The following is a 273,331-nucleotide window of genomic DNA, read 5'->3' as shown; positions in this document are numbered from 1 at the left end:
AGGTGGGGTTTGTGCACAGGGTTTTCCTGCAGAAAAGGTGATCTGTGCCTTGCCCGACGCTTCCTGCAGCGGCAGCCAGCGGGGTCCGGGCTGAGGGGCCGTGGGGAGCGCCCGGCTGAGCTGAGTGCGTGATGCTGGGGGTGGAAAAGGTCACGTACGCCCTGCTGAAGGACACACAGGAGCCTGTGCCTGGCGTCTGATCGCCAATCCCAGTGTGACCAGTGCTCCCAGTACCACCTGCAAGAGCATCTCTGCCCTGGCAGGCTCTGCTGGGGATAACGGGGCTCCCGGGGTGCGCTGGAGGCCACCCTGGGCATGCAGCCCCCTCTGCTCTCCCTCCAGCAGGAGCCCAGCGAGGCCCCGACCCCCAAGAGACCCCGCGGACGGCCGAAGGGCAGTAAAAACAAGGCCACCCCAAAGGGCAGGGTAGGTACCTGGGGACGGGGCTGCTCCAGCCGGGTGCTGGTGCCACAGGTCCGGTTTGAGCTCAGTTACGGACAATTCAGGGCAGATCTGCCCCGGAGGTGGGGCTGGGGGCTGGGATCTGGCCCAGGGAGGGTGGGGGAGCTGGGGGCCGTGTGTCAGCACCAAGACACCTGAGATAAACCTGTTTGCAAAACACGCGACTCACATCCTGCACCCACCTCGTGACTCACGGGGCATCCCGGGGCCGGGGGGGGCTCGGGGGGCTGGCAGCAGCACCCCAGGAGATGCCACTGGGGTGATGAATCTGGCAGCAGTGGGTGGGAGGAAGGGGAACACTGCCCACCCCCTCCAGCATCCTGGGGACAGCCTGACCAAGAAGCCTTTTTTTGTTGTCCTGGCTCAGAAAGCTGCAGTCACACCAGGGAGGAAACCTCGAGGGCGACCCAAAAAATCGGTGAGCGGGCTTTTCCCTTCCCCAACCACCCTGGCAGGGCGCTGGGCACTTTGGGGGCACAGCGGATCCCCAGAGAGCCCCGTGAGTGTGAGGTGGGGTCGGAGGAGCTCAGAGCAGTTGAGCGAGTAGGACAGGGCACTGGTGGGCTCCGAACCCCCGAGGGCTGGGGGTTTGAGGAGTCCTGGCCCCCCTCACCTCCCCACGGGCCCGGAGCAGCGCTGGGTGGCTGGCCCTGCCCTGGGGACAAGCTGGCACACGCCTGCCCGGGTTCCTGCACGGCATTCCTGCAGCCACCCCCTTCCTTCCCTGAGCTTTCCCTCCTCCATTCCATTCCATTCCTTCTCCTTTCCCCCTCGGTTCGCAGCTCAGGCGGGTGGTGCCAGGCACCCGGACGCTTTCATCTCCCTCCCCTGCCCGTCCCAGATTTTGCTCCTTTTCCCACTGAAATTCCTCGTAAAGCCGAGAGGTTGAGACCGGCCGGGGCTGCAAACCCGGGGCTGCATCCCGGAGCCTCCTGTGCCGGTGTCACGGCGCCAGGGGCAGTTCGGGGAGCGCAGGGTGGGCAGGCAGCGCGGGGGGGCGTGGGAGGAGCGCGTCCCGTGCCAGCAGAGCGGGGCCGTGCCGGGGACGCGATGTCCCGCTCCGCGTTTTTGTGAATGAAGCGGGAGGAAGCGGGGGCTGGCGTGACTCAGGCTCACTCAGCCCTGAGTCACCGCCGCGTGCGGGGTCACGGCCGCCCACCCCGGCGTGGGGGCTGGACGGGGACACCCGGGGCTGGACGGGGACAGCCGCGGCTGCCACCACCCCTCGGTGGCCGCTGGGGACCGCGGGCTCAGGCTCAGAGGTGTTGTGATCCCAGGGGGGACATTCTCCCCTCCTCGCTGTGAGCCCACCCAGCTCCTCACCTGGGATTTCATCTCCACGCTGGAGTCGGGGCCAGCCCCTGCATCCAGGAGGGTGCTGTACCTCAGGGGGTGCCATGTGCCTGCCCAGCCCTTTGTCCAGGGGCGGGGAAGTGGGGCTGCGCTCCCCGACACCCCCCGGCCACGCTCCCTTGCCTTGCAGCAGCAGGACGAGGAGGAGGTGAACATTTCCCAAGAGTCATCCGAGGAGGAGCAGTGACACCTCCCAAACCGGCGCTACCTCATCGCCCGACGGCCCCGCAGCGGCCGGGGGAGAGGGACGAGGAGAGACCCACCGTGCCGCCCTGGCTTCCTCCTCCTCCTCCTTCCTCCGCTCCCTCCTCACCCTCAGACAACGGCAGCACTGGAAAATGGCCCAACCCGGGCGGCCCCCGCAGCCCCCGCCCAGGGAGGGGAACCGACCCCAGCTCCCCCTCCCCAGCCCTGGGGATCGGGGCAGCCCCACTGGAAAGGGAGATCGTGGCAGCGAGCCGGGGCTGGCAGCGCCCACCTTCGCTGCCCCCCATGCAGTGATCTCACCCCGCCAAAGCGGGGGCTGGCTGCCCCCCCCCCAGCACCGGGCTCTGCCCTGGGGCCTCTGCAGGGAAGAGACGGGGGGGCAGGGAAGGTGAGACCCCCCCCCCCTAAATGCATTAGACCTTCGCTCTGGCCTGCTGCTACCCTGGGCGAGCCCCCGTGTCCCCCCAGTCCTGGGTGACTGCACTGTGTGCGGGAGCAGCTCCCGCGGCGCTGCCGGGGCTGGGTGCCCATCCCTGGGGTGCCCATCCCGGGGGGTGCCAGTCCCCAGGGGTGCCCGAGCACAGCCGGCTCCGGGCAGCCCTTTCCTCATAGGTTCTGGTATATATATATATTTTTTTGTTTAGTACTTTTTTTTTTTTTTTTTTTTTTTTTTTTCCTTTCATTCACAACTACCTCTGGATATTTAAGTTCCACTCTCTGAACTCACAGACGTGCTGCTGCGCTGCCGGGGCACCGTGGGCTCGTTGGTTCCTGTTTTCGGGGTGTTGCTGGGGGCTGTGGGGTATTTTTTTTTTTTTTTTCCCCTTCCCTTTTTTTTGGGCTTCATTTTTCTTTTTTTTTTTTTTAATGATATTTTGAGGTCTAGTTTGCTCTGCTGCTTCAAGGGATCGAGGCTGGCAGGGCAGAGGTGTGGGGGGACCATGGGATGCTCCCCCTGCCCCTCTGCCCCGGCACGACGGCTGCAGCGGGACCGGAGGTCGGTGCCGGGCGGCCCCGGCGGGAGAGAATCGGGGTTTGGTTTGGGTATTTTTTTTTTTTTTTTTGGTTCACTGTTAACGACCTTTTGGGTTCCTATTTGCAGTTACTTGAATAAAACATTTTATGGATGTTTTTGACTCCTCTGTCCCCCGGGGCCCAGCTGGGTGGGGCAGGGGTGGCTCCTCCCAGGGCATCTCCTCCACAGGGACGAGCTGCCGATGGAAACAAACAGGCAAAGCTCTGCTGCCCCCCAAAATTTCCGCCCAAGGCCAGGAACCCCCAGCCCCACACGGAGCCTCGGGGCCAAGGCAGAGACGCGTTTATTCACCCCATCTTCCCCCAGGCATCCTGTGCCAGCAGAGCCTGCTGCTCCGTGCCAGTCTGCCAGCCCCAGTGGGCCCTCCCAGAGCGTTCCAAGGGGCTGCTGGAGCAGCTCGAGAGGAAAAAAAAAAAAAAAAAAAGGCAAAACCAGGCACTGAGGTGGGAGATGTCCGGTCCTGGTCAGTGGCTGTGGCATCGTGGCACCATGGTGGGCACATCCTGCCCGTTCTGGCTGATGGTACCGGTGCTGACACCGTGCTCCCGTCCCTCCCGCGGGCAGGATCCGGGCCCGGTGCTCCAGGCAGCGTCAGGCCCTCCAGTCCCTGCGCGGGGGCCGAGGGGGAGAGGGTCCCCCCCAGCCGGGCATCACCTGCAACACAGAGGGACGCACCTGCAGCCCAACCCTCCCAAAAACCTCTGGCTCACACCCCCAAATCCCGACTCCCTCGAGGTCGGACTCGACATTCTCATAGGTCTTTCCCCACCTCAACGACTCCCCAGAGCTCCCTCGGGACAGGCACCTCACTCGCTGCCGCTTCAATTTTTCACGGAAAAACCGGATAAACGCCGATTCCCACCACACAGCGACCCACCTGAGCCTCGTCAGCCTCCACCAGCAGCTCCTGCTCCGACTCTGGCGGCTCCTCAGCCGGGTCGTAGCTGTACATGGGCAGCAGCCGGTGCCGCAGCCGGTCGGACCTGCCGGGGGTCGGCGGTGAGCGGTGACCCCGCAGCCCCCCAGGGCCCCCAGCCCCGCGGCCCCGCTCACCTGCGCTTCTTCTTGACGTACATCACCTGCGGGGAAAGGCGTCAGCGGCGCGGGGCTCGGCGCCGGGCTCGGTGCCCCCCGGTGCCCCCCGCCCGCCCACTCACCGCGGCCAGGAGGGCGCCGAGGAGGGTGAGGAGGAGGAAGGGTCCCAGCACGGAGCCCACCAGCGAGTCCCCCGCCGCGCCCGGGGCCGTGGGGGCCGTGGCGTTGCTCATGGCCGCATGGGGAGGACGCGCCTGTCCGGCCCCACGGACGGGAGTTCTGCAACCCACAGCCGGCTTTGGGAATGACCCCCACCCCGGGAATGACACCCACCGCCCGGGGAATGACCCCCACCCCGGGAATGACACCCACCGCCCGGGGAATGACCCCCACCCCGGGAATGACCCACAGCCTCGGGAATGACCCACCGCTTTGGGAATGACCCCCACCCCGGGAATGACCCACAGCCTCGGGAATGACCCACCGCTTTGGGAATGACTGCCACACCGGGAATGACACCCACCGCCCAGGAATGACCCCCACCGCCCGGGGAATGACCCACCGCTTCGGGAATGACCCCCACCCCGGGAATGGCACCCACCCCGGGAATGGCCCACAGCCTCGGGAATGACCCACAGCCTCGGGAATGACACCCACCGCCCGGGGAATGACCCACCGCTTCGGGAATGACCCCCACCCCGGGAATGGCACCCACCCCGAGGAATGACCCCCACCGCCCGGGAATGACCGACCCCCCCATCCCGGCAGTGACCCACCGCCTGGGAATGACCCCCCCCATCCCGGCAGTGACCCACTGCCCGGGAATGACCGACCCCCCCCATCCCGGCAGTGACCCACCGCCCGGCAATGACCCCCCCCCCCACCCCGGGGAATGACCCCCACCGCCCGGGAATGATCCCCCCCCCACCCCCACAGTGACCCACCGCCCGGGAATGCCCAGCGCACGGGTAATAACCCACCTCCCGCCCGGTAATAATCAACTCCCCGGTAATGATCACCCCGTGGGAGGGGTCACCCCGCACCCCGCTCCCTGCAGAGCTGTGGCTGGGGGGGGGATCCCCGCACTGGGCTCTGCCCGGGACACCCTCTGACCCCAATTCCCCCCGTTCCCTCCCGTCCGGTTCGGGATGCCCCGGGCTGCTCCCCCCCCTCCCCCCCCCCGCCGCTCCGGGGATCCCCGCGCGCGCCACGCCCCGCCCCGCCCACCTGCGCGCGCCGCCCGCACCCGGAACCCGCGCGGCGCGTGACGGCCGCGGGGCGGGGCCGAGCGCGCGCGCGACGGAAAGGGGCGGGGCTTCGAGGGCGGGGCGGTGGCGGCGCGCGGCCGGCAGGGGGCAGCAAAGACCGGGCGGGGGCGGGGCGGGAAAAGGCGCGAGGGGAGAAAAGGGAACGGGAAAATGGGAAAAACGGGGGGGGGGGGGAAAAATCGGGAGAAAGGAAAAAAAAAAAAGGCCCCGGGCGGGGGTGGGGCACAAGGGAAGGCGAGTGGAGGGGTGGGCGGACGGATGGAGGGAGGGATGGGGGAGTTGTATATCTGGTCAGGTGAGTGCGCGGCTGGGGGTGTGTGTGGGAGAAGAGGGATGGATGGAGGGATGGATGGAGGGATGGAGGGATGGATGGATGGATGGATGGAGGGATATCAGGAATAGGTAGGTACGTCCCTGTACCCGTTGATTGGGTGGACAGATGGACACATGGATGAAGGGAGGGAGGGAAGAAGGAAGGGAGGGACAGGGACAGATGAACAGAGGGGAGAAGGATGGATGGACGGATGGATGGATGGATGGAATGGTGTGAGACAACCAGCCCACAGGGCCAGGGATGGCCAGGTTTCAAGGAATGCCGGGAACACGGGCAGGGTCATCCGCACTGGGGGCTGCTGTGGGTGCCTGGCCAGGGGCTCCTGCTGTGGCCGCTGTCCCCGGGCTGGAGCCATGGGGACTCCAGGCAGGGGCTGTGATGGTGCCAGCGGTGTCACCCACACTGGTGGCAGCGCCCCAGCCCTGATCCCGGCCGCAGGGCTAATCCGCTTTGCCCGCGGGGACCAGATGGTCCCACTAAGTGGGTCAGGCAGGAGCGGGGGACACCAGGGAGCACTGGGCCCCACTGCGCTTCCCAACAGCTACAAAATATAATCATCGAGCGGGATGAGGGTGAAAGAGGAGTCTGGACATGGTGGAGCTGGGGGGACACAGCCCCTGGACTGGCAGCGGGACAGGGCTCAGCCACTGCCGAGCACCCGGAGCCTCCTGAGCTGCTGGGGAAGAGCAGCTCCTGGTCTGCAGCCTCTGGGATTGAGAGGAATGACAAGATTTGTCTTTACAAACAAGCCCTGGACCTGCTGGTAGATAAAACTAGCACTGAGATAAGAGAAACAATGGGAAGGATTCTACTGATTGATGAATGGAAAAGAAGATACTTGCCTTTACAAACAAACCATAGGTTTGTTTGTAAATGAAACTGAATATTGAAAGAAGAAAGTAACAATGGGGAAAACCCATAAATCCCATAAGAATTAGAAATTAGAGGGGTTATACATTAAAAGGGGAATCTTAGGTCTTAGGCATTTTGGGAAGTCTGCACCTCTCAGGTAATGGGGAAAGAGAGAGGGAAATGCGGCCGGGAAATTGGGATAAAAAGGAGGCTGCGTCCTCCGAAAAACTGAGAGACCCCAGGGGAAATGCCCCATGGCCTCTGCCTTTATTGGAATAAAGTAAAAGCACTCCTCTGTCTCCTTTTTGGACACGAACCTCTGGTGTTTGTGGATTAATTTTGCTAACAGGGTGAACTTGCCCATGGCACAGTCAGTTGTACCTGGCCTGGCACCTCTGCCTGCACCAGCCCCTGCACTGCTGCCCTCACCTCCTGCCCAGCCCATGCAGGGTTATTTTCCCCTCTCCAGACCAGAAAAGGGCATCAGCTGTCCCAAGAGTGGCCAACAGCTGCTGTTCCCAGTGTCCCGTTGTCCCCAGGGATCCTGCTGGCCCCACCAGCCCACGCTGACCCCAGCAGTGGCACTGATCTTGTCTATGTTGGCTCCCCTGCCCCAGAGACCCTTCCCAAACCAGCCCCAGCCCCTGTTCACCACTGAAATGGGGGAACCACAGCATGGGACAGGACCCCCGGTCCCCCCAGCCCAGCAGTGACACCTCGGGGGCCTTCGGTGCTGCCACCATCCACCGCTGCCCATCACCTCCCAGCTGAACCCTGCTGGGCCACGGCTAAAAATAAATCCATCAATTTCTAGGAAAGCTCCTTGGAGAGCATGAGCGAGCGGGAGCACATGGCCAGGAGGAGCATGTGTGGTCCAGGGGAAGCAGCATCATTGGGAGGAGACCGGGGGTCACCAAGCCCCTCCACATGGCCAGAGCCAGCCCAGGACACCTGCAGCATCCCCAGATCCCATGTGAATGCGTTTTTTTTCCCCGATCCACTGCTTTCCAGAGCACCCAGAGGGGAAAAGGGGAGTCAAAGCCGGGGCAGCACGGGACCTGCTCATCCCTGGAGAAATCTCTCCCTTGCTTACCTTGGCGTGGGGAAGGATGTCGGGGGGGCTGAGGGCAGCATCGCCACCCATCCTGGGGACAAGGCACCTTCGTGACCGGGGTGTAAGGGGCGTCAGCCAGCGGGGCAAAGCTGGAATAGCAACACAGGCTATTTATTTCTGCCCCAAACCCCGCTGGTGAGACACCAACCCCCTCCCCTGCGCTGCTCGGCCCCCAGCACATAATTGGGGACAGCTTTGCTGAGCCGCTAAGCTCCCGTTTAAGCAGCTGAGCGCAAGTGGCCGGATTTCCAGCCAGCGCATCCCTCCGGCTGCTCATCCACCCAGAAATGCCGGGGTGGGGGCCCGGGTGCCGCCGTCCCCGTGGGGCCACAGCCGCCCCGGCTCTGCCTCGCCCGCTCGGGCATTAACGCCGCCGTCAGCACGGATTAATTCTGCCCCGGGCTCCGCTCCGCAGCTGCAACACGAGGCTACGGCGCACCAGCCCCCCCCGTGTTTTCTGTAGGAGGAGCCTGGTCACATCCAGATCCCAAAGGGAATTTGCAAGGGCTGGCTTAGGGATGGGTCTCCTCACCAGGATAGGTTTGCTTCGCAGGGAAACGCGGGAGCTCGCCTTTCAGTGGCCGCGGGGGTGCTGGTGCTCTCGGCGCAGGCTCCACCCGACCTCTCCCACCGCTATTCCCTTGGGAAGGACTTTGTGAAAGAGGTGGGAGCACGTTCAGAGGCTCCACGAGGCTCTCTCCTCAAAATGCCCTTTTGTATTGCAGGGTGCATGCGCCGTCAGCGAGCCCATCCCAACCCCGGGCTGTTGGTGGCATCCCCCCGGTTCCTCCTGCAGGCTGTGAGCGTCCCAAGCCCCTGCAGGGAGCTTTCTCCTTGGGTGACACCACTGCCCAATCTCCGAGTTCATGAACACGGGGAACAGCGCTGGAACGCAGAGACCAGGCAGGAGGCAGAGCCGTGTGAAATACTGGCGTGTTTATTGGTTGGCACGAGATTACAGCCCACATTCTCGGCAAACTGGCACCCACCGATTCAATTTTTGTTCAGTTTTCCACTCTTTAAAGACGGTGACGGCCTCCCTCTCACACACAGCTCAACAGAGGACACCCCTGATGACAGGACCCCGCTGCACCACCCAGCTTCACACACGGAGAGCCCTGCAGCCTTTCTGGAGACGCTAGATGGATGAAAAGTCAGAATTATGTAGGGATGTCCTGTACCTGTCCAGCCAGGACCGAGCAGGAGAACACCTGCATTATCCAGAGGCTCCAATGGAGACAGAGCCCCAAAGGAAACAGAACGTGTTTTCCGCTTCACATGTGGGACTTTGAACAAAGGTGTTGTAAGGAGTCAGTAAGAGAGAGAAAAAGCATCCGTTGCAATGTTCCATTTCCAAAGGACCTTTGCAGCTGCAGAGTGCTTCTGCAAACTGTGTAATTTGTTGTAACCCTCCCACGTGGAGCTCACCAGGAGATTAGAAACACCAAGTGCTGGAGTGAGGAACAAAGATCTGCAGCCAGGAAAATAAACCCAAACAGATTATGGGAATTACAAGTACAAAACCATCTTGAATTCACAGAGAATTGAGTATTTCGCTTGCAATTCATTGAAAATCACCGAAAATATCAGGCCTGTTTTAATCCTAATAAATCAGCAAGTTTGTTCTCTACGTCACTTTTCCTTCTGCAAACTTGCTGACGTTTCCCTGTGAAAGCCAGGTGGCAGGAGCAGCACAAGAACCTGCAGGAGACTCACAGCTGATCCCACCACATCCCAGCTGATCCCACCACATCCCAGCTGACCCCACCACATCCCAGCTGACCGCACCATCGCATGGAGCACAACACCCAGGGATCCCTCACCAGGCTCTGTGGGTGCCATCAGCCCCCACTCCAGGCCTGGACATTTGGATGACTTGGATCAATATCCAGAAGGGTTCAGAACCTGTTTTCCCTCACACCAAGGTCAGTCCCACCCTCAGTCGTGGGGTGAGGCCGAAGGTATGAGCTCAGACACAAACCAGAGACAAAGCCCCACAGCTCTGACCAGCCATGGAGATTCCATGTTTTGGGGAGGAATGCAGAAGCCTCAGGCAAACACGCCCATGGACAGGAGGCTGGACAATGGACCCTGGTCATTCATCCCTCAGCTGGGGTCTGGGGTCCCATTCTCCTGATCTGGGGGGACTGCCAGGAGCCCCCCACGTACACAGAGCTCATGGAAAGACTGAGCAGCAAATGCAAAGATCATTCCAGATTTTCTGATTTAATAAATATAAAACAGGACACACAGGAAATTCAACAACCACTCTCAGACCTCCCCAGGTTTCTGAGCCAATTTGTCAAGTATAACATCAAAATTCCCATCTTCCCACCAAAGAGAAAAAAAAAAAAAAAAAAAAAAAAAGGGAAAACCCCCTATGGACTAGCACCATAGATTTATAAATCTCCTAAATATAGCTTCAGTCCAGTTCAGCTTCTTTTTCACCAGCTACACCTTAGTTACGTACAGACCCCTGACACAACCCCAGCACAGCACTCCAGGATCTCTGCAGCTTGGAGCAGCTGGATTAGCTCATTCCAAGGTTAGGGAAATGAGGCTCAGGCCCTGTGTGTGTCAGGGGCTCAGGGAGCAGCTGAGGGACACCTCAGCCATGAGGTCACCACGTCCCTGCGGGGCTGCAGCCACCAGATGATGCTGTTATTGAGCAGGAGAACCCAGCCTGGGAGCAAGACCAGAGCAGACACTGGGTCTGCCAGAGGGAAAAGCCCCTCACGCTGCAGGAGTCAGTGCTTGGGGCAGCTTTGGCTGAAGATGCAGCTCTGCTCATCCCCCAGCAGCAGCCACAGCTCCACTTGGGAGGGTCAAACCCCGAACCAAGCCCTCAGCAGCCCCCAGTGCTTCCTGATGCTCTCCACAGGGGTGGATGCTGGATCTGGCTCTGTGAAAGCACCAACTGGTCAATTTGGGGTAAAACAGAGAGAACAGGCAGGAAAACCTCCAGCTCTTGTACAAGGGGTACTCGCTGGAGCTGTGCAGCCTCCAGGATTTTGATCTCCGCTCGCTGTGGAATGCTGAACACAGCTTCTGCATGGAAAAGCTGAGGCAAAGGCCCGAAGCCCCTGCTAGATCCGGGAAGGGAACTGAGGATTCCTGACATTCCCTACCCACATTTTCAGCCACTGAATACTTTGTGGCCACACAAAGGGAAAAAGCAACACTTGCAGATTCCAATCCCTTTTCATTTTTCATTTTACAGAGTTTGCTTTAAGGCACATTCCAGCTGAGGGTGAATGAGCTGCCTCGGTGCTCCGCAGGAGAGTAGGGAGGAGCTCACAGCATCCTCGTACACGGGAGCAGAGCTGGTGGGAATGCTGCTCCTGCTGCTCCTGCCAGCCCCCAAACCCAGCTCCCACCTTCCCCCCAGCACCAGGGCAGGCAGCAGCGGGTTTGGGTGCTGCCTCCCCAGCAGTCACAGCTGGGGAACCCCGATGTGCAGCCCCCAGGCTCTGCCCCCTTCCTCTATTCCCAAAACAAACCCGCTGGAAGCAAACCTACCTGAGGAGACTGTCACCACATCTGTCCCCTCCCTGCTGTCACTGCCTCGGTCCTGGGGAGGTTTTACAGCCCGAAGTTTAATGTGTTTTCAATTTGAAAAAAAATCTTTTTAGTTTGCGCGGTGGCTGTTAACTCCACGTGCAGGGAATGCTGTGCCTAATGCTGCACCTGGAGAGGTGAATGCCAATGGCTCAGAATTCCCAGTGCCACGGTGGTTCTGAGCTGGGGAGCATGGACAGCTCGGCCAGGGCTGCTGGGAAGTGGCAACGCTGCCCTGAGATAGGGGGAAGCTGTGACACTGAGGTTCCAAACCAAACAATCCATCTTTGGGAAGCCACCAGAGGTACTTTAACGTGACTGACAGACTTCAGGGAGAACGGGAAAAAACCCTCCCTGCTTTCACTCTTCTCTGCCAGGAAAAGGCAGCACCTCCCAGGCCCAGCAGTGGCCCAGCCAGACAGCACCCACCACAGAGCAGGGAAATCCCCCAGTCCCCACCTGGGGTTCCTCCCTCTGAAATGTGCCTTTGAACAACCTCAGCGTGAGCAGAGCCACATCTGAAACCCAAACCTGCCCAACCACCTCAGTCAAGGTGCTTTGTGGGTCCTGCCACATGCGATTTCCAAGCTGCAGATAACCGAAGAACCAAAATCCCTTTTCCACCACAACAAATCCTTGTCTGGGAGAAACTCCCTAAAGCCAGAGCCATGCAGTTCCAGCTCTGCTGGGTTTCATTACCCTCAGCTCTCTCTGCAGAGGGACGTTCTTTACACATCGTGTAAGACCATCACAGAGGTTTGGGATCTGACAAATCCTGCTGGGAGGATCGAGCAGCACTTGGGGCACACGGGTACTCCAGGGGCATCTTCCTTTTCTCCTGCTCCCATGCTGGAGCCACCAAAGCGGTGCAGAGTTCCCTGCCCCTCGCTGGTGTACCAAGAGTGGGCTGCCCTTGGACCATGACCACAGGAACGGAAAGTGGCAAGAAGGGATCCCATTAGTGACATGACAGTGCCCCCAAGGAGCTGCAGAGGGACCCCCAGGGCCCAGAGGTGATGAAGAGCAGCAGTCCCTCCTCACCTGCACACCGCTCACACCCCAAACCAGCACTCAAGACCTGCCATGCACCTCGCTGGCTGTCTGAGCACACCCTCTGCCGTACCCAGCTCCCAGCAGTGCGCAGAGAGCACAGCCAGGCAGAGCCAAGAACTGCTCCCACGGGATGCTGAGACACAGAGCCACACTCCACGAAAGGGCCGGGCCAGCTGAGTAAGAATCCCACTACCAGACACCACCAGCACAGAACAGCCCCAGTTTGAGCAGGGCTGGGAGCTCCAGGGTCATCCCCTGGGATTCAGCACGCTCAGGACAGCGAGACCGAGCAGGACCCCAGGCTGCAGAACCAGAGTCACCCTCCCAGCAGCTCCCCTGTGCCCCACACAGACAGCGTCAGCCCCAAACCAATTAACACCAGTTTAGATAAAGCCACTCCAAGTGCTGGGGGTGCAGCTCTAGAGAGAGCCGCAGATGCTGAGGGAGATGGGAATTGTGTGGTGCAGGGAGGGGTGCAGGGAGCACAGGGCTCAGGCCTGGTCTGAAATCTGCACCTCTTCAAACAAGGCTATTCCTGCCCCAGGAGCCATTTCCAGTTACAAGGCATAACCTCAGCCACTCCTTGGTAACAGCATCAATCCATGCCACATTAAAACACTTTCTTGGCACAATTTATTTTTTCTGACCCAAACAAATAAGCCATTAGCAAGTCATTAACAACATTCTACCCTAAATTGTCAGTTTAACAGCCCTGTAAAAACATTTTTAGTTTAAAAACAAAAGTGTGCATGCTGCTGATATTAAAAGTGCAGTTACTCTTTCAGGAGTACCAGCTGTTTTGTTGCAAAGCATTTCCAACATACTAATCTGTACAGTAGAGACCAAGACTCGTTGAAGGCAGTTGATGGCTGTGTCAGGTGCCTCGCAGGGCGCGGGGACAGCCACTCTGGGAATTTCTTGGACACTTCCAGACAGAATATTCAAGCCCTTTTGAGAGTTTGGTTCAGGCCGACCAGCACATAGTGTAAAGGATTGTACATTCGTCTCTAAGTTGAAGTGAGCTGAACTGGTGTAATTTAGGCTCAATTCCAGACGCTTGGGTTTGAGCTACTCCTTGAATAATGGGTTGTTCCTTACGCGTGGTTTTCCATGTCAGCGATCACTGGCACTGCTTTTGGCCTTGCTACTCCACACCGATGAAAGCAGGGAGAACAAGGAAAGGAACAGAAGAGGATCTTAAAATGAACAGCTTCTTGCCAAACCAGCAAGGATACCATTCCCCCTTGTCCCAGGCTCCATGGATATTTCTATCAGATTTTCATATTGTAAGCGCTTCTCAGGAAGAGAGAAAACTCCGGAACAGTGAGTGTTTATTAGAATATTTTTTTTTTGTTAAATAAAGAGCAGGAAAAAAATAAAGGAAAAAAAAAAAAAAAAGTACTGCAGATTTAATTTCACATCTTGGCTCTGCTCTGACAAAGGAGAAGTTACTGAACTCAGCAACCACTTCTTGTCCCAAGCCAGGGATTAATGCCCCTCCCAAAACTTGTACCTGTCCCAACCCACCCTCCCCCCAACCCCAACCCTTCCCATTTTATTTCCCAACTAGACAACACTGTTGGCAAATCAAGACAGCATGAAACTTACAGCAATAATAAAACAACAAACCCCCGTGTGAAGTGTGCCAACGCATCGGGGAGCTCTCCTGTGCTGCTCCCGCCGGGAATGCTGCCCGCAGGAGGCAGCTGTACCTTTCGCGGAGGGCACACCTCGAGCACGCTCCACGGTGCGACCCTAAGTGCTGCAGAACCACAGGACAAGAGACTCAACACCTGAACTTTTCCCCGCCCCACAAAAGGATTTCTCTCCGGGGCCGCGCGCGTGGCGACGATCCCGGCTTCAGCACAAACCCCGAGCGTCCGGCTCAGCGCGGCGTAAGGCATGTGGACGAGAGAGACGCGAGCGGGGCGCGGCGGGAGCCGGGGACGGCGTCGGGGAGCCACGCTGCGGTTTGTCCGTCCTGACCCTCCCCGGCATCCCCGATTCTCACCGCAGCTGGCGTCGCGCGGGCGCTGCCGCCGAGGCTGTTTTGGCTTTGGCCGGCGGTTCCAGAGCGGCTCCGCGCGGTTCCGCTGGGATGGAGACGCAGAAACGCGGGCTGAAGCTGTCGGAGAAGCAGCGGGGATGTCTGCGGGGACGTCTGCGGGGATGTCTGCAGGGATGTCTGCAGGCGATCTGAACTCTGCCCTCAACTTCAAGTGTCACTGCACTAAATCGGGAGATACTGGATGGGGAGTAAACTGGCCCAGCCACTAGCACTGTCACAGAATGTGTGTTTTTAAAAAACAGAGCAAAAGGCAAACAGATTAATTGTGAACCCTTCTTTTCAGAAGCAGACCAGGATTTAAAAAAAAAAAAAAAAAAAAAAAAAATCCCGCAAAATTAAAATGTTAGATCCTCCATCTAAAAAAAAAAAAAAAAGTTTATACAGATGTGCTGCAAGTGATCCCCACACGGGTCTGAGCAGCATCTTACAGTACAGACTAAGACTTAAAGAGCTGATCTCACATTGGAGGTCTTTTAATTAAAAAAAAAAAGAGTGACTCTGGCTGGGGTGACACGAAGGGGACACTTGGGACACTTCAGAGCACAAGGCAGAGGCGGGGCTGGCAGCCTCCAGGTCGTGGAGCGGAGTACCAGGAAAGGGGCACTTCATGCACAAATGTATTTTACAAAATACAGATTTAAAAAAAAAAAAAAAAAAAAAAAAAAAAAGCAAAAAAAAAAGCCAACCAAAACAAAAACAACAACTCATCCCACCTTGCACTAAATCGCAGCACTCTGAACACTTGCTCTGCCCCAGGCTGCTGCCCATGCCTGGCGTGAGGGAGGAGGCATGGAAACGGGAAGGGGAGGGAAATCCAGGTCTCAGTCTGCTTTTGGGAACTGCTCTGGCGGGGACGTCGTCAGTCATCTGATGTCGGACACGGAGCTCTCGGAGTACGGCGTGGTCATGACCGGGGTGCCGTTGTTGGCCAGACAGCCTTGCCTCAAGGTCTCAAAATACGAGGCCTGCACGGGTTTATGATACTGCAGAACTTTTATGGCATCCTCTATCTTAAACCATTCCCTTTTCCTTCCTGGGGGCAAAGAGAAAAATCAGTAGATGCAACAAAATGATGTTCTCTGATCTCAAGGGCCTCCCCCTCCAACCCCACACTGACAGCTCTCCATCCCCAGGGACAGGTGTTTGTTTAGGGCAGTACATCCTCTGTCTTGCATTTCTTAATTAGAAAAAAACCCCCACATTATTTTGCTATTTCTGCAATTTCTATTCAAGCCAGATGCTCATTTTACAACTCACAACACACACACCAAGCACCACTCAATTCCCATCAGTTTGCAAATGGACTTCAGTTTCCTGTGGACAGCTCTCAGCCCTTACTCTTTCCATAAAAAGCCTGAGGAGAGTCACATTCCATTTGCTGCAACGCCATCACAAACCCTGTGGCAACAACAGGTTCATTTCCATTTGGGAACCCAATTTAAACCCAAAGATTTCAGAGAAAACAGGGAATGATTAACCCACACTGCCCACATGTATTTCCTCTAGTGTCAGACAGGACAGTTCTTCATGCTCTTTGCTTGGCACCTTCCAGTGCAGGAATCAAACACAGAACTGCTGCAGAGGCAGCTGGACACTTACTTGGCTTCTCCTGGGCCACAGAGGTGACAAACGCATCAATTTCACCACAACTTTTTCCCCAAGCAACCAACGACACACCACTGCAACTTTTCCCAACGCCACTCACACAGACTCCAGGTCCCAGAGGGATGCTGAGCTGACCTGTGCTTTTTTTCCACCAGCCAGTGCAGCAAGTACCAAGCTTACCAATATTGACAGAGTCCTCCCAGTCCTCCAACACTTCGGTGACGATGAGTACGTAAACATATGTCCTGTGCTTCCTGTCCCGGTTCTGGAAGGCAAAGGGGACAGAGTAACAACCAACCAACGGCAACAACAAACCTTTTTAGGCAGGAGGGCACTGGGCCACTGCAAGATGCAAACTGCCCACGCTGGGTGCAGCTCCTCCCACAGCACAACTCATTCTTAGCTACTAAAAACTGTTGTGTTTTAAATCAGAGGGGTCTAAAAGTGTTAACAGAAGTGAAGTTCCTGATCTGCGGGGCAGTGGTTTGTGGACTGATGTGCTCACAAATTAGTTCTTCAGCTGGGGAGGTTTTGACCTATTTCACACAGGTTTGAAGGAGTCAGTGACAGAACAGCAGCAAGAAGAGCTGTGTCTGGTACCTGCCCACTGTGCCAGGTGTGGTTGGGAGTGCTAAAAATGAAGGGGGGACCCCACTCCCCAGCTTTTGGCAGCACCAAGATATTCAGCCACATCAGTTATCCCCAGTGATTTCACTGAAGTGCCCGTTGCAAAGATCAGAACTGCTGAGTGGGTGTGTTTTTATTTATCAGGGACTTTGAAGTTTGCACCAAACCAGCACCTGCTCACTGCACAACCCTCAGAGCCATCCTTACTCCAAGATGATTTTTTGCAACAACATTTCCCAGCGCCCACATCTGAAACTTACCTCAAAAATTCCCACTAATCTTCCTAACGTCCCTTTCACTCCAGCCTAGGGAAGTTCAAAGAGAAAAGAAACATGCTTTAACAACAGCTCAGTACGTGTTTCCTACTTGTTGTGCAGGACCAATTCCTTTAGGACAGGAAGAAAACATTCTAAATTTCTGCTCATCTTAAACCAACAGAGACGTAAGGCAAAAGACAGAAATGTATCCTGAGCCCTCAACGTCCAAGCATTCCCAGGTTTTTGGGTTTTTTTTCCTTGTTTTCCTACATTCAAACAATTTTGAATTCAATCTGGAGGAAGGAGAAATATTTGAGGAGTTACTCCTTGCATACCAATACAGTCCTCGTGACCAGAATCTCCTCTGCAGGTTATTACAGCCTGAGCACGGAGAACATCGGCTGTGGGCTTTGGCAGCTCTACCCCTTCAAAATCAGAGTCTGAGGAAACAAAGTATGTGTAAGACATTCACTTACACCCCAAGAGTGACGTGACAGCTCCCAGGTGTTTCAGGGGTGTCCTGCAGACACCTGGAACAAGCCAATATAAACACAAAATGCTGTGATGTGGCCCCAGCAGCAGGAACAAGAGGGGTTTGTTTGGATACAACACCAAGGGCAGATGCACACTGAAACAAAGCTCTTGAATCAAGCAGCGACACAAATCAAGAGATCTAAGCAACAGTTCTGTCTGTTTGAATTCTACTGAGGATACACCTCTCCATCACATTTGGTACTCTTTTGGTACCTCTCTGCTTGCTCCCTCCCTGCCCTCCTCAGCTCTCCGTGCAAAATCCCAGCCCGTTCTCCTGCCCTTGCTTTATATTCCCTCCGTTTTATGACTGTAAATGGCTGGAACTCAAGTGCTGCAGACAAGACGAGATCTTGCTCCACGATTTAACAGGTCTGAACCAACCCACACAGCCTGGCACACGACCCAGCCACAACTGGGAGGTAGAGTCGGCTCTGTCTCCGGCAGCTGGAACACATCCCATGAACAGCCCAGGGAAACTGTGCCTCTTGCAGATGAGATACAGAGATCTGATTATGCCAGGCTTCTCCTTTTTTTTTAGAAAAAAAACTATGTTTGAGTCATGTTAATGATACCTATGTTTGAGTCACGTTAATGATACGACAAATTCTCTGTCCTACTGACCAGCTGCTGCACAGTCTCGTGCTGTTAGAAAGGAAGAACTTTCTTTAATGGGACGATTTTCCTGGTTAAGTTCCAGCCTACTGCATGAACAAGTACCAAACAATCCAGCCAGAGCACACCTCACTCCTGCTTCCAAAGGGTGCTGATGTGGAACTGCCCCAGGAGCAAAGGGCTTGGAGCTCCCTCACTACAAGCAGTCACAGAAATCTATAGATCCTTTCGGTAAGGCACTCACTGAGCTCCACTTCTAGGAGCTGAACCAACTGAATCTTCTATTTCATTTTTGGACACAAGCTTTATTGTCTCACCAGTACTTGTGACATCCTGCTCAGCCCAGAGGTGCCTCACTGACTGTGACTCCAGGGGCTATTTCTGGATGAGCAGCAGCTCCATGAAGGAGCAGCAATTCCATGAAGGTCGGTGCCCACGTGAGCAGGAGGGGCTGGGCAGAGCCTGCCTGACCTTTGTGGGCGAGCGATTCCACCTCCTCTGCCAACCCTGCTGACCTGGGCTCAGCCTTCTCCCAAGGCATCTGGAATGCAAATGCTTCAAATGCATTTCCCTCAAGGAACTCCTTCAGCACTGGGGTTTATTTTTAGTTAAGCCCTGTTCAGCAGGCAGCAGTAACACAGGGAGGAACTGGAGGCTTCCACCTTCACAACATACGGACGTGAATGCATTAAAAGGTGAAGCATAGTCAAATATTTCTGGAAAATAACTGTCTTAAGCCAATGCCTCACTGGTTCCTGGAGAAGGAATAGCTGAATTTCTGCCCTATCTGTAGGCACTGAATCAGAAGCCAAGGATTTTGTTGTGATGGTTTAGTGAACTCTCAAGTCTGACTAGAAATAAATTTATCTCCAGGCAACTGGCCAACCTGGAGACGAAGGATGAATTCTGCTCAAGCAGCCTCCCAGGCAGTTTATCCCAGCTCTAGAACTGTGCTGGAAGAAGCAGAGGGAGGTGAGGAGCTCTTCCTTCTGTGCTGGTAAAGAGAGGCAATGGAAATAATGCTGTCTGCAAACCAGGATCCATCCTCCTGCTCCGTCCTGCCTGGTCTTATTTGCCCAAAAAGGCACAAAAAATGATGCAGAGACAAATATGTCTTGTAGAAAAATCATGTTGAATTATCATCAGACAACTGGAGAAAGCTCTAAGCTTTGCTTCACGCACGAACTTCTCATGTGCAGTAGTAAATGGTGACATAAAAAAATGGTTTGGTTTAAAAACCACATTGGGCTTTTTATAAAGCAAGTTCTTACCAAAGCCTGCAAAACACATTAGCCACTGCTCCTGGGGGCCAATGCCTCTCTCAACCCATTTTCCAGGTGCAGTGGATTTTAAAGACAACACACAGGACACCCAACACCGACAGGATTGTCATACACCTGTTTTTTGATAGAGCACTAAACTCCCACGCCAACGGGAGAGTTGGTGTCTGTACAATGGAACAAACAAGCATGCGAGTGGAATTCACAGTCTCACACAAATTTCTAACATAGAAGTTGCTCAAGATACCTGAGAAAATAACCTACAGCTGTTATTACTAACAAGTGAAGCTTGGTAACCAGCAAGGGAACTGCCAGGCTCCTCTCTGGGCAAGCTCCCCACCTCCTTTTATATGGGCCACGAGCATTTTCTTGAAGAGTTAAAGCACAATCCCTGCTCACCCAGGACTGCAGCAGGGGCTAAATCTTAATTTGCAGCAGATGACTCAGGAATTTTCTCCTCGACAGTAAATGAGTTGAGAATGCTGTGCCCTCCTGGGCCAGAACAGTGAGCGAGGCAGAGGCAGCACAATTTTTGTGCAAATTTGATTTTGTGCCCCTCTAAGCACTGGGAGTGCTGCAATCCTCAAAGAACATGGAGAATCCTAGGAGGATCCCAGGAGGATGCTCCTGAACCCATCAGCAGCAGTACGAGAGCACCAGCACCAACTGTTCCAGATGCAGGTGTGGAAACAAAGCAAGGTAATCACACGACAGGATTCCCTGGGAGAGGCACACTCGGGTGCAAGAGGACACGCAGAGCTGGCAAAATGAACAAATGTTTCCCTGCTTTGCTGATCTGAATCAGTGTCCAGGGTCCAGGAGAGGAGGAAAAGGTAGCTCTGGCTCTGGCTCTGGCACATCAGCCACAGACAGTGCCAGAGCCAGCTGCCTGCCCAGCACACACTTCAAACCCCCACCGCACCCAGAGGGGTGGGCTGGGAGCTCAGGACAAGGAACAAAAACCTGGAGGAAATGAAGCTTTACTAGTTCTGCTGCTCATGGAACAACTTGTTTTAATAAAGAAAAATTACCGAAGACATCCAAGAACAGCAGGTTCAGGTTTCAAAGCTGAAAATAAGTTGGGGTCAGATGCAAAAAACAGCCTGCAGCAACACCATCTGTTCCTCGGGACAGCTTTTATTTCCTTCCATCTGAGCTAAGGAAAATGTGGGTTGGAATTTCAGCTATTTTACTTTGCTCTATTAGGCTCAAAGCCTGCATCTACTACAGATTGGGCAAGAGGACTGTGGTGGAACACCCAAATCTTTGCTCTAAGATCTGCCCTAGGGAAGGTGCAAATCCCACCCAGGAGGGCCGTGGACACGTTTGAAGGATGCTGATTCCAGGCCGGCTGGGCAAACTCTGCCACCTCAGAGAGGGTCAGACTCATTCATCTAATTTGGTACTGCATGACACCTTTATTGCTTCTACACTTGTGACACAGAAATGAAATTCCATGTCAGAATGAAGAACTCTGAGACACTGCAGTCGTTTTTGTGAAGTCTGAGCACACAGGGTAAGGGACAGTGACACTGAGACACTTGCACTGGGTATGACCAACTAGGAGGAGTTCAAGGCCATCATCTCATCATTCATCTGTGGGCCCTGCAGTACTTTTAAAAAAAACCTTCCTATTTTAGCACTGAAAGATATCAATATCTGCGTTCTAAATCACTAACAAAATACATGAAACAGGAAAGATTCTCTATAAAGCATGTTTAGAAGAGGGGAAAAAATGTTCCAGCAACCAGATCAAAGTGCTGCCATGATGGACTGTTCTTGCTATTGGCACCAATTGCCTGTTTGATCACAGATCAAGCACAGATTACCTGGCTTTTGACTCCAACGAAGAAAGCCCAACTAACACTCCTGCAGTGTTATAAAATTTGACATTTACTAAGTATTTAAAGGTCAGGATGTGAAGAATGCTCTAAGTGAAAAATGAACTGGTGCTGAGTTTCACAGATGAGTGTGGAGGCTTTTTTCAAAGTCACTCTATAATAAGTTTAAGGCATCTATTTCTAAACCATGATGTTCACCAGTTGCTCACACCCATAAAAATCCCTTATTCCTTAGCAAAGAACACACTTCATGAGCACCAAGACCTGTTTGAAAAGAGCACACACGTGGAGTTCCCAGCTCTGTAAGACTGACAACAGCACTTCTCAGCAACCTGTCAGAAATAAGAGCGTGGATTCTGAAGAGGCTGCTCTGACCCAGACCCGCTGTGTGTCTGCTGTCACTCTGCACAAACAATGCCCAACAACTCCAGTCACTTCCAATTTCATGCAGACAACAGCGAGCATGACAAGTGTTGGTACCTGTCTACTTTAATACTTGTGCTGGTACAGACTCATACAGATAAGGACTACCTCAAACCAGGACAAGGACTTGAACTCAAACTGGGACAGAGGGATCACAGCCTTCACTCAGAATCAACATTTCATTTTTGGAACATAAAGGGGGAAAAGTTAGGTAACTTTAGATGCCAATTATTCAGCAATAACATGGATAAACCCGTACACATACACAGTAAAATTAAAACAGTGAATGCAGAAGTTAAAATGTTCGTTTCGGGAAGCATGCTTTGGAAAAAAAAAATGCACACCATGCAAAAGAGAATGAATTGAGAAGAGACAGCCTATTGTCATCCTCAAAAGCCACAAGCAACAGGAAGGGTCACAAGTTCTTACAGCTCTTCCAACTGGCTCTTGTTAAAAGTTGGAAAAGACATACCAAAGTCAAGGAAAGAAACCCCACACATTTCTCCCACAGCTTTGAGCATTCTCCCACATGCTCCTTGACATGGGGGAAACTGGATTTTCCCTCTCCAGCCTCGAGCAACAAACTGGAACTGCTCAGCAAACCTGTGTCCCCACGAGTGGCTGTCTCAGGAGAGAAGCAAAGACCTCAAACCTACTCAGAAATCAGCTCCAACTGACCCCAAAACACCTGGATTCACACGGAAGGGAGAGCAAGGGCTCCCAGCAGCCTCCTGAAACCCTTCCTGCCAAACCAACAGAATTAACTGGGAAGGTGGCTGCTCCTGCATCTCCCCACACTCCTGCTGTGCTCCAACAACATCCCCCTGCAGGAGGCCAACAGCTCCTGGAACTCAAGGCCAGGGATGTGGGGGATAATTCTGTGTGTGCAGATCCTCAGCAGCAGCACACGAGCACAGCCCATCTGGGGAAGGCCCTGCAGCCCTAAAGCTCTGCCAGCACCACTGGCAGCTGCAGGTGCTCATGTCAGACAGCTCCGTGTCACCTCCACCACCTGCACCACCCAGGGCTGCGGGTGCCCAGGTGAGCCAGGGGTGCCTGGGTGAGCCAGGGGTGCCCAGGTGAGCAGGAGGTGCCCAGGTGAGCCGGGGGTGCCCAGATGAGTCAGGGGTGTCCAGATGAGCCAAGGGTGCCCAGGTGATTCCCAGCTGCTCCCACAGCTCCGAGCTGCCGCCGTTCCGTGTTTGGAGCAGCCGGGCAGAGGTGCCTCGCTGGGCAGAGCTCACCCCTGCCAGGCTGCCAGGGCTTGAGTTACACTGGCAGTGGGCAGCGCTCCACGTGAGCAGGGAACACCAGCCGAGGAGCGGGATTATCTCAGCCAGCCCAAACCAGTTCCTGCGCGGCCGCAGCCGTGCCAGGGCTCCCTTCCAGCCGGCGCTTCGTGGAAAGAGCGCGGCTCTCTCAGGGCGCTGCTGCCCGCGCAAGGAGTGCCCCCGTACATTTATTTTAAGGGAGATTTGCACCCCCTGAATGAACCCTGGACTTCTGTAGCAAATCACTTCATTATTAATAACGCTTAGGCTGAAAAGCAGGAGTCGGCAGCTAAAAATATTTCTATTGTTCTGGTTACACTCCTTTTGGCTTGTAAAGCAGTTGAAAGGTTGCCGAGTTACTGGAAAAGCAGGAGCTGGGTTACGAGCTGGAAATAAAATTTGCAAGCAGCAATTCCCAGTATTAGAGAGACCTAAAGACACTTAAAAATAAACTTTTGACTGTATAATCTCTTTCTGATAAACTGCTAGATTATAAAAACATCCAAAGAGAAACACGCAACTCGAGATCTGCCACATTTGGTTAGTCCAACAGTCTAAATATTCAGAATTTTGTCAGACAGCAGAAGGTACTTCCAAATAATTCAGGAAGCAACCTGCATATACCAGACAATTCAATAAAGCAGCTACAGGAGAAGCTTCCTCCCAAGTCCCATCCATTAGCTCTTGCTTTCTATTCTGCTCAGAGCCCAAAGACTTATAACCCTCTTGAGAGCATTTTTAATCCTGCCTTATGTAACTGTGAACCTACTTGGCCATTCCATCTATAATGCAATCGTTTCTGAACCTAAGCATCTCCCCAACTGGTTAATATTCAGAAGCAAATTCTAAAGACATGTTTTACATACACTGCAGTCAATTGCCATTTGCTGCCCTTACACTTCTTGTGAAGAAAAAAATTGTTCTGCCAGCTTTAAGAGAAAAATGTGCCTTCTCCCTACAGCCCACTGATCTGTGTTTGATCTGTTGTTTGATCTCCTTCCTGAACCAGCTTCAAGCAAAAAAGAGAAAACAAACCAACTAGCCCATGCACACTTCAGGAATTGCTGCTGATAACTTATGACCAATTTCACTTCTTCACATAAACCTCACTATGTATTCTAAACCAAATCATACTTAGATCCCTACGTCTGGAGTGCTTTTAGTGGCTCCAAAGGGTTTATTTCTACCTTCCATCAAAGTACTAGACAGGTCCACAAAGGCACACGTGAATTTTGAAGTTCTCTTACAGAGAAAATGAAGCAGAGACTACATATATATTGAAGTGACTAGAGCTGAACTTTATTTTCAGTTAAAGGGACCAGGCAAGGACAAGTTCATCCCAGCTGAGAGGTTTAGTTACATTCCCATGTTGTCTTTATTTAGGACTCCATTCTTCTCCCACGTGGGATGAGGCTATCACCAGTGACCCTGTCTCCCTCTCCACCTCAGGGAGAAGATGGAGCAGTGATGAAAACAACCCCCCAGGAGCCGGGCTAACAGGGCAGGGTGAAGCCACTCACCTCTTCACAGACCTCGCGCACGGCGGCCACGCTGGGCTCCTCCTCGGGCTCCATGCCACCCCCGGGGACAATCCATCGGTCCGGATGGCGACTACTGCTCACCAGCAGCACCTGTGGAGAGCAGAGCAGAGCCCAGCTGAAGGGCAGAGATTGTTTTTGTGCCTCACACACCCCCAGACACGACCCACACAAGGCAAGGCCTTGCCACTGTTCGCTTGTCCCTCAGCCCCATCCCCACAGTCGTGGAAATTCCATGAGCGGTGACACCGAGGCACTCCCACACTCTGTTACTTCAGCCACTGCCTCTCCCTGCTCTGATGCATTGTAGGAACAATCCTTGCACACCAAAACACTCATTAGCACTGGACGCAGCATCGCTCACAGTGTGAGCTCACTGCAGAGTCCTCACAGCTCGGGATACAACTCGGACAACAACAGAAACGCACAGATGCTGCTCAGCACCTCCACCCTTTGCAGAAGTACCTCAGTTTAATTATCCTGGTGCCTTTGGCCTTGCCTGTCCCTGCAGTTCTGTCACTAACAACACGTGTCCAGGAACTCCCACTGCACTGTGCAATTGTCTGAGCACAGATTTTCAGCCCCACTGCTTGTCACTTCTCTTGCAGTAGGCACCGAGGAGTTCAGCTCTGGAGCCAGCACTTGGCTGCTTTTGGTTTAGAGGAGGTTGTTCAATGAGGTATAAGCAAAATAAAAGCCTATATTAAATCTATTAAACTTAAAATCCCCTAGGAAAGGGCTGCACAGCGGGACAGACTTTTGTGAATGAGGAAAATGGTTCAACCCTCTTCCCAGGAGGGATTTGCCGTACATCTGCTTTGTGGCAGGTTTTCTCGAAACAGTTATTTTTTATTCCAGGATAATTCTGCTCTGTAGAAGTTCAGGTTCTGATTTGCCACCTCCCAGGAAGACAAACTCTAACTAACACTCTCAACTGGCTACAGACTGTCCCAAAGAACAGTGAGACACTGTGCTTATTAAACCTACTTGCAGTACATCCATGAGCAGAGATGGAAACTTAAAACAACACTAATACTGTTGTCCAGCTCTCTAAACAAAGCTCGTTCATTAGAGTCATCCTGCTGTACTTCATCATTTCACTGGCACAAAGCTCGCAGCCAAAGCGACTTGCTCCAGAAACTTTCCAACATACCAGTCCAATTAGGTTCCAGGCCAGCTGTAACAGTGTCAGACATTTGGGAGTTACACTGCGGAGACACTGAAATCCCAGGCTTTACTGGGGAAACAGCGATTTGCCAGTAGGATATGAAAAGATTTGCACTAATTACCCAAAGGAATCTACCTACAGAACTCAAAATTAAACTTCCAAAACAAAAACAAGCACAAGATTCCTAGGGTTTTTCAGTTGGCTTAGCTCGAAAATTCTCATCTGCCGACTGACCAAACTCATATTGGAAACAAATGAAGCTGCATGGGCCACCTCAATTCCAGTTCCAAGTGAGACAGTGCCTGCCCCATCCTCTGGCCAGGCTGTGACAGAACACCATTTGCTGTACAGTGACATCCCAAGTGTTTGGCCCTCTCCAAGAGGAAGGCAGAATTCCTTTCCCCCAGGCATCCAGTCCATGTAAAACATCACCAGAAAGCCATGCCTAAATAGGGAATGTAAACTTCATTCATCCTCAGAGCCCTTGGGACAGCTGCCAGTGCCTGCCAGGCCATCCCCAGCCACCTCAGTTCGCCACTGAGCCTCTTCCTAGCACAGTACTTGGTTGTCCTCCATCCTCACTCATCATCCAGAAGAGCTTGGACTCAAATTCCTGGCTCCAGGTCACTTGGTGATTGTGAGGACAAAGATAAGAGAGCAGGAACAGCCATTTCAAGAGCACCTCTGCTGCCAGGTAAGCAAGCACCAGCTCTGCCACCTCCCACTGCAATTCAGAGCTCCAGCTCAAGGCAGGTGGGGGAAAGCAGAAAAATACTACAAAAAGCTGCAGAACCACATCTTTGAAACTCAGCACAGCACATCTCACACCTCTGAACTCCTGCCACCTTCCAGGCGTGAGAACAAGGATCTGCTATGGAACCCTGGACACAGACTGCTCCAGGAAACCTGCTCAGGCTGAGACAATGCCTCAGCAACACACCAGGAGGAACTTCTGGGTGTAAACAATGGTTTGAGGCAAAGTAAATTAACTTCAGCTGCTCTAGCAGTTGAGCATTTTCTGAATAGAATTAACATGAACAACCCTTGCTGGGAAGGAAAAACCTGTCATTCTCACACTTTTGTGTAATCAGACTATTTCCTGTTTAATAAAAAGGAAATCCCATCAAGAGAGTGCAGGAAACAAGCCCTACAAGGTCATTCTTTTCTAACAACTTCAAACAGGATATTGCTACCAATGAGCTCCCTCAAGACAAAGGGGCTGAGTTCCAAACGAGGGAGAGACATTGCTGTGTTGGAAAAAACCACACTTACAACACCAGTCCTGGATTCCAATACATGCAATGCATTCAGAGGGATCAAGGAAAAAGCTGTCACGTTGATCATCCAAATCCCAAAAAGGTTTAGGTTCAAAGGAACCCTGAAGCCCATCTCATTCCACTCCCTACCACCTTCCACGCCAGGGCACAGCTGGCTTTTTAGCTCATTAACTTCTTTATTGCATAAATAACTTTTATTTTAATACATTCTAAAGTTGTTAGTTTAATCTCAACAGCCATCAAAAAATAAACCCAAATTTACTTATGTTTTTAAATCAGGCTAGAACACGTAGGAAGGTCAGACATTTCCATTTCATCCTTGCCAGGCAACTGTGTTTAAAATGGCTACTGTGACTCTTGGCCTGCCAGGGATTTTGGAGTTGGATTTTGGAGCCACATCTCGCAGACTTTTTGGAAAAGCATTTGCAGGTAACACGTCACAAGGCTAAGTTGTGTTTTCCAGGATTTCAAAGACAATTATGTCATTTCAAAGCAGGGAAATGAGCAACACAAACCTCTCTGGCAAGGCAGGCCCTGCTGAAACTCTCCCACACAATCCCCCACAAAAGAGAAAGTTTAGAAAAATAAGCCAAGTTTGAAGTGTGCAGCAGGGGCTCGAAGCAGAGCCTCATGGCAAGAACCTTCAAAGCTGCGTGATACAAACAAATCCAAACAAACCTGAGCAGTACTAACCCCGCCTGGAGGAGACAGGAAACACACCAAGACATCTAAAGCTGCCAATAAGGAATAAGGAGCTCCATGGGAAAAGGGGTAAAGAGTTTGTCCCCGGGATAAATCTGGGCATCCCCGATACACTCAATTTAAAACATCCTACACAAACTTGCTGTATCCACACAGAGGGGTTTTTCTGGCTTTTTTTCACAGGAATAACAGGGCTCTGCAAAGCAAAAACTGGGCAACCAGGATGAGGCAGAGAATTAACTCCCCATTTGTGCAACAGAGGAGGAAAGATTCCCAGGTTCTTCCATGCTATGGTGGATTTAAACAACATTCAGCACCCACAAATAAAACACCACAAGGAACACGATTCCTCGAAAGAGGCTCCACAGCAGTGTCTGAGCAGACAGAAAGGGGCCAATAGCCCTGCAAGAATCTGGGCTGCAGTATGAGTAGAAAATGAGCTGAGAACCTTCCAGACTTCCAGGAAAAGCCAGTGCTGCCCACCTGTGCCAGCCGGGGCCCGGCGAGCTGGCAGCCAGCACAGGGAACAGCAGGCAAGATGTTAAACCCAGGGTCTGGCCCAGCAGCCTCCTGCTGCCAGGAGCTGATCCGGAGCTGCTGGCTCCTGACACAGCCTCTGCACTGCCTTACAGGCTTCCCTTCAATATTTTCAGGCTTTCCCTCAATATTGACATGCTTTCTATCAATACTGCCGTGCTTTTTATCAACATTAAGCCATAAATCACATCATTTGCACAGCGACTGAGGCACCAGTCTCCCGGCATTGCACCTCATTTCCCACTCTAGCATCATTTATCAGAGCACAGCCTGCAAGGAAACGCTGCCGCAGAGGCTGCAGGAGCTGGGAAGAGAAGATGGCTGACTGCAAGGCTTTTGCTGCTCGATCTGCCTTTGTCTCAAAGTTTCAGTTTAAAATGAGTGTTTTCCCAGGAGCTGAGCTGTGCTCCCATGTGCCCCATGGCCAGGCAGATCCCAGAGCTGGCGCTGTGTCCAGCATAACAAACACCTTGGGCGCTTCACTCAAAATTAACAAACATTCTCCCAATCCCCAAATATCAGCACTGTAATGCTTTTCTACCTGACAAAAGTGGGCTGTTTATTTGACCACACCAAATCACCTTCAAACCCTAGGACCAGCCAAGGGGTGAGAAGTGGAGGAGCAGGGGGGTGAAGAGGGGCGCTGCTCTCACCAAAGCTGTGCAAATTTAATCTCATTTCCCCGGCAGCAACACAGGCTCGAGGACTCCCCAACAAATCACGTGTTTTGCCAAAATGCAAAGGCAGGAGGGCCCCAGGGCGCACGCCAGGGCTTACGGGAGGGCTTCTCCCACCCTCTTGCTATTCCCGGCACGTTCTGGAGCTCGCACATGGTAGGAGTGAGTCCAGCGGTCAGCAGGGCTACAGCCGGCCCTGCACCTGGCAGGGTCAGCAGCTGGGCCCACAACACACACTCTCACCAGCCACAGAAATCCCTCCCCTGCCCATAAAAGCCTGTCCTGCCAGGAGCATTCCAGTTCCTCAACAGGATATGTTTCCTTAGACAAGTGTTATTTTTGCATTCGCACCTGCACCAGGCTCCGTGGGATAATGGGATTTAATCGACAACACGAGATCCAGGAGCTGGAGGTGGGAAATTCACGGCAGGAAGAGCAAAAGGGAAGGGACTCGCACTAGAGAACTTGACAAAAGCAAAGCACAAGTTTTGGAACGGGAGCTAGAGGTGAACTGGAAGAAGTTCAAGTCATTTCAAGTGCTTGGATTGCACCTACAGTCCTATAACCAGAGAGGAAAAAATACAGCAGATTCTGTTGGTTTTTAGGCTGCTGGTTAGAATAACAATAATAAATCACCATGTACCGTGCTGCTGCTCTGGCTTCAGAACTCCACAGGTCCTGTTACTGCTACTGCAGCGCTCCTGCGACTTCAGAGCCGCTGCCTGCTCCTACCAGGGAGGAACACAATCCCAAGTCCTCCCCCTTCAGCGAAATTATGGTTTAGATAACCACAGAAATTATCTGCAACATGCCTTCCCATGCTTCAGGAGCAGCTGAACCGCCTGCAGCAGCAGCCGCTGCTTTCAGAAGCCGAGGGCTGATAAGGGGCACTCCCAGAGAGAGACCCCAAAGCCCAGAACCTTCTTCTGCCTGTCAAAACCAGTTTGGTGACCACTCAGTGCTTACACAACTTGTTCAGGCGCACCTTTTCCAGGAGAAATACTGGCTTGTAAAGTGCCTTTTTGAGTTAGGGAGGGGGGGAAAAAAAAAAGCAATGAAGAGGTATTTGGGCTTCTTACAGAGCCCAAATGACTCTGGCTGTCAGCAGCTGCACACTGTTCTGATTAACCACCCTACTCGGGAAATACAGCACACACAGACTCTTGGGAAGCTGCTCAAATATAAGTAGTTAATTCTACACACAGCATCAGTATATATCACTTGCAGGAGGAGTAGCCCCTGAAACATCTGACAAAAATCTACCCAGCAGGTAATCGTATCCCTCTGAATTTCACAGGTTAACATGAAATTCCTGAGAACAGAGTCAGTGAACAATATGCAGTGGCAGAGACAGGAATTCTGAAAAAAATACAGACAAAATTTGAGAGATCTTTGACAGCTGGGCTGAAAAGGAACAAGTGTTTAAAGAAACAGAGGCCTTGCTTCCCAGCCACTGGATGTCACCTACAGCATTCCCACATGATGTTCGCTATTTGTAAGGTAGAACTGAGTTTGTTAATTTTGCTCTGTCCAAGCAAACCAGGAAAACTCTCCCTCTTTTAAAAGAACGTAAAAGTCCAAGCACATGGTTTGTTTGTTTTTTTTTTCTAAGAAGGGAAAGAGTTGTTTTCCCAGATTGTGAGAGACCATCCATGGAAAGAGAAGGTCTCCTGGCAGCAGTCCCTGCTGGGTGCACCCCCAAATGCTGATACCTGTCTCCACACTGCAGGAGTTTGCCTGAAGGGTGCTCACATGAACCAAGTCCGGCAACTGGGTGTGAGAGCTCTTTTTTAAAAAAGAGGGGGGCACAGAACACACAGAGTGAGGAGAAAAAGGTAGGAAAACCAGCTCCTAGCCAAGTAATAAATGGATCTGATGTGGAAGAGATTCCAAAGCAGTGTTCTGCAGAGAACAGACACAGCCACCACTGTTGGGTCCTTCTCCACACACCCAGGGTGGAGCACACCCTCTTTCCATAGTCATCACTTTTCCCTGAGTTGCAGCAGAACAAAACCAACTCAGTTCTTCAGTTTCACAACAGCTTGCTGAGCTTCCAGTAAATGAAGTGAAAATTTAACAATTTTCATTCTTTTGTTGTTTGGGAAAGTACAAGAGACCATGGAATTGCTTGTAATACTGTTTAATGACAGCTGCTTTTGCGTGAAGGCAAAATACTTTTTTAAGGTGAAAGCCAGGTTTTGCAGAGGTTTATTCATGCTCCTGCTCTTGGAGAACAGAACCTACAGATTCTACACAATCTACAGGGCTGAGGAGGACAGGAGAAGCACAGGCAAGCGATCCACTTTCAAACTGGCCCTTATCCCCCTGGAGATGTGCTAAAAGGTTAGAAACAGACCAGGAGAACTTCACTTGGGTTCAACCACAACTCTTTTACGCAGCACATGGGAGCACATAGCCGAGCCCAGCCATCAGAACAGGGATCCTGAGACTGTATTCCACAGAAAGCAGGATGATCATATGATGCTGGGCTCACTTACATCCCAACAGTGAGGCACTCTGAGTGGTTTTAGCTGTTATTGGTTTTCACTGGAGCCAAGGCACAGGGGACAGCCCAGGAGCACCTCGTGATCCCCACCACACTCGGCGGGTTCCAATCCCAGCTCTGCTGCGTTACATCACAGCTGGTGTAAAACCGGCCCAGAAGAGGCCAGAAAGAAAAGGAAAAAAGGTTCGTTTGCATTCCAATGGCTTTCCCAGGAGCCAGCCAGCCCAGCTCTCCCCGTGACCACCGTGACCACCACCGAGGGCTCGACGCGTGCCAGGGCACCGGCCCCTGGGTGAAACCGCTCTTCTCCCGGCTCCATTCAGGCCTCATTCACCGCTCAGAAAAGATTCTTCCCGAGGCATTTTTTCAAAAAAAAACAACAAAAAAACCCCCAAACCTAAAAGAAAAAAAGTCTTTAAAAACGCCCGTGGTTAACGAGCAGCTTGTCCTTTCACAGACACAATGTGGGCATGTTCAAACCCGCTGCTGTCCCGGCGCGGACCCACGGCCCAACGGTGCCTCTTTATTCCTGTCAAACACCACCCGGAGCAGGGCTCCAGCTGCTGGGGAACACTGAGGCAGGAGGGGCGTTTTCTGGGATGTTTCCTCATGGAAACAGCCGGTCCACGCAGAAAAAAAATACCTGTGTTACATAAAAATAACACCCTGGGGCAGGGACACCCCAAGGAATGAACTGAGTGACTCCAGAGGTACCACAGGACTTGGGAGCTCTCCCTCCGCACTCTCCTTCCACCGTTCTGCAAATATTCCAGGAGTTCAGTCCATGTGAAAGGCTGGGAATAGCAAAGTCCTGGTGTCTGGCTGCCAGAAGGTGCTTTGAACCCTGTTCCCACTCTCTGAATGAATCCTGTTGCTGCCCTGGCTCTCCCTGTTGCCCAAGCAGGTGAATCGTGGTTTGGGAAACCACACACAATTTGGGGGGTTTCCACAATGCCCAAAAAATGTAATTTTTTTTTTTCTTCCATCTGAGATTCAAGCTGAAATGAATTCTCCCTGTGCTGCTTTTTAAAGCAATATGTAACAAAGGCATCTTTACAGCCAATGTTTGGTCTTCCAAAAACGTTCCAGAATTTTTTTCATGCCCGAAAGCAGCGGCCTCCAAATGCAATGGAGAGACAATGTGTGACCTCCAGCAGCATAGGGAAAAAATAAATCACTTAAAAACTAAAAAAGAACAAAGTATTTTTCTGTTAAGACTCTTTATTCGCAAATGTAACACCAAACCAAGGACATGGCGTTTTATAAATCACCAGGGATTGCAAAGATTTCGAAGAAAAATATATCAGTGAACTGAAGAGTTGGGGGAAACACCTAAACAGAAGAAAGTAGACTCCCCTGTAGGTGTAAACAGAATTCTCTTATTTCTTCTTATCCATTGACAAACTTTTTAAATTCAAGAGCTAATGAGGGGTTAAAAACAGGGAAAAAATGGGGTTTCTGAATTCATAAGAGGAAATGAAGAAAGGCAAGAGCAAAGTTCTACTATTTCTTAAGCACTTAATAGAAACAGTAATGAGAAACAGCCAGTCCTAGGAAAAATCCTACTTTAATATAGAAAGTGTAATTTATTTATCAAAAAATGCTTCTTTTCTTCTCTCTTCTTTTCAAACACTAAGCTCTTAATAGCTCTTTAATGTACATACTTTGGCCCTGGCTCTTCCTCCCTTCCCTGGAGAGGCCTTTTAAAGAGATCTCAATTTCCATTTAAATAGAAGCAATCAATAATAAAATAACAGTCACTAACGTTAAAAAGTATTATTGTCTAAGAGCAAACCAAGAAATCTTTCACAGCCATTTTTAATTCTGTAGTTAAATGTGTACATGTAACACTTTCTTTGCTATCAAAAAAGCGCAAGTAGCAGTGAGTGGACACCAGTCAGCTTCTCTCAAAGTGTATTTAAAAGCCAACAAATGAGAATTAACCCAAGAAATAATTAGAAAGGAAAATTCATAAGGTGTCCTGCTTGCTGATTTCACTCATGGACTCAGGTTTAACTCCAACGCCTTTTGGCCAAGTACAGGATCTGGGCACAGAGTCCATCCCAGTGGGGTTAACTCCATGGGATTGGGTAGGAACTTTCCCAGATTATTTGTGACAACCCTTGCAGGGCAACTCCCGCAGCAGGGCTGTAACAGGTGGGAACAGAGGATGCAGTTCTCACTTCAAAGGCTCCGAGATCAGAACCATCCTTCCTTGCCTCATTCCTGTGGATGCAGTTTCAGCTCGGGGTTCAACTCACAGGTACCACACACAGCCCTTCAAAGGCTCCGAGATCAGAACCGTCCTTCCCTGCCTCATTCCTGCAGTGGCTCCTCACCAGCAGCACACACACACAAGGCACATCCCAAGGAAACCCACCCCAGGCACATCCCAAGGAAACCTATCCCAGCCCGGTCTGCAGCCCTTCCACTGCTCCCTCCCCGAGCTGTCCCAGGGCAGCACAGCCACTGCCAGCTGTCACTGCGAACTCAGCGACGAGGCCACCAACAGCGACCACAGGGACAACTCGATGCTCGCCCAGAAGCTCCACTGCCCTGCACACAAAACCTCCCCAGAGCTTACAGACCCATGGAAATGACCTGGCACAACCAGCACAGGGAACCAGCTCCCTCAGACCCTGCCTGAAACCAGAAAGAGATCATTCTGCTCTAGCTCTTACCCATAAACTAGAGCCTGAAGGAGTTTAAATTCAATCCGCTGTAGGTAGAGACCACAGCAGAGACACAACTGACACAGAAGTGATTTTATATCTCAGCCTTACACCAACCTGACAGCTGAGCCTGCTGGAAGCATCCATCCCACGCCAGCGTGCCTCTGGAACGAGTTCACTTTCCTCCTTCGACCTCTTGGGTCAGCACTGTGACACTGCCACACAGCCTGGTGTCCCATCACAGCGAGGGCTCTGACACCTGTCACTAACACACCTCAGTGTCCCCAGCACCATGAGGGCTCTGTCACCAGCTTCCACGGGCCGGAGGGATCAGCTGGAGCCTGCGCAGCACTGCAGACTGAGGTGTGTTAAAATAAAACCACCAGTCACATGCTGATTGCCTCAGGCACCTGTTAAAAGTACTTTTCTGCCTCAATCACACTGCAGTCACACATGGCCAAGCCTCCACCTCTGGAGAAGAGCCTGCAAAGTGCCACATTAATTGCGTACAACGGCATCAGGGCACTCCAACGCCCTGACCCACCCGTGCTGAGCACCCCCAGCATCACCACACCAAACAATGATGTTCTTCTTCATGGTCAGTCCATACATTTCCTGGAAGTCAGTGGGAAGGACCAGCTACACTGAACGCTGCACCAAACACACTGCTGTCATCTCAGACCATTTCTGCTGAAATACTGACGCTCCTCATCACGCCAGCAGAGCTACAAAGGGCTCGTGCAGCCTCCTTCACGTTAAATAATAACTGGATGTATGCTAATTGCTTTTCTTCCAGTGAACTGTCTGCATTCCCTTCCGATTTCCTGTAGCTACAAATATGATAATCAGGAGAACAAAGACTTTAGCACAGCCACCCGGGCACAGCAAATGCAGTGGAGTGTGCACGCCTGACTCCAGCAGCAGCAGCAGAACACAGACCTGCAGCCTTGCTGCCCTGAGCAGCCCGAGCCCACCTTCAGGAGGTGTCAATAAAGACTCAGTGTAAAATCGCACATCGGAGCGAAGTTTCCCATCGCAACTTCCCGGATAAAGCGGCCCCTTAGCAACGCGGCCGCTCTCAAACCAACCAATCCACCTTTAATTCCCACTTCCTCCCAAGCTCTCTGGACAGCAACTTCTGGCACTCCATCAGTCCCCTTTTATCCCAGTTTCTTTTTATAAATCCAAGGTCAGGTTTCCTCTCCCATCTCATGTGATGTGCTGGACTGAAGTTCTGCCAGCGTGGTCGGTCCCCTCGGCTGCCAACCCCTCTCCCGTCCTCCCCTCAGCCTGTCCCGCCGCCCACCGGGCATCTCCCCGGCTCCAGCGGAGAGCAATGACCAAGTGGGAAGCACCAACTCTCCCAGCGATGCCGATTTACGCCTGTTAGAAACAAAACCCCGCTGAGACCGTGTCCCCCCACCCCGGGCGGCTCGGGGGTCCCGGGCCCGGCCTCGCCCCCGGCCCGGCCCTCACCTCCTCCTCACTCTCGCTGCGGAAGCACAGGCAGGCCGCCCGCTTCTTGTAGCCGTCCCCGTCGTAGGTGCGCGTCTGGTTGGACTTGAGCTTCATCATCCTCCGCTCCGGGGGTGGCGGGGCCGGAGGACGCGCGGCCCGGAGGGCGGGGGCGGGCGGGACCCGCCGGGCGGCGAAGGACGGGGGGGCGCGGGGGGACCGCCTGCCCGTGACAGTCTCTCTCTGGGTCTCGCTTCGTGGGTCTCGCTACGCGCTGCCGTCCTTCGCCCGCCTCACCCCTGCCCTCGCTCCCGGCCGCGCCGCCGCCACCGCCCGCGCTCCGGCCACCGCCGACGACGACCGCGCCGCCATCTTGGGGCTCGCTACGCAAAGGGCGTAGCGCCACCGGCCGGGGAGGCGGCGCTGCCCCTGCGGCTTCACGGCGCGGCCGCTACGCAAAGTGCGCAGCGCGGCTTCCAGAATCGCTCCCCCCGCGCAGGCGGCGCCGCCACGCCCCCGCCCCGGCTCGCGCGCTCTACGCCAATGGCGCAGGCCTCGTTCGGGAATGGGGCGGGCGGCGTAGAGCGGCGGCGGCGGGCGCTCGCCCCTACGCAAACGGCGCAGGGGCCGGGCCCGCCGCGCGCACGTGGCCCGCTGTGACAGCGCCTCCGCGGGGACAGCGGCGCCCGCCCTGCGCCGCGCGGGGGCGCTGCGGCAGGGGAGCCCGCGTCCATCCCCACGGTGACATTCCGTGTGTGTGTCCATCCCCCGTCTGGACACTGCGGGTCGGTGTCCGTTCTCCCTGCGGTCACACCGCGGCCATGGGCTCCACCACCGGGTCCGTTACCGATCACTGTCACCGGCTGCCGAGCGACACCTGGCGGCGGGCGGCGGCCACTGCGCCACTCGCCCCCCCAGGTGCTGCGGCCAACCCCGCCCTCGGTCCCCCGCAGGTGACAGCGCAGGTGACAGCGCTGCAGGACACGCGGACCCGCCCACGCGGGCCGTGTCCCGATCAGAGGGACACGGGCCGGCACAGCTGAGTTCTCCATCTGCGGAACAGCTCAGTCCCAGTCCTGCTGCATCGCTGGGAATCAGCATCGCCCTGGGCAGATGGGAAACGCTCCTGCATTCCTGCAGGACTCACCTCCACACCCCTAAACCTGCAGTGCCTTTACTAGAACCTGTATTTAGTCACTCCCAAAGTGCTGCTGCAGATGCCAAAGATCTGAGTCACGCTGTGCTTCATGAGCTCTGTTTGTGCTCTTCAGAGAGACACAGGCATGAACCCAGTGGCATTTTCACCTCTTTTATTATACACAAAACATGAGCACAAAGTTCTACTGCGGGGGCTGACCACGTCCACGACCGAATCCACCTCTCTGCAACAGCAAAAGGAGAGTGTTAGAAATCATTGGGTCAAGCAATGACAGCAAGAACAAACATCAAAGTTCTCTGATGGCACTGTGACTGCTACCAACACCACCAACCCATTCTAGCCAGCCCTGCGGATCACACCTAAAACACTTTTTTATTTCTGAAGTGTAAAATCATGGATCTCCAAAGAGCCCAGCTTGCCCTCAGACCTGTCACTGGCCTCTGTCCCACCCATCCTTTCCTCACAGCAAGTAAGCTGCGTGTGAAGAGTGACAGTTTCCAGCCTCTCTGACCCCCTGAGTCCCACAGGCAGGACCTTCCAACTTCTCCCATCAAAGCCTTCAACAAAGGAAGCAAAGTTGAAATGCAAATACTCACGAACTGGAATTCCGTGGCTGCTCCAGCACCAGCCTCAGCCTTCTTGTCAGCACCAGCTGCAGAGAGAGGAGCAGTCAGTGCCCACAGAACCCCCAGCACAGTGCTCCTGTCTGGGAGCAAAGCTTTAACCATCCCACTGAAACACTAAACACAGCAAACAGCTGTAACTGAGCGCGTTTGAGAGTTACTGAACCAACGCAGAGAAAATCTCACAGCTCAGCCGGACAAAACTCCAGCACACCTCCCATCCACCTGCACATACAGACCCCAAGCTCTGCCATGAGTCTCATCTTCCCCTTTTCTCCTTGAGAGGAGCCCTAGAGCTGGGACAGTTGTCCCCAGGAGGGCAGGGGGGGCACACTCACGTGGCACGGCGCTGCGGCGGTACGTGTCCCGGTCAGCCTCGCCCCGTGTGAGCCGCGCCGGGCGCTCGCCCTCCAGACCTGCAACACAACAGATCTCAAACACTGCTCAGCCAGGGCACCAACAGCTCCTTCCTGCACCCCAAGGTGCAGAACAGCACGGGGTCTGCCAGCAGCTCTGTGCCTGGGGCAGCTTGGGGAGAATAAACCTAAGGAAAACAGTGATTTAGTAAGGGAAACTTCATTTTAAGGGTGAAATCCACTCCAGTGTCCCTGCTTGTGGCAGGGTGGAAGTTAAATAACGTGAGAAGTGCGTTTACAGCATCATCTCAGCAGTCTTCTGGTCACCAAACGGGTGCTGAACGTAACTGTTGGTAAAAATCCCAGAAATACTGGGAATCTGCCATGTCTGACAAGCCTGTGCACAGCTGAGTGACAAACTGCACGACAGAATTCTGACCCCAACCTGAAACAGCCATGCTGTTAGTACCCCAAATCCCCCCACAGAACACATTCATGACCGTAAAAGCAGATTATCTGTGGAATCTCAGAAGAATACCAGCCAAAACTCCTGCAGGGAACACCCAGCACTGGTGGGACCCCCAGCTCCCAGGGATTGGGATGTGCCCCTGGAGCCAGGCTGGGATCTGCCCACCCAGGCAGGACCATTGAGGGGCAGCTGTGCCTGGCACGCCCCAGTGTCCTCCTGCACGTCCACAGGCACTGGTTTGGTAATACAAAACCCAGTTCTTGTAATAATCCTTTTACTAAACCTCTTCTGTGGCTCCCAGGCTGCTGCTGCCTCAGGCAGGTCACCCATAGCAAGAAGAGCACCGAGTGCAGCCCTTCCGAATATCCCTGCCCAGATGGGGCTGAGGAGGGTTGCAGCACCAGGACAAGGCTGTCACACCACAAACCCACACAAACCCCAGCCAGAAGCTGCCACCTCTCCCTCCCTCACAGCAGGGATGCAGCTCCTTCAGCTCACTGGATAAACATAGCATCTAAAGAACAAATCTTGGAACATCCAAGCAACTCAAGAGATCAAAGAATGCAGCGTCTTCCCAGTTTCTCTGCAATTCCTTCCTTTGAAGGGGGAGATGCTCCCGTTTTGTTTGGCTCAGACACAAACTGCAACGGCTGGGGGTGAACTCCCAGCACCCCCTGGCCCCAGCCCCGGCCCCCAGTGTGGCTTAGAAGCAAAAAACCACAACCCATGTGAGCCCCAGGAGCCAGAGCTGCAGCGCCTGCACTCAGGGGTGTGAAAACCCACCAAGGGAAAATCCGAGCTGCAAGTCCAACACACAGAATCACAGAGCAGCTGGGGCTCGATCTGGAGATCACCCAGTTCAACCCCTCTCAAGGCAGGGTCACTCGGAGCAGGTGACACAAGAACGTGTCCAGGTGGGATTGGAATGTGTCCAGGGGAGACACCACACCCTCTCTGGGCAGCTGTTCCAGTGCTCTGCCACCCAAGTGGATCCTCACGTTGAGGTGGAACTTGCTGTTTGAGTTTCTGGCCACTGCTGCTTGTCCTGCCACTGAGCACCACTGAGCAGAGTCCGGCAGCATCCCCTGGTACATCCCCTGGGGATATCTGTGCATTTTTGTCTCCTCTCCTCCAGACTAACCAGGCACAGCTCCCTCAGCCTCTCCTCACAGGGAGATGCTCCAAACCCCTCAGCATTTTTGTGGTCTCTGCTGCTGCTGCTCCACCATGAGTTTGCTGTCAGCCTTTAACAACAAGCCCTGTTCCAGCAGCACGCTCAGTGTCCCTGGGGAAGGCAGAGTGGGACACCCAACCTGGCCACAGGAGACCCCCAGGTGGGCCTCACCCAGCCCTGGACAGTATCTCCATCACATCCCAATCTCACCAGTGTTCTCCCAGCAATCCCAGTCCCTGGGGAAGGCCAATCCCCACTCAGAGCTGTCCCTGTGGCTCCCAGCTCTCCCCACCCCTCCCAGGGGACACCAGGTACAAAACCCACAAACCCCCGACCACATTCCCTTGCTCTGTTCACAAATTCACAGATCAGGCACTGCCCAGCCCCCAGCTGACCTTTGGGCCGGGGTCTGCCGGTCTCGGGGCGGCTCCGGCGCAGCGTGGCCGGGACGATCTCGGGGGGCAGGTGGAGATAATCCCGCAGGTACTGGATGCCCTCGTTGGTCAGGTACCAGTAGAAGTGTCTCCAGGCAAACTGCTCCTTCACATACCCTCGGGACTTGAGAGACTGAGGGGAGAGCTCCCAGTTAGTCCCAGTTACAGCTGAGCCTCTCCCCGCTCCTCCAGCAATGCCTCACAGGCACCGGGGTTCAGCAGGGCAGTAGGGAACAGGGAACAATTCAGATGCACAGGACACAACGCAGCAGCACCCCAGAGACCCCCTGTGCCCCCCAAGCCCTCACACCTGCATGGCTTTCATGACGTGCAGGTTGGGCACGTTCTTGTCCACGAGCTCGGGGTGTTTGGGCATGTGCACGTCTTTCTTGGCCACCATCACCCCCTCCTTGAACAGCAGCTCATAGATGGCAATTCGGTTCTTCTTGGGCATCAACATCTGCAGAGGGCACAGGAAACGGGGTTCAGTGACACCAGACCCTGTTGGGTGACCCCAGTGCCCCCGAGTTGCCCCAGGATTCTCTTCCCACCGGGCCGCTCCTTTTCGCTGCTTCCCGGGTGGGAAAACCGAGCAGACCCGGCTTTTTAAATCATCCCGCGCACCACGGGCGGGTGCCGGTCACAGCGGGGCTCGGGTGGGGCAGGGCCGCGGCTCGGGGGGAGCCTGTCCCGGCCCCGCCACGGACGCCATTGGGGCTGTCGTTAAGTCAAACTGAACCCTGGAACCGAGAGGGGGACCCGACCCCGGAAGCGCCCCGGGACGGCCGGCAGCGCCCCCAGCACGGGAACTCGGCTGCGGGAGGCGCTCCCGGGCCCGCCGGACCCAGGACGCGCGGGCTCTCCGTGCTTGGGCCTGACTGAACCCCCGCGGATCACGGGCCACCCCCGCGGCACCTCCTGGGGCTGGAGGCCCCGGTGCCAGCGCTGGACCCTCGGTATCACCCCGCGGCCTGGCGCCCCCAATCCCTCCCTCCCCGCACAACCGAGCCTGGAGCCCCGATCGCGGGGATGCCCCGCGGGCGGGTCGAGGCCCCGGGATGGCGGCGATGCGGGGCCGATGGCCCGAGCGCGGCCTCACCGTGGCGGCGGCGGCGGGGCCCGACCGGAAAGGGCTGCGCGTGCGCCGGACCGCCACTTCCGCCGCGCGAAAGGCCCCGGGCGGCGCAGGTGGCCGCGGTGCTGCCTGAGCGGAGCGCAGGCCCCCTCCCGCCTGGGAACGGGCCGCCCGCCCCGGTGCCTGATGGGGTCAGCGGGAGACCCCCGCGACCCCCCGGTGTCACCCTCAGCCGTGACATCCTCCCCACGTCCCCAGTCGTGTCACCCGCAGCTCCCCGCGGACTGTAAAGCCCTGCTCGGGATCCCGGAGAGCCGCGGGTGTCACCCCGGGCTTAGGGCTGGAGGTTCCCTTAGGCGCCGAAGCGTTCTGCTCCCCACAACACCCGGCATCGCCCCGACCCCGTCTGAGGACTCTCATTCCGCGGGGATCGGAATGGAGCCGTGTCCCCTCGGGCACGCCCCGTGTCCCCACAGCCCGCGGCTCTCCCGCCTTGTTTGGGGGCTCGAACCCCCCGGGAGCGACAGAAGCGGGATCCAAGGGACAGGGGAAGGGGACACGCCCCCGTTGTCCCCCCAAACCCCCCGGGCACTCGGCACATGGCACCCCCGGAGCAGCGCCGGGTGGGGACGGCAAGAGGGACAAGGGGGAGGCGCAGGGTCCCCACTGGGTTTATTCCCATCCTCTCCGCGGTCGCGTTGTCACCTTGCGCGGCCGAGGAGCCGCCGCGCCGGGCCGGGGATTGGTCGGCTAAAAATGCCGCCCTAATCTCCGAGCTGATCTTTACCCCCTCCCTCCGCCCCATCTGCCGCGACCTGGCCGCGATGCGCAGCGCCGGCCCCGGGAGAGGCTCCGCCGCTGTCCCCGCGGCCCCGAGGTACGGCCGGCGGGGCGGGAGGCGGAGGGCTGTCCCCGGGGGGCAGAGGGGGTGCCGGGCATCGGGGCGCTCTGACAGCGCCGTCCCCCTCCGGTGTTTGGATCGCGTCCGCGCCCCGGGAAACGAACCCGTGCCCGACCCGTTTTAAGTGATTTCCAACTCGTGCCGGACCGTGCCGGGTGGGGAACGGGAGGGATCGAGGGATGCGCCGCATTCCTGGAGCTGCCCGGTGCCGTCCTGGAGCTGCCCGGTGCCGTCCTGGCGCTTTGATACCGTGTCACCCCCTCCTTTCTTCCTTTCGGGGGCAGCATGGACGGAGCTGGCTGGGGTGAAGCTCCCCCAGGGTGACCCCCAGGATGCTGCGACAGTTGCGGCATCCCTCGGGAGACACGCACACCCCGGCTGGTCCCGCGGAGCAGGAGCTGTCCCCGCCCGCCTGGCACGGACATGCTGCCCATGGACACTGTCACTGTCGCTGTCCCTGCCTCTGCTGCATCTCCTCCTCACAGCTCCTGCACCTCCTGCCTTGGAAATGGCAAAGCAAGTGCTTTGCTAAACGGATTAGAGCTTTCCCGGCAGCCTCCCCGGCTGCTCCCGCATCCCTCGGCCCCCGCGTCGCCTTCCCCGGGCAAACCCCATCCCTAAGCGAAAAGTCCAGGTCGAGGCTGTGGCCGCAGCACAGCAGAGATATCAGGCACTGCGGCTCCCGGCGCGCCTGACCCCGAAACCCCGGCTGGAGCCCTGAGGGTCCTTCCCACCTCCTGGGGTTTTGTGTTCCTTTTGCAGGAGCGCAGAGAAAATCGGGGAATTCACCAAGGCAGCGGCTCGGCCCGTGCCGGAGGCACTGCCCTGCCCGGGGGTCTGCACTGATCTGTGCCCCCCTGGCCGCTTTCTCTCCCTCCTCTCCCAGGGTGTGCGGCCGCCGGAGGGGCTGCGGCAGGACGGGAGCGGGATTTAACCGTGAAAGGATTGAGGGAAGAGAGCCCAGGCACTGGCAGGGATCGACAGTGACGTGCACAGGGCAGGGCGAGAAGGGAAGGGACATCAGCAAAGCGCGTCAGCACCGACCGGGGCCACGTCCTGGGCCCAAAGGCTGGGCTCGGCTCCGTGCGGGATCCCCCTCGCTGGGAATGCCCCGTCCACAGCGGTGCTGGTCCCTGCCAGGGCGGGATGGCACGGGGATGGAGCCAGGCTCCTCCAGCACAGCGCCTGGCACGGCTCTGCCCAGGGACAGACTTTGTCCTGGGGGTGCCAACCTGGCCGGCGTTTGTGCAACACCTTGAAGGCAAACTCCGGACCTGCTGAGCTCCTGCGGATGATCCTGGAGGAGGAGAGGTCACATCCAGCCGGCAGCTTGCAGGGTCGGCCGGGCCAGCGTCCGGCTGCCCCCGGCGTGGAACAGCGTGGGGGGCCCGAGGCAGCGAGCCCCAGCCCCGCCGTGGCCATGGGTGAAATGCACGGGCTCCTCGGGCAGCTGCCTGCAGCCGGCTCCACGCTGCTTCCCAGGAAAAATGGAGCCTTTATGTCCCGGCCCCAGCCCCTTCCCCGGAAGGGCTCGGAGGATGCCCCGGCCGGTCACGGGTAGACAAGAAGGGGATTGTTTCGGTGGGATTTGGGTTTCTGGGAGCACCTGCCCCGCGCGGGGCCCTCCACAATGGCTGCCTGTCTGCCGCAGAGCCGCCAATTATCCTCCGCGGCTAATTACAGATGCAAAGTAGCGCTTGCATTCTCCCAGCTCCCCGGAGGGCTCCTGGGACCGGCGGCACATCCGCAGCGGTGACGCTGCCGGGGCATGGGGCGAGCGTGGGGCACTGGCCCCATCCGGCCCCCCGAGCCCCAGCTCCAGCTCTGCTGTGCCCTGAGAAGAGACAGTGGAGGCAGGAATGGGCTCGGGATGCCTGGGATGCCCTCTGCCCCCATCCCCACCGGTCTTCCCTGGACCGCCCGTGGCCTCTCCCGTTGCTCCCAGAAACAGCTGAGCCCCATAACTCGGGGCTATGCCGGGATTTAGGGAACACATTTTCCGTTCCTTGCTGGGGAGGCAGACGGGAGCTGGCTGTGCTCAAAACCTCCCCGTTCGTGTGAAGGCCGGCACTCCTGCCTGGGTGACAGGCAGGCAGCTGATCCCTGGTGGCATCTCTTCATTCCTGCCCGCTCTGGCTCCAGCAGCCACCGGGATCACGGTGTGGGCTCATGTGCTCCGACTTCTCCATTTGCGCTCACGGAGCTGTAATTCCAGAGCAGCAAGTGGCCCGATAAATCAGGGCTTATTTCCTGCCAATACCGTCTGCTGCTTCCCACAAGGAAACTCATTTACAGGAGGAGAAGTGACTTACCACTGAAAACAGTAAACGGTGGGATGGTGAGAGCCGGGGAAAAGTTTGTCGTGACTGAGTTTTTGGTGAAGGAACTGAGGAGGCAGAGCTCCCGCCTGCTTCCTGCGTGGAGCAGCCCAAGCTGCAGGGAAAGAGAGCTGAGCTGGTCACAAATCTGGTGACAATGGCTCTTTGCACTGGGGAGCCCCCCCAAGTCACTGAGGTCCCCCCGTAACCATCCTGGAGAGCGTCTGTCACCTAATGTTTAATGCCAAGGACATTTTCCCCTCTGCAGCAGGGATGCTGCCAGGGCAGATGGCAGCCAGGATGTCCCAGCGGTGCCTGCAGTGACCCTGTGCTGAGAACTGCCAACTCACGGCTCGAAAGGACCATGATCAGTCACTCAGCACCCTCTGGTTCTTCACCCTGAAACACCAACAGGCAAAGATCCCCCACTCCTGAAGGAACCACCACCCATCCCACTCCTGTCTGGGACTGGGGGCATTAAATCCCCGGGGTCTCACCCAGCTGCAGCTGGGTGTGAAACCTTCCGGGGGCCATTCTGTCTGGCCATGAGGTGTGCTGGCTCGGGTGGCTCCGAGCTGGAAGGAGCCGGAAGGCAGGCGGGCTGGAGAGCCCCACCGAGCTTCATTAGGCAGTCGAAGGCGCTTGTTAGGGGAAAGCTGAGCCGGCGTCGGAGGCCGGCAGAGCCCCCCGGGACCGGGTCGCATTCTCTGGGCAACCCGATCCCGGCGGCAGCGGCCCCGGCAGCCTCATTACTGCAGCTTCTGCGGCGGCTTCGGTTACTCGCCTGGACGCTCTCGTCTCCTGCTGGCTTTTAATTTCCCTGACATCCCCCGCGAGCGGGGGGATGCAGGCGCAGTGTCGGGGAGCCTGTCATCACCCCTACCCGCATCCTGCCTGCTTCCCGATGGCTTCCAGCCCCCTCTGCCCCCGCGACTCCTATCCCGTAACAAGCCCCGGTGACCCCGGGCATGAGCCCCGGGGCTTGGGAAGAGGCAGATGAGCAGATGGTAGTGAGGGGGAGCTGCCCTGCTCCCTGCAAGAAGCCTTGGAGGGGCAGCCCCCTCACCCCCTTCCCCAGCCCTGCCGGGGGGAAAAGACTGTTCCTGATTCTCTTGCCAGCCTGTTCCCAGCTGGCACATTTGGCAAGGAGGCGGCACCGGCTGCCTCTCCAAAGGCGTTTTGGGGTGTTTGTTCCTGCAAAAGCTGTGGCTCAGCCCCAAAACCCCCCTGCAACCGCGGGGGTGACAGAGAGGCCGGGGCAGCAGCGGAGGGAGTGCATGGCTCGGTCCTGTCCCGAGCAGGAGGGACAATGATCCCCAGGGTAGCAGGACCGGGAACCTCAGGGGGATCCCCAAAGAGCCCTCCCGCCGCTTGGCCCAGGGGGAACGAGTCCGATTAGACCTCCACGGAGTCCGGAGTCCGACTCCGTCACCACCGGGCCGTGGCAGCCCCCTCCCCCAGGCCGTGCCCCCGGGCCGCAGCCCCCGCGGTGGGGCGGCCCCGGTTGGTGCCCTGGGCGAGGGTCTGGGGCGGGGGAGCCCGGCTGGGGCTGGCGGCAGTGCGGGACCTCGGGGTGGGCGCGGGGATGGGGGGGTCCGTTCCCCCCTCCGCCCCCCCCCGGATGATTTTCGCAGCAGCGGCTCCATCCCGGTTGCCATGGCAACGGGCGGCTCGGGCAGGCGCGTGCCCGCGGCCGTGCGCGCCGCCGCTGCCCGGCGGGAGCGGAGCGAGCGGAGCGGAGCGAGCGGAGCCCCGGCCCCGGGCCCCCCCCGGCCCCCCCGGCCCCCGGCAGGTGAGCGCGGCCCCCGCGGGGGCAGCCGGGTCCGCTGCGGCGACGATTGCGGGGTGCCCGGTCCCTTGCGGGGATGGGGTGCGGGATGCCGGGGTCCCTTGCCGGGATGGGGTGCGGGATGCCCGGGTCCCTCGCGGGGATGGGGGGATGGCGGGTGGGTGCTGTGCAAGGACCGGGCAGTGAGGCATGGCTTTGCACCCCCCGACAGGACACGATGTCCCCGGATCCCTTCTGCAAGCCAGGGAGGTTGGGGGGGTAGATGACCTTCATCCCCTCCGTGTGTCCGATGGGGCACTGGGGAGAGGGACACCCCTTCTGCAGCGCTGCCGCACTCCCGGGGTTGTGCCTCAGTTTCCCCATCTGCAAATAGTGGGGGGAACTTGTGCAGTCCCTGCCGTGGCTGTCCCCATCATCGCTGTCCCCCTGCCCAAATAACCCCCTTACCCCATCACTGACCCCCTCCTTTCAGCACTGTCACCCCAGCTTCTCCCTTGCTGCCCGTCTCCCCATCTCCCCACTTTCCTGTCCCCTCTGGCTCCAAGTCTGCTTCCCCACCACAGACAGGTGAAATTCCGCTGTCCCTCCATCGCTCCTGCTCCCAGCAGCCCCATTTGCTTTCTGTCCCCGCCAGCTCCGGGTCCATCCCACCAAAGCTCAGGGGACGGGACCCCGGTGCCAGCGCATGACGCTCCACTTCCCCCTCCCTGATGCGGAAGCCGTGGGGATGGCACCGCCGTATCCTCCACCAGCCCTGATTGCCACTTCTGGGTTCAATTGCAAACCTCATCTTTGGATTTCTGCCTAAACCCGGCTCCCGGGACCGCGCAAATCCCTGCTCGGTGTCCGAGCTGCCTTGTTTACCGCGGTGAGCCGAGGCGGCAGGATGAGACAGAGCTGCAGAGCTGGGCAGCCAGTGGAACCCCCAGCTGAGGCTGAGCCCCCTCTCCCTTTCCCCGGCCTGAGCACATGCAGGGGGGTTGGCAATCCTGCTGCCCCTGCCCCTCCTGGGATCCCCATCCACATTCCCCATCCGCATTCCCGGCACATCCTCTGTCCCTGAGCTGGGCTGCAGGCTCCCCCGGAGAGACACTTGCGTTAACTGCAAATGCCAAGCGAGCTTCCAGAATTTTTTGCACAAGGCTCCTAAAATCCCTAGAAGATTAATGGGTGCCCTGAGCAGGGCGGTTTTGGGAGCTCAGGGGGAAGGGGAAGGTCCCTGCAGAGCCCACATGAGCTGTGAAGCCAATCGCTGCCAGGGCTTGGAGCAAATGCGTCTCCCCTGGCTACTGCAACCTGGCAGCACCTGGCCCCCGGCGGGCTCCCGTCTGTGCACAGGACACCAGGCTCCTCGTCCTGCTCCTGCATCACTGAACCTCCTTTCTAGTTTGGGGGAGCCCGCAAGCCCTGACCCCGCAGGGTCCAGCAGGTCCCCAGGCCTCAGATCCCCCCGTCGATGCAGATGACCCTGATGGAAGCAAGGAGGCTGCCATAGGCACATTCCAGCCAGGATTCATTGGAAAAGTGGCTCCCAGAAGTTTCCCACCATTACCTACGTGCCCCCTCCAGGACCCTGCTGCCCTTGCAGCCACCTCAGGCACTGCTCGAGCACCAGGTCCCAGGCAGCCCCATGGTGCTGCTCTGGCTGAAATCCCATGGAGAATCACCCACTGTTCTGGATTTGGCTCTTTGCCCACGGGCTCCAGCCCTGCTCATCTTGCAGGCAAAGGGGTTTTGCCAGGGAGTGCAGGAGGGACCTTGCATGAGCCTGCTCCCATGGAGACAGTACCCTGGAAGGGCCCAGGCTCGCCACCTGCCTGGCATTGGGCTTGGTTTGATGATGAGGGGGCAGGATGGGTGCTGAGGCTGCTCAGCCCTGAGCCCCGGGCGCTGCTGGTGTGGAGCTGCCAGCGTGAATCAGCAGCACCCACTTAACTGTTTCTTCACAGGGTCCCCATGAGCTGTGGAGAGGACCACGTTTCAGCCACGCCACAGCCAAACCTCTCCATTCTCCCTGAGCTCTGACCCTTGCCAGCCCCAGGAGCATTTCCCTGCCCTGGCCCCATGGGACACACGGACCAGCCCTGGGGAGGGAATCCCAGAGCTGCTCAGCTGGCTCAGAGTTGAGCAGCAAAGCAGGCACAGCTGCAAAGCCTCTTGCGACGCACGTCAGTGTCACGGGTTTTCCCTGGGACCTGCCGCTGTGCCTTGGCCACTTCAGCCCCCTTATGTGGCCACTTCACACCCCATACGTGGCCACTTCATCCTCCATGCCCAGCCACCTCAGCCCTGTGTGTGGCCACCTCAGCTCCTGCACGTGGGCTCTGCTGCCCACGGCAGATGCACCACGACAGCCCCAGAACATGGTGGGAGGTGCTGCTGTCTGGACTTCTTTGGCTGAATCCTTTTGTCTTTGCCACGAGTGGTTGTCATGTGGCCGCAGTGGTGCATCACGGTGCTGTACCCTGAAATGCACCTTCAGGCAGCCCTGTGCTAAGGGAGAGCAAATGACCTTTCCTGTGGCCAAAACCCCAAGGCTCAGCACCCTTGCTTGGATTCCCACAGACCAGTGCAGCTCCCAGGGTGGATTCCCCCTGCCCTGGATGCTCTCAGCAATGGTCGCTCACCCACTGCCCTCCCAGCAACGGGGCTCACACCTGGCATGAACTAGCCTGGGGACAGGATGGGGACAGGAATGGGGACACCATCTCACTCCACGCTCTGCTCCTCTCCTTGCAGTGCATCTGCCACCATCCTGCCTTAGCCAGGGGCTCTTTGCAGCAGAGGAACCTGCACCAAAGGCTTTGCAGCCACTCCTGCCCCTGGTACCCACCGGGCTCAGCCAATGTGCCCAGAGGCAGGAGTGTGACATCCCTGTCCCCTGCTTCTTGGCTGCAGGAGAGATGCTTGGTCTGGGACAAGAAACACACCTGGAGGGAGCAACCTGGGGACAGGGGACAGCAGGACTGGACTGTCCCACCTCGCTGGGGACAGGGCTCTGCCAGCCATGGCTGTGCCAGGGGTGCGAGCAGCTGCCCATGCCCTGCCCGCTGTGTCAGCAGCACCAGCCTCTGCATTGCAGCAGCCTCGTGCCTGCGCAGGGCCACGGCCACAGCCCGGCCCCCACAGAGGGCAGAGACCCCCCAGCAGCAGCGGGGCAGCAGGAACCGCCTGGAGGGTGAGGAGCGTTGTGTCAGTGCTCAGCGCCGAGCAGGCTGACAGGAGAGACGCGCAGGGGGGGCCGCGTCTGCAGGAGCAGCCCAAGGGCGCGTGGAGCAGGAGCTGGGACAAACTCCACCCTCACTTGATGCCAAACGCTCCGTGGCTTCTCCCTGGCAGCTCCGTGGAGGCGAGGGGCCAAAGCGGAGCCCCCCAGGCCGAGGGTGCAGCGCACGGCCGGGGCTGGCAGCTCTCAGCGCCGTGGCTCGGCCGCTGGCTCTGCAGGCGCCAGGCATCACCGCCAGCCACCCTGATGTGAGGTGATGGGCTGTGCTGGCAGGGCCGGGGGCTGGCAGGGGCTGGCAGGGGCTGGCACGTGTGGCACAGCCTGGCACGGTGGGGGCACACGCACGTACGCGGGGGTGCGAGGATGGTCGTGCGTGGGGGTGCGTGGCAGGAGAGCGGCAACGAGGAGGCAGCGTTAGCTGGGAAGTGATGCAGAGCCAAAAATAACCCCCGGGCTGCGGCTCGGACCAGGTAGTGCCTTGGAGAGGGAGCTGCGGCAGCCACGTCCTCAGCGCCCCGTGGCATTGAGTGGCTCGCTGGGGGCAGCTGGGGCTGGCACTGTGCCCGTGGGTGCTGGGGTACGCTCAGCCCTGGGTGTGCTCCCTCCCTGCAGTGCCCAGCCCAGCCCTGGCACGCTGGGGCTGTCACCCTGAGGGTGCCCTTGCCATGCCAGCTCAGCCTCCGCAGCAAAACCCAGGGGCACGAGAGCTGGGGCACGGCGCTGTGCCCGCGGATTTCAGGGCACAGCACCTGCGGGGCCCCTTGGGGCTCTGGCACCACTGCAGGTGCACTGAGGCAGCCTGCGGGTGCTGGGGTGGGGAGGGCAGTGGCAGTGCTGTGGTGCCAGGCAGGAGCGGTGGTGGCACTGTGGGTGCCAAGGACAGTGCCCATGCTGTGGGTGCCAGGCAGTGACAGTGGCTGTGCTGTGGGTGCCAGGAGGAGTGGTGGTGGTGCCATGGGTGATAGGCAGTGGCAGTGGTGGTGCCATGAATGCCAGGCACAGTGGTGCCGTGGGTGCCAGGCAGGGACAGTGGCTGTGCTGTGGGTGCCAGGCGGTGGCGGTGGCTGTGCCGTGGGTGCCAGGAGGAGTGGTGGTGGTGCCGTGGGTGCCAGGCAGGCGCGGGCACCGCATGCTGCCAGCTGCGGGGGGACGCTGCTGTCCCCCATCCATCTGCGTCTCGGCGGCTGAGCGAGGGACAGTCACGCGTTTATTTTTAACCGTCTGGGGAGGGTGGAGGGGATTGGTGCCTCCCTGGTTATATCACTAAATCCCTGCCAGGCTCTGTTAGTTCCAGCACAGCGAGCCCTGCGCTCCAGTAACTGTTTCAGGTCCCCGTCTTCCTGGGGCCATGCCCTGCCCCAGCCTGGGGACACCTCAGGGCCAGCTGTGCGCACAGCTGGAGGGTGTGGGCACTCACCAGTGTTCCCCACAGGACTCTGTGTCCCCAGCCCTGCCCTCCCACCCCACCACGGGGCAGAGCACAGGCAGCCGTGCCTCCCTCTGCCAATTCCACCTCCCCAAGGAGGGGATGGTGTGTGAGGGTCACGGCCCTTTTGGGGACAGGGCAGGAGGAAATCTGAGCTGCTCGTGGCCACCTTGTCCCCATCCCGGTGGCAGATGCCAGGCAGGATAGGTCCAGTGCTTTCCTGTGGAAACACTGTCCAAATCCAGGTCAGGATGGGGATGATGAGGAGAACGCCTAGGAAAAGGCCACCACGGTCCCCACTCTGTCCCTGTGCGATGCCACCCCCAGCCCCCAGCCCCCTCCCAGCTGTCGGCAAAGTGGCAAAGGGTTCACGCAGCGGGGCCACGTGACGCTCCAGGGATGCCGTTTTTCTGAAGATCAGGATGGATTAGGGTGGAATATCGGGAGGAGAATTTCTTGGGCAGCGAATCCCCTGACCCTGCCACGGCCCCTTGCCCAGCGGCTCCCGGTGCTGAGCCAGGCCCTGGACGGTGAGCGCCCACTGTGCTGCTCCCCGTGATTCCCTCCCAGCACCGCTGCCCCCAGGGGTGTTTGGATGGCACCAAGCGGCTGCTGGAGGAGTCTGTGTGTCCAGAGCTGGAGCGGGCACTGTCCCCTTGCCTGTCCCATGTACCTGGATGCTTGTCCCACAGAGCAGGAGGCATGGGGGTTCCCTGCACCCCCCGTGACTCCCCTCTCCTGCCCCCTCAGTGCATGAGGCTGGTGCTTGCCCAGGAAACCCCCAGCGCCTGCTCTGACGCCCGAGGCAGCGCCGGGAGCCATGTCGGGTTCCTACGACGAGTCGGCATCGGCCGCCGAGGAAACAACCGACAGCTTCTGGGAGGTGAGTCCCAGCCACCCTCTCCTCCCACAGACAACGCTGTCACTGCACCCCAGGGTGTCCCCTGGGCTGGGGGCTGCCCTCCCTTCTCTGCCTGAGAGCATCCCCGCTGTGGTGGCTCTGTGTCTGAGCTGGCTCTGCCGAAGTTCTCAATCTTGGCTGTACCTGAGTGACCCAGGGGTTGGAGGGAGTTGGGCTTCAGCAGCGCAAACCCAAAGCTCCATCCCTGCACCCCCAAATTGCCTGGTGCTTCCCCGGTAGCCGCCCCAGGCCAGCTGGGGCTGAGCCAGGCAGGACAGTCACAGCCCCCACACCTGCCTGTCCCTGTGCCCATCCCAGGTGGGGAACTACAAGCGCACGGTGAAGCGGATCGATGATGGACACCGGCTCTGCAATGACCTCATGAACTGCGTGCACGAGCGGGCCAAGATCGAGAAGTCCTACGCCCAGCAGCTCACCGACTGGTCCAAGCGGTGGAGGCAGCTCATTGAGAAAGGTACCATGGCTTCCCTGGTGGGAGGGTTTCCCTGGGACACTCTGGGTCCCCGTGTGCCACCACAGCTTCACCTGGCAGAAGTGGAGGGGGCGAGGGCAGTGGAGTGACCCCCAGCCGTCCCCTCGGCCCCCAGGTCCCCAGTATGGCAGCCTGGAGAAGGCATGGGCCGCCATCATGACGGAGGCGGACAAGGTGAGCGAGCTGCACCAGGAGGTGAAGAACAGCCTCCTGAATGACGACTTCGAGAAGGTCAAGAACTGGCAGAAGGACGCCTACCACAAGCAGATCATGGGGGGCTTCAAGGAGGCCAAGGAAGCTGAGGATGGCTTCCGGAAAGCCCAGAAGCCCTGGGCCAAGAAGCTCAAGGAGGTGAGAGAAGCACAGAGAGTCCTGGGGCATCCCTGTGTCACCAGGTCCGAGTCTGTGTGACCAGTCCAGGCTGGGAGGGACGCGTGGCAACTCCCCACAGGCAGAGGGGTTGGCAGGGGGCTGTGACTGCTCCTCTGATGTCCCTTCCCTGTCCTCCCCACAGCTGGAGACGGCCAAGAAAGCCTATCACCTGGCGTGCAAGGAGGAGAAGCTGGCCATGACCCGCGAAGCCAACAGCAAGGCGGATCAGTCCAACACTCCCGAGCAGCAGAAGAAGCTCCAGGACAAAGTGGAAAAGTGCAAGCAAGACGTGCAAAAGGTGCAAAGCGCTGCCCTGTGCTGCAGGCGTTGGGCATTGGGCAAGGGGAACCAGTGGAGATGGCCAGCACATCCCTTTCTCCACCATCAGTTCCCATTTTCCCATCCCTGCGCTCCTGGAGAAGGATAAGGGCTTGCAGGCAGTGCTCAGGGGAGTGCGAGCTGGGCAGGGATTGATCCCACTTATATGGGCTGATTCCACCCGCTGAGGCTCCTGGCTTGATTTGGGCTCCCCAGCTCTGGTGACCCCCAAACCAGACCTCTCAGCACCCAGAAACGGCCTCTGAGGTGCTGGAGGTACAACCAGGGTCCCTCCCGCGTTTTTGCAGACTCAGGAGAAGTACGAGAAGGTGCTGGACGAGCTGAACAAGTGCACCCCGCAGTACATCGAGAGCATGGAGCAGGTCTTCGAGCAGTGCCAGCAGTTTGAGGAAAAGAGGCTCAACTTCCTCAAGGAAATGCTCCTGGACATCAAGAGGCACCTGAACCTGGCCGAGAGCAGCAGGTGGGGACGGTGGGGACAGTGAATCCTGGCCAACACGATGGCCACCAAGAGGTACCAGAGTGGCAGGAGGCTGTGCTGGAGCCTGGCGCCCCCTGGTGCCTTGGAGGACACAACCCAGCCCCGGGTGACAGCCTGACCACGTCCCTGTCCCCAGGGTGTCCCCTGACCCACAGCCCCCAACCACATCTCTCCCCGCAGCTACGCCAACGTGTACCGGGAGCTGGAGCAGACCATCCGCATGTCGGACGCACAGGAGGACCTCCGGTGGTTCCGCAGCACCAGTGGCCCCGGGATGCCCATGAACTGGCCCCAGTTTGAGGTGAGGCTGGGCGCCCTGGCGGGGTGCTGGCAGCCCTGCGGGGCAGCCGGGCACTCAGGGCTTGGTGACTCTGTGCTTGCAGGAGTGGAACCCGGACCTGACGCACACGATAACGCGGAAGGAGAAGCAGAAGAAGGGCGAGGGGGTGGCCCTGACCAACGCCAGCAGCGCGGGCGACTCGGGGGCTCAGGCGGGCGAGCGCGGGAGGTGAGGGCCGGCACGAAGGGGAGGTGCCGTGAGAGGCACAGCCTTTGCCTGCGCGAGCATTTGGGGATGCGGGATGTCCTCGGTGACGGCCACCCCTCCCTCTCCTCCCCTGCCAGCGTGAGCAGCCACGACCGCGGGCAGACCTACAGCGCCGAGTGGTCCGATGACGAGGGCAGCAACTCCTTCAACACCAGCGAGGCCAACGGCGGCGCCAACCCCTTCGACGAGGAGTCGGCGGGGAAGGGCGTGAGGGTCCGGGCTCTGTATGACTACGACGGGCAGGAGCAGGATGAGCTCAGCTTCAAAGCAGGTACGGTCCCTTGCCAGTGCCAGGTAGGATGGGGCTCGTCTGCTGGAGCTGTGGGTGTGAAATCCCTCAAATGATTTCTGAGTTGGCCCAGCCCTTCTAAAAGCTGTGCTGTCAGAAAGGGGAAGGCAGGAGCTGAGCCCAGATGCAGGAGGGACGGGAGGAATGGTAGAACAGGGGCGCATGAGGGCTCGTGGGTCACCCCTTGCCTTTCTATCCTACGAACTGGGGTGCCCAGGATGAGTCCTGCAAACCTCCAGCAGCTCCATCCCGGGGAGAACAAGGGAGTGGGAGAACTCCCAGCACCTGCAATGAGCTCTTCCCTTCCACCTTCCTCTGCAGGTGATGAACTAACCAAACTCGGTGAGGAAGACGAGCAGGGGTGGTGCAAAGGGCGCTTGGACAACGGGCAGCTGGGGCTGTACCCCGCCAACTACGTGGAGGCAATCTAAGTCTTGTGGTGTGCTCCTCGTCACCGTCAGCAGATAAATCCGCCCTCCGTTGTCTCCATCTCTCCACCAGCCAACCAGCCATTCTGCCGTCTGGTCCTTCACTCCTCACCCTTAGAGATTCAGACATATTTTCCGACCAAGCTTTTATTTTTTTAAGAGTTGTCTCCGAAGAGTATTTTGCATAGTTGCTTTCTTCTAAGATAACGTGAAGCGAAAGATGACGTTGTCCGTTCGTCTAAGTTAGTTGAATTCTTTTTTTTTTTTTTTTTTTTTTCTGAGTGAAAAGCCGATACCTCAAGATCTTAAAGCCCAACCAGTGAGAGCTCCTGACTGGTTGGTTTTTAAAGATACTGAAATCATGAGCCGCCTTCTGATTGGCTGGAACTGTTCTGAAACGCACGGCACCGAAGTTCCTGGGACCAACCAAATTCATCCCAGAAAACCGAGAGGGATTGGAGTCTGACTCCGTTGGGTTGGTTTTTTTTTTTTTTTTTTTGGTGTTTCCATGTTCTCCCAGTTCATCCTCCCGCCCCGAGGAAGGGAGTGAAAGCCCCCTTCAGCCCCGCAGCCATCCTTGAGATGCCCAGGTGAGGTGGGACCGGCCCTGCCATGGAGCTTGCTGGCATCTCCTCAGCTTCCTCCTCCTCCCGGCTGGGCTGTCAGCACACCCGGAGCGGGCGGAGGCTCCCGAGCCGATGCCGGGTCTGTGCTGCAGGGAGCAGCATCGCCCTTCGGGTGGGCGGGTGTCCAACGCACACCAGATCCACGTGAGATGGCCCTAAAATCCAGCGCTGTCCGGAGAAGGACCCACCAGGGCCCAGTGTGCTGGAAGCACCTTCATGCCCAGCCTGGGATAGCGAGGAACTGCCTTGGGCACTGCTGGGGACGGTCCCCATCCACCCCTTCCTGAAGAGCGGCGGGAGCAGAGCGGGGCCGGGGGATGAGCATCGTCCGGCCTTGCAGGGCTCAGGATACCCAGAAAGGCAGAGCCTGGCGACGACGGCCGAAAACCAGACACGCCAAGGCAGGGGAATGGCCGCAGGCTTTGCCCTTTGCTTGTCCCCACGGAGCTCTACCCCTCCTCCCCTGGGCTCTGCCCCCGGCCCCGCAGCTCCCGCGGCTGCTGCCACCCAGCACGGCCACCCCCAGCCCCGAGCTCTTCCCTACGGATCATCTCTCATCTCTTTCCATACCGTCACCCTTAGCAGCATCAATGCCATCGGCTTCCCGCACGCTCCTCCTGCTCCTATCCTGCCCCCTCCGTTGGTTCGTGAATTTTTTGGCCCCAGGGATCCAGTGTTCTCGTGGATGCAGGGGAAGCACCGTGTGCTGGGCACGGTGGGCGGGAGCCATCGGGCCCCTGCCAGGTACCGGAAAAAAAAAAACCAACAAACCACAAAGTCAGAAGAGACCCAACCAACCACCTGTCTCAGCAATGCACCCCGGTTTTTGTACATCGATTGTGTAATTTAAGAAGTATATATATAATATATATATCTCTCGTGATTGTATTTCCGTGGATACAACAACAAAAAAGCAGCAAGAGAAAATAACCGAGCTCTGTCAGCGTCCTTGGCTCTGGGGTCTCCTTTGCTGTCCGTCTGTCTCACCCCCGGGGACCCCCACGGCACCCCCAGGCAGCGACACCCCCACCCCAAGGTTTTGGGGTGCAGCAGGACGGGGGGATGCATTGCTGGGGGCACAAGGGGAACAGCCACTGCCTCTGGGGACTCCCGTGCCACTGCCAGACAAAGCCTCGGGAGACCCACGGAGGAGCTCGAGATGATGCAGCCTCTGGGGCCATTCCAGGCAGCAGCCCTGAGGCCGCGCTGTCCTGAGCCTGTCACCAGGCACAGCGGGTTGCTGTCACCTCCTGCCCTCCCACACCCTGCCACACGTGAGGGGCTCACGAGACCTGGGGCAGCCCCGGCCCGTCCTCACAGTGCCCCCACACCGGCTGCGTCGGGCGCGCACAGCAAATCACGAGACACGCTTTGCTTTTTTGTTTGTTTTCTTTCCCCCCAGCTTTTTTGGTTTTCCACCCCCTTTTCCAAAGGTCAAGGCAATTTTGCTCCTTCCCCTCCATCCCAGGATGTGAGCAGGATCCGCTGCTGTGGGAGCGGCATGGAGCATGAACAGAAGGGAAAGGCAGTAGCTGGCACCGGCAGTTTTTTTAAGGAAAAAAAGCCAAAAGTCCAAGAACCAGGTGTTTTTCCTTTTAAGCTCCCACAGAACATCCCTGGAAGCCTGGGCCACCCCTCGGCATTTGAACTTAAACCACAACTCGTCACCAGCCAAAACTGAAAAGCAAATAAACAAATAAAAAACCCTATAATATAAAAGATCAACATTGCCAGGTAACTCTGACTCTGGTGCAATGAGCAGGTGAAGCAATTCCCAGCTCTCTGCCCCAGCCCAGCCTCGGCAGATCACACTCTGGATTTATTGTCCAGAGGGAAACGGCAAAGCTGCCATCTCCATTTCCCCAAACTCCGGAATCAGGCAGTCCAAGTCAAATCCAAATCGAGGGAAGAGCTTTGTGCCAGGGCACAGAACCTGGGACCTCAGCAGGACTCTGGTGACCCCATGCACAAGGATGGGGGACCCAGCCTGGGGGATCCCCGCTGTGCACAGCCCCTCACCCACATTGCTCCCTTTGCAGAGCTCCCGTTTGCCGCCCCGAAGAGGGGGAGAGGCTGAGTGGATGTCCTGGAGGGAAAAGCAAGAGGGGGATTCACCTGTCCAAGGGGGTGCCCAAGGTCCCCATGGCAGGCAGCACCCTTGGCTGGTGCCGGGCTGCTCCCACAGGGATCGGGGCAGGACCCTGCCAGGAGCAGCAGTGGATGTCCCTGTGGGTGACCCTGTCCCTGTGGGTGTCCCTGCCCCTGCCCCTGCAGGTGCCATTGTCCCAGCTCATGCCCCGGGCTGTTTCCTCCCTGAACAATGGCTGGGGTGAAGCCACCCACAGCCAGAACCCGGGAGGGAGGAGAGCAGGGGGGACAAGCCCGGCCACGGCTCCCACGGGAGACGAGGGCTCTGCACGGTCCTTGCCCCGCACCGGGGCCTGCTGGAGGGGAGGGGTCCCAGTGTCCATGGCCAGCAGGTCCTGGCAGGGGAAGCCTCGCACCGCAGCGAGGTCCTTGCTGCTGGCGGAGGGGCTCTGTGGCTGGGGCGGAGGGAGGCAGCGAAGGTCCCCCGTCCCTCCCGGCGCTCACACCGGGTGCACGAACTGGTAGACGAGGCGCTGGGAGATGTCGGGTTTCCGGATGATCCCTTTCTTGTAGTACTGCCGGATGGAGCGGCTCAGCTTGTCGTAGTTCATGGCCGGGCGGTTCTTGCGGATGCCCCACAGCCGGGCCACCTGCGCCGAGTCCTCGATCTTGAAGATGCCTGGCAGGGGAGCGGGGCACGGAGGGTTACAGCATCTCCTGCCCCACCTCAGCCCCCCGGCGCCCGCCCCGGCGCCTCTGGAGCATCCTCGCCCACCTTTGTCCTTGTTGAGCCAGCGGATGAAGCGCCCGTAGTTGTGTGGCTTCAGCAGCAGCTCCTTGAGGAACTGCCAGAGGTGGATGGGTTGGCCGGCGCAGGACGAGTCCACCTCGCTGTCGGCCCAGCCGGTGTCACCTCCTGCCACGGGAAGGGACGGGTGAGAGGAGGGAGGGAGGGAAGGGACGGAGCTCGCTGCCGCGCACCATCCCAGGAGCTGCGCGAGTCCTCATCAGGAAGCCCCGCTCGATGCCGGGGACTCCCCGGGGCTCAGCTCACGGGATTTGGAAGCTTTTCTCTCTCCTCCCCGTCCTGGAGCAGGGAGCGCAGCTCAGTCCTGCCCTTGCTCAGCCCACAGGGGTGCAGGGGGTGTGGGGTTCGAGCCATCTCCCCGTGGCTGCGGAGAGCCCTGGGGCTGCTCTGGGGCAGGGGGAGCGTAACCGCACAGATCCCGCAGCAGCTGCTGCTCCGGGGCTCCGGGTAATCGCAATTCAGCGGGGAGGGACCCCTCGAGTACCCCGGACCTGCCCGAAACAGGAGTAGAGCTGAGCCACACAGAACTCACCGCAGTATCTCACATCTCCAGGGGCAGCCTTCTCCTTCATCCAGGCGGCTGGAAGGGAGGAGCGGGGCATCAGGGGGGCATCTCCCGCTGCGCAGCATCGCCCACCCTCCGCAGCTCCCTCCCGCTCCCTGGCACCCACCAGACTTCCAGATGTCGAGGTGGGCGTGCAGGATGTCGCCGCAGGCGGGCGAGCGCTGGCAGAACTGCTCCTCGGACATGGCGCACAGGTCCTTTCCCGACAGCTCCTGGAAGGACTTCCCGATCTGCGGCAGCCGGTACTGGTGCTCCGTCCACAGGATCCACTTCTGCACATTCCCGGGGCTCCAGTCCGTGGGGTCTGGGGGCGGAGGGGGGGGCGGTGAGTGTGGCCAGCCAGGGGCCGCCCCCTCCTCCTGCTGCGGAGCTGCCGTGCTCCCCCAGACCCCAAAATGTGACTGCAGCCCCCAAAGAACCATCCCCTCCTCGCTCAGGGAGCAGCTGCTCTCCCCCAGACCCCCACACGCGGCTGCAGCCCCTCGGACGCAGCTTTGTCTCCCACGCCAGCTCATCCCCGCCCGGCCGCACCGCGGGGGCTCTGCGCGCACCCACCCGCGGCGATGTTGAGGAGCTTGCAGGCTGTCTCGATGTCCTTCAGCACCTCGCCCACCACCATGCTCTGCACCTGCTCCAGCGAGTGCTCCTCCAGGTGCAGGCTGTCCTGCAGGTCCCCCTCGGGCCCCAGCCCCAGGCCCTGGCTGTCGATGATGGGACACTGCTCCGGCTCCTTCCTCGCCTCCTCCCGCCCGCCCTGGGCGCTGCTGTGGGACGGTTCCCCGGCGCTCTTGGTGGCCCAGGCCGCGTTCTCCGGGTAGAGCATGTCGAAGTAGTGCAGGCAGAAAGCTGGCAGGGGCTGCTCGGGGGTGCTGGGCGGGCTGGGGCTCTCGGGGCAGCCCCAGCTCCGGGGTTCGGGGTCCCTCGGGGGCGGCAGCAGCGCGGGGTCCGGCCAGGCGAGGCGGGCGGGGGGCAGAGCGCTCAGCCCGGGGCTGGCACTGCCCATCCCTCCGCTCAGCGCCGGCTCCAAACCTGCCCGGCGAGGAGAGAGGAGAGGAGAGGAGAGGAGCTGAGCCCGGCACCGCTGCTGCCTTCCCGCCCAGCGGCCAGGCACAAAGGGAGGAACTAAGCCTGTTAGAGGGGAAAAACCCTCCGAAGAGCCCCACCGTGCCCCGCCAGCCTGCGGAGGAGTGCGGGGTCAGCCACGGCTGGGGAGGGGCTGGCCCGGGTGTGGGGGGACCAACGGCAGCAGCCAGCAGGGAGAAGGAGCTCAGGAGATGAGCAGGGTCTGAGCCCTGGTCAGGGTTTGGGTGTTTAGGGTCTGCCCAGGTGTTGCACCCCAGGATGGCTCCCAGGTGGAGCTGAGGCCTCGGTGGGAGGCAGTGGGGGACACCAGGGGGGGCTCCCCAGCACCTGAACAGGACAGCCCTGGGGTGACAGCGGTGTTTCAGCCACAGGGACACGTTTCTGAGCATGGAAAACATCCTCTGCTGCTTCTACCTGAGGCACAACAGCCCCCAGACCCAGATCTCCCAGGAGGGACCGAGCCCTTGGTCTCTGTTGCCAACCGCCGGATGAGAACTTTCCTTGTAAAGACAGGAAAATTGCAATTGCCTTCACTGTCTTGCAAGAAAAACTGCCCCAAAATCAGCCTGTCCCCAACTGTCTCTGCATGCAGGGAGTACCAGAGGCCATGGAGAAGAGGATGAACCTGCTGAATTTCCATGGCAACACCAGGGAATGGCTCCATCCGTGGAGAAACCTCCCCAAAAACCATCCTGAGGCTTTGGGAAGGGGAAGGCCCTGCCAGGGAGAAGCGGGTGATGGACATGGCCAGGGCACTGCCCAGCTCCTCCACCTTCAGCATTGCATTTTACAAGAAGAAGATCTCAAACTGGTGATTTAAAAGCAGAAAAAGGAGCTTTAGCAATGGAGCTGGGAAAGGAGCATGCAAAGCTTGAAACCCCTCAGGACACCAGGCAGCCCTGAAGGGGAACAGAGGGCAGGAAAAGTTTCTCCAAAGCCCAGCTGGGGGGAAAGAAGCCTTAAAAGATGTGAGAGGAAAAGTTTCCACAGGGTTCCTGCAGGCAGAGCACAGCCCCCGAGCACGGGGGTGGCCAGTGAAGGAGGGACACTGGGGACCCAGCCCTGTGTCCCATGCAGCTCCTGGGCATTCAGTGCTCCCACAATCTGGGTTTTGAAGTTCTGCATTGCCTGCACTGGGGGGAAGCTCATCACTCCATCCTTGGAATAGCCCCAAGAGCTCGGAAAATGCCGTGGAAGAGCCAGGGACACCTCAACAGCACCCATGGGAGCCTGAGGGGACCTGGGGAGGGACTGTGGGTTCAGGAACTGGAGCCCACGTCCCTGAGTAGTTTTGGTGGCACTGCAGCAAGGAGGGGGAGGGAGAAGAGGGTACCCAAACCCTCCTCCGGTCTGGGGCTGCCTCCACCATCCAAACAGTTTCCCTGAGAGATGGTGCCTGCTTCCAAACCTCTCCTTGATTTGCTCGAGATTAAAAGAAGAGCTTTAGGAGCTCAGCCCTAAATCCAGCCTCACGCTGCTCCCTCACAAAAGGGAAGTGGTAACAGCTTGTGCAGCTCCTGCTGCTGCACGGTGCTGGCCGTGGGGATCTCTGGGGACCTCTGGGGATCTCATTCCCAGCGCTTCTGGGATGTTCTGAAGTCCTGGTTCATCCTCGCACACGGAGAGCAGGGCTATGGAAACACCCTCAGGAGCACCACAGATTGAACGGCCCCAGCCCCATCTTCCCCTGATCCTGTTCCCCTCCTCCCAGCTGGGACCCAATTCCTCGGGAAGTGTCCCCAAAAGGCTGAGCTGTGCCCCACCAAGGGCGCTGTACTCTCAGGGCGGGGGCCGCTGTTTGACTTTCTCCCACTCTGGCACGCGGGCGGCCGGGCAGGGTGGGACCTGTTTGCACTGAGAAGCCACCTCAGGTGGCTTTTTCCCCCCTCTTTCCCTACCCCTTTTTGCATTTCCCTGCAAAAGCAGAGCTGGATGGGCGGCCCAAGGCGCACTGGCCCACGGGGCACCCAAAACCCTTCCGGCTCCCTGCCCGAGCCTGAGCTGGGCATTGCATCAGCCTTGGCACACGCTGCTCCAGGGGGATGAGATGGGCTGGTGGGACGGGAACGGGGTGACGGCGCTGGGATGGGGCTCCAGGGCACGGAGCCAGCACCAGCCCGGGGCTGTGGGTGCTGCTGGGTCACGGCTCAGCTCCACAGCCCTGCAGGGACCCAGCCCCACACAGACCCTGCAGCCGAGGGGGTGACAGTGGGGCCAAGGACCCCCGTGCCAAGGTGGAACCCACGGCTCAGGGTGGGACACGAGCACCAGCGAAGGTGGAACGCGGGGATCAGCCCTTGAGAGCGAGAGGAGAGAAAAAAAAAACACACACACACAAAAAAAAAGAAAAAGAAATTCACCCACCCCCCAGGCTGGAACAATGGGTCCGTTAATTAAAATCCAATCTGCGGTGGAACAGGTTGTGCCGGAGCTCGGGAAGCCCTGTGGGACTGGGGAGGTTGGCTCGCTGCGGGAGGGGTGCTGCCCACAGCGCCCGGGATGGCTCCCAAGCCCCCGGGCGCTTCCGAGAGCCCTTCCCAGGCTGAGGGAGCAGGGCCGGGCTCCGAGATCACCTCCAGCCTCAGGCTGGGGACAGCGATGTGCTGTGCTGTCCCAGGGGGAACTGGGGATGTGCAGAGCTGTCCCAGACCGCCCAGAGCAGCCCGGATTAAGGAGGAAAAGAGACCTGGGGTCCCTGCACAAGCCAGGGCTGCAGCAGGCACCCAGAGGCTGCTGGCAATTTGAGATCCTGCCGGCACGTCCCATGCACCCTGCAAGCCCCAGAGTGACAGCTGTGCCACGTCCTGCTGCCAAACCCTGTGCCACGCACCCTTCTTATCTCTGGGTGGAGGAAGGAGCATTGGCCAAAACCTCCCCACAGCCAGGGCAGGGACTGGGGACAGAGCAGGGGGCTGGGGAGGTGACAGCCCAGGAGGTGACAGAGCAGGGGGCTGGGGAGGTGACAGCCCAGGAGGTGACAGAGCAGGGGGCTGGGGAGGTGACAGCCCAGGAGGTGACAGAGCAGGGGGCTGGGGAGGTGACAGCCTGGACTGTCACCATGCAGGTTCTGGTACCTGCTGCAGGTTCTGGTACCGGCATGGTGACAGGGTTGGGGCCAGGGCCAGCCCCAGGCTCACTCTGATGTTCCCCCAGGGGTATGCAGCCCATCCTGGGGTCCCTGGACCCTCGGCTCCCCACCAGCCTCCTCCAACACCGCCGAGGCGCCCTGGCTCCTCCTGCCATTACCTGCATGGCTGCTGGCACAGGGACCAGGTGTCCCCACGGGTCCCCACGCCCCGGGTCAGGCTGCCCTCTCCATCAGCGCAGGGAGGCCAACAGCAGTGACAGGGGACAGGCACAACCCGGCAGTGACCTGAGCAAAGCCTGGTGCTCGGCGTGCCCCCGGTGAGCAGCAGAGCTTGGTGTTCCCCATTTGGGGCCAGGGAGCCCCTATTTATAGCAGCACCTTCCCCCCCGTGCTCCCGGCCCCAGAGAACGGCGGTATTGTGGGGATTTGGCACCCTCACGGCGTTTGTGTTTCACTAACCGAGCAGAACCACGAAAACCAAACCCGCAGCCAAAGCGGCTTTAGGGCTGACAAAATAAACACCTCAGCAGGGACAGTGCAGGTCTGGAAAAGGGGTTCAGCTTCACAGAGACACCCCGGAGCTGGCAACTCCTCAACAGCCACCCAGGATGCTCCATGAAGGGTCCTGGATGCTGCTTTGTCACACGGTGTCCCAAAGCCCCTTGTCCCCCGCCTGGCACAGGGGCTGGCGGGACCCTGGCTGTCCCAGCTGTTCCCAGGTGGGCTCCCCAGGAGTCCTGGCCCCATCCCACCCTCCTTGCTCGAGCAGGACGAGGTCGCAAAGACACAAAAGCAGCAAATCCCATCTCATTTTGGGTGACACCATCCAGAGGAACGCCAGGAACCTCGCACCGAGGGACAAACCCTGTTTAGCCCTGACGACACCCGAAGATGCAAGGAGCTGTGCATGGGATACTGACACGGGACAGCACCGTGCCCACCCCAAGCTGGTGCCAAAAGCGGGACCCCTGGAGGGAGGGGAGGTGGGCCAGGTGGGTGCTGGGGGAGCACGGGCAGAGCCGGGGGTGCTGGCACCGCGGGCGCCTTACCTCGAGGGTGTGCGGGCTCAGAATCCGCATGGATGCCAGCGCAGGGTGGGAAGAGCCGCCCCCGGGGCGCTCGGCGCGGTGTCTGCGGGGGACATGTCCCCAGGTGAGGGGTCCCGGCAGCGGCGGGGAGAGCGGCGGGCAGCACCGCGCCCTCCTCAGCGCCCGCCCCGCGGCGGCACGGCCGGGCTGAGCCGCATCGGCCCGGGCTGGGCACACGAGGCTGGGGACAGCGGTACAACGGGGCACCTCCCGGGGCAGCGGAGGGACGGAGCCGGCGGCGGCTGTGCGAGGGGGACGCCGGCAGTGTGTCAGGGCTCAGCCAGAGCCTCCTTTGCCCATTATATCCGATTCCTTCCTTATTTACCTGAACAAACAAGCAGCGCTTACCTCAGCCGAGGTGTTTGAACAGCCCGGGCCGGGTTAACCCTTGGCAGGTGCATGCAGGGCGGGCTCAGAGCAGAGCGGGCCTTGGGAGGGGAGTGGGGCAAACCCGGGCACAGTTAACCCCTTCCCACCCTCCCATGGGGTGAGACGGGGACAGGGACAGGGACAGGGACAGGGACAGGGACAGGGACAGGGACAGGGACTGGGACAGACACCCGGCTCCTCCTGGAGTCAGACCTGCAGCACAGAGACCTGTCCGATGTGTGAGCATCCATGGTGACACATCACTCCCAGGGCAGGCTGGGCCGTGCTGGGGCCAGGAGCATCCCTGAGGATACCCCGGGAACATCCCAGACCCGAACCCCAGAACCATCCCCTGCCTGAGTGCTGCAGCCCCTGAGGAGCCTGTGGGTGAGGGTGCACAGAGGGTGGGTGTGAAGGGAGCCCCTGACAGCACCCAAACCCTCCCACCTCGGGGACACCGTGCTGTCCCCTTCCCGGGGCTCCCTGACTGCAGGACGGGGCACAGGGACACGACCAGAACGTGCCACACTCCAGGCCCAGGTCGTCTCCACCGGCACGAGCAGGAAAAAGCAGTTCTGAACGAGACAGACACCGAGCTGGTATTTATTGTCCTTTTTTTTTTTAGCACATGAAGCAGGCAGGGCAGTTCAGGCAGTTCCCCTGCGCACGTAGCGCTGCCAAAACCGAACTCTAAAATCCCTAAAATCCCACATCGGGCCAAACCCTGCCACAAACACGCACAGGTTGGCCCCACGTCACCGGGGCCCAGCGGGCACGTGGCACGTCCCCAGCCCACAAACGGGTGGCAGGGCTGGCATCCCTGGCTGCCCTGACCCGGGGCAGGCACAGCCGATAAGGCACGGTGGGAAATGTTTGCCCCGAGGAAATGAAAACCCCGGAGGAAGGAGACCCCCGGTGCGAGCGCTGGGAAAGGGCTTCGCTGCTATCGGCAGCGCCAGGAGTTTCTGCCTCCCTTTGAAACGCCTCAATGTTATCTTATCGCGGGGAAAGCTCCCCCTGGAGCGGGGATCCCGTGTCCCAGGGGAGTTCTTTTCCCCTGTTTTGGTAAACACGGCTCGGCCTGGGACACGTGGCAGTGGCAGTGGGGGGACCCCGGGACAAGCGGCAGTGTTGGGAAGAAGCCGCCTGGGCTTTGCCGGGGGTTGGGCATGTTTGGGATGTGGCACAGCCAGGAGGGGGGCCCGGGCCACCCGGTGCCCTCCCAGTGCTCCTGGCAGCCACAGCAGAGCTCTCCAGCCCACTCAGAGCATCCACTGCTTTGGACAAAGCCCCAGAGGCACCCAAATCTGCTCCGGTGTCACCCCTCAGGATCCCCGGAGAGCGCCCGGAGCAGGAGCATCCCAGCACAGCTCTCCAAGCGCGGCTCCCTTCCCCGCAGCACAGGAACACGAGTGTGTGACTGGAAGCTGAAGATGCAGAGCGGAGTCACGTGTAGACTCGACAGCAGCCTGGCACCAGCCGTGCTGGGAAAGCACCGTGCCCATCCCGCCCTTCCTGTGGCCGCCCCGCTCCTGCCCCACGGCCGGGCTGCGGCTCGGGGGATGTCTGCTGAGCAGGGCTTGGTTTGCACAGGCTGTGCAAAAGCTGGAGCTGCTGCCACACCACCTCCAGGTCACCCGCGTTTATTTGGTTTCTTTACAGCTTTTCACCAGAACAAACACCGGACCAGAGCGCCAGAAGGAGTCGGAGCAAAGCAGAAGAGAGCGCGGCTGGGGACACCGGACAGTGTCAGGTGTCACCAGGCAGTGGGGAGTTCCCAGTCCCAGATCCGGAGCATCCCAGACCCGGGTCATTCTGGGCTGTCTGGGACTTGCTGCCAAACTCACACCTCAGTCTGAAAGAGCTTTACCTACTTCTCTTATCTGTAGCAGCGGGATCTCGATAACAGAAAAAGATTAAAGGGAAAAACATTTGCTTTTCTGGGCTCAGGGAGAGCTGGGCAGTGCAACACAGCGCCGCAAAACTGGGTGAAAGGCCCCAAAATGAGACCTGTGCTCCCCTCCCTGAGGGCTCGGGGGCTGGAGCCACCCAGTGTCACCAGTTTCTGCGGGCTCCAGCTGTGCTGGGCTTTGGCCACGCCAGGCTCTGGCCGCGCCGGGCTCTCCCCGACGCCTTTCGCAATCGCAGCTCGGCACAGCTCTGCTTGCACATGCAAACCAGGAAAAGGAGAGATTGCAACACCTGAGGAACAACAAAAGAGGGAAATGAAGTCTGGCTTTTCTGCCCCGTGTGCGCAGTTTTCGGCGCTTTTTCCTTGTCCTCCCTGTCAACCCATCAGCTCCGATTCCGGTGTCTTTTGCCACTGCTGAAAATTCAATGCTTGGGAACGCGGCCGGAGGGGAGAGATGGAGAAACGACTCATGAATCAGCCTGGAGGAATCTCTGCCCACCTGCCTGCAGCTAATCTCTGGCTGCATCACAAGAATAATAGATAAGCAGCCGTGTCACATATAATAAAACTATTGAAGGCCCTTGATGTCACTGCACAAACCACAGAGAGCGTGGAGCCCGACCTGTCCCCACATGCAGCTGTGTTTCCTGGTCCCCTGCAGTGCTGGGGCTTCCTCTGCTCCTGCACAACTTTTGGGACAGTGGGAGCTAGAGTCCCTCTGAGAGGCTTCATCCTGCAGCCCATATCCGTGCCACAGGGACATGGACAGGATAAATCCCCACTCCCAGGCTGCAGGGTGGGTGCTCTGAGGGGTTTTTGCAGCCCAAGGAGAGTGGAAATGGCTGAAGTGGTGGAATTATCTTTAATGCATTCTCCCCACGCCCTGGAGGGGTACTGGGAGGGGAGAAGGTCTCACCAGCAGAGCCCAAAATTACCCAGAGGGTCAGGGAGCACAGGTGCAGGAACCCACAGGTGTGCACGGAGGGGACGGTGCTTTTGATGTGCAATGTCCCTGTGCAGATCTACCTGGGAGAGTGTCCAGAGCTCCCGAGCTGCCGGGATCGCTCCAGACCACCGGAATCCCCTCTGACTCCTCCTTATCCCAGCCAGACCTACCCACTTCCCGTGCAGCCCCAGGGCGAGCGGGGCCGCTCCTCTTTATTCTCTTTATTACCCCACCGGCTTCCCCATCTCCCAGCTGCTGCCATAAACGCCGTTTACTCGGCTGCGTGTGTGCTCGGGGCAAACAGCCGAGTTATTGCCGTGGCACCCGCCCGTGGCCCACCCTGATAGAGGAGCGGGGGCTCCTGGTCCTGCTCCGGCACTCGGTCCCTGCTCCGGCACTCGAACTTCACTCGGTCCCTGCTCCGACGCTCAATCCCCACTCGGATCCTGCTCCGGCTCCTGGTCGCTGTCCCCACACTCCATCCCCACCGTATGAGGTGGCTCCCGGTGGCTCCCGTGCCCCGCGAGGGGACCGTGGTGTCACCTGCATTCCAGGGTGCCGAGGGGGCACTGCAGGCGCCGGCTCCATCCACCAGCGCAGGGGTTGGTGTCTGCTCCACACTGATGGCACGGGGGGGGTCCAGGTGCCACCCCTTTGCTGGGCACAGGGACATTGGTGGTCACCTGGCGCCTTTCAAAGGCTGCTTGGCACCTGTGGTGGCAGGAGGTGACAGGGTCTGGCTCGGGGGTGCCACAGTCGCGCTTCTGCAGCCCGGCCACGTCAGGGAGGGCAGCTGGGGAAGGACGAGCTGGGGGAGGAGGATGAAGACACCAGGGTGACCACCAGCACCCCCCCATTCCCTCCCCGCCTCCCCCCAGCACCCCCAGGTTCGGTGTCACCCCGGGTGACGCAGGGGAACTCGTGGGACACCCAGCCAGGCAGGGAGCAGCGGATCCACCGCCGTGTTTGCTGTTCCCTTCCCAAAGCCCTGCTCTTTTCTTCCTCCGGTGGCATTAAACTCCTGCTTTTGTCTCCTGGGATTAAAAGCCTGGAAATGGTTGCGGGTCGCCCGAAGGTGCCAGGAAGAGAGGGCTCAGGGCGGCCTGGGCACACACCCCGCTCGTCGCAGGGTGAGGAAAGTTCACGGCTCCCCCTGCACCGCCACCGGAGATTTGGGGTGCAGAGGAGGGGAAGGATCCTGGTCCGGGCTCTCCAAAACCCATCCGGCGTGAGAGAACTCCCCAAAATACCCCGCACAGGCAGCGTTCTCTCGTTTTGTCGCTGTCACCTGCTGATCCCAGCGGCACGGGGACAGCGGGGTCAGCACCCCCTGCCCGTGCCGGGCCCGGGGCCGCTCGGCAGCGGCAGTTCCCAGGCACACACGGGCAGCCAGGTGAGACGGGCCGGGCCCGGTGCCAGCAGAAGGGATGTTGTCTTTTCACACAGCCCCGGTGCGGGGCCGAGTGGCAGCGGAACCCTCCGCGGCTTTGGTTCCCACACTGGGTGCCATTGAGAAATGCAAATTCATTCTTCTGCTGCCGGTTCTCCTCACATGCAAAACGATCCTCGGGCATAACGGCCCCACGGAGCGGAGTGACAGCCCGGAGAGCGTGGGAGCCGCTGGGCAGGGAAACAGCCCGGGTGGGAGAGGGTGGAACGGGCAGCTCTGAGGGCCACGGTGCCCCCGGAGCAGGGGATCCTCTTGGTGGTGATTTCCCGTCGGGTTCTGCACCGTCCATCCCAGGAGAACGGTGCAAGGTTCTGCCCCAGGGGGTAAACCCCTAAAAGTAACCCCAAAGGCCACACTCTGCCTGGGCTCAGCTCAGAGCTGGAGGGGCTGGAGGGCGAGGGGCTGTGTGGTGAGGGGCAGGAGAGGATCAGCAGGGTCCAGTCACCCCTCTCCCATCGCTCCTGAGCCACTGAGGCAGGTCTGCAGGGCCAGGGCAGCAGGGAGAGGGGGCTGCCCTGTGCACAGAGGGCAGGGACCCCACACCCACAGCCTACCATGGGGCCGTGGGTCGAGGCTGCAGGAGGGGGCCGGGACATGGAGCTGTCCCCAGAGCTGTCCCCAGAGCGAGCTGTGACTCGGCCGTGACTCACCGAGCTCCAAAGGAAACGTGTCGCTCCCGTGAGCATCGCCCAGGTCCAGCACCTCTTCCTGGGGGCTCAGCAAGGAGGGACCTGGGGGGTCATGTAGGGAAAATGGGGTGTGGGAGGTGGGGCAGGACCCAAGAGAAGTCTCGTGTCCTATCTTCCCCCAGTGTGCAGTCACTGGGTTGGCCACAGAGCCCGGAGGAATTTACTTTTCCCTGGCAAACACATGCTCCTGGGGGCAGCTCCTGGGTATCCCCAGCCTTCCTGACACCGACACCGCGCAGAGCCGCAGTTCCCGAGGCAGGTCTGGGGAGGAGGGAGCTGTGACAGGCACTGGGAGCTGGGCAGAGGGGCCCCAGCACCTGTCAAAGCCTTGTTGGACACGGGCAGCATTCCTCGCGGCATCCCTGGTTTCACAGGGCAGGATATTAAAGCAGAAAGCGATTAATGCTCTGCGAGGGAGCAGAGAGACAGAGCTCTGGCCCTGGCGTGGGATGTGACCCGAAATGGCTCCACGGTCCCTCAAAGGGCTGTCCCGGCCCCAAGCCCGGCTCTCCCTGTCCCAAATGTCCCCATCCCAGTGCTGGCTCAGGCACCAGCAGAGCAAGGACATCACTTCTCTCCTCGGCAGTGGATTTTGAGCGCAGCAAAATGTTTGTTCTGTCAACAAGTGCCTAATCCCCAACCAAAAGCCGATGAAAACACCATGGGGGGGGAAGGATGGGAATGAGCTGCCCTTTGAGACAAAGCCCCGGTGGTGACAGCCACAGCCCCGGTGGGGGGAACTGGGATCCTCCGCGGGCTCTCTGGTCCTGGGGTGCCCTGTACCAGGCAGGGCAGGGGAAACGCTCTCCATGGGGCAGGGATGGTCTCCAGCTGCAGCCTGGCCCTGCCACAAACCTGAGCAGGATCCTGAGCTCCGTGGAGGAGGTGCAGAAAACATCTTTGCTCTGCAGGGATTGCCCGGCCTCGGTGAGCAGTCCTGGCCCCTTTTCTCCCTCAAAATGGAGCCAGCAGGTGCAGGCAACACACAGCAGTGTCCCCACAGCAGCCCAGGACTGTGTCTGTCCCTGCTGACCCAGCACCCGCTGTGACACCATCAACAGGCTCACCAACGTCACAAACAGGCTCACCTGAGGATTAGCATTTCCAGATGACCCATAAAACCTTTTTCCTTGTGGGATGAAACAACACTTTGTCCTGCGAGGCTCGTTTCCAGCCTGGCTGGGGCTGGGCTGAGCAAGCAGAGCTGCCCCACTGCCCACCCAGGGGTGCTCCCAGCAGGGACCCACTCCCAGCACCCAGAGGCATCAGCCCTGCACCCTTCACCCGCAAGGAAACAAAAAAAAAAGGGAAAAAAGAAGGTACATTTAGCAGTTTCCATTTGTTTGCTCTTTAAATAATGGTTTCCTTATCGCTATTGATTTAGATCCCTTTAAAATTCTGACAAACCTGCTTCTCAGGCACCCTCAGCTGCTTCCTCCCAGCCTGCTCCCCATGGGCAAGGCAGAGCAGCCAGGTTCATCCTAAGGAGAGTTCCCTGCTTGGGGAGGCACCTGCAGGGCAAGGAGCCTCCACTCACCCCCTTCTCCCCAAGATGGACAAACCAGGCTGCTCCAGAGTCGTAGTTTGGGAATTTGTCCTCTCCCCATCCCACTGTGGAGCAGACACGGGGGCCTTGGGGCTGCTGCCAGGCTCGGGGGGCTCTGGGGGACACCCCCATGGGCACAGTGGCCAGGATTGCCCAACCTCCTCTGTGCAGAGTCCAGCTCTGGCCACAAACAGCCCCAGTCAGGGCAGCACAGTGAGTGCTGGGGTGGAGGCAGGACAGGACGGGTTAAAGCGTCCCTCAAGCACAGCCAGGATGTCCCCGTGGCCTTGCTGGGGACAGGGACAGCAGGGTCAGTCCTCAGGTGCCTCTTGCTGTCACCTCCCAGAGGGTTCATGGCCCTGCTGGGCTCACGGGGGTTCGAGGGGCTCATGCCAGGGTTCCCCCAATGCCACCCCGGGTCTGGGGCTTCAATGCCACAAGCTGACGTCACAGCCCAGCCTGCAGCTGTCAATTAATTGAGGAAACACGGCCACAGCAAACAGCGAGGAGGGAAAACGCTGCAGATTAGATAAGGAATGCGAGTTCTTGCTGTGCTTCCCCTGGATGCCAATGCTGCACGGACCCTGCCAAGCCCAGCAGCTCCAGAGGTGCAGAGAGACCCAGGAGAGGCTGAAAACCCCCTCCTGAGGGATGGCTTTCCTAGAAAAGGGCGTGGAAAAAGTGCCTTACCCCGGCCCCGGGGTTTGGGGTCCCTCTCTCCCTCCCACAGAGCTGTGCACCACCCTGAGGCCACAGCAGAGCAGCTAGACCCCCTTTTGTCCCCAACACGTGTCACCCTTCAAAATGGGACACAACATGAGTCTCCTGGTGCACAGACCCTTCCTCACTCCCACCCCAGAGGGCTGTGCCCACGCTTCCGTGCCCAGCAGCTCCTGCCGGGCTGTGCAGCACTGCGGTGGTGACAAGGCCAAGTGACATGTGCCACCCCACTGCCCGGCCAAGCCTGCCCAGGACAGCAGCAGCTCCCGCAGCTGGGGGGACACAGAGCCTGTCACCAGCAGGACTCGAAGCCTGGAAAAGCCGCATCCAGCTGCTCCAAAGGGTTTTGTGGACGAGGAGCAACCTCAGCTCCCTCTGCTGGCACCTGCCCCAGGCTGGGCCGCCGCCAGCGAACCCTGTCCGGACACCCTGGCTGGGAGCCCCCGGGCCCAGGTCATCCCCCAGCCCAGCCCCGGTTCCCAACACCGTCCCTCGGCAGCACATGGAGCTGTGATTCCCGCAGTGTCCCCGCTGCTGGGCGCGGCTGAGCCACCTCACAGCACGCTGCACCGCTCACCCTGAGCCTAAAGTGGTGAAAACCAAATTTTTTCTCCCCTCACTTTAAGTTTCTATGAAGGCGCCGCTCCTGCAGGGAAGAGATAACCAAAATACGGGAATACCACGAGCCAAGAGGCAGCTCTGGAGCCAGCCCGGCTGCAGCTGCTCCGCAGAGCCGAGCCCGCAGCGTTGCATGGGGCAAACAGGGCTGGTGCGTGCCCACGCGTGCCATCTGCCTCCGCGCCGCGAGCTTTTACTACTCGGCTGTTTTATCAATGGCGTAGGAAGCGTTTGAGATTAGATTTCCTTCGGTAATCCCTGCGCGACTGGGAATTTTCCAACGGACACACGGGCGGAGAGAGCAGGTTGTGGAGAGCTTCCAGAAAGATCCCAAGTTCTCCCTGATCCCGCTCCTTCCCCCTTGGCCCATTAACATTCCCCTGTGCCACCCAAGGGATCTGCAGAGATGCAGGAGCAGTGTTGCACACCACGGGCTGCTGCAGGATGTAGCAGGCAGAGGAGGAAAAATAAACAAAAATCGCAAAAATCCGCTGTTTCAGGTCACGCCTGCAGACATGAGAACCTGCAGTGGTGCTGGGGAGGTTTTGGAGCAGATCCTGCTCTTCCTTGCAGCCCGAGGGGCACGAGTACCCATCAAGGCACAGGGCACGGGCCCCAGCAGCCCTGGATGCTGGGCACATCCTCACCCCTGCAATCCATCCCAAAAAATATGCGAACACCCCCCCTCCGACCGCCACGAAAAATAACTGCACGAAACCAAAATTAATTTTGCAATTTTTAATGGATGACGATCTGGCTCCCCTAAAAAAAATAAACAAGCAGCAAAGGCAGCACCAAAGCAGCTCCCAGGTGCCTGCGGTGGCCGTTTGCCTTGGCCTCCCGCCCACCCAGCTCTGCTCCTTTTGCCTTTTGCTCAGGAGATACCATTAAAGGTGTGATGGGATTGTCCTGCGCTGGCAGCCTCTGACAGGTTGCAACCCTAAAGATAAACAGATTCTTTATAGCAAATAAGGAGTAAATGCAAAGCTGGGCAGTGAGCAGGGCGGGCGATCCTCCCCTGCCCAAACACAGCAGCCTCGGCCTCGGGACACCCGTGGGCACAAAACAAACACCCCCAGGCACAGATAGCAGGATGTCTGTTCCCAGTCAGGCTTTCAGTCAAGCTTTACCAGTGCATGAAAGCTCCAGGCATTTATTCAAATGATAAAAGCAAAGCCAGCACACACAGAGTGAGGTTTCTCCTGGGGATTAGTAACAAACTCCCAGGTAAGCAAAGGAATGGCCTCAGCTGAGCTGCTCCATGGTGCAGTTTATCCAAGTAATGCTTGGGCTGGGTGTCCTGAGCAGCAAGGCCTCACCTGGGAACCCAGATCCACCTGAGAGAACCGTGCAGCAAAGTGAGACCTTCCTGTGCCCCCATCCCGATACACAGCCCCAGATATTTCCTTAGGGATTGTGAGAAAATAAAATCCAAACCAATCTTCTTCCCTCAAAATCCCACTTCTGTCTTCCTGAGCCACTCAGGAGGGGTCTGATCCCTCAGGACCGGGCTGTTTGAAGCGCGAAGCATCACCCCATCCTGCACCAGGCTCCGAGGGAAGGGCTGGGATGTGGATCAGCCTCACAGGGAGGATCTGGGGATGCAGCTGTGGCATCGCTTCGTGCTGGTGCCTCTCCTATGGAGATCACTGAGACCATCCCACCCCTCCTCAGGAGCTGGCGTGGAGAAGTGACCTGACCTTGACAAGGGAATCTGGAGTCCCCTCCCTCCCCTGCCTCACCCTCACCCCCACCCAGGGGCTTGACAGGTGGTTTGATAACTTCAAAATGCACGGAATCGGGTCTGGTTTCACAGCAATTTGGACAAAATTAGTGCTGGAGCTGGGTTTAAGGGTGTTGTGCCTGAGTGCCTGGAAACACTCTGGGGATGGAGCAAACCAGGTATATTTAACAAGGTGACAGACTCAAAAGTTTTGCAGCTTCAATAAAACTCTCAACAGCTACAGAGCTTTTTTTTTTTTTTTTTTTCCTGTGTTAATTTAATCATACAAATATTCATTTATACATTAAGGAAAAAGCTTCCTTTATTTTCACCCCCAATGTGCTGTCATAGGACTTCTCCCAGACTCAGAGAAGCAACACACCATCCCGTGCTACACATGCACTGCCCCGGCGAGCACAGACAGGCTGGGAACCACCCACACACTCACACACGGAAAAAATTAAACACAACAGAAACCCAGACGTGGGACAGCGTGCATTTCCCACCCACACCACTGCTCTCCGACTGCACGGCTCTGCCCCGGCTCCCAAACCTTGGCGGGGTTCGAATCCAGCACTCCCGAAGTGTGGGCAGGAGATTCCCACTCTCTCACCCCCTCCCATGGCACTGCCACTTCGGGGCAGTGCCAGGGACATCTTGCTCCAGTTTGCCAAGGCTGGGAGGTGACACTACTTGAGCTGTGTTAGTGACAGGGTCCAAGTGGCTCTCGCTTACCACAGGGACCCACTCAGAGGCCATCAGAGATGTTCTACATTACCCTTTTCTTTATGGGAGCTGATACAAACCGCGGTGGCACGAGGTCAGCTGGGCAGAACTCGGCCAAATTCATCTCAATCTTCCCACTAAAAGCTGGACACCTGAAGCATGAGCAATTTGAGGGCCAGCTGCACCACGAAGCTCCAAGAAATCAGGAGATACAACCACCTTTGGCCTCAGTGAAACAGTTTTTACTTGAGGAAAGACACAGAGATAGCGCAACCCTTATTTTAAACATCTTTCCAGTGCCACAGCGGGAGCCACAAGCCTGGCCCCAAAGAGGCAGGGCTCTGTGGATCCCTCGGCTGCCTGGGCAGAGCAGGATGTGAGCAGCAAGAGCTGCAGATCTGAGAGCTCTGCCTTTCCTCACAGCCTGGAACGTGCCACCCTCGTCACCAGGGCACCACGGACTGCAAACACGTGTGCCTTCGGAGTGGGAAAGCACATGGCTACTCGGGGCACATGCAGGTTTTGATTTTTCAAGACAAGGGAAATAAATTCAGCCTTAGGAGGAGCACAGGAACACGGGTGTGGCAGCCAGGGGACACAGGAGGAGCACACGTGCCGGGAGCAGAAAGCCAGCGTGGGGGTATCTGAGTGCAAGGGTCTCCCAGGTGCCTCTGGTGACACCAAGCAAAGGTCACAGCACCAGCTCTCAGACTCAGACCTTGATTTCCCCTCCCTTCCACTATGCAGCTGACACAAGGAGCTAATAAAGATAAGGAATCACCTCGTCACTCAGACCAAGAGCTGATCAGGGGTTCAGTGCCCTCGGAAGGGGAGCAGCGGCACTGCAGGTGTGATGTTCATTTCCTCAGAGGGGCTCGCGAGCCACCTGTGAGGAAAGGAGGGCGTGAGCAAAGTTTCCACCTGCTCACACCACACCACCACACTGTGGGGCTGCAGATCACCCCTCAGATCAATCCTCAGATCTAATGCTCAGAACTAACCCAAGGCAAAATGTTACAGCACAAGAACCAAACCTTCCAAGAAGCAGCACCTTCAGCAGGTTCACTCCAACCCCAACACTCCCCCAGATCCAGGGCACAGCCAGGTGCCCAGCAGACTGCAAGCGCAAGTGTCAGGCAGCTCAAATCCTCTGGTGCCACCTCTGTGCAGGCAGTTTCTGATCTAATACTGGTTTCTCCCCGCTAACAGATTTCTGAAGGGAGATTTCAGCTAATGGTGATCTGTAACAACTGAACCTCTAAAATATAAACAAAATCTATCGCCCAATCCTTCCTCTGTTGGACACAAGGAACTCCCACTGGCCCCGTGATGTCCCTCCATATGCACCCAGGTACCAGTCCTTGGTAACTGCAACAAAAGATTCCCCCATTCAAAACCAGCCACAAAAACAAAAGCAGCAAAGAGCAGCGAGGGCAAAGCCATGCAGGGCACAGCTCTGACCCAGGGAAAAGCCTTCACTGGGAAGATCTGGGAGAAGGTAAAGGGAGCTTTGCATATTCCTGTATCTTTGGCAGACAGCTGTTCCAGCCTGGTTCGTTCGGGCAGGACGGTGCTGCTGGGTTCACTTCCCTCTGTTTGTGGGGACAGCACTTCAGAATAAACTCACCACAGTGCCTCAGACCAAGCTGCACCGCCTCACACTGCACTTCCCGGTCCAGAAGGGGAGGAAAACATGCTGGAGGAGCAGCACAGGAGCACAAATCTTTTGCAATCCCTCCCCTGACATGAGCCCTGAGAGCCCCCTCAGTGCTCAGGGCAGCGCCAAGCCCAGATGACAAAAGCAGAAGAGGAGGTGACAGTGGGATCCAGCTGGTGGTGCCAACTCCTGCTCTGTGCTCCAGAACACATGGACCAACCCCTAAGCTACACCTCAGCACGAGAGAAACAAATGCAAACTTATGCTCTGAAAGAGAGAGGGGAGACTCCAAATGAAAAGGACAGGATGTCTGTGAAGCTTTGCAACTACCAGCAGGTGAATTACAGCTACAGGGATTCCCCTTGGCACACAGCTCCAGGCACAGCTACTGCACACGAGAGTGAACAAAAAGGGATTTTAAACTGCTAACCACACAGGACAGCTCAGGAGCTTGAATAAATCAGTTTCTTATTAACACGGGGGTGTATTTGTGTACTTCATGTACAAAGGGGAAGGGAGATGAGGCCTCCCTGTTATCCCAGAAGTGCCAGTCTCCCTCTCCAACTCTGATACCGAGACCTGTCCGTAGCGTGGTTCCCAACGACGCGCAGGACAACTTAAAAGCAACACCCAAACCAAAAGGAAAAGAGGAAATAAAAGATTAAAAAGTTGGTAAACTAAAACCAGCAGATGCTGTTAAAAACGCAGTGCTGGGTGCAGACCCAACCTGGCATTAAAAAAGCCTGACAGAAGCAGTCCCTGCACAAACCCCAGCGGGTGCTGAGCCAGTCCCGCTCGGCAGCAAACCAGGACATTCTGGGAAAATGCACGCTGTCCCTTAGGAAAATAAACCAAAAAAAAAAGAACAAGAAACAAACAGAAATTAAACATTTGCTCAAGCTACAACCGCTCTGTAGGCAAAATATTCTTTTTTAAAGATGGCTTTTAAATTTTCATTTTTCAACTTTGTAAGCTACCTAATTACGTGTGAAGATGATTTCTAAAAACCCATAGTGTTGGTGTCTCTTCTTCCTCATAGCATTTACACCACTCTGAAATCCAGCAGTCACACATGCATACTCAGGTGTTGGATTTTCCTCTGGAAACAACTAGTCTTAAGTTACTGGGCTTTTGTTTTTTCTTCTTTTCCAGAACACGGAGGCAGAGAAGGGGGGTCCACGCTGTGTCTGTCTGCCACATGAATCCCCCTCCCTTCCCCCAAAAGTCAGCTTTTTTCTTAAATTCTCCTCTTGTCGATACCCGTTTTGTGTTTTTGTGTTTTAAGACTGTCCGAAGTGATAAGGACCGTGGAAACCCTGAAAGAAAGTTGGAGACATAATCAATTTTCAACAGGCAAGAAACAAAACGGAGTGCCCAGCCCAACCCAGGGCTTCCCACCAACCCCACTGTGGCTCCAAGGACACCCCTAAACCACACGTCCCACAGTTGGTTTCCCCAGAGAGGACAGATGCCACCACTTACCTCTGTCAGATGTTTTTGAGGCCAAGGCCACAAAATAACTTGTGTTTTCTACACCAGAATTCCCTTTAGATGCTACAACACCTGCAGGCCCAGTCCCAGCAGCCTCCCCAGTCTGTCCCAGAGGCATGGGACTGTAACTGAGTAAGAGGCTATGCCAGAAAAAAACCCAAGAGAAAAAAAAATCCACGTTCCCACAAGTGCCACGCGTGCCTTCTCAAGGTGACAATACACATTTGCCTCCAGTGAAATCAACCAGAGCATTTACCAAAACCCCCAAAATGCTTCCTACAGAACCCATTTCCCTCCTTTACATCCTGAAGTGAGTCACCTAAATGTCAGATCTAGTCACAGGTCTCAAATTAACAGGAACTCCTTTTGTAACTTCTATTGTCTGGATCAGTTATCCGGGGTTTCATCAGGAAGCAGAAGAAAGACCAACAGGCAGCAAGGGATGCCCCAGCTCCCGGGGAGATGAAGTTTGTCAGTGATGAAGGTACAGCCCCCACACAAACCCAGACACACACTGAGGTCAGGAGGGAGAAAAAGTTGTTGTATCTCATGGCAGAGTTAGAAGACCATTATGCAAATGCTTCTAAACACAGTCCAGCTCTTCTCAGAACACTCTGGGTGTGTGAGAGCTCAAACCATTCCTGTTCCAGCTGAATGGGAAGCTCTGACCTCAGTTTTCACCACTCTGCCTTTAACAGGGCAAATTTCCTAGGAAATACCACTTCCTGCGAGTTCTACAACTTCAAAACCCCCTCACTGCAGGAGCCAGGGCCGTGGAACCACAAATAGGAACACGGATTGAGTAAAGAACCAACGTCACTGGCAAACCCCAGGCTGGAGAGCTCTGCTGCAGATCTGCCTAGGAAGGAAGTGCCATGAACAGTCTGTAATCTTGCTACAGCTGGAGAGAAAAAGTTCATTCTTGGGGATATAATCAGGTGGTAAATACAAGCAAATGGCAAAATGAAGCAGCTCTCAGCAGCTCTTAGAATCCAACCAAGAGGAGGATCAGCAGACAATTAACCAGGACATCTCCTGAACTGCGTGGGATGTATGAAAGACTGGGAACGTGGAAATTGCTGTTTGCAGACAGAAATACAAGCGAGTGATGGAAAAACAAACACGCTTCTACCCCAGGAATATGCTGCAGTGCCAGTTGGTAAAGCTTTTCAAAAGAGAACAGCCAGCAGATTCCAGCATGACAGTTCACCTGAGGAAGGAGATGCTCCCATCAAAATCCAGAGCCTGAGAAATCCAACATTTCCAAAAATACAGTCACTGAAACAGGGGGAAGGGAAGAAGCAGGAGAGAAACATTAAGATGGTGTGAGGAGGTGCACAAAAAAAGGACACAGAGGAAAAGCAATGTATAAACATGATCCCAAGCAGTCTCACCTCACAGGGATTAAGCTATTGTACTCAGCATTCTGCAGAAGGAAAACAGGATTTGCTGCTGATTACCTGTACAGACACATTTGCCAGAATTTGCTTCATCTTTGAACACAAAAGGCTTTGATTGGGGCACTGCCTGGTGAGCTCAGGAGGGGTTTAACCATCTCCTGCTCCTCTGCTGGGGCCACCCTGGGAGTCCCTTACCCTGTGTCACCTCACAGGGGATGCCAGAGGCAAAACTAGGTTGCTTTAATTTGGGGGTTCCACAAGCATCCCCCCGTGGTGTAAGGAGCTGCCAGTCGCCCTCAGACTGACGTCAGAGCAGCTCATTTGTGCTTTTGGATGCAGAGACCCTGTGAAGTCACTGTGAGCTGGTTTGCAGGGAAACCCTCCAGATCTCCACAGACTGGTTTCTGGAGCACCTAATTTAAAGCTACGCAATTATGCAAACTGTGTCAGTTAAATCCAGAATTTAGCTCAGCACAAGAGATTCCTCAGCATGTACAGCTTTGCACCACCTGCCACCCTGCACTGAACACCTGACACCCTGGAATGAGATCCCCTGGCAATGCCAGAGCAGTCCCACAATCCATGACCATGGTCAGCTCCTCCTGACGCAAGGAATTTCACCGTGGAAAAACCCCAAATCTTTCCTTTTGGTATTGCTGCTCTTCACTGCATTTCACCTACTCAAGATTCATTACTGGGCGTGAGAACTCGGGGAAATTGAACCCCACTTGTATCTTTAAGCTGAGTGAGAGCTGCTTTAGTGCAGACCCTGTGCAGGTGACTCCACCTCCCCTGTCCCATGACATTTAGTCACCATGCACAGTGTAAGGGTTTGATACCAGAAAAACTTCCAGTCACTGCTGCAATGTAAATACCAAACCCCTGTATAACATTTTCAAGCCTAATTATCCCCTATATGCAACATTTTACATCATAAACATACAAAAATAATTCTGCAGACAATTGCAGTTTTTCCGAGTTGTTTCAATGGAAGGATTATTCCCACTATTTTTGGTGCATTCCCGTCTGTCCTCCAAGTGGGATCACTGTCTGTATGAGAAGCTCAGCTGCAGCTTTGCAAATTCACTTTCAGTTCTTCCAGAATGTTCCCCAGAAGTAATTGCTCACTCGCTGGTGGGAACACTGGCTCTTCACACAGACCAGTGTGCCACAACACAGGACTGTGATTTTCCAAGCAGAGACTCTGCATGACAGCTACTGGTATAAATTATCATTTGACTCGTGCCTCTAGAAAGGAAGTTGAGATGTTTTGCGAAGTTAAAACCCTTTGTGACTACTGAGCTCTGTAAACTGAGGTACCTGTGCTGGGAACAAAGTGAGGATTAAGCGAATCTTTCATAAACCATCACACACGGGCTTTCAGACAGCTCTTTATTTCACCTCTGTGACTGAGTCACCACCAATGCAGGTACACTTCCAGGGACAGGAGGTGGATGCACAGCTGCACAGCAATACAGGAGTCTCCAGGGGACACTGACAGCGGCCCCAGCCCACGCTGCCGGTCCCCATCCCCTCAGGCCGCTCCTACCCCGCGCTGCTCCAACCTCGCTTACGTAAACTGAGCACAAACAGAGAACAAAGCATCCAGCACTTGTGTTTTATTCCATGCATGCTGTGCAAACATGGCGTGGCTGGGAGACCACCAGGAAGTTCAGGACCTTCTGGGAGCAGGCACTGGCAGGGCTGGTTCAGGTGCCCGTGGGTGAGGAGGAGGCAGGGCTCAGGTACCTGATTGAGTTGAGTTCCCATGCACAACTCTCTGATGTGCTGCCAGGCCAGGATAAACAACAGGCAACACTGCTGGGCTGCAGTGGAGCAAAGCTGGGCTAAAATCAGATTATCTGGCGCTTCCAACAGTCCGGAAGGATGTGGATTTCATGGATGAGCTGACATGCAGCACCCAAACCACTGATCTCTCGCTAGAGAGGCAAACCAGCTCACGCCAGCCCAGCCCAGGCTGCAGTGCTGTGGGAGCCCCATGTCCAAATTTCTCCCACTGTGTCTAAATGGATGTAACCACACAGTGACCAGCCCAGTGTAAAGCCCAGAACACCAGGATGGAAGGAGCTTCTATCCTCCATGGATGCAAACATTTTTGGGGCATCATCCTCATGCATAGAGACAGTTTGATGCCCTGTTTCCAGTAAAAGTATTTCTGTCTAAAGTTTACAGAGGTACTCCAAAAATCTGCAAATTGGAGGCCCTGGTTTGGGAGAAGCATGGCTCTAGAAGCAGCAACATTGAAGCTTGGAGAGGGAAAGCCAGTTAAAGGTTCCAAGGACACAGTTTCCCCCGTGTACAGAAAGCTGCCAAGTAGCTCAGCTCCACACAGAACAGAGGGAAATGGGGAGCATAATAAACACAGCAGGAAAAAAGGAGTTCAGATTTTAAAGGTGTGAACTCCAGATATGTTTTTATTTCACTGGGCTTTGAAGAGCAGCACAAGCAATGACCAGGACAGCCAGGCACCGTTTGCTTTGGTGGGGATGATGCTCAGTGTCCCGTCTGGGCAAATCTTTGCAGAATCACAACCTCCAGGTGCAGTTTTCTGCATGACATAGAGAGAAGCGATTCCTCAATTCATCTGGGCAGCAGGTTTAGATACAGATCTATGGATTTTACATAGAGATGTTAAATACAATCTAAGTGTCAGGATATGGCTATTCATTTCTGATCTCCCCAGACATGGAAACCTGTATATTTCTTTCCTCAGTTAAGCAATTAAACTCTAATTCCCAGGCACTGTAAGACTGGATCTCGGGTTTTTAATGGAAAAGCCAGTCACAAGAGAGCAGCAGTGACCATGCAGGGTTGCTATGAGACAGGAGTAAATAGGAGGAAGCTCTATCAACCTCAGATCTCTGGAGAATCCAGAGAAAGCAACTGGAGAAGAAAGTATCCCTGCATGGGGATTTCTAGGCATCCTATCCTGCACTTAGGCACATATTTACATCTAAGAACATGCAAAAACTCTACTGGGAACAGATTTAGTAACATGCTTCAAGCAAAGCCCTGACAGGCCCTGGCCTGCAGCCTCCCTGCAGTGTGTGTGGAAGGTGGGCAGGGAGCCCCAGGGAGGTGGGTGCCATAGCAGGAATAAAGGGCACACAGCATGTTCTAACCACACCACAGGTTTCATCTCACCCACTTAGAGGGAATTCTGTGTCTGGTTTTGTTTGTGTTTCCCTGGGGCACCCAAATCACACACTCTGCTGCTGTATAAAAGCATTTTGAATGTCTCCAGGTGTGAAACGCTGCTGTACTTGTCTAACCCAGCAGCAGATGGCACGTCAGCATCACCACAAACCTGACTCCAATGGGGAGTTCTAGAGGACAAGTCACACCTGCTCAGTGCACCAGAGGGAGAACTAATTCCGACAAGGTCTGGCAGCTTTGAGTATGTTTTACACCTGCAGATGCCAGAAACTGCTCGTTTTATCTCAAAGACTTCATGGTCTCATGCACTGCATGACTGGGTGTCCCCAATGTCTGTCAGCAGAGGAAGCCTCCACAGTCATCTGAGAAATATTTAAAGGTTTATTTTACTTCTAAATACAAGATATAGGCTCTTCTCAACACTTTAACTAAACCTGAACCATCTCCTTCGCTCACCAAATGGCCTGTCAAACATGACTGGGGATTCCCTCCCTCTCCCAGGTACACGAGAGGAGACAAAAATACCAGAGATCCTGCCCAAGATAAAAAAATCCAGGAATCTTGGAGTCTGTGCCACTGCCTAACCAACCCACGGTGTTCTTTTGTCTGCTCTAGAACCTGAAATAAAGCCTTTCACATCAATATTCAATCACAGGGCAGCAGCTCCCAATGCAGCAGTTCTCCTTCTCCTCTGCAGTAGCAGAGTACAGGTCAGATCCCCTGGGGATGTGGAGAAGATGGGCCAGGTAGAGCTTTTCCCAACGGGTACTGGAGCTCCATCTGCTCCTCAGGTAATTCAATACTCCTGACATCACCTCTGATAACCCATTTTCTGCTCCAGCACCATCCCCAGCTGGGGACACCATGCACACAAAGGGAAAAAACCAAACAAAACTGCATCTTCTTTTCCCAGAGGCCAGGTCAGGGAATGGAGGAATGTTCACCTGGCCATTTCAAACCAGAGCAGATGTCTGGGATATCCAACTCCCTTAAACTTGTTTATTACATAACCAGTATTGTACCAATATGAATACTGGGTCTGTGGCAGAAAACTTCCTGCCCTGGGCAGGATGGGCAAGGCTGGAACAGGACTCAGATCTTCAGACCTACTAGAACAACCTCCAAAGGATAAAATAATTTGTCTCAGTATGTCACAAATAAAAAGAACTGCAGTAGAGAGAAAAACCACCCAAAAATCAAGTAGCTTTTCCATATCCCCCACCCCCAACCAAAAAAAGGACCATAAAGTTGTCCCCTCTGAAGCCAGCAAACAAAATGTCTGCTTTAATCTCAGATAACCCACCTCGAATCCACCCAAAAATATTCTGTAAATACAAAAAGAAACAAACAACCCCAAAACAAAACAACCAGGAAAAAAGGGAGGAAAGGTCAGCTGCCCTACGTTTGGGGTTAGATTATAACCACCCCTGTTTCCTCAGAGCACGGAGCTCTGGGTTACCAGCTAGACCAGCTCACTTCAACCTAGTGACACCTCTCAGGTGGTGCTTCATTCTCCTGCTGGTTTTTCTCCCACAGCACAGCTGCTCCTTGCCACGGGCTCTGGTTCCTCACATCCAGCTTCTTTGATACCAGTCCCAGCCTGGCCCCTCGGGGAGCACCACGACCCCACCACGCAGCGACTTTCAGCACTGCCACTTCAGGTGCTGTTTCACTGACAGGTCATTTCCCAAGCCATCCACTCCACTGTCAGGAGCAGAGCCTGGCAGCAGGAGCCAGCCCACAGATGGTGTTTGGGAGCACTAAAGGGGGGCAATCAGGCTCACCCCACAAGTGCCGGCTGTAAAAAATGCACAGCCCTGGGGTAAAGGTCACTAAAACAAGATCCGCTGGCACGGGACAGGCAGGTCATCCAGGGAGGAACTAAAGTGCTGTAGGTGAACTAATATTAGGGCTTTATTAAGTCATTCAGCAACCAAGTGTTATTGTCCTACACAGCCTGCTCAAAGTACAGTAAAGCATTTTTAAAGGATTTTAAAAATCAAACTAGTTTGACATACGACAGTACACACCTACACATACTGCTGCATTAACAGGTGGATTCTGAATTGTAAATAATCCTGCGATTCATTTTTCACACACAAGCAAATAAAAACAGTCAAAATATCACTCAGACTCATATAGCATCCACCAAGCAAGCTTTTGAGAGAGATTTAAAGTAAAGATAATTTAAAAGTCACCTACAATTATGAACAAGACAAGGACACAGACAGGAACAGTTCTTTGATTGACTGTTCCTGCAGGCAGCTTCTGGGATCAAATGGTGAGCTCTGTAGTCTCCCCACACCAGCTAAAAAGAAGTTATCCGGCTAATCTGAAGTTTGAGGGTGTGGTTATTTGTTCTCTGTTCAAAATTATGTCAAACTCAGGACACATCTAGAGAGATATTTTGACTTATTTGCACACACAACCGGAGCAGGCTCCGGCCACTTGTGGTTACAGCACCCAAACAAGGTTATATAAATTTTAAGAAGGACTTGAAGCAAAAACAAAAAGGTGGATCTGGTAGAGTCTATCAGAGGCAAAAAAATATTTTAATATAACATGAGGAGTTGGCAGAGTCAGACAGTCAAATTCAGAACCTTCCTTAGCAGGTCTGGCAGAAGCAGAAGGAAAGGGCTTTGCAGTTTGGAAGGAAGAGCAATTACACACCTGCCAGGCTCCTCCCCTACCCGTTCTCCTGCTCGCCCAGGGCACCTACCTTACTGTACGTCACTACCGACAAGTTGTTCGAGTGACTGCTGGGGGAGAGATTTACAGAGTTTTGTGACAGTCCATTCTGATCTTGTTCGATTTGGTCAGGAGCAGGCCCCCATGTGTTTTTGTTGATTGTGCCTAGCTCGGAACCCCCAGGGTCTTTTAGGTTGTTTTCATCTGGTTGCCTGTTCTTCTGTGGAGAGGCGAATGGGTTAAAGTTTCCTTCTACCTTGCGATGTGGCTGCGTGTTGAACTCTGTTTCAAAGGATGACAGCTGCTGTGTGACACCCAGAAGTCCTCCAACTTCCACGCTGAGGATCACCCAGATGACATCTGTGGAAAGATTCACATTTGGATTGTCACTAGATGGGAGTTTATGCAGAAGGGTCAGAAGGAGTGAACGGCTTCCATCCTTTACATTAGCAAGAAAAAGACTTACTGCTTAAAGCACATTTTTACAAAGCCTCACCAGTACTGGTTCCAGTGTTCCCCAGTTTACCAGGGCCAGGATCAGCAGTTTGAATTTTAGGAGCCAAATGAGGACAGTGGGATTTTACCTCAGCAGCAAAGACTTGCTTTCTGGAACTCCACACTTTACCAGCGCCAGGACCCTCAGTACACACCACCAATCCCCCTGTGCACAACCCCCCTCACTGGATACTGTACACACACAGAGCACAGACTGCCCTGCACACACACACAGAGCACTGACCCCTGTGCGCACACACACACAGCACTGACCCCTGTACACACACACAGCACTGACCCTTGCACACACACACACAGCACTGACCCTTGCACACATACACACACACAGCAGTGACACCCCTGCACCCACACACACACAGAGCATTGACCCCTGCACACACACAGCACTGACCCCTGCACACACACACAGAGCACTGACCCCCCTGCACACACACACAGAGCACAGACTGCCCTGCACACACACACAGAGCACTGACCCCTGTGCGCACACACACACCCACCACTGACACCCCTGCACCCACACACACACAGAGCATTGACCCCTGCACACACACAGAGCATTGACCCCTGCACACACACACAGCACTGACACCCCTGCACACACACATACAGAGCACTGACCCCTGCACACACACACAGCACTGACCCCCCTGCACACACACACACAGAGCACTGACCTCTGCACACATACACACACGCACACACACAGCACTGACCCCTGCACACACACACAGAGCACTGACCCCCCTGCACCCACACACACACAGAGCACTGACCTCTGCACACACACACAGAGCACTGACCCCTGCACACATACACACACACACACACAGCACTGACCCCTGTACACACACACACACACAGCACTGACCCCTGTGCACACACACACACAGCACTGACCCCTGCACACGCACACACACACAGCACTGACCCCTGCATACACATACACACACCCCCTCCCCAGCGATTCCCCCCCCAAATACGCGGCTCTGGAGCGGCCCCGCAGCGCCCTCTGCTGCTCTCTCACGGCCTTGCGGTCCCGGTGCCGCCCCGGGCTGGCACCACCGGGCCCCCGCCCCAAAACGGGACGAATGTCCGGGCCCCGGGACCGCCGGGCCAGACCTGGGGGCAGCTGTGAGCAAAGCCACCAGCTCGGCTGCAGGGTAAGAGCCACGCAGACTCAGAGCCTGGCGGTCAAAGGGGTTCAATCTTCAAGTCATGGTCTGGCCAAAGTGACAATGGCAATGTGGGGACATCTCCCATTGTCCGGAGCTGGGAACCCTCTGGAAACCCTGGGAAACCCTCGGCTTTGTGAGCACACGGGACCAGCAACACAAACCGGACAGGCTGTCCCACCTGCATGGGGACATCCCTGCCCGTCCCTCAGGGACATGCTGGGTCCCCTCCAGACACTGAGGAGCCACGTGGCAGTGCCAGCGCTGCCAGCAGCCCCCTCTTTCTGGGCACTGGTATTTTTGCCTCTGTGTGCCAACACCTCTCACTCAAACCATGAAACTTGGGATACTCCCAGCTGCCAAGAGAGACACAAAGATGTTCTCAGTGTAAACTAAAGCTGGCAGAAAAGGGAGGGAAGGCAGCACTGAAGGAAGATGTTTGAGGTCCGGGCTGAAGCACCAGGCAAAATAGCCAAATGTGTTCTTTAAACAGAGAAATAGCTCACAGGGGATGCACTAAATCACTGCATCAGACCCTGGGCATTAACTTCTCACATGAGGTTTTCACTACTATTTTATCCTCATATGCAGTTCACAACATTAAGCAATGGAAAACTGGGAAAGAATCTCAACAAGGACCAACCAGAGAGACTCCATGAGAGCTGTGCACACCCTTTTGTTTTCCAGTTTTATGTAATCTGTAATTCGTTCCAGTGCTTAGAAAACACTGACCAAGACAACAAAGCAGTTCCCTTGATGTTTTCCTCCACTCTGTGCTCTGTACTTAGGCCCGGGGCTGGCAGAACTCTGCCCTCCCGCTCCGTTAGGGGCCCGTGGTGTCCCTGCTGTCCCCAGTGGGGCCGTGGGCTGCGAAGGGGCTGCTCACCTCCGTAGTAAAGTCCCGTGGCAGTGCACATCCGCCACTGTCCCTGATACATTCCGGCGGTGCTGGGGCTGCACATCTGCACGCTGACATCGGCCATCTCCTGCGGCTCCAGGGACCTCACCATCACCATGTTCACGTGGCCAAACTGGTCTCCACCGACATACTTCAGGCAAACCCCTGGGGGCCACGCCTCCGTCCCTGGGATTAGACAAGAGAGGGAATTACTGTCAGTGCACCAGGAAAAGCTTTGTTTGTGTAAGACTGGATGAAACCTGCTTGTTAAAACAGTTGTGCAATTGTTGGACGGTCAAAGGAAACCAAGATACGCAGGACACAGCAGCAGTAGATGCTGAGGAAGCCTGGTTTTCAAAGCAGGCTTAACTGGTGCATTTAGGGACCAGCAGAACAATTCCTATTTGAGCAATCTTTATGTTTTTGTTACACAAAAAAATTCTCAAAGTCACAGTGTAACAGCTTAAACAAAAAAATGCAACTTAACCTACACACACCTCCCCTTCCCCAGAGGCAGAGATAAGGGCAGGGCTGTGTTGTGTGCCCCCATTTCTGGCTCCCTCCACGAAGCTCCTGAACCATGCCACATCAAATACCTGTTATTTATACAAAGTGTTGGCAACATGTCCTTTCGGGGATTCATTTCTTTCTAAGCCTGTTAGAAGTCTCAAAAGGAACCCATAGTTTGAGCTGTAACAGAAGTGCCAGCTCTATTTCCTAAACGGATTTATTTCTCTCCTTGCATCAACCCTTTTCTCAGGCTTGTGCAAAGGTGGGAAGGGTTGTGAACACACCATTTATCTGTGGAGATCCATGTTTAGACTGCAGACACTGGGACTGACAGCATGACCTGGCTATCAGAGAGACAGAAAACAGCTCCTGCGTGCAGGCACCGCTGCCAAAGATAACAAATGCTGGAGCAGACAGAAAGAAAAAGCACTTCTGAGACTCATGAAAAATCAGTTTAGCACAATTTTCTTTTGCCTCTTCCCCAGTCACGTCACATGACTAAGCCAAGGACTGAGAACACCTCCTGCTCAGCTGAGGCTGACGGAAATGGCTACGGAAAGCCTGAACCACCACGAAGCCTGGAACTGCTTCGTCTGGTCCGAGGTGAGCGTCCTGGAGGCTGCTCTGACCTCACGTTACCTCAATCCTTTGCAACAGCTTGCCTGCTAATTTAATCCCTGTGGATACTCCACTGAAGATACGGCAAGGACTGGTTTTCTTGTCGAGTCCTTATTTGTGGAATTCACAACCCCACGGGGAGAGCGGGATGTACAGGAGCGCAGAGGGATGTTCAGCGTGGGGGATGAACCAGTACAGCTGCAAAGGTGCTGAGAGAGCAGGGCTCTGAAAGAGGAGCTGGCTGTCTGGCTGACCTCAGCCTGGGGCGTGGGGCACTTGAGCATGAAGCCTCATCTGCAGAGGTTGGCAGCCCAGCAACATGGTTTAATTTAAATTATTTATGTGATTTTTATCGGGTTTAATGGCTTTAGGCTTGCAAGGTGCCTAGAACACTGCAACTGATAAGCCTCATAAAATGAAATTACAATTATGTCATTCTATTCCAGTACACTCATCTCTCAGGAGATGATAAATTGCAGAGAGTGTCCTGCAGAGCCAGCAGCAGCTGGGGGCAGAGTGAGGAGAGAAAGCCAGGCTGTTAAATCCTGCAGCTCTTTCAGCAATGGTTCTACTACACGAACTGCCCTTTTGGCAGACAAGGCAGCACCGTTCTGCAGGTACCAGAGCAGGGCATTGTTTTTTACTGACACATATGAGAACCTGACTGTACTGAGCTCACAGCTCACATGCCTCAAACTGACAGTCTCTGAGCTCTGCCTGTCAAACTCATCAGACCTGCAACGCTCCAGTGACACAACGCCTCAGGTATTTTGTGTTCTAGAACTGAAGTCATGTAATCAAGGACTCCTGTAGAGCTGTTAAAAACCTCGGCGCTGCTTCAGTTATCTGCCTAACAAGTAGATATTATCTGGAAACACTACAGCCCTTTGATACTATACCTTAATTAAACCAAAGAATGGTTTTCAAGTGCTGCAGTCCTCCTCACACTGCACAGTCACAACCAGCATGTGAAGCTGCACTTCACTAACCCTTAGCAGCGTGGTTGTACCAAGCCCTGGCCTCCAGCACCACTGTTAGGCCATGGATGGATGGTCTGAAAAGCCAGATTCAAACCACATAGAAGCCAAAACATGTAAGCCTCGCCAGGAAATCCTAAATCAGGATGAGCCCCTGCCCTCATTTTAGAAGGCCCAGGACTTCAGAAGGTGAAACATTCCTAGAACAGTGAAACATCCCCTGAACTAGGATGCTAAATGAGGGCTGAATTTGCATCCAGGAAATGGCACATCTGAGGAACAAGGAAGGGGGGAGGGTGGAAGGGCTCAAGATAGAGGCGTATTCATAATACACACAAATTGAGATATAAGAGTGGAGAAACAAGACCAATTACACTTACTTGATTTGTAAGAGCTGCATTTGGGACAGTTATAAAAAAATTGCCTGTCAACTTTTCACAGTACTGGAGTTCAAGCAAGTTCCACATGTCACCCTTCCATTGTACTTTCAAACAAAAGGAGGCAGAAAAAGTACACTGAAATATTAAATCCTTTGTCCAGAACACATTCTCTATAAATCAGTGTTCTTAAACATCCCCTCCTAATTAAATAGTCTTAGATTTTTAGTGTGGTTTTAGTGTGGATATTCAGTCCAAGCAGAAATACTGAGAGAGCTGGACCTGACTTGTGATGACTCCCAACATCACACCTCGGTGTGGGATTGTTCCCCCTCACACAACTACAGGCAGTTCAATTAAATTCAGACACACAGTTTTAAATGTTCATGCAACATCCTGTCACTGCACTGCTGGAGGACAAGGGATTCCTTCACATCCATGGATCTCACTTTCCTCTCTGACTGCATCCCACCAGTTCAAGCACTGGGAATGCACTTTGCCCAGCCTCACTTCCTGGATCCCAGTCACTGCTTTGACTTATCTCTAACTGGAATGTGGTCTCTCCAGCCCTGCATCCTCTGTGTGAAAAGGCAATTCTGCCTGAAGTGGACCTGCCACATGACCCTTGTGTCACTGCCTCGTTTGTCTACAAGTTTCCTAGAGTTTGTTTGTGGTGGCACAAGGAACAAGACTGGTGACCTGACCGAGGTGCACATCCCGCCACAAAATGTTTGTGCCAAGCCAAGAAGGGGAACCTGCACAGGCTGGCAGCACCTCAGGGTGGCTCCAGCCCAGGTGAGTGCACAAGAGCTTCCTGCCTCGAGCCAGCATCCCTCCCACTGGATTCCAGCACCTGCTGCGTCTCCAAAGGCTCACCTGTATTCTGTATCCTCCACGTTTTTGTAAACTGGGTATCAGGAGGGATGGACTCTCCTTCACCTATGGTGACATCTTCCACGAATGACATGGAGGGGACATTGATATTCGGACTCTCGAAATCATAGTAGGCTCCAATGGCAGCTTGTAGATTCCTGGAAAGGAAAAAAGCACATTACATCCTGAAGAATAGATGGGTCAGGCCCTTTGCACAGATCATATGTCATCCTAAACAGTTCAGTAAAAATACCCAGACTGTAATAACTCTGCTGCTCGTGTGTTTTTTAAAAGCTTTTATCTCTTGCACATGGATTCTCGAAGATAATAGGGCTCAAAATACAGCACTTTTTCTTGCCAGGGACACTGGTTTAGATCACGTTTCTACTCTGCTTCTATTTTCCCAGGAAATCTTGGAATTTACAAGTCTCAGAGACCTCTACTCCAACAGTTCTTTATGAAACTTGCTGAACAGTTCAGGAGACACTGAGAGAAGGGCTATGTCACAAGAGGTAAACGCTGGGCAGTTTCTTCACACCAGTCTTGTTATCTCAGCTAATTTCAAAAGGACCAACCAAACCTCTCCATTTTATTTTGGCACACAAGGTCCAAAAGGAGCACAAGAGGAACAAAACATGAAGAATACTCTTCTGATAACTCTCAGGGTCAAAGGACATCAGTAGCTACAGATAATAAACTCCAGCCTCGCTGTTTTTGAAACATACCATCAGGTACAAACTGTTTATTCGTCAATAAAGCGCCTGTTCAGCTCTGGGTAGTCACAACTCGCAGGAACTTACAAACCACCTGAGTCAAAAGTTCTCCCTGAATAAAGATAAATGACAGTGCAAGTCTGTGATATATTAAGGACACTCAGAAATCAATGCTATTGATTCCTGAGCCACGGTGTAGCTACAACTCATGATAATTAATATGAGAAGAGGAACAGTCAGGCAGGAAGAGGATTCATGAGCCTTAGCTCAGTTCCACGATATACTATTAAGTCATTACGTAAGTGTTTGGCAAGTCATGTAATTCCTCTGTTTATACATGTCTGAGAGGTTATGGCCCTGATTTACATGTTGTGAGTGGGCGCTGTGAGAATGGAGATGAGTAAAATCTCCCCAGACGCAATGGGCATAACAACTGCTTTTTTTTATTCATGACTGCAGAAATCTGTGTTGCTTTTTTGAGCAGAATAGGAAAAAAAATCAAGACTTCAGGAACTGGGAATCACCATCTAAACCAAAGCCCTGTAGAAGCTGCTCTGTGTGGGCACAGTGACATATTGAGGGGCTGGAGAGTGGTGGGGTGTCATGTGTCCAAGTCAGAGAGCCAAGGTGAAAGCAAGAGAAACATTTGCAGTGTGACCCTGAGCAAGAGCAAACACAGGGCTTTGTGGGGCGGCTTGCCAGCTGGAAAGAGGCTTGAAACAGTGAGTAAAGAAAGTGCCTCCTGTTCAGTTCCTACAGTGTTCATGGCAAAAAAAACCAAAAACCAACATTCAAATCAGACATTCTGGATAAAATCTGAACTGCATGGGAGCAGTGTCACTTTCCCCTCACAGAAAATTCAGGGGACCTGAAGTGCAGCAACTGACTGGGAGGCAACAGCAGTGGGTAGAGCTGCACTGGGGGCACTGGGAGAGGACCCACAGAGCCCCTCAGTTTTGCAATCCATCCATCACAGCACCAGCAGCCAGCAGATAATCTCTGCGTGAGTCACAGGAGTTCCTGACATTCTGCTAAGGAGGCACTGGAGGAATGTCCTGCACAACATGGCCACGGGGATCGATCAGCAATTCAGCAACCCCAGCCTCACAGCCAGACCTTTGCCGTCCGTGCCGAGCGGACTTTGGTCCAACACAGGAGCCACCGGGTCCCAGGCAGTGGCCAGAACTCTGAATTCCAGAGCAGAAACCATTATTCAGCCCGAGGCGTTTTCTACTTAGGAGTGTCAGGGCTCTATTTAATCCCACCAGCTCAGTCAAATGCTGCAGGAAGGGGCCATGTCACATTAGCCAGTAAACAGAGACAAATGCTCAGTTTTACGTCACCAACCGCCTGTTGCTTATACACTGCACAAGATTTACATAACTCACACCAGGGCTGTGCCAAGAGACTCCTGCTCGCTCACCCAGCTAACACCATGAGCTGCAGCTTAGTTTGCACTAGCATTTCTTCCTGTAGTACAGCAATCCAAGGCAAAAGGTATTGTAGGAGATACAAAAGACAGCGGTGCAGCTCTTTCTCTCTCTAATCCACTACTACATAACTACATTTTCAGATGGACCACAGCATCTTGTGATTGATGGTTCTGGAATCGGTGGTACTGATGTTTTATCGACACTGAGAGGAAAAAAATAAAAGCTCTGAGGGGCAGATTTCTACTGCAACTCTTTTTGAGGCAGCCTGGCTGTGTTTGTTTGCTGGGCTGCAAACAGGCCTCAGAAGGTAGTGGGCTATTTGTGCACACAGGCCTGGGGCCAGCACTCCCATCCCGGGGTCATATTTCAGTGCGCTTTGCCATTGGGAAACAACAACACTCGTCTGCAGCATCGAGTTAAAAACTAACTAAAGAACAACGCATGCTGGTAACAGATTTGCCCCATTTGTGACCAAATATTCCCAAAGCCACCTCCCCACTCCCACCGTACGGTCTGTGTCATGGGGGATGTTTGGGATGAGCCCTTCTATGTGTTTCAATACCTCTTGGACTTCCCAGTAAAGGACTAAAAAGAAGCTTCCAGAAACTGAAGAGAAATTCACAGTGGCAAAAGCCAAAGTCAGGATGACAAAGCAAATCTGCCTTGAGTTCACGTTCTTTGACACAGACAACCGCAGGAGATAGGGACAGTGGCAGGGGCCATGCTCTGTGCCAGAGGCACCCCCAGTTCACACCTTGGCCGTGTTCTCAGCTCACCTGCACAACCACTGGCTCTGTCCCACTCCTCCCCCCAAGAGACAGTGCTCCTCCTCCTCCCTTGCCCCAAAACCCCCAAGATCAGCTGGAGGGCAGCACTCCGGGGAAAATGCCACCTGCAGAGGTGAACTCCCTGCAGTCTGGTGATGTGCAGGCAGCTGAGGCCAAGCAGCACACCCTGCACTCGCCCTTCTGCCACAGGCACAGCATCACTGCAGCCCACAACCAAATGTGACCCTAAGGACAGAGATGCATTAGGGCAAACACACTCGAGGTCCTGAAATTTCTCTACTTTAAAATACATATTTGGGGTTTTTATAGGTTTTTACCCTTGTGCCCAGCTGCATAGCCCCAGCTGCAGACACTGCAGGGACAGACACAAGGATCAGCCCTCAGAGGGTCCAGTCATCATCTATAGGCTTCTGCTCACACATCCCTGCCTGCTTGATTCCACTTCTCAGTGTGACTTACACCACACTGCTCACTACCCTCTGCTCTCTGCCATACAAAATAAATTACTATTATAAACCAAACAACTCTGCAAATCCAGCCAGTGTAATTGACATGATTGAGCTCTCCTAATTACAGGGGTGGCCATGCAGCTCTTTCTTCACAAGGCCCTCCAGGTCTCAGGCCCTCCTTACATTCCCAAAATTAAGCAATTTTTCCATTTTTAGAGCAGCCCTGGACTGCAGCAGTCTGTAGCCCTGCCACACTTACAGAGCAGGTCTGACAGGATCCAAGCCCTAATTCCCAGGAAAAGCCTGCAGTCACAAGTCACTCAAGTGACGGGGTGAGCCCAGCATTCAGCACAAAAACGTTCCTTTTCAGATCAATCCTGCTGCTCTGCTGCTTCATTTCAAGCCTCAGGAGCTAAATTACAATAGTCAAGTTAAAACCCTCTCTGCTAATAGTTCTGCCAACAACCCTTAACAACTCTTAAGTGATAGCAAAGAGGTGGCTCATCATGAGCCCTTCTTTCCCTTCCCTGTTTTTTCCAGGCAGCCTTTTGTTATGTTAAACCAATATATTTAGCCATTAATTAATTAAAGTAATTCAATGTTCAAAATTAAAAGAGACTCTTCCAAATCAGTTCACAAACTCGAGGCGTCCTTACACAACCTCCCTGTCCTGCACACACCCAGCAGTATATGGGTAAATGAAAATTGTCTTTTAATTGGTTGTATCGGACTTTTTTTAGGAAAATGAAGACACCGAAGCACCAAGGCTGCTGAGGCCTTAAGCAAAGCAGGGCACGGGCCCAAGACCCTTCTGCTCCCCAGAATGTGGAGAATTCTTTTAGCATAGAGTTCAGTATCTTGGAAGAAAAGCAGTACAAGCAGGTGCCTCAAACATACAAGATGAGGGACATTAGAATTTGAACTATAAATGTTACGGAAATCTGCAAGCTTTCATATATCGTCAAATTACTTAATAAGAGAGTCAAAGAAAAAGACATAATTTTTTAAACAGATTTTTTGGGGGGTAAAAATAAAAATCAAATCACAGCTTACGCTTAAAGTCCAGCCTGGAAATTTCCCTCCCTCTGGCTCCTGCCCATGCCCACAGCACCCACCATGGCCTGCAGCTGGAGAACATTGCAGGGCTCTGCTTCTCCTGAGCTGTTGGAGAACACAACACACAGAACGCTCCCTGCAATGGCACCTTCCATTTGGAATTTCAGGTGGGATGCAGCCCTCAGGTCATGCAGAGACAGCCAGCAATATTCAGCAGTATTGTTTAGGTAACAAATGGACTCGGTCATTGTAAGGAAGGTGCCAAGGTCTGTCCCTCAGCACTCGCAGGGTGCAGTGTTTTGTCATGAGCCAAGCAACTCAGGTGACATCTCCTGGAAATACACAATGTAAACTCTGGGCAGTGCTAAACAGCACAATAAAATCTCCAGCACAGAACACGTGATGTAGGACACCTCGGACTCCTTCTGTAACTCAAGTCTCCACCTTCACAGACCTCCTCTCGCTCTCCAAATGCAGTCTGTAACCAGGCACCACAGCACCCCATAAGGTGTCTATTGTTAAAAAAACAAAAAGAAATAGTGCAGCAGATGGACAGTTTCCCACTCCCAACTAATGGAACTTCTCTACACGATACAGGGGGAAGAGACTAAAAACGCATATGGGAGACATCCAAGTGAGGCAACCCCTTTTGTCTCTTAATTTCCACAATCTTAGTTGGATGTTCTTCACCTCAGCTCTTGGGGACCTGGATTGCTGATACTGCAGGCTGGGACATCTCCAACAGCTTCTATTGCTCCTGAAACAGGAGATGCCTCCCTCCAAGCCTTGGAGAAGGCTGAAGGGGATGGGGGAAGAGGCATGCACATCATGCTGCAGGGAAGCACTTCTACCTGGAGCTTTCAATTCAAACGTTCAATAGGGATGACACACGGCAATTAACTGCAAAGTCTTAAGATGTTTTGAAGGGCTGGAATTTTAATGAGTGAATATCTTTTAGCAGACAAAATTTCAGAAAGCAAAATTTCTGTGTCAGTTTTCCTCGTTCTTGACTCCTCTTACACTAAAGTTACACTAAATTCTATGTATGAAGTTGGGAAACTACCTTAGAAGATGTCTGATGATGGAAAAGGACCACTGAGGGAAGCTGAAAGCTCTAAGCTGAATTTACACAGCTGAAGGCAGGGTGAAGGGAAAGATCTGGCTAATTTGAAGCTTATGTATTTTTTCAGATGAAGACACAGAAAAACATTTCATGGTCTTAGTTGAAAGCAGCAGTTCCACATACAAGCAGGGTGTTCTAGGAAGGAGACAGAAACCTGCGGTGACAGAAGCAATCCTGTGTCTGCAGGAGCAGCATGAGGAGAGAAACTGAGAGCCCACAGGAGGGGCACAGTGTCCTCAGAATTCACCTTCTCTGAGCAGCTTTAATGTGCACAGAAACACCAAGAGCAGCTGCTGAAACCTTCCCGAGATACCTGCACAGGGCTGAGCAGAGTGAAACACCTGAGCACAGTGAAACACCTGAGCACAACCCCTTGCCCAACAGCAGCACCACAATTATGGTGCTACAAGCAGGAGCCCCCAGAACCATCCCCAGCAGCTGAGCCCTCCCAAAGCAGTTGGTCCCAGAAGCTTTAAGTGGGGGGGGGTAAAATATCCTGAGAATGTCCCAGCAGGAGCTGCCACTGAAAACAGGCAACAGCTCTTCCCAGTGGAAAGTCATTGAGAGCTGCCAGTACACAGGAGATTCTGTAACTGCCAATTCCTCAGTACAAAATATGTTACCCATCTATAATTGTCTGCAGGAAAGTGAAGGGGGATTAAGCTACAGAGACGGTCTGAGAACAAGTCTGGACATGTAAGGTAGAGTCCAGCTGGACCAAAACGATGTTGTACCCAATTCCCAATTCTGCTACAGTTACCTGCTTATGCTTTCATGCCACAGGCACCAGATTTTTCAATGCTTTGTACCTTGGAGCACAATTACAGTATGTTCCATTGTTATAAATACGGTATCTTTAGAGTCTAGATTTCATTCAAAATAATCAGGTCAAACACTTGAGTTGCTCCGGAGAAGAGGTGTGGGTTTGGGGTTTTTTTTTTTTAATGCACTAGATAAAAGCTTCTAAGAAAATATTTTTAAATTGTTTAATTCGGTAATGTTGCTATTTTTAGCAGCATTAGGAGACAGCTGTGGACACAGAGAGGCAGCAGTCTGGGATGGTTCACAGGCACTAAGAGACATCCACTGTGTTCCAAGTGAGCCACAACAGACCAAACAGTTTAAAACCTCTTTTCCCTCCCCAGCCCAAGGGTGTAAATGACCCTGCACCCGCCGCAATCCACAGAGCTCCCCAGACTGTCCTGGAGACAGCACATCAGCAACCACCAGATCTGCTTCTGGGGTGTCACTTCTGCCTGTAAAGACAGCGTGTCACCCTGGGTTAGAGTAAGATGGACATCAAGTCCAGAGTCTCAGCTTCCTTCTTCCCTACTAAAGATTATCAACACCCCATCAATGTTTTGAGGCAACCCTTCTCACCAGATTTGGCACAGCTGGTCACCATAAACAAATATTTAACCTGACCATAACAAATGTATAACCTGACCAGAGTCACACCAAGACACAGATTGCTTGACAAACGTGTACTGAGTCACAGAAAGAACACGGGACTCTGGTCTCTGTCACCTGATAATGATGAGGGGAAGCAAAGGAACAGGAACTCCCACCCACTGCTGTCACTGCCCCATGGATGCTGGGTGAGGAATGAAAACCCACAGGCATCCCCAGGGAAGGATGATTTATTCACAGAATCAGGTCTCAGTTTCCTGCCTCCTCCATGACATGAGGATTTCCCCACCAAAGAGAAGGGGTGTCAAAACTGAGTTCGAGGTCTACACAGAGCAGTGCGGAAGTTTTCCTCATATTTGTCAGAACATGGATTCAGTGAGAAGAGCAGCCCAAATATCTGTTCTCAGAGGACACCTGCATGCTGCAGGTGTGTGCAAACACCTGAGGTTAAAAATCAGGAGCAATGCTGGTGTGAGCCACTGTGGGGAACACATCTTGTGTGAGTGAATCCCCTTGACCAGAGCTGTTCTGCGAAACTCCGAGTGTCCTGACCTGTTACACAAATATACCTCAAGTATTTCTCTGACTACACTTACACTTTGTATAAGTCATGAGAAAAGCAATTACTCCTCTATCAGCTAAACCATGTAGACCCACAATTAAGTACATCCACTTCTGGGCAATACAAGAGTTTCACTGGATATAAAGAATTTGAACAGCACACCCACAGGGATGGAAATGTGAATCTATGAGGCAATTGTAGTACAGAACTGCCCCACACCTGACATGAGAGAGAACAAGGTTTTACTGCAGATTTCCAGAGATAAACTTATCTTCATGCAAAACATCACAGCTCGGGAGTAATAGTTAAACCATGACACAGCTACAAATTCTATTAAACAGATGAAAAAAACCACAAGGATCTCCAGAAGAGATCTGTCAACCTTACAAATAATGACCTTTTTCACCTAAAGCTGGATCCAAAAGGCTTTGTTACAGTAATGCTTTTTTTTTTCCCACCACACAATGGAAATCATCATTACCTGACACATTTCAACTAAATATCACACCTACTGCTTAATAAAAATTCAGCTTTCTAAACAAGAGCTAAAAAGAGAATGTAAAGAAATATTACATGTAAATTATTGAAATATACATTAGTTCTTCCAAACTGGGAATCTCTGAGGCAGCTACACTAAAATATGGATTTTAAATCCACCACCATTAGTTACTTCAAACTAATTCACTTTCTCACGGAATTAAAGCAGCTCCAAGCCTCTCACCCACAAAGCTGGCACACACTCCAATTAAAGGAAAATCATTCCTTTTTCTTGTCCCAATACAATTGCCACACCAGCTTTAAAGGAATCCAATGACTTTTATGGAGTTCCAGGAGCTCCTGTGAAGACAAGCCAAGGCCAAAGGGGTTCAGACCCACTTCTGCCCATCTCACAGATCACTGTGGAGCTGCAGGCAACACGTGGGACTTCACTGCACCACAAAAATCCCTCCCACCTGTGGTGGGGCCCAACATCTGCAGGGGAGGAAGCAGAGCCAAGGTAACCGAGGGGGATTTGATCCTGGATGCAACAGTGGCAAAATGCCCTCCCCACTCCACTGCCCAAGGTTTCCTCCCAAGGAAGAAACGTTTCACCACCAGAACAGTTCATTTTTGGTTCTGCTTTTTGAACAAAGAAGTTCACTTTTGGTTTTAGGCCGAAAGCGAAAGCTCAGCCTCTCCCTCTGCAGCCTCTCTGAATGGAAAATAAATAACTTAATAGTAAAGCAGGATGGTGCTGGGGAATGCACAGCCAGGATCACAGGAATCAGATTTATGCAGCAGGAAGGCAAGAAGTCAGCACAGAAACTGACAGAACTCTAGGAAAGTGTTTAATAAATACCAGGGAAAGACAAAGGACTTAACCTGTATTTCCTGCAGATCAAGGAACAGCCTCTGAAACTTTGGATGTGTATGTTCAACCAAAGCATTTCTGCAGCACTTAATAAAGCCAGCTGGCAGTGCCTTAGCACTGCCCAAACCTGACAGAGGTCTGAAGGGGCACTGGGAATTCCTGGGGACGGGAGAAGTGGACACAGACTTTTAGAGGCTACTGACAAGTATTCCTCCCCAGTCAGCCACTAATTTTCCCCCCCAGATTGGCCAAACAAGCTATTTAAAAATAATTCCTTTATTCCAGCAGTACTGCTAATTCACTGTAAATCCTCTGACCACAATTACTAATGATGCTGTTGGAAATGATCTTTCAAAGCACATTAAGCTCTGAGTGTTCCCTACAGTACATGAAAGACACTAAGTGGGGAAGGAACTGCGGGTCTGGAGATGACAGTTATTCACAAAGAGCAGCTTTCACACCTGGGAACAAGTTTAGGGAAACTATTTATGTCTTTATTAATTAACTCACAGGTGGGACATTGCTACAGAGAACCTGGAATACCCAGTGCGTGCACTTCTGCCACCCCACCATGAGCTCCCTCACCATTTCCTGCAGGTGAACATAAATCTCGATGCAGAAGGAAGGGATCATCCCTGAACGAACGTGCCATGCCTTTAACACTTGGAAAAGTGATCTGACAGTGTCACCAAGACAAATTATTTGCAGGACATGCTGGTGCCAGGAGGTTCTAACCCCAATCCCAGGCCAGACAAGGCAAACCTGGTAGGGCACCTGAATCACCTGGGCAGCGTGGATGGCACAGGGCCCCTCAATGACACGGGAAAGGTGCTTCCAGAACAGGAGCACGCGTCCTGATTGTCCCTGCTGAGGGACAGCGGGGTCAGTGCAGGGTCAGCCCAGCACGGCCAATGACCCTGTGGCCATCCAGGAAGGGGAGGGAGCTGGGCAGTGGGACGGGCACAGGGCACAGCTGGAAACTGGACACAGCAGCAAAAGGAATACACTGAGCTGGGGGAGAAGGAGCAGTCTCTGCCAGGCTGAGAACGGGCACTCACACAGGCTCTGAGCCCTCCCAGAGCAGTCCCAGCCCCTGTTTGTTTGCGCACACACCTCAACACCCTAACAGGCACATGCCCATCCAGACACAGACTTATCAATTAGCACTTCAGAAAAAAATGTGAAAACGGATGTTTTCAGAACCAAACTACTGAAGTTGGGAAATTAAGGCTACTTTAACCACTTTTTCAAATTAACATTTGAAAAAAACCCTTGGTTCTGAGGCTGGATTTGAAATGCTGTTATTTCAAACAAGAATTCAGTATTCCTGAATGAAAAAGAGCTGCTTTAGAACAAACCAGGAACACTTTGGCTACACAGAGCATCTTCAGGACTTACTTTCAGGTTCAGCTCTGCTCCCTTCTCTCCCCAGAAACCCAAAGAACCCCCAGGATTACAGGGCAGTGTCAGTTTTAGTCATACCACCAACACAAGGATGAGATGGGAAAGCATATTCTGCTGGGAACCATCCGTTTCTTCCAAGCAAACTCCTCGAGACTTTCTTTCACATTGTGTCAGCTTACAAAACACAAGGAATTACTTGCTATTCCCCTACTCCTTCTGCAGATGCTTATTTGCTGCTAGAATTCATTACAGAGCTGTATGATGAAGGAAAAGCAAAACCAAAAAGCCAACAAAGTTGTCTTATCACTGTTTATAAGCTCAACAATTTCACACAAGTTTTCTCCCAACTGTTGATATCCTGACCTCCCCTTGGATTTCAGTTTTCAAAGCCGAGGTTTCTGGGTTTGATGTTCCACCTCTAAGCAGAGCTTAGCCAAGTGATCTCTGGTCACCGTGTCTAAACACACAGCACTCATTTGCTCTCCTGCAGCCCCCACCCTGCAGAGTTTTTAGGACAACACACTTTGGAGATGAGCTGAGAGGTGCAAAACGAGCCAAACCCCCCGACTCACAGAGCAGCTGCTCCACAACACCCTTTTCACAGTTCCTGGCCTCACTGCACCAAACCAATCCTAACTGCTGTTTTTCACCCTTGTACTGAATATCTCCCCTGTTTTTCTCGAGCTACAGCTTCCCTGATAACCCATGCCTACTTTTTCCTTGGGCAGTGACACAGAGCCTTTATCAAGACAAACACACACCCGAGAGTCAGAAGATTTAGAGAGACTCTTAGTCCACAGACGGAGACTGAGTTTTCCCCAAACACCCCAGTAACTCTCACACGTGTACCGCGGCTGCTTCCAGGGTCCTACAGAGCCTTTCTGCCACAATTTCCCTTCCTCTGAAGCTGCCTGAAAGTCGGGGCGACACAGCCCGTCCCCGCGGCTCACACGCCCCGTGTATCTGCTCGCCACTCCAACAGTTCCGCGGCCCTCGGACCGGCAAACCGGCAAACCCGCACCCCGGGCAGGGGCCGAGAGTCAGCCCCGTCCGCCCCGGGCCCGTCCCGCTCTCCCACCGCCATGGGAGCCGCCTCGGGCCCCGCGCCGCCCGCCGGGCCCGGGCAGGGGACAGAGGGCCCGGCACAAACACCGCCCGTTCCCCCCCGCCCTGGCGGCGCCCGGAGTCCTGGGGCGACCGGGCCGGGAGGGGTTGGGGCCGGTCCCGCGGCGCCTCGGCCCCGCGAGCCCCCTCAAGCCGTCCCGCCCGCACCCCCCCCGGCCCCGGGCCCGCACCAGTTGGTCATGTCGAGGAAGAAGGCGCAGCCGGCGGGGCTGAGCTGGAAGCCGAGCAGGCGCTGGAACTCGCCGATCAGCACGTCCTTGTCGGTGGTGCCCAGGCAGCTGAACTTCTGCATGAGCTCCGCGTCCAGGTCCACGTCCATGCCCTCCATGGCCGGGGGTCCCGGGGGCTCCGCGGCCGGGCCGGGGCCGCCTCAGCGCCGCGCGCGCGGGGGGGGGGCGCGCGGGGGCGGGCGGGCGGCGGGGGGGGGCCGGGCGGGAGCGGGTGCGCGCGCGCCGCCGCCGCCGGAACTGCGCCTGCGCCACCCCGCCCCACGGCGCGCGGCACGCGACGTCACCCCCGGCCGGCGTCACCCCACGCGCGATGCGAGGCGGGGCCGCGCGCCCGCGGGGGCAGGGAGGGAGCGCGGCAAGGGCGAGGGGGCGGGGCCGCGCATGCAAATGTGCGCCGCGCGTGACGAGAGGCCTCCGCGCGGCTCCGCTGCGTCACCGAGGGGCGGGGCCAGCGCTCGGCTCCGCTCACGCTCGCGCGTTGCCATCCATATATGGCGGCGAGCGCGCGTTTGTGTATGCAAATGAGCTGCCGTAACGTCATGCGCTGTCATGCAAATGAGAGGGGCAAGGCTCGACGCGAGCCCCCCCAGTGGTTTTTTTCCGCCTAAAAATGATGTTTTTCCTGTAGTTTTCGACCGCGCGAGGCTGGTCCGTGCGCGGCTCGCGATCGGAACCACCGGGTGTGTTTCGTGAGGAGAACACAGAGAACGAGGAGAACACGCTTTGGCAGCGCCCTGGGCCCCAACGAACCCTGCGCGCCGTGCGCCGGGGGGGGCCGATGCCGGCGCTGCCGGGCCTGTGGGCGGGTGATGGTGGCGTGACCAGACAGGGACGGGCGCGGGACGGCTCCACCTGCCGGGCGGAGAGAACAACAGAGCGGAGCCCATTAGCTGTCACTTCCGGGTCCTACGGCAGCCGGCAGGGGTCATGCGGAGAACGGCGACGCTGTGTGACGGCGTCACTGCGCGTGTGCGTCACTTCCGGCTGGCGGCGGCGGGAGCACCATGCCCAAGTGAGTGCGGGAGGCCGGGCCGGGGCTCCGCGGGGGTCCCGGGCCGGGCTCGGTGCCTCTCCAGGGTCCCGGTGCTCCCCGCGAGCCCAGGGCCGTGAGGGGCGCGGATGACCGGGCGGGCCGAGCCCTGGCGCCCTGTGGGCTCCGTTAACGCTCACAGCGCAGAGGGGGCTCTGAATAACAAGGCTTTTCCCTGGCAGGTTTTACTGTGATTATTGTGACACGTACCTCACCCATGACTCGGTGAGTACCAGAGCCTCGGCTTTAATTCTTTCGTGCGTCAAGAGCGTTAAAATGAAACTTACCTCGGCTAAAAGCAGGTCCCGTGAGATGCAGCCGTGGTCCTTAGTGTTTTCCCCTTCCATGCAAAAGAGAGGGAGAACGTACCATGTCCCTGGTGTTCTCCAGCAGGGCAGTGGCAGGGTCAGAGAAGACATCTGGGGAGAGCTCAGGGCAGCCTTTGGAGAGTCAACACTTATTCTGTGGATAAAACTGTACATAAAGGTTTTGCACATCACCCCTCCTCAGGTTGGGCACAGAAACAAACCTGCTTTATGCTGCTAAATTACCCATATTTAAAATCATAATGAGTACCCGGTAACGTCAGTGTTTTTGTGACTTTTCCCAGCCCTCCGTGAGAAAAACCCACTGCAGTGGCCGGAAGCACAAGGAGAATGTGAAGGATTATTACCAGAAATGGATGGAGGAGCAAGCCCAGAGCCTGATTGATAAAACAAGTAAGGCCAATCTTTCTGTGAACCTGGCTGCCTCCCCATTCCTTCCCCCGCCTTTCCCCCAGCTGCTGTTCCCTGCTTCCACCTTGACTTTTCCTCACTTCCCTGGGGAGTCTTTGGCCAGTGAGTCATGAGTGAAAACTTGGAGTGTGGATCTTGAGATCCTCAGGTTTTGGGCTGTCCTAGGGGAGCCTGAGAGCTCTGCCTACCCCACAAGAGCTGAGGTTCCCTCCCAGGGCTGGTGGCAGTGGCTCCATGTCACTGTTCATGAGGGCTCTCAGTGCCACCTCTGTGATATCCTACAGTACTCTCAGTGATATCCTACAGGGCCACATAACAAACTTGTGCTGCCTGGCAGTGGCACATGGATGCTAAGTCCATGGATAAGAATTCCAAAAGATAGGAAAATGGGCATTGAAATGTGTGGATTGCTGCATTTTTCACATGCTGGGATTGCTTGCCCTCAGTTCCCAAGTGATGTTTTTTCCTGGCACTTGAAGGCTTGACTGAAGTGTGGCATTGTTTCCTCTGTCACTTCAAGAGGTCCTTTTTCCTCTGTGAAAGAAATACAAGCCCCAGGTTAACTTTATGGCAGCACACCTTGGCTTGTAGGATGTCTCAGGTTGGACAGGATCCCCAGGGATCATTGATCCCGCTCCCAGCTCCGTGCAGGACTGCCTAACACTAAACCATGTGACCAGCAGCAGCATCCAGCTGCTCCCTGAGCTCTGACAGACTCAGAGCCGTGCCCACCTCCCTGGGGAGTGCTCAGTGCCCAACCACATCTGGCTAAAGAGTTTTCCTAAAATGTCCAGTCCAAATTTCCCCTTACTCATCCTCGCTCTATTCCCCTTTGTCTGTTTTCCTTGTGATGCTTCCAACTTCCCCATCTTTTGCCTTCCTTCCAGTCAATACCAGTGGAGTTTCTCCCCTTCCTTGCCCCCATTCCCTGCTCCTTGTCCCGTTGCCATTCCAGCACAGCATGTCCCGGTGGAACGCTGCGGATCCCGCCACATGGTTTGATTTCCGTTTTCTCCTCTCCCACCCACCCTCCTGCCCTGCCTGGGGTGTGACGTCCATGCAGGAGCTCTCTAGTCCCAGCTGTAACAATAATTGTCTCCAGGAGTCTCAGGTGCTCCCCAGGTGCCAGGGATGTGTCCGGCGTGGGGACAGCAGCGCACGCAGCATGACGCGACCGCGGGGCATGACACGGACGAGTGACCCGGCGCTTCCTCGGCCTAGTAACTGGTTTTTTTTTTCCTTGGGATTCTTTCTTTCCTTTTTTTTTTTTTTCTTTTCCCCCCCAATGTAGCGGCTGCATTCCAGCAAGGGAAAATTCCACCGACCCCGTTCTCGGCGCCGCCTCCGGCCGGAGCCATGATTCCGCCTCCTCCCAGCATCCGTAAGTTTGGGACAGTTTGGGACAGTTTGGGACTGGGATCACGGCTCTCTGGAGCTGTATTGCTTGTGACCTCAGCTTGGGAAGGAAAGGCCTTTTAGCTTGAAGCCAAGCCATCTTGAGCTTGTGCTCCCACGGCGTGAGGAAATTCTGTGGAAGAGCAGTTCAGTCCTTAGCGTGTCTGATTTCACTGAGTGCACCAGAAGCAGTGACAGCCCCTCATTCCATGGGGGTTTCCATGCAGGTGGCTCTGTGAGAACTGCACCGTGGGTTGGTTTGGGTTGGTTTTTCTAAATAGAATCCCTCTGGTAACCTTTTACCCTTGAGCTGATGAAGGGCCCAGAGCCCTCCCAGCCCCAATTCCTGCAGCTGGCAGTGGCAGCTCCTTGTGCTGGGTGTGCACAGCTGGATTTGGTAGCCAGCATATCCCTCCTGTGGTCACTTCCTAGCACCTGGAATCAGGGCTGGAACGGAGGCAGTTGTAAAGCCACTGAGGCATTAGTTAGTGCTGTGTGCTGTGAATAACTGCAGTGTCCTTTGGTGGCTGAGAGTGCCAGTGTGTAACTGTTGTGTCTGTCCAGCTGGCCCCCCCCGGCCCGGCATGATGCCAGCCCCACACATGGGGGGACCCCCAATGATGCCAATGATGGGCCCACCCCCTCCGGGAATGATGCCAGTCGGACCTGGTAAGTCTGGGATGGGGTAACTCTGCCATGGGGGGCTGGCTGGGGGGCTCTGGGTGATGTTTCCGGTCCCCACCATCTGTTGGGGGCTCAGTGCTGGGCTGGTCACACCTGTGTCGCTGTTATCCTGCATGCGGAGACTACAGCAATTTAAAAACTACTCATTAAAGCCCCTTTGCTTCTCGTTGAGAGTCACCAACCCCCTGTGCAGCTGGAATTATGGCTCTGGGAAGTTGTAGCTGTTCTCCCTCTGCTCTGAGCAGTAATTGTTTAGGAGTTTGGTGCCTCCAGGTCTCAGGTTTTGCACAAGAGGTACATTTTTTGCACTAAATGAATTTGACTCTTTAAAGCATCTCAGGGGAACGTGTTCCGGAGAAACAATGGGCCTGGAAAAGGCTTTATCAGAACTGTAAACTAAAATGTCTTTGATCCATTCCACTCCTGAGCTTCCTGGCATCTGAAGAATTCTCAAGGGATATCTTATTGGAGCAGTTCCCAGAACAAATTTGTGGGAACACACATGTGCACTGAAAGTAGTGAAGCGTCTTTGCAATTATTGTCTTGCGCTTGAAAGTGCTCTGGAAGTGTTTTTAAAGGCACAAGATAAATGCACAACCTGTGATATTCAGCAGCCTGGCAAAAATAAATGGCAAAGTGGGATGGAAACCGTTATTTCAGGGCTGTGCAGTAGAGCCCCTGCTTTTCCCTGGCAGAGCTGCTCGGTGCTTCTTTGTGAGCACATGGGATGGTTTGGCAGCACTTTTCTCCAAATTAACACTTTTCCAGATCAGGAATTAAGTTCGTGTGTCTCTTGAGTGGCTGGAAATAAGTTGTGAATGTTGTCAGAGTGGATGTGTAGGCCAGGACCTCGGTTCCTCCTCTGCTGGTGGCTGGGCTGCTTCAGGGAAAGGAATCCATCTCGGCAGCTGCCAGATCAGAGCTCACACGCTTGGAAAATGGGAGTTCCCTGGGGCAGGGTAGAGAACCTGCCCACTACAGGGTGAAATTTCCCCCATCTGAGGGTGGTGAGACAGATGCTGTGAAGAGAAGCTGCCCCTGGATCCCTGGAAGTGTCCAAGGCCAGGTTGGACAGGGCTTGGAGCAACCTGGGATGGTGGAAGGTGTCTCTGCCCATAGCAGGGGAGTGGGAATAAATCTTTAAGGTCCATCCCAAGCCATCCATTTTCTACCATGAGTGGGCAGGTGGTGCTCCCAAGAGCTGTTCTTTAACCTGTCTTTCCCCTGGCAGCTCCTGGGATGAGGCCACCCATGGGAGGACACATGCCAATGATGCCAGGGCCCCCGATGATGAGACCCCCCTCCAGACCCATGATGGTGCCAACCAGGCCGGGAATGACCCGTCCAGACAGATAAAGATGGAGATGGAGCTGCCTTTTCATATTAGGACCTTCCCTAGACCTGTGTCCCTGGGGCTTTGTACTCGGTGTGTGGAGGGACTCTGCTGTCACTTCAGCGTGTGGATGGACACGCCCTGCACTGACTTGTACACAAGTCTGGCTTTTTGTGTGTCTCTTCAATTGTATTATTATTTTCCTCCCCCACTGAATGATAAAAACAAGAATAAAGCATTGAGGTTGTTTCCATATGGACTCAGAGCCTGGTTCTGAACTCTCTCCTGGGGAAGAAAATAAGGGTGGGGAGCAGTGCTGGGCTGTGAGGGAAGGTCAGGGCTGATGGGGGTCCTGGGGGAAGCCCTGGGAAGGGGGTCCTGGAGGATCCTGGAAGGGCAATGTCAGGTTGGTCCTGGAGTGGGCTCCAGGAGGGGCATCCTGGAGGACCCAGGGTGGGTCCCTGGGGCTCCTGGGTTGGTCCTGGAGCAGGTCCTTGGATGTCCGGGGTCTCAGTGCGGCCGCGCCCTCCGTGCACACGCCCGGAGTGCGGCTGCGGCGGTGCGCTGCGGGCAGGGCTTGGCGGAGGGCAGTGCGGGAAAGGGCCGGGGGCAGGCGGTGGAGGGCGGTGCGGTGTGGGAAGGGACGGTGCGGTGCGGGCAGGGCTTGGCGGAGAGCAGTGCGGGAAAGGGCCGGGGGCGGGCGGGGCGGGGCGGGGCCCGGCGGAGGGCGGTGCTGACGGGGACGGGCGGTGCGGACAGTGGGCGGTGCGGAGCGGAGCGGGGCCCGGCGGAGGGCGGTGCTGACGGGGACGGGCGGTGCTAAAGGGGACGGGCCGTGCTGAGCGGGGCCCGGCGGAGGGCGGTGCTGACGGGGACGGGCGGTGCTGAGCGGGGCCCGGCGGAGGGCGGTGCTGACGGGGACGGGCGGTGCGGACAGTGGGCGGTGCGGACAGGGGCGGGCGGTGCGATGGGGTCTCGCCGCCCGCGGGCCTGACCCGCCGGCCCGGCATGGCGGGCATCATCAAGAAGCAGATCCTGAAGCACCTCTCCCGGTGAGGCGCCCCCTCCTCTTCCTCCTTATCCTCATCCCGCTCCTCCTCCTTCTCCTCCCGGGGGGCTGCGGGGGACGCGGGCCCGGGTTTGGGGAGCTGCCGGGCCCGTTCGGGCTGTGGAGCCGCCGCGCCGGGGGCGGTGTCCGAGGGCCGGGGGGTGTCCGAGGGCCGTGGGGCCTGGGGTGTCCGGCCTGCCCGGAGTGGCCCCGCCGCCCGTCCCCGCGGTCAGAGCGCTCCGAGCCCGGCCCGTGCCCCGGTGCCGGTGCCCGGCGGTGCCGGCCCTAGGCCGCGGCGGTGGAAGTTCGGGAGGCGAGAGGGGAACACCAACAGCCCCGGGCTGACGCCGGCTCTAGCGGGGTGTTGGCGTTGTATTCCGTCATTTTCAGTGAAGTTCATCCCAGGCGCTACTGGGGAAAAGCGGGTGCTCCTGCGTGAGGCTCTGCCGGGAAATGCGGCTGCGGCCGCGGCTCTGGCTCCGCTCGGGGCCTTGGGCACAAAGCGGTGCCTCAGTTTCCCTTCACGGCGAGAAAAGAGCTGCCTGTGTTATCTCCTGGCTGCGGGCACGACCTCGCTCTGCATCGCTGCGGGGTCAGAGGAGCGTGAGCACGAAGGTGCCGTGTGTGAGGGTGCAGGTGAGGGCACAGCGCTGCGCAGCGCTTGTCCTCTGCTTTCTCAGCTGCTCCTTCGCATCCCTGCTGCTGGACACGCTCAGGTGCAGAGTGAGGGGCTCGAGGTGACCTGCGTGGGCTCCGTGGGGTCAGTGCTGGTGTGATCCATGAATCCCAGCTCTCTGAGGTGGATCCTGCGAATGTCTGGAGCCCCAGACCATCCCCACGCACCCTGAGTGGGCAGTGCAGGGTCTCTCTTGGAGTCACCAATTGCTCCAGCTCTCGGCGCTGTCCCGAAGGAGGAGTGATGGAGCTGCTCTGGGTACTGGTTTAAATGGATTTCTGCCGGGCCTGACATCCCAAGCCTCCGAGCTTTCTCTCTCATTCACCTCACACAGGTGTGTTGCTGTCAGTACAGATTAACCTCCGGGTAAGGAGGCACTGAAGTATTTTATAGCACGGAGAGGTGGGAGCAGTTTTTGAGAGAGTGTGAAACAGAGCTGGGCATTATCCTGGTTGCTGCTCCTGTGGGTGTTGTCCTCATGGACAGTTCTCTTTCTTTCCATAAATACAGTTTTGCTGGTGCTTTTGCTTAATTTTGCATTTCGGTCTTGTTACAGCATGTTCTTACCCAAAGCGCCTCTTTTTCCCTCTGACTGGGCCAGTTCTTAGTGTTCACCTGTGTACCCTTTGGGCAGTTCTAAGGAGAACAAGGAGCCCCAAAACATTCAGCATCTCTGCCTGTTTTCCTACTAGCTGGACTTTGTTGTTTGGGTGATGGATCTGATCTTGCCCCTCACTTGCACAAGGGTTGTGGATCTTTACAGAAATGCAATTTGAACCCAGTTTATTGGTGTATAAAAAAGATCAGGGGTTTTTTGTTCCAGTTTTGTTTCCCCCAAATACCTCCTCTTCACCTTCCCTTTGGGTTTTCTTTCAGCCACGCTCGTTTGCCTGGAAGAATTTTGCTACTGAATCATTAATCTGCCTTTGTTTTCTGCTCACATTTGCATATGAAATAACTCCTTGTTCTTTTTGTTGTATCTCCACTCTGAGCCCTTCCTGCACGGGGGTGTGGTTTTGTCCCTCTTGTGTGTGGAAATTTGCAAGGCAGAGGTCAGGAGAGGCAGCTGGGTCAGGGAAATGTGAATGAGGTGTTTTCACCCGGCTGTTCCTGTGATCCCACATCACGTGTGTGCCGGGATGGCCGTGGTGGTCACGGTGGGGATCGGTACAGCTGGGATTGGCCCAGTTGTGAAGGCATTTGAGAAAGCTCAGCCTTGTGTTGTGCTTCAGCAGCTTAAATTCCTGGAGCAGGAGAACCTAAAAACTTGCGGAGCTTTCGCCATCTGTGCCTTTCACTCCTTTGTCCTATATTTAGCTTGGAAGAGCAAACAGATGAAGTGGTTTCAGTTCTTGCTGCTTCCAGGCAGGCACAGGGCTGCAGTGCTGGGGAGGGTCTGGAACCCAACATCAGGGGCTCCCTGAGAGCTGCCGGGGCATCAGCTGCTGCCTCTGAGCATGGCTGTGTTCCCCAGCCTGTAATTATTCATGGAAACGCATCAAGTGCTTTAAAATAAAATCTGTGAGCTGTCTTTACCTCTTCTTGGCCTTATTCGAAAGTAGCTTCTTCTTGCTGTGTTTGTTTTGTTTTGTTTTTACCGGTGTTGGTGAAGCTGCAGCAGATCCGTGTTCTCAGGGTGGGACAAAGGCCCTGTTTATCCACCAGCCCAACTGCCTCAACTTCATGTGCCACTTTGGGATTTGAGTTCTCAGCACTGCAGTGGAAGTCCTTGCCAAAAAGGCTTTTATTTAATTTCGTTGGAGAGGTTTATCCTCTGCTGCCTATAACAGCTGCTTTGTGGCCACGTGTTGAAACCTGTGAGCTTGTGGAGTAACAGGCACACAGGACATGGCTTCCAGAGGAAATGCAACGTGCAGTCCTGCTGGGAAGAAATAAAAGCTGGTGTCAGCAGAGGAGCAGCTGGACTGGGGTTTGGGGGCGGGTCTGAACTCAGGGGAAGGAGACCACAAATGTATTTCACTGTGACAGGGACCCCAGAGAGCTGCAGCTGAGGAGTAATTTTGGGAACCTCTGAAAGCAGGGTGAAAAGGGAGCAGAGGAGAAATGAGTGAGGAGTTAACAACAGCAGAGATGTTACCAGAGAGGAAAACCTATGTGGAAAATGGGACCTGTGTGCAGAGGAGAGTGCAGAGCATGTGTTGCTGGTCCAGGCAGATGTGTAACAGATGTGCAGCACAGAAATGAGTGGATAGCAGATTGTGGATTTGGCAAACTGTCCTCAGCACAGGATGGAGCCACCTTTTCAGGTAAGTGAGATAGGATTTAGAAACAAAAGTAAAAATACTGTTAGAGAACAGAGCAGTGGAGCAGTGAGGTGCTTATCAGGGCAGGTCAGGTACTCAGCCAGGAGAAACAGCATCATGTAGCTCCTCATAAATGATGCTGCACCTCAGTGGAGGAGGAATGGAGGAATGATTAGGCCTTGCATCCCCTTTTCCAGGTGAGGCTGCTGTGACTCCTGCCCTCTCTCATGTGCTGCTGCTGGGTAGGTGAAGAGACCCGGCAGGCTCATGGTGTAGCTTTAGTTTGTTCCAGACCCCTTTGTAAGCAGGGACACGTGGGTGTGGCAGCGTGTGCTGAGCTGGGAGCACGGCTTCTGGGGGTGTTGTTTCCTAACTTGGATGTGAGCATCTTGGAATCCCTTCCTGGCCCTGAAGATGCCTTTGCCTTCCACGTAGTTGTGCTGCCTCTGTGCCAACGCAAAGAGCTGAGAGCTGGCTCCAGACCCAGTGCTGCGCTGTGTGTGGGTCCTGCCTGTTCTGCAGTTGGCCTTGGGGCTGTCTGGGACTCCTCCCTGGCCATCCCCACCGTCAGAGATCTGCACTCAGGCTGAGGCAGGGCAGAGAAAAGCCTGTGGTCGTCCTGCCAGGGGGTGAGAGACTGCCTGGGGTCAGGATGGCAGAAATGAGATGTGCTGTCTCAAGGGGACCCATCCCTCTCCTCAGAGAAGGTGGGCAGAGGAGACAGAGCAGTTCTTCCACCAGGAAGATGAGATTTGTTCTGTGCCAGTCAGGAATCATTGGAATGAGCTCTGTGGCTTGCACCAGGTGAGTCAGGCCATGTCACCAGCTCTGCCTTTGCCCAGCGCAGGAGTGTGGGGAATCCCCTGAGTCTAAAGAATGTCTTCACCCCCTCAGCTTAGATTTCTTGCCCAAATGCTGCAGGCTGAGTGCTGCTGTAAGAGAACAGACCCTGAATTCCTGCTGTTTGCCTCTCCCTTGCCCTGAAGTGTTTTGCAGCATCGCTGCGTGCTCGAGCGCTGCGCTGCAGCTGTGCCCTTGCTGCAGTCACAGGGTGGCACATGCAGCTCGTGAGGGCTGTGGGACACCCTCAGAGTCAGGAAAAGCTACCACCAGTAAGAGAGATTTGCTTGCTACCAACCCTTCAGGCTTCTCCCAGTTTCCTGACCTTGATTATAAATTACCTGGAAGCAATTTAGGGAGCATGGTGGGCAAGGAGGAAAACAAAGAAATTGCATCTGGGAATGGGCTGAGGAAGCTACAGAACCTCAAGTGATTTAGGCAGCAAGACCTCTGACCAGCTTTGCAGTTTTGGCTTTAGCTGCTTTAATATCCTCCTTTGGTGATCAGGGAAATTTCTGTGATGATCTCTAAGATGATCATCTGCCCAAAATAGCTGTTGCAGCAATGGGAAGTACATGAAACCACAGAGCTGCCAGCTGTTAAACGCTGATAAAAAACCGTTACTTTTCCATCTGCACAGCATCCTGCTCCCATGGTTCAGCATGTGCTGTTCAGCCAGGTAATGCTTCCCTTGGTGCCCCAGTGCCCAGAGTGGATCCAGAGCATGAAGCAGTTTGTGGCAGCACTTTATGAGGCAGTTTATGAGGAAAAAGCTCTGTCAGGTCCCAGCTGCTGCTGCTGCAGCAGCAAACCCCTGGTGATGAGCTTGTCTCCAAGTTCTTAAATGCTGTGCCCAGCAAAGCATGTAAAGCTGGATGTAAACCCTTTATTCAGTGTTTTAGTTGGGAAATAACTTGTTTTCCCGGTACATTTTGATGGCTTCTTTTACACTTAATTTTTTTTAATATAGAAGAATTATTGATGGCTATGCAGAACCCCTAGCTATTATGGGTAAAGTAACACACATCTGCCTCTTCTTTGTTCAAGACAGGGTGGGAAAAAGGAGTGGGCACAGACAGGATGTGGCATTTTCCCTTCACTGAGTCTAAAGTCTTCCCTTGTAAATTCATGGTTGCTGTGCTGCACTCTGCTGGGAGAACCAAGCCATCAGTTTTATGGAGCTGCTGGGTGCAAAGGGTTTCCAACCACTTCTCCTCGGCTCCAGACACCTGTGTGCTGTTTCTGGAATGCTAAATAGACTCTTGTTGCAAGCAGAGGTAAATTACACTTGAGTAGCACAGGAGGAAAATGTGGCCAGAGCTCCTTCACTGCAGCTCTGAGCTGCGCTGACCCTGTGGAATCTCTGCAGAGCCCTTTAGCCTCACTGGTGGAACGGGGCTGTTAAAGGGGTTCTTATTTCTCCTGAGCTCCCTGAGCCCTTGCTTCCCCTGCAGCTGCTCAGCTGAGCTGGAATTAGGTAATAATCTGTTTGTTTCTGCACACTGGAAACGAAAATGATTGGAGGATGTAGAAGTGGAGCTTTGGACTAGTGCTTGTGTTTATTAGGTTTCTTTCTAGTTCTCTTTCATCTGTTAATTTGCTCGAGGATTAGATTTGGGAAATTCCCTGGCAAGTGCCGAGGGTTTGTGTTCCGGATTTGTTGAGAGCATGGGGCAGCTGGTATTTAAACTTTACTGAGTGTCCAGGCGAGGAGCTGGAAATAGCAAAGAAGGTGGAGTTCAGCTCCTGGCAGAGACCTGGCCTCTTCTCCTCTCAGATGAATTCCTGGTTTGCTTTCCAGGGCTCCCAGTACCCACTGAGGTGCTGGTGGGTGTGAAGCAAGGAGCCTCTGAGTGTTCAAAATGCTCTAGAAAAATAGTTGTTAAGACAAGAAAGTTTCCCTTGTGCCCAGGGAAGCTGCAGCCCTCGGGGAGGAGTGAGCTGGAATTCTGCTCTGTGTAATGATTCCGTCCCATTCCTGATCTGCCTGGAAATGCTGATTTTTCTCCCTGCCATTTTAACTCTGAATTCAGTTTTCCTAATCCTGCCCTTAGCCTCGTTGTGTTGCAGGAGGTAACACGGAGCCAAGACAACTGTTTACTTACCAGGATGTTTTGTGTTTGGCTTAGGGTGGCTGAGAGGGCCAGCCTTTCATCCAATGCAGCTGAAGCCTGGAAAAAACAGAAAGCTGATAATGGAAAGCCACCAGCAGTGGTGTGTGTGTACAGGGACACCAGATGTGCCTAAATCCACCCTGATAAGGAGCGTGGGACGGCTGGTACCTCCGTAGGTGGAAACTGTTTGCCCTGTAACCCTAGCAGGGTGAATTTCTCGGGCTGGTTGTTCACTTGAAAGGTGTTACAGCCTCCCAGGATATCTGGGGTACACAGAGCTGTGCACACGTGATGAGATGATTGTAAATGTGGTGCTTTCTGTCTTCTGAACGATTGGGCAGTTCGGTGTTGATCCGATTCCCTTAAACTCTAAATGGCTTTATGCTAAGAGGGTGTGATACCAACTCCATCTCCTACTGTGCAATAATTAGTCCCATCCTCTGCTAATTCAGCGAGTTTCTCTTCTCCTGTGCAACTCTGCGGAGCAGCTCTGTGCCCGCTCTCAGACAGCGTGGTCCCTGCTAACACTGAAAGTTCAAGGAGGTAAATTGGCTTTTCTTCCTGAAAAAGCTTTTAGTTCTTCCTGTGCATCTTCGAGGCAGCTATTTTTTCCCTTTTTACAGAAGTTTTGATCACTTGCCCAGTTTTATTTCCTCCAAGATTATTTTTAAGTTCATCCTCAGTCATGTGTACTGCACTTAAAGCTTCTGCTGCTGCCTTCCTTGAGAGCAGCCCTGATTTGGAAAGTCACTGCCCTTTCCTTTTAGCAGTCATGAACCTTTTGTTCTAGTAAACATGCTCTTTGTCTGCTGAGGCAAGAGGTTCTAATTTGAGGTGAAATGTCACATCACAGGGATTTTTGGGTTGTAGAAGATCTTCCCAAGGAAGATGGAAATCCCATTAAAAGCCCTGTCCAAAACCAGACCTGGCAAGACTTGAAAAGTCCTGGAAAGGAACAAATCTGCATTGGTCAGAATACAGTTGTTGGGGTTTTTTCCCCCCCACGTCCAATTCCTGTCCTAGTTGCTTAAATTACATATTTGCATTCCAAGTTGAAGCAGAAAATCCTCATCTCTTCCCTTGCTGTGACTTTTGTGGAGACAAAACCCCCGGTGGTTCCTGGGCTGGTTTCCCAGTGAGCTGATCAGTTCCTCCTTTCTGCCTTACCTATATTTGGGGGGACTTTCCAGCTGCTCCCTGCAGCTGTGGCCGGTGTCACACGCCGTGCACTTCCTTCTGCCAAGGGATTTTGCTTGTCATTAAGCAAAATCAAGGGCACTGGTGTACAGCTAATTAATTCTCCCATATAATAGCCATAGTGACAAAGGTATTAATAGAAAAGCTGGTGTGGAGCTGGGGGTGGTGGCTGTGTACAACAGCCAGTGATGGCTGCAGGACTGAGGCAGAAATTGAGTGTTTGACAAGAAGATTCCTGATCCATGTGGCAGCGGGGTAATGAATGAGACAGGGATCTGAGGGGAATTTTATGATTTTAGATGTCTTCTGACATTATCTGTCTATGCATTTGGAGACAGTGTGGCGAGACAGCTACAAATGTGAACATAAATTTATTTATGATTCTGGCCTGGCTTTAGGCCAGCAGTCAGATTTACCCAAATTCCTCTTGCAATCAGTGAGTTTGTGGCCTCTGGATATTCAGGCTGAGGAACTGAGCAGTTGTTTTCAGTGGTGACATCATGTTTTGATATGTATTCAAGCTGATGATTGAGCAAACAGATTTTCAGGGTTGACTTTTGTCAGAGTAATCCCAGCAGGCTCAAAAGGAGTGCTGCCCTGTGAGTTTACTGGCACAGCTCTGCTTGACTTCTGATGGAGCTGCAATAAAAAAATGAAAAAAGTGCAAATATCCTCCCGTGTCAGTTTTCCCAATAGCCACCATTTTCATTCAGTTTTCCCAATAGCCACCATTTTCATTCAGTTTTCCCAATAGCCACCATTTTCATTCAGTTTTCCCTAAGCCAGCAGCCCGTGCTGCCAGGGATGTTGCTGTGGGTGAGTGTGAATGGAGAGAGCTGCCAGCAAACATCTGATGTGTTCTGCTCTCGCTGCTTTTCCCCCCCTGGCACTGACCAAAGCAGCTCCTCTCAGGCAGCAGCAGAGACCTGGCACCTGTGAGCTCTGTGTTCTCAGGAACTCTCACCTGAGCTCTCCTGTAAGCCCTGTGTGACGTGTGGGTGGTGAGGTGGCTCAGGTGTGGAGGTTATTCCAGTGGGATCCCTGTAGCAGCTAAAAGCAGGGTTTGACAGTGGGCAACATACCCTGAGAAATTTGGGCACTGATTTAAAAGAATGAATCCGTTTCCATTTGAGATTTATTTTTTTTCCAAAACCTCCAGCTTGTTATTGTCCAGTCATGGGTGAGCTCTGCTTTGGGGGTGGAATGGCACATTTTGGGGCAGCTGGAATGCCTCATGAAAGGATTCTTACGTGGAGTCTGGTAGCACCAGAGGTGGGTTTGGTACCTGCTCAGCAGGATCCCTGCAGCCTTTCCCTGGAGATGGTGATAAAGAGTTGCTTGGTTTGGCTGGATCAAGTTTCATACCTCACTCTACACTGTGTCCTGTTTCACAGCTTTGCTTCTTCCACGGTGTGCTGGTATTTTTGATACACCTACACACTGAAGGGAAGTGATGCCCTGGTTCAGACATGTGCTTGTGTTGCCTATAATCAAAAGAAAAAACAAACCCAATACCCTTGTGTTAGAATAGTCAAGTAAAAAGCAGACCTTTATTTGGAAGCTTCCAGGTGGTGATGGGAATGCCTGGAATTGAATTTCTACGATTTTATAATAGTTAATTAGGATATCTAACAGGTACATCCAATGGGAGATTCAGTTGCTTCAGTAACCCACCCCTGGGTCAGCCCCTCGGAATTGGGGTTTTCTCCCCCTCTTCTTATTTTATGCCTTATTGCAGGTCCCCTCCTAGGAATAAGACTAAACAATACTTCAGAAATGTATTTAGAAGGTCAGCCTATGGTGCTAAAATCTAGGGGAAAAGGGTAGGAAACTACTGGAGCTACAGCCATGCATTAGCAATCTACAAAGCTACAAATACATGAAAAATATAGACAAAGCTGAAGCATCACCCCCTCCCTTTAGAGACTTGACAATACAGAATTACAGGCAACACTTGTACTTTTCCTCTGCATTAGCAGCTGAAAGCAGCTTCCCCTCTGAGCACTCTTATCCTGGGATGAGGCTCCCAGCCCAGGGATGATCCTTCAGTGCAGGTGTGAGAAGAGCTCAGCCAGTGAGAGCTGATCACTGCCCGTGCCAGTTTTTGAGCTTAAGTGCTGGGTATTACCTACCTGTCCCTGTTGTGTTTGGTTTAGTGTTGGCATCCAATCCCGAGTGGACACTGTGACATCAGCTTTCAGCAGAGCTGCTTCTCTGACACAGCACAAGGGTGCTCCTGGGTTGCCTCTGGAGGTGTTTGCTCTAATTTTCAGCCGTTTGTGGGTGCCCACATCAGGTCTTCAGGCGCAAATCATATGGATTCTCAGTGCTCCCTGCATGTGGAGCAGCTGTTGGAACACACTCTGGAATTTTCAGCTTCTTGGTGTGGATGCTGAGAAGCCGAGTTAACCTCAGCCACCTCCCTGGGCGTGTTCAAACAAGAAGCCTTTGGTTGAAGGGAGTGACAGAGTTTGAAGGGAATGTGCAGCCTGGCAGGTGTTGTAAACTTGGTGTGAGCTGTCAGCGTGTCCCTTCTGCTCAGAGCAGGGAGGGGACAGCAGGGCACAGGAGCTGTCTGCAGGGGACGAGCAGCGCTGGACAAAGCTGTGTGCTGCCCTCCCCTTGCATCAATAGCACAGGCTTGACAGCAGCATCTCCACACAGCTGTCAGACTTTTTCTTCCAACAAAACGTTTGCTTTGGAAAGGCCCTTTTGCCCCTGCAAGCCCTGTGCTGATGGCTCAGCTGCTGCTCCAGTGCCTCAGCCAGGTTTGTGCTACACCTGGAGCTCCTGCAGCAGCTGCATCCTGGCAGTGTGGCTCTGGCTCCTCCTCTCCTCCTGGAGCTGTGGCTGTTCCAGAAGCCCCTCGTGCCTCTCCCAGAGCAGCCCCCACTCTGTGGCTGCAGGGCAGGCTGTGACTGGGAGCCTGCTCCTGCTTACACTGACAATAGGGGCTTTCTTTCCATCCCGCTTTCTGGACCACTGTACAGAATGAGAATTAGCATTGGCATGGGGGAATGTGTGAAATAAGCCCTGGATTCCATGGTGGGAAAGTTGTCTGGCAGGAGCTGTTCAAGTTTGAATCAGAGTGCAGCCCCCTGCTCCCGTGGTGGCAGCTCCTGCACAGGAGGGAGGTTTGATGGAGACAGGAGGGGTTCTGCTGCCACAGAGGGGTTCTCTGACATGGAGAGGTGCTGCCAACACTTGTACAGCCTCTGGGATCTGCTGCCCCCTGAACTGGCTCCTCTGGTTCCCTCGGGGGTGCTCTGGTTTTAATGAAGTCAGAGGTTTTCACGCCAGGATCCTCTGCTCTTGGGCAGTCCTGCCTGTTTCATCCATGACACTGGAATCTCGGGCACATGAGGGATGAGAAGGGCTGCACACAGGGGAGGTGAAACACTGGCAGCCCTGGGGAGGAGGAATTTCTAGCAGAGAAGACAGAGGAGGGAGCTGGGGCAGTCTCTGGGAGGGGAGTTGCTGTTTGGCCCTGCTGACCAGAGAGCAGGCTGGGCTGTAGTGGTGCTGTTAAAAAGAGACAGCCACAACAGTCATTCATTAATACAAAAGTCATTCATTAATGATCTTTTGCTTTCCTGGGTGAAAACAATCTACAGAATTAAACTTTCCCCCGCTGACACGGCAATTCTGAGGGGACTGAAACTGCTGAGCTGTTGGAGTTTGGCTTTGGTTTTCTTTGGTTTTGTGCTCGGGCAGTTTTGTTGGTTTCCAGGATCCAGAGCTTTAGAAGGAAATTTTCAGTTTCTCAAACCTGAATTTATTTTAAAATAAAAGAAATCCTCCAAATGTCAAAGTGTAGAGATGTTGTGGGTTTTTGTTTTTTTTTTTTTCTGAAGCAACCAACTTACCTTGGGTTTAAAAATGTCAGGGTTTAACAAAACAGCAAACAAACTCTGGTATTAAAATCGCTCTGAAATTCTCCTGCAGCCTCAGCAGCTTTGCTGGGGGCTGTTTTTGAGTTTCCTCTTTCTTCCCTTATAGGTTTACCAAGAATCTCTCTCCAGACAAAATCAACCTGAGCACGCTGAAAGGTCAGGGGCAGCTGACCAACCTGGAGCTGGATGAGGAGGTGCTGCAGAATGTGCTGGAGCTGCCCACCTGGCTCGCCATCACCCGGGTCTACTGCAACAAGGCCTCCATCAGGGTGAGCACAGGCAACTTTAAATGGATGAAGTTATCCATTTACAGGCAGAATCGCTGAGATCGTGCAAGGACTTGAGCTTTGCACACTGAACTCTTACAAATTCTTCCTCCTTGTGCCTTTTAGAGCAAAAAAAAAAAGGTGTTTTTTTTAGTTGTTCGAAGCTGCCAGATTGTTTAATTGCACGTGGTACTAACCACTGTTGCATTACATGAACTCAAAAGTTTTCAGGACGTCAAAGAGACTTTCTGTAAAAGAAATATGAGTCTACTCTGCCAAGTGACAGTAAAAATTGAGCTTGTCTTACTCATCTGATGCACTCTGCTTTTAGAATCAGATCTGCTCAGTTTAGTAACAAACATTTGTTCTCCCTCCTACAAGAACTGCAGAGTGAACGTTGCTGTATGAAAATAAAATGGAGCTTTTTGGTTTGTGCACAGTCTTCAAAAGAGTTGTGTGACTTCCAGTAACAGCAGCAGCTAGTTGTAGACTCTTAAAGGCCAGGAATGTTCTCTGTAGCAGAATTTGACCTGCAGAATATCTGTTACTCCTGATGATATACGAGATCCAAAAGCTCAGCTGGGTTTGTAGATCTGGTGTCTGGAATGTCTTTTCCCTTGTCTGTGTCTCTGTGTGACCTGGATACAGTGAGACAGTGCAGACATTTCTCAGACAAATGGGGCTCAGAGTTTGGGCTGAGAAGATTTCCTGCAATTTCTGAAACTTTCCAATGCAAAGATCGCTCTGGTAACCTCAACTTTATCGTTTCAGATCCAGTGGACAAAGCTGAAAACACACCCAATCTGCCTGGTAATGTTGCCTCTCTTGTCTTCTTTCCTTCCTTTCTCCTATTTTCCTTCCCTCTTCTTTTCTTCCTTTTCTTCTTCACTCTTTTAAATCTTTTCTACTTGAAAAAAATTCTGGAGAGGGAAACCATCAAGTGCTCAAATTTTCTTTAGAGTTGAATCTTCCAAGCCCTCAGCACACAGGGCCACGAGTGCCCTCCCATGAGTCCCTCATTTCACTGCAGGATGGAGCCAGAGGTGCTCTCAGGGAGCTCCAGGGCAGCCCTGTGCCCGTTTTTTGCTGTTTGTTTTCCCCCCTCCCGGGGTTTCAGGTTCCCCACTGGCACTGATGGTGTGAGAGCTTTAACACATGAGACTCTTGGAGCGCTGTCACTCCAGAGTTGGTTGTCCCTGCCCTGGAATCTCACCCCGTGGGCTGTGCTTGAGGCTTGGTGTGGTGCTCATGGCTCCCACATTGTGTCTCTGCAGTACCTGGACAAGGTGGAGGTGGAGATGAGGACGTGTGAGGAGCCTCGGCCGCCCAATGGACAATCCCCCATCGCTCTTGCTGCCGGACAGAGGTCAGACCCTGAGCCCTGCAGCTCCTCCCTGCATCCTGCTGAGGTTTGGGGGCTTGATTCACCACTGGCCTCCCTGTCCTGAGGTTTAAGTGCCTTTGGTGTCGCTCATAAACCTCCCTGTGTGAGCCCTACCTCTGCCAGGCCTCTCGTCGTGACATGTGGGGGGATCTTCTCTTTGCAGTGAATATGGCTTTGCTGAGAAGGTCGTGGAGGGGATGTTTATTGTTGTGAATTCCATCACCATCAAGATTCACTCCAAGGCCTTTCACGCTTCTTTCGAGCTGTGGCAGCTCCAGGGCTACAGCGTCAACCCCAACTGGCAGCAGAGCGACCTGCGCCTCACCCGCATCACGGACCCGCAGCGGGGAGAGGTGAGGCCTGGCTTTTGTACCGCCATCACAGAAGAAAAGTGTGATGAGTGATTTTTCTTTGTTTCATTTCATGCCTTCTGGGTGTTTTGGGGTTTTTACATCCTTGAAGTTGTGAAAATCTCAGCATTTCCCTGTTTTTCTCCTCCTGAGCAGGTTCTGACGTTCAAGGAGCTCACCTGGCAGACCCTGCGGATAGAGGCGGATGCCACGGACAATGGGGATCAGGATCCCATCACCACTCCTCTGAGACTCATCACCAACCAGGGGAGGATCCAGATCTCTCTCAAGAGAAGGGTGAGAGTTTCCTCCACGCTTTGCTGGCTGTGGTCTCACTGCCTGGTGCAGAGATGATGCATATTTCCTCCCACAGTCCTCAACGGCCCTCCTCTCCCTTCAGAAATGTTGAGCCCAAACTGATGTATCTCTCCATGTTTTCTGTCAGAGACAGCTGTGTTCTTAGCAAATGTCAAAGCAGTTTCTTTCCCAGGGGAGGATCTCGTGGATGGAGTGAGTTTTTCAATCCGTTCAAACATCCCAAGGAGAGCTGTCATCTCCTTACTGGGAGCTGAAAGCCTGGCAGCCTGATTTTTAGCTGTCAGTGGAAATGTGATGATTAAAAAAAAAAAAAAAAAGAATTAAGCAGTGAGCAATTTGTCTCCTAAAGAGGAGGTGGCTTTGACTACTTTCCATCTGAGAGGAGGTGCTGTGGACATGCACCAGATAGCATCTCTCAGAGGAGTTTCACAGCAGCCTCCCTTCTTTCTGCTTCTGTGTTTTATGGAGACTCTATGTCTGTGGAGGCAATTTTTGAAGTCCCTAACTCCTTCCTTCCTGTTTCAGACCAAAGATTGCAATGTGGTGGCCTCCAAGTTGATGTTTCTGCTGGATGACCTGCTCTGGGTGCTGACAGACTCTCAGCTGAAAGCAATGATGAAATATGCTGAGTCTCTGAGTGAAGCCATGGAGAAATCTGCTCAGCAGCGGAAAAGCCTGGCACCAGAGTCTGTACAGGTGGGTGAGCTTGGATGTTGGTGTGCCAGGGAAAAGGACAGTTTTGTTTGTGTGCCATCTGGCCCACGTTCACAGCATTTTCCTTGGTAGGAACTCGTGTCAGGTCAGTGTTGTGTGGACTGTGGGCTGCTGTGGGGTAGTGAGGTGACCAAAGGCGTGGGATTCATTGCCAATAAAAGAGGTTTTCCAAGTCAAGGATGAGGGAAGAGGAATATTTCTGTTGGAGTTGGAAGTTCCAGGGAAGCAGGGATGCACACAGGAAGTAGTGCAGCGAGGTTACACAGGAGGAATGGAGAATACTTGGCCCTTTTTGCCCAGTAATCTTAAAACATCTTCCAGGAGAAGTGCATGCAGCTGGCAGAGTCACAAAGGGTTTTGCTGATGAGAGCACAGGAGAGGCTCCACATCCTGGGAATCCCAATTCAATCCTATAAACCGATGCCTTACAGGCTGGAAGAGTTACATGAGTTAATTAATTGCATTATAACCTCTGTGTTTTCCCTCTCTCCGAGTTCTCACTGAGCTTGTCCCTCTCCCTCAGATCACCCCACCTCCTCCCAGTGCCCAGCAGTCCTGGGCTCAGCCCTTTGGAGGCAGCCCCAACGCCAGCAGCATCGGGCAGTACTTTGACAAGCACGACATGAAGGAATCCTCCTACCACCTGCTCATCTCCCGCCTGGACCTGCACATCTGCGACGACAGCCACGCCCGGGAGTCAGGTCAGGAGAAAGGGAAAAAAGCAACAGCTGAGGCAGTGATTTTTCCGTCTGGGAGAGGGTTGGGAAGCGCTGGGGTTTTGCAGTTTGGGATTTGAGTTTCCAGGCCTGGTTCTCACCATATAAACCTCTGACCAGTTGATTCAGGTGTCCTTCTCCTTGCTTAGGACAAGATTTTGGTCCAGATTCCTAAAGATGGTACCCTAATCCTGGCTGTGGTGTCAGTTAATCAGTGCTGGCAATCAGAGCAATGTGGTTCTGAATGCTCCTGGGTCAGGGCTGGGATTGCAGAGCTGACCAGGTTTCCTGTGCTCTGTTCCTCGCAGGTGCTTTGAAGCATGGGATGCTGGGCGGTGCCATCCAGCTGACCTTCAGGAGGATGGCTTTTGATTATTACCCTTTCCACAGGGCAGGTAGGGAGCCTGTGGCCTCACAACCTGAGGAGGGGGGATAAAAAAGGAGTTTAAAGAGCTGTTCTATGATTGCAGACTGGACTGGAAGACAGAAACTTCAATTTTAAAGCCGGGATGTTTGCTTTTCTGCAGGAGATGGCTGCAAGCATTGGGTGAGGTACAGTGAAGCGATGGAGACTCGGGGACAGTGGGCAAAGAAGTTGGTCAGTGAGTTTCAAAGCAAGATGGAGAAGCTTTATGAAGAAACAGACCCTGTGTTTGCCAGGACTCCACTTTCCCCTTTCAAAAGGAAACCAGGTAATGGTATTTGACAAAACCAGTGCAGCAGGAGGTGGTACCAGTTTTGCTCCATCCAGCAAAATCTTTAATTGCCTGTCCCCAGCCGAGCAGGCTGATTTGTTGGTGCAGGAATGCATAGCACTCTAAAAATCATAAATACAATGGCAAAGGAAAGTGGCTGGGAGAGCGCTGCAGCAAGGATGGACAGGCTGCAGCGGATTATTGTTGAGTTTCTCCATAAGATACAAGGATGAAATTACATACTTAAGACCTGGCTTAGGAGTGTGTTCTCTTGCCACAGAACAGACTCACCTTTCACGGTGCTCTTCCTTCAAAAGTCCTCAGTGTTTCTCCTGCCCGGCTGTGTTCATCCATTTCTAATTTTGGGGCTTTTAGTTCTGCTCAATAAGCACAGAAGTGTTGGTACTGATGGTGCAGAGGTGACTATAACCCTGCTGGTTCTCCCTGTCTGTCCCCACAGACCCTCCCCAGAGTCCCCAGAAGAGCCCCCCAGAGAAGGGCCGTGCTCCTCCCACGAGTCTCCCGCGGCTCCGGCACCCGCCCTGGCATCGGCTGCGCTCCAGCTGCGTGGTGGTGCGGGTGGATGACCTGGATGTGCACCAGGTAGGGACCTCAGCCCTGTCTGCAGATGGTGATGGCACTGCTGAAAAGGAAATTATATGATTCAGGATGTGATTCAAAGAATCCTGCAAATCCTTTGACATCCAAAACGCTGCCCAGAGAACCTAAATGCTGTTATGGTGTTGCCTGTAAAACTTTTAACCCAAGAGTGAGCTGCTGATTGTTCTCACGTTCAGAGGGAACTGCATAACCACGGGTTTCTGCCCTCTGTTCCTATCTAGGCTTACACCAAGCATGAGGCAGGCCCAGTGTAAAACATTCTGTGCCTTTGGGAAATCAGTGAGGATGTGGATTTTTGACAGAGGAGGCATAAACCTCACCCCAGGCTTTCTGCCCTGGATCAGGCCCTGCATCCATGTGCCCTGTATCCATCCAAGAGCTGGTTTTGCTCTTTGCAGCACCAGATGTGCCCTGTGTCCATCCAAGGGCTGGCTTTGCTCTTTGCAGCACCAGATACTATGATGGACTTGCCAACGTGCTGCTGATCTTGCAGACAGCTCTAACAGATTTCTGTTCTCTTTGCTCATGTCACCTAATTCTGCTTGTCACAGCTCTTACTAGCGGTGACAGGAGACACAAAGAACTAAATTCTCTCAAAGGAGAGGAGTTGGCAATATCAGCAGGTAGAAGAAAATTATATTTTTGCTTGAAAGCAGAGTGTGTTTGATGTGTAAATGAGGCGGATTGAATGCAGGCAACTGCGGGGTCACTGGGACACTTGGGTTTGCCAAGTCTGAGTTCTGCACAACTGCATTTCATCCTGTTTTCAGGTCTCTACAGCTGGGCAGCAAACTAAGAAACCCTCCACCTTGATTTCCTGTAGTAGAAAAATCTTCAAACTCCCTGACCAGGTCTCTGCCATCCATATTGAATTCACAGAATATTACTTCCCAGACAATCAGGACTTTCCAGGTAATACATCACGGTTAGCACCTTCTTTCACAAGTTTCTTAAAGAGCCATCAATGGTCCAGATGTGTTAACCCTGTTAGATATTCTCTGTCCATTGTTGTTTAGTTTTCTGATGTTTGCCATCCTATTTATTTTTTTTTCCCTGTGGGAAGGTGGGCTGGAGTTTGTGCACAGTGTGGAAGCAGAGCTGTGCTTGCAGGAGGGAATTGCAGCCGGCGCTGTGTGCCCAGTTGCTGGGGTTCAGCCGTACTGAGAGCCCTGGAGCAGGGCCATGGGGTGCTCTGGGTGCTGTCCCAATGCGTCACCTCATTCCTCTGGGTGCACCACAGCTGCTCCCCCTCTGAGATGTGTCTCCCAGGGCTGGTGAAGCCCTGCATTGGTGCTGTCAGCGCAGGTTCTGCACCCGAGGGGCCTTTCCTGCTATCATTAATCTGTTTCCTTCTAGTTCCGTGCCCAAACCTGTACGTGCAGCTGAACGGCCTGATGCTCACCCTGGACACGCCGAGTGTGCTCTGGATAAACCTCTTCTGCCTGGATCTGTATCGCAGCCTGGAGCAGTTCAAAGCCATCTACAAGCTGGAGGAGTCAGGCAAGCGGGATGAGCACGTGGATGTCCGGCTGGACGGCTTCAGGCTGAAGGTACCATGCTTTTCCTTCCTTTCCCAGCCTTCAGGGTTCCCTCTGTGAAAAGTGCATATTGTATGGCTCTACGCAAGATATTTACTGTATGTGTTATGTTGTATTGATTAGTGATGCTGTATTAATATTTCGATAGGATGGCAAATGTGGTTTTGTAGTTAAAATGTGGTTTTTGTAGTTAAAATGGAAATTAGGTCTGAGGAAGGGGATACTCACAAAGAGATAGCAGCCACAGGAAAACATAAATCTTTCAGAGAAAAAGAATTTATGACTTCCTTATCAGAAGAGGCCAACTTCTCCTGCCTCGCTCAGCCCTGAAGACGCCATAGAGATTAAGGGGAAATAAGTGACACTAACCAGAGAGAATTCTTTGTTTGAATGGAATTTATGCAGCATGTATGAGATGTATGAATATTCAACAGGCTATTGCTTTTAAGAGATAATCCTCTGTTAATGGGAGTCCTTTTTCAGAGCTTATTTGCCCAGAAAGGCACCCAGACATCTGTAACTTTGTTTTTATTGTCTCGTATTGTCCTAACCCTAATTGTTCAATTTCTTTATTACTCTAAGTCTATTTTTATGACCATTTTATTACTATTTAACTTCTAAAATTTTAAAACAAGTGATTGGCGTTTCTCACATCTCTGTGAAAGGAATGTGAGACCATAGCTGGAGTCGGTAACAAGGAGACAAACCTGCTGCCTTCCCCTGACTGCGCTCTGCCTGCCACTTGTGTTGATTTTGTTTGGTCTGTGGGCCCTCAGGCTGGTGCTGGAGAATTAACCCCTGCTATTCCTTCCTCACCTCGTGCCTTGTTGTGTCTCTCTTCCCCCCGCAGCTCAGCATCCCCGTGGATAAGAAGGTCACGGATCACCGGGACCGGCCGCGGGCCCTGTGCGTTTGCACGTCGGAGGTGACAGCCACCAACACCCGCCACGCTCCCTCCTGCACCTGCCAGGACCTCCAGAGCCTCTTCCGTAAATTCGTGAGCTCGGGGTTCTTCCACCTCAGCTACACCGAGTTCCCCCGGGCGCGGGGCGGGTTCGGCCTCCTGCACACGCTGTTCCTGCGCCACGCCTACCGCGTGGACGACGGGCCGCAGACGCGCCCGGGCCTTGCCCAGCTGCCCGGCAGAACCTCTGCCTCCGAGGACCTGTGGTCTGCGAATTTCAGTGAGCTCTCCCTGGGCTTCGAGGGGGCCGAAAGCTCCAAGGGCAGAGCCCTTAGCTTTATTGACCCTTTTCCCCTTTCCATATGGGCCTGCCTGCCCAGGTGGTGGGGGCAAGCTCAGATGTCTAAACGACAGCAACTGGCCACCTCTGAGGTGAAAATCAAGCCTTCTGCCAGCTTTAGCAACCACTCCAAGAATGTGAACCCCTCCAGAGAACACGGTGTTTGTCAAAGATCAAAGACTGACCAGGATCTGAAGAATATCCATAAGGCTCCCGACACGATGGATGTCTTGGGAGAATCTGATTCTGAAGTTAATGAAGGAGTAGAGAGTAAAGAGCTGGAAGGCTCTGCTGATATCCACGTGCTCGTGTCCTCCTCTGTCCACATCAAAGTTCGGCTCAACCACTACCAGTACTTGGTGCTGCTCAGGATGAAGGAAGTTCTGCAAACACTACAGGAGCAGCTGGCCCAAGATACCCAGGCAATGACCGGGTCTCCTTTACATCCCATGTCTGCTTGTGTGGGAGTTCTGTTCCACAGTGCTGAGGTGGCCCTGCTCATGAGCCCTGCTCCAGGGTCTGTCGTGGAACCCAGGTCCCTGGACTCGGACACAACCAGCCTGATCGAGTCCGAGTTCTCGCCCTCAGACAGCAAGGAGGGGCTGGCAGCTGAAGAGAAGGAGCTGAAATCGGAGAGCAGTTCGGAGAAGGGCTTAGGCAGCACCTCAGAGCTCCCAGAGGACAGCGGGATCCAGGACACCGGAGCCGGTGTCCCGCTGGAGAGGCTCCCGAGATCGGCGAGCGACGGAGCCCTGAGCACGGCTCCCCGCGGTAAGGGCGCAGAGGAGAAAGGCTTGATAGAGGAAGCGCACGAAGCTGTGGAAGCCCTGGTTGCAGAAAGACCAGCAGAGACCAGCAGCCACCCTCAGAGCCCCCCTGCTCTCCCTTCCAGCCCAGCCTCGGACAGAGGAGGCGTTGCCCTCAACGGGCAGGCAGATCTCATCCCACTGCGGAACATCGAGGTGGAGCTCTCCAGCGCGCTGCACATCACCAAGGACGCCACGAAGGAAGCTCTGCACGCCACCATGGACCTCACCAAGGAGGCCATGTCCTTCACCAAGGATGCCCTGAGCCTGAGCCGGGACAAGATGACCTCCACCATGCAGAGGATGCTGTCCCTGCCCCCGGCCAGGTGAGCAGGCCGGGCTGCAGGACGGGGACACAGAGCCCCCCTTTGTATTTGGATTGGAGATGGGTTAAGGGTTCGTCTCTTGGGGCCCTTCTGAGGGTACTGGAGTCTGACTTGCAAGTGGTCAGAGACCAAGGCAACACTCAGATAATCTGTCGGCTCAGCTTTATCACTCGGCCTTTATCCCTGGTTTTTGTTGCGTTTTTTGTAGGGATCCTGTGCCCAAAGCAGAGGAGGGAGCAGTGACCCCGGGCGGGGCGGGCAGCGGCCGGATGCGTTTCTTCTCCATGAAGAGGACCTCATCCCAGCATTCCTTTGACACCACGTCCGTGGATGGGAGTGGCCCCGAGGACGGGCTGTCCCTGGACAGCGATGGCAGTGATGGCTTTGTGATGCTCACAGACTCTGGTAAAGCCCTTGGCTTTTCCTCTCGCCACCCTCATCTCACAGGGGTGATAGCTTTGTGCCACGGGCAGCACATCCATGCCGTGTTCCTATGGAATCGCTTCTGCTGCTCCTTGGTTTTGAAGGTCTTAAGGAGTTGCCTCACAATGGCTCCTGCTTTTGTAGGTGCCTTTTCTTTGGGATGAGGAGGGTAAATCAGTGTGGGGTGACCCTGCAGGTCCCAGGGGCGTCCTGAGGGCTGTGATGTGCTGGTGGCAGGTGGTACAGAGCGTTTAGGAAGGGGATGGTTGGATGTTGGGTACCCTGGACATCTCTCACTTCAACCCTGTGTTGTTTTAACTCGTGTGAGGAGCTGGAGAGAGCTCTCCAGAGGATGGTACCTCCAGAGAGGCCAGAGATTCAGGCAGATGCTGATGTCAGGACTTCCAGAAAAAGGAATGGAATTGAGTTGTTGTTGCTTCCATTTCAGAGCCCAGCCTGGACCCTCTTCCTTCGGGGCAGCTTCCCCAGACCCACAGCGACATGGGCAGCAGAAGCAGCCTGGTGGCAGAGGACGAGGGTGGAGTGTCCCCTGAGGTGAACAGCTCCACGTCCCAGAGTGAAGACCCCAGTCTGCAGCTGGTCAGTGCCTGGCACTGGGATTCTGTCCCTGAGGGGATGTGGAAGCGAGGTGTTTGCTGTAACCAGTGAGCTCTTGGTGGCTGTTTCAGGTGTCTGTCCTTGTGCTGAAGATGAGTGATGTGAACTGCACAATAGAGGTACAAGGAGATGATTTGTCTGTGGCTTTACAAGTGATGAAAGTGGTTCCAGAGCAGCTGAACAACGTTGGCATGTGGCAGTTCCTGCGTGACTACGTGGGTAAGATGCTGCTCTGGGGCTCAGCTGCACTCTTAGGACTGGCTTTTATACCAGCCTCCCTCAGGGAATATTCCATTAACTGGGGCCTCAGTGTTTGGGGTGGTTAGGATTGAACACAGCTCATGTGTGAGGGTTCAGATCTGGCATTTGAAAGATGTTTCCCAAGTGCCCACACAGTCAGGCTCTGTGGTGCCTAGTAATCATTGATTGGGATTTTTTTAAATTACTGCTAGGATGCATGAAATGAAGTAAGAGTGAGTGAAGCTATCTAGGGAACCTGCAAAGTTATTCCTGCTCTGAGAAAAATGCTTTTGGTCTACAGTACTTCCCCTAAATTTGAATTTTTTTTTGAAAAAAACAAGCCAAATCTAAAAACAAATCAACTATCCCCCCAACACCCCAAAAAATGTCACCCAAACAAAACCAAAAGCAGCTCCAACCCCAAACTTGAAGTGAAAGTGTGAGCAGTTCCCAGGCTGTTGATCCTGCCTCTCCCAGTCCTGCCAGTGGCCACGGTGGAGCAAAGGGATGAGGAGAGGCTGGTCAGCTCTGGAGAGTGAGCCAGGGCACTGGGCCAGCTGTGGAGGCAGAGCTGGGACACTGTGGAGGGCAGCTGGGACAGTTTTAGGGGGCAGGGTTGGAAAGTGAGTGGATCACTGGGCAAGGTCCTGTGCATGCAAAACAGGGGCCAGTCCTAAAGTGTGGTGAGAGAGGGATGTGCCTGGGACATTAAATACCCCAGCTGCAGTGGCAGTTCAGTGATGTGGGCTCTTAGTCCTTCGAAATTTGGGTTTCTCTCACGTGAGGGACGATGGCAGGCCAAGGTCACTTGGCTGCTCTCGGACTGAAATGGCCTTTCCACGATGCCCTTTCTGAGCTGACGTCTGATCACTGGCGTCCCGTTGTGCAGCGAGATCTCTCTGCCCCAGCTCTAGGGGATCCAGGTGTGGAGAAGCCCGCGAGCCCTGAGCCATGGCAGCCCTGTCCCGAGCTGTGCCTGCGCCTGGAGTCGGGCCCGAGCGCGGCCGCTCACTCGCCGCTGGCCGAGCGCAACGGCTTCATCCGCGTGCTGCTCCACAGCTGCTGCACAGAGCTCTGCATGTCCTGCCTCACCAGCCTGGGACCCTTCCTCGAGGATGAAATCATCCCAGAGGTGATCCCCATGGAGATAGAGGTGGTGGATGCCAAAATCACTTTGAAGGTGAGAGATTCCTCGCAGGGTGGAGCTCGCTTGCAGGATTCCATTTGGGAAGGGACTGCTGGGGGCCTCTGTGGAGCTTCTCTGCTCCTGAGACTGTTTGGTTTTGCTTCTAAAAGCTGCCCTAGGGATGAATGAGAACACAAGGGAAGTGTGTACCTGAACACCTGTACATAAAGCCAGGCCTTGCCCTAGGGTGGACTCACCCCCGTGAGTCTGGCAATGCTCCTGGTCAGGAACGCTGCTCCCGAGGAGGCCGCAGGCAAGGGAAGTCCTTCCAAGAGCTGTCATAGCTGCTCATCCCTTCTCTGCTTCGTGTTTCTCCAGGATGACAGCGCCCCAGTGTACCCCACCTCCCCTGGCCCTGTCCCCATCACCTTGGCAATGGATCACGTCGTGGTGAGGCGCAAGGACGATGGCATCTTCTATCTCACAGGTCAGTAACAGCCTGGTTTTATTGTCCCTCTGCACCTCCAGGCTGTGCTGGAGGAGACTGGGACGCGATGGTTGCTGCTGGGAAGGATGGGCTCTGAGGTGGGAGCATTCCCTGCCTTTGTTCCCTGATGTGAGAATTTGTGTCTGGTGTTTCCTTAAGCACACACACAGACAGGTTCCATTATTACCTTTTAGTTTCTCCATTTTAAAAGGGGAAAGAGAATTTTCTTTCCCTGTGTAAAAAAAAAAAGGGGGAAGGGGGAAAGGAAAGAAATTAATTGAAGTTATTGTTTTGTTCTGTTGTGTGAATGTCCACACCTGAGTGGGTTCTGTTGCTTTCCAGCTTCCCAGGGGAAGGACTCAGTGAAACAGGAAAAACCTGTGTCAGTCCCTGAGGAGCAGCAGGCCCCATCAGAGTTTGTCTCACCAGCCCCAGCAGCAGCACGTGGGCTGCAGGTGAGTCACTGCTGCCTGGACAACAGAGAGCTGGCAGTTCTCTTTTGCCTTTGTGTGTTTGCAGTCCTGGGCAGGTGTGGTGAGCTGCAGGAAGGGAGTGCCCCAAGGAGCAGCCTGTGCCTCCTCCTATGAGTACTTTGAGGAGTGAGGGTACCTTGCCCAGCATGAACTCACCTGTTCCCTTTCAGAATCTGGTTGGGGATTGTTTTCTGATTGGCTCCATCTTCCCCACTGTGTCCAGTTCCTTGTTAGAAAAACACCAACTGGGAGGTTCCCAAAAAGAGATGTTCTTTCGGTGTGGTTGTGTCTCACTGTGTAATTTGTCCCAAAAGCTTTAGTTTTCCTTGGAGCAGCTCACTGTGGACTTTGAAGACTCCTGCCTCGTTCTCTGCTTGTCTTTTGTAGCTCAAGCAAGTGCCAGAGTTGCAAAGGGAGCTCCAGAGCATGAAACTGGCCCTGGCAGAAGCCAACATGGACAAGGCTCGCCTTCTGCAGGAGATCAAGAAGTACAACCCCCTGTTCCAGCTCTGAGGGCGCTGCCGGGGACAGGGCACCAGCACCAGCAGGGCAGGTTTGGTCATTTCGCTGCCAAACGGGTCCAACTCCAGGACTGAAACCAGCTGTGACTGCAGAGGATGGGGAGAGGGAGGGAGGGGCCTGGCTGAGACAGATGGGAGGAATGAGGAGGAGTTTGCTCTGTTCTGGCCTGGGAGTGCTGTGCTGAGCCAGGGCACGGTCAGCCCGTGAACACCGGGTCAGATGTCAAGGGGACACCCCATGTCTCCTCATCTGTGGGTGGCTTTCAGCCTCCAGCTCTTGGGGTGACATCTGGAGATGGTCCATGTTGGGGTTTCTGTTCTTTCACTCTTCCTTGCTGTGTTCTTGCCCAGCTGTGCTCGCCAGGGGCCATGGCAGGAGCAGGGTGGTCACTTCAGCACCTGGGCAGTGACAGGACAGGGGTGGCAGAAGGGTCAGCAGGGCTGCTGTCACCTGGAAACACAGGTGGGATTTCCCACTGTGGAGTGAGGGCACACTGCTCACTATTCCCACAAGAACAGGGTCAAGAATACAGAAATTCCTTCAGATTCCATTTTCCACCAGGAATTCCTTGTGTAGAGATGGATGCAGTGTATGAGACTTAGTCCAGTTCACTCCCACCTAATCCCACAGTGTTTGGCTTTATTGATGTTTAAACTGTTTAAACTTAAAGTTTACTATCAAAGAAGGGGGTGAGGGAGGTTGGTTCAGTCTCAGAAGGAGATGACCTGGGTGTTTTTTGGGATGCACCTCGTCCTCAGAGCTGTGTGTGCCCGAGTTCCCCAGTGAGGAGGGGGAGCTGAGGAAGGAGCTGTGGGGTTTTCAGCACTGGGTGGAATCTTCCAGCAGGGCTGAGGGGCTGCTTGGGATGGGACACCAGAACCACCTGCCAGCCCTGATCCCAAAAGGAAAACCCTGGAACACACCCGTGTGGAGCAGCTCCCTGTGAGCTGCCCAGAGCCCACGAGCAGAAGTTACAAAACCTTTGTGCTGCTCCCTCTCCCTGTTGGGTGAGCAAGAGCTCCAAGAACTGCTTGCCTGATGTGGAATGCCATGGTATTCCTGCTTTTTCTTCCTTAATTGCTTGAAAATGGGAGGTTTCTCTCATCTGCTTTTTCAAATTTTCATGGTGACATTTTGTGTGAGCATAGGAAGGGTATGCCAAGGGTTTGCCCAGCCCTGGTGCCCACCTGCAGGGTCCCACAGCTCCTCCCACCTGTGCAGGCTGAGCACAGCTGGGGCCAGGTTGTTTACAGCAAATTCCTTGCTCCAGCAACTTCAGTCAATGGGTTTGGTTGAAGAATTCCAGCATTTCCTTTTGCTTTGAAGACCCAGTGAAAAGGACTGTTAACCCAAAACCCACACACGTGGGAGGACAAAACCTCCTGGATCCCCACAGATTGTAAATATCAAAGTTTACTTTGTGGAGCCTCTTATTTAAGGATTCTTCCTCAGTTCCAGTGAGAGGCCAGGGAGACCTGCCCAGCACAGATGCTGTGGGGAGAACACGTGGCCTCAGCACCTCTCACAGGGTCAGGAGCAGCTCCCAGGGCCCCTGCAAGGGGACAAGGGGAATGTGCAAGTCTGAACTTGAATTTTAGGCAGTATTGCAACTTTGCTGCAGTTTGTTTCCACTGATGGTTGGTTCTATGAACCACGAGCAGAATTAAACTTATTAACCTCCTTCCAGGCTCGGGCCTCTTTTCCTGGTTTTCCTTCCCCCTCCCTTCCCAACACTGCTGTTTCATGGGCAGCTCCTGGGTTTGGAAGCAGAGCTGAGCCATGACTTCAGATGTCCCAGCATACGTTCCCAGGGAACCAGCCCAGCCCCAGGCTGGGAGCAGCTCTGGGAGCACCTTGGGCCACACAACAAGCAGATCCCAGTCAGGTTACTAACATGAGAATAAGTTTAATGTACAAAAACCCCACACATCTGGGTGGAGATGGCACATCTGAACCAGCAGGAAATGCTCTGCAGTCCCTGGATCTTCCTCTCCCTGCTGTGCTGAGACTCCAAGTCCAGGTCAAGGGTGCATCCAGGCTCTGCCCAGTGTGGGGTCCTGAGCCCAGCGTGGGCAGGGAGCGCAGGAACATCTTTGAGGTCCCACAAGCCACCCCAAAGGGGCCTTATGGCAGAGTCCACCTGGGAAGGTCCCACAGGAAGCTCCTTTCAGCCTCTATCAGTGGAAGATGATCTTCTTGTACTTGGAGTTGGGGATTTGCCCGCGTGCCTTGAGCCTCCGGACGGCCTCCCTCATGTGCTTGGGCTGCAGGGGGGGCAGCTCCCCCCACTTCTCACACACATCCAGGGCTGGACAAACAGACAGAGGTCATGGCAGGGGCCAGCTGAGCTCCACCCAGCCCCTGCTGCTGCTTCCGTGCAGTTTGAAAGGAACAGGGAATGTCTGTGATTGGGGTTTGCAGCTCAGAGCCAGGAATGAACCTGCTCCTTGAGCTCCTCCCTGACAGCAATCCCAGGGCAGCAACTAGGAGAAAAAGCTTCTAAACCGCTTGGGCACTGTGGACATACAGGGAATGGATGAGCTCCAAGCCTCTGCTCTGGGGGCTGGGTGAGCTGTGATTCCCCCAACAGCTGAGCAGGAGCAGCTAGCTTGGCTCCCAGCCCCTGTCCCAAACTGATCCCAGCCCTCCCATAAAGGAGGGCTGAGGCAGGTTTAGAGGCTTAAGAACTCGCCTGTCCCTGTAGCTCTAACGAGATCCTCGTTATGCAGCTGCTCTGGGGCTGAGGGACGGAGCTGCCACCCCAGGTCCAACACTGGTGGGATCAGAGGGGCTGTGGCAGCTTCACGGGGCCCTGCTCTGAGCCAGAGCTGCTGCTGGAAGGGAGAACCATGGAAAACCCAGCCCTGTTCCACGTTCTGCTCCAGGCAGGGAATTTACCCCGGGTTCTTCCCTTGTCACTCAGCAGGTGCCACTCACCTTCCTCCACCACCTCCCCAACAAACACCTTGGAGATGCCCGACATGGCGATGACGACGTTCTGGGACACCGAGGTGCCGGTGATGGACTGGATGAGCTGGGACAGGGACAGGAGGGGACAGTCAGAGCCCCACACGCTGGGACCCCACCCAGCCCCCGGGGCGGGGATTTCAGCTGGAGTCTTTCGGGATCAGCTGTCCCGGAGCAATGCGCTGAGCCCCGGCGGCGGCGCAGCTCCGGAGGGGTCCCGGGGGAGCACCCAGCCCACCCTGCTCGGGCTCCCGCTGCCCCGCTCGTACCCGTTTGATGGCGGCCTTGGGGAAGGCAGAGCGACGATACATCTCGTACCGGTTCAGCTGCTCCTCGGAAAAGGAGGAGACCAGGATCCTGCGGGGGAGACAGCGATCATCTACAGCTGCCGCGGGGCCAGCCAGGGCCGGGAGGAGAGGGGAGCGCTTCGCTGTAACGCGGGGTGGGAGGGGGAATCTGGGACGGGGCTGCGGCACCGGCAACGGTGAGCTCGGACCGGGGACACGATTCCCGAACTCCCCGGCACCGCCGCTCCGGCACTCACTGCATCTTCTGGATCTCGTCCTCGTCCACTTTCTGCTTCTTCTCCTTACGCTCCTTCAGCTCCAGCTTCATTTTCCTGGCCGCACATGCCTGCAGCGCCGGGTCCTCCGCGTCCGCCGCCTCTCCCTCCGCGCTCCTCACCTGGACGAGAGCGCAGCGCTCGCTCTGCGGCCCCGCGGCCCGGCCCGGCCCCGCTCCCGCTCCCGCCTCACCTCCCCGTCCGCCACCTCCGCCTTCAGCTCGCCGCCACCGCCAGTCTCCCCCACCTCGCCTTCTCCCGCTCCCTCTGCGGCTGCCGCTTCCCCCGCGGCCGCCGCCCCATCGCCGGTGACGGGTGGGGATGAGCCTGCGGGCGGCGGCTCCGGGACAGCGGCGGCACCGAGCGCGTCCCGGGCCGGGTCCGCCATGGCCGCGCCCGCGGCGCCTCCTGATTACGGAACGCTACGAGAACCGCGATGGGGCGGAGACCGCACAGGGGAAAGGGGCGTGTGACGCTCCTGATGACGCCCATTTACCGGCGACGCTGGGGACGGGGGGATCTGTAGTCACGGCAACGGAGATGCGACGGCACCTCCTGATGACAAGCTGCCTGTTGCCATGGCAACAGCGACTCGGCCGCGCAACCTAATGACGCCTCCACGGGCGCCGCCATGCGGGCGGAGCATGTCGCCTTGGCAACGGAGCGCCAATGGCGCCTCCTGATGTCGCACGGCCACGGGCACCGCGAGGGGCCGGGCGTGTCGCCATGGCAGCGGGGCTGTGCAGGGGGGCGTCTGCGGGGCTCAGCCCCGGGCCCTGCGCGCTCGGACCCACCGGCCCCGCTCCGAGCCTCCGTCCCCACAGCCGGAACGTGCCGAGACACGGGGTTAGGGCGGCCCCGTTGCCCGAACCCCGCCGGGGAAAACTCCCCAGACCCGCCCAAAACGAGCGCGGCTGAGGGACCACGGGCAGCGCCGGAGGCGGGGGCTACACGGAACCACGCCCCTTGTGCCGGCCCTACACCGGGCCACGCCCCTCAGGCCCCGCCCCGGCTCCTCCGCGGCCCCGCCCCGGAAGTCGCGCGGGCGCCCGGGCCGCGCCGGCCATGGGGAAGGAGCAGGAGCTGCTGGAGGCCGCGCGCACCGGGAACCTCCCGGCCGTGGAGAAGCTGCTCTCGGGGAAGCGCCTCAGCTCCGGCTTCGGCGGCTCCGGTGGTGGCGGCGGCGGCAGCGGCGGCTCCGCGGGGGGAGGCGGCGGCGGGAGCGGCGGCAGCGTCGGTGTGGGGCACCCGCTGTCCAGCTTGCTCAGGTGAGCGCGGCCCCGGGGGCGGGGACCGAGGGGTTTGAGATGAGGCGGGGGCTCTACGCGGACCGGGAGTTGGTCGTGGGGCTGCGGGACAGGGGAGGAAGCGGGAGCTGTGGGTTGTGTGCGTGGGGCTGGGGGGCAGCTGTAGGAGTCGGATGTGCCCATGGAGGGCTGCAGGACAAGGGGATGCCGGGGGGTCCTGGGGCTGCAGCGCTGCGGGGGAAGCCGAGGGTCTGTGCCCGGTGTGTTTTCCCGGGTGTTGGGCCGGAGCTGGCCGCTCCCCGGGCAGGAATCGAGAGCCGAGGGGGTGGGATGAGATACCGCAGCGGGCTGTGCGGGTGTGTGACCCGGGCACCCCGGGAGTTTGGTGGGACCAGAGATGCGATGGAGCCGTGCCAGAGGGAGCTGCGGCGGGGCTCCTCGGGCTGGTGTGCCCTCGGCGAGCAGCCGGGGGCCGGTGGGCTGCGAGAGCAGAGGGGAGTGACTTTGTGGCTGTCTGGAGCCGGCAGCGGCAGGGCTGGGTGCTGCCCGCGGGTCCCCTGCACCAAACCGCTGCTGTGCGGGTGCTGCAGGCTGGCGGCACTGGGAGCTGTGGTGTGCCTGGAGGGCTCCGTGGCCGGGGCAGGTTCCCGCAGTGGGAGAGCTGGGGGATGGCTTTCCTGGGTGTGCAGCTGGGTATCGGGCGAGGTGTCCGGGCCCTGCGCTGGCATTGTCGCGGCCGGTGGTGACGCTCTGCTGGGTCTGGGGTCGGCTCGTCCCCAGCCCCGTGCTGTGGAATTTGCTGGTTGAAGCTTTTGTTAGTTTTTTATTTCCTTATTCCCCGTTTTTTTGGCGTTACCTCTCTCTGCTGTGGTTCTGGAGCTGCAGCTGTGGGCCACTTCAGCCTCTGCTGGGAATGCTCCTGGTCCCTGAGCAATTGGTTTGTACTGGGAGCTGTGGAGGAGATTTGTGTCCAGTGCCAAAAGACACTCTTGCTATGCAACCTGACTCTTCAGAGGGATGTGATTCACACCTTTTTGGCCGAATTTGATCCGTTTTTCTTTACATGTAACCCAGTTGGATACCTGCAGGTTGTGCTGGTGGCAGAGGCCTGCAGACATGAGAGCTCACCCTGCCCTGGGGCACACGTTTGCCTTCGTGAAACATAAAGCTACCCTTGGGTCGAGCTTTGTTCTTCACTTTTGATCTATTAAACAGTCTGAGCCCTTGTTTGAGTGGGATGGATGTGCCCACAGGGGGCTCAGATCAGTGCAGAGGGTCGGTGCAGTTGAGCACCCTGAACCAGATCCGCCACTGCCTGACAGCACCTGGGCATGATGGTGCCTTTTCCCTGGAACAGTGCCCATGGTGCCCTGGTCCTGCCAGAGTGAGCCAGGCTATCCCTCTGAGCCTGAGTGTGTTTCTCACATGTGAACATGGCTTCGTGCACAGACACCTGTCTGAAGGATGGTGACTGTCACAGCTGTCACTCATGTTCTGTTCACTGCCATGGCTGTTGGATGTACCTGCTGGTGACACTGGAACTACCCCTTTCCCCTGCCCAAGTCCCAGCCCCTGAACCTGTTTCTCCCTGTACAGCTGGGATTTGTGCCTATGGCAAAGTTCCTGGTCTGGCTGCACGTTGTGGGGAGTGACAATGCATCCTGCGTGCCAGCTGCTGCCATTTAGGGGCTTTGTGACTGTTTCCCACCTCCTGATCACTTGTTGTGCTCTGGCTCTGTGTTAGGAGACTCCTCCAGGTGGGGAGCTTGTGATGAGGTTTTGATGAGAAGCAGCTGCTGAGTGTCCCTGCAAGGAGAGGCCAGAGGGTGCGGGGACAGGCTGTAGGGACCAGACAGATGAATTTTAAGGTGGAGAAAACCTCACTTTTTCCAGTGCTAGAACATGGGAACTTTTCTAATGTAGGATTTTGCCCTCCTTGGTTGTGGGGAGAAGCCCGCCCTCAGTCAGGTCTGTGTGCTCCAAATTTTCCCTTCTTCGTGCAGCCCCTGGCCCTGCTCAGGCTGATCCCTGGTCCTGCCAAGGCTCCTCATGTCTGTGAGGATCTCTTCTGACACAGGAACTGCTGAGCTGCTCTCCACCCCCAGAGCTCATTCCCAGAACAGGATCATAAATGCTCTGCTAGGCCGGCACATTTTTTCTTTTCTCCACCCGATTTCAGGTCCCTATTTTAGTTCCTATTTTATTTATTTTTTAAGTCCTACCATTTGCATAACCTGTTCCCAAAGCTCTTCTCTGCTGAGGTGCCTTTCACAGCTTTTTCTGTCAGTTCTGCATTTCAGGTGTCTCAAAAGATACAATTTTGGATGGGGTGCAAACCAGGCATTCCCTGGAATTCCCACATTACACCTGGTATGCGCCGAGCTGGCACCCGCGCTGAGCTGGCAGTCATTGGTTTGGGCCATTTCTCTTCCAAAGAGAGCAGGTGCTGCTCCACGAAGTGGTAGAAGATGCCCCTGGCAGTAAATCCCTTGGAATGTGGTGTTTTGTCAGGTGACCTGAACTGCCATCAGTCTGTTATCAGTTAAATGTGAACTTTGTCACGGTCTGGGCTGCAGCTGCTCCTGCCCAGGTGGAGCAGGGCCCGCTGGGTGTGGAGGCAGCACAGGCTCCAATCACCCATGGCTGCAGGTGAGCAGGAAGCAGCATGGGATGGAGTGGAATTAGCCACAGGAGGAGGAATTTCAAAGACAACTTAAGTCCCTCTCGAGGGGTGAATGTGCCAGGGTATAACAGTCAGGGCATTGGGGCAGGAGAATAAATCCCAGTGGGGAGCTGATGGGAATCGGGAATGCTGACAGCGGGCTGGGGGAATGAGAAGGATGCAGGAGGGGGAAAATGGGAGTGTGGATTTGCCAGAGCAGATGGTGGGCTCACAAAGAGGTGATGGCTGCCAGGGTTTGGGAGGCTGGGCTCCCTGCCGGCGTCCTCGCAGCCCCTGGGAGCTGCCAGGGCCCGGGGAGCTGCTGGAGGCCTGGCCCAGCAGGGAGCAGATCCCAGCTCCTTGGCCAGGCTCGGCTTCTCCAGTTCCAGCCATGGATCATGGCACAGGCAGAATCACCGTGTGAGGAGCCGCCAGAGAGAAAACTCGTTCTGTGCATGCACAGCTTAAGGCTTATGAGCAACAGCAAGTCCAGAAATCAGAAATGGTCTGTGAATCTTTGAGGTTTCTTGGGGTTTTGAGCCACTTCTGCATTGAGGCTGCAGAATTTGATTTATTGTATTTTTTTTTTTTTCAGTGGTTCACTGTGAAGTTAAAGGCGGGAAGCAACAGAGCAATCTGTGGCTGAGCTATCAGGCTGCATTCAGGAGGTTTTGCCAGGAACAATGAGGGATGGGTTGTGTTAAAGCCAAATCTGCAGAAGCGGCTTTTTATTTTCATCTATTGCTGTGAAAAGTCTGGATCTGTGTTGCCAGAGGGGGAAACTGAGGCTGCTGCTCAGCTCCAGATGGGATATGCAGTCCCCAGGGAGAGTATCAAGGAGATGCTTCTGCTGGGAATGAGGAGTTTGGGTGCACATCTGTTGTGGGAAGGGTCGAGTGCTGCTCCACAGAAGCCACAACCCTTGTTCCAGCCCATTTTCAGCTGTTGCTGCTGGTGAGGGCTCTGGTTGGTTTAGAGAATGATGTGATGGGATGGCAGAACACTTGAGGTGGCTTCCAACACTCCAAGGGTGGTTAGGAGTCAGGAAAATGAGTTATTTTTTTAGAAAAGTGGGGTTTGGTATTTGTTCTGGTGTGGCTGATGGTTTACAGCAGGGATCTGTGTACTCCTGGGAGGTGAGGCTCCGACTGTGCCTGTCTGCTGCTGTTCCCTGGGGAAGGGACATGGTGCCATTGCCAGGGAAGGGGGGATTGCCCTGTCCGAGCTCAGGGTCGGGGTGTCTGTCCTTCCGTGTGTCCCAGGCCATGTGGGTAAGCACCGAGTGCTGCAGTGTCTGGCAGAGACAGCGGCAGGAGCAGCGGGGAGGCTCCAAGGTGCAGCTTCCAGGGTTGCACAAACAAGGTGCTTCCCTCTCTTCTCCTTCCCCATCGCAAGGGAGCTGCTCCTGCTGCATTCCCACGGAACAGGGCAACCTTGGGTCTTCCCCTCGTCCTGCTGCTGTGATTCATCATCTCACCCGCTTTAAACCTTCTCCTCTCCACGCCCTCCCGTGCACACGGATCCCTCTTTAATTACACACCTGAGCACAGGGATTGCTGAAGGTGCCTGTGCCACAGGCACAGGTGTGCACCGGCGCTCGGCTGGGAATTGTTTCCTAAGTACTTCTTTAAGAATTCAAAGGCTGCAGTTACTGGCTGTGACTCTGCAGTGTTCTGTGATGCAGTTTTGGAAAGTTTTTGTTTGCGTGCTTTGATCAGCGCAGTTCAGGGCTGGGTCGGGAGCACCGAGCAGTGGCATTAGCCCTGCCCTGCTCCACTCGCCCAAGCCAGTGGGCAGAGCAGGACTTGTGGTTTCACAGCACCTGGGACTTTGTTGGACACGTGGGAATTGATGGGTGGGTGGGTTCCTTCCTGTGAAACCCCCTTGGGAGAGCCCTGTCCTGCTCCCTTCCCAGTGGGCAGCCCCAGGTTTCCAGGTTTAGCTGGCAGGGAGGGGGATTGGAAGTGGAAGGCTCTGCACAGGTGGGTGTTGGAAGGGTTGAACGTTATTCCAGGTGTTGGTTTCCCATCAGTCTTTACCCATGTGCTGAGTCCTCTGCTGCTCTGGGACTCGCTGTCTTGGGAATGTCAATGTGTCATCGTGTTTGTGTCAGACAGAGGGTGGGACCTCAAGCTCAGTTTTTGCCTTGTTTTGTTTTGAGAGTGTTTTGTGGTGCCAGGTGACTTCTGGAAATATTCATATGCAGGTTACCTCAGATGCTCCGTCAGGGAGTTGCTGTGAGCTAAGATGTGGTGTGAGGAGTGTCATGGGGGTCCTGGTCTCAGGTGAGGAGCATGAGGTGGGGTCCATTGTGTTGAGGATGCTCAGGATGTTGGAACCGAGGCAGCTACTGCTGCTGTTGGTGCAGGATGTGAACAATGGCAGTGTCCCAAGGTGGCAGGAGCTGGGGGCTGGAGCGGAGCCCAGGCTCAAGGCTCCCAGGTGTTTTTCTAGTTGCCGGGTTACACACCTTCCCAGGAGTGTCTGCAGGGCTCACCTAAGGTTTGTGCTCTGCCCTGTCATGGAAGGAGCAGCAAAACAGATCCACTACATGCATTTACTCATTTCCCATGCCATTCCCAGGCCTGGCTCCAGCGCTGGCTGGAGGATCCTGAACAGCTGTTTGAAGCCTGGGTTGTTTGTGCTCAGGTGCTTGTGAGACTCGAGTGCCCTGAGGGGATGTTTGTGAGGTTCCCTAATGGCTTTTTGATTTGTATACCCCAAGTTCTTATCCTGCCGTTGAGCTGTGTGAGGAATTTTGGGAACAAAACACAGCTACGTCTGTCACCGGACCTTAAGTATTTGAGTGGTGGGGTCCTGACGTTTCCACAGCCTCGTGGCCTCCACTCTTGTCATCGGTCCCGAAACTGAAGAAATATCACTGCAGATCTGAGCACAGCCAGAGCACTCTGTGTTCTGAAAGCAGGAGTGATGCAGAGCTCAGCTGGTTGCTGAGTGTTTGATGGATGGGTTTGTGCACTTCACAGCGCAGTGTAAAGGTTCCAGCTTGGCCTGGCCGGAATGAGGAGCCCAGCCATCCTCAGCTCCTCTTCTCGAGGTTTGGCTGTGCCACTGCAGCTGGCAGGTCTAACAAAACTAACTGCTGTCCCCTGAGGCTGCACCGTTCCTGGATCCAGCAGGAGGGAAAGGCAGGAGGAGCAGTGTCTCCCCTTCCCTTCTGCTCCCCATGTGCAATGGGTGTTGGTGAAGTGGAGCTGCTCCACTCGGTGCCACAGGTCCCCTTGGCTGTGGATGGCTCTTTGGCAGGGAGCAGAACTTTCTGGATGAATGGCTGGAACAGTATTTGGTGTATTGGGAGCAGCTGAGCTAAGATACAGCATTCACCCAGCTGGATTTTTGTGAGGTAACGCATCATTTTAGTGAGACTGAAGGACAAACAAACAGGATAGAAAACAGGTGAAAGGTGTGACACAGAGTCCAGGTAATACAGAATGGAGGAAATGCATCCATGTCATGCCAGACCAGAAGGAAAGCTCCTCTCAGCTGCCCTGGGACAAAGGACAGGCAGTTCCTGAAGGCTGAGCCCCTCCTGTGGCAGTGCCCAAGGGACTCCCAGGTGGCTCTCAGCAGAGAACATGTGCTGACATCTCCACTCCATGTGAGCCCATCGCCTCTCCGGGCTGTGCCATCCACTCCTGCTCTGTTCCGCTCCTCGGATGCAACTGTGGAGTGCTGTAGTGCTCTGGCTGAGGAATCCTTTCAAGGTGAAGTGTCCTCGAGATGAGAAGGTGCCTCTGAACACGAGTGATGGCCATTTCCTCTTGTCACTGCAGCACGAGCTCTGCTCGGTGCTGAGCTGACACTGTCACTGTCCCAAAGAGCTCGCTCCAGAGTACAGCTTAGTCATGGAAATGAGATAAATCCTATTTCACAGAAACTGGTAAAAATAAAACTATTGAGGATTGATTTGTTTCTATAGCAACCGTCTGGCGAAGTGAACACAGCTGCTGTCTGCAGGAGGGAGGAAAACAGAGCTGGAAATGTCGGTGCACCTGGGCTGGCTGTCTGTAGAGACAGCCTGGGGGCTGGGGAGGGGGCAAAGGCTCAAATACAGACAGGGCAGGAAGGTGTGAGCTGCCTCTGGAACGAAATTTGAGCTGGAGTGTGTGAATGTGCCCTCTTCTTCACAAAACCCCTCAGAGCTCTTTATGTCCTGCTTACAAAAGGTTGTGCTCCCGAACCCTCATGGGTGGGGAAATGCCCTGGTCTGAGTCAGGCATTAGTGCCACATGGTACCTGGATATGCAGCATATCACATGCACGTTTCTAGGCCTGAATCCAAAATTATTTGTCCTGGTGCCATAACTCAATGAGAAACACTCAGCTTTGAGAAGTTTGGATGAATCAGATTGGAGTTAAAACTTTTTCGGTTGCCCTTTAACTGAATGTGGCACTGGATGCTCGGCAGGGATTCCTGCAGGTGTTTGTATCCTGGCAGAAAATCCAGTTGGGCCTCCAGACTGCTGGATAAGGGCCTTAAGTTTGGAACTATTTCTGTCTTGGCAGTGTGCAGATTTGTGTGGTTTTGACTTTTTCCTAAGCCAAGGGTTTTAGCTGGCTCTGGCACACACAGGATGTGAAGGTGGCTGTTTCCCCAGGGTTAGTGAGGGTGAGCTGTTTAAATCTTTGGGAGGCTGCAGCATGCAAAGTGCTGGGACTCTGTTTAGGTCCATGCTCGGCTTGCTGACGTGTGGCTGTTGAGGCTTTCAGGTGAAAATCAGAGTATAGATCTGACACAGCAGAATGCTGAGGGAATTACAGGAGGAGGAGTGTGTGTGCATGGCTTTACTGGACACTCTGCAGGAGCCTGAGTTATTCAGCTGAAGGAAAGTTGAGCTGGAGTTGATGTTTAGGTTTGGTAAGCCCAGGTACATTCTCCCTCCTCCCTTGTTATTTAAACACATGGTTTCTTTTAAAGGGAAATGAGATTTAAAAATAAACATCAAGCACGAAAGAACAAAACCCTGTCTGAGAGTGAGTGCCATAAATATTATGTAAATACATTATCCCATTAGATTTTTATCTAATCCTGTTGCCTGCTGTTGTGCAGATTCCTGAGGCAAGCAAGGCTGAAGATGTCATAGGTGGTCTTTCAAATCTAATATTGGAACGAGTTGGAAATTAGGTGAATCGACTTTTGCCTCATCCTAATTAAGACACTGAGAAATCCGCTCAAGTTTGGCATTACAAAGTGCCTGATTTTAGAACAGAATCCGATTCCAGAGGCAGGATGCCTGCTGAGGTTTGAAGCACCCCCATGCAGGAACCCAGGTGGGCTCCACAGGCTCTTCCTCGTTGCTCTCAGTTTCAGGAATCAGCACAATTTTTTTAGGAATCAGGATTAGGATAAAACCTTAAGCTCTGAAGACTTCAAAGCTTTGCATCATGATTTTGGTTCCGTTACAAGGACAGTGAAATCCATCAGATGACTTAAATAAGAGGCTGTGTCCTGTGGACTTGCATTGGTTTTTTCCCTAGTGCTTCTTTCCAGTGATTTCTTAAGCCACGGTTTCTCACTGCACAGGAGGGGCTCTGATAGACTTGACTGCCCTGTAAGACCTCTATTCATCCCGTGATCCCCACATCTGACTTGTGGCTGTCCTGGAGTGTTGTTAGTAACCACCTTTGCATGATTTTCAGTTACTGCGTTGCCCCTGTGCCCCCTTCACAGCTCCTCTCCGCCTGGTGCAGGCTGTGAAGCTGTCTGAGCTCCTGTGGCTCATCTGCTCTGGGTCAGAACAGCTGAAAATGGAGCTTGGAGGGCGTGTGGAATTCGTGCTGGATTTGGCATTTTGGAAATATTTCCTCTAATCTCAACAGAAATTATTTCACAGAAGGAGTGAAGCAGGATGTGACCTTGACATTCCTTTTCACTGAAAATAAAGACTAAAGAGAATTGGTTTAAAAGCTCTGAGGATCCTGGTTGTTATATGGGTTTGAGTTGTTACAGCTGAGATACAGTTATTTGCTGGGACAGTCACAGTTACCCTGAAATTGTTTGAAGTAATGGAGTTTTATCCTGCGTACATTTAGGAGTCTGACTGGCGTATGTACATTCCTTCTGTACATTAAAAATGTCAGTCTGGGAAAAGCTCTGAAAGCAGGTTCTTGCTGGGAGAGCTGTATTGAACAGAGAAAAGGCTCAGAGCTGTCTGTTACTCTTGCAGAGAAGTGAGCAGAAATATTTCAAGGGGTTTGGAACATCATATGTTGTATATGTTCCCCAAAGAACGAAGGGTTTTTTTCTGGTGAGGGAAAAAGCTGTTTGAGGCTGTCATTGTAGGCAGAGTCAGAGCCGGCATTTGGGTGAGATGAGGACTGGAAGCTGCAGATCCACCATGAAATGTGTGGGAACATCTCTCTTTGCTCCTGCTCCATTATTGGTTTGGTTTTCCAGCATTAGGGGTGGGTGCAGCTGCCTCAGGCGGCTCTCGGGGAGCGCTCCCTGCCCTTCCCCAGGGCTCTGGGAGCAGGGCAGCACTGTCACGCTCCACCCCTCTGTTTGACTGCCTGGCTCATGCCCTCAGCTCTCAGCACTCGTGTTTTCCAGCTCTAACCTTATCTCTGTACAGATAACGCAGACAAGTAATGACAACTTCTAGGCGCTATCTCAGGATTCGGGAATAATTTCCTGCCTTGGCCATTCACTCCTGTTCCTGCTCTCTAACAGCCTGGATTTCAAGGATGCTTCTGGAGTAAAAGGATGTTCTTTCTGATTTCCATCCTTCTTTTCCTGAGCTTTTCCTTGGGAACTGTTGTCTGGTTGTACAGCATCCACTGGGGTCAAGCAGAGCTGATCACAGAGCTCTGTGGCTGCTCAGGTGTGTGCCCCGTGTTCCCATCTGAGCCACCCTGGGGTCACTTCTCTGCTTGCCCTCCTCCTCTGGCTGTCTTTGCTCTCTCCTTCCCCTGTCACTTGCTCTTTGGGCACCCAATTAAAAAGCTCATCAAGAAGGAATGTCTGCGGAGTCAGTGGTGTGTCGGTGCCTTGTTTGTGTCCTGCACTGTTGCCTGTTAATCTCTCCTTGCTGTGTCTTTCTTTAGCCCTTGGGGAGTCCTGGCTAAGCTGGAGCTTGGATGGATACAGGCTTAAATGGAGCCGTGTGGGTGAGCGGCTGGGCTGCTGGTGGGAGCTGTGTTCGAGGGTAAAGCATGCTCCAAACGCTTCAGTGGAAGCTTTGTTGTGGCTCTGAATTCTCCAGTCCCGTGTCCCCTTCCTCGAGGGCCTTGCCTGTCATTGGTGTCAGAGCAACTCATTTCCTTTTCGCTCCAGCGCCGTGTTTCTCCTGCCTGTCCTGATGTCCTGGGCTGCAGCCCAGGGGTCCCTCCCAATGTCCTGGGGTCTCCTCACGTGCACGGAATTGAGCACAGCAGTGCCAGCACCGATTCAGAGCCCTCGTGTCACTGATCTGGGCAATGTCACAGGGGAAGGGGGATGTCGTGCGAATCTCTGTCTCACTGGTTTCAGTCTCCCTAAGGCAAAAATGCACTCTGTGTGCAGTTGTTGGTACAAAATAATTGCATTTGCTTTTTTAATTGCTGTAGGGAAAGGGTAATTCGGTCCCTGAATCTCTGTCTCTGCTTGACTTGGCCTATTTACCTGCTTTTCATCTGCCCCAGGTCAGACACGTCGCGGTTCAGTGTTCCAGGCATCAGGGCTGGGCAGCAGCCAGGCTGAGAGGGACATGAGCAGGATTTGGGGAGGGCAGGCAGCAGCCAGGCTGAGAGGGACATGAGCAGGATTTGGGGAGGGCAGGCAGCAGCCAGGCTGAGAGGGACATGAGCAGGATTTGGGGAGGGGTGGCAGCAGCCAGGCTGAGAGGGACATGAGCAGGATTTGGGGAGTCAGGCAGCAGCCAGGCTGAGAGGGACATGAGCAGGATTTGGGGAGTCAGGCAGCAGCCAGGCTGAGAGGGACATGAGTGTGGGTGACATGGCACAGAGCGAAGGGCCAGTGCCCAGGAAGAAGCCATGGTGGCCCAGAGGAGCATTAGAGCATGGCTGGCTGGGATGAGCAGGCAAACCTTGAGAAGTCTTTTAGTGCTGAGATGGGGAGAACATGAGGTTGTTTATTGCCTCTCTTTAGAGAGCTCTGAGACTTCACCAGGAGGAGGGTGTCCATGTTTAAATAAAGTATCACCATCCCCGTATCCTTGTAAGTGCAAGGCGCTATAAATCCCAGATCCCCACTAAGATCAGATTGGATCAGATCTCTGTGAGTGCTGGAAACAAACATTAACTTTGAGGTGTTCTGATCCCATTGACATTGTCTGACAGTGAGCAGAGGGTGACACATTTTCTCCCACCCCAAAACACTTAATTGACACATCCATCCCGTGCAAGGGCGCTGGCAGGCGTGTGCTCTACCACAATTTTTTCTGCACAAGTTCCTTTTGATGACATTTTTACTCCAAGCTCAGAGCTTTGTGCCTGTCAGAAAGGAACAGTGCAGATGGACATGTTGGGCTCCAGACATGATGCTCCATTGCTGTTGGCTGGCTGACATGTCCCGTGGGATTCTGCAGCTTGTTAAATCATCTCACAAAGGAGAAGGGGGAGGGAAAGCCCGGTGGAGGTTGCCAGCTGCAGCCAGCTCAGTGCTGCAGCATCAGCTGCTTGGTGGTTTTGATCAGGAATTTGTGGCTGCCCAGGGTTTCCTTCTATTCCTCTGGAAATGCTTAATGAAGGGAAGGCCAGCGGAGAGTCTGGCACCTTTCTAAGGAATTGTATTTCAACCTGGCAGCCTGCACCATCTACACGTGTCTTGCTAATTTTCCCTGCATCTTATTTATTTATATTTTTGATATTGTATTTTCTTCCACTTAATGCATTTTCTTCAGTGCTGTGGGAGCAGAGCTGAGCTGCAGATGGAGAGTGGGGAATGTTTACCTGAGCAGTGCTCCGGTTCCTGTTTGCAGTTCCGGGATATTGGTTTATGACATTGATAATGCTGCTCAGTTCACTGAATTTCTGTAGGAATGTTTTGGTTCCTTTTGCTCCTGTTCCTCAAAACCCCGTCTAGTCAGGTGCAAAAGAAGAGAACGAGCCACAAAATCAGTGTTCAGTAAACCTCAGTGAGAGGTTTGTCAGCGTTTGGCAGATGTCAAATCTCTGTCCTCTTTTAGGGGTCACTTTCCTGCCTTGAACGAGCCCAGATTTCATGTCAAACCCTCCCATCTCCATGCTGGGTGGCTGCCTTCTCATTTTCCCTGCTCTTCCCCTGCCATCATGCTGCCTTTGGCCAGGCTGTGCACAGGGGGATGCTCCTGCTTCCACACACATCGGACCCCAGAGCTCCTGGACCCCTCCCAAATACACTGCTTGGCTTTCTCTGACTCGATGGCTGACCCTTTTGCACTTCTCCCAGCAAAGCTTGTTTGGCTCTGGCCCTGAGGTCAGAGCAGCGTTGGAGCCTGTGTTGTGGGGCTGCTCCTGCTCCATGGTCTGTCATCAGCTGGGAATGCTCCTTAATGGGAGCAGGGTGCAGAGTGCCTGTAATGCTTTTAAGAATTAAGAGCAGCATATGCACTCAAACCAGACCTATATTTTTCCTGTCCTGCAGCTCTTTATTTGCCCCTGCTCGCAGGGATTCTCTGATGTAGCACACGCTGTGCACGCCTGACCCGGCCTTTCTGTCCCCACTGCCACCCCCCACCACACATTAAGTTTAAATAAATGCATTTTCACTGCCAGGAGCCATCCATAAGGCTAAGGGCTGGCCTCTTCCTAATGGGGGATTTTAGCTTGGGTGGACACATTTCTATTAGTGATGCCAACCCTGTCTGGTTCCTTCCTAGTGTGAGCTGCAAGGCCAGGAGTAACGTGTGTGGTTGTCATGGGTCTGTGCCACCCCAAAACAGCTCCCCTGGAAATGAGGAGTGGGAGATGGCAGCCTGGTTCTGAGGGAAGCAGATGAGCTCACTTTCTGCCTCTCACTTCCTGAACTGATCCTTCACAGGCTGCTGTCACTTTGCAAACCCATGCAGGTTTCCTGCTCCTGGCCACCCTCTGCTCCTTTCCATGGGAGAAGGGATCACTTGGCCATCAGAGCGTTGGTTGCTGCACAGGGTTGCTCCACTGGTGGAAATGCTGGTTTCTCACAGCCCTGTTGACCTTACACTGGCTGAACTGTCTGCTGGTGTTGGGCAATGAGGCTGGAGCTGTTGGCAATTGTTGTTGAGAGCTGTTGCTTCACTCAGAATGAGCTGGTGAAGTGGGAGCTCGAGGTCTGGCTCTGTGCAGAGGGCCAGGCGTGGCTCTGACTGCTGCAGTGTCAGTCAAAGTGGACTGAACCTGAGGATTTTCACTGGAATCCCTGGTCAGTGGCTCTGCTGGAAGTGGGTGTGATTACAGAGCCCAGGCTCAGCAGCTCTTGTTCTGGCTGTGGTGTTGGGCGATGTCAGCTGGGTCCCTTCTATGTGTCCTGCCTTTATGATGGTCCCTGCTTTTCCCTGTCCATTCTGGCATCCTGTACTTGAGCTCATGACCCTTTGACTTTGAGGAAAATCTACCCATTTTTCTTATAGCAAATTAAAATCTCTGCCAAGAAGTTGAGGAGTGCAGAAGCAGAAGCCTCATGGCTTTGGCTTCCTCTGCAGCCACTGATAGCTGGAGTCTGACCATCTGTTCCCCTTGGGCTTTCTCAAAACCTGCCTAGAGGGGCTGAGAGTCCCTTGCTCCAGCAATACTCTACTTTAATCTTCTCCAGCCTTGCATCAGCCATTAGTTTATAAAAGCTGTAGTAGTATCTGATGGTTGGGGTGCATAAGAAGCGGGGTCCCCGCTCTCTTGGGAGTCCCACCATGCCAAACCCTGCCCTCTGGCGAGGTGGCTGCAGCAGTCCCTTCCTCACACTTCGGAAAAACATAAGCAGCTTCCTAACCCTGAGGCCTTGCCCAAAGCCTTTGGGTTGTTTGTGTTCCCTCTGTAAGCAGGAAATACCACGCGAGGGTTGCAGGAATCCAGTGGTTGTGTGGCTGTGGAGAGCTGGGATGTGTGACTGACCTGCTGTGGTGGCCTCTGGGCAATGGACTCCGGGGAATCCGCCTCCAGCCCTCACTTGCCCTCCTGGCGCTTTGTCTCTAAGGCTTTGAGTGAAGTACACAAATATCTGGGGCCAGTGTTCAGCTGCTTTAAACTTCCTGGGGCCTTTGGGCCAAGCCACTGGTGTTTGCTGGTATTTCATTGTGCTTTTTGTCTTTGGTGGTTTGTATTTGCACACAGGGGTCCAATGCCCTCTGCTCTGCACAAGCACCCTGAGTTCTCCTGGTGCTTCCTTAACCCACGTTAGTGAGAGCAGAAGCCGGCCTCAAAGGTTCATCATTCGAGCTGAAAACACCATGTTGTTCTCTAGGCTTGGCCCTGCTTTAGCTCCTTGCCTGGGGTGGCTTTGTGAGCAAAGTTACTGCTGCAGTTGGGGAGAAAGAAATGGAAAAGCAAGAGGACAAATATGGTCCTGTTTAAAGGTACTTTGGGGTTTTACTGTGACCTAAAGCATGTGCTTTATTCAGCAGTTTTCACAAGCAGGAGGCTTTATTTAAGGCCTACAACGCTTGCTGAATCATGGAGCAAGAGAAAACTGAGCACAAGAAATAGTTTAAATGGAGCAGATTTTGCTGTTTTCAGAGCTTTCCTGATGTCCTCGACGTTCAGTCTTAGTTGTCTTAAGCAGATGCCATCAGGAGCATCTTCAGATACTGCAAAGGGCAGGTGAGACCTGGGTGATCCTTTGAGAACAGAGACCACAGCGTAAAAGCAAACCCCTCTTTGATCTGAAGGGGGATTGGGGGAGAAAAGAAATCAAAAAGCAGCAGTGGTCAAATTGGCTCCAGACCTTTACTGGGGACCTGTATTTACAGCATTCTCCTGCCCGTGCTGGGATTGGGGTTTCTGTTTAATCAGAAACAGCCCTGAGTCACAGAGGGCTTTGTGCTCTGCTTTTCTCAGCACCCTGTTTCCATACCTCAGGAGAATTGTGTGCCTTTGTGGCAGAGCTGAAGAGGAAGAGGAGGGAAGGGAGTGATGTACTTCACTGCAGTCCCCACATCTAAATATAAATAGTTCTCCTCTTGCATCCTTCCAGTCCGATCTTATGGGTGATTTGACCTTTCTTTGATAAAAGCTTTCTTTATTTGCAGGAATAAAAAGGCAAAGGGGAGGAGAGGACACAGCAGATGTTTTTTTAAAATATCTTTAGATCCTGGCAGTTGGTTTCTGCAGCACCCAGCGCTCACTGCTGGGCCAGCTCCCTCCTGGGCTCCAGCTTATCTCCTCCTCTGAGCTCCTTGAATAAACTTTTCATTTTACTCTAAAGCACTGACCTGAAGATTTCTAAGGAAGTGTTTTATCATGGGGACACCACGCTCCAATGGGGACGGATGCCCCAGGCTCCGGTCCCCAGCCCTGCCCACTGCACCACTGACCCCGGTTTTCCTCGTTTCATAACTTCAGCTGAAAGAAACATTTGTGTTAATTGCTGCTGGTTTTTCCTGTGTTCACCCTCAAGCAGTTGGAGCTCAGCTTCCAGAGACAGCTCAGTTTAATGTGCAAAACCACGGGATGCTGGCACTGCCCAGGTTACAGCCCAAGCAGAGGCAGCACAGGTGCAATGTTAGAACTGCTCTCGGCTGCACACAAGGCTTTCTGGCACTAGTTCTAACCATTAATTGCCATGTTAAATCCAGCAATAAATTATTTGGGTAACCACACTGCAAGAGCCCACTGCCAGGAACAAACCAGAGCTGAGCACTGCTCAGTCCCCTTCATGCTCCAGGACTGCAGAGCTGGATCAGACAGGGCACTCCCACACTCTGAGTGGGGGGTTTTGGTGTCTCACTGACCTTTTTTTTGGAGGTAGTTTAAGCCGTTGTCCTGTCAACGGTGTTATCAGTGCTGGAGGTGCACTGCATGTGTGTATTGATCTGCATCTGCATGTGTGTGTCCTCCTGGAGCACAGGATGGTGGGTGGTGTGCAGGGTGCCTCAGGATAAGCCTCTGATCCTTTTCAAATTGGATTTTGTGGCTCACTTGCCTGTCCTCTTGGATAAAGTTTCCCCTTAACTGCCTGTCCTCTAGCAGAGCTCGGGTCCTTCTCAGGACTGCAAAGCCTTTTATAATGCTCTGCAGATCAGGGGTCACTTGGAAGGGACAGGGACAGACTTTCCATTTCCCACTGAAACATGCTCCAGAGTGAGCCTGCTGCTTCATTCCCTTCTGGAGTTCCACTTGGTCTGCACGAGATTCCCGTTGGTTTTGTGCCTTTCCTGCTGTGTGGCACTGAGGTGCTCCTGGCTAGCAGCCCCCAGTGCTGGCTGCTGTTTTAAAAAGCCTCTGGGCCTCGTGAGTCGTGGTGATTTCATGCTGGGGAGGAAATGGATTGCTCAGAGAAGGCCAGCTTCAAACAAAGCCACAGCTGGCTGATTTTAAACCATTTCAGCTGGGGATCAGAGGGTGCTGTTAAGTTTTACCCCCCCAAAGTAAACAAAGCAGGAAAATGCAGCACATTAGCACAAGGGGGGTCGTCAGGGCTTGTAATAAGCCCTGTGTAATTCCTGAAAGGATGGTGTGTAAAACAGGCCAGCACACACAGATGATGGGTTGTACTGGAGAGGGCCATCATCAGGAAAATTGAACAGCTCCAGTTTGCCTATAAGAATGTACTGGTTTGAGTTTCATGCCTGTTTTTGGGAGAGGGCAGTGGCCCTGGTGAGGGACAGCAGACACCACACTCCTTTGACAGTGAGCTCAGGAGCAGCACTGACCTCTTACTTGTGCCATTCCCTGCTGATGTGAGCAGGACACCCTGCAGGGGCTGGGGAAGAGTAATCCTTGCCAGGGTTAATACTTAAATCTGTGCTGCTTGACTTTTGAGCAAGGGAGGGAAGTTAATGCTCTCAGAAGTGCTGAGAGACCACCTACTCTTCGGTACAGGCTGCCAACAGCTGACAGATGGAAGTGATTTCGGGACAGTGAGAAGTCAGGGAGAATCACAGTGGTGACCAGGAGCAGACTGTGTATCCCACAGTCTTTGACTTACACCCACCCCTTGAGACTCTTGCTGTGGAGAAGGACAATTTCCCAGAGCCATCAGAATTCTTCTGTGGGGTGTGAATTAGCAGTGGGTCGATGGTTTGCTGTCTCTTGTGGTTCAGTCTAATAGACACACGTTCCTCTGAAACGCTTTTTGGCAAGCCTGTATGGCTGAAGGATGCGTGGCAGTGGGAGTCTGATTGGAAAGCAGGAGGGGGAGTAGCAGAGGAGTGAATCCACGTGCAGGCGTGTGCTGACACACACTGACCCCTCTGCTCTGTGCTCCGTGTCACTGCCCCTGACCACAGCTGTCAGGTACCCACCTTGCTGTGAGGGCTGTGCTGCCCTTGCCCTGTCCCTCTTTGGTGTTTGCCTAAGTGTTCCCTGTCTGTTTTTTGTCTTGCAGCATCTGGAGGGGGCCAAACGTGAACTGCGTTGACAGTACCGGATACACCCCGCTGCACCACGCTGCTTTGAATGGCCATAAGTGAGTCCTGTTCCCGTGCCGGGGGTGGCAGGGGGTGGATGCTTTGTGCTTCCCTGGCCACCGTTGTGTGGTTCATTCACCAGCTGAGGCACTGATGCAGCACTACTCCATCTTCAGGGGAAGTGGAGAATGTCAGCGCTTTGGCTGATGTGATCTTGCATCTCCAAACGCTGAGGTTTCCAACCACCCTTTTATTTCCAAGCAATTTGGATAAGCTGTAACTGTGTGAAAGGGGCTCCCCTGCTGACAGTCCCTACAATCTTCCTGGTGTCCAGGGTGGTCTGGGCCTGCACCACTCTACAGTTGCCTTGTTGCCTATCACATTTTTGAGTAGCTTTATTCTGGTAGATCTCGTGTTGCTCATTGCTGCCTGAGATACTGAGAAATCAAATAAAGTCTTTATTCACCCTCGTTGTGCTGGTGAAATTCACTTGCAGCAGAGGCTTGTAGCTGACTTCAGCCCCTGTTCAGCTCCATTAGTGAGGAGTTAATGTGGATCTTCCCTGAGCTCATCTTGGCGGTATTTATTTCTTTTTTTTTTTTTCATTTCCTTTGGCAGCATTTAATAGGAACACTTAAAAATCACATTTCAAGAGGCTCTCTGAAACACTCCTGTTTGGATTAACTTCTTGTTCAGTACTTGCTGCAGAGTGTGAGCTGTGAAACAAGGACTGAATGTCTCACTGGAGCTGCTGTCTCTTGCAGGGATGTTGTGGAAGTTCTGCTGAGGAATGACGCGCTCACCAACGTGGCAGATTGTAAGGGCTGTTACCCCCTGCACTTGGCAGCCTGGAAGGGAGATGCTGACATAGTGAAGCTCCTCATCCACCAGGGCCCTTCACACACCAAAGTGAATGAGCAGGTCTGCCTGATTTTCTCTAATGTGTCATTGAATCACTTCCCCAGCTGACTCCTGCCCCTTCCCAAACCAGTAGTGATGGTTGTAAGGTCCTACTTGCTGGTGGGACAAGGAGGGCACTGCCTGAAGCAATACATTCAGTTCTGAGTTAGTGGTAGGATGAAAAGGTATTTGAGTTTTATAGAGAGACACCTAAATGTGAGAACTGCTCAACACTTAGGAAGTGGTCTCCTGCTTCTGGGCTTCTAAAACTAACCCACAGTTTTCCTTTCAGCTGCTGGATAGCTGAGCAGGTTTCTAGTTCTGCAGAGGATCCATTGGCTCCCTCCTTTGGGAACTAATCCAAGCAGCTTTGTTCAGTCTCTTTGGCCGTGCTCTCTTAGCTGCTCTCCTGGCTTGTCTCTGGCACTTGCTCCAGTTCACTAATTTGTAAGTTCTAAGATAATTTTAACAGTACAGATAAATCCCTAGCTTAATCTTAAAGAATAATTTTCACAATCAGGCAAGGAAAAAAAAAGCCTCTTGGATTTGTTCCTTTTGTCAAGCTGATGGTTTTGGTCTGGGGTGCAGAGTGAGCTCTATGAGACAGCCCCTGCAGAGGGCTGGCTCCTGTGGAACTGCCCCATGGACATCAGAGGTAGCTTAAATTGCAGGGAACTTCTGAAATGCTGCTGCTGGAAAGCCCAAATATTGCTCTTGTTGCGGAGTTTTGTTTACAGGAGCTGGTTTCATGAATGAGGCCAGCTGAGTGCTGTCACTGAGCTGTCCCTGCCTGAGTGAGTCCAGCAGACAGTAACAGGCCCAAATCAGGTGCCTAAAGCTGCAGTGGGCTGTGGTTGTCCTGTCCCTAAGGCAGGAACATCTGATGTCCCTGTGAATCAACTCCCAAACCACTCAGGTGTTTTTTCAGGAGGAAAGGAATAAACCAAAATAGGTTTGCTTGCCTTGGTGGCAGCAGGCTAAAGCTGGGCATTCATTCCAGAGGTAATTCCCAGGTAGGTCAGACACCCCTGGCCTGAGTTCGGCTCACAGTCAAGGTGAGCAGCTGGGGAGTTCCTGCTGTTGATTGGCTCCAGGGTAGTTTTCCAGGAGCTGGGGAGCAAACTCCTTTCAGTGGCTGGTTTAGGAGCCCCAGCCCTTCTTTGTGGGGACCCAAATGCCACGCTGAAATTTCCCAGGACGGGTAACTCGATGCGCCAGGCTGCCCCAGGGGTAAATGCTGCTAAAACATCATGGAATGAAAAATCTGGTTGTAGTGCAACTCTGTCATTCCTCCACTGAGCAGGAATAAGGAGGAATGTGCATTCTGATGTCTCTGGTGACAGTTTTCCAGTTTGGGGCTGTGGTTAATCACATCTCCAGGCACAGCTGCAGGCACTCAGTCTGACTACATAGGCTTGAGTGCAGGTAACCCTTTTCAATCAATCTGACAAGAATTGAGTGAGAGCCCGGAGTGTAAATGCTCTGCTCTGAGTAGGGCAGCTGGAGGGGTGATCTTTGCAAAAGATCCGGAGCGTAGTGTGATCCTCGCAGGTAATGTTTCATTAATGTCTGTTTAGCAGGAACCCTGTTAAATGAGAGAAGTCAGCTGAGGAGCCTGTGCTTGGAGCCTGGTCCAGGTTTCAGCAATCCCAGCTGGAATGGCTTTTGCTGGCCATGGCTCTGACTGGAACAAGATGCTGTGTCCTGGCGTTCCACCCCTTGGAGTCACCCATTGCTTTGTTGCTGTATCTCACCCATTTCATTATCACATTTTTTTTTTCTTTTTTTCCTCTTCCTTTTTGTAGAATGCTCTTGAGATCAAAGAACTCAAAAAGTACGGCCCCTTTGACCCATATATCAATGCCAAGGTGTGTACTTTGCTGTCAGCATTTCACTGCATCATCACTCCAAGCTGCACTCGCGTGCTTCCAGGTGCAATAATACCTGCTCACTTCGCAGCTGCTTGGGGAAAAGGAGAACGGGACCATTGATTTACTGTGGGTTTCTCTCTTCAAAGCAGTTATAGAAACATAATTAAAGGAAAGCTTTTCCTTACTTTCCTGGGGGCTCCTTCCTTGCTTAGCCTTGTAGGACTCGCAGTGATGGTCAGTTTGCTTGATTGGGCTGGATGACTTCCCAAAGGTAATGTCACTTCAATTAAATGTTTTAGGTTTTGTTTCATGTGCTGATGTTGCTGATAAATGCTAAGAGAAGGAGTTTTTTTCCCCTGCTTAACCATGGTTGCATTTTCTCTGTGGGCTGTTTGGAGTGAATCTTGATGCCTTTTCTCCTACCAAATGCATAATGCTCTGTGTTGTTTGAATGTACAGTTAATTCCTGTGGTGGTGGTGGTGGGGGGAAGGGAGGGCAGTGATGTTCCTGCCTCCCTTCCCAAGTCCTCCATGTCCTGCTTATTACATCAGTCTCTCTTTTGATATTCAGTCTGTGGTGTCGTTTGACCCTTCAGCCCTGGTCTCCTGTTCCTGTTTTCTGGCCTGTTTTGCTCCTCTCTTGTTTTCAGTTGTTTTGAGCTACAAAAGACACAGCATCAGCTTGTGCAATGTGCTGAGACTGAGCTGTTGAGAAATCAGATCAAATTCCTGGTGGTGGTTTCTCAGACACCATTTTTCAGTTTTATTTCTAGTAAATCTGCAAGCCAGGGGTGGCAAACAATCTGTTGCTCTGTCCTGAGACGTCTCTGCTGTGAGCCACCGTGCCACAGCTGCTTCCAGCCAGTTCTTTTGGATCCAGCCGTCCATGGCAGAGTTCTGTCTGTCAGATTTTCCCTCTGCTTGGTCTGCAGGACCTTAGAAACACACAGCACACTTCTGTGCTTGCAGGTGTGGTTTTGCAGAGCCCTGTTTCAGGGACACCAGTGCCCACCCTCTGAGCACAAATGTGTTCCCGTGAAGCTCATCTGAATTGGGGATTTTTGCAAAAATCCAGATGGGAGTTTTATGCCTTTATGTCTTCTGTGGAAACATCGTAGTTGAGCAGTTCAGTGGTCTGAAAGGAACTTCCTAAAACATTGTCAATAACAAAGTAAAATCTTACACACTCGGGTATTGGGATGTTAAATGAAAAAGGAATGTAAAGAGGGAATATCCAGAGACTTCCCTTTTTTTTGAATTTTTGTTTGCAGAGGCTGCTAATTTGGGCTTTATACTGTGGAAAAGTACATTATTTAAAGCCTCAGTTCAGTGTTCACAATGGTTGAGGTGCTGTCTAGAGCAGGACAAGATTTTGGGGATCTTTGCTTTCCTTTTAAAGAGAGAGAGATGATTTACACTCAGTTGTTGGGTTCCTCACAAGTTCTGAGCAGCTTTGCACCAGTTCCTGGCCAGATGAAGAGCATGTGGAGTTGTACCTGTCACACAGACTCTGGTGTTTTCTCAGGAGCAGCCAACAGCAGGTTGTCAACAGGGCAGGACTCTGCTGGACACTCAGGCACCGACAAAAATCTTACCAAGGAATCTTAGAAGTTGGATGGGTGTAGCCACCTTCCCCAGCCCTGAGGCAGGATCAAATCTCCTTACACCATTCCTGAGCAGGGTTTACCCACCAATTTCTCAAAAACCTCAGAGAGGGACAGATCTTTGGCCTTTCTTTGGCAGTTTATTCAACCCTTCAGATCTTTGCAGGTCAGAAAACTTCCCCTTATTTAAAGTCTCCCTCTGCTCATTTGGAGCTGTCTCACAGTGTTGGGAGCAGGGGGTGCAGAATGGACACAGCACTGGAAGGAGCTGTGGATTTTCCACTTGAGCATGGGATGAGGAACAGCAGGGCTGTGCGTGGTATCACATTACCAGGGCTTGAAACCTGTGCTGGAGCCCATAAGAAAGCTGAACCATCCCTGCTCGTGTCCTGTTTGTGCTCTGCAAGATGGGCATTGCTCCCAGCTCCTCTCCTCCAGCTGAGAGCTGGGGGGATGCGAGGATTCCTGCAGGAATGCAGCCCCTCAGCCCTCCTGAGTGCTCTATTTTTCTAAGCAGTTCTGAAATTTGAAGCCGTGTGCCTTCTGGCTGCTGGAATGGAATTTTCCTTTTCCATCTCTGATACATCTGTAGGTCTGAGCACTCCTGCTTGCTGCTCTGGTGTGTGCCTGGAGAGGTGATGCAGGAAGGGAGCAAACTCCCTTGCCTGGAAGAACTGTAATATTTTTGGCTGCTCAAAACTCTCCCAAAATGGAGGCAATAAAGACTCAGGCAGTAGTGGGAGTTTCCACTGCACAGGTTGGAATTGGGAGAGACTTGCTGTGATGATTCAGGGGAGTTTTACTGCCTGGTGAGTTCTGCTGCAGTAGGAAAGTCTGGAGATTTTGCCTCAAGCATTGGAGCCCTGATCTCCTTAGGGAAAATCGGACTGAATTGCAGGGAAGATGAAGGAAGTCTTCAACAATTAGGTTTTTAAACGATGTTGTGTTCCCATTTCTGAGCCCTCAGGCAGGTGCTTGGAGCTGCTGCGTGCTTTAAAGCCTCCTGAGGGGTACATACCATGTGCTAGGGAAGAAGGGAGAGGGTGGCAGTCCTAGCCAAGGAAATCCCCAGTAGCCAGGGCTGGCATAGCATGAGCAGCCTGTGCCCCCACAGCTCTGGGGCAGGGACCCGCTGCTCGGAGGGGCTGGGGTCATCCAGTCTTCCCACAAAGCCTGGCAGCGAGGATCCCTTGCTGAGAGCCTGTGCCCAGCTGTCGTGGGCTCCCTGATCCCTGCACTCCCAACCCTGTCAAACGGGAATAATGGGATTTGCCAACCCTGTCAATGCCCGAGAGCAGCAGTGTGAGCTGATGGGCAGGTGCGAGCTCTGATGTTCTCTACTCTGTCCTCTCTCACTGTTTGTATATTTTCTGTGCAGACCTCTGTGTCCTGCAGTACCCTCTGTCCACGTGTTTGTGCCTCCCCCCAGGACAGAGCCTGTTTGACCTGGACCTTCTGTGCTGGCAGTGCTGCTTTGCCCCCGTTCTCCCCCTGCCCCTGCATGTGCCTGGTCCTGCCTCCTTCCCTTCACTGCCCTACAAACTGCCAGAGCCTCTCCCAGCTCCCCTCCTGCTTTGCCTGTGGCTGAGAAGTGATGCAAAAGCCAGATACCAACAACTGGGGGATCGACAGGACTCCTGTGAGCCTGAGAGCCACCAAACATCTCAGCAGGGTCCGAGTGCTCGTGCAGCCCCGCGAGTTTGTGACACGGTGCAAAATACTGAGCGGTGTCCCAAGGTGTGCGTGTGCTCTCACAGCAGGCAGGCAGGGATCAAATTCCCTTCTGCAGTGATGCTGCTGCCTCCAGCAGGACGAGAACATTCTGTTTATTTTATTGGAAATGTTGTTAAAGTGACAAATTCAACCACGATTCTTTCAGTTGAAGTGCATAACTGTATTAAACTTTTGCGGGGGGCGTATTTTGTCACAAGATTGTTTCTAAAGTGCTTAAACCAGAATCCCTCTGTGGAGGACACAGAGTAGTAAAACTAGAAACTTGAGAAGAACTTAATTTGAGAAAAGGCTCTGTTAGATCTGGCCACGTTCCTATTTTGCACCTGCAGGCTGTCGGACTGCTCATCTTTGGGCTTTGCATTGCTGGTTCTTAGCCTGGCTGCTGCTGCACGCTCTGGTTTGGGTCTGGCTTCCAGCTGGGGGTGCTCCCTTGTCGCTGAGACATTGCTTCCCTCAGCTGACCTGAGCCCTGGCTTGTTCCTGCGGTGGTGGAATTGCACGGCTGCTCTGGTTCACAAACTGCATGGGACTGGGTGCACCCCTTCTCTAAACAGCCGGAATTGCAGAGGTGGAATGACTGTTATAATCAGGGTTTGGAACAATTGGAGTTTAAATCTAAAATGATGATGATGACCAAGCTCCAGCAAATAGAATTCACACAACAGGTTGCCTGCCTTATATTGAGCCTTTTATTTTTGTGGCACCCTGAAGTGTGGGATGCTGCCAAGATACCAGACTGCCTTCCCCAGGTGCCAGGCAGCATTAATGGGAATCTGGATACAGCTCAACATCCCTTAAACGTTAAAATGGCGCCTGGATTCTGACCCTAGTGCATGGAAATCAGGCTGGTCCATCTGTAGTCCCTCTTTCCCACAGCTGAAGTGCATTGTTCAGGACATCCCTGAGGCTGTGGCTGGGCTGGCCCATCAATGAGGGGGATGCTAAACACCCGGGGAGATGGTAAAACACTGCTCAGCCTGGTTCAGACTGGGCTCTCTGCTTCCCCATTGCTTTTTTTTTTTTTTTTTTTGGTCTCGTTTTTGCATTTAAACTTGAATGTTGGAGCGTGGGGCAGGCGCCGGCCCGGCCCTGACGCGCTGCCGCTTGTGCCCCGCAGAACAACGACAACGAGACGGCGCTGCACTGCGCGGCCCAGCACGGCCACACCGAGGTGGTGAAGGTGCTGCTGGAGGAGCTCACCGACCCCACCATGCGCAACAACAAGTTCGAGACCCCCCTGGACCTGGCCGCGCTCTACGGGAGGCTGGAAGTGGTCAAGATGCTCTTGAACGCCCACCCCAACCTGCTAAGCTGCAACACTAAGAAACACACTCCGCTGCACCTGGCAGCCAGGAACGGCCACAAAGCGGTGGTCCACGTCCTCCTGGATGCCGGCATGGACAGCAACTACCAGGTATCCGGTGTGTCTGAGCGGGGCTGGGCTGCTGGCTGGGGGTTGGAGAGCTCCGCCAGCCCTCCTCGCAGAGGGAGCGCTGGCAGAAGCTGAGGAGAGCTTTGTGTTCTGCTGGGCTGTCCGTGCGGCTCTGGGGGGCTCGGGGAGGCTGCCCGGAGGGGCTGGGGTGCTCTGCATGCCTCACGCCTGCGCAGGGGCCGGGCACAGCCCCAGCCACGCAGTGAGGGAGGGAAATGCCCTGTGGCCGAAGCTGTTCTCTCCTGCAGTGCTCTCAGCTCTTGATAGGCGAACGTGTCTCTTCCTATCAAGCCACTTGTGAGTGTGCTGTTTTCACAGCAGTGGCTTGTCTGTGGGTCTTGTTTTCCCTTGTCAGGACACGAGCTCTTGCCAAGCTGTAGAAGGTCCTTTGTTGGCCTCTCTGATGGAACCATCCCCATTTTTCCATCCCGCATCCTCAGCATTGTAATAACGATGATAGTCCGTCCTCAGCTGTAGGTAGTGCTGCCCACACCTCGTGTACAGCGCCGTGTTTTTATTGCTTCTGTAACCCTCTAAGCCATGCCTCCCTCACCATTCCCTGCTGTCTGGCTTCATGCTATGTTTCCATTTAATTTGCAGACTGAGAAAGGCAGTGCTTTGCACGAAGCTGCTTTGTTTGGCAAGACAGATGTGGTACAAATATTGCTGGCTGCAGGTGAGAGAATGTTCCCCCTTTGAAGCACTAATGTGGTGATCCCTTCACCCAGAGCTTGAGGACATCCCTTTCTAGTGCAGCAGGTTTCTCCATCCAGCTGTCGGAGCTCCTCAGAGCAGGATACAGGAGAGGTTGGCTCTTGGAGTTTGGATTTAGATTTGTCTCTAGAGTGCCTTTTAGCTCCCCCCAGTGATGATCACAAATGTGACTTGATGAAATGCACAAACCTGCGCAGAGTTAGACAATATTCTTGCTTTTGCCTTCTGTACCCCTGTGACCACAGGTATTGATGTGAACATAAAGGACAACAGAGGCCTGACTGCTCTGGACATTGTGAGGGAGCTTCCTTCCCAGAAAAGCCAGCACATAGCAGCTCTCATTGAAGGTGGGTAATGCAGCTCTGCCTCTGGGGAGGAGGGGAAAGCTTGGGGTGCTGATTGTGCTGGGGCAGGTTCAGGATGTGCTTTTGTCCACCTGGAAAGTGCTGAAAGCAAAGCAGCTTCACGCTGCGTTGGAAGAGCCGGTGCTGAAATGCTGGGGTGAGCTTCTCCAGACCAAATGTTTGGAGGAGGAATTGGGGGGATTTAGGAGGTTTAGCCCTTTGCTGAGGGAGTGTGGTGTGACTTTTACAGTTTAAATGGGCTTAATTGAGCTTTGTTTAGCTCACTTTAGAAGTTAATTAAAATTAAGGATAGCCTAAATCTGCTTGCTGAATGCAAAGTAACCGCTTTAGAAATGGTTCTGGTGTAACTCCCCTTTACATGTCTGCGTAGACAAATCGTTGTCCACAGATCTCACATCCTGCTCCTCCCCTCGTTGTGAGGCTTGGGCTTGGAATTTGCAGATGAGATTTACAGAAAAGGCCTTGATTACTTGTGTTTTAGAAAGGAGCTTGGTCCATTGTGTCTGTCCAAATTCGGGAATGAAATGTGACATCTCGGCTAAATTCATACCTTGTAATTACGCTGTCTGCATTTCCTCTCAGCTGTGGGGAGGATCCAGAAGCATTTGGAGCTGGGGTGTGTTATTCATGCTGAGCGTTTGGGAGCTTTGCAGGTTCAAAGCACTTCTTAGACTTTTAACTAAGCTCTGCCTCTGAGGCTGGAATGTTTGAACTTCATTCTGAAACTGAAGACAAAGTTGGGCTTTAAAACTGAAGGTGTTGCAGATAAAGGCTGTTAGTTTTGCCCAGGAGGGAGCTGCTGTTGGATGTTACATCAGCTGAATGTTTCTGGCATTGCCTGTGTTTGGGGGCTGCAGCTGGAATTGGTTTCTCTTGTTACGATTCTGTTCAGTGATGGAGTTTGTGTCTGCAACACGAATTTGCTCCGTGACGCTGTGTCCGTGCAGCAGCTTTGCAGCTTTCTGATTAAAGACTCTGAAAGTTCAAAGGACCGTCCCTACCCTTGTGCCTGTGATTAAAGAGGCCGCCTGCTTCTATTTTAGGATCTGAGATGAAAGTTTTAATAATGGTTTTAGTTTTTTTTGGACACGTAATAAGCTGACAGTTGGCCTTCCACCCACGAGGGAGGGTGGTGAAGGGGACAGAAATCCAGATTGGCGTGAGCTGACCCTGTCCCCCAACCCCCTTGCAGATTACACCGTTGGGAAGAAAAGTGCCAAAGCTGTGGAGAAATCTGAGAAATCCGCTCCAGCCCCGCTGCCTCCAGCCACCGATCCCTCGGGCCGGACATCTCAGGGTGGGCATCGCCAGCATTCCTCTCCCTGCCAGCGCCGAGGTCGGGAGATCCAGTGACAATCCCTCCTCTCTCTTCCCCCGACAGGTGACGTGGACAAAGCTGTCACAGAGCTGATCATGGATTTCGACGTGAACCCCGAAGAGGAGAGCCCCTATGAAGCTTTGTACAACGCCACGTCCTGCCACTCCCTGGACAGCCTGGCCAGCGGGAGATCGTCCGACCGGGAATCCGGGAATAAGGAAACGGAACCGAGCGGCCTCAAAGCAGCCGGAGTCAGGCCTGTATGTAGCTCACCCCTGCTTGCCCTGGAGGCACGGGGGGCTGCCCAAGCTTGAGGAAATCTTTAAATCCTTCCCTGACGTTGATGAAAGCAGGCAGGTGCCTTTCCTTCCCTGCTCTGTTCACAGGGTTGCCTAAAAGCAGCCGCTTCTTCATTTCACCTTGTGTTGTATCCTTCTGTTTTCCGGCAGTGCGCTGGTGCCAGTGAATCTTGGTCTTGTCAGATTACATTTTGCAGGAGGGCTGGCTTCTTGTCCTGAAAAAAGTTCTGGAAACTTGTGTGGAGCATCTTCTCATGTCTCACTGCTTTACCAGAGCTAAGGCTCTCAGGAAATTCTTTGTAACAACCTGTTGGAGACTAGTAGGAGGTTTTTTTGTGTATTACTTGCAGAGCTCTGTAGAGGGTACTCCAGGCTTTACAAGGCAGCGCTGAGCTCCTGGAACTGTCCCCAGAGAAGTCTTCCTCACCTTCTGTCAGCTGCATCTGCTGCCCTGGTAGCGATCAGCAGGAATGCTGCTGTGGGGCAGATGGGACACGGGCCCTGCAGTGCTGGGTCAGCTTCAGGCTCCGTGTTCTGGTTGATTTTCCAAAGCCTGCTCTGTGCAGGCGTTTCTGGACAAAAGGCAGAACAGCAGTGAACAATTAAACTGCTGGGGGCACAGTTACCATGGTTCCCCTCTGTACAAAGAGGTGAAGCCTTTGCCTTGTGCTGAGAGCAAGCAGAACAGAAATGAGACAAAAGCTTTGGATAATTTTGGATATTTTGGCCAGATCTCTCAGGTGTGCAGTACCAGGCAGTTGTGTTATTCATCAGATCTTGTCATTGTCCTGTGCTGACGGTGTCTGGTGTGAAATGAGCTCAGTTCTTTCACAAGTAAGGAAAGATGAGAGCTGAACTGCAGTGAAAAGAGAGCAGGAAGAGCGACATGCTCCTGTCGTTGGCTGGGGTTTGAGCAGTGCAGCTCTGCTGCTCCCTTTGCCATTAGATGGAGCTGTGGCCGGGCAGGAGGTGGCCCCGGGACCAGGCAGCAGCTCCAGCTGCCCTGGGATATCGGAGGAGAGCAGTGCAGCACAGGTTCTTGATCCCTAGAGTTTTCCACTATTAAGTGTTCCTCTGGCATCAGTTTCACTAAGCCACAAGCCCTTTCTTCTGATCAGCTTGTTGCTCACTCCCCTGTGTGATGCTGTGGGGATGCTGGTTTGGGTCTGAGTGAGACCAGTGTGAACAGATCAGTGCCTTGAGGAAGAGGAGGAGTAAGGGCAGCAGCCATTACCCAGCTCTATTCCCCTAGGCCTGAACTTCTCCTCCACCCAGATTACTTTAAAGGGGTCCTTGCTGCATCCACAGCAGGGGGGACATAGAACTGGTGGGGACATTGAGCTGGTGGGGGCAGAAGTGATGAGCTGACAGTGTCTGTCTCACCTGCAGAGAGAGCGTCCTCCCCCGCCGGCCAAGCCCCCGCCTGATGAAGATGAGGAGCAGAATGTGGAGAAGAAGACAGGCCACAGCGCTCCCTGTGAGGTACATGGGGCTGGCGCTGGGATGTTTTGTGGGAGAGTGGTTTAAACATCAGTTTTAATAGTTTGGGAGGAGCCAAGGATGCTGTTACCTCCTGTGCTCGCTGGGCTGTGAATGTGAAGTATTCCCTCACTCAGCATTGCTGCTGTCCCTTACCATGGGAACTTCCTTTGTCCGGTTCTTCCAGGGCACCTCAGAGTTGACCTTCAGCCTCACTTTCCTATTCTTGGCTGAGAATTCCCTTAGGAGGAGATTTTTCTGACCCACATTGCGATGTGGACCATTGCCCACTAGTAATGATCCCACCACAGGCATCTTCAGCTGGACCGAAACAGAGGGGCTGTGAGTTCCTGCTTCCTCTGAGCTCCCAGCTGTGGAGGAGCTGCATGGGCTTGTGGGTCCCACTGCCTTGAGCAGGGGTCAGGGGCTTGAATTCAGCTGAGGATCTGGCCCAGCATGTGTTAAAGCTGCCTTCTGCAGGGGTCAGTGCACGTGAGCTGCTTTCTGATGGAACTCAAGCTCTCCCATTTCGTATTGTTGCTGCTGGGGCTTCCTGTTGCTCATCTTACTCACCTGCCTGTGAACCTCAGATGTGAGGACTCTCCGGGAGACACGGCTGTGGGAAACCACAAATGTGCCTTGGCAACTTCTGCTGACACCCAGGAAAACCTTCAAAGCAAATCCAAATCCTGTGGATTTCTGTGCTCTCCCAAAGGCAGTGGGTTGTGTGTGAAGCTCGTGGAGCGTGTGCCGCCTCTGCTGTCAGAGCAGGCTCTGGTTCCACAGGTTCTTTCTGTGAATGTGCTGGAGTTCTGCAAGGCATGAATGAGATCTGTTCTCTGGAGGGTGTCAAATCCACACGAGACACGGGTGAACATGGCCTGCTGTAGCAGAACTGACTGCAGAGAGGGAGTAAACTCCGAGCTGTGTGTGAACAGAGAAACTGGGATGTGACATTGTGGACTGATCCCTGCACTGCTGTTCAAATGCAGGGGTGGTGACCAGTCCTGTGCCTGGCTCCGGCAGAGGAGAGCTGGGCAGCAGGTCGTGGAGTAATTGGGAAGCAGAACTTGTTTCTGACAATAAACACGAGGGAGGGAAATGTGCCCTGACCGTTCCTGCTGAGCTTTCTTGCCATGTTTAATTACCAAACACCTGCTGTGTTGTCCTGCCTTTAATGGCTTTGGAAGCACAATCCATTAAAGGGAATCTTGCTGGCAAAGGGCAGAGTGAGAGAGAGAGAGACCTTGATTTGTGACCAACTTCAGTGACAAAACTTACAGGCAGCATGTGGCCGCTTGGAAATGACCTTTTGGACATGCTGATGAGGAGTTTGGGGCTGATCCTTTTACTTTGCTTGTTCCTCCTGGCCTGCTCTGCTTTTCTGACTCTTGCCCATCTTTTATCACCTCAGAGTGCTCTCCCTGGGCCGGGCAGGTGTGCACATGCTCCGGGAACGCTGTAAACATTCTGCTGCAGCATCCCGATCTGCCACCCTCCAGCCCTACTCTCCCATTGGAGCCAGGACACTTAGTCATTGATTATTCTGGGGTTGGGCCAAACTCTAGTTTTCCAAAGTAGTCTTTTTATTCCTTGCCAAGCTGAGGCTATCAGTCAAAACAGATGAGCGTAAACAAGAAACTTCACTTTCATCACGGAAAGGCGTTGGTACAAACAGGCAGAGGAGCTGATTGTTTGGAGGTGCTTGAGTGGTGCCTTTCACTATCTGCAGAAACCTTCTGGGTTTGGAGCTGAGTAAGAGTCTGCACTGTCAAATTAAACTTCAGTTCCAGTTGTTTACTGCTTGTCTCCAGAAGGGAAGTGCAGATCAAGGACAAGGCGCCACGTTGGCTCCAAGAGTTTGGTGTGCAGCTCTGGGGAGGGAGAAGAGAGGAAGAGATGAGCTACCCTTTAAAAAGTCTTTCAAAATCCTCTGCTGTGGATTAAGTACACCTTAAAGAGCATCTTCCTTATTCACAGCATCTTATTTTTGGGCTTTGCTAGCAATGAACATTTATACATGCAAACAACATGGCTGAAGAACTAAAAGCTGAATTGGAAGAAAGCTTTACTTGGTGGTGTTGCTCCTGGTCACAAAACCCTCAGAGCAAGCAGGGTTCTCCGGCAGTGGTCTTTGTTTTGAGTGAAATTGAACCTGGAACACTGTTTAGAACTGGGAAGGATGAGAGATGGAGAAAATCCAGTGTCACCAGGCCTATGAAAGTTCAGAGAGTAGAAGCTGGGAACTGTGTGCTGCTGGAGAGCTTCTGCCTTTGGTGCATTTAAAGAGGACAGCACAGGAATCATCATCCACAGGAGTGTCAGGAGAGCACCAGAGCCTGGCTGAAGGTCCGGGCTGCTGCTGTGCTAACAGGATCCTGCTAACAGGATTTTTCCAAGATCTCTGGCAAGAACCTCTTACCTGCTGTTCGGGTCTGATGGTTTTGTGCCACCATCTGGTCAGAATTTTTCCCTAATTTGCTCATTACGAGCTCCTTCAGCTGGAAAGGAGCAGGTTTGCCTGGCAGCTCCTGCTCCAAGCAGGTAGAATAAATAAATATTTCCCAGGCCAGACGTGGCCCATTTCCTCCCACCGGGAAAGTCACTTTTAAAGCCAGCTGGGTTTGTGCAGAACAGCACGTGGATGTCAGAATCCTGTCAGTGCTGCTGACTCTTGGGTACCTTTCCAAGACCCCTTTAAGCTTCCAGAGCTCCTGGCTGGGTTGCAGTCAGGTAGGCACCAGTTTGCCCTTGGAGCAGCTCTGGAGCTTTCACTTTGGGGAGAAGGAGGAGGTGGTCTGTGCTCTGCTGGCAGTGGCAGGTCCGGGGGTCTGAGCAGTAGGATCCCTCCCTGGGGGCATGTTTTGTTCACACCTGTTGTTCCCTGCAGGTAGGGATTGTTTGCTTTCTGGCTTGGGTTTGTCCCACTGTGGTTGGGTAAAGTCACACACCGGGTCACAGAGTGGTTTGGGTTGGAAGGGACCTTAAAGATCATCCAGTCCCAAGCCCTTATCATGGGCTGGGACATTTTCCACTCCACCAGGTTGCTCCAAGCCCCATCCAGTCCAGCCTTGAACACTTCCAGGGCATTCACAATTTTCTCTCACTCCATGCCCTTCCCCAGCTCTCTTGGAGCCTCTTAGGGTGCATTCCTGGGTTGTGCTGAGCTCGTGGGATGGGGTTGCATCAACGGGCCAGGATGTGGCCAGGAGATGCTGCTGAAAGGCAGCCAGCAGGGTGCCCTGGTGGCCAGTTCAGCCCCTTCAGCCCCGGGGTGGCACACCAGGGTATTGTCATCCCTGGCATCGATGCCAACGTGTGCGAGTCTGCAGCAAGACTCTGGATGCTGCACCAAAACCTCATCCCTGCACACGGCTGGTGGCTTTCCAGAGCAGCTCGGGGAGAGTCAGCCAGGGTTACAAACCAGCTCTAAGTGGAGGCTTTGGGGGATTTAAATGAGCACAATCCTGAAGTTAAACTGAGTTCATGCAGTGCTGCCTGAGGACTCTTTAGTTCTGAATATGCCATACACCCCGAGGTCAGAAATGCAGATCTGAGATGCCTGAGAGGGTGGCAGGGATTTGGGAGTTTGTTCTTTTTGGCCCTGTCCTAATAGAGCCGGCAGCTAAAAAGTGAATGACGATGCAAATTCCAGTAGCAACAGCGAGTCTGAGATGGGATGAACAGGAATAACGGTCTCAGCTCTTTTCCCTCTCCAGGCTGTCTGCAGCCCTTGCACAGTTGGTCAGTGCTGGAAAGCTGTCAGCAGCCTGAAATACTAAAAATTAAAGGGGTTTGGGTTGGGTTTTTTTTTTTTTTGAGGGGGTTAAAAGAACCCAAAGGGGATTATTACATTTTGACTCACGCTCCGCAGCGAAGGTGTTGCCTCTGCCAATTCTTTGCTTAACCCATGGCAGCACAGAGGCTGTGGGGTTTATGCTGGGACAAAGCATTGCTTTGCACAGCACCACATTGTGCTGTTCTTCATTAGGCCTCTGCTGCCCGGGGGAAGAGCAGGGGAAGTGGAGCTGAGGAAGAGGAACACCCCTACGAGCTGTTGCTTACAGCAGAAACTAAAAAGCCGGTTGCAGCGGACAGGAAAACAAAAGGTGAGTGACCATCCAAAAAGCAGAGCTGTTTGCTTGCATACGCTTCAGGAAAACATGGGGGGCAGAGGGCAAGTGGAACAATGAAAGTCTCTGCTGGGTGGGGGCTGGAGGGTGATTGTTGTGTTTCCTGGTAATCTCTCTGTAAAGGAGAGCTCTGAGCGTTCCTGTACAGAGTGTACGTGGAGGAAGGGCAGCTCCACTGTGGGACAGTTCAGAGATTTCAAGGATCTGCTCTGTGACCTCAGAAATGCCCAAATCTCATGCCTGGCCAAGCAAAGGCAGAGGGTGAGAGGCTGGAGGCTGCGCCTCTGCCAGGGAAGATGAGCAGCATTAGTGTTCCATGAGCCGTGTTCTCCATCCAGCTGGCGCTGCAGGTTTCTGCTATCCTGCTGTAAAATCAACATCCTGCTCTGTGTAAGAGCTAATTTGGGATGAAAACTAACAGAGGAGGAAAACAAAAATGTGTAGAGCAAGAACTAGAACTGTCTGAGACCATGGGAATACACAGGTTGATATTGAGGCAGCTTCTCCTCCCCTGGAAGGACCTTCCAGCTTTACAAAGCATATGGGAACACCTTGTTTCTTGTGTTGTTGTTGGCTTTTTGGCTTTCCTTCAACAATAACAACAAAAGATTTGTTTAGAGGGAAAAGATTTCCGCTTTATTCAGAAGTCCTGAGCAGGAATTTGGGTGGATTTAGTTTGGATTCTCACACTGGAGCTCCTCTCCCTCTGAGGATGGACAGGGCTAACGAGGACTGGAGGTGATGCCTCATTGATTACTTTGTCAGATCTGCAACTTTTTTCCCCTCCTTGCAGCATGATAGCTATTATTGCTCATGTCCTGCTGCTCCAGGGTGGCACAAGAGGTCCTCATGCTCCCACCAGCACTTGCCAAAGCCCCTCACTGCCAGTGGCAAATTTTGGGAGCTTTTCAGGTTGGTGTTTTGCAGTCTGGGCCAGGAACAGTCCTTGGGCAACAGCCACTGAGCTGGGGCTTTCATCAGTGGGCAGCTATTGCTGGTTATTCAGGCACGAGCTATTCCAGCTGCTCCACTCCTTCCCCTGGCTGCTGTGTCCAGGCTTGATTGGTAAGAGTGGAGGTGTGTTCTAATTATGTGTCAGCTTAAAATAAAACCTCAGAGTCACACCTCTAACCTCTGATGTAGATCTCTTCCCTTGAATGCCTGAAGACAGGAGAGGTTGCAGGAAGATCTTTATAGATCCTTTTATGGATCCAGAGTCCCATCTTTTAATGTACATTAGGAAAGATCAAAGCTGTGACTTCACAGTTTGCACTCTATGGAAAGCATTGTTAAGAGCTTGGAGCCCTTCCTACTGTTACAGTGGGAGAAGTCCAAGGGTGCAGTTGAGTTTTTCCTCATCTTCTCTGACTTTCCCATTCTTTAAATGGAGTCAGCATTGTGGCTGCTGATGGGGGGAGAAGATAAATTTAAGGAGTGGCAGAATTAAACAAGAGTTGAGGGAGAGACCGAAGCTTTACTTGGGGTGTTGGAGAATTTCCCACCTCTGGGTCAGAAGGATCCTGGAGCATCAAAGGGAGCAGCTCAATCCCAGGACAGGGAACAGGCTGAAGCCTGGCTTTGAACAGCTTCTTGGCTCTCAGTCTGAGGGTCTGGCCTTCTGCATGAGCTCTGGAGCAGCCTTTGGTCAGGAGAGGAGGGCTTGGGTTCTTGTGGCTGTTGAGGGGGTGTTTGAGGGCAGAGGAAAGGCTGAATTTCAGGCACGCGGGTTTAATGGTGCCTTTCATCTCTGATAGCTGCCTTTGTTCCTCCGGCTGCCAGTTGTCCTGTGTCCAGCGAGCAGATGAATGTGGCATTATCCACTGGCTTTGGTGGCCTTTGTGTGTGTTAGAGCAGCTCGCTGTCACATGCTGGAGCACTGGGAGAGGTTGGCCTCATGTTTTGGGCAGAGTATCAGAAGCGGTTTAAGCCAAATGCTCTCCCATCCACTTTGGTGTGCAGTCACATGCGTGAAGTCAGGGCACTCGGGCCCTGTAACAGGGTGTGAAAATAAGGCAAAAGAGGAGGAATGTGTGTGGAGTGACCAGGAGGAGGCTTCTCAGCTCCTGCTGCCTTGAGTTTTGACCTGTTTGGCTTCTCAGGAGTCACAGCCAGGTGTTGTCAGCAGTGACCAGCTGCAGGTAGGACGGACTTGGTGCCTTCTTGTAGTTATTACAAACTGATACTTGTTGAGGTTGTTTGGTGCCTCTTCCATAGGAGGTCCAGCTTGAAGTCCCCACTTGGCCCTTCCTCCTCTTAGAGGTTTTCTTTGTGGTTATACTGGTTCAGCCAGCACAGTGTGACTCTGCTAACCAGAGAGCTGGAATGAGCCAGCAATAAAGTCAGAACGTGCTGCAGAGAGATTGAAAGAAACTCTCTTCTGAGAGCCAGAATATGGCTGCTGAAACAGCAGGGTGGACATCTCTGTGGAGGTTCTGTGGGGACACTTGGTGATTGAAGGCAAAGGTTTGGGGACCGCTCTGTGAGATGAAGGACAATACAGTCCCACAGCCTGCATGTCCTCACGTGGTGTTATGGACAGAGGACAGACCTCTGTCCCATATCCCAGGCTCAACCTGTGTTTCTGCTGTCGTGGCTTTGTGCAGAGTCACATTAATGATCTCTCTAAGCAGGGCAGTGTCTCATTGCCCTTTGTGAAGAGGAGAGCACAAATTCAGTTGGATAAACTCTGCCTGGAATGACTGAGCTTGGTGAGGTTAACACAGGAGTGTGCCATCCTCAGCTGGGTTCCACACGGGGTAGCTGGCTGTGGAATGGACCTGTGTTTCAGTTCTGCTGTAGGTGAAAGATATTTTTACACCCCTCAAGGCCAGCTTCTTCCTCTGACCTTCTGTTTCACAGGAGGGAGATTCGCCTGCTCCTCACTTGACAAATTCTGGCGTGATATAACATGGGCAGCCTTTTCCACGTGCAAATCAGGGCTGCTGTATGCTCTTACTAATTTTAAGGTTGGGGAGCTTGAGCAGGCAGCAGCTGCAGGAACAGCTTCATTCTCCTAATCCAGGGTCATGAGACAAATCCTGCTGCTGATATATAGGGAAAAAAATCCCGTGGAGGCAGGGTAGTTACAGCTTAGCCTGGAGTGTTTAGGGAAGTGCTTCGTATCTGGAGTCTTCAGGCTGCTGGCAGGGAAGCTCTTACTGGAATCCTCCCTGGGATGCAGACAGTCTGTACCCAGGAAGGGCTGGGAGCAGCCCCTCCTGTGGGTGAAAACTGCATAAGGCTGTGGCTGAAAAAGACAGGATCTGTCAAATGATCTGTGCTGGGGTGTAAAATCAGTGGAGGGAGCTGGGCAGGAGTCCCTGTGCTAAGGACCTTTCTGAGTGTAACTCAGGTGTAACTGGAGGAGGATGATTCTTTCAGATCCCCTAAAAGGAGAGGCCTGGAGAGCCCTGCACGTTCCTGCTGCATGCACCTCATTGACAAAAAGACTGAGATGACGTTAGTTCTTCTGTCTGCAGCTTTCAGGGCAGGCTCTGAAATGTCTCCTTCAAGATATTTCTCACAACTTCTGAGCAAGTGCTGTTGCTCTCGCTCCATCCCTTCCTTCCCTGGCAGCTGCCCTGTGTTTCAGAGTCCCTCTTCAGCTCACAGATGAGTGGGTGGCTGGGATTCCTGTCCAACAGGAGCCCTTTTGTGAGGTGCTGGAGCTGGATTTGGAGCACTTTGTTCTGGCTGGACTCAAGTGTTGCAGCACGTGGCACAAACTTTGGCCAGCCGCCTCTCTGCCTTCAGCAGAAATGTCAGTAAAGGTTCGGCTGGGGCATGGAGGAAATGGTTTCCAAGGAGGAGAAGAGGTTGGGAAGAAAAACTGCAAAAGTTTTTCTTTCCCCACAGGTTTTTGTGACTGTCCCATCACTGCTGTCTTGCTCTGTGGCTTTGCATTAGTACCAGCCTGTCCTGTGAGTGCAGCACATCTGATCTCATCTGAGGTTTGTCCTCTGAGGTTTCTCTCCAGCACTGGAGCTTCAGAGCTTTATGCAAAGTGACTGGGTTTAGTCTGGCTTCGTAATCTGGGGTGCTGCTGCTGCTCAGCCAGCACTGGGACCTGCCTCCCCCTTGGCAGCTCCAGCCACAGAACTGGTGGTTTATGTGCCTGTGCAAGAGAGTCAACAACTACTTCACTGTCCTGGAATCTCTAACTCATAGGATCCAGGATGAGATAATCCCTCACATCACTTGATCCCAGTGAGGGCTGTGGCTGCTCCTGGCCTTCTGTGCCTGTGAGAGGGCCTCACCATGCTCAGCAGGCACGGGCTACCTGGGACCCCCACACAAAGGCAAATGACTGATTCAGCCCTTTCCTGTCCATTTCTGGTGTGAGCTCAGACCACAAAGCCCAACAGGTATTGGTGTTTGATAATCCTCTGGTCAGGCTTGGTGCTAGAAAGGTGCTGGGAGCTGAGTAGGGCTCTCTGCTGCTGCTAACAGGCTGATTTTAGTTAGAGTAGAACTCATTATTTTGCTCACGGAAAGGAGGGTTCCTTTGCCTTGGCTTCCCAGAGCTGCTCTCTGCAAAGCAAGTGATTTCCTCTTCACATCCAAACATCCTCCCTGCACTTCAGAGCCTCATTATCGGAGCCTTTCACTGTATTGTTCCCTTGCAGCATCAATTTTTAGTCCTCAGACTGAAGAATTTCTTCAGCACTAAATGGAAGCAGTTAAAATTCACAAGCAATGCTGGGAGGAGGAAGGAATCCTAGGAAACCAAAGTTAGACTTGTTGGCTTGACAAAGTTTTGCTTTTGCAGTTGAAATGCTCGTTCAGCTGTGACGAAGGTGAGTGTGTGTGTGTGCTCAGCACTTGGGATCATTCAATTCTTCATGGTTTATGCAGGACCCTGGTACCTGATATTAAGGTTGCTGGGGCAGTGTCACATTTCTGGGACAGCCGGTGCTCCACCAGCTCTGACCACTCCGTGCTCAGTTCATTGCAAAAGAGACTTTTTGCTCAAGCTTTTTTTTTTTTCCTTGCATAAACTGTTTATTTCTCTCCCCTGAGCAGGGAGGAGAGGTTAAACTCGGAAGCCACTAGGGAGGGAAGCAGTGGGGTTTTTTTTTGGGAGCGGATTTTGGAACTCGCAGGTCGATTACAGTCCAGGCGTTTTCCCACCCTGCAGCTCGTGCCAAGAGCCGGGCGCGCGGCTCTAAATAACGCTTTGGCCTTTATGGAAAGGGATCAGATGTTCCAGGAGCCTCCGTCTCTGCTGCTCCCACCTCACTTGCTCTCTCTGCAGGATATAGTTAGCACTTCTCTTGGCCTTATATAGCAAGGCCTGATAGTTAGTGTTAACAGGAATAAAAAACACGGAGAGCTGCCAGATTGCGTAAATCGGGCCAGTGTTTGGAATTTCATAAATGCCACGACTTTGGGTACAAGTGGAGCACGCGGAACAATACGGAACTGTTCTCTCTTTATCTCTCCCTCCCTTGCTTAGGCAGGGCAGGGAGAGGGCTGGAATTTTGCTGCTTCTTCTTCCGTGTTTTTAATTTCCCCCCTCCTCTCTATTTTCATCCCCTTGAAGACCACAGGAGGAGCAGCGGCGGCCGCGGCCAGGACTCTGCTGAGAGCCAGGACATCCAGGTGCCAGAGCAGTTTTCAGGGTTGCTCCACGGCTCTTCCCCGATCTGTGAGATAAGCGAGGACCCTTTCAGGCTCGCTTCCTCCGCGGAGAGCGGGGACACGGAAGCCACGAGCCACCCCTCTGCTATGCAGCTGGAGGATGCCGAGTTCCCCTCGTCAGGACCGGCACGGAGCAGCTCCCCGGACCCCACGCAGACGGTGGTGTACGCCACGGTGCAGCACGTCAGCCGGGCGGATCCCGCAGCCGTAGTCACGCCCCACGTGCCGCAGCACCCCGGCGGTGCTGAGCCGGAGGGGGACAGAGCTGTGGGCAGAGCCCACGCGGGCAGCAAGCCCAAAGCCGAGCTCAAACTCAGCCGCAGCTTGTCCAAGTCGGACTCTGACCTGCTGACCTGCTCGCCGACGGAGGACGATGCCATGGGGAGCCGGAGCGAATCGCTCTCCAACTGCAGCACCGGGAAGAAGCGGCTGGAGAAGTCCCCATCCTTCGCTTCGGAGTGGGATGAGGTAAGGCCGAGCTTGCTAAAGAGCCTCTGTGCCGGGAACGATTGTGCAGTGGGAGCTCCCCTCTGCCATGCTGCCTCCAGGGCTCCTGGGTGGGTTCCGTTGCTTCGCTGACTCTCACAAGGCACTAACAGGCACATGCTCGCTTGGGAGTCTGCAAGGTGTTAAATGCAAAAAGATAAAGGTCATTGGAGTGGGGGAGTAGCAGAATTGCAAGCAGTTTTAAAGTTTTTTGCTCAAATACAGGGCTTGGTTTCTTTTAGGCGAGCCAGATATGTTTTCAGATCCCCAAAATGAGAAAGACTCGATAACAATGCCCCCCACCAACCTTTCTCCTGATTTCCTCCTTCCAGTTCTTCCCTGTTGAATATCCCCATGTCTTGGAAGTGTTGTGTTGCTGGGTCCCTGCTGCTGGGGGGTGTGAGCAGTGCCCAGGAGTTCATGGGGATGGAAGGAAGACAGTAATTAGGCTGGTTTGTGCATTTGATAGCTCCTGCTCTCCTCCTCACACGCTCATTTCAGCGGCTGGTTAGCAGTCACTTTATTATCAAATCGGACGCCCACGGACAGTTAAATATTTCATGCTCAGAAAGTTGGCCCTGGAGAGCCACTGGGGCAAGATTAAGTGTCCCTCTGAAATTCAGCACCGCAGCATTACTGAAACATTCTTTGGGGATGATTCTGTGCTGGGGCTGCAGAAGAGATGATAAGCTGGGATGAACCGCTCTTTGTACTCTGAAAGGAACTAAAGCCCCTGGCGTGGTGCTGGGGGTGTGGAGCAGCGTGTGCCGGGCGTGGAGACCCGGGGGAGGGTTGTGCCCCTGCACTGGCTGATGCTCAGCTGCCTCTCCAACCCTGACTCAGAGAGAAAATTATCATCTGGGGAAGAGGGAGGTATTTAGAGATGCTAAGAGCGACGTGAGAATCCATCCCTGAGTCCGTTCTCTGCCTCCCCCTCACTCCCTGCCGGGTCTCAGGGTTGCCAAATAGTTATTTTGCTCTGCAGCTGCTTGGGCTGGAGAGGCTTTGCTGTTAATTGCCCAGGTCAGTTGTACCATGGCTTAGGGAAAGGCTCTGCAGCAGAGGGTTCTTTGGGAGGGCTGGATAATTCCATGTGCTTTTATCTGAGCTGTTTGCAGCAGACACTGAAAGGGCAGAAGCCTTTGGCACGACTGCTCTGGTAGCAGAGGTCAAGTGCTGGGCTGCCTGCGCTGCCTCTGCTTCCTCTGCTCAGATGAACCCTCGGAGCTGCTTCCTCCTGCCTGTAAACAAATCCCTCATTTCCCCTGAGGCAGCCGGACAAGCCCAGGGAGAGGAATCTGCTTTTCCTTCCTCTCATGTTTAGGTGAGGAAATCAGAGAAAGAATGTGAGAAATTCACATCTGTCTGCAATGGGGCAGGTCTCACTTTTAAAAAAGTCTGGCTGGTCATAATGGCAACAGTGAGATTTGAGCATAAATGTGATTCTGTGGTTGTGCAGAATTGTGTTGAATTAGTTCCCTGGATGGGATAATGCAGCTGCTTAGAATTGGGTGGAACTTGCAGCCTCTGCATTTACCAGGGCAATATAAACCTTGTTGAGCCACCCCTGTTAGCAATGTTTTGGCTTTCCCTCTGTGCTGAGGGGAAACAGTGCCAGATTTAGATTATTCTATTAATTTTAATGGCCTTTATGCAGGTGACTAAGGAGAGGAGTGATCCTTGTGCAGCACTCTGTGGGTCCCAGCCGTACCCAGCAAGCTGAGGACTCTGCCTGCTGCTCTGGCCAGCAGTAGGAGTGTCTGAGCAGGGCACAGGGGCTTGGGGAGGGATCTGTGGTGTCCCTGGACAGATGAGATCCGCAGCAGAGCCTGAGCTGACCCTGCTCTGGGCTGTGGTGGCTGACAGGGGACAGCAGAAAATCTGCTGCTTGTCAGCAAAGGGTCACGTCCTTGCCCTGGCCGAGCGCTGCCAATGCCCTTTGTTGGAAGTGGAAGGTGGTGCTGGCTTTGCCAGAAGGGTGGGATGGGGAAGGAATGATTCACTTGGCAAACTCATCCCTGTTGCCAGTTGCAGCTCCCCAGCTCCAAGGACCTGGCCCAGAGCTGCTCTGTGCTGTCCAGGAGCCCGTTCAGCCCCTGCCCCATCTGCTCCTGACCCCCTGCTCCTTGCTGGGGGTGGCAATGCACACGTGGTGCTGTCAGGGGGGATTTCTGTGTGAGCAAGGCAGAAAAACTCTTACATCAAACGTGCACGTGTTGCCCGGAGAGGTGAGGACTGAGAATGCTCAGTCCTGCTCAGGGGGAAGCAGGGTTGGAGGTATGTGAGAGGGTAGAACTCTGTCAGCGTAAATATTTGAATGTTTCCAAACCTGTCTGAGGGCTGAAGTGATGGATTTGGTTTTCATCATTGGCTCCTGAATATTGAGCATGTGGGGATGAGTGGGGTTGGCACAGAACAAGCTGTATTTGCACCTCGGAGGGAGGGGGGCTCTGGCCCCCAGCCCCACTGCCAGGCCCCTTTTCAGGGCAGATTAACCTGCTGCTGCTCTGCAGCTCCAGAGCTGCTCTTCAGCCTGCTCCATGCTCCAGACTCCGAGCAGGGATGTCTGCAGTCAAGGCCTGGGGCTGCTCCTCTGCCTCCTAGGTGCTGGTAACAAAAACGATCTGTTAAATGATCAGGGCAAAGAACAAGGAAGGCTGCTGGGAATTAGCCTCAGACCTGGCTCCTGACATCCCTTAACATCCCCTGACGTCCTCCACTTCCAGCTGCCTGCTATCAAGTCACCTGTTCCAATGCTGGGTTTGAATTTTGGAGGTTCCAATATCCATCTCCCAAAATGAGGTTGTAGTTCTGTGTTTTGGCTTAAGTCCTCCTAAGAGGAGATTAAATGCCCTTTAAAAAAAAAAAAAAATCAGGGAACTGAATAAAACATGCACGTTACTTTATGGTTTTTTAGAATAAAAGGAGGTGCACAGTCCACCACTTTTCCCTTCAAGTGAATTAGTTAAAGAACTAATGAATTTTGTGTCGCTGTCTATGGCACTATCTGTTCATCTGCAGTGCCCATGGATGTGGTGTTTCACCAGTTCCTGTCCCGTTTGGGGGCTGTTGATGTCCCTAAGGAGGGCTGCCAGGGGCAGGTGGTTCATCTGTGGTGCCTTCCACCTCAGGCTCGGAGCTGGGAAGCAGCTTGATGGAGGCTGTGGCTGCTGGGGGTGGGTGCCTTTAAACTTTGTCTGGATTGTTGGGTGCTGCAGTACCCTGTGGAATCAGTGTCTTAATTGCAGGCTTACTGTGGAGGATTAAGAACATTTGCATTGAAATGTAAAACTTTCTGGAAAGCTTTTGATGCAAAACCTGCCACTGCCTTAAAACACCCAGGAGTTGAAATTCAGAGCTGCCAGGCAGCACCGTTGAAAGAAAATGCAAATATTCCCCTTGTTACTCAGGAAGAGCTGCTGGGTTTGTGCCTGGTGAAATCGCGTGGTGTAAAAGCTCGGGGTCAGCCTCTGCCTCCCAAAATGTTTCATTTATTCTCTTGGTTCAGGTGTTCAGATCTCAGCTTGCCCTGGGTTTGGCTGGTGGGAGCAGGCAGGGTGGCTGGAACTGTCCCCGGGTGTCCCCTGACCCTCGCCTCAGCTCACATTCCGGTTTCCCCCTTTGCCTGACACAGCTGTAATTCACTTTTGTCTGGGGCAGAAGAAGTAGTGGGGTCAGTATTTTTGGTCTTGATTTCTGCTAAACAAGTATGGCCATCAGGCTCTTAATCAGCTTAATTATTGAGCTGATTATTCTATTGTCTCCAGATCCCAATGTTTCCTCCTGTTTTTCCTGTGCTAAGGTCAGGAATTCTTACATCACCCCTCATGTCCAACCTCCTCTCTTTGCCCCCAGTGGTGAGATTTCCTCCAGCCTGATGAACTTTTTGAAGTGGAAGCTTTTGTGTTCCCACCGTTTTTAAATCCGCTGCGATGGCCCAGCCTGCTGGAATTGTGAGCCAATGTGGAATTGAGCCAATCCAAGCCAGTGTAAGACAATTTACTGGTTTTACAGGAAAACCGGTGTGCTGAAAGGCAAATGTAAAGACCAGGCATGCTTTGTTCCAGCAGCGAGGGTTGGACACAACAGGGGTGATATTTGCCGGTGCAGCAGCTCCATCCACCTCTGTGTGTGCTTCTGGGAGCTTCTCAAGTGTGTGAACTCAATATTTGTGAATCAGAAGCCTTTTTTGATTCTTGTGCTCTGACGGATGTTTTGGTTATGTAACAACCTTGTGATCATTGGCATTTTGGGGACATTTTTGTTTTTCAGGAACAGAAATGCCCGGCTGCAATGTCCTTACTAAATCCAGTCCTTCATTATGTTCCTTTCCGCTTTACGTCGCATCTTCCAGCACTTGTGAAGCTTTTATTTGAGATAAAGTCTTTAAATCTCTCTCTCCAGCCTGGAGCGGCTTCACTCTGCTCCCACAGACCAGAGCCAGCCTTGCTTGAGGACCTTGTGTTGCTTTGGGGTTTGTGTTAGGATGCAGGAATATGGAAAGATAGTGAATTGATTCAATGCTTTCTGGGGGTTTGCCTTTTTTATTGTGACTCAGAGTAGCCTTGTCCAGTTGTTTCCCTGCTGTGGGCAGATGTGTCGCTGCGTTTGGCCATTCTCTTTATCGTGTCAGCGTTGGATTTTAACGTTTGTCAAAACAACATTGATACTTGGAGGGCCGTGATACTGCAGATCCATCACACACTGTTGTGAAATTCGAGTTTATACCGTAAGTTCCTTTTGGTACGTGTTTGGATTTGTAACTTTGGGATTTGTACAAAAACACAAGCTGGAGAGTGGCATGAAGCAACAGGCCCTGGTCCCCATCCAAATGAGTTTCTCAGAGACCATATTAAGCCAGAAAATGTGTTTGCCTTTATCACTGGCGAACAGTTGCAGAATGATTTGAAATAAATTCAGCAAGTCCCTGTGCTGCATGGGAGGCTGCTGGGGGAGGATGGAGCACAGCAACTCTGGGTTCGAGTGCTCAAATGTGCCGTGAACAACTGCCTGGTGCAGTTTAGCTTTGAATTAATCAATGGAGCATTATGTTTTCCAGGCCTCTGGTGTTTGTTATGCTGAGTTCATACAGGCTGGTGTCTTTTGGAGACATGGAATATATTGAGTGGTGAAATATGAGCCGCGTGCTCCATGGGATGGCAATGGGAGAACAGGAGCTGAGGCATCATAAACTGAACCAGAAGTGGTTTATGGGCTGTCACCAACTTAGAAATGAGATTCATGGCCTAAATCCAAATTTTTCAGGTCTGTACCTGTATTGAGGAGTCAGCAGGTATCACCCCAGATCCCACTCTTGCTCCATCCCTTTCAGACATGCTGGTTGGATCCTGCCATTCTTGTGCTCCAGGACACATCCCAGCTGAGTCTGAGCAGCCTCCCTTCCTCCTCCAGGGGTGCAGTATCAGTCAGTAATGTGAGGTTTGCTGTGGTATTGGTGCAGAATGGAAGTATCAGTGATTCTGTGCTGCCCCAGCATCATCTGTCGACCTCACGTGTCCATGGTTCTCCCCTGGAGCTCAGAGCTGACCTGCTGGGCTGTGATGGGGCTGCCCACATCATCACTGGGGGGTTTGCTGTGCTCAGGGGCTGCTCACATCATCACTGGGGGGTTTGCTGTGTGCCCAGGGGCTGCTCACATCATCACTGGGGGGTTTGCTGTGTGCCCAGGGGCTGCTCACATCATCACTGGGGGGTTTGCTGTGTGCCCAGGGGCTGCCCACATCATCACTGGGGGGTTTGCTGTGTGCCCAGGGGCTGCTCACATCATCACTGGGGGGTTTGCTGTGCCCAGGGGCTGCTCACATCATCACTGGGGGGTTTGCTGTGCCCAGGGGCTGCTCACATCATCACTGGGGGGTTTGCTGTGTGCCCAGGGGCTGCTCACATCATCACTGGGGGGTTTGCTGTGCCCAGGGGTGCTCACATCATCACTGGGGGGTTTGCTGTGTGCCCAGGGGCTGCTCACATCATCACTGGGGGGTTTGCTGTGGTCAAAGGGGTTTGAAACTGTAGAAGCAGCTTATTTGGGTTTTGGGCTTTTTTTTATAATGTTAAACCAAATCTGCCCCATCCCCCAGCTGTTAAAGCTTGGAAATAATGAAGTCTTAACTCTTGATGTTCTCCTGGAACTGCAGAAATTTAAAAGAGTGATAACCTTTCCACCAACTTTGTAAGTAGCTTTTGAGACTGAAATCTGCTGCTGGAGCTGCTCTTGTCTGCTGAGCCTGAGCCCCGGGCGGGTTTGTACAGTAGGTTATGAACCCTCAGTAATAAGGATTTATAATGGGAATCCTGCTATATTCTTAATTATACTCCTGCTGCAGGGTGTCATTATAGTGCACTAATGCCCTCCATATGGCAGATAGCGTGCACTTGGTTCTGTGTGGTTTTATTTAATTACAGACCTTTATTTGAGTAACTTTGCTGCTCAGAGGCTGATGCCTGTGCAGGTGCACTGCAGGTTCCCTTCCTGGTGCTCAGGGATCACTGGTGATTTTTAGGCTGCCAGTTTGGGAAGGAAGCAGAAGACATTGACCCACAACTTGGCACAGGGTGCTCAGAGAAGCTGTGGCTGTCCCATCCCTGGAAGTGTCCAAGGCCAGGCTGGACAGGGCTTGGAGCAGCCTGGGATAGTGGGAGGTGTCCCTGCCATGGCAGTGAGTGGAACTGGATGAGCTTTAAGGTTCCTTCCAACCCAAACTGTCTGAGGATTCTGTGATTTTAGCTCTCTCAGGGTGACCTTGCTGTGTCCTTGGCAGTCTCTGACGCTGCGTGCAGAGACTGAGAACAAACTTCTGCATTTGCATTGATGGTGACTGTAAGGTGAGGTTTTATGAAGCTCCTTTCAGAAAGCTCCAAGAGCATCAAGATGCCTCCAAGACTGGGTGAGTGTGACCCTGACAGAGTGATGGTCAATCTGGTGCTGTCCAAATGAGGCTCCTCTCGTGTGTGTGGGCAGACGGCCCCTGTTGTGTGAAGCTCTTTATTCTGGGGACTGAAGCACTGGGGCTGGTTTAATGGCCCTCAGTCTCTCTCAGTGGATTCCTTGGCTTCAAACTTCAGCAGTGGCTTGGGGAAGAAGAGCTGGAGAGATCAGAATGGGCACTATGGCTTGGCATCCATCAGGGCTGGCTGTGGAGCAGAGCCTCTGCAGGACACTGAGTGCCCTCAGGGACGGGGGGTCACTGTAGGGTCCCAGAGGTGTGGGACCTGTCCATCTCTGGGTCCCTGCTGCTCCTGCAGGCTGGGATCAGAGAAGAGGAGCCATCCTGCATCCTGCCCACGTAAGAAGCCATTGGCTGCTCCTGCCATGAGCACTGTGAGGTGGGGAATTACTGTGCAGGACTCTGCTGTGGAAATGTCTCCTGTCCTGCAGCAGGACAGACCTCAGCATGCCACGAGGCTGGCTTGGCCTCGCTCGCCTTCTGCAAATAAATGTCTCTTTCTGTGTTAGCAGAACCGTGCTCAGGATAGTTTGTTCTGAGTCAGGTTGTGTTTTGGAGTCACTGGCCAGTTGCTATGTTCCCATGGCCGCCTGCCTGCCTGGAAGAGCTCGCCCCGGACTCTGGGCCGCACCCAGCTCCTTTTTTCGGGGCATTTGTATCTTTCACCAAATGTAGGCAAATGTGAAAATAGATCCAAGAGCTCCAATCCTGTTTACTGCTCCACAGCTCCTTCCAGGCACATTCCTGCTGTGGGGTTAATGAGGGACACTCTCCCATCCTTGCAGCCTTTCCTTCTCCCAGAGTGCTTCAGCTGCAGGAGTTTCTCCTTTCCTGGTGGGGTTTGAGGACACATTGACTCACCCTCACTGTCCCAGCATGGAGCCAGCTGCCCCTCTGCATTAGGGATAACAGATACGATTTATATAATTATTATAGAAGGCGGAAGCGTTTTGTGGTTTTATTTCCGTGGCTTTAAAACAAATAAACCATAAAATCTCCACCCCAAACCGACCCCACAGCACAACCAGAGATGGGCACTTGGTGCTTCAGTGGAAAAACACAGGTTAAGCCAAAACAAATCGGAACTGAGTGTTCAGGCTACAGCTAAGTCTGATCTGCAGCGCTATATTTAAACATGGTATTTTTGTATTTTAATAATTAACCAGTGGGAAAGAACAGCCTAAAAAGCTGTAGCGTAGGCTATTTTCAAGGTATCTTCTCTTCAGCCCCACGTCCGTGCTGGAGTGCAGCTGAGGGAAGGCTGCAGAGGATAGGGATGCTCTAAAGCAGCGGTTCCCTCTCCAGGCTTATCCTTCCCTTCATTCTTCTCTTTGCGGCCTCCTAACAGTTAAATCAAGCTGGTCAGCCATAAACCCGTGTTTGAGGCGGTGTGTGAATCTGTTTGAGGCGTTTGCTTTTCGTGGAGAGCCGAGGGCAGGGCAGGATTTCCCTCTGCGTTAATGGTGATTGCTGGGGCCGTGCGTAACTGTGACCGGCACTTGGCAGAGGAGGGCTGTGAAAGGTAATCCTCTGCCACGTGATTGTTTCATTTCCATTCAGTTTTATATAGCACAAAGCAATTCCCTGCTTTTGAGGAAAAGGTCGTGGGTGTTTCAGTGCTTCAGAGGCACCTGCAAGTCCTCAAGGCGGTGTTGGGACTGCAGAGCTGGCAGTGCTGGGGGTGAGCCTGGACAGCGTCAAGTCTCTCTCAAATTAGGAGAGGGCAGCACGAAGGAAACAAAGGAACGTGGCCTCAGAGTTAATTTGTGATTTGGATCCAGCTAGAGATTCCCAGACAAGGTACAAGACCAGCTCCAGCTCAGGGATGTACCTTGTCCTGAAGCTGATGGACACCAATCTGCAAAGTTTAATGTTCTCAAACTTCTGAAGCTTGTACTGAATTGACCTCAGGGCCTAAATTGTGCAGCAATCGCTCAGGGTTGCAGCAGTGTCCCAGAAATCCTCTGCAGCTCGGGCTCTGTGTCTGTCCATGGAAGGGGGTGGAACAGGCAGTGCCAGGCCCTTGGTGTTACCTGGGGACGGGGCTGGTTCTGCACCATCCCTGTGTTTCCCTCCAGTCCTGCATGGACATCATGGCATTTGAGGGCACTGTGAAATTCGAAGGGTTTGCTGGAGAGTGTTTGCTGCTTTGGGGGTCAGAACCATCTGCTTTGGTGGTTCTTGTTGGAATGAATCCAGCAGGCCTCAGGTGTCTCCCAGCAGTTCCAGCAAAGGTCACATTCATGTCCTGGCTGTGTCCAGGGGCCGAGGAGCAAAGAGTGCTTTTGCCCTAGGACAGGATCCATGTGTCCACTGACTCCAAACCTCTCCTAACTGGAGTTTCTTTTTAGCTCATACTTCCCTTTTCTGTATGAGTTGGGATTCTGATTGTTTTCCCAGGCTGATTTTCAAATCTCCCAGTAAATGGGCATTAGCTGTATTTCAAGCCCAGCAGAAGTGCTCATCCTCATGGTTTTCCAGGGGCAGAGGATCTACATCCTTAACAGCTGTTACAGCTCACAGGGCTGCCTGCTCCCTGGTGAGATTTAACACTGCAAGTGCATTGCCCGCTGCTCCCTGCAGAAGGAAGGACTTCCTGGAGATCTGTATTGGCAGGATTCTTTTAAGGATTTTTTTGTTGTTTCCCCAAAACCCATCTTTGGTAGAGCTCAGCTCCCAGCTGCCCCTGAGTGTGCAGGGCAGTCAGATCCTCTCACAGCATCCCCAGGAGCTGCTCACACCAGAGGGGTGCTTGGGGACTCGTGCAGCTGCACCAAACACAGCGTCACACTGGGAGCCAAGCAGGGCAGAGGCAGCCAGGGGTGAAGTCCAGGGAAACTTGGACTCCTTCCCCAAATATGTCCTTAAATGACCAGGAGAAAAAAGGTTGAGTAAGAGCTGAGGTTTATTCCCCCACTCTGTGGCCAGTCACTTTGCATTCAGCAGCAGCCACTCAGAAGTGCCTCACAGGGGTGTTTGCTTGGGAGATTTCCTTTCAGGAGTCTTACTGGAGGCACTTTTTTTTTACTTTTTACTTTTTACTTTTTACTTTTTTTTTTTTTTTTTTTTCCCCTGCTCAGTTATAGACTGAAGTTTGGGGTAAGCAACCAGCCCTGAGCCTCTCAAGTGTGTTGCTCTTTGGGAAACAGTGATGTTCAGTGCTGTGACTATTGAAGTGTCTGAACTGACCAGCTGAGCTGCAGTTTGTCAGGTCTTTCCTCTTACAGACTAACCTGGGAATTGTCAGTTCTCCCTCTGCACCACTGCACTGCACACCTCAGTTTACAAATTCTGCTCAAGAATTGCTTGAAAAGTTTCTCTTCTCATTTAAGGAAGACTCCTTTAGGTTCACGGGGAATTGCAACCTGCATTAATTTATTCTTTTGTGCGTGTGGCAAATGCAGACATTTCTATGCAGCTCTTAAAGGGACTCAGATCCATTCCAGCAGAGTTTGAACCTTTTCTTCCTCATTGCCTGAGGTTTGCCTGGAGCAGTTTGCCTTTGACTGTGAGTCACTTCCTCAGAGCTGGAGCTGTCTCCTGCTCCCTCTCCCGGGTCCTTCAGGCATTTGCTCCATGATGCTGCTGTCCCAAAGGATCTTTGGAAGCACCTGCTCTGCTGGGAGCACAGCTCCACGCATAGGACTGGGGAAATGTGGTGGTTTAAAAAAGTAAATCAAGCCAAAACAAAAATGCCCAACAAGACAGAGTGTGGGGAAGCCGAGCTCCTGGTCTGCTTGCTGGGGAGGAGTGGGTGACAGCTTTGCTGCAGCTTCACTGCCGGTGTAGGGGGCTGTGTGCTCCTCCAGGGTGAGTGAGGAGTGTGGGGCTCCTTCTTACCCCCAGGCTGTGCTCCAGAGGGATGGTTTTGGTGAAGCTTTTTATTTCCAGGCACTGGCAAGTTGTGGAAGGGAAGGCTCTGCAGAGCATCAACCTCTACATATCCCTTCTGAGCCATCCATCCCAACAAAAACCGACCCAGGCAAGATGTTCAGGGTACCTCTTCTGGTTCAGAGATACCTTAACATCCTGGATTTCTTCAGCTGTCACGTGGGAGGTGAAATCCTGGGCTGCTTTTACCTTTTCCTGAGGCTTTATGAATAATGCAACACGTGCTTTTTTTATTTCCAGATTGAAAAGATCATGAGTTCCATCGGAGAAGGCATTGACTTTTCCCAGGAGCAGCACAGGATCTCAGGTAGTGTACCCAGCATGTGTCTGTCTGTCCTGCCTGTGCTCTGCACACAAACAAGGTGCTGGCTCCTGTGTGTGGATGTCTTTAACCTGCTTTGGCTCTGGGAGGGAGAGGAATGCTCTGGGCACAGGAGGAGCAGACCTGGGTTCCCACATGATGCTCAATGCTGCTGCCAGCAATTTTAATTCTACGCTCCTTGGGAAGATTCCTTTAATTTTCCAGAATGCAGCTGCAGGATTTTCCTCCCAGCTCTTTCTGTGAGGGCAGCAGCTGTGCTGGGCAGGGCTGGGTGGTGCCAGTGGTGGGTCAGGGTGGGTGCCATGGTGGCTGTGTCCTTTGTGCACAGGTGCCTCGGGGTGGGTGATCCTGGGCATTTCAATGCCCTGCAGGTATTGATACCCACTGAACAAGGCTCTTGGAGGACACTTGAAATGTGAATTCCCTTCTCTGCCTTTGAATCATGAGCGAAAGCAGAACTGAAGCTTGCTGGAGAGCTGCCACCACGAGGGATTGTGTCCTTTTAAATCCTTCACCTCCAGACTGCTGCAGCAGAGCAGCTCTGACTCGGGGTGGGCAGCAGCTCCTCCTGATGAGATGCTAATGCAGATCCACACACGCAGCTCACACGGGCTGTGACACTGCTCACCTCATATCCATTTGTCACTCAGGTTTTTGCTTAGGTGAGGAGGAGCCCAGTGGGAGTTGAGCCTGATTCAGGCTCTGCATTCCAGGGTCAGGTGGTTTTGCAGAGGAGTTGAAGCTCCGTGTGGGTTTGTGCTCTGCCAGCCCCCCCTGCGCCGGTCCGGGCTCTGATGGATCGATAGCGCCAGGGAAAGGTCTGACATGGAGAGGAGAGGAAGAGCCAGTGCTGCTGCAGACCTGCAGCTGTGCAGGGAGCCCTCAGCAGGATGCCCACCCTGGAGCAGGTGGGCACAGGAGCTGCCCTGTCCTGGAGCTGAGGGTGTTCCCATGGGCTGTGCTCTGTCACACTCAGTTTGGGATCCCTCGTGTGCAGATCTTCTCCTGGGCACATTCCCTGTTTGTCCCTCCTTTCCCTGGAGCAGGCAGAACTCTGCCAGCCCCTCGCTGGGAGCTCCCACGCATTTGGCTTTTCCTCCACAGGGCTTTGTGGGACTGTTGTGCTTCAGGTCATGGTGAATGTGCAGGGAACTGCAGGGAGCTCCCCAAATGCTCTTTTATCCTTAAAATGAGTGAGGTTTGAGGATACTGGAACTCGTGACTAGCTTGAGGTCTGGGAAGGTGAAATGCCTTGTTGGCAGCTCCTGTGGGGATAAGTGTGTTTGGAGTTTGTTGTGTGTTTGGAGTTTGTTACTCTGTACAGCTGCCTTGTGTGTGGGTAAGGGCTGGCAAGGCCTCTTGGAGCTTGGGCAGTCAAAGAACACCATCATTTTAGGGATACCAAACTCCACCTGCCCTTTTTCTTAAGGAAGTTTGGCCTTAGGACAGACATTTGTGTCTTTCTTCACCAAATATCCATGAGCAGGTGGGGTGCTGTTCATCAAGCACAGCCCACGCACCGATTTCATCCTCCAGACAAATGCAAACTTCACACTCAAGATTGTTACTGAAACAATAACACCTGAAAGCCCCTCCTGAACCCTGGCAGCCTCTTCCTCTCCGTTCTGTGGGACTTGAGAAGAGCCTTGCAGGAGGCACCACAGCTTTGGGAATGCCCTCTTCGTTCCAGCTCTGCCCACTGGTTCCCTCTCTGCCAGCTGCAGGCCTCTCAAAGGCAGGATTCCCAGAATGTGGAGCATAAGGGGAGGGATGGAGTTGAGAAACAGGAGTTTGTTTCAGTCAGAAGTTGTGATCAGGATCTTGCCGGGGGCACAAATACTGTTATTATACTATCATCCTTGTAATACACAGATATTAGGTGTATTTGGGGCATCTTTGTTTTTAGCCTGGGATGTTTTAGGCATCTGTTCTCTTTTTAAAGAAAAACCCTCCATTCCCTCCCTCCAAATACTTCCCTCTCTTCATTTTGTCATGACTTGAAAGGGTTTTTTAAACAGAAAACCTGCACTTGGTATCACTGTAGGATTCCCTTTTAAAAGCAGAAATGTATTTACAAGTGCACGCAAGCCTGAATGGAGTAAGTAATTTTAAAAATTAAATTCAGTAGCTCAGAAGGAGCTGCTGTGGTTTCATTCCCCCTGCCAATACCCCGACAGCTCCCAGGAATGCTGTGGTAGGCAGCAGGCACTTGCTCACCTCTCTCTTGATAAATTAATTCTGAGCCAGCCACAAATCACTTGGATCTGTCGGAGCAGACCTGTGACATCATTCTTTAAAAGCCCCAAGCCGTGTTGTCCATCATCGAGTAAATATTGAGGAGTCAGTGATTTCCACCGGAGAGTTACGGAGCCGCTGCCTCTCCTCCCGGCGGGGGGGAGCACTGGGAGGGGGGAGAGGACGAGGAGAAGGGAGGGACAGCGTGGAGCGTGGGGCTCGCTGCTCAGACAAAGCCGCCGCAGCCGCCGGCGGGGCGCAGGGAAGGGATGGAGGGGAGGATGGAGCGCTGGCGAGCCGGAGCTCCTGGCGCACAGTCCGGGCTTAGCTGCTGCCCCGGAGCACGGGCTGGCACAGGGCAGGGAGGCAGAAGCCTTTTGTGATCTTGGCTTTGCTGCCGGCGCTCCCAAATACCGGCACAGGAGCAACCCCCGGGACCAGAGAGCAGGAATTACCCCAGGAATCTGCAGATGACACCGTGAGCTCTGCGTGTGCAGCCATTGCAGCACACTGGGGAGGGTTGGCTGGAAGGTACCAAACTGCTTCAGCTGACCTGAAGGTTCAAAGGAAGCAAACGGGGGTCTCCTGATCATCCTTTTCTTTGCATCCACGCTGGGAACAGACACGTCAGGGAGCCTGAAAAGCTGCCTGTCTTGCATAGCAAATTCCCTGATGAAACGAAGATCTCTGAACTTTTTTTTGGTCATGCTTAAGGTCTTGAGGTTCACTAGAGGAGAGTAACAAGTCACTGGACTCATCCCAGGGCTGAGGGAAGGGAGAGCTCATCTGCCAGGGCTTCCGTGGGTGCTGGGAGGAATCTCCTTTATCAGAGGCTGAAGGGGAGGTGCCAGGGCACGGCTCGGACTTGAGCTGCTGCAGGAAGAGGAGAGAGTGTGCTTGCATTTGCTTTTCTCCTTTTGCCGTGGCTCGGAAGCAGGGGAACCGAGATGCCTCCTTCCTGCAGAGCTGCTCCCCGTCTGAGCGAGGGGCTCCATGTGGCGGCTGCGCTGGGCTGAAGAAAATGAAGGAAGGGCAAATCCAGGTGCGTGCCCAGCACCTGGCAGGACCAGCAGTGTTGGGTGAGAACCGTCCTGGCTGTGCTGTCACAGGTGGGGCTGGGCTCTCTGGGGCCAGCGTGCTGGAATGCCGAGAGATCCGGGCACTGTGCTGGAATGCCAAGCGACCGGATCGCCGTTAGGATGACAGAGCCTGGGCTGTCGGACGTGTGCCTGCGGTGCCCATAACACAGTAACGGCGAGACGAAGCCCCTTGCCATGGTTTGCCTCTCTCAGGACTGCTGGGGAGGAAGAGCACAAGCCCTTCCTCTCCGCTGCTGCAGTCTGTGCTTCCTTTGTCTTGCGTGTCTTCCCGCGGACGGCCGCTCTGCCTGGGCTCCCGCTGCTTTCCCGAGCATCCTCCGTGTCCGAGCTGGCTCGGCTGCATGAAGCTGTTTTCTCTCAGGCTGCTCCGTGCTCCCCGCTGAGCCGGGGCGGCGTCCGGAGGTGCGCGGATGAGAGGATGAGCTGCGCTCCCTTCCCTCGCACCTGCAGCTGCCTGGGAATGCCTCGGGTGGAAGTTTGCTGCTCTCCTCCCGCCCCCTTCCGCTGAGCCAAGGAGCGGATCCGCATCCCCGGTGGGGTTGGGCTTCATGTGCTTGCCTGGCGAGGAACTCACCAGCCCTGACGGCAGTGCCTGTGATCCCAGCGCCCCAGCAGCGCCTCCGAATCTTTGCCCGGGCGAGGAGTTTCTTTTCTGAGCGTGAACTGCGGTACAGACCTGCACCCGGAGCCCGCGGAGGCACTGCGAGCTTGTTGTCCATGCTCTGTGCACACCAGAGGAATTGTCTGCCCGCTGATTTGTTGTACTCTGAGCATAATTTTTTGAGTTTCTTTATGGTAATGACTATGATGTGGCAATGCCATCTGTCCTCCTCAGAGTGCCGCTGCTACCGCCTGAACGGTTTCTCCCTGTTCAAGCGGCTGCCGATTCCTCTCTCGTCAGGTTCGCGGATGCTGGAGCAGAGCGTCGGGGAGTGGCTGGAGTCCATCGGCCTGCAGCAGTACGAGAGCAAGCTGCTCCTGAACGGCTTCGACGATGTCCGCTTCCTGGTGAGTGCCCGGCGGGGACCCCGGGCTCCGAGGAATGGCTTGGCCAAAGCTCCCCGCGTTGCCGATGCCCCGCGTGGGCTCCGGGCAGAGCCGGGTTCTGCAGCCCGGCACCGTGGTGTAGAAGGTTGGGACAGAAGGGATAGATGAGGGTTATGTTGTGTCTTTGCATTTAATTCGGGTGTTATTGGTTTACTTGTGAAAATTTTGATAGAAGAATTTTATTTAATTGGCCCCCTTAATCTTTACTATGTGAGTTACTCCAGAAATGGGAGCTGAAATTCGCTGGTGTTTTGATGGAACCCCTGAGCTGTCTGAGCTCTGGGATGTGAAGGAGGCAGCAGACCTCTTGTTGGAACTGGACTTGCTCAGAGCATGCAGGCAGTATGTTAATGAGCTGTACCTAATTGCATTGACACTGTTGGCTCTGAAACCTGACGATGACGACATGGTAATGCTCAGGGTTGAGGGGTTTTAATAACCAGTGTCTAGAAACTTAAAGCAGCACGGTGTAAAAACCCGAGAATTCGTGTGGAATGATGGATGAACTGCAAAGAGGGGAAATCTTGATGCTGCAGGAGGGGTTGTCTGTACATGGCTTAAGGAAATGCTTTTGAACAGGGACTCCCAAGTTTGGCAAATAACAAAAAATTGATGTAAACATTTGGAAAAGTAATTTTGGCTAATGCACCATCATCCCTTGGAACGGGAGCAGTGACATCTCTGGTGCTGGGGACAGTGCAGAGAGGTGACACCAGGAGGATGTGAGCTGGGTGAGGGGGTTTGGAAATACTCAGTGGTCATCACGGCTGGGGAGGATATGAGAGGAAGCCAGGAAGGGGCATGGATGGAGGCTAAAGGAAGCACACACCTGAGCAGCATCTGTTGGGCTACTTAAAGACAGGGTGTAATTATACTTTAAAAAATGATCTGGCCAGGAGGATAAATGTTGTGTGATCTATCCAGCTGTGCCTTCTGGTCTCTACAGCGAGCAGCTAGGTCGTTTGCTTTCCCTTCCCCTGGCAGGGCCAACACTTCCCTCCAGAGAGGGGACCGCCCTGGGGTTTGCTGTGATTTTCACCCCAGTCCCAGACCCCAGAGGATTCTTGGCCAGAGACGTGGCCAAGGATTCTTGGCCAGATTCTTGGCCAGAGGGTTCAGCATCCCTGTGTGTGCTGGAGCTGTTTGGAGATGATACAACAAATTTAAATGAAATCACCTTGTAAATCTTCTTGGGATTCCCTGCTGATGGATCTGTGATCATTGTGGGGTCGGTGGCTGCTCTCATCCAGCAGTTGCAGGTAAAACACCTTTCCCTTGCCTGGCCAGGTGTGATGGACCTCACTCAGCTCAGAACTCCAGTAGCAAAGGTTCCTGTGTGTGTCCCTCTGGTGGTGTTGGGTACGTGATAGATTTGCTCTCTTCGTAGCTGGATGTTTTTCTTTCCTGTCTAGTGCCAGGTGGCTGCTCCCAGTGTAGCAGTTGGCTGCTTCTGGATTCAGAGGATGGGACACTCATTTATTTGCTCATTCCTCTCAAATTTAAAAGGTCAAATAATTTCACAAAGATTTCCTGCAAACCCCAGCTAATTTCCATTTTGCTGCTTATCTCCTTTCCTAGGGAGTTGACCCTGGCACCCATGCCAACCCTGGCTTTAAATCCATTCATCCCAGCCCTGAGAACTCCAAGCTCATACATCAGCCCAACAGGAAAGTTGAATTATTTAAAATCTTCCCCTCTGTAGTGTTCCTTGCCTTCAGCTTCTGGTGTTGGGGAAGCAAAACCTTCAGATAGAGTGCAAGTGAGAAACAAGTAGTAAATTTGGTTCTAGTGGTGTTTTTGATGTTCTTGGATGAATTATTAAAACTGTTGTGAACACTGAAGCTGGGCAGAGCAGGGGCTCAGGACACCAAGCTCTGAGTGTTGGGCTGCCCAGTCCTCTTCTTTGCACAAACATTGCTTTATTGGCTGTCCCTTCATGCTCTAACAGAGAATACTGCAAACTAAGAGTGTTACTTTCCTGGAATTAAACAGTTTCTATGAATGGATTAGTCCCTCTTAGGGCCTCACTGTGTTCAATATTTCAAGATCCAAAGAACGCCGGGTAATGGTTTGCAAATCGCCAGGTGGGTTATAAGGTTAATTAAGTTTTAGTAGTCCAAGCTAGGAAATTGGGGTCCTTTGATATGAAGACACGTGTTTTCTGTGCAGGATTTTGCACTGCATTGCTCCCTGCTCACAGAGCTGCAGGGTGTTCTGGTATGCCAGGATGATCCCTTTGCTCCGGGGTCCCCAGGTGCCTTTTGGGGGCAGATCAGGAGCTTTGCAGAGGAGTGTTCAGTGTGCAGAGATCGTGCAGCTACAGAGCAGGGCAGTGTCCTAAAAGAGCCGTTTAATTACTGAGGAGAATACTCAGCCTGAATTTGATAGCAACTCAGAGGAGGGTTAAGAACAGTCTAACGAGGAGCGTGTCCTGTCACTGCAGCAGGGACCTGTGAGAGCTGGGCTGTGCAGGCACTGGGGTGCTCGGTGCTGTTCCTCACTGCAGAACCGGGGTTCAAAATGCCCTGTTTGCCCCAGGTGTGGGACAGGCTTGTGAGACACAAACTGGGGGTGCTGGGCTTGCTGGTGCTCTGTACCGTAGCGGGTCTGGTTTCAGGAAGTTTTCATTCCCTGGGTATTTTCAGCTGGCTCCTGTGTTAATCTACGCCCCATGTCACAAGAGCCTTTACCCCCAGGTAGGGAAATGATTCATAAGCACACTGTGCGTAAAGGGAGCTTGAAAAGTGCTCTGTAAATATATTTGGCTTCTTAATTAGATGTTAATATAGGAAGTCAGAAACATGTGTTGTTTCCAAAAATAATAATTCCGTTATTTTCAGAGCTCCAGGAACTGGGGATTAGGGGATTAGCTGTGCTCCAGCCACGTGCCGGCCGCCTCACTGGACAGGCTGCAGCTGGAGTGGGCAGCAGGGAGGGGTGAAAGTCCTGCTCCTCTCAGGATCTGCTGACCAACAGCTGAGAGCGGCTCAGGGGACCCACAGCTCCTGCAGGTGACACTGAGAGCCGTGAGTGTCTCACAGGCTGTGCTGCAGAAGGGAGAGGTGCTCTGGAGCCTCCTTTCCGCTCCTGGGAATTCCAGCTGTGCATCTGGGACAGAGTTGATCTTGATGAAGCATTGGCTTCACTCAGGGGTGGGTATCCCTGGCACAAGTCAGCAGGACTATTGGGACATGGATGCGACGTGACGTTGGAGCGCCCTCGTCCATGTAGGTGTTCCTGGGGAGGGACCAAGGTCTACACACATCTTGGATTCTGTAATCTTCTGGTTAACTGAAGGAAGAAAAGGGTGATAAAAGATGGATTTAGGTACCTTAGCTTTTCAGAACACCGGAGTTCTCTTCCCACGTCTGCATATTGGGCCACATCTCTGTGTCTGAAGAAATTCTTCTACTCCCCTCAAGCTGCCTACAGCAGCCACACCATGTTTATGGACAAGGCAGGGAAGAGGCTTTCCCTGTTATTCTGCCACTCTCAAGCACAAACCCCACTGTCCAAGACAGCAGCATCTTTTCCTCACCCTCTGCATTGCCACCGAGTGATCTCCATGGCCAGCACCTCTGCCACGGGGCAGTCGGACTGGGACACTCAGCTGCTGCTTTTCATCTGGAGCTGGAACTGGGCAGCAGCCTGTGCAGGCAGCTGGGATTAGGAACAGCTCAAGTGGAGATAGTGCTTCCAATCCTCCTCTGCTCCGCAGCCCGCTGGGATTCCTTCATCAGAGGGGAAAGTTTATTTGTGCGGTGGGTGAACATAACCGAGGCAAAGCTGCTGGCAGTGGCTGTGCTGTCCTTGACTTAGCAAAAACACAGCTCTGCAAGTAGGATAAAACTCTCAGCAGCACTGCCTGCCAAGTGTGAGCAGCTCCAGTGAGCCAGGAATGCCCACCCCACCACCCAGGAAGAGCAGCGCTGCTGCCTCCCACGTGGAGGAACGCGGCCCCGTGGCGTGCGCCGAGTTCCAGGAGCCTCATTGCCTCATCCCTCACCAGAGGAGGGGAATGAAAGGTCAGATCACCAAACTGCAGCAGTGAGTGAGCAGTGTCATCCAGAAAAGTGCACAATAAATGGACTTAATTGTCCTTGGCGGGCAAATGAGCCACAGAGCTGGGAGAGCAGGAAAAATGTCACAGGAATATGGACCAAGAGGGATTCTGCTGCTCCTGGAGCTTGGCCCCGTCGTGTCTGCTGTGCTCACCAGTGCATCTGCCACAGATGCCCCTTTTGGGAAGTGCACAGGAAGTGGATTTTGGGGATGCCCAGTGCATTCCTGGTCCCTGCAGCAAACGGGGATTAACCCAGGGAAACAGCAGGCTGGACTTTGCCCGTCCAGAGAAAGCAAGGACGTGGCCACTGTAATAAGGAGGAATTACAGTAATTGATGGTGGAATTCCTCCACAGAAGTGGGGAAGGAAATGCCATTACCTGTTCCCTCACACGGTGTTTTGTGATCCCACAGATCCCACAAATGTATCCGAGATGCTTGCAAAAGCTTTCCCCTTCCCCTGCAGGGATCTTGCTGCTGCCCCCACGGCTTCCTCTGGGCTGACATCTGAGAAGGGCAAACCCCGCGTGCTCTGGCAGTTGTATCAGTGTTCTGGAGTTGAACTTTTTATTCAGTTCAAAGATATTTTGATTCACAAATGAGCAGGTAAAAGAGAACATAAACCATTTTTTTATGGCCTTTTTTTTTTTTTTTTATTGTTCAAGCCCAGATTCCCGTGGAGTGTGTGGAAAGCAGTTAATGCTGATTCAATGAGACAGCGTCAAAAAGGGAAATCTGTTCTCTGTGTGTACTGCCCTGGGCTTCTCTGGGGGATTTTACTTATTTTTTTATAATTGGGGAGAAGTGGTAGAAAAATGATGGTGGTGGAAGAATGGGGTGTCTGCAAATAATTTAGAGTACTGACATTAATTTGATTAAGTGCAATTCAGGGCCATGTTAGATTAGCCTGTGGTCTTGTTCGCTAATAGAAGAGCATTTCCTTCCCCTTTCTCCTCTCTGTGTGTACAGGCAAAAACCAGGATAAATGTGGAGTTGAGGCCTTGGCTCAGGTGGGCTCACCTTGGCTGGGGGTGTGTGCCAAGCTCGGCCAAGGCCAGCCCTGATCCAGATCTGACTGGATGTGAACAAAGCCAGGTCTCCTTTGCTCTTCAGATCCTGGGATTTGGGTGTGGGCTGACATCTGCACGATCCTCATCCTCACCTGGTACCTGCCCTGCTGCAGCTCTGGCCTCTCCTGTGTCCTCAGTTGCTCAGCTCTGCCTGATCCAGTTCAGAATGGCCCAGCTTGGCACGCAGCTGCTGGTCCCCTGGGCAGCAGCCAGGCTTTGGACATGCTCTGGGAATGTGTCTGCCCCTGAGCTTTTTTCTATTTTCATATAGAACTTGTCATTTTATAGTAGCCATTCGGGGAAAACTGTGCTGACACATTCCGGTAGCGGTTTGCACCCAGGAATGATCTGTGAGGAACAGAGGCTCGCCAGAGACCTCTGACAGGGTTTTACTGCATCTGCTCTTGTTGAAACACAGCAAGAACGTGGCCTGAGCGCAGCTGCTGCGGGGATTTTCATGCAAAGGTGAGCCCTCTGTAGCTCATGCCCGGGCTGTGGCAGGCTGGAACTGGAGCGAGCTCTCCTCAGCTGGGCAGAAGCTCTTGAGTGGCTGTTTCTGGATTTGGTCCCTGCTGCCAGCCCCCAGGAACACGTGCCAGTGTCCCCAGACTGACTGTGCAGCACTAAATGAGCCCCTAAGAGTGGAGCTGGACCCTGGGGTAAGGGCCTCTGCCAAGCCCCTGAGTGGGAATCGCTTCATTCAATTAAATGACTTTGTTTGACATCTCCCCAGTGGCTTCTGGCTGGTCCTTGGGAGGTTCCCAAGGACTGTGCTTTATCCACCATGGCAGGATTGTCTCTGGAAGGGAATGGTGAGAGCAGAGGCATGCAGGGATCTGGGGTTGAAGGAAGTTTGAGGAGCTAGAGAAATGTGGCAGAGCTGTGCCAGAGTTCCCCGGATAATAGGAATGGACTTCACGGGGAGCAGAGAGGTTGGAGTGGATTTTGAGGAGCAAAGTGGGTGGACCAGAACCGGCAATTTAGGGGATACTTACATTTGATTCATTAGTAGCTCCAGGCCCTATAAACATTAAAAAACCCATTAAAGTTGCAGTTAATTTTTTTTTTCTCTCAATAAAATTGCCTGAATTTGACAACCATGACCGATTCCCTCCGTTGCCATTGTCACGCCGCCAGTCTGCATGGGGAAGAAAATTAAACAAAAATGAAGTGGCTGTGTGCTAATCTCAGATTTATTGTAGGGTTTTGGGTATGAGCCCCTTTCCCTGTTGATGCTCTGTGAAGAGCTGGGGCTTTGTCATCGTGCCCGTGGCCGAGCAGATCCTTTCCCCTGCTTTCCACTCAAAGTACCCCAGACTGCAGCTGCCATTAAGGGAAGGCACCAAACTCCACAGATCACAAGGCCAATTCCAAACACACATTTGTAGGACCAAACGAGGTCCCCCTGCTCTGAGATTTGGGTGTGCAGGGCCCAGCTGGAGCTGGACACGTCTCCATCTCCCACATCCAGCCCGCCAAAAGCAGAGCAACAGCGGTGACAGCAGAATCTTCGACAAGATGTCAATTGTCTCGAATGCACCGAGGGGAAAAAGAAAAAGAGCTTCGTGTGCACTTTGTATGCACAGAGAGCCTTCAGCTGTCTCTCCACTTGGGATGTCTGCAGGAGCCTGGGAACGCCGTGTTTGGGTTTTGCATCTGTTGCTTTTGCTAGCAGCCACGTCCCGGTGCCCGTGCACGGCGTGCTCGCAGCAGCCTCGGCGTTGGGCTCCATCCGCTGCGGGCCCGGCCACGCGCCCTGCACGGAACACTCGCTGCCTCGGGCCCTTCCGTAGCTGGAACGAGAGCGTGGACAGGCGCCAGGCTCTGGGGAAGAAGCAGCATCTGAAAATTGGGTAGTTAAGTGCCTGCAGAGCGTCCTGCTGGAGGAAGAATCTGGCAGATTTCGGCAGCGCTGCCTTTGGCTTAGTCACTTCGGGGTCACCTCGGTAGCAGGAGGGGACGCTGCCTTCTGCCAGGTAACCTCTGACTGGTTGTTGGTTTTTTTTTCCTTTAATGAGAAACCTGGAGTCTCACAGGCTGTTTAACTACAGTGCAGGCAGTGAGGCATGACCAAAGCCAGCCCTTCCTCCAAGAACTCGTGTCGCTGCAGGGTCGGCTGCGTCCCGCAGGGCTCCCGGTGAGCACAGGGGTCACTGGCAGATCCCTCCCTCCCTCGGGGTGGGGCAGAGACAGGACAGGGTTCAGGAGTGTTCCTCATGGTGGTGTGTATTTGTGCTCTCCAGGGAGGGGGCTCAGTTTGGCTCAGAGGAGGCTGAAGGCCAGGTTGGGGGATGAAGGCTCCTCTGACTGCCTGGCAGCCAGTCTGTGCCAGCTGGGACCCAGGGTGGGACTCAGTTTACCCAGTTTCAGGTGTCTGACTGGGCTGGTGGTTCTGGAGCAGAGGAATTCTGCCCCAGGTAATGCATTTCAGCCCCAGTGTCCCTTCCCTGGCTGAGCCCAGGTGGGGACTGGGTCCTGACAGAGCACATGGTGAGATGTTGGGATGAAGGAGCTGTTGGGTGCCCCGAAATGTGGGTGACAGTGAGAGAGCTCTGGCCCAGGCCAGCCCTGAGCACCTCCCTCACTCTGCCCAGCCCTGCAGAGCTGGGGCACCCAGGAGGAACGTGCAAGGTAAAAGCACTTGTCACAAGGAATAAATTCCGAAACACGTCTTGGGAAAGTCTTTTTGATTCTAATTGGCATCTCTGAGGCTGCAGCTGGAGGCTCCTGGAGGACTGGGCTGATGGCAGAGCACATCCCCGAGCCCTGCTCTCCCCACTGAGTCCGTCCTCAGAGGACCTGGGGAGGGGCTGGTGGGAGCTGGGGCTGCTCTGTGCCCTCAGAGGGGCACTGGGAGGTGGCATCTGCTGACCTGTGGCCAGCACCCAAGGGAACCTTTGGGTAAAACCAAAAAAGCAGCAGTGGCCCACGCAGAGCAGCTCTGCCCCATGGCTCGTGTCGGAGGGTGTGCTGAGTGCAGACAGGTTTAAAGTCTGGCTCCTCTGTGTGGCTGGCAAAGGTTAAAAGATCTCCGCTGTCTTTGTATTTAATTCTCTCTTTTAGTGGCAGATTATTGTTTTCCATGGGAGATGAAATCCGGATGGGTTTGAAGGACATTTCTCCTGCACCAGGGGCTGGAAGGATTTGTTCAGAGCTGCTACGCTTTGTCTATCCTTGTTAAGTACCCCGAGAATGCAGACTGCCACCGAGGGAATTTAATGTGACACATAAAAATAAGGAGTGCAGGGGAAAGCTGTAGGCTTCAAAGTGTTTAACTACCCTGTATCCTTGCTACTGAGCAGGCAATTTTCTTTGAATTTGAGGTGCTAAATGTGGGAGAACACCGACTGCCCTGCCTTGGGGCTGGCACTGGTGCCCTGTGGGAGAGCGAGAGCCACCAGCTCCGTGCTGCTCACGTGGGATCATGGCCATGCCAAAAGGGATTAGCACCAAAAAGGGCTCAACACTGGAGAGTGAGCATGAGTGAAAATGTAAATAGGATCAGCAAGCTTGTTTAGTTTTTATACGTGAAAATTGCACTTTACCATTGTCGCAGCTCATTTGGCTGCCGGCTTCCTGCTGTCTGGGTGGCACGAAGGGAAGGGCTGGAAGTGCTGGCTGTGAGCTCTGCCCCTGCCAGCATCTTCCCTGCACTACCCCAGCTTCAGCCCCAGCTCTCTGCAGGGGGATGGAGCCACAGAGCACCAAGATGGGCAGATCAAGGGAGCAGAGCAGGCCCAGGCGTTGGAATTGCAGGTTTCAGGTACCTGAGGTGTGACATGCTGTGGCCACTTCAGTCCCTCCCTGTTCCTCCCCCTCACAGGGCAGTAATACTTTGCTTTCCAAACCTATGAGAGAAGTCCCATCACTTGCTCTGGCTCTCTTTGCCCTTTCATAGCCATCTGTCTCTTTGAGAGAGGAATTCCTCGCACACATGCTGCGTTCCTGCCAGGTGAGATGTCTGTCAGGGGAGTTAATCCCCGTTAATCCCTTCCCTCCTCCCCAGAGCTGAGCACACAATCTCCTGCTGTTACAGGAATGCACATTAAATGTGGCTCTTTGGCTTAAAATTCATGAACAAGAAAGGGGAGGGGAGGTTTCCATCTTTCTGGTGGGATGCTGCAGCCCACCAGCCAGAGGTCACTGCCCTGGCAGCAGCAGCTCCTTGTGTTAATCCCTGGGAGTTTGTTCCCAATCCAAGAGAGCTGCTGCTTGTGCACCAAATGGGCAGCCTGGAGCTTTCAGCAACAACCTGCCTCTTCTTACTCACTGATTCTGTGCAGTTGAGGGGTGCACAGAGCAGTTCATGTGATGTGATTCCATTCTCTGATACCTCATGGTGTGCAGTGAGCTCCTGGTGTCCCCTGGCCTCGCTCACAGGCTCTGGGGTGCCGGGCAGATGGGTCTGGCCATGGTCTGGTGTCCACAGGGACTCTGGGGCAGTGGCAGCAGCTCTCCCCGGCACAATGGCCCTGACTGGCACAGTCTGTGAACTGGCCTTTGGGAGAACACAGAATGAACCCCCCCGCCTCCCCCGTGGGCTGCAGAGCCATTTACTCCCGACTTTTCTGTTGTTTAAACAACTCAGACAAAGAAATGCCTTTGTGGCGTGGCTGTCAGCTCAGGCTCTGCTCTCCTGTCCCCTCCCAGCTCTCCAGGAATGAAGAGTGTGGGATCTGACCCACCAAGGGAGGGGGAGGCAGAGGAGCCCTGTCGGGGGGTGGTGAGGGCTCTGCTTCCTGCCACCCGCTGCTGCTGCTTGCTAAATGATTTCTCTGGGCTGCAGGGCAGCTCTCCCTCGTGGCAGAGAGATCTCTGGGCACCTCTTATCTCTGGTGTTAATTCCCTGTTTCCCTGAACACCCCTCTGTGGCTGAGCAGCTCCTGGGTGGTGCAGGGCCGTGTGCCGTGCTGCTCTGCTGTCACCACACCTGCCCTGGATGTGGCAGTGATGCTGGAGCAGGAGCAGAGCAGCTGCTGGCGTGGCCATGAGCAAGGACACGCTCTGGAGGCGGCTGCTCCGGGGCATTTACAGCAGGTAGCACTCAGCAAAGCACACGTGCTGAAATCCCACAAAAGTATGGATGGGAAGGGGCAGGAAACCCTTGGTGCCCTTTATGGAGGGTGCCTGGCAATCTCACCTGCCCTCACCTTCCCCGCGGCCGGCCTTAATTGAGTTCCTCTTATAAAACCGAAATGTGGAGCAGCGAAGCGCTGTCGGCGCACACCTGCTGCAGCTCTCCGGGGAGCAGAGGGAGGCAGGGCCAGGGAGGGGGTTCAGCTCCAGCTGAAGCCTTCAGTCACACAGCAGCGTGGCTCTGCCAGCGTGGGGAGATGTGTCCTGCTGAGCTCTGCCCAGGTAGGAGGGCAGGGAAGCAGGCTGTGACAGAGGCTTTTAAAGGGGGGTAGAGTGCGTGTGCTTCTGCTCTGCAGGGGAAGGGGGCAGAAAATGGGTTTTTAACAGCACAGTGTGGGGTGACTGGAGCATCTCTGGCCCTGCCTGGGGCCAGAGGAGACACCTGACCTTGCCCTGCTGCCAGGGGAAGCAGAGCAGGTTTCCCTGTGGCCGTGGGGGGAGGTTGAGCAGAACCCAGAGCTCGGGCATGGAGTGGCTGGGGTTTGCTTGGGCACTGTTTCAGGATGTTTAAAGCCTCTGTGTGTCGAATGTCGTGGGTGGTGGCTGTACGCCATGCCCCGGGGCTAAAGGCTGGAAGGACTCCCGGGGAGGGGAGGGGAGGGCAGTGCTCCGTGTGCTGCAGCTCTGCTCCTGTCAGCCCTCTCTGTGCCCAAGGTCAGTACACTGGGCAGAGCTCCCAGCCTTGGAAGCTCTCCTTTATCCTTCTCCTCCTCCTCCTCCTGCTGCCAGGATGTGCTGGAGGTCAAGTCGGGAGGGTGCCATAACTGCGTGATGTCCATTCACACCCTTGTGTGGCTCCTGTTGTCCCCTGCTCCCATGTCGCTCGCTCCTGTCCCCACAGGGCTGTAATGTCATGGAAGACCAGGACCTTCGGGATATCGGGATCGGTGACCCGCAGCACCGCCGGAAGCTGCTCCAGGCCGCTCGCTCCCTCCCGAAGGTCAGTACCAGCCGAGCATGGGGCTCTGAGCACAGGGGAAACGAAAGCCAGACCCTGCATCTCCAGCCATGGAGGAATCTCCGGGGCTGTGGGAGGGGGCTTGGGGAGTAGCAGGGAGGAGGAGGAGGAGTATACTGTTCTTCCAGGCTATGTGGGTGGTGGTAGCTCCATGCTGGGTCTGTTCCTCCTGCCAGTCTCGATCCCAAGCACGTCCTTTGTTTGTACAGTGCTTTTGTTACTGGCTAGTGGAGACGGTGATGGCCTGTAAACTGATTTTCATTGACCTTATCTCTCTCGGGATCCCAACTCCTGCGGCTTTTAACACCTTTCTTGTGCTTTCACAGTTGAAACCCCTGGGCTGTGATGGGAATAGCCAGCCATCAGTTCCTGCATGGCTCGACTCCCTGGGGCTGCAGGATTACATCCAGTCCTTCCTCTCAAGTGGCTACAGCTCTATGGACACTGTGAAAAACCTCTGGGAGCTTGAGATAGTAAATGTGAGTGTCGCCCCTCTCCTGCCAGGGCAGCAAGGTCCTGCCCTGTTCCCTGGGGCTGGCACTCGCTACAAATCTCTCAGAGTAGCTCGGTGCCCGTGGTGACCGTGATCTGTCCCTGCAGGTGCTCAAAGTGAACCTGCTGGGCCATCGGAAGAGGATCATCGCCTCGCTGGCAGACAGACCCTACGAGGAGCCACCAGCCAAGCCACCACGGTTCTCACAGCTGAGAGTGAGTCCCTGCTCGTGGCTCCCTGCCTCGTGGCTCGTGTGTCAGTGCTGGGAGAAATCTGGTCGTGTGGTGTCTGTTCAGCTGCTCACCTCATCCTCTCCAGCCACCCAGGCAGCAAACAGTTGTGCAGGGGAAACCTTGCAGTGAGCGGGGCAAGATAATTCCAGTCCTTGGATGCTGACCCCATGGGAAAGGTCAGGGTGCCCCTCGGGATCAGGTGCCTGTGCTGAAGGGGTGCAGGGTGCCATCCCACCTCTGCCCTGCACACAAGGCAGCTCTGAGCCCACTTTCTTGCCCTTGTTTCCTGGTCAGAGATGTGGGAGCTTTCAGCAGGCAGGAGTGACCCAGCCCAGCTGGAGAGGGGCTGCAGCTGGGACTTGGTGTTTGATTGCACCCTTGGGATCCGGAGCCCTCTCCCTGGCCTGGCTGGGCTGCTGAGAGCTCCCACTCTCGCTGCCAGATAACACTCGACAAGATGTGTGGATGTTGATTTTTGCTGCAGGAGTGGCAGCATTTGGATGTCAAGCCCTTGTTATGGGGCTTGGCTGGGAGGGAAGCATCACATTCCCTGTTCTTCCTGAAAACTGGCTTTTGAGAGCTGAGTTTGGCAAAAGCTACTGCGCTCAGAGCGACCCTGCGAGCCCAGGAGCGGGGCAGCATGTCGTGCTGCCTCCTCCCAGTGATTGCTAATCAGCTTCCTGGAGCAGGAATTGGAGTGATTAGAGTTTACCCATCCTAAACATCTGGTCCTTGCCCTGCTGCAGAGCTCTGCCCTCTTGGATTCCCAAGGCTGTCAAACCCAAACAACCTTAGCAGGAGCGACTTGAGCTGCTGTGCCCTGCCTTCTGGCACGGGATTTTTTAGGAACTGGGTTCAAGTGTGAGAAGGGAGAGGGTTCACACTGGTGCTGCACTGGGAGGGTGCCCAGTACAGACCCACTGCTCAACCCCCCGTGCCGGGCAGCAGGAGGGACCAGCAGCCAAGGATCCGCACCGCGAGCCGGCAGAGACTGAAGGCAGCGGGGCTGAGGCAGGGAGAGGGCTGCTTTGGTGCAGCTCAGCTGATTGAGATGCTGGCCGGGAGAACGGGCCCTTTGCAGCATTTCCTGGCGCTGCAGCTGCTGAGCTCCAGTGCGGGGGGCGGGCGGGCGTCAATGGCAAATCAAGCGAGTGGCTTGAATGGGACTAATGCGGCCGCAGCTGTGCCGAGGCTCTGGCCGTGCCCGCGGGCCCTGCGCGCTCTGGCGGCGGCTCCCGCGGCTCCTCTGCTGGCGTGGCTGGTCATCATCGCCCTCGGGTGCTTTAGTGCTTTAGGGGAGCCCACCCCCCTGCAATCACCTTGCCCCCAGCCCAGTGTGTCCCCTGCCCTCCTGGGATGAGCTCAGGGAGGCAGAGGCATGCTGGGCACAAAGGGCTGAAACCATCCTGGAGCAAATCAGGTGTCTCATGCGGAAGGTAAAGGGTGGGATTGGCACTGAGGCAGGAGCTGACCCCGTTAGTCCACTCAGTGCACCCTGTGTCAGCTGATATGGGGGGCACAGCACAGCCCAAGCTCACTGGGACCCTCTGTGGTGTCTGCTCCTTCCAGTGCCAGGACTTGATGTCCCAGACGTCGTCTCCCCTGAGCCAGAACGACTCGTGCACAGGCAGATCTGCCGATCTCCTGCTGCCCTCCGGGGACACTGCCAAGAGACAGCACGATCGTGGCGCTGAGCTTGCTCCCTACTCCAGAGCTGAGCGCTACAAAGCACAGGTCAGTGGGTGCTTTTGTGTGTCCTGAGGGCCCTCTGCACAGGCTGCCCTGTCTCTGGGAGCAGGGAGAAGGGAGGGAGCTGGTCAGGCTCAGCTTCCCTCCGACATTAGAGCCAGCAGCTCCTTTATGCCTCAGTATCACCTCAGAAATGGATGGCTCACACTTCCATCAGCACTGGCACCCTAACCCCGTGTGCTGCCTCCGCCCAGCTCCTGGGGAACTTGGCCTTTGCCAGCCTCAATCCCCACAGCTCAAAGATCCCCCGAGAGCTGTTCCAACCCAGGTTGAACCCCTTGTGGCTTCACATCCGTGTTTCTTCCCGTGCAGGAGGACCGTCGGGAGTCCAAGCTGACCCTGCGCCCCCCCAGCCTGGCAGCTCCCTATGCCCCTGTCCAAAACTGGCAGCACCAGCCCGAGAAGCTCATCTTCGAGTCCTGTGGGTACGAGGCCAACGTAAGTGGCTTTTGGTTTGCGGGTGGCGAGGATGAGGAGGCTCTGGGGGTCAGGCTGCTGAGCCTGGGGTCTCAGGGTAATGTCACTGCCTTGGGATTGGCAGGATTTAACATCTCTCCCTCCTTCACGCAGTACTTGGGCTCCATGTTGATCAAAGACCTCCGAGGGACAGAGTCTACACAGGATGCCTGTGCCAAGATGAGGGTACGGAGACCTGGGGCCGGGGGCTTCCCTTGCAGCCTGTGGTGGATGATGTGGGTTGGGGAAGGGGGAACTCAGTGCTTCCCCAAACCCTCTAGGGGCCCAGACACCAAACAGGCAGTGCCACTGTCTCTGGTGAGCTGCCCCTTGTTCCCAGTACCCAGAAGGTCTGTGCACTGGGACAGTGGGTGTTTTCACTGGGGAAGTGGTGGCTGGGTTCTATTCAAGTCCCTGTCTCTTCCCCTCTGCTTCCACCAGGAGCTAACGTTCCTCCTCCTGGTCCCAGGTCCCCAAAACTTCCTGTACGTGCCTGGGGGTCTCTGGGGTGGGCTGGGATGGGGTGGGGCTGCAGAGGGACCATCTCTTCACAATTGGTCACTCGAATATTCTCGTTTCTGAAGAAATCCACGGAGCACATGAAGAAGATCCCAACCATAATCCTGTCCATCACGTACAAAGGGGTGAAGTTCATCGATGCCTCCAACAAGGTGAGCTGCAGATGCCTCAAAATCAGTGTCTGGAGGGACACAGCTTGCAGTCCCACCTGCCTGGGGGCTGCAGGTCACTTCTTGTGGCTCCAAAAACCACAGCTGGTCCTGGGGAGCTCCTGGGGCTGGTGGGGAACACCAAGGTGGTGATGATCACCTGAGTGCCAAAGGCTGGGCAGACTGGCTGCTTGTGTGGACCATGTTGCCATTTATTCCTGCTGTGGGAGGGAGCTGGGACTGGTCTGGCTGGGAGAGTCCCCTTCCCTGCCCCAGGACACCCTCCACAGCCACTGTTTGCTGGGTGTATTTGCCATCCCCAGAAGGGTGACGGGTGCTTGTGGTTGACCCCGGCAGAATGTCATTGCTGAGCACGAGATCCGGAACATCTCCTGTGCTGCCCAGGACCCTGAGGATCTCTGCACATTTGCCTACATCACCAAGGACCTGCAGACCAGCCATCACTACTGCCATGTTTTCAGCACTGTGGATGTGGTGAGTGCGTTGTCCTTCTCCCAGTCCTTCACAGCCCGTTTGTTTCGTCCCTCAGCTTTATTGGCTAGTCACAGACTGCTCCTTTCCAGGGTTCTTTCACCCATTTTTACCATAAAGTAGTCTTGGTTCCAAATGCCTGTCCTTTGGACCATTGTGGACAAAGAGAAGATTTGTCTGGCTTTGTTACTGCCGTCTCCAGCACTAAAAAAAGCAGGGCAGGAGCTTTCCCTCCTGGGGAATGTGCCGTGCACAAAACCCTAACGTGCTCTCAATTACGTGTAGCATAATGGGCTGATTTAACAACCTTTTAACTCAGGGAAGGTAGAAGTGTGATTTGCTTTTATTCTTGAGCAGAACCAAAATTGCACAAGACTTTGGGGCTCTTTTTTTTTATGCGGCTGAACTGCTGGTGGGGTGTCACAGGTGGGCAGGGTGCTCTGGGGGAGGCAGCGTGGTCCCGGCTCTCCCACATCAGGAGCTCAGTGGCTTTGCCAGGGACACAGCAGGATGTGACCTGCTGATGGGAAGGCACCAGCTCTGCCAAGGTCTGTGACCCCAGAGCAGTTTGTGAGCACAAGGGGGACTGCCCAGGGTGATCTGACAGCTTTGTGTTCTCTGTGTTCTCTCAAAGAACCTGACGTACGAGATCATCCTCACGTTGGGGCAGGCATTCGAGGTCGCCTACCAGCTCGCCCTGCAAGCCCAGAGAGCAAAGCCTCTGGGTGCTGGAGCAGGAGAAACGATTGAAACAAAATCTTCCAAACCGGTGCCTAAACCACGAGCAGGCATGAGGAAATCCGCGGTACGTGGGTGCGGGCAGGAGCGACCTGCTGGGCTGAGCTGGGGGTTCTTGTGGGCACCACACCCCTACACTTCCCCTGGGTGGTGGGGGGAGCCCAGACATGGTCCAGGTGCCCGTCCTGCTGCTGGCACTGCAGGTCTGTCTTCTCCTGGTAGTAGGAGGGCAGGCAGAGTTGGAAATAGCCCAGGTGGGATGGGGCTTTAGTGCCCTGCTGGGTCCAGCACAACCCTGCAGAGCTGCAGTGAGATTCGTAGGTGAGCTGCAGTATGGGATTCCCCATAGCCAAAACCAGCCGAGACTGGAGCTGCTGAGCAGCAGGGACTGCTGCACAAGCCACTGCCTTCCTTTAATGTCTCCTTTTGTCTGTGTTCTGCTTGCTCCCCCTGCTCAGGTGCCGCTCCCTCCCGACACCCGCTGTTGTTACTGTCACACCTGTACAACACACCGCCCCTCCTACCTGCCGCTGCAGTCTGTTAGTCCTGGAGCGAAGGTCTTTACCCTTCTTCCTGCCATCCTCCCTTCCCAACCCACCCGGGCTTCCCCCTCACCTCCTAGATCTCCTGCTGTGCCCCCGTGTCCTGCCTCGCTGTTGTTCCTTCCCCTGCTCGTTCTGGCCCACGCCGGGGGTTCGGATGTACCCCGGGGATCTGCCGCTCCCACCCGCCCTCGCTGATGCAGTGTGGCAGTTCTCACTAACCCCGCTGCTCCTGCTGGGGTGGTAACTTCCCTGTGGCACCCTGATTTAGCAGGATAAGAGGGAAGAGCCGTGCTTGGTCAGGAGGGTAAATCACGTGGGAGCTCACCTGCCAGGAGCTGTCTCCCTCTGTCCCATTTCTGTAGAGCTCTGTTTTTCATGCTTGTTTGAGACGAGCGAAGCTGTCGCTGATGGTGACAGGGACTCGCAGCCTAATGCAGGGAGTCATCTTGGGATGCTGGGTTGAGACTGACGTGGCCAGACACGTTTTAGCTGTGAAGGACTCAAATGCCTCCCCAGCAAGAGCTGCTCCCTTGCACACATGCACGTTTTTGGGACAGGCAATAGGCAGGCAGGTATTCCTTGCTTTGAGCCCCAGCTCGTTCTGTCCCAGAAGCAGGAGTGTCCTAAGATGCCCTTTCTCTCCTTATTTTCTAGCTGGATCCCCCTGAAGTGGACCAAGACTCCCAGTCTCATGCCAGTGTCTCCTGGGTCGTGGACCCCAAGCAGGACTCCAAGAGGACCCTCAGCACTAAGTATGAGACCACTATCTTCTAAAGCAAACGCCCGCGTCCGCCCCGTCTAACCGTGCCTTTGCGATCTGATCTGTCTGCTCTTCTAAACTCCCTCTTCCTCCAGCTGCTCGCCCTGAGCCCGTGTAGGCACCTCGTCCAAGGCAGCAGCACTTAGGAGACTGTAGACTTTAAACGGCTTTTGTACCTGATCGCTGCTGAACACTGTGAATCTCCTTACTCGGAAACAAGGGTAACGCGCTGTAGCTGCCCCGAGGCGGGAGGAGCAGAGAGGGCAGGCTGGCAGTCGGAGATGTGGATCCAAGAAAGCCGCCCACCGTTTTCACGTCTTCCCCCCTCGCTCTGCCACTGTGAATCCCTGGGGCAATGTGATACTCCCCAGGCTTTTTTTTGTTTTTTTTCTATCTCACCTTGTCCTTGGACTGATGGAGACCTCTTGTCTCTACGGTGCACACACTCCCTCCTCCTAGATCCTCCTCTTCCCGACTGAGCCACGGCTGTGTACTGTTCAGTGAACTCACCTCTCCTTCCCTGCCAGTCGAACCGACACTAACCACTGTGATGCTCTCTGCAAATAACACACGGGCACTTCCATTTCCTCACGGCCACCCTTGCCTGCGGTCTTCCTCCTCAAAGCCCAGCACAGAACTTGCTCTGGGTGGTGGGGGAGCGTTGGTTTGGGCCGGGTGTGATCGTTCCCACTGTGAGCTCTGTCCCCTCGGAGATGAGGGAGGGGTTGGTTGCATGCATTTCAGTCCCTTGTAGGTTTTTCTTCCCCTCATAGTCCCTGTGTTTACACTCACCAGAACTTCTCATGAGAGCTGGGTGTAGTGAAGCTTCCAAAGGCACGTGTTGTTGTTAGCCCCGGGCTGGGGAGGGGATGTTGTCAGCTGGACACCACAAGCAGCATCAGCAGGGAGAGGTCAGGGAGCAGCCCTGGGTTATTTGCCCCTGGTGTTAGGGCCCAGCAGTAGCTTGTCTTGAGTTTTGCTGTGGCTTTGGAGCTGCTGTCTCAGAGCTTCCATTTCCCCTCACCTGTGGTGAAATCTGATGTTTCAAAGTCCTTATTTAGCTCTTTCTCAGGAATGAGTTTGATCTCCCAAGTCATTTGCGACTTAATGGCAAACTGACCTCAGACTGAGGGCTCAGCTAGTGGGAATCCAGTGAGAGGACTAAAAGTAAAAATGTTGTCTTAAAGCAAAAAAAAAAAAAAAAAAAAAAAGGAAAGCTCAAAAAAAAAAAGGAAAGCTCAGTCTAGTACATAACATTTCCTGTGCCACAGAGCCCCCTGACACAGTCAGCCCTGCCCAGGGCCTGCAGTGCCACCCTGCCAGTAGGATATTGCTCGAGGTGCTCCAGGAGTTTGGGTTTGGGTTCCATCAGCACTTTTCCAAGCTGTAGGAGTGCCCTGAAGATTTCTGTGTCCCTCTAAGAGAAACTCAGTCCTTGGTGCAGGTGGCGGAGCAGTTTGTACCTGTAGGTGTTCACCGCACATCCGCCCAGTGTCAGCGGGTCTGAGCTCTTCACCTTCCCCTGCTCTCAGCTGGGAAGAGCAGGTCCCTCCGCACCCCCTAAATCCGGGTCACGAGAGCCATGTGCCTTTCTGAGGGTGACCAAACCCAGCGGGGATCACGGGCAGCCCTTCCCAAACCGCGCCGCTGCCGCTCTGCGTCCGTAGCCCTGACTGTTTTCGTGTTCCATCTCCGGGACGTTGGCCTCGCCTTTCCCAGCACGCGTTTTTTTTTGTATGACTCGGAAATTCATTCCGTTATCTTCCTTTCTGTTTGCCTCTGCGAAGCTGAGCTCCGGGCAGCCGTCTCCTACCACGGGATGTAGTAGCGGGGCAGAGACCTGGGACGCAGTGGCCTCCTGACATGAAGATCATCTCCCTCCGGCACGGGTGGCTGCCTCGGAGTGGGTGCGTGGCTGCTCGGTGAGGGCTCCCGGAGCAGAGGGGGGAAGGGACCCAGCCTCTGCCGAGGAAAGCCGCTCTCTCCATTCCTGGCGAAGGAAAACTCCAGACTCGGAGGCCGAGAGCGATTGTCGCCTTTTCTAGTTTGAGACAAAACGTCTTTCGACCCGTTTCTTTTTTGACGAAGTGACACAGAGCAAATCCGGCTCACGGTTTCAATGTAGTGCTGCAGCTTTTTGGTGAGACAAAAAAAAAAAAAAAAAAAATTTCAACAAATTTTTATTTACTGAGAATCCCGCAGTCCGGCGAGGAGCACGATAGAAAGTCTTAGCAGGGGCGTGGTGTGCGCATTTCTGACGGTACTTACTCTGCTTCAGCTCTGGGTGAACAGGAGAGAACGCCAAATTCTTGGAGATCGCTTCCTCCCGTGTGAGAACCCGGTGGGGTAAGTCTGCATCCCGTTCTCCAAGCCACTCCACACTTTTTGTAGCAAATGGAAGTAACTTGAGGAAAAGAATCTGCAAAGGATCTTTCACCCCAGAGCAGCTGTGGCCAATATCCCCGATGGTACAAAGCTTCCTTACCCCCGAACTGTCCTGTTGCAATACTTGACATTTCTATGGCAAGGACCCCGTTTCTTCCCGTTTCCGCACTGAATTCCCGGGGACGACTCCCTGCTCCAGCCTCTGTGCACCTGTCTTGTTTTTAAATGCAGTTATGCCCTGAAGGGTTGGGGGTTTTTTAAGTATATTCAATTGTGATTTAGCACTTTTTTGATACTAGCTCATTATTTAATTAGTGCAACCGTTTCAGAAGATGAACAAATAAAGGAGTTAAATTTTGGGCATTACACTGAAACAGTCCATCCCCAAGGACAAACCACATCAGCCTGAGGGTGGCTTGGCCCCATCCGAGCCCAGTGTCCCCAAAGACACCACCTCAGAGGTGCTGTGTGCTTGCTTTTATTCCGAATTACAGAGCGTTTCTCAGTGGTTTGGGCTGTGACTGATGTGTTTTCAGACTGTTCCCCTCTGGGGAGGATGTCGAAATGTTTGTGATTTGAATTCTTCAGATGCAAAATGTAGCGCAGCGCGTCCATCGTGATCTCGTCGGGACCTGCTGCCGCACGGGAACGCTGTGCCCGAGTAATTCCTGTTTAACTCCAGTTGCTGCTGTATGTCAGGATTTCCTTTAGTGTCTCTCACCAGTGAGGCTGGGAGGGAAGTGAACCGTAATCCCAAGGGCACAGACCTGTAAAGGATTGGGAAGGGGGAGTGGAGATTTTGGGTTAAGTCAATGAATTTAGGAAACCTAACATTCCTTGTTATGCACATGTTGCAATTCATACTGGTGTAAGTGTAAATATTTGGTGTGTTGGCAACAAGTCTTTGGTGAGATTGCAAATTGAACCTCTGCTTGGGAGGAGGGACACCTTTCCTTTCTGACACGGGAGCTGTTTTGGAGGTTGGCTTGGAGGTGACGTGGTGATGAAGACTCCAATCTTCAGGCACTGGGCTCGGTGACCCTGGTGGTCCATTCCAGCCCCACGTGTGAACCTGTGGTTGTCTTTAGTGATCCATTCTTTAGCCAGATACTCCCTTCCTCACCTCACGGACAGAGCAGTTTTGGCAGTTGGGTGTGGTGGGGTCTCTCAAGGGCCTCGGTGCTGGAGCCTGACCCTGGGCTGTGCCGGTCTCCCCGCCACCCTCGCCCACCCGCTGTGCAGTATTCGGGCTCTTCCTCCCTGCAGGGTTTTGTGCTATCTGGAGGAAAGTGCCCCAAATTTCTGGTGCTGAACATGACATTGCATCCAACTGCATCTGCTGTATTACCTGCCCGACAAGAGCTGGGGCTGCCCTGGGCCTTTGTTCCTCTCTTTAAAGACAGATTGCGTTTCACAGACTGTGGTTTGTGGGCTGAGCCCTCACTCACAGCCGGCAGAGTTGCCGAGTTTTGTCTTTCTTTTTATAGGAGGGGATGATTTTTTTTTTTTTTTTTCAAATTGAAGATGCTTTATCCTTTTTTTTAAAATTTGTGTTTACAAAGAAAAAAAAAAATAAACAGCGCTAATCTTAGCTGTTCAGCTGACTTTGGGATTGTTCTTTTTAGAAAAAATTATGCAACTTTTTTGGGGTACACACCTGTCCCCCCTCCCAGGGAGAAGATGCAGCACCTTCCAGGCTGTACCTGTAGTGAAGTCTGTACCTTCAGGAGGCTGCTGAGACACAGAGCAGATGCCAAAAAGCCCCGAACACGTCCCGTTCTGTGTGCAGCTGAGGTGGAGCCAATGCTTTAATGCTCCTTCCACCCACCTCAGAAGTTTCCAGCAGCATTTCCCTGGCTCTGCTCAGATCCATGTTTTGGAGCCGGCACAGCGCTCACAACGCTGTCGTGTTGTAAAGGTCTCCCTTTTAGATCTCACATTGGTATTACTTTAATTTTTTTTTATTTTTTTCCCCAGAAGAACAGTACCTGTGCTGTTCTCGCTAAGTCAACCCAGCTCAGACATTTTTCTTACCCACAGAAGAATAACCTGGGATTCCCTGACAGGGCAGAGACAGTCGAGTTCAGTTTGCAATGTGGACATTTTTGCTAATTGTGATGTATGGCAGTGGGGCTGATTTGTAATACAAATGTTATTTAATCTGTCTGTATTTTGATACTTGAATTTCCTTTTATTTCCTGTATATACAATTGTTAATCTGTTCAAATTTGTCTGAATTTTAAACATCTTGTGGTACCAAACATAACCAATCTGTGCAACAACATAGACTGACCTCACTACAACAAGGCGAGATTGTAAATATTCCTGGGCTTCCAGCAGTCGTTTTGTTGTTTTCATAATTGTACAACTTAGAAACAGGCAGAATTAATAAACAACCTTAGACACACGTGTGTGCTATTGTGTGTGGCCCCCAGTGTTGTGCCCAAGTTCTGCTGGGGGTCTGTGTCAAAGCAGGGCAGTTCTCATCCTGCAGGCACTGGCTGGGGGGGTTTGGGAGCTTTGGTTGAAGCTGCTCTTTCTGCAGTCAGTCATAATGACCCAAACACTGAATATTATTATTGCCAGAGTAATTTATGCGTAAAATCACATCCAAATGTTGTGTCAAAGACAGCCCAAGGGTCTGCGGCCATTGTGGGTGTGTTCTACACGTGATGGAGGGTTAGAAAAGCTCATTTTTACCCCCACTAATGTACATGTGCAAGGACTGTGTCCCTGGGGGCTGTCATGTACAGGGGATAGCCACTGAAATCCCTTTTTGCAGCACGGCAGCGAGTGATTCCTGTGACACCAGTACCCATTTGAGCAGCCGTGGTTCAGAACATTTACCCAGCAAAGACCTGGGGCTCGCCAGGAACTAGGACGTTTCAGTATGTAAAATTAGAGCAAGAAATCCAGACGTTTAAATACAGGTTAAAGTTCAGATTTTTGTGTCAAGTAAAATCTGACTGATGTGAAATGCTAAATACACCAGGGAATGCTAAATTTATACCGTATGTTCCATTTCTAATAACAAGGCGAGTCAGGTTTTCAGGCTGACATGAAATACACTGAGCTGGTTTAATGGTTTGAAACACCGTGAGGTTTTATCCCTCACAGCACAGCCCTGGCTGGGACTGACACCTCAGCAGAGGTTCCAGGCCCCAGGCAGAATGAACAGAGTTAAAAAGACCTGATCTGCTCTGCAGTTCAATGAGTTCCACAGCCCCTTGCCTTCCCCACCAACTAGTGGCAGGTTTTTGAGGGGAAAAGACCGCTACTTTTTCTAGCTGAGAGGTTTATTCAGATCCTGATGTGCCAGGGGTCACCTCCTGCTGGCCGCGGTGGAGTTGTCAGATGGATTTTTACAAGCTGAGGCAAGACCTGAGAAACTGGAGGAGAATGGATTCCACCCCTGCCTGGTACGTGGAGAATGTGATCAGAAATTCAACTTGCAGCTGGGAGAAGTACCTTCCTTAGAATTCCCAAACTCTTGCCTGTTGTAGATTGTACTTCCAAGCCTGCACCCAACTTCCAGCAGCTCCTCCTGAATGGACCCAAGGCCCTTTGGGAAATCTTTTTGAGAATATTGTCCATCAGGAAAAATTAAAACGACTGAGAGGAGGGAATGAATCCACTTTCCTGTAGGGAGGAAAAGTATGAAAACAAAAAATAATTGGTCAACCAACAAATCTGTGAGAGAAGCTTCCTCGGGCAGCCAGGACTGGATTAGGGACAGCTCTTTTACAGGAGGATGCTGTAGGAACCAGGAAGGCTCTGGAGGGATGCAGATAAAGCAGCATCCAGCACAGGAGCCCAGGTGACACCGTGTGGCACCTGAGAGCACTCCGGGATCAGGTGCACTCACCTTGCTTTCTCTTTGTCAAACATCCAGTTTCTTTCACACAGGAAAAAGCCAGTCACTTGACCTTCAGCAAGTCCAAAACCCCAAAAATCTCCTTGGGATGAGACAGTGAAATTGAAGGTTCTACACAGCAATAAATGCTGGGAAGTGGAGCTGTTTTGGAGTGCTGAGGAAGTTCATCGAATGCAGCGCTTACCCTGTCTGAGCTGAGGGGAAAAAAGAGCACAGCACTTTTCAGAGAAAAGGAGCTCCTCCATGTCCTCATGAAGACTAACAGAGTCTGTTAACAGAGTTTGTCTCTGCAGTGAATGTCAGTCACTTGAACATCTGAGATGCCAGCACCTCAGAGGAGAGCTCCTCTGCAGTCTGCTTTGTTCATATCACAATCACAGCTTACACAGCTGGAGCCTCTAAATCTTTCCATATTAGTGACTCAGATACCTGACACTCATCAGATTTAACAACTTCTTAGTAAATCACGAAGCAATGAATAAATAAAACAGGTTCTGACTTTTTTTTTGCTTATTTCAGGAGCTATCCTATTTTCTTGGTAGTTTTACAGTCAGACCCAAACCCACCTCCATCCCCATTCTAACACATTTTTTTTTTTGCTACGAGACAGAGAAGAGCCAAACCTGAATATATAGATATGTATTTATATTTATACACATGCAGACCTGTGTGGGAGAAGCCGACCCCTGGCAGTCCAAAGTCGCTCTAAGGACAATTTCATGTTAGAATAGTCAGTGTGGAAATGTCACCAGTGACTGCCCATAGCCGGTTCCAGGAGAGAACTGGTGCAGGGCTGGCTGCAGAAGAGCAGGATCAAAGTAAGGGAAGGAACGCGAACCACAGCCTCGAGAGGAAAAGGGGGCTAGAAGCATTTCCTGAGCAGCTTTTAAACGAAAACGTGCAGGTTTGTGTACAGACAAACCACGCCGGCGGCTGAGGCCTGAGGGGACCCGCCTCCCTCCGGTCCCCGCGATCCCCGGCGCGGGGCTGACCCCTAGTGACGCCTCCTTGGATTAACAGCGGGCACGAAGCGAACGAACACCGGACACTGCCCTCGACCGCTGCCCGGCCCCGGGGTCCCGCGGCCACCCCCAAAGCCGCCTGCGGGCCCGGCAGGCCGGGACTCCCCGCAACACCGGGGTGCGGCGCCCCGCTGGCCCGTCAATGGGCTGCGCCAGGCACCGTGCCGAGGCTGCGCGGCGGGGCGCTCCCATTACGGGCGGAGGGGGGGAGCCAGGGGGGCGACGGCCCCGGTGTGAGGCGGGTCCCGGTGTGAGGCGGGTGCCGGTGTGAGGCGGGTCCCGGTGTGAGGCTGACCCCGGTGTGAGGCGGGTCCCGGTGTGAGGCTGACCCCGGTGTGAGGCTGACCCCGGTGTGAGGCTGACCCCGGTGTGAGGCGGGTCCCGGTGTGAGGCGGGTCCCGGTGTGAGGCGGGTCCCGGTGTGAGGCGGGTCCCGACGCCGCGCTGAGGGACGGGGCGGCCGCGGCGGCGAGACCCGGGAGTAGCCCGGGGTCTGCCATCACATCCCGGGGTCTGCCATCGTATCCCGGCTATCCCGGGGTCTGCCATCACATCCCGGGGTCTGCCATCGTATCCCGGCTATCCCGGGGTCTGCCATCACATTCCTGCCGTCGCACCCCGGCCCTGCCATCCTGGGAGCTGCAGGGAGCGCTGCTGGCCGTGCAGCAGCCGCAGCATCCTTCTTCCTCCCTTATTCCTCTGAGTTTGTCCATTTTCCTTTCCGGCGGGCCCAGAAGGAAGGGCCTGACTCCGGTCACCTGCTGTAACCTCTCTGGCACTTCTCTGGGACTGGGGTTAAACCTTCCGAAGGGCAAACCCACAAACCCTGGGATGAGGCTCCTTGTGTGCCAATGAACATTTTGCCTTTTTTTCTCCCTCCCAGCATTTTTTTTCCCCTTCTTAATTTATTTCTCAGCATCCATGATAGCTGCTGGCTGGCACCTGCAGCACCAAGGGATTACGGAACAGGGCAGGGACAGAGGATGGGGATGAGGATGAGGATGGGGATGCAGCGGTTGCTCAGAACCGTGGGGACGGCTTGTGAGTGGGAAAGCAACCGGGCACGAGAAACAAAACCAGTAAAGCTCATCATGAGACCCACCTGGCCCAAAATCCTGCCCAGGAATTTCCCTCAGTTCTCGCTGTGTGGCTTTGTGCAGTGCCAGACCCAGCTCCTGCCCTTTTCTGATGCTTAGCTTTGTGTGAGGAAGCTGAGGATGGGGAAACAGCATTTATAGAGGGTAGAACAGCACAGCTCCAGAGTGGACTGCAGTTTGCTCCTGTCTCTGTTTCGGAGCAGGGCCCATTGCTTCCAGCCTATAAATCCTGATCCCAGAGGAGGCAATTGTAGGTATTTAAATATATATGCATTTGCCCTGCATTAATTTCCTTTCCCAAGTGACTGGTGACATGAAGGATTGTAATAGCAGAATGCATTTTTAATGCATTTCCTGCAGATTTCTGCAAAGCAATCTAATTCCTGAGTGGTTTAATTTGCCACAAAGGCAGAGGACCTCAGGAGCACTGGTAATGGGGCTGGGTGGGTTCTTTTAATCTACTGTTTTAATGAGCTCCATCCATCTCTCTGATTAGATTAATCTCATTTATTTTAGCCAAGCCATCTAGATGAAATCCCAGCAGAGGAAATCGGGATTTTGAGTCTTTCAGGGTGAGCACTTGGATTGTTAGGCAGCAAACTCCACAGGGAGATTTCCAATTTGCCCTTTTATCACCTCAGAAATTTGTAACCCTGGTGATCACATTGGAAAAAGACCATTTGGGCTGTGGATCTGCCTGGTCGATGAGGGGCTGTGGAGAGCCCACGCAGGTCTCCTCTGCCCTGCTTGAAGCAAGTTCCCTAAGAAATTAAACCCAGCCTGGTGCGGAGGGCTCAGCTTTCCAAGGAGGCTCCCATTTTCCTGGCAGGAGCAGAGAGAGCTCGGTGGCTGGACCTTCCTCACCTGTGGAACGGCCAGGCTTTTGCAGCCCCACCGTCGTGACCGTGCTGGGCACGGCGAGGGGGAGAGCCTGCCAGTGCAAACAGAAATACCTTCCCCGTGGAAGGGGAAATGGATTTTTTGTTTAAAAGATGGCGATGTTTTTTCAAGCCTGATGAATATGAAAGTCCCCATTTAAAGGAGTCGAACCGGCGGAGAAACTGGTCACTGTTTGCACGCCCACGCGCCGACAGAGGAGGTGAAAGCAAACTTCCTGGTGTACCCCGATCCAAATCACCTGGGAGGGAGGCACAGTGCCCCGAGCTGTGAGCTGCAGCGCTGAGCAGCCGCAGAAGGCTCTCTGTGAAAGAGCAAACCCCGTCCCTACAGGAGAGGCAGAGCCCCGGTGGTGTCACAGCCCTCATTTCCAAAACGGGAGGGAATTTGGATCCTAGCAGCTGGATCTGTGGCTGTTGGAAATTGGCCTTACGGGAGGAAGGCAATGGGGGTGGAGGGCAGAAAGCATTAGCAGGTGTTTTGGGAGGGTGTGGAGGGGAGAGCAGGGGAAGACTGGAGTTTTCCTCTGCCCAGTCCGCCAGGAAAGCTATTTTTGCAGGAGCTCCTGGGCGCCAGACAAGGTTTGGATTGTTCCCGTGCTGGATGCTGGTGCAAATACGTGGGCAGACAGCTGGATCCTGAAGAGCTCCCAGTGTCCCAGCCAGCGTGTGAAGGGGTATTTTACACCTTGTCCAGGTGAGAGGGTGTCTTGGCGTCGGGTTTGCCGTAGTCCCTGATCTTGGTTGGGAGTCCTCTGGAGAAGAGAGTGCCTGCTGCGGTGCTGCTCTGGCGTGGGCATTCAAGGTGTGTTTGTGCCCATAACACACCACATCCTTCACCAGCAGCCGTGGTATCTGTGAATTCCCTGCTCCTCAGGTGGTGCATGACGTGTCCTGTCAGACACCCTGTGTGCATGAGCTGGCTGTTGTCTCCTCAGTCACAGTGGACTTGTCCGAGCTATGGGGAGCAGCCCCTCGGAGCAAACCACCCCTTGTCCTTGTGCCATCCATCCCCCTGAGGGCAGTGCCCAGTCCTGGGGTGTTCCAGACCAATCTCACCTCTGTGTTCAGGGGATGGGTTGGTGCTGGGTAAACTGAGGCTTGGAGGAGTTTGGTTTGTGGTCACAAGGGCAGCCTGGCCACAGCCCAGGCATTGTGACTGGGAGCTGTGCGTGGAGCTGGGGAGATGCTTCTCGTGCCATCACACCTTGCTGGACACCTCCACACCCAAAATTGGGGTTGGGCTCCCTGTGCAAAGCACTGGGCTGCTGCTGGTGCTGCTGGCTCTGGATAATCTTTGTATTTGCTGACTTGACTTAATTGTGGCTCGGTGGAGAGCTCGGCTCTGGGGAAGCTGAAGGTACAGGGAGGCCCAAACCACACACAGCGCTCAGGGAGGGATTGTGATCCAAAGGAGAAAAAAAAAAGTTCAAAGGTGTTTTTGGCTTAATGCGGTTTTATCTAGATTGCTTAATGTTCGTTAATCTGGATTAACACAAATTCTCTTGGAATGGCTGGCTGGGGAAGGGTTTGCTCAGCTATTCTGACAAGGACAGACTTTTCCAAAAGTGAAAAGCTTGAGCTGGGAAAAAAAAAAGCCAGGTCCTGACTGGCATGAGTATGTGGAAGCCTTGTGAGCAGAACAAGGCTGTTTCATCCCTGCTGCCCACATCCAAGTGTCCCTGGCACCTGCAGACACTAATGACTGATCAGCTTTCCCCACTACCATGGAGGATTAATCCCTGCTGTTCTTCCTGGGGTGATGTGAACCCCTTTTCTGGCTGGCGTGCCAGAGTGGATGGCACAATTAGTTAGTGAACTTGAAGGTAAATTGGAGGTCAAGCCCAGATTTGAAGGTGGTGGTGGGTGTGAACGTGACCCGGGGAGCCATGTGATGTGGGCGACGTCCTGGAGAGGCAGGTGATCTCCCTGTCCTCTCCTTTCCCCAGGGCTGGGATTAGGAGAGATTTTACAGCTGAGTGACCAGCCTCATGCTGAGGTTTGGTTCACAATGGCTCAGCCCCCAGCCCCTTGTCAAGGAACCTTCTAGATCTTTTATGGCCAAGCTGTGCATCAGCAGGACAGTTTGTGCCTGCAGGGGACCTGTCCCTGGGAGGCACCACCCCTTTGCATCCATAGGGACTTTCCACCTGGAGAGCAGGCAGAGAAACACCCAGTGTGAAATCTAGAGATGGACAGCAACACCCAGTGCTTTGGAGAGGCTTTTCCTAATGCTTGAACCTTCACTTGAGATCTGGGAGCACTTTCTTGCTCTTCAAAAGTCTTCTCGTGCTGCTTTGGTCTGGTCTTTGCACCAGATGCCACCTCTTTCCAGCAGCTGCCTGTGGTCAGGATGGTTTGGGTGCCCCAGGGCTGGGGACCTCTCGGGGACCGATGGATCAGCTCCACGAAGGGCCCAGCTCCAGCTCTCAGCAGCCAGGAGCAGCAGCAGGCGAGCAAAGCATTCCTGCAGAGCTGGGATGGGAGCTGTAGGCAGGACCTGGGGCCTGCCCCAAACCCAGGGGACTCCCTCCTCCCCCTGCAAACACCAGATTAACAATTTATTTGACATGTTGCGGCTGGTTAGTTCTTCACCCACTCCCCTGATCAGAGGGAATAAGTGTTGCAGTGTGCAATAATGTTCATTTCAGGTGAGGGTAAATATAGAAAGGAAAACCTGCTGAGAGCAAGCCATTTATTCCTGCCTTTGGAAGCCTCTGCTCATAAACAGTCAGTCATGCCCATTTGGAAAATCCCAGTGTGGTTTTCTTGGCCATCCTAGAAGAACATTTACTTTCCTGTAGGTTAAGAAGTCCGTTTTAAATAAAAAAAAAAATAATGTCATCTCACTTCCAGCTGCCCTCGGGCGTTCAGGGCTTGTTGACACACTAAGGCTGCTCTGTTCTCATGCAAAAGTGGTCTGATGCAGGAATTAGGAAGGAGATCCTGCAGGGCTTCCCCGGCTGCTTGTTTTTTGGGTTCTCCTTGTTCCCCTTGGGATTTTAGCAGATGTTTTAGCCATGTTTAGGGTTAAAACCCCCCAGCTTTTGGGGGGGTGGGTGGGTGTGGATTCAGGGAGGTGCTGGGGGTGCCCTGAGAGCCCCAGGGAGGCTGGGGCAGAGGGATGAGCTCATGCTGGACCAGAAAACCTCTGAGGGTTTTTGGGAGAGCGTGCCAAAGGCAACAAGACAGTGCGGGCTGCAGGAGCATCCCTCAAACAAGCCAGCGGCCATGGTCAGTCGGTGGTGACCTGCTGCAGCACAGGAAAGACACCCCAAAGCCCTGCTGCAGGAGGAGGCTGAGGAAGGTGGGGAGCCCCTGGCACAGCCCAGCTCTGCCTCTCTCCTCTGTCCCAAAAGTGGCACCGAGGATCCGAGCGGCCGGTTTGAGTTGGACGCCTGCCCCCGTCGGCTCCGTGGCTGGCACCAGCCAGCTCCCTCCTCGGGAGTGCTCTGCAGTCAATAAAGGGTCTCTCCATGTTTTCTGACAGGCTCTGGATTTGGCTCGGGTTTTGCCTTGGTTTCCAAAGGCAAGAGGCAGTTAAGTCTCTTGGAAGAATGAATTAATTAGCAAATGCCTTTGGTCAGGTCAGTGCCCTGAGCAGAGTGCCCGTGCCTCTGCGCCAGGTACGCGCTCCAAGAGGCTGCTCTCGCCCTCCCGTAATTCCAGAGCTGTACACGCATCAGCTAACAAAAAAGAAAGGGCAAAAGCCTCCCCCGGAACGCAGTATTGACTTTAATGGTGGCATTTGTGTAAGCAACAAAATATTGACGCAGTTGGCTGGGGTCTGGCCGGGGCTTCTGGAAATAAACTGCTGCCTTGTTAAATTGTAGATGGAAATGCAAGTGGGAAAATGACTGACATCTTACACAAGACGGGCAAATAAAACCACTGCTTTACTACGGCGTGAAAAAACTCAGGAATTAATAGGTCTCCTTCTGCTCCAGGGTGTTGGACTTATCCCCAAGTAAGATCCATAAACTATTTTAAGGAGAGAAGTGCTACTTTTAAACATGTGTGTCTGGGTCTTGGAGTTCCCGTGGTGTCACAGTTAACCCCTGCCTTGTCACGGCTGTGGGCAGCAGAGCAGCCCCCCAGAGCCCCCCAGAGCCCCCCAGAGCCCTGTTCCTGGAGGCACCGTTCTTGCCAATGCACAAACACATCAACACCTGATAAATGATGAGGTTACTTTCAAAGGACGTTTTCCTACGATGTGCTCCCACGGCTTTTGTCAGAAACGTGTTTCAGGCCTCGACCTGAACTCAGGGTTCGATTTTACCAGTGTGGGACATAAAATGTACTTAAAAAAACCCACCTGCTCCAAAGCTGTGCCTGACTCAAAGCAGATGCAGCGAGCACTGCTGACACCATCTGGGGTGTGACCCAGCACACCCCAAAAGACTCCTTTTGACTTCAGTAGCTGAAGACCTTTTATCGTCTTCTATGGGAAATGTGATTAACAGAGCTGTAGAGAGCGATACATCACTTTCCTTCCTACCCAAAGCCCCTTCCTTCTCCACCCACATCCTGACGATCTCCCAGCTGACGTACATGTGCTCGTGGAAAAGTAGGATGAGATAAAAGCCGTCTCCCAGCGGCGCAGGGTCCGACTCACCGGCAGCGGCGACACCGGTGTAATTATACACGCTCCAGTCCGATCTCCCAGTAATTATTCTGGAATAAAAGCCTGCCTATTTCTGTAAGACCTTATGTCACTTGGAAAGCTGTTATAAATTCAGCTGGAAAAAGGGACCCTTATTCTGGGATAAGTGTGGTTAGTGGTTAACTGGGAACGGGGCTATTCCTGGCGTTGCCATCGACCTTCCCGGTGACGCCGGGGTAAGTCACTTCACCTCAGCATGTGTCACCTTCTCCTGCTAAAAACTGGGAATTACAAACAAGGGCTTTCGCAGGCAGCGTTTTAGGAAGCCCCACGACGCTGGAAAAAAGGTGTCACAAGGTGCCAGGCAGTCATTTAGTGGGACCTGGTGCTTTTTTACCCACCTTGGAGGCATCCAGATTCAGCTGTAGGCTGGTGAAATGAGGGACGAGTGTTGGGGACCGACTGAGCCGCGTGAGCCTGGGCTGTTGGCGTGTCACTGGGAATACTGTGTTTTCCTCTCGGTTTTTAAAAATAGTCTATTCTGTTCCAAGTTGTAGACCACAGCCCTCGCTGGGGCATTGAAATGTCTGGGCTGCTGTTTTCTTGAGCCAGCACCTTCCAGTGTTCAGGGTTGGGATGCGGTGCCAGCATCCATCCCCACAGCTGCTGGGTCCAGCAAAGAGGGGGGATCCTGCCCTGGGCTGGGGCAGCACTGACCCTCTGGCTCTCTTGGACTGGAGGGAAAGGGAAATTTGGTTCACTCTTCTGCCTGCAGTGTCCCTGGCTGGTTCAATAGCTGCTTCTGCAAGCCCTAAGGGCCTCGGGGACTTTTGCTTCTCAGCAGCTTCTTGTGCAGCCTCAGAAACTGCTTTTGGCTCATCATCACACAGGGACACGCAGCTGAAGATGCAGCTCGCTCCTAGCACATGGCATTAAATCCATGCTAGAGATGGGGAGAATCTTCTCGGGAGCTTTTACCGTTTGCACAGGCAGTGCAGACTGGCTCACAGCCAGAACCCATCTGCCTGCCAGGGCGGGTGCTGCCCACGGGGCAGCAGGACCAAGGTGCTGATGCCAAGAGGTGAAGGCAGAGCCTGCCCCGGCACGTTCCCACGGCCTCCGTCCCTGCGCAAGCACCGGAGTGGGGCTCACTGCCGCTCGGAATTGGGCTGGAGCCAAGGAGGCAGAGGGGAAAGAGCCTTTTACAGTCCATTAGTGCTCCCCAGAGCCGCTCAGCCCCTCTCGTCGTAAAAGTGGTGGAAGCCACAGAAACGTTACGGCCGGTCTGCAGAAGATGCTGGTCTGCAGGAGATGCCAGCCCACCTCCCGGCTCCACGTCCCTTCCCAGGGGCTTTGCCAAAGCCGCTGGCCCTCAGGGCAGCTCCGGCTGCTGGAATTCCCTCTGGGAACGAGCTGGCAAGGGCTGGTTCCCTGTCCATCCCGAGCTCCCCCCAGGCGAAATGTACATGGGAGGGTTCCAAGTGCAAATGTGTGTGTGCTAATGGGAACTGAATTGCCTCTTGCCCCGAGCTTTGCAGCTTGAGGAAAACAAGGCAGGGGCTAGGAATGACCTCATATCGCCTCCCAGGGAATGTTTTGCCAGATGAAGGGGGGAGAGGCCGCATCAAGACAGCACAATGTATGTATCTCTCTCCCTGTGTAAACATCTCTGTAGCTGCAGAAACCTCTTAAAACCCCGAATGAGAGGAGAACAGCTGCTTTGATCTGTGGATGTGGTTGTTGTTTTCTGAGTGCAGATCCGTTCTTTTTTTAATTTTGCTTCAAATTAAAAAAATGCCTGTTGTGATCTTTTGCTTTTATTTCTTGGCGAGGGACCGGAGAGCGGTGCAGTAAATTTTCATGACTCCCCATGTAACCGTTTCAGCATGGCTGACAATTCCTCGCCGGCTCTTCAGCGCCACAGCACAATGGGCCGAATCTTCTGGCCCTACATGAAGCCAAAGCAAATGGATTTTGCCCAGAAGTGCACAACGGGGAGTGGAGGCAGCAGGGAGGAGAGTCCTGCCACCTCCTTCCCCACCACACACACACACACACACACACACACACACAGACACAAGGCTTCGGCTGGCAGGGTTGTCCCGATGCCTGTGAAGGGTTTTGGTGACAGCTCCCGGGCACAGATCCATGCCAGCCCAATGTGGCAGCAACAGGAGCTGGTGAGGAGCCGCTGGGCCCGAGCGCTGGGCTGTCCTGGAGGTGATTTCAGTGCGGTTCGTGGCACTCCCTCCAGACTCCCTGTGTTGGGAATCCCCATCCGCCTGCCTTTCCCTCGGGGGACAGCCCTGTGCTTGGAGGGGCACCAAGGCTGGCATCACCGCTGGCCCCCTGGCCACTGGACCAGGCAGTGTGCTTTGGGAAGAAAGCAAGATCCCATCGCTTTTTTGGGAATTCCTGGACATCAGCTCCTCGCTCCAACCCCACTGCTTCGCTCTGGTGCTTCGTAACCCCGCTGGAGGAGGGAGACACGGGGCTCAGCCCCTTGGCTCCTGTGCATGACCCACCCCCAGCAGTGCAAGGAACTGGTTTAACTGGGAGCCCCTGGCCGGAGACCTGTCCCTTCTGGGGCGGTCTGGGCGCGAGCGAGGAGTTTGTTCATTCCCCCCCGTGCCATCACGTGGCTGCTCGGTGTTTTGGCGTTTTAATTACACACGGTGCTGTGTATTTAAGGCTGGTTTATGGGTGTTTATACTAATGCATAAACCTGCAATTTAGAAGCTCAGTTATAAATCAACATCGCTGAAGGTCTTGTCCCTCGTGCCGTGAGATCGGTCTCCAGATTTAGAAGATAGGTTAGAGAGAGGGGAAAAAAGGAGAACTGTTTCGTTTTCCTCTGGTTATGATGATAAAGGATCACAGGATGGGGTGCGAGGTGCGGTGGCTGGGCACAGAGATCCACCAGCGTAACCCAGAGCAGAGTTTCCATTCTGACTCTGCCCTCAGGAGTCTCTGCCATGAGAAGCTTGTGTTTCTGCAGCAAATCCCAGCCCAGAAAGAAAAGCAGTGCCACACCTGCTGATCTGACACTCACAGGAGGGTGGTGGCACCCCGCTGGTGATGTCTTCAGATCAGGATGTGCTGCAGTGACCAGAGCCCCATCCTGCTCGATACCTCAGGGAAGGAGCTTTTGTACCCAGGAGCTCCTGGCACAGGAGCTGGCTTCCTCCAGTGGCAGTGCCCAGTGGGATAGCACATTCCCACTGGTGGGTCACGGTCCTCTCCCAACACATCCTAAGGACACCACCTCCACATTTCGTATTTTTAGGTACAACTTTTTTTTCGTCTTTAAGACTCATTCACGCACTTTTGCCCCCTACCAGCTGCTGTGGAGCCTGGCTGTGCCAGGGATGGGTTTGGGTCACTGGTGTGCTCCTGCAAACCCTCTCCCAAAGGGAAGGTGCCTGTCCCATGAGGGCAGTCCAGGGAAGGGGTGTTTTTGTAGGTTCTCAGCATCCTCCTGTCCAGCTGCAGTCCCTCCTCCCTGCCGTGGGTGCTTTGGCTTAGCTGGAGATTTCCCCCTGCCTCCAGCCCCCTTTGTCGTCTCTTTAGGGGTTATCAGGACAAAAGGGGGTTCGGGAGGGTGTAGGGGCAGCACAGGGGGCTGGGAGGGAGCCCATGGGTGGGATGACCCTGTCCCTGGACAGGTGGAATCACTGCACACCTTCCTCCCAACCCCACTCCTGGCTCCAGCCTTATCTCCTGCTGCAGTTTCCCGGCTGGCGATGCCTCCCGTGGCTCAGGGAGCTGGAACAGCCCGGAAGGGAGCTGGTGCCAGCAGCTCCCAGCACAAGGACGGTCACGGGCTGGGGCAGGGGTCCCCCTGCCTCCCTGGGGTGCCCCCAGCTTCAGGGAGCCAGGCTTTGAGAAGGTCCCGCAAGCAAACAAAAAACCCTTAAATATTAAAAAGGTCTTTTTCTTCCCCCTGCACCCTTATTTCCAGTCCTCCTCCCACCTCTCAGGGCAGCCAGCAGAGCTGCTCTCCAGCCCTGTTTCCCCCTGCCCAGCACCCCGAGACGCTCCCACAGCCACCAAGCCCAGCCAGGTCGTGCCATCTGCAAACTCTCTGGGGTTTTTTTAATTACACATATATATTTTTTTTCCCCCTTGTCCTTTTCTTTTCCACCCCTTGCCTTTTCCCATGCCACAGGCCTCCCCCTGGCCCCCCTCCCCTTGCCACCACCCCAAGCCCTCGGCTGGCCGAGGGGCTGCGAGGTGCGGGGTGGGTCTGGGGGTTGCGGGGGGCTTTGCATTGATGCATTGATCGCCCATGGTCTCCGCCTGACCTCCCTGCTCCCAGGGAAGCAGTCTCCATGGCTACTGGCCCTTCTCCTTCAGCGCAGACTGTAAATTCCTGCAGGCAAAGCCCAGCCTTGGGGGTGCGAGGGGGGGAGCCGTGAAGGAGTAACCAAAGCCAAATAGAAAGAAAGAAAGAAAGGCTGGGAGAGAGAAAAAGGGCGTTGCTTGGATGGGGCTCTCCTTTCCACTCCCCTTTCCCAGGTCCCCAGCACCAGGGCAAGGCGCCTGCTTCCCCCCTCCAGCACTGCTGCTGCTCCTGCTGCTGCTGCTGCTCTTGCAAAACTGGAATTGGCTGGGATTATTTAAGGGGAAAAAAAAAAAAAAAAAAAAAAAAAAAAAAAAAAAAAGAGAAGGGATCAGAGCAGCCGCCAGAGAGAGGGCGATAGAGTCCACTTTCCTCCAACTGCCCTGGGTCTCCCTCCCTCGCTCTCTCCTCTTCAGCAACACCAAGAGCCCCAAACTGAACCCAGAGCAGCTTTTTCCATCAGTTCAGTTCCCTTCCCTCCCTCTGTCTCACACACGGCAAGGAGAGAGCCCCTTCCTCCCCTTGATTTCCCTTCGCATGCTCAGCCCCTTGTTTCCTTTAAAGCACTAGAAATCCCCCTTCTTGCCCCCGCTCCTCCCTTGCAGACTGGGATTGCAATGGGAGCTTTGCAGATTGCTGGATTTTCCATCCTTTTCTTTCTCCTCCACTCTGGAAACACGCTGGCAAATAAAGCCAGTCAAGGTAAGAGAAAAATCTTCCCTGCTCGAAGGTTTGCTGTTTGATGTGCGAATTGGGCAGCCGGATCTCCTCGTTAGAGCTGGGGTTTAAGTGCAGGCTGGAGAAGGCAGCAGCAGTAACAACAAACAGTGGAGGGGATTTTAAATGTCGCTTGCAGATATTCTCGCCTACTGCCTTGGAACTGGGGTTGGGTTTGTAAAACTCTTTAATGAGTTGCGCTTCCTAGACTTTAGTTTATTTTTGGTTCGTGCTCTTTATCTCAAGGCAGGGGGTGCAGGGGCAGAAAATTAGGGTGGGCAAACAAGTCTGCATCCGTCACAGGCAAAATGTGGCTGTTTGGAGGGGCTTTGGGGGGCTCTGCTGGTTTTGTGTCTGTGAGATGGGGCTACCAGGGCAGCGGTGTGGGCGAGGAGGCTGCTCCGGGCTGGGTTGGAGGGCAGGGGTGGCGGAGCGGGTGTTGATAACGCCGAGAGGCTTCATCTGTGCTCGGGGACTTCACATCGGCACGGGGGAATCTCAGATGTTGGCTGCAGGGGTGTGGGCAGCAGGAAACTTCGGGCAGCTGAGCGCGGCTAAAGCCTGAAAATTAAGGCAGCTCTTTCCCTGTCTCGTGGAAAGAGAGGTATGTCCCATCCTTATCAACTCCGGGCTTTTCTGTTTCACAACTCCCGTATTGAGCCAGAGCCTCCCCTTCCCAGACGTACACACGGAGCTTTATGTATGGTCTATCTATACCTTCGCTTTTCTATAGCACCTCTATATTTAGCTCGGGTTTTTTTTCTATAGACGCGCGCGGGAGTGTGCGCGCCCACACCAGCACACACAGCCCTATACATGATCCTGTTGGCCGCCTCAAAGGGGGTTTTCTCCTTAATTCCCCGCTTTCTCTCCAATCCCTCGGGTTTTCTCTTTCTCTTTCCGTGGCACGGGAGGTTTCTCCAGCCCGGCTCTGGCCGTGCTGTTGTGGCAGCTGCGCGCGTTGGTGCGTACGGTGAGGTTTAAACAGCGTGTGAATGAAATCTCGGAGCGCAGGAGAGAATGGAAAAGATCTCTCGTAGGAGGGTTCCAGCCACGCGCATGGTCGCCCGAGCCCTGTCACTGACGAAGTTAGAAGGAATTTCAAGGCTATTGTCTTATCTGGCTCAAAGTGTTTCTAAAACAATAGGCGACTTCTCCGGAGGGCAGCCTGGGCAAGCAGGAGAGATTTTTCCAGGGCAAAGGTTTGGTGAGAAGGCGTCCAGCTTCACATAAAGCTTTATGATTTAGGCACAGAAAGGAATGCTTAGGTTTTTATCCCCCCTCAAATTATCTTGAGTGTATGCATTGCTTTCATTTCTTATCATAATATTTATTTATTAAGGCCTTTTGGTTTCCAGTTCCATTTAAGCCTGAGCCAGAATTGCATTAAAATAGCAAAGTGAAATTCCATCGTGCAGAGACTTGACAGATCCCTTCAGGGAAGGAGAGGGGTGGAGTGGGGGTGGAGAGAGGTGAGCTCAACCCCGTGCCGGGGTGCATCGCCCGCCGTGTGCCTGGGACAGAACCCGGGTGTCGGGCTGCTCACCAGCCAGGGAGAACTGACCCCTGAGCCTGCATGGAGGGGTTCTGTGGCTGGGGACGGGGAGGTGTCTGCAGAGAGGCGAAGGTTGGTGCCTGTGGAGCTGCAGGGACTCTGGGCAGGGTGGGCCTGGTGCTGGTCCTTTTTGGATGAGTTTGGGCATCATTAGGGCACGGCAGGTACAACATGTGCCTTTCCTCAGAACCTGCTGTCTCCTGGGTTTTCTGGCTGTCACTGAGCTCTTGGAACCCGCTCTGTGTGTCTGGGACATGTCTTAGCAGGATATTTCTCAAAAGCATTAGGTGTGTGTGCAGGGTGACGCCCCAGGAATGGGGCACACATCACCCCAGAACCTTTGCCCTTCTGAGGGACAGCCACCCTTGCCAGTGACTGTCACAGCTTGGTGACAGTGATCTCTGCCATCAGATGGTCTTCTCCTGATGGGATAACATTGTGTCATGGGCTGGGCTTGCTGGCTCATTTCTTGTGCTGAATTACCCCCCAAAGTTTAGTCTGTGGGGGAGGAAGGATTTAGAGAGCTGGCTGCTGGGCCTGGAGGGTGTCTGCCAGCGGACCTGGCTGGCTGTGGAGTCAGCTTAGGGCTAGGGAAGCTCTCCTAGGAGAGGAGAACTGACAGTATAAATCTAAATAACCATGGGGGTTATTTAGATTGGTGCTCCTGACACGCATTCACATCTGGGATAGACTCTACCTGTGGTGCCCAGGCCAAGCTGCCCACATACTGCTGTGCCGCCACTCCTCTGGGTTTGGAATAGATAACATCACCCCAGTCCCAGCCTCTTGTCTGTCAGTTCAGCTCACAGCCTTCCAGCCAGAAGAGTTTGTCCTGAGCTCCTGCTCTCCGTGAGCAGTGCCCTCACCTGCTGTCTGCCAGCATCAGCCCCTCCCTGCGTGCTGGGAGGACAGAGCCGAGGGGCTGGCAGCTCTGCACCACCCTCGGGCAGTGCCAGCCCCTCTGGCAGCACCCTCATCACTGGGAACTGGGAACACATCCCAGGATTTGCCGCTTTTCCCTGCAACTAATTGCACATCCCCTCGGATGATGCTGCGGTGTGGGGCCAGGAGGGAGAGGCAGCATCTCCCTGGGAGACCCCAGCACCCCATTTTGCAGCCCCTGGCATTCCCACGACCCCAGCTCAGGGTCCTGGGTGGGAGGACAGCCTCAGCCCAGCCCAGCGGGCACTCGATGGTTCGTTGGTGCTGTGTGGCTGCCCGGGGCCACAGCCACTGTCCCACGTGAGGGGCTGGTGTGGTGGGATGCACCTGCAAAGCCTACACCGCCAGGGATTATTTTTCTGTTTTTTTTTTTTTTTTTTTTTTTTTAAGGAGTCTAAAAATTTTCCGATTGCAGCGTGGAGATGCTGTTTGATTCCCCTCCCATTGCTGCCAAACCTCCTCCCCCTTGGCCTCTGCCTTCCCACCTCTCCAGCATTCACAGTGTGCGACTGTTGTGCCTGTCCCCTCCGCCCCGCTGAAATATGAAATGTAAAACTGTAAACATTTCACATACACAGTTCAAAGGAGATCTTTGACTGAGGGCGTCTAACGTGCCTGTACTGAGATTAAAAAAGGGGAGGGGGTGGGTAGGAAGAAGAGGTTTTTTTGAAACTGCCAACTGGAGTATAAATATTCAGACACCTTGAGTCTTCCAGTGCCGATGTATTGCTCTCTCCAAGCTGCTCAGGAGCTGGGGGTTCTTTTCCTTTATTTTTATATAGATTTTTTTTTTTTTTTTCCTTTGCAGACAGCCACACCAGAGTACTCAGTTTAGAAAAAGTATGCATGATTGACCTTAACCTTCACTTTCAAAATTCTAAGTCCCCTGAGAGGCTTTAGGAGAAGCTTGGGATGGCAAATAAAGTTTGCTCAGTCTGGCGGCACTGGAGGATGCCCGGGTGTGTTTTGGAGAGGCTGTGTCCCTGCTGGAGATCTTGAGATTGTTGCTCCCAGAACAAAAAAACAAACAAACAAACACATTTTTTAAGGCAAGGCTAGGTCAGTCTGATAAACCAAAGGAACAACAGCAATGACAATTCCATGGGGATATGAACACACTGCTGGCGTGGAGCATCAAACCCTCTGATAGTGATGGAACGGGGTTGAAGTGACCAGGGATGGCACAAGGAGGTGGGATGGAGGTGGAGGGAACATTTCCTACCCAGGGAATGGTGGTGGAACTGGGAACCATCAGGATGACCTGGACTGCTGCAGAGGATGGACAGCTCAGCCTGGCTCTGCCCTCATGGGAGGGGGAAGCATAAGTGAGAGGGATAAAAAAGCCTTTTTGTGGGTCATTGACAGCTTTGGGGAAGCAAAACCCGTGGTGAGGGTAACAGAGCAGGGTCTGGGCATTGGCAGTAGCGTCACCAGGCTGGGAAAGGCCCCAGGTGCTCGCTGTGACTTGTGGTTCCTCCTCTTTCCATACTCCATCATTCCACAGTGCCAAGCGCTGGGGCTGCACCTCCTGTGTCCCCGCTGCTCTCGGGCAGGCTGGGTGGGTGTGCAGGGCACCGGGCTGGTTCGGGGGTCTCTATTGCACCGTGAGATGCAGACAGCCCCTCTGAGCCATCCTGAGCTCAGGTACCTGCCCAGGCACCGCTGGCACCCCACCCTGGCAGCGCCTGGGTCAGGATCTCTGAGTCAGATGACACTTCTTCAGCCAGTTTACAGAAGGCTGCCCTGCAGAGCATCCTCCTCTCCTCTCCTGGCCCAGATCCCCTCCCAGGGGCTGCCGCTGCCCCTGGCCGTGCCCTGAGCCCGTCCTGCTGTGGCGCAGCACGAGTCGCCCTTGCGAGCTCGCTGGACGAACAAATGATTAATAAACTGCACCACAGTGTCTGAGGTGGTTATTAATACCCTGGTAAAAGGAGCTACTGAAGTTATAAAGCTTTAATTTGGCATTAAGGCCCAGTGGAAACTCCGCGTGTCTGCCAACAGCTACACACACATCCCCATACAGACAGGCTGTTAATATATATGCCTATATAAAAACAAAGAATAAAATTAATTTGTAGAAAAAGCTGAAGCGCTTGCAGGAGAGGGGGAAAAGGACGGTGGGTTTGTTTGTTTAGGATTTTTCAGGCCAGTTTTTGCTGTCCCGTCTCATCCCCCCTCCTCAAATTTATTTGGGACTTTTGGCCTAAGGCTAAAAGCCATCTTTTATTATTACTTTTTTTTTTTTTTTTTTTTAAACAAAATAAGGAAGTGAGGAAAGAGCCTCAATCCAGGCTCTAAAAATATACGAGCTGTTGCTTTCTCCCCCTCCTCGCTGTCGGGTGTGACAGGGCACAGGGGTGGTGGCCGTGGGCTCTGCCACCGCCTCCCCCGCTCAAAGCCCCTCCGTTCCCCGGTGGGTGCGCGCCCGTCCCGGGGAGGTGGCGGTCCCCCAGCTTTTGGCACGCTCGAAATGGCAGTGGCGTTGAAACCGTCTGCCTCCGCCGCCTTTGAAATGGAGAATAAAGCTGCAGCTGGAGCGGAACGGGGCCCAACAGCCAGCGCTGGAAAATCCCACCCACAACGGAATAAAAAACGTGGCCCGAGGCGCGGGGCGAGCGCCGCAACCTCCTGCCCTCCGCCGCAGCCCCCGGCCGCGGCCGTGCGGGGATGCTGCTGCCCTCTGAGGAGCCCTGCTCGGCCCCAGCGCCGTGGGACAGGGACGTGGGGCTGGGCAGGGAGCGGGGACACCGTGGGATTGACCCGCGGTGCCCAGCGAGACCCAACAGCTCCATCAAAAGCGAATTCCGCGCCCGGCGCAGAGTTCCTCCGGCGCCCGGGGTTTGAGGCACGATGCGCCCGTCTGCGCCGCCGGGTTTGGGCTCATTTCGGGCAGCTCAGGGTGAAAACCAGAGGGTTTTTTGATTGTTTGTGGAAGGAAGGGATGGAGGGGCTGTAGGGGTACAGGTCTGCAGGGGGATTGGCAAAGCCTCGAAAAATCCCACCTGGATTTAGGGCCTTGAATGGAGCAGGTCCCCTGGAGTAGGGGGACAGGCAAGGCACACTCCAGTGAGGAATTAACAAGAGCAAATAGGGATAGGAGCAGCAGTAAGGATTTTTTTATTAAAAAAATATATATAAAAAAAATCTTCACTTGTCTTGAAGATGAACCCTCTCACGTGGTGGCAGCAACTCAGAGCACCTGCAGTGAGGCCACAGGCAGCTTTTTGGATGGAGAAAATTCTCCTGCAGGAAAAAATGGGTTGCCCTGAGAGAAAGCCTTCCCTTTCATGGGAAAATGCTGCTTGTGTTGACAAAAATGTTAAAAAATAAGTTTTTCAGAGGGTTTTACTTTCATTCACTACATCATTTCTGCAGGATACTGAGGAGCCAAAATTTCAGCATTCTAAAATTGGGATCTTTGCCAATCCTGGGGTGCCCAGGAGAGTATTTATTCACTCTTCCCACAAACACAGTTTTTTTTTTTTTTTAATAAACTTGTAACCTTTCAGGATGACTCTAACTTTGGAAAAATTACAGAGTGGAAAACTGATAATGTTTCCTTTTGTACTTTTGCTGCTGTGTAATCTTGCCAAAGTTAGAGAACTTTTGAAGGTACAGAATGGGAAAAAAGAAAAAAGATGATGCTATACACGTGTGAGTGGGAAAGGGCCAGAGGTGCATTCAGTGCCTCGTGCTTGTTGTTCCTGGTCTTGAGTTTGAGAGCGCAGAAGGAAAAAGAAATAGGAAATAAAATTCCCCCCAAAATGAGGTTCCTGGCAAAAGGCTGGGAAAGTTTCAATGATGTGATTGATGCCTGGTGGATGCTTCACGTTCTGGGCGTTTTTAGGGGAAGGAGACGGGGTTTGATGGATGGCCTTGTACTCTTTGGGTGCTGGTTCCCTCCTGTGTGCCAGGGTGGGTGCCCGGGGTGCCAGACCTGACAAATGTCACCGTGGCACCATGACTCGAAGCATCACATCATTTCTAACTTTGGGGGAACACCTGAAGGGAAGCTCCCATCCGTGCAGGGCCAGAACCAGGATCTGCAGATCGAGCAGACCTTTGAGTTCCCATGCACACCGTGGCCAGCGCTTGGCATCCCCCTGCTCCAGCGCCACAACCTCCCACCACCCCTCTGGGAGCCCAGGGAGGGATGCAGGAGCCTGAGGCGAAGTCCCTGGGATGCTGAACGGCCACACTCAGCTCCCCAAAGGGACAAGAGCCCCGTGGGACCCCTGGCACGGGCAGGGGATGGCGCTGGGTGCTGGGGGAGCCACCGTGACCGATGCCACGGCTGCTGTCGGTGCCAGCCAGGAGCAGGGCCCTGGACCCCGTGCAACCCCTCCATCGTCCCCACCGTGGTGGGTCAGCCTCCAGGCGGTGATTAATGGCCCAAGGGAGGCCGTGGTGGCCGCGGGCCATGGCTAATGTCAAATAACAAATATGAATGCGGGCTGTAAATATTTATACAATGCGCAGGCACGTGCCGCCTCCCTGGTGCACAGACAAAGCTCTCCTCCTCCCGGCCGGGTGACTCACATGTCCCGGCAAAGAACCGCCGGGGTGGCCGGGACAGGGCTGGGGGTGGCCGGGACAGGGCTGGGGCTGGCGTTCCTGCGGCCGTGGCCCCTGTCCTGCAGGGCTGCCTGCCCGCCCGCTGCTTGCGGCGATGTTTTGGGTCTCTGGGGAGCTCTTGGAGCGCTTCTGTTCTTGGGGCTGTTGAAAAGTGGATTTTTTAAAGGAGGTTGAGAGCTTTGAAGCCTCATGCTCCTCCTGAGGGTGTACAGGGAAGCTGGAGGGACTCTCAGGTCCTCCTTCCCCTGTGAGAAGGTTCCTATCCCCGTGAGAGGAGGTGGAGGCAAATCCCTCCAGGGGCAGCGCTGATGCTCCCCACGTGGAGCTGGAGCCTGGGCTGCTCTGGAGCTCTGCGCACACCTGAGGGGCTGTGGGTGATGCTCAGCCCCCACCTGCTCCTCAGCAGCCTGATCTCAGGCTCTGGCAGCCACGGAGGGGATGTGCCCGCTTCAGGGCACTACATCTCCCCGGCTGCCAGAGCAGCTGAACAGCCTTTTGCTCACAGACCTCCACTCCAAGCGCTCGAGGCTTCTCCATTTCTCAAATACCATTAATGCCTCCACTCCCACGGCCTCCTGTCACAGCAAACCCTTGGGCATTGCTGCTTGAGGCCGCTGCCAGCACGTGCAGCCCTGGCTGTGATGCCCTGGGTGCCACGGCACTGCATCCCAGAGAATTGGGCTGAGGGGCAAAGGAGGTTGGGGATGATGCAAATTTTATCCGTGTCCCCAAGGAAGCCTTGATGTTTTTCCCAGTTCTCCCTCCTGCTTCTCACTCCTGGCTCCCAGGTTTGTTTAGCGTGGTCCCTGCTAATTCTTACACATTCCTTGGTGCCTAAGAATAGAAAGCGGTGACGATTATTTAGGTGCCTGGTCGGCTCAGGAAACAGCTAATTGGAGACAGAGACTTTCACCTCTGCCTGGGCTGGCTCCAGCCTGGACTGGGAGCACCAGAGCAGCATTTCCTATCATCAGACACATGAAAGGACCAGGGAGTAGTCTCAGGGTGACGTGTTCAAGAGGGGACACAGGTTGTGCTGTTTTGGAGTGGACCCAGCGATTCACCACATCCAGAGCCCATCAGGGCTGGCTGAGGAGACAGAGGCTGCTGGGATCCATCACCTGGGGTGGTGGCTCCCATGGGGACAGGGGGTAGAGGTCCTCAGCTCTCCCCTCTGCTCCCCTCACCTGTCCTCTTGCAGATGTTGATGAGTGCGTGGAGGGCACCGACAACTGCCACATCGATGCCATCTGCCAGAACACACCCAAGTCCTACAAGTGCATCTGCAAGTCCGGCTACACCGGGGATGGGAAGCACTGCAAAGGTAGGGACACACCGCTGGCAGAGCCAGAGCTGAGGAGTGACAGCCCCTGCAGGTCAGAGGCCAGCACTGGCCCATGTAAAAAAGCCACTTGTTCTACCCAGCCCGTTGTAAACCTTTTATTCCCCTTTTCTGCCCCAAACTCCTGGCCTGTTGACGGTGCATGGGGACAGAGAGGACTCTGTGTCTGCTGGTGATGGTGGCAGCCATTGTCCTGGCATGGTTGGAACTGCCCATGAAGGGTCGCTTGGGGCTTGTTTTAAACAAAGCTGGGCTTATTTTCAACAAAGCTGGGCTTATTTTCCTGCAGGATTTCTGACCCTGAGGCTGCAGAACGGTGTTAGCAGCTAAAACATAAAAAACTTAAAAATAAGATACAAAACAGACATATAGATGATGTGAATATCAATATAGATGATGTAAATATCAATATAGATGTAGATACAGGTGTAAATGTAGGTGTTGATATAGATATAGGCATCTATCTATCTGTAGATACAACTGAGCGGGGAACAGGAAGAAAATGGGCTCCTTGGAGCAGCAGCAGCAGGAAAGCAGGATTGGGGCAGGGGAAACATTCTCAGCTCTTCTCGAGGCAGGTTCAGGGTCAGGATGGGCCGAGTACAAACAGCAGAGGGATTAAAGTGCTCCAGGCACTGCAGGGCTTTGCCATGGAGACGGGCAGCTCTGCCAGCACCCAGGGAGATCCCAGGAGGTTCCCAGCACTCTGCACCAAGCTACAGCTCTCAGACACTGGGTTAGCTGGGGGTCCAGCTCCCAGGCTGGGGAGAATGGGGATGTTTTTGTAGGGTCTGGAGGGGTGCTGCAGGTGATAATGGAGCTGACAACCTGCTGCAATAGGCAGAGCAGAAGGCCCCAGGGCCCATACCCAGCTGGGGGGTAAGGATGCTGGAGATGGGGTGCAGCACCCATGGCAGGCAGCATCTGGGGCAGCCCTGCAGCTCTCCCGCCTTTCTTCTCCCCAGATGTTGACGAGTGTGAGCGGGAAGACAACGCGGGCTGCGTGCACGAGTGTGTCAACATCCCCGGCAACTACCGCTGCACCTGCTACGACGGCTTCCGCCTGGCGCACGACGGCCACAACTGCTTAGGTGAGGGATGTCGGCGTGTGGCGGCTCCTCAGCTGCTCCAGCGCCTCAGGACCGACCTGCCGGCTTTCTTTGCCGGGCTCTTCCCAGAACACAACACCCCCAGACCTGCTGTAGAGCCCTGGAACCGCAGTGGCACTCTCAGGGCGCTAAGCCAGCCGCAGGGATGTTCTGTGCTGCAGTGGCTGGCTGGGGACAGGATTGCTCCCGATACACCAGGGTGGTGCCAAGGGAGGATGGATGCTCCATGCTGGGAGAGAAACTCTGTGAGTGGGTCCGTCTGTAGGCTGGGAGGGTTGGGGTGAGGCAAAGCTGGGAGAGTTGTGTTTGAAGTCACTGGGGGTGAGGCACGGGCTCCCCACAGCCGCATCCTGCTGCGGGCCAGCGGCTCTGTGCCGCTGCCGAGGGCAGCACCAGCTCACCCGGGCCCTGCCGCTCGCTCCGCTCGTGCTTGAGGTCAGCCCTGCACCTGCCAAAATAGATGAGTTAATAGCGAATATGGTGGTGGGGATGGGAACCAGCGAAGGGACTGGATAAATAATCCCAGGGCCAAGACAAACCCGGCATCTGCCTACGGAGCGGCCGCGCATCCTCCCTGCCACTTCCCACCGCCCCGAGCTCCATCCGGCCGCGGCGGAGCCAAAGCTCCCGTCGGAGCCCCGGGGCCCACGGAGCTGCCCGCTTCCTCCCGCGGCATCCGCGGTGCGAGCTCCGGGGCACGGAGCCGCCCGCCTCCCCTCTGCCTGGAGCTCATGCTATTCTCTAATTAGTGTCTGCAGAGGGGTCATTAATGAGCTCATCACTGGGAGGAGGAGGAGGGGGAAGGGATTATGGACACATACGCTTTGCATTAACCACCGTCACCGGGATCTTTGCAGCCTCCTCGGGGAGGGGGGAGATTTACACAGCTGGGAGGAGGCGCGGGCGGGCGGCTCTGCCTTCCTCTCCCGGGGGAGGATGAGCCCGAGGAGAAGAAAGGAAAGCTGGACGTCATGTGTTTACAGAGTTGGGTGGGAGGGGATGGAGAAGGCTGGGGAGCAGCCGGGCAGGCGGGGATCTGGGGGGAGCGTGCTGGCTCCCACCTTGAGCCTTTCCTTAGCTCATCCCAGCATCTCATCTCTGACCCTGACGTGCTTTGCCCAACCTGCCTGCATCCCCTTTCAGCCATAAGAAGGAGAAGCAGAGCAAAGCAACGTGTTGTGCCTAAGCTTTGCCGGTGCCATGGGCAGCAGCTGAGCTGGGCAGGGGTCAGGTATGTGCCCACCAGAGTCCACTGGGCCCTGCATTGCCCAGCTTGGGCGACCTTTTGAACCAGGACAGGAATTCAAGCCCCCATCCTGACACGGGCCCTGCTGGCTTCTGCCCATCTCTGTTGCCTTTAATAAAACAGGTATTAGAGCGGCGGAGTCTCGTTTCAGCCATCGGGTTTGAACGGCTGCCTCCTCATTTTTGAGCAGAGCTGCAAGGAGAAGTTGCAAGACATTAAGCCCTTGCTCTAAGCAGGGGGATTTGGGAGCGGGGTTATTGGTATCTGCAGGACATAGCTTGGCTGGGATGAGCGCTGGAGGAAGCCATGAGCTTCCTGCCGTCGCAGAGGACGTCCCCTTATGCCTGGCTGCTGCCCAGGTGTCAGCCCTCACTGCCGTGTGGATGAGAGGGTGTTTTCAACTCCTCCTTTCCAAGACAGCACGTTTGTGGGGTGCTCCTGGGCTCTGCTGCCCGGCCATTTCCAGCTAGAGTTTCTACCCTGCTTTGATATTTCTGAGCATCCCCTCAGGTCTTGCCAGGGGCTGGGGCACAGTGCAAGGCACCCACACTGCTCGGGCATCCATCTGTCCGCCCAAAAGCAGGGGGTTTTGGTGCGTGCTGTGCTGTTTGGGGAGGGGGCCGGTGCTGGGGGCCCTGGGAGCCCCCGGCGCGTGCCGTCACTGAGCCGCTATTCCGGCGTTTCCGGTGGGCGATGCTGCCTGGGCTCAGTTTTCCCCACAGCCGTGGCTCTGCAACGCTCGAGTTCACAGGAGGTTTTCTTTGGCGTGGGGCCCCTCGCTTCCCGGCCCGACACCATCACCCGGCCCCAGCACCGCGGGCACAGGGGGCAAGGGGCGGCCACGGCACGGATTTATCTCTGCCCGAGCTCAGCGTCCTGGTTGCTCTGGCAGCTCGGGGCACTGGTGAGTTCAGCTCGGACCACTATTCCCAGAAAGCCTCTAGAGAGAGCAATAGGCAGTTACTCTTCATTAAATGCAGGTTTTGCAGGGCTGGAGCAGCCTGGGGGCGAGGGCATTGCTGCTGCCACGGGGCCACATCTCAGCCCCTCGCAGCCTTGGCTTGTTAAACCAAAACAGGTGTGAGGGCAGCCGAGCAGCAGGGCAGGGGATGCGAGTCTCCTTACAAGTAATTATCCCTGCTCTGGGCTAGGGTTTCCCAGCTCCTCCTAATGAAGTGCAGGCATCTCCAGCTGGCGACAGGCTCTGAGGGGCTGGGAGCAGGGGCCGGCTGCAGGCAGCATCCTGGATGAGCATCCCGAGTGCTTTGGGTTTTCTGGGACAAGGAAAACCCCTTTCTCTGTGGTCTGGTGTTCCCCTCTGTAAAATGAGGCCATCAGCCAGGGAAGCTGTATGATCCCTGCAGCCACTCCTTGCCCCTGCACCATCAAACATCCCCCTTCCTTCCAGCTGGGGAATCTCAGATGTAAGGCAGATGTAAGATGTAGGTGGCTGCCCAGCAGGTTTGTCCCACCCAGTCCCCGTCCATCACCTCGGTGTGCCAAGGAGCTGTGCTCACCCCCTGCCACCTTCCTCCCCTCTGCAGACCTGGACGAGTGCTCGGAGGGCAACGGCGGCTGCCAGCAGACCTGTGTCAACATGATGGGCAGCTACGAGTGCTTCTGCCGCGAGGGCTTCTTCCTCAGCGACAACCAGCACACCTGCATCCAGCGCCCTGAAGGTCAGTGCTCAGCAGTTCCACGCCCTGGGGCACCCTCCCCTCCCTGCCTTTGTCAGGCAGGTCTGTCCCCTGTCACCTCTGGCCGCTCCTGCCTGGGTTTGGCTGCTGATTTGAAAGTGAGTCTATTCTGTTGGGAGAGGTGATAAATGTCCTGCAGCAAAACCCTCACAGGACCCTTGTCCAGGCACAGCAATGCTGAGCAGGGCACATTAATCCTATGCCTAGAGCAATTTATTCATAAATAGAAGGACCTGGAGGTCTTCACACCACTTAAAGAGACATATCCTCCCCTGCCAGGTCTTGCACAGCGCCGAGCCCTTCCTCTCGGTATCAACTCTAAATTGTTGCCATCTGGAGAAATCTCTTAGCCAAAACAGGAGGAAATGAGAGATTTTTTGCGTCTCTGCTGATTTTTATCTCTGCTGCTTGGCAAAGCCAGCTGAGTGTTTTTGCTTTCTTCCTTCCCCCTTCCCAGCTGTGTTGGTCACTCCAGCTCCCCAGGAATCTCACCCTGCCCAGGACGGCCAAGTGGCTGCAGTGGCATCTCCTGTGTCCCCATCCCTTGAGGGATGAGCTGGCTGCTCCCTCCTCCTGGTGCTGCAGTGGGTGGTCCCTGCTGGGGACAGGGATGCAGGGTCTTGAGCTCCATGGGGTGTAAAGCCACCGTGAGATGTGGGAGCAGGGTCTCACCCAAGATGGGAGGGAATCAAAGGCTGAAGGCTCCCAGGTGGCTTTGTCCACCTTCCCGAGCAGCTCTGTGCCAGGAGCTGGCCAGGGTTTTCCTATCCCCATGAGGTTTCCCCTTGTTGCCATCATCTCCCCATCCCATCCCACCTCAGGCGTCCTCCTGCCACTGCTGACCAATGCCAGCAGCTTTTGGAGCATTTCTTTGCTTCCTTTTCTCTTTTAGAAGGCATGAACTGCATGAACAAGAACCACGGCTGTGCCCACATCTGCCGGGAGACCCCCAAAGGGGGCATCGCCTGCGAGTGCCGCCCCGGCTTCGAGCTCACCAAGAACCAGCGCGACTGCAAACGTAAGGAGCACTCCAGAGCTGGGGATCCAGCCTCCCAGGGCCCCCCTAACCCTGTCCCCACGGCACAGACACCTCCTGCCCCTGCAGCAAAGCCCTGACCCCCTGGTAGCAGTTGGTTCGTTGAGCCTGAAGCTCAGCTCTGCCTCTGCTGCCCTTACAGACAATGCTTGGGGCAGCCCCCTTTATTATGGGATGTTGTGTCCTTACACAACCAGGCTGAAATGGCATTTTGAGGGGGTCCCAGAGGCTCAGCAACCCCTGTTCTCGTCCCGGTGTTTCACTTTCCAAAGGGGAGGCGAGCAAGGAGAGTGCAATCGGCATGTGAGGAGCGCAGGAATCCTCTCCCTGGGGGTTGTGGTGCTCCTCAGCCTGTCTGATCTCCTGCCAGCACCCCACTGGCAGTGCCAGGGTTATTAAATAGATATGTGTGTGTTTATGCAATTATTTTTATTTTGTTTCTCATTTGCTGTGTGCAGCGTATGTGTAAAATCATGATGAAATGAAGGTTTAATCCTGAACTAAATGAGCAGCACACCTTGCCCCCTGGGGAGGGTGGGCAGGGATTCCCAAAAGCTCCCGTGTCATTCCAGAGCTCGGGAAAGTTTCACCCTTTCCCTGTAGCACTGGATTGGGGTCACAATCAACCATCCCACCAGCCCCCTTCGCTTGGACTCTACTGGTGGCATTCAGCAGATATGCAGGAGGAAGACAGGAGAAACCACATAACAGCCTGCATCTGCTAAGATCCCACAGGGAAAGTGAAGGCTTTCGGAATTATCCATGAGGGAGGAAGGAAGGGAAGGAGGGAGGGAACTCTCTGAGGGTACAGACGAGGTGTTTCCAAGCCAGCTTGATGTGCTGCACGTGGATGCTGGGCAGGGAAGGGGGAGCTGGGGGCCGTGGTGACGCCGGTGCTTTGCTCCCGCAGTGACCTGCAACTACGGCAACGGGGGCTGCCAGCACACCTGCGACGACACCGACCAGGGGCCCAAGTGCGGCTGCCACGTCAAATTCCTGCTGCACTCGGACGGGGTGACGTGCATAGGTAGGTCAGGCCGTCACCTGCACGCGGGTTGGGGTGTGGGGTGGCTCATCTTCCTCCCTGGGTGATTTGTCCTTGGCCCGGTGGAGGGTTTGGGGTTTTTCCCAAGCCTCGGGCGTGCGGCGATTTCCTTCTGCTGAGCCCGGGGAAGCTCAGCACGCGTGCGAGGGATGCTGTGGTGCCTGGGGGTGCAGGGGTGCGTCTCTGCGCAGCCACGGGGAGCAGAAGTGATGTTGGTGGTGCTTGAGGGGACACCTGGGGACGCGATGCTGTGCTGGGGTGCAGGCAGGGGTCCCTGCCTGCTTCTGTGCTGCCGAAGAGAGAGCTGTGAGGATGTCCCCATGATGGGAATCGTTACTGTCGCTGTCACTGGCAGCTTTGGAGGAGGGATGTGGAGGGGGCAGGTTTGCCCACAGCAATCTGTTCCAACTTGGTATTGTGAGGCCTTGGCTCAGGAACAATTGTCTTCCAAAAAAAAAAAAAAGGCAACAAAAAAACAAAACCAAAACCCCAACAACCTGACAACTCAACCACCCCCAGAATTGTCCTTTTCCTGTGTGTGTTTTCAAATTGTAAAACATCAAGCAGAGATAGAAGTTTTACTGGTTTCATATGCTTGTGCTGTTTAACAGCTGCTTTGATTTAAAAAATGTTATATTTGGGGGAGTGATTAAGTCCACAATTGCTTGAGACATTTGAGTTCTTATTGCAAAAATGAAAAAGAAAAAGGAACTGAAAGCAAGAGAGGTTTTGGCTCTCCATGTCCCTGCTGTGCCTGAACAGAAAACCCTCCGTGCTTTCCACAGACGGCTCCGTCCTCAGGGCAGAGGATCCCCCCTGAGCCCCCGGCTGCTCCCAGCCAGCTTCAGGGGTGTTTGGGGCTGAGCCCCCAGCAAAGCCCTCCTGTCAGCTCACTGCTGTCCCCCTGCCTGCTCCCAGGATGGATCCTGATCCCTCCAGGCTGCTGGCAGGAGCTCGCAGCCCCTGGTCCCCGCTGTCCTCATGTTTGCTCCCACAGCCACCGCGTCCTATCCCACCCCTGAGGACGTTCCCAGGAGCTGCCCGGGTGGAGAGCTCTCCTCCCACAGGGAGCTCAGGACCCCGGGTGTGTCAGCTGGCGGGTTCCACCCCGATGAAGGGCCCTGCGTGCGGCGTCTGGCTTGGGCAGGTTTTGGGAGCAGGGATGCCCCTGACCTGTTGGGTGTGGGGGGTGAGAGAGCAGCTCTCCAAAGCATCTCGTGATTTGGGGGGTGCTTCAGAGCAGTCTGTTTGCTGGGGAGGGTGGTGGTCTCTGCACTCTGGGTACCACAGGTGTGAGGGTGGGATTTGAGCGTTTCCAAAATCACTCATCCTTTTGGTCCTTGGCCAAAGTTTCCCTCTTCGTCCCCACACCTTGCATTGTACCTGCTGGGGAGACATCTCCCACCCGAGCCAGCACGTCCCCATGAGCTCTCCCCGTGTCCGCCTTTCCAGGGGAAATCAAACGCTGCACTAGAGGATTTTAGGAGCAGCACCAGCCCAAAGCCCACCACTACACCACGCCTCATCCCTTTGGGCTCTGCAATCCCCTCTCACAGGAAGGGGCCAGCCCAGCTCCCGTATTCCCTGGGGGATTCCCCATCCCCAGCGTGGGAACACCAAGGGGTTGTGCTCCAGCAGCCGCGCCGCGGGAATGCCCGGCCGGCAGATTTACAGCCGAGGTACCTGCTCGGATATTTATAACCCCCCTTTCTTGTTTTATGGCTCGGGCACAGCAAAAGACCCTCCCCCATCCACGCCGCCCCCTTCACCGCCCCTTCCCCATTTCCTCCAAAATATTTCATCATTTCAAGGGGAATAAAGTTTCCAGTGAGGGGAAACGCAAAGTCGTTCCCCGGGCCATGGGCTTTGAAATTGTACGCGGTGCGTTTGATGGGCTGCCGGGACAGGCCCCTGGTCCAGGTTCCCTTCAGATCACACCACGCGGCAGGAAGCACGATCAGCCCCTCTGAGTGACAGTTTCATTAGGCCACGGCCGGTGTTTTTCATTTTTCCGCTTTTTATTGCTGCTTTTAAAAATGCAGATAATGAGGAACATGCCTCTAAGCACAGGGGCCATCACTAATGGCTCCCAACATGTTTGCAGGCACCAGGGGGAGGGGGAGATGGGAGACGAGGCCGATGACCTTGTATATTTATATTTATGCTCCAAAAGCAGCCTTTAAAAAAAAAAAAAAAAGAATTAAAAAAAGCACATAAAACAGCCCTCCAGCAGCCAAGGGTGCAGTGCCTGCAGGGAGATGCAAGAACAGCTGTCGCAGTTGATGCAGGTTTCAGCTCTCCTGGATGATTTACCTGCCAGGGCATCATTGCAGCTCCTTCCTACATATATTTGGGGTGCAGCAGGGCTATTGCTGGCCCCCCACTTGTGGCGAGCACTGGTGGAGTGGGAGAGTGTGGACGGGGAAGAAATACGATTGGATGGAGAAGGAAACTAAACCCAGCTCCAGTTTTACGGCTGATTTCCTGACCCAGCCTAGGCGGTTTGTGGCAGCACCGCTGATGCTGCCCGGCTTTGTGGAGCTGGTGGTGCTGGGGGCTCTGGACCCACAGCTGGGGTGCACTGACCCATGGGTGAGGCTGAACAGCCCAAGCACACCCAGGGTTTGGGCTCAGCGCTGGCTTGGCTGCTAAACCCAAGGGGTGTGAGTGCCCCAGGTGGGATGTGGCTGCCTTCCCAAAGGCCATGGCTGCGCAGTGCCCACGAGGCTCCGCTCGGGGATCGCCACCTGCCCTGCCACGTGCTGGTTTTGGTCCCCACGAGGGAGAGGACCTGGTTCCCCAGACTAACAGGCTGCACTAATGCTCCTCATAACACGCTTCTCCTGCTTGCATGGGGCTCCAACCAGCCCAGCACAGCTGGAGGGGGTTTGGAGAGGCTGAGGGACGTGGAATGCTTGGGAGGTGGGAGAGAAAAAGCCCAAAGGGACAGTTTCCACCAGGCTGGAAAGGCAGCAGAGTTGAACCCACTGATGTGTGACACCAACCGAGTTCCCTGCTGGACACTGTTTCTAAATCACTTTTTTATAATGTTAAACAGGGGAGAGACACTTCCAGCAACACGTTATCCTTGAGACGTTTTCTAATGGTAAATATTTTTGTTCTCTCTATCTCTACCAAGGGGTCTAACCGTAGATGGTCTCTCCTCTCGAGATCCTAACGGGGCTCGGGGGCTGAGCTGCTGCGCTAACCGCATGTCTCACTAACCCTGCCCCGCTGCTGCTTCCAAACCCCGCCAGGCCAGCCCGGGGCTGGGCTGGGGGGCAGAGCAGGGAACCCTCCCCCTGCTGTGCTTGCATGAGGCGGGGGCACTCACGCTGCTTTGGTGGATCCAGCCCGGCGCCGGGGGTGACAATCTGCTTTCCAGCGGCTGTGGCAGTGGTTATCCCCACACCCAGGAGGAGCTCACAACGGGCTGCCAGCAGCTGCGTGGCGGGGAGGGGGATGCTTGTGCCCGTCTCTGCGCTGTGCACTCCCAGTGACCCCTTCCTAGAGCCCACCCGCTCGGGGATGTCCCCTCTGGGACCTCCAGGGTGTCCCAGGGTTTGGCCTCGCCGTGCACGAGTGGCTCTCAGCCCAGAGCTGCAGCAAGGGCAGAGCTGCAATGGCCCTTGACAGGGCTGGGCACCTCCCCTGGGGTTTCTTTGCATCCCCTGGGGTCTCCAAGCCCTTCACAAAGGTAAGGTGATGCCTCTGCTCTGCCACCGGGGAACCGAGGCAGAATTTGCAGCAGCTTGTTTGTGGTGGGGAGTATTGTTCCTGGACGTGCTGGGCGCAGGCAAACTGCTGGCACATGCAGGAGCTGTGGGAGCTCAGATGGCCAGCATAGGGAGCACAGACTGCAGCTTTTGGGGGGCTCTGCAGAGCCTTTCACACAGGGGTGGGAGAAGGGGGGACCCCAGATCTGCGCCATCACCGCGCTCCGGCCAGCCCAGCTGTAATCCCTCCGATTACCGCGGAATTCTCCCCTCTGGCTCGTGGGATCACATCCTGCTGAGATGGTCATCTCTCAGAAGGTGGAGGTGAGGCCAGAGGGTCTGCAGTGATAGGGCTGAGCAGGGTGAGGAGTGCCGTGAGACCAGAGCTGGGATGGAGGAGGCTGGAAGAGTGTGAGTGTGTGTGTGTGTGAAGCTTTGTCCTCTCCCTGCCTGAGCCCCGTGTGGCTGGTGAGTCACGCCAGGCTTCGAGCAGCCCCGGGCTGCCAGCTCCGCCGAACAATTGCTGCTCCCCGGGGCCATTCCGGAGCCCAGCCCCGTGCCGCCAACCTCCTCTGCCTCACAGGTACCCCAGCAGCCCCTCCGAGCTTCCTGCAAAGCCAGGACAGGCTTCCCCTCTTCACAGAGGGGTTCGCAGTAGTGCTCTGGCCGCGCTAAGCCAGCTCATACCCAATGCCCACCCTGCGCAGCTGCCCTGGGATGGCTGGGTGAGACCGGCGTCAAGCTCAGGTGAAATTCCCAGAGGTGCAAAGGGGCAGGAGAGGTGCTGCAGTGCTGGAGGAGGCTGTGAGCACGGTGACAATATGCCCAGGGCACCACGTCCTCTGGAGAGCTCCATCCTCCGTGCTGCAGCTGCTTCTCCAGCTCCATCCTGCTGGCAGCAGCACCTGAACCGAGCCCATCGTCCCATCTCGGTGGCGATGTTAAACCGATCCTCCCCAGGCTGCTTCTGCATCAGCTGCTGGGACAAAGGCTGGCATTAAACAAATGATTCGCTGGGCTTTCAGAAAGTTTCCCTTCCCTTGGCTGCCCCTGTCCCTCGCCCCCAGGGATGGGGATGGCCCTGGCGCGGCCGGGCCACGTGAAACGCAAGGACCTGGCTGGAGGAAGAATATCTGCAGAAATCCTTCCCCTGCCGTTAGGTTTTGTAATTGTGCTGGTGATTAATTTCACAAAATGGTCCCTTTTGTTCTCTTATTATGGGACATCATAAAAATAGCAGTGGCAAGACGAGCACAGAGCGATCCCAGCTCCCGAGCCCCGCGGCAAATGGTTGGATGGTTCAGTCATTCCTACCCCATGCAGGGCTTGCAAAGAGCAGGAGAACCTGGGATTTGCTCTTTCCAAGGAATTTCTTCAAGGCATTTTCATCTTGGGTTCCTTGAAGCCCAAATGCCTCATTTATCCGAGCAACCAGCCTTCTGAAAGGAATATTTTATTATCCTTTGTGAACAACTTAATGCACTTCAAACCATTGTTCTGGTGGTTAGGGTTGAAATTGAGGATTGATCTCACAAGGAAGCTGTCAAGCTGAAAATGCTTCATTTAAATTAGTGTCCCTTCTAGTCCTACCAGCAACAGCTGACTTTGATAATACTGAAATAATTAGCTTTTTTTTTTATTTTTTCAATTGGATTTTTTTTTTTTTCCACTGATGCTGCCTGCCTCTGAGTGTGTGTTTTAATTATATGATGTGTCTCCCAAATTAGCCTGAGATGCTGGAGCAGCCGCTGTGCCTGAGCAGTGGGTGACGGTCAGGGACCGATGGCACAGGGTGACCCGTGCCTTTGTGGCTCGGTGGCAGCGAGTGGGACCGGACCCCCGTGCCACCCCACTGGGTGTGTGGGGCTGTGCACCCACATCCCTGGAGCTGCAGCCTGGGCACTCCTGGCAGGACCTGTGTCTGGCTGCTCTGTTTGTGGGGGACACCAGCCCCCATGTGTTCATTATTTCACGGCTCTCGGTGCCGCTGTGTGAGAGCCAAGGGCGGTTTCCGCGGGTTCTGCAGGGAGGTTTGTACCCGCTGCCGCTCCCAGGCTGCGGCGTGGGGGACATCTGGGTGGCGTGGCTCCCCCAGCCTTCTGAACACCGGTCCCTCACCCCAGCCTTTCTCTCCCCTTGCCATGCAGAGACGTGTGCTGTCAACAACGGGGGCTGTGACAGCAAGTGTCACGACGCGGCCACCGGCGTCCACTGCAGCTGCCCCATGGGCTTCATGCTCCAGCCCGACAGGAAGACGTGCAAAGGTAGGCGGGTGTGGATGGGGCGCTCACTGCTCACCCCTGGGTGCCCTCAGTTGTGCCCTCAGTTGTGTCCTCAGTGCCCTTAGAAAAGGCTCAGATTTAGCTCAGCTCGACATTGCCCCCGGTGCTCGCTGGTTTGGTGTTTGCATCCCTGGGGTGGGGACAGGAATCACCCCCAGCACGGGGACGCCTTGCTGCAGGCACCGTGCCTGGCCCCACACCCCTGGGAAGCCCATGGGGAAAAGGAAAAGCGGGTCAGGTCAAGTTGGAGGCAGTGGCATAGCCCTTGTGGGGTTGGAGGGTCCTGTCCCATCTCTTCCACCCCACTGCCTCAGCTGCCCCAGGGGAAGGGCTGGATGTGGAGGGGATCCACCCCTGCTCCGGGATCCACACTGCCCAGCAAGGCCCCACATGAGGGAGAACACCCTGAGGTGCTGCACGTCCCACCAACATCCCCAGCCCCCTGTCCCTGCCAGGCAGCGCAGTCCAGGCTCCTTTCCCTGCACCCCAAACTTGCCCCCCTCGGGGCTGGCCAGTGCCTGCGCTGTGTCTTTTGGCAGCTCTCAGAACTTGACCCCAGCTGAAAGGAAAGCCTGTCCTGCTGCTGGCTGCCTGTCTACCTGTTGACTGCTTCCAGAACCCCCAGCCCCTGGTATTTTATCAGAGCATCCAGCCCTCTCCAATTCCGCAGTTTCCAGCGACGTGCAATAACCCGGAGCCGCGTCCCCTGTGTCTGGGGTTTTATTATGGCTGCAGGAGGGTTTACAGCTTGCTCCCTCACAGTCATAAAAAGAAAGCCTCAGCCCCAGCGAGGCAGAGCTGCTGCCCCAGCACTGGGGGATGGAGGGACCCCTGCCTCCTCCTGGTCTCCTTTCATTTCACAGTTGTTTTCCAAACAGTGAATTTTGTGATTAGTAGAAAAACAAGAAAAACTTCCCAGCCTCTTTCCAGGTTGTTGGGATTATTTGCAGTTACTGTGCATCATCCTTTTTAGCTTTGTTAATGGCAGGGAGGAGATGGCAAGCAGAGAGGCAAGGCCTGAAAAGCAGTTATTTTGTCCAGCGGCTGTTTTTGAAGGAGGGGGTTCCCCTCTGGTTTTCTCTCTTCCTGCTGCTCCTGATTCCCTGAAGCTGTCCCCAGCCCAAACCTGTGGCTCTGCAAACCCTGGTCTGGAGCTCTCACTCAGCTGAGAGGCTCTTTGGGGGCTCCTGGCTCTACTCTGGGGGACACTGCAGAAATTAATCACTTTGCACGACTTCCAAGGAGAGCTGAGCCCCAAAGCTCTGACCCTGCCTAGTGTCACACGTTGGCTCCTCAAATGCAAACAGAGAAAAGCAGCAGCCACGTTCCCCTGCTGACCATCAGAGCCCAGAGGGTTTCCTGCACTTGCCAGCTCATGGTGGGGACAGCATCCAGAGGGGAGCACGGGGCTCTCCTGGCCGAGCGCCCCAGCCAGGGCGTGACGGGTGTCTCTTGTCCCCACCAGACATCGACGAGTGCCGGCTCAACAACGGCGGCTGCGACCACATCTGCAGGAACACGGTGGGCAGCTTCGAGTGCAGCTGCAAGAAGGGCTACAAGCTGCTCATAAACGAGAGGAACTGCCAAGGTAAGGGGCAGTGAGTGCCCAGGCCCCCTGCCCTGCCCCTCCCTGCGCTCCCATGGCTGCTGCTGCACAAGGGCTGCCCCGGCTGCTCATTCCTCTGGGCTTTGCTGTGGGCTGCACACATCCTTCAGGGGATTAGCGCTGGATTTAGGCTCTGGTCTGGGGCTTAGCCCTTCAGTCTCAGAGCTGGGGACCTGTGGGCTCTTGCAGAGTTAAAGCCAGCAATTAGGCAGATGCCAGGGTTCTCACTTCTTGGAGGGCAGGAATGGGGAGATGCCTGGTCTCGCTCCAGAGGGAGCTGGCTGCTCTTCCACCTTCTTCTCCCTGTCCCAACATCTTTGTACACATCCCACATGAACCCAGCAGGTCACTGTGCTGCCCCCGCAGCCCATGGCCAAGGTCAGCCCGGCAGGTGTGCAGGAGCCTGAGTGCTCCCTCCTGAAAACACGGCCGGGGAAGGAGGGGGCTGGCAGGCTCCGGGGCCGCCGCTGCTTTCATCTCCGTCCAGGTTCTGTGCTCTGGGAGTTTGACGTGAGTGCAGCAATTAACTTAATGAAGCCAATGAAATGATGCTCCAGCCCACCAGGTTGGGTTCACCTCCCAGCCGGGGCCTCCCTGCCCCAGCGAGGTGCCCGCGGGGCCGAGCAGACATTGCTGGCACCGTCCCCGAGGCAGGACCTGCCCGCACAGCGTTCCTGATCCCTCCCTGGCATCCTCCTGATCCCTTCCTGGCATCCTCCTGATCATGGCATCCTCCTGATCCCTCCCTGCCCTGCACGGGCAGCAGCCGGGGGCTCTTGCAGCCCTCCCATGCCAGGCACAGGATGCTGGCCCTGTTTGGCCCGTTTGAGGTGCAGAGGGGCTGCAGGAGCTTATGGCAGGGGGGGCTGGTGCAGTGGATGAGGAGGAGCTTGGAGGGAGGGCGGGAGGGAGCACAGGGTTCTGGAGCACCCTGGTGCTGAATTCCCAGAGCAGTCTGGTTCTGGACCCTTGGAGGGTACCAGTGCGGGGTCCCACCGCATCCCAGCACAGCCCTCAGCTCGCTGGAGCCACCGGAGCAGGAAGGGGACAGTCCCCGTGCCCGGGACAGCTCCTCTGCCCTGCCAGCTCTCACCTCCTCCTCCCCTTGCCTTTCCTCCAGACATCGATGAGTGCTCCTTCGACCGGACCTGCGACCACCTCTGCATCAACACCCCCGGCAGCTTCCAGTGCCTGTGCCACAAGGGCTACACGCTCTACGGGCTCACCCACTGCGGAGGTAGGGCCAGCGGGGTGCTGGCAGCCTGGCACCGCCGGGGTCGGGTCCCACGGATGCGCACGGGGTGGGGCAGCCCGTGGGACCCCCGGGGACGCTGCCCACCCCCAGGGGAAGGCAGCACCCACCCCTCTTCCATGGGGAAGGTCGGTTCCACGCACACCCCGGGCAGGGGCCAGGCACGGAGGGGGTTCACGGCCAGACTCGCTGGTGTCTGCAACTTCAAACGGGGCGACAGGAACAATTTGCGACTTGTATGCAGCGGGAGAGAGGGAGAAATCCCCGCCGTTTTTGGCAGGGAGCTGTGACGGGGTGGGAAGGGGAACATCAAAAGGGTTTGATTTAAATTTCACAAGGCAGATAGCTCCCAAGGGCGGGGGCGTGCTGCGCCCGGGAAGCGGGGAGGTGGAATGAAACACGCTTTGCAGGGGCTGCCGGAGCGTGTCGTGGCAGCGGTACCGGCGGCCCGGGAGGACGAGCCCGGCTGCTCCAGCGCTGCCCGGCTGGCGAGGGTCAGCGACCCTCCGTATTTCCGAACTGCGCAGTCAGCGTGAGCCAGCGCAGCCCCCGGGAGTGCCTCGGGGTGGTCCTGCAGCAAAGGGACCGATGGCTCCCAACAACGCCCCGAGTGAGGGGCAGGAAGGGCTGTGACAGGAGCAGCTCCATCCCTGGCCTGAAGGACCCTGCTAGAGAGGGAGCGGGGCTGCTGAGCCTTTTGAGCTTAATTTCTAAGTGCTTCCATGTCGGCTCTGCCTGCTGCCCCACGAGGGGCCAGGGCTGAGCTCAGCCTGGATGGGCTGTACCCATCCCTGCCCAGCCCTTGGGGACACCGGGTGTCCCTTATCCCCATGGCACAGCTGCAGGGAGGTGGCACTGCTGGAAATGCCCTATGGTGCAAATCCCCTGTCCCAGCTGGGCTTGGATTTATCCAAGAATATCCCCAAGAATATCCAGAATGCTGGCCCTGAGACAACGCAGTGATTCAGTGTCAGAGCCCAGGGCTCCCACTGCCCCTCACTCTCTTTGCCTCTTCCTTTGTCCCCACAGACATCGATGAGTGCAGCATCAACAGGGGTGGCTGCAAATTCGGCTGCATCAACACTCCTGGCAGCTACCAGTGTACCTGTCCTGCTGGCTGCAAGCTGCACTGGAACAAGAAGGACTGCGTGGGTACGTCACGCCCCAGCACGGCTGCTGGGGGAGCTGGGGGCTTTGGGGTGCCAGGCTGGGGTCCCTATGCCACACCCCAGCACCCTCTCCTCCTCGGTGAATCCCCCCATGAGCTGGAGGGTGCAGGGGTCCCTCGTGGGTGTCTGAGCTGCGCCAGCCATGGGCATCCCTGATTGTCATCACCAGCTGGTGCGTGTCCCTTGGAGCTGGTGAAGTGCCTGCCAGGTTCGGTGCCACCACGGGCCACCCTCACCTGCAACAAGATGGGCAAGAAGGACAGCTGTGCTCTTTCCTGCACTTCCAAGGCCCGATTTCTGCCAGGTACTGGTGCTAGTGCCACCACCAGCATGGGCAGGGGGATCCCCATTTCCCTGCATGGCCCAAACTGAGGGGAAAAGAGTGTCCACAGCCAGGATGCAGTGGCTGAGCGAGGGAGGGAGGGAGGGTGTTGCTCAGGAGGGCTCATTGTTGGGTGTAGATCCACGGGACAGGTCCCTGGTGCAGGATCTCCATGGCAGCGTGCTGGGCACCATCCCTCCATGGCACAGCCGTGTCTGCCTGCATCACCCTGGCAGAGCCAACTCCCCTTATTCCCTCACAGAGTCCGACAGCAGCTACACGGTGAGCTGTGGGACCCCCGTCCTGCGGCAGGGCGGCCAGCACAGACCCACCAACAGCAGCCAGCAGTGCCTCGGTAAGGGGGCTCCTGGGGTGCCCACAGCTGCCACCAGCCCGGCTGGGCCATGCCAGGTTGCTGAGCACTCACCTGTTCTTTCAGAGACTGTGGCTGCGCCGGTCAAGCAGAAGGCCTCCTTCAAGATCAAGGATGCCAAGTGCCACCTGCACCCGCGGAGCAAGGGCAAGCAGGAGGAGGGCGGGAAGGCGCAAGGTGGGGTGTGACGGTGAGGGGAAATGGGGGTCCCCCAGCAGCAATGGGGTGTTGACCTGTCCCCTGCATGCAGGCGGCTCGGCACCGTGCTCTGACTGCCAGGTCACCTTCGTCAACCTCAAGTGCGACTCATCCAAGAAGGGGAAGGGGCGCCGGGCTCGCAACTCCCCCAGCAAAGAGGTGACGCGCATCACGCTGGAGTTTGAGGCGGAGATCAAGCCCGAGGAGATCACAGGTGGGCACGGCACTGCCCTGACCCATCTTGGGTGCGGGGACCAGGGACACGGTACCATCCCCATGCAGCAAGGACAGATAAACCAGTCCTCATCTTGCACTGGACTGGCATGTGCCAGGTAGCACTTGCAACTGAGCATTTGGGGGATGGTTTTAGTGATTCTGGGCTTCCGTCTCCACCCCTCCCTTCTTACTGCATCCCTGTGCCCCCGTTCCCCTCTGCACCGCCCAGCCAGCTGCAACCTGCACTGCCTGCGACAGAGGGTGGAGAAGAAGCTGAAGTCAGCCATCAAAGCCCTGAAGAAATCCATCAACCAGGAGCGGTTCCTGCTGCGCTTCGCAGGGATGGAGTACGAGGTGGCCCGGAAGCTGAGCGTGGCCCCGGAGCGGCAGGAGAGCTGTGGGCCGGGCCAGCAGCGCCTGGCCAGCAAGTGTGGTAAGGAGCGTGGCGGGGTGACGAGGGGACCCGGCGGTGACAGCCCCCACAGCATCACCGACGTCCCCCCTGGCTCTCAGTCAGCTGCTCGCAGGGAACCTATTACCACGGGCAGACGGAGCAGTGCGTGCCCTGTCCCCCCGGCACCTACCAGGAGAAGGAGGGGCAGCTCTCCTGTGACCTGTGTCCCCGCGGCGACACCTTCGGACCCATAGGAGCCACCAACATCACCGGCTGCACCGGTAAGGAGGGCACAGGGTGGGGCTCGAGGCACACTCGGGGGCTGCAACCTCAACCATTAACCAGCGGACAGGAGAGCCTTGAGCATCCCCAGGGCCCACAGAAGTTGCTGGTTTGGGTGTTCATTATTTAGAGGGGACCCCAGGAAGGGCAGCACTTGCTCTGGGTACACCGGTGCTGCTGAGGCTGAGGGGGAAGAGGATTTGGATATGGGGCAGGAGAGCCCCGGGCACGTGGGGTGCCAGGACTGACCAATGCCTGTGCCTGCAGGTCAGTGTCCCCCTGGCCAGCACTCTGCTGATGGCTTCAAGCCCTGCCAGCCGTGTCCCCGTGGGTCCTACCAGCCCGAGGTGGGACGGGCGCTCTGCTTCCCCTGCGGCGGGGGGCTGACCACCCGCCACGAGGGAGCCCTCTCCTTCCAGGACTGCGACACCAAAGGTAGGTCAGAGCTGGTCCCCAGGAAGGGGCCACCCAGCAGGGCTGTGCCAGCAGCTGACACAGCCCCCTGTGCTCCCTGACCCCCCAGTGCAGTGCTCCCCTGGGCACTACTACAACACGAGCGTGCACCGCTGCATCCGCTGCGCCGTGGGCACATACCAGCCCGATTTCCGGCAGAATTACTGCATCTCCTGCCCTGGCAACACCACCACCGACTTCGACGGCTCCACCTCTGTGTCCCAGTGCAAAAGTAGGCGAGCTGGGGTGCAACAGAAGGGGAGGGAACAGGTGTGGGGTCCTCCTTTGAAAGTATTTTAAAATCCTGTAGAGTTTGGGGTCATTTCAGTGCTTTGTGCGCGCAGGCATGGGGGGTTGCCTAAAGGGTCACTGCCCCTCTTGCCCAGTAAACCACCCCCAGTGCCCCCATGCCGCTGGTTCCCAGCTGAACCGGTCTCCCTGCCTTGCAGACCGGCAGTGTGGAGGGGAGCTGGGTGAGTACACGGGCTACATCGAGTCCCCCAACTACCCGGGGAATTACCCCGCCAACGTCGAGTGCACCTGGAACATCAACCCCCCGCCCAAGCGCAAGATCCTCATCGTGGTGCCGGAGATCTTCCTCCCCTCCGAGGACGAGTGTGGCGACGTCTTGGTCATGCGGAAAAACTGTAGGTAACCAAGCGGGCCACGGTGCTCAGGGGAGGAGCTGGGGAGAGGAAAAGGTTGGGGTTTGGCAGAGCTGCCTTGTGCAAAGGGAGAAAGGAGAATCCCCGGGCAGCAGGAGGGGAATTTTGGGAATAGGGCGAGTGGGGAGATGAGCATCACCCTGCTGTCCAGGTGTTTGGCTGGATCTCAGGGGGATGTGCATGGGCTGGGCTGCACACCTGAGCCTCAGCCTTCATTTTGGGGGTTGAAAGCCCCATTTGGTGCTTTCCAGAGCAAGGAAGGAATAACAATCCCTGGTATGTAACATGAGGGTTAGGAGGGGCTCAGCCTTGCCCAGCACGGACAATTCCCATCCCTGATGCCACCCTTGACCCCGTAATGCTGGGGGTAGCTCTGCTGATGGGCAACCAGCATCCTGTGTGCCCTTGCTGTTCCCCGCAGCCTCCCCATCCTCCATCACCACCTACGAGACCTGCCAGACCTACGAGAGACCCATTGCCTTCACTGCCCGCTCACGGAAGCTCTGGATCAACTTCAAAACCAGTGAAGCCAACAGTGCTCGGGGCTTCCAGATCCCCTACGTCACCTACGACGGTGAGCACGGGGAGATGCCATCCTGGCACGCTGATGCTTCTCCCCTCCACAGTCTGGGACCCAGGTCACCCCCAGTTCACACTTCTTCTGTATTTGGGGGGAATGGACTGAAGGATGGAGACCAGAGGTTTGGGGCCAAGTGGCAGCTCATGCCCTGTGTTTTTTGGCAGAGGATTACGAGCAGCTGGTGGAGGACATCGTGCGGGATGGAAGGCTCTATGCCTCCGAGAACCACCAGGAGATCCTCAAGGTGAGCATGTTCCCCCTAGTCCATGTTACCTGAGGCTGTGGGGGATGCAGGAGCATCCTTCCCTTCGGGGATGCCTCCTGCTCTCCTGGCACTTGGGGCTTCAGTTCAGGGGAGCACGGGGAGGATGCTGAACCTCCCTCTGGCTCGGCTTCCCTGCAGGACAAGAAACTCATCAAAGCTTTCTTCGACGTGCTGGCGCACCCCCAGAACTACTTCAAGTACACAGAGAAGCACAAGGAGATGCTGCCCCGCTCCTTCATCAAACTCCTGCGCTCCAAAGTCTCCAGCTTCCTCCGGCCTTACAAATAGCCCCCCCGCCGCCCCGGGCCGCCCCGCAGCCAAGGAAACCCTCTTCTCCCTTCCTTCTCCTTTCTGATTTTTCCTTCCTCCGCCTGGCTCCAGCAGGATCGCCACTGCTCGCCCTGCAGATGTTCCCCCCAGGATTTCCCTGCCGCTCCCTGCAGAGCTGCGCTCCCAGCCGGGGCCACGCTCCGCTCTCGCCCAGCGGCACCGAAGCCGCTCCCCTCTTCCGAAGCAGCTTCTTTGAAGGTTTTAGGAAACTGAAGTAGTGGTCTTTTCGCTGTCCCGTGTTTCTTCCAAAGGGAAGGTCTGTCGCCGTTCCCTGGTGCCACCAGCAGCCCAGGACAGTGTGGGGGGTCCCCGTCCTCGCAGCCCCGCAGAGGAGCGCAGGAGGTGACGCCGCGTCCACCGCAGCGCCGGGCCCCGGCTACCGGCGCCGCTTTGCAGAGTTCTGGGGCAGGGGGGGAAAGAGAACTGACAAAGCCGAGTTGATTAAAAAGGAAATGCAAAGGAGCGATGGCAAAGCCCACCAGCGCGGCACCGTGGTGGCTCTGTCCTGCTGGAGCGCTGGTGCTGGGAGGGAAGCGCAGCCAAGCCACGTTCCCGGAGAACAATGTCTGGCTGCACGGGAGAAAACAGGGAGCAAAGGAGAAGGACTTTCAGCCGGGTTCGATTTTTTTTTTTTTTTTTTTTCTTCCCCCCCCCCTCCACAACCACCCCAGACACTTGTGCCAAGAAACCAGACTTTGTTACAAGCTCTGCCAAAGAGTAACTCGGAAAAGCAAGCTTTGAGAAGAGCAGGAGTTAATGTTTGTGCACTAGGATATCCTCCTTTCTACCTTTCTCATATGTATTAAGTGCAATCATTTGAGTCTTCCTTATATTATTTAGAGGGAAGTTGTTGGGTTTTTTTGTTTTGGGTTTGTTTGGGTTTTTTTGTTTCTTTTTTTTTTTTTTTTTTTTTCCTACTAGAAACGACAATATTTATAACTGCCTGAGAAATGAGAATGTGTGTTTGCAAGGAAACAAAAACCACCCACCCAGAGCAAGCCGGGCCCTGGGCTGCGCTGACCAGTGCGATGGCATCTTCAGACCTTTTCTGCCACGTTTGTCCCCGATAAAAGCCCCTGTCCGGGGGGAGACGGTGCCTCTCCTGCTCTGCACAACGGGGTGAGTTTTTGCAGGGAGTTGGAGGTGACTTGGTCCGTCCATGGGGGGTGAAGTTGGGTCCTTTCAGCCTGATCCGCCACAGTTTGGGCATTGTTCAGACCCCGTGGCGAGGGGGGATCAAAACTTCTCCCTGTCACCTGCTTGCTGCAGACTGATTTGCTTCCCTGCAGGGGCTCAGGGATGAGCCAACAGCTGCTGAGGCCGGGTCTGGGGGGCACGCTGGGAGGAGAGGGGAGCTGGCCCTCCACTCAGCCCTGAAATCTCTCCCCCAGGTACAGGGATCCCCCTGGGCAGAGCCGCCCTCACAGACCTGGGGAGGTTTTGTGCTCCTGAATCCCACCGGGCATTTTTGGCCCCATCCCTCTGTGTGTGTTCTCACCCTGCAGGGATGCTGTGGGAGCCCTCCCCAGGGAGTGGGGTGCAGATCCCGGGGAGCACCCACCCTGCCACCCCCCGTTTCACTGCGTGTGCCTCCCCAGACAGGCTCAGCTGGGGACCATGGCCAGGTGGACACCACTGGTGGGTTTGTCCCCCCAGCATCTCCATGTGGACAGACAGGACTCCCAGGGACAGGCAACTGCTGCCACCACTCATCCCCCCTCCTCCTCCCCAAGCCTCCCTACTTTTCCAGCCCTGCCACCAGTTCTCAGCTGTCATCCTCCCCACACCTTCATCCCCATCTTCATCCTCTCAAAGACCTGGAGCTGCCAGGACTAAACACAATCAATCGGTTTGCCAGCGGCAGGTCCCTTCCCATCACTGTCCCCACTTGTCCCTCACCGCCCCTTTGCCCACACCTGAGCCCAGCCCTGCTTTTGACAAACCAATTATTTATTGCTCTGCGCGTCCCACCTGCGTCCATCTTTCCTGCACCTGGGGGAAGCAGCTGCTCGTCCCTGTTTTCCCTCCTTGATCCACACTGCTGCAGCACCCCAGAGCCTCTCCCAGGCTCTGTGAGGGGCTGCGGGCGGGCTGAGCACTGGCACAGGGGCTGAGGTTTGTCCCCAAGATGCGTCAGTTGGAAAAGTCTGTCCTGATTCATCCCAGCTGCGGATTTTCCCCCTCCTGCCGCCGGCTCCCAGCCTGTTTGGAAGCTCCACGTCTGTGGGCTGAGCTGTTTGTCGCTTGGTCGCTGTCTGAAAGCAGCTGCTTTAATGCACAAAAGCTGCTGGAGGGATCTGGAGGGGTTTTGTGGCTCTGGGACAGTGGCGTAGGCCAGTGACCTTTGAAAGGGTCCTTCGTAGTTAGAAGGGGAAAAAAACCCCACCCAGCAGCAAAAATAAAATCAGCACAGGGATGACCAACCCTGCTGTGGTACCCTGGACTGCCACAGCCCCTCATGCCCACCACAGCTCGTTAACTTTGATTAACTCCGGCTGATCTGATGTCAGGTTACTGCCCAGCTGTCTCTGTGGGGCATCAGGGCCTGAAGCGGTCATGGAAGGATGAGGTGGGCAGCACAATCCTCCTGGAACAGCCACGGGCACCGGGAATGGTGCTTCCCCCTCCTCCTTCCACCAAATAGCTCAAAAAAGCCCCCAAAAATTCCACAGGAACCCAGCCCACAGCGACCCAGCCCCACTCCTCACCCACCCCCTCAGATTAGAATGGGTTTGAAAGGCTGAAACCCACATCAGCCACCTCGGGGATCAAGGTTTTGAAGCAGACAAGAGAAATGAGCGTTGTTGGGGTTTTGGGTATTTCTTTTTTTTCGTGTTGGAGTATTTATATCTGCCTTTTGCAGCGGGCCAGGACTTGCCATCTCCAGCAGAAACGATTAAAGTGATGAGCAAGATGTAGTTCATGAAGTTATTTGCACTTGATTAAAAGAAAAAAAAATTGTTATTTGAACTTTGTAAAAAGAAATGTTTGCATTTTGTATTGTCTTTTTTTAATTATTAAATGGAATTTCTTGGTGTTGTGTTGATCTTTCAAAAACTGGCTCTGACGCTTATTTTAAAGGTTTCTAACAGCAGGATGGATCCAGAACTATTTTCATTGTTTTCTTCCCTTGGATGCTGACAAGCTTTTCCAGGGCCCAAAGTATTTTTTCTCCCCCCAGCAGAAGTTTGAACACTGCACTTCCTTAAGCTCTCCAGTCCCTGCACAATGTATTTATTTATGTACATTACTTATTAGATGCAACAAATTTCGAGCCCAGAAATTGGAGTTAGACTGGCTCAGAGGGAAGAGGGGATGGGAAACACCTTCTACCTCAGCCCAACCCCCTTGCTGGGCTGCAGCTATGTCCTTCAGCACTCCTGGCTTCATGGACAAGCTGAAGTCCTCAGGAGCTGCACCAGGGCAGGTGTGGGCTGGTGAGGGGAACTTGCATTTAAAGGCTTCTGCTGCCCCTCACCAACTCCCAAAACAGGGCTGAGCTCTGCACCAGGTAAGGGTCCTCTGTGGGTACAGGGGGATCTGGGGGCCACTGCTGGGGCACCTCTCCTCTGGGGGAGAGCTGAGTCCTTCCCCTCCCTCTCTGAATGCAGGGGGGATGAGGATCCTTCCCTCAAAAGCTCCAATATCCCACTTGGAATTCATCTCTCTCAACTCAACCCAGCATCTGAGGCCTTCCTCAGGAGGAAGTGAGTTGTTTGGCAAAGCCTCCCCGAGGAGCTCTGGAAGAACAGAACCACACAGGGCTGAGAGTGTCTGCAGAGTTTATTGCTGCCCCCCTTAGTAGAGGCGCTGGGGTTTCCCCATGGTGCTCTTGATGTACAGAGCTCGCACGTTCTGCCAGTTCTTCTTCAGCAGGGACACCAGGAAGTTGATGGCCAGGTGGATGTTGTAGACGAGCTCGTCCTCTGTCATCTTCACGTGACCCACGGCCACGGCCAGACAGAGCACCTGGGGACAGACACAGCTTTCACAGGCAAAGCCAAGGTGACACCAGCTGACATGGGTGTGTTGGGCTGTCCCATGCTCCGGGCACTGGGCAAGGCTTCCCCAGCACACCCAGAGGCTTTTCCACCTGGGTGCCACCCCTGACACCTGCAGAGGTGACTGGGTGAGGTGACAGCTGCCCCCAGAGATGGGACACCAGGAAGGACCTGTGGCACTCTGTGCAGAGCTGGCACTGAAGCACAGCTCGGGGTTACCCTGCTCTGCCAAGCCCAACCAGCTTCACTTTCTGCCTCTGGGGCCAGCCCCCAGCCCCTCTCTCTGCGCTGTGACAAAGGCCAAGCCTCCTCCTGCCCGACCTCCCTGAGCAGCCTGGAAGTCAACGCTCCCCAAGGCTGGAGGCAGAAGGATTTATGAGTGAGCGGACAAGCCAAGTGTCAGGACATCATCAGCTCAGCTATTTTAAATGCTCAAGCATCTGCAAACCCTCAAATCTGCTGTGTCCCCAGGAGTCACACTTGCCCCAGTGACACAGGGTAAGGATGCCTGAACAGGGTTATTTTGGTTTGAGAGTCAGCTCACCCATGACAGTGAGAGCAGATCCCCACAGAGCTGCTCCCAAGTTCACTTGGATGGAGTCAAGTCCCAATCTCACCCCCAGCCTGCCTGGGACACGCCTGGCCAGGTCCCACCCCATGAGCAGCACTCCCATGCTGGGAGCAGCATCAGTTACACTGCTTTGTGCTCAGCACTGAAACATCCCATCATCTCCTCGTCATCTGCTTCAAGATCCATCAACCACGGTTAAATTACTCCTCCTTTCTGCCTGCCCAGGGAACACTCCAGGTACCATCTCCCCTTGCTGGAGGAAAGCAGTCACAGCAGAAGGGACACTCGAGGGACACTACAGCTCAACCCAGAGACGGCAGACACACAGAACAAGCCCCAAGCCCACAACCAAAGCCATGCTTTACCTTCTTCATCTGAAACTTGATGGTCGATTTGACCTCATCCACCTTGGCCACCAGGTTCTCATTGTGGGTGAGCAGAGAAGGGAATTTCCCAGCTTTGTTCAGGCCTGGGCCCAGGATTCGAGGAATCTGCTTGATCAAGGACTCGGAAGCCAGGAAGGCATCGTACTTCTTAGCTGCAAGGAGACAACCAGGGAGCTCAGGACAGACTCTACTCCCAGGGAGGGACTGAGCTGAGAACATGCAGCTCCTCCCTACAGACAATTCCAACACTCCCTGGGTCCCACCTGAAATGGAACTGGTTTTGCCAACAATCTTTGAGGAATGACTGTCACAGCAGCCAGGTCCCAGCTACACTCAACACAGTGACTCCAAGTAACAGCTTGCTCCCTGAAGGAATTGTCCCCTTTGCTGAGCCCCAGGTGACACCAAGCTCTGCCACAGCCTGTGCACACCAGGATGAGTGAGACACAAGATCATCTAGGAGAGGCTTAGCCAACAACCACAGTCATTTCCTAACAGCACAGAGTTCCATGGCACACTATGGATTGAGGGGCAAGTCCCTGTCTGCCTGGAGAATGTACCAGAGGGACTCAGGAGTTCCCAGAGAGGGAAGAATTTTCTCTCTGACCAAAAGAAAATGACTGCATTTCATTCTGTACACACAAGAACTGCAGGACTAAAGCACACTCTTGCTTCTGGCGTTTCTCAGCTTTTGCTGCCCTCCAGCTCCCCGACCAGGAAATTGAGAGACACAGCAAAGGGTGAAACTGTTGACAAGGACATTTTCTGTCTCTCCCTTCCTTGGACAACCAGCCCCATTCCTGCAGTACTGACCTGTCAGACCTGCACTGGAAACAGCCCAGCAACTCTTCTGAGCAGTTTCTGGGCAGATTTTGGTACTGGGGCAGACACTGCTCAGCTTTTCAGCTTTGCAACTAACCATGACATGGAAATCTGAGCATAAGGAAAAGCCTTACTGACACTCACCCAGCTTCTTCACCAGCTTCTTGTTTTTGTTGAGCTTCTTCAGAGCTTCTATGTCCATGTGAGGGATGTCAACTGCTTTGGCCTCATCACAGTGCTGCTGGTCTCCCAGCAGACAGACTGAGAATTTGGGCCGTGGCGTCGACTTCAACCTGGGGAAGGAAGGAGGGAAGGAAGGTCCGAGTCAGTGACCGGCCAGCACCACCCACACGTCCACGGAGCCAGCACGGAGACACCTTACCACGGCACGGGGCATCCTGCACAGCCGCTCACCTGCCGTCCCCAGCAGGCCGGTGGGGACAGCCCGGGGGCTGCCGCACCTCCCCTCATGTTTTAAGACCCAGGGTGAGGGTCCGTCCAGCCGCTCCCACTGGGCCGGGGCGCGCTGGACTCCCCGAGCAGTTCGGCGCCGCGGCGGCCCCGAGCAGGGCCGGGCAGGGCCGAAGGCTGGGTAGGAGCGAGAGGATGGCGAACCTGACGGTACCGGAGAACCGCTTGTCCTTCTGCGGGTCATAGTTCTTGAGGCTGATCTGCAGCTCCACCGTCTCCACGAACCTGCGGGAGGCACCGGGTGAGGCCCGGCCGGGCACGGAGGGGGGAAGGCCGGGGGTGACACGTCCCGCTGTGTCCGCGGCTCTTACTTGCGCTTCTTGGCACGGCTGCCGTGCAGCACCTCCTTCACCGCCTCGTACAGGGTGTCCCGGGACACTTTGCTGCTGCGGGGGGAAACGGCAGAGCGGGCTCAGAGCCGGCCCCGCCCGGGACGCGGCCCCGAGCCCGCCCCGGTCCCCGCGCATTCCCCCCGCGATCGACCGCGTTGACCGCGCCCCGCCGGCGGCCCGGACGGCCCCGCGGCCCCCATCGGGCACGGATGGCGGCTGATGGGGCGGATGGCGGGGGATGGCGCGAATCAGACGGCGGGCCGGACGCACCTCATGGCTGCGGCTGCTCGGACCGAAAGGGCGGAAGTGTCTCCGGAGAGGTATAAATAGTGCCGAGATCTCGCGATACACAGGCGCGCGGCCCGGCGCCGTATTGGGGGCGGCGGGGAGCGGCACCCTGAGGGCGCCATGCTGGGAGCGGCGGGGAGAAGTGTGGCGAGCCTCCCCAGGCTGCCCTTGGCGTCCGCATCTCCTCCCTTGCTAAATAAACAACAGGGATCTCGGGTCTCGGACCACCAGGACAGGAGTTACTACATCGCTTCACAGCGTATCCCAAGAGCCCCGGGCTGGCCTCAGCAGGCAGCGGGAAGGAGAAGGGGGCGCGTGATGAGCTGCCCGGACAGGCTGGGCGCGGGCGGCAGCGCTGCCTATCCCCGACACGGGGCAGGTACCGCTGAGAGCCCCGGCCGGGCACAGCGCGGCCTTCTGGCTTCAGTGTTGGCACTGCGCATGCGTCGCCGGCTGCGCTCCCGCGCATTGGCCGCCCGGCGGCGCGCTCTGCCCGGCGGGGCCCGGCCCGCCCCGGAACCTGTATAAGGGGCGAGGGCAGCTGCGCGCGGGCGGGAGCGCTGCCGCTATGCGGGTTGCGGGGTGCGCGGTACGCGGGGCTGGGCGCGGTGCACGTCGGGCCGGCGGCGGACCCGGGCCCGGCGGGTAGCTCAGGTCGGTGTGGCGGACGGGGGGCGGCGATGGCGGCCGGGCCCGGGAGCCGCCTCAGCCCCCGGGGACCGCGCGGGGGGAGCCCCCCCGTGCCCCCGCCACACACGGGCGCTGCCCTCCCCTCCCCGCTGCCCTCGCAGCCCGTACCGCAGTTTCCCCGGTCTCTAGTGGGGACAGCGGTGTGAGGGCCGCCGCAGCAGCGCACAGGAGCCGCAGCCGGGTGCGCGGAGCGCGGGGCGACGCGGCACCGAGCGGCCACCGAGCCGGGCTGCGCCCCGAGTGGCGGCGGGGACGGACGGGGCGGTTTGCCTCGTTCCTGGAAATCAAACGATCAAATATTCGGCTGTCTCAGAGGTCGCTCTTGAAGAACGCGCTGTAGTTCCTTTGAAAGATAACCTATCAGCAGAGAGTCTCTTTAGCAAAATGTTCTTATGGGGGTGTGGAGGCTTTAGCATCATTTATTTAGAGCTTGAAATTCTATCCCTCTGTAGGCTGGGAATTAGGAAAGGGAGGAGAGAAGGACGATGCTTCCAGGGATAAAGCTCATCACCCTACCCCTGTCTCCTGTAGCACAGGACATGCTCAGCCTGTAGGTTCAGGTTTTAAAATACTTGGAAACCCTGCAGATCATTTGGAGGATGGGAAGGGCTCTTATGTGAAATTTGTACTGTCTCTAAGAGTCTGTCAGTTCACTGGCATGATAAGCTTTATTTCATACTTGGCTGTGGAACAGATTGTTATCCCTGCCTGCCTTTAGCATGGGAATGATGCAGCGTTGTCCATCTTAACCCTTCATTACCTCAAAAGTCTTTTGAGGCCATTCAAGCCTTTCCTAGTGTGCCAAAGTGGAGAAACTAAAGGAAGATGAGGAACCAAGAGGAGAAATTTAAATGGAACTGTTCTTTTTACTTAAGGTTCGCAGCAAAGACGACAACCCCGTGTCCCACAGGCCCCCAGCTCTGGGCCCCAGTGCTCCCGGGCAGGATCCATGCGTGGGGAGTCGGGGCAGGATGGAGAGCCTGGGGCTGCCAGCAGTGACCCTTGGGGATGCCACCATGGCCTACCTGCAGCAGGCTGGCAGAGGTAACACAGCCTGGGGCTGCCAGGGCTCAGAGTCTCTTCCTGGCTCTGAAATTAAAGTCAGACTCACCAAAAGTGCCCCTCACAGCATGGGAGATGCCACACGTGCATGGCTATTTCACACGGGCAGCTGGTTGGTGACTGTTGGATTTGCACTGAAGTCTGATGTAAAGTAAAATACAAATCAAACATGCCTCTGGTTTGGAAATGGAGCTGTGGAGATGGGAGAGCTGTTGCTGTAGAAAATGAAGGTGCTGTTCAGACTAGAAAAACCCAGGGTTGCTGTGGACAGGGAGCTGATGCTGTGGCCTGCAGGGCTCTGCTCCACCAAAACCTCCCCTGAGCTGAGCAGGTGGTTTTGCTTCACTGGTGTACACAGGGTTTGGTTCACAGCAGTGCTTTTCTCTCTCAGAGAGGTGCTGAATTCCACACCTGCCCTTCCTGTGGTGCTTGTGAGGTGCCCGCTGCTCCCGGGAAGAGGAGCACGCTGTTTCCCAGCCTGCAGAACAGGATGGAGGAGTTGTGCAGCTCCGTGTCCTGGGGGTTGCTCTCCTGCTTTATTTTCTGTGCAAACTCACTGCAAGTTTATTACACATGTGGAGCTGGACTATCTTGGAACCACCAGGTTGTGTGACCCCCCTCTCAAACCTTATGCTCCAGGTGAAACCTACCTGAATTCTCTCTGTTCAGTGGGATGGAGCAATGTTCTCTCTGCATCAAATCATTGGGTAACTGAGTCAGTATTACAGGTTTGCACAGAGTCAGGCTTTGGCAGAGTTCAGTCTCTACAGCCCAACACCGGCAGCACTTTAGGCCCCTCTAGGTGCTGTAATTGTTTCCTAACAGTTGATCCTCTGCCAAAGTAGTAGATAAATCTCCAGGCACTGATGCTGCTCAGCACACCCAGTTGATTTTTTTTCTTCCAGCACAAGTTATTGCTTTCTCTGTGCTCTGTCTTTCTTTTCCTTGGCATGAGGAGCTGTGAGGGGCAGCTCCTCAACAGGTGATGCCTGAGGGTCTTTGTCATGTGTTCTGTCTAGAAAAGGGGCAATGCCTTTTTTGGGACATGAAGTGCCTCTGTGGGGGGAAAGCTGATCCATAACAGCTTAAAAGTGACAATTTCTCCATTCTGTGGGACTGTGGGAGGCACGTGGGACAGAGGGACTGGGCTCAGCAGCTGATGGCATGTTTTAACTGTTCCAGGTGAAAAGCTGATTGAAGGGCAAGTCATTGAACTTGAAGATGGGACCACAGCTTTTATCCATCAGGTGACAGTCCAGAAAGGTGAGGAACACACATTCCTCTCTTTGTGTTTGGAAGGGCACTGCAGATGTGGCTGCAGCTCTCAGTGCTCCAGCATTTGGGCTGCTCCGTCAGTTCCAGCTCTCAAAAGTCCATATGAGCACAAGGTTTCTATTGGGGTTTTCTTTCTTGTGGTTTTGAGGCTGAGCAAACAAGGACATTTCCTGCAAAGTTTTTAGCATTCTGATGAGAAGGTGAATTTGCTGGAGGTAGAGACAAATGTTTAAGAGTCCTTTCACCTGTGGGCTCTCCCTGTTGTGATACCTCAAGTCCAGTGAGCGGTGTGCTGTGTTGGTACAGCCAACAGAGCTTGTTCCATGTGGGAGGAGCTGGGCAGGAATTTCCTCTGAACTGTGAGATGATGTATTACTTCTGGAATAGGTGTTGGTGGGGGTGTCATGTGGGGATTCTTGGGAACAATCCCACCTTGATCACTGACCCATCAGCCAATGTCATCTCTGAAATTAGGTAACATTAGTCTGAGAGGTGTTGGGGATCCAGTTCATGTGGCAGGCACCAGAGTGGCATGGAGGAATCATCCCTGGCCATGCTAAGTTGCAAAAGGGCAGGTAGAAAGAGCTCTGTTACTTTGGGCAGTCCTTTCTTGATGCTCCCAAGCTCCTTGTATGCCACCTCCCTCTTCTATTCTCCAAAAGCTGCTTGAGATCGATGTTTTATAGCTGGCTGTGCCCCTTTCCCCTCTTCATCCTCTTCCCTGCTGTGGGATGTTTGTGTTCTCCTTCACACACCCCTGTCCCAGAGCCATCCTTCTTGTCTGGGATATAATTCAGTATTTTGACACTGCATTACTGCTTTGAGTGAAGGAAGAGGCAAATCTGTGCACGAAGCCTTGAAAACCTCATCGTTCACATCAGAAAGGCTGAAATGGTGTCAAAACCCACAGCTGCGGTTACCTTTCAGGGCAAGCAGGCAGCCCTGTGTCCTCTCCTGCCTGGCAGCCTGAACTGCCACAGTGTTCCCCATCCTGAGTCCTCCAGGAAGGGGTGTGGATGTATTTCTTTTCTTTTAGAGGCTGTGGCTTTTGAAGATGGGCAGCCAGTGGTGCTGGAGGATGGCGGCATGGCCTTCATAAATGGCACAGCTAAAGGTAAAGCGCTCCCTGCTCTTTATCCTAGCTGGAGAGGAGCTGCTGAAATGTCTCAGATTTCCAGGCCTGGGAAGCTGAAGCTCCTTTTTTTTCTGCCTGGCACTGAGCTTTTTTTCAGCTCTTTAGCTGAATGTTTCCTGTCTGTTTGCAGAGAGTGACAAGCCCGGCACATTCCAGGCTGTCCAGCTAGAGGATGGCTCCACTGCCTACATCCACCATCCTGTCATCGTGGCACCTGGCAGCACCACCCTGGAAGTGCAGACAGAAACTGGGGAGGAGAAGATGCCTGGGAAGGAGGAAGATCCTGTCATCGTGGCACCTGGCAGCACCACCCTGGAAGTGCAGACAGAAACTGGGGAGGAGAAGCTGCCTGGGAAGGAGGAAGATGATGGCTTTGATGTGGACACCATTAGTGCATTGCAGCAGTGTGGCAGGAAGGTGAGGGCACAGCATCTCCTGGCCTGAGTTTGTGCTCTCCCTTCAGCAGCGCTTGTGTGCATCTGTCTGTCAGCAGCACCAGCTTTGAGAGAAGCAGCTGGGCAGGGCTCCAGTGTGAGTGCCACTGCTGAGGGGTGCCTGGCACTTGGGGACACAGAACGGGGCTGTTTGGTCCCCTGGAGGGCTGGGCCTGTCACCCTTAACCAGCTGCGGATTTGGGAAGGGAGGAGAGCTGCTGTGAGAGAGCCTTTGCTGTGTCAGCAGGGGCTAAGCCATGGCCACTGTCCCCATGGTGACAAAGGCCTCAAAACCAAAACAGCTTCAGATCCTGATGTGCTGTCACTGCAGTGTCCCACCTCAGTATCCCTGGTCCTGCCTTTTTGTCCTGTGCCCATGGTGCTGTGGAGCAGGGGTTGCCAGGAGGGGGCTGGCAGTGCTGAGCTGGCACAGACCTTCCTGCTGTGGCAGGTCCAGCCCCTGCTCTCTGGGGAAGGGTGGGGTGGCACTGTGGCTGTCACTGCCTTCCTGCTGCACAAACAGTGCCTGTGCTTCGCCACTCACAGGGGTCTGACAAGGAAGAGGAGGAAGTGACAGACACCTGCCATGTGAAGAGTGAGGACTCCAGCAACATCCCTTCCCAGGTCTGAATATTCAGTGACTGGAACTAGGCCGAACTCCTCTTTGCTAGCAATTATAAAAGCGCTGTGGCTTCTCTGCCGAGTTAGCAAATACTAACTGCACGTATTTCAAGTGAGCTGAGAAAAGGGAGTTTCGTGTCTGAGAAGCCCCAGTGAGGTGGGAGGGGGAAATGCAGGTTCCTAGAGCCCTGTCCCCTGGGCTTCACCATGTGGGTACAAGCTGGTTTGTAGGAACGTGTCTTTGGAGGATAACTTCAGGAATGCATATGTATGGTGAGGAGGGAAATATTTGTGTGGGCTTGGTGAAGCTGTGGTGGCTTGCTGGATTGATTCCAGTTCTTGTCTCAGCAGGATTTGCAGGAGGAGGTGGTGGTGCAAGACCAGAGGACGGGGCAGCAGGTCGGCAGCAGAGCTTTCCGCTGTGGGTACACAGGCTGTGGCCGCCTCTACACCACTGCCCACCACCTCAAGGTAAAGCAGGTGACATGGCAGTGTATAGGCCAGGCCAGTCCCAGCTTACTCTGCCAGAGCAGAATGCTCCATTCTGTGCAGCTGAGTTACATGCTGAGCTCCCCAAGAGACCCAGATGTGTCAGTTGGCCAAGGTGAAATCCAACAGGGAACTTCTGATTCTTTCCACTGGCATTTCTCCACAGTTTTCCTTCTTCCTTGCCTTGGATCTCATTTTGGGGACCTGTTCTTTCTTTTCCAGGTACATGAACGTGTTCACACGGGTGACCGGCCATACACATGTGACTTCCCAAGCTGTGGGAAAGCATTTTCTACAGGTAACAGTTTCTGTTTTGTGCAGATTTCATTTTCTGTCCAACCCAGCCCCTGCTGAGCTTCAGTCCTAACTCTGGTGCAGTAGAGCACAATATCCAGAGTATCTAAAGCAAGGGAATCATAGCACAGGAGCCTGCTGGGGCTTCATGGATTGTGGGCAGATAATGGTGGAAGCAAGGTTGGAAGTGATGCTGGGGTTGGTTATTTCTTCCCCTTCAAGCTTTGCAGACACAACACAGACTAAGGGGTGGTACTCAGCTTGTCATGGTGTTTCCTTCTCATTACAAAATTAGTTGTGGTCTCTGTCCTGGACAGGGTACGGGCTGAAGAGTCACATGAGAACACACACAGGTGAGAAACCCTACAAGTGTCCAGAAGACCTGTGTAGCAAAGCCTTCAAAACCTCTGGGGATCTGCAGAAACACATCCGTACGCACACAGGTGAGCAGCACGGGGAAGGAGCTGCACAGGGGCCAACCCAGTGAAAAGGTCTCCACTCCAGGAGGCTGAGTGGTGGCAGATCTCACCCACATCTCTCTGTCCATGCAGGTGAGCGCCCCTTCAAGTGCCCCTTCGTGGGCTGTGGCCGCTCCTTCTCCACGTCCAACATCCGCAAGGTTCACATCCGGACGCACACGGGCGAGCGGCCCTACATGTGTGCAGAGCCTGGCTGTGGCAGGGACTTCACCAGTGCCACCAACTACAAGAACCACATGAGAATCCACACAGGTAGGAGGGAGCCAGCAGCAGGGAGATTGGTGGGGCTGGAATGGGCATTTCCAGGCTGAACAGCACAGGGGTGGCCAGGAATTTGGAAGAAATAGTGGGAATTGCTTTATTGGAATCCCTCCCCAGAGCGTGAGGAGGGTGAAGGTCATCTCTGTGGCCTCTCCCTAGGGGAGAAGCCGTACCTGTGCACCGTGCCGGGCTGTGGGAAGCGCTTCACGGAGTACTCCAGCCTCTACAAGCACCACGTGGTGCACACGCACTGCAAGCCCTACACGTGCAGCAGCTGTGGCAAGACCTACCGCCAGGCCTCCACCCTGGCCATGCACAAACGCAGCAGCCACGGCGAGCTGGAGGCCACCGAGGAGAGCGAGCAGGCCCTCTACGAGCGGCAGCAGCGGCTGGAGGGTGAGTGGCCACACCCCCATCAAGGTGTGGCAAAGGGGAGGGAGGTGACAGCAAGAGCAGCCATGCCCCTCTCAGCCTCAGGTATGTGCCCTGGCCTCCTGCCTCCCCATCAAATCCAGATCTGTTGGAAGGTCCTTGCTGTAAGTCACAGGTTGGGAACAGGCCCCTGCCCGTTCTGTGGCACAGGGAGAGGTAAAGGCCATTCTTCCCAGGCCGTCACTGGGCTGGTGTCATCGTGGTCTCGTGCTCTTCTGTGCTGGCCCTTGAGGCCACAGGAAGGTCCAGAGGCATGTGCTTTCACACTCTGATAATGCTGCTCCTCCCTTTGATCCAGCTGCTGCAGCTGCTGACAGGGGCTCTCCACTGAAGAGTCAGCATATTGCTTTCCTGTCGGAGATGGAAGAAGATGAAGAGGAAGATTCTGTGCCTACACAAGTCTCACTTATCTCTCAGGATGGGACAGAGCAGGTATGGACATGGATGTCAGGGACAGCAGTTATTTTCTGAAGTGAGATTCTGCCTCTACTCAGCTGTGGTGTTCTTTGCAAGGTCTTTTTCCAGCATTTTTTCAGACCTTGGACCTTCCTGGGCTCTTCCTGCCCTGAGGGTTCCCTCTTACAGCCTCACCCACTGCTGCAGTGTTGGTCTGGGAGGTCTCTGGTCCCAGTGCCCCTCCTTGCTGATGGGGTCTCTGGGTGTTTGTGTGGTCACTGGCAAGCCCTTGGCTCCCTGCAGCTCCCCAGCTCTGCTGACCCAGGCTGGATTTGGAGATGTTTTGTCATCACTTGTATACAGCAGTGCTTTTCTTGTACTTCCCTCCACCAGCTGCCCCTGTGCTGACTGGAAAAAACTTCCTTCAGTGGCACGGGACAAAGGAAACAGCTGCCACCAGTGACCTGTTTCCTCTTAGCCTGAGATGCTCCAGCTGCTGCAATGCACAAAGCTGTCCCCATCCAGGCTTGAGACAAAAAGCTGAATGGGGAGATGTAGATCGGGGAGGGCTGAAGACCCAAGGTCTGAATTCTCTGTCACCTGTTTTATCTCTGCCCTCAGTTTTATTCATGGCCCTGGGCAAAGTCCTTGGAGTTCTCTGTGCCTTGAGTCTTGCACAGAGACTGTTTCCTCCTTGCCCAGGCTGATGCGTTGCTAAACTCAGGAGTTGCCTAAGACTCCCTGAGCATCAGCTGTCAGCCCCAGGTCAGTCTGTGTCAGGAAGAGCTGCAGGCCCTGGGCAGTGCTGTCGGTGTGGTGGCGCAGAGCAGAGCCCTCGCTGTGCCCGAGGGGGAGCTGGGTGGTGACACCGGGGCCGTGACTGCGGCCAGCACTGATGGCACCGAGGTGCGGGGGGCACAAACAAAGCTGGGACCGTCCCTGCTTCCTCTGCTAGAAAAGAACTGCATTTTCTTTGAAAATGTGATCATCTGAACTTTTCCCAGGTGACCCTAGTTGCTCCTGGGCCAGTGGTGTCAGAGGAATCGGACATCGCCCTGCTCTGTCATCAACAGGTGTCATTGCTGGCCACCTCCCATGGCACCTACCTTGCTGTGCAGGTACCATATGGCTCTTGCCACCTTCCCCTTTACTCCCTGGCCACCTGCTGCCTCCAGCACTTGCCCTCTGGCCCTGCTGCATCGCTGCTTGCTCCTTGATTCCCAGATGCTCTGTGTGCAGAGGACAGCAGGGACGTCCTCTTAGGATTGCAGAATGCTCCTTTGTAAACAGCCTTTCTGCCCCTCTGCTTCGCACCTGTGTCCCCCCTGTGTCACCCCCCTGTCCTGCTGAGAGCCACCCTGAGCTGCCTTTTGGGGCTTCAGCACTTGTTCTCTCTCTCCCCCTTCCCTCCCCCAGCTGGAAGAGCAGCAGAGCCTGGAGGAAGCCCTCAGCATGGCCGCAGCAGTCATCCACTACGAGCCAGTGCCCCCTGCCACAGCCCTGCCTGAGAAGGGCAGCTGAGGCCAGCAGAGCCGCCGGGGCAGGGGCAGCCCCAGCCTGTCATGTGCAGGGCAGGGACAGTGTCTGTGCCAGTGCCAGCGTGTGCCCTGTGCCACCCAGGACACTGCTGGGGCAGTGTGGGGCTGCTGGGGTGACCCTGTGTGAGGGGCTCTTCCCTCCAGGGAGGGAGGGCAAATACACTGCTGCCTGCTCTGGGCTCTGAGCAGCAGCCCCCTTTTGAGGGGCATTTCCTGTCCCCTCCCTCTAGGAATGGTCCAACAGCTCCCTTTCCTTGCCCACACCTCCAGCTCAGGGCCAAGAGGACAACACATGGACAGAAGCAATAAAAGGCCCTTCAGAGCAAGCCCAGGCTGTCCTGAGCTGGGTGTGGAGGGTGACCAGGTCCTGCCATCTCTTTGTCACGTTCCTTTCTCAAGCAAGGCTTCCCTGGCAGATCCCTTGGCTATGGAGCAGAGCTGCCAGCACTTGCCAGGAGCTGAGCTACACCCGGTTATAAATGCTGAGTTGAAATTAAAAAAAAAAAACAAAACTGTTTTTGAAAGGACTCCCCTTCTCTTTGATGGAAGCTGGGAGGGGGTTAGGGTGGATGGATGTTGATGTTTGGCAGCTCTAAGAATTAAGGACATTGAGGAGATTTGTGGAATTGACCAAACGTGTCCTGCCAAGGCAGCAGCTGTCCCAGAGGAGGGCTGGGAGCGGGGTGAGCTGTGCCCTGTGCCCTTCAGCGTGA

General features: G+C 54.6%; 14 protein-coding genes across 40 annotated transcripts in view; 7 read left to right on the top strand and 7 right to left on the bottom strand.

Annotated features, from left to right (window-relative positions):
- The window catches only part of HMGA1 (high mobility group AT-hook 1), a 7,589-nt gene extending 4,440 nt beyond the window's left edge, over positions 1–3,149 (top strand). For 3 of the 7 annotated variants that reach the window (XM_040085841.1, XM_058423512.1, XM_058423508.1), the window contains 3 exons: positions 343–426; positions 830–880; positions 1,946–3,149. In XM_040085841.1, the coding sequence (XP_039941775.1) occupies positions 343–426; positions 830–880; positions 1,946–2,002 (192 nt within the window). In that variant the 3' untranslated portion in view covers positions 2,003–3,149. The remainder of the gene's footprint in view (positions 1–342; positions 427–829; positions 881–1,945) is intronic. The other 4 variants (XM_040085842.1, XM_058423509.1, XM_058423511.1 and 1 more) reach the window with 3 other exon arrangements.
- A 128-nt stretch (positions 3,150–3,277) lies between these two features.
- Positions 3,278–8,335, bottom strand: SMIM29 (small integral membrane protein 29). 3 transcript variants are annotated; one of them, XM_040085838.2, is made up of 6 exons: positions 8,194–8,335; positions 7,641–7,750; positions 4,216–4,372; positions 4,112–4,137; positions 3,936–4,041; positions 3,278–3,712 (listed from the first exon to the last, which is right to left on the bottom strand). In XM_040085838.2, exons 2-6 carry the CDS (start codon positions 7,679–7,681, stop codon positions 3,650–3,652), a joined length of 393 nt encoding a protein of 130 aa, XP_039941772.1. In that variant the 5' UTR covers positions 7,682–7,750; positions 8,194–8,335; the 3' UTR covers positions 3,278–3,649. The 3 variants fall into 3 exon arrangements, with proteins under 3 accessions (XP_039941772.1, XP_058279496.1, XP_039941773.1); XM_058423513.1 differs by lacking the exons at positions 7,641–7,750; positions 8,194–8,335 and adding an exon at positions 5,321–5,351; XM_040085839.2 differs by lacking the exons at positions 7,641–7,750; positions 8,194–8,335 and adding an exon at positions 5,074–5,233.
- Positions 8,336–13,823: 5,488 nt separating this feature from the next.
- Positions 13,824–35,652, bottom strand: NUDT3 (nudix hydrolase 3). 2 transcript variants are annotated; one of them, XR_009208497.1, is made up of 6 exons: positions 35,344–35,652; positions 24,311–24,421; positions 16,833–16,877; positions 16,126–16,210; positions 15,054–15,373; positions 13,824–14,551 (listed from the first exon to the last, which is right to left on the bottom strand). XR_009208497.1 is itself a non-coding variant. In XM_040085720.2 (5 exons), exons 1-5 carry the CDS (start codon positions 35,440–35,442, stop codon positions 15,204–15,206), a joined length of 510 nt encoding a protein of 169 aa, XP_039941654.1. In that variant the 5' UTR covers positions 35,443–35,652; the 3' UTR covers positions 13,824–15,203. The 2 variants fall into 2 exon arrangements, 1 of the variants encoding a protein (XP_039941654.1); XM_040085720.2 differs by having other exon boundaries at positions 13,824–15,373.
- Positions 35,653–36,615: 963 nt separating this feature from the next.
- RPS10 (ribosomal protein S10) lies at positions 36,616–40,702 on the bottom strand. Of its 2 annotated transcripts, none has more exons than XM_040085721.2 (6): positions 40,637–40,702; positions 39,848–39,997; positions 39,499–39,670; positions 37,443–37,520; positions 37,078–37,133; positions 36,616–36,704 (listed from the first exon to the last, which is right to left on the bottom strand). In XM_040085721.2, exons 2-6 carry the CDS (start codon positions 39,995–39,997, stop codon positions 36,663–36,665), a joined length of 498 nt encoding a protein of 165 aa, XP_039941655.1. In that variant the 5' UTR covers positions 40,637–40,702; the 3' UTR covers positions 36,616–36,662. The 2 variants fall into 2 exon arrangements, with proteins under 2 accessions (XP_039941655.1, XP_039941656.1); XM_040085722.2 differs by lacking the exon at positions 40,637–40,702 and adding an exon at positions 40,542–40,561.
- Positions 40,703–41,346: 644 nt separating this feature from the next.
- PACSIN1 (protein kinase C and casein kinase substrate in neurons 1) lies at positions 41,347–55,696 on the top strand. 2 transcript variants are annotated; one of them, XM_040085825.2, is made up of 10 exons: positions 41,347–41,489; positions 51,023–51,155; positions 51,492–51,648; positions 51,782–52,017; positions 52,181–52,336; positions 52,665–52,840; positions 53,039–53,159; positions 53,242–53,366; positions 53,483–53,676; positions 54,016–55,696. In XM_040085825.2, the coding sequence occupies exons 2-10, from the start codon at positions 51,093–51,095 to the stop codon at positions 54,123–54,125; spliced, it is 1,338 nt and encodes a 445-aa protein (XP_039941759.1). In that variant the 5' UTR covers positions 41,347–41,489; positions 51,023–51,092; the 3' UTR covers positions 54,126–55,696. The 2 variants fall into 2 exon arrangements, with proteins under 2 accessions (XP_039941759.1, XP_039941760.1); XM_040085826.2 differs by lacking the exon at positions 41,347–41,489 and adding an exon at positions 45,598–45,623.
- A 1,640-nt stretch (positions 55,697–57,336) lies between these two features.
- On the bottom strand, positions 57,337–59,212 carry SPDEF (SAM pointed domain containing ETS transcription factor). Its single transcript, XM_040085747.1, has 5 exons — positions 58,765–59,212; positions 58,316–58,513; positions 58,177–58,224; positions 57,612–57,752; positions 57,337–57,515 (listed from the first exon to the last, which is right to left on the bottom strand). The coding sequence occupies exons 1-5, from the start codon at positions 59,210–59,212 to the stop codon at positions 57,337–57,339; spliced, it is 1,014 nt and encodes a 337-aa protein (XP_039941681.1).
- A 14,497-nt stretch (positions 59,213–73,709) lies between these two features.
- On the bottom strand, positions 73,710–102,335 carry ILRUN (inflammation and lipid regulator with UBA-like and NBR1-like domains). The gene is made up of 5 exons (XM_040085340.2): positions 102,109–102,335; positions 90,528–90,682; positions 87,158–87,355; positions 84,612–84,940; positions 73,710–77,140 (listed from the first exon to the last, which is right to left on the bottom strand). The coding sequence occupies exons 1-5, from the start codon at positions 102,264–102,266 to the stop codon at positions 77,105–77,107; spliced, it is 876 nt and encodes a 291-aa protein (XP_039941274.1). The 5' UTR covers positions 102,267–102,335; the 3' UTR covers positions 73,710–77,104.
- A 730-nt stretch (positions 102,336–103,065) lies between these two features.
- SNRPC (small nuclear ribonucleoprotein polypeptide C) lies at positions 103,066–107,600 on the top strand. Of its 2 annotated transcripts, none has more exons than XM_040085828.2 (6): positions 103,066–103,180; positions 103,381–103,423; positions 103,809–103,917; positions 105,227–105,316; positions 105,895–105,999; positions 107,246–107,600. In XM_040085828.2, exons 1-6 carry the CDS (start codon positions 103,173–103,175, stop codon positions 107,368–107,370), a joined length of 480 nt encoding a protein of 159 aa, XP_039941762.1. In that variant the 5' UTR covers positions 103,066–103,172; the 3' UTR covers positions 107,371–107,600. The 2 variants fall into 2 exon arrangements, with proteins under 2 accessions (XP_039941762.1, XP_039941761.1); XM_040085827.1 differs by having other exon boundaries at positions 105,224–105,316.
- Positions 107,601–108,275: 675 nt separating this feature from the next.
- BLTP3A (bridge-like lipid transfer protein family member 3A) lies at positions 108,276–133,961 on the top strand. Its single transcript, XM_040085496.2, has 21 exons — positions 108,276–108,399; positions 119,486–119,648; positions 120,417–120,455; positions 120,920–121,011; positions 121,193–121,382; positions 121,536–121,676; positions 122,223–122,393; positions 122,935–123,112; positions 123,436–123,522; positions 123,655–123,819; positions 124,283–124,425; positions 125,214–125,355; positions 125,800–125,993; positions 126,832–128,357; positions 128,566–128,762; positions 129,229–129,380; positions 129,470–129,617; positions 130,547–130,818; positions 131,143–131,251; positions 131,594–131,706; positions 132,112–133,961. Exons 1-21 carry the CDS (start codon positions 108,356–108,358, stop codon positions 132,235–132,237), a joined length of 4,392 nt encoding a protein of 1,463 aa, XP_039941430.1. The 5' UTR covers positions 108,276–108,355; the 3' UTR covers positions 132,238–133,961.
- On the bottom strand, positions 133,872–136,163 carry TAF11 (TATA-box binding protein associated factor 11). Its single transcript, XM_040085497.1, has 5 exons — positions 135,969–136,163; positions 135,758–135,897; positions 135,483–135,570; positions 135,184–135,280; positions 133,872–134,554 (listed from the first exon to the last, which is right to left on the bottom strand). Exons 1-5 carry the CDS (start codon positions 136,161–136,163, stop codon positions 134,424–134,426), a joined length of 651 nt encoding a protein of 216 aa, XP_039941431.1. The 3' UTR covers positions 133,872–134,423.
- A 677-nt stretch (positions 136,164–136,840) lies between these two features.
- On the top strand, positions 136,841–213,848 carry ANKS1A (ankyrin repeat and sterile alpha motif domain containing 1A). 8 transcript variants are annotated; one of them, XM_040085673.1, is made up of 26 exons: positions 136,841–137,043; positions 154,140–154,220; positions 154,926–155,082; positions 156,867–156,929; positions 161,388–161,684; positions 162,303–162,378; positions 162,662–162,763; positions 163,974–164,078; positions 164,163–164,359; positions 165,788–165,880; positions 169,869–169,986; positions 175,553–176,118; positions 187,233–187,299; positions 191,551–191,657; positions 202,806–202,904; positions 203,249–203,401; positions 203,523–203,630; positions 205,218–205,382; positions 205,710–205,835; positions 205,968–206,039; positions 206,438–206,524; positions 206,879–207,016; positions 207,648–207,818; positions 208,210–208,308; positions 208,951–209,048; positions 210,844–213,848. In XM_040085673.1, exons 1-26 carry the CDS (start codon positions 136,841–136,843, stop codon positions 210,845–210,847), a joined length of 3,552 nt encoding a protein of 1,183 aa, XP_039941607.1. In that variant the 3' UTR covers positions 210,848–213,848. The 8 variants fall into 8 exon arrangements, with proteins under 8 accessions (XP_039941607.1, XP_039941606.1, XP_039941612.1 ...); XM_040085672.1 differs by having other exon boundaries at positions 209,152–213,848; XM_040085678.1 differs by lacking the exon at positions 208,210–208,308.
- Positions 213,849–227,671: 13,823 nt separating this feature from the next.
- SCUBE3 (signal peptide, CUB domain and EGF like domain containing 3) lies at positions 227,672–259,584 on the top strand. 4 transcript variants are annotated; one of them, XM_040085783.2, is made up of 23 exons: positions 227,672–227,976; positions 236,265–236,387; positions 237,371–237,496; positions 240,305–240,439; positions 241,350–241,475; positions 242,404–242,520; positions 245,597–245,644; positions 248,402–248,518; positions 250,002–250,124; positions 251,263–251,379; positions 252,424–252,546; positions 252,733–252,867; positions 253,148–253,240; positions 253,325–253,435; positions 253,509–253,670; positions 253,902–254,105; positions 254,186–254,347; positions 254,616–254,783; positions 254,872–255,033; positions 255,251–255,448; positions 255,888–256,040; positions 256,211–256,290; positions 256,450–259,584. In XM_040085783.2, exons 1-23 carry the CDS (start codon positions 227,892–227,894, stop codon positions 256,597–256,599), a joined length of 3,018 nt encoding a protein of 1,005 aa, XP_039941717.1. In that variant the 5' UTR covers positions 227,672–227,891; the 3' UTR covers positions 256,600–259,584. The 4 variants fall into 4 exon arrangements, with proteins under 4 accessions (XP_039941717.1, XP_039941718.1, XP_039941720.1 ...); XM_040085784.2 differs by lacking the exon at positions 245,597–245,644; XM_040085786.2 differs by lacking the exons at positions 227,672–227,976; positions 236,265–236,387; positions 237,371–237,496 and adding an exon at positions 238,529–238,745.
- Positions 259,585–260,406: 822 nt separating this feature from the next.
- RPL10A (ribosomal protein L10a) lies at positions 260,407–263,532 on the bottom strand. The gene is made up of 6 exons (XM_040085335.1): positions 263,495–263,532; positions 263,204–263,278; positions 263,037–263,117; positions 262,566–262,714; positions 261,579–261,751; positions 260,407–260,610 (listed from the first exon to the last, which is right to left on the bottom strand). The coding sequence occupies exons 1-6, from the start codon at positions 263,497–263,499 to the stop codon at positions 260,440–260,442; spliced, it is 654 nt and encodes a 217-aa protein (XP_039941269.1). The 5' UTR covers positions 263,500–263,532; the 3' UTR covers positions 260,407–260,439.
- ZNF76 (zinc finger protein 76) lies at positions 263,525–273,130 on the top strand. Of its 5 annotated transcripts, none has more exons than XM_058423424.1 (15): positions 263,525–263,544; positions 265,078–265,246; positions 266,447–266,527; positions 267,576–267,653; positions 267,805–268,091; positions 268,655–268,732; positions 269,081–269,200; positions 269,441–269,516; positions 269,830–269,955; positions 270,064–270,243; positions 270,412–270,648; positions 270,983–271,116; positions 271,846–271,995; positions 272,085–272,198; positions 272,497–273,130. In XM_058423424.1, exons 2-15 carry the CDS (start codon positions 265,174–265,176, stop codon positions 272,599–272,601), a joined length of 1,839 nt encoding a protein of 612 aa, XP_058279407.1. In that variant the 5' UTR covers positions 263,525–263,544; positions 265,078–265,173; the 3' UTR covers positions 272,602–273,130. The 5 variants fall into 5 exon arrangements, with proteins under 5 accessions (XP_058279407.1, XP_058279405.1, XP_058279406.1 ...); XM_058423423.1 differs by lacking the exons at positions 263,525–263,544; positions 271,846–271,995 and adding exons at positions 264,075–264,094; positions 264,655–264,752; XM_058423422.1 differs by lacking the exon at positions 271,846–271,995 and having other exon boundaries at positions 263,526–263,544; positions 269,081–269,128.
- Positions 273,131–273,331: the final 201 nt, after the last annotated feature.

This window comes from Hirundo rustica, chromosome 24, assembly GCF_015227805.2.
Source record: "Hirundo rustica isolate bHirRus1 chromosome 24, bHirRus1.pri.v3, whole genome shotgun sequence".
Taxonomy (NCBI): Eukaryota; Metazoa; Chordata; class Aves; order Passeriformes; family Hirundinidae; genus Hirundo; species Hirundo rustica.
This window is presented reverse-complemented; position numbering and strand designations above follow the sequence as displayed.

Bases quoted from the DNA above. Each gene is read 5' to 3' on its own strand.
- SMIM29 (XM_040085838.2), bottom strand. From the start codon at position 7,681: ATGCTGCCCTCAGCCCCCCCGACATCCTTCCCCACGCCAAG. The intron at 4,138-4,215 runs GTGAGTGGGCGG...CTTTCCCCGCAG, and splicing joins TCGGCGCCCTCCTGGCCGCG to GTGATGTACGTCAAGAAGAA. The intron at 3,713-3,935 runs GTGGGTCGCTGT...TCTGTGTTGCAG, and splicing joins TGGAGGCTGACGAGGCTCAG to GTGATGCCCGGCTGGGGGGG.
- NUDT3 (XM_040085720.2), bottom strand. From the start codon at position 35,442: ATGATGAAGCTCAAGTCCAACCAGACGCGCACCTACGACGGGGACGGC. The intron at 24,422-35,343 runs GTGAGGGCCGGG...TGCTCTCCACAG, and splicing joins GCAGCGAGAGTGAGGAGGAG to GTGCTGCTGGTGAGCAGTAG. The intron at 16,878-24,310 runs GTGAGTGGCTTC...GAACTTCCCTAG, and splicing joins TGCGCGAGGTCTGTGAAGAG to GCTGGAGTGAAAGGGACGTT.
- RPS10 (XM_040085721.2), bottom strand. From the start codon at position 39,997: ATGTTGATGCCCAAGAAGAACCGAATTGCCATCTATGAGCTGCTGTTC. The intron at 39,671-39,847 runs GTGTGAGGGCTT...CTCTCCCCTCAG, and splicing joins ACGTCATGAAAGCCATGCAG to TCTCTCAAGTCCCGAGGGTA. The intron at 37,521-39,498 runs GTCAGCTGGGGG...GTTGTGTTGCAG, and splicing joins CGGCAGACCCCGGCCCAAAG to GTCTGGAGGGCGAGCGCCCG.
- PACSIN1 (XM_040085825.2), top strand. From the start codon at position 51,093: ATGTCGGGTTCCTACGACGAGTCGGCATCGGCCGCCGAGGAAACAACC. The intron at 53,367-53,482 runs GTGAGGGCCGGC...CTCCCCTGCCAG, and splicing joins CAGGCGGGCGAGCGCGGGAG to CGTGAGCAGCCACGACCGCG. The intron at 53,677-54,015 runs GTACGGTCCCTT...CTTCCTCTGCAG, and splicing joins TGAGCTCAGCTTCAAAGCAG to GTGATGAACTAACCAAACTC.
- SPDEF (XM_040085747.1), bottom strand. From the start codon at position 59,212: ATGGGCAGTGCCAGCCCCGGGCTGAGCGCTCTGCCCCCCGCCCGCCTC. The intron at 58,225-58,315 runs GTGGGTGCCAGG...CCTCCCTTCCAG, and splicing joins CCTCGACATCTGGAAGTCTG to CCGCCTGGATGAAGGAGAAG. The intron at 57,516-57,611 runs GTGGGCGAGGAT...CTCCCCTGCCAG, and splicing joins CTGGCTCAACAAGGACAAAG to GCATCTTCAAGATCGAGGAC.
- ILRUN (XM_040085340.2), bottom strand. From the start codon at position 102,266: ATGGAGGGCATGGACGTGGACCTGGACGCGGAGCTCATGCAGAAGTTC. The intron at 90,683-102,108 runs GTGCGGGCCCGG...TTTCCTTTCCAG, and splicing joins TTCCTCGACATGACCAACTG to GAATCTACAAGCTGCCATTG. The intron at 87,356-90,527 runs GTGAGCCTTTGG...GTCTAATCCCAG, and splicing joins GTGGAGGATACAGAATACAG to GGACGGAGGCGTGGCCCCCA.
- SNRPC (XM_040085827.1), top strand. The intron at 103,424-103,808 runs GTGAGTACCAGA...GACTTTTCCCAG, and splicing joins CGTACCTCACCCATGACTCG to CCCTCCGTGAGAAAAACCCA. The intron at 106,000-107,245 runs GTAAGTCTGGGA...TTCCCCTGGCAG, and splicing joins AATGATGCCAGTCGGACCTG to CTCCTGGGATGAGGCCACCC.
- BLTP3A (XM_040085496.2), top strand. From the start codon at position 108,356: ATGGCGGGCATCATCAAGAAGCAGATCCTGAAGCACCTCTCCCG. The intron at 108,400-119,485 runs GTGAGGCGCCCC...CTTCCCTTATAG, and splicing joins ATCCTGAAGCACCTCTCCCG to GTTTACCAAGAATCTCTCTC. The intron at 123,113-123,435 runs GTCAGGAGAAAG...TGTTCCTCGCAG, and splicing joins CAGCCACGCCCGGGAGTCAG to GTGCTTTGAAGCATGGGATG.
- TAF11 (XM_040085497.1), bottom strand. From the start codon at position 136,163: ATGGCGGACCCGGCCCGGGACGCGCTCGGTGCCGCCGCTGTCCCGGAG. The intron at 135,898-135,968 runs GTGAGGCGGGAG...GCTCTCGTCCAG, and splicing joins CGGAGGTGGCGGACGGGGAG to GTGAGGAGCGCGGAGGGAGA. The intron at 135,571-135,757 runs GTGAGTGCCGGA...TCTCCCCCGCAG, and splicing joins GACGAGATCCAGAAGATGCA to GATCCTGGTCTCCTCCTTTT.
- ANKS1A (XM_040085671.1), top strand. From the start codon at position 136,841: ATGGGGAAGGAGCAGGAGCTGCTGGAGGCCGCGCGCACCGGGAACCTC. The intron at 162,379-162,661 runs GTGAGAGAATGT...CTGTGACCACAG, and splicing joins ACAAATATTGCTGGCTGCAG to GTATTGATGTGAACATAAAG. The intron at 208,309-208,950 runs GTCTTTACCCTT...CTTATTTTCTAG, and splicing joins CTGTTAGTCCTGGAGCGAAG to CTGGATCCCCCTGAAGTGGA.
- SCUBE3 (XM_040085783.2), top strand. From the start codon at position 227,892: ATGGGAGCTTTGCAGATTGCTGGATTTTCCATCCTTTTCTTTCTCCTC. The intron at 254,784-254,871 runs GTAGGTCAGAGC...CTGACCCCCCAG, and splicing joins CCAGGACTGCGACACCAAAG to TGCAGTGCTCCCCTGGGCAC. The intron at 255,034-255,250 runs GTAGGCGAGCTG...CCTGCCTTGCAG, and splicing joins CTCTGTGTCCCAGTGCAAAA to ACCGGCAGTGTGGAGGGGAG.
- RPL10A (XM_040085335.1), bottom strand. The intron at 263,118-263,203 runs GTAAGAGCCGCG...TGCCTCCCGCAG, and splicing joins AGCCGTGCCAAGAAGCGCAA to GTTCGTGGAGACGGTGGAGC. The intron at 260,611-261,578 runs GTAAAGCATGGC...GTCTGTCCCCAG, and splicing joins TCAAGTTTCAGATGAAGAAG to GTGCTCTGTCTGGCCGTGGC.
- ZNF76 (XM_058423424.1), top strand. From the start codon at position 265,174: ATGGAGAGCCTGGGGCTGCCAGCAGTGACCCTTGGGGATGCCACCATG. The intron at 265,247-266,446 runs GTAACACAGCCT...TAACTGTTCCAG, and splicing joins CCTGCAGCAGGCTGGCAGAG to GTGAAAAGCTGATTGAAGGG. The intron at 270,649-270,982 runs GTGAGTGGCCAC...CCTTTGATCCAG, and splicing joins GCGGCAGCAGCGGCTGGAGG to CTGCTGCAGCTGCTGACAGG.